General features: G+C 40.0%; 5 protein-coding genes across 8 annotated transcripts; 3 read left to right on the forward strand and 2 right to left on the reverse strand.

Annotated features, from left to right (window-relative positions):
• The first annotated feature begins 16,189 nt into the window (after window positions 1–16,189).
• Window positions 16,190–43,379, forward strand: ITM2B (integral membrane protein 2B). The gene is made up of 6 exons (XM_008929101.3): window positions 16,190–16,463; window positions 33,307–33,435; window positions 35,451–35,657; window positions 37,630–37,740; window positions 41,222–41,372; window positions 42,655–43,379. Exons 1-6 carry the CDS (start codon window positions 16,365–16,367, stop codon window positions 42,741–42,743), a joined length of 786 nt encoding a protein of 261 aa, XP_008927349.1. The 5' UTR covers window positions 16,190–16,364; the 3' UTR covers window positions 42,744–43,379.
• Window positions 43,380–50,372: 6,993 nt separating this feature from the next.
• RB1 (RB transcriptional corepressor 1) lies at window positions 50,373–120,981 on the forward strand. 2 transcript variants are annotated; one of them, XM_018071271.2, is made up of 27 exons: window positions 50,373–50,474; window positions 50,716–50,833; window positions 58,374–58,486; window positions 60,069–60,203; window positions 61,403–61,441; window positions 62,091–62,158; window positions 63,655–63,765; window positions 65,930–66,078; window positions 66,799–66,876; window positions 70,122–70,231; window positions 71,658–71,735; window positions 74,010–74,097; window positions 74,556–74,672; window positions 75,369–75,425; window positions 75,512–75,543; window positions 75,621–75,697; window positions 75,909–76,111; window positions 113,539–113,657; window positions 114,031–114,176; window positions 114,858–115,003; window positions 115,567–115,671; window positions 116,710–116,823; window positions 116,908–117,074; window positions 117,965–117,995; window positions 118,322–118,464; window positions 118,753–118,802; window positions 119,793–120,981. In XM_018071271.2, the coding sequence occupies exons 1-27, from the start codon at window positions 50,386–50,388 to the stop codon at window positions 119,864–119,866; spliced, it is 2,757 nt and encodes a 918-aa protein (XP_017926760.1). In that variant the 5' UTR covers window positions 50,373–50,385; the 3' UTR covers window positions 119,867–120,981. The 2 variants fall into 2 exon arrangements, with proteins under 2 accessions (XP_017926760.1, XP_029816741.1); XM_029960881.1 differs by lacking the exons at window positions 116,710–116,823; window positions 116,908–117,074; window positions 117,965–117,995; ... (1 more) ...; window positions 118,753–118,802; window positions 119,793–120,981 and adding an exon at window positions 116,171–116,349.
• LPAR6 (lysophosphatidic acid receptor 6) lies at window positions 92,245–93,956 on the reverse strand. The gene is given in 2 exon segments (XM_008929100.4): window positions 92,245–92,430; window positions 92,433–93,956. Coding segments are annotated over 2 exon segments (939 nt in total). The 5' UTR covers window positions 93,313–93,956; the 3' UTR covers window positions 92,245–92,371.
• A 1,481-nt stretch (window positions 120,982–122,462) lies between the features above and the next one.
• RCBTB2 (RCC1 and BTB domain containing protein 2) lies at window positions 122,463–158,933 on the reverse strand. Of its 3 annotated transcripts, XM_029960954.1 has the most exons (13): window positions 158,729–158,932; window positions 149,666–149,728; window positions 147,014–147,172; window positions 146,336–146,486; window positions 144,119–144,285; window positions 143,275–143,433; window positions 141,621–141,728; window positions 139,516–139,658; window positions 137,547–137,737; window positions 134,392–134,518; window positions 131,243–131,379; window positions 130,533–130,663; window positions 122,463–127,870 (listed from the first exon to the last, which is right to left on the reverse strand). In XM_029960954.1, the coding sequence occupies exons 2-13, from the start codon at window positions 149,702–149,704 to the stop codon at window positions 127,730–127,732; spliced, it is 1,653 nt and encodes a 550-aa protein (XP_029816814.1). In that variant the 5' UTR covers window positions 149,705–149,728; window positions 158,729–158,932; the 3' UTR covers window positions 122,463–127,729. The 3 variants fall into 3 exon arrangements, with proteins under 3 accessions (XP_029816814.1, XP_008927347.1, XP_029816815.1); XM_029960955.1 differs by lacking the exons at window positions 122,463–127,870; window positions 130,533–130,663; window positions 131,243–131,379 and adding an exon at window positions 132,544–132,650 and having other exon boundaries at window positions 158,729–158,933; XM_008929099.3 differs by lacking the exons at window positions 139,516–139,658; window positions 143,275–143,433; window positions 144,119–144,285; ... (2 more) ...; window positions 149,666–149,728; window positions 158,729–158,932 and having other exon boundaries at window positions 141,621–141,724.
• Window positions 158,934–211,199: 52,266 nt separating this feature from the next.
• CYSLTR2 (cysteinyl leukotriene receptor 2) lies at window positions 211,200–211,967 on the forward strand. Its single transcript, XM_008929097.2, is given in 1 exon segment — window positions 211,200–211,967. A coding segment is annotated over 1 exon segment (768 nt).
• The last annotated feature ends 76,391 nt before the right edge of the window (window positions 211,968–288,358 follow it).

Raw genomic sequence — 288,358 nt, forward strand, 5'->3', positions numbered from 1 at the left:
ATTTACGCTGCCAAGACCTGGAAATAGGATGCGTGCACTTTCTGACAGAATTTGGGAAGTGCAGGTATTGCAGTAACGTGGCCAGGGATTTTTGAAGAGGAGGCATCCTGAATTTCTTGGCGGGGCTGAAAGAAGCAGATCTGAATCACAGGAGGTGCAGCAGAGCTTCCATATCTTCATTTGTGATGGTGGCTGCATTTTCTTCTTTCCACACTAATGCCACAGTGTGCATGGTCTTTGCACCCCGTTTCAAGATCTAGTTGTGCAAAGGATGATTTGTTGTGGCTGCATTCAATGCCTGGTGTGGAGCCTACTTTCTGAGAACACACTTGCCTTAGGCTTGTAGCATGAGTGTTCAGATATGCTTAGCATTAAAATGTGGTTAACTCAGTTTCTAGCCCAGCTGAACTTTTACAATTAAGGAAGACATTGTGCAGCAAAATCAGACTTCTGTGTTTATTTATTTTTAGCTTCTGTGGAAATTGCAATGATGTGGTCTTGCTCTGAGCATATGTGTGCTCTTGTGTGTCTGTCTGTCCTCCACTTGCAAACAACCCCTGGCCATTCTGAGCCCAGTTTTACTCAAAGACAGCAGTTTCAAACATACTGGGTCCCTACATGTATCATGAAAACAGACAGTTGAAAATACCAGAGGGAAAGCCTACAGCCTTATACAGAAGAAAATGTATACCATCAACCCAAGCCATGTTAGGTAAGAGTAATCTACACAGGAGTGCAATATTATATGTCCCAACCTCATAAAGAGTTTTAATCAGAAGTGGCACCACTATCAGATGGTGGAAGATCCACCATCAGATGAAAATGAGTTAGAAACCAGGTTTCATTTGCTGTGTGGCATATGGAAATACTTGATTACTTAGGTGAGTAAAAAATAAATACTAATTTTGTCTCCCACTCTTTCCTGCTCTGTTGCTTTGCTTCTTTTGCTGCAGGCCTGTACTATAGAACCAGATCCTGTGTGGCAAGGAAGTGAGGGTTGATAACTATGCATAGAAGGCTTAATTTTATGAGAATGTTCATGAAACTTATCCATTGAATTTGCATAAGGAAGATTTTACTCCTCATGGTCTTGTTCATCTTACCCTTAACCCACTATTGGTTAGGTCTTAGCAGGTCACTGCATGTTTGATATGTCCTTTGCAGAAACTATAAAATATATTACGCACATATTATTCCCCTTAGGTGAATTCAAAGGCTCTATTGGAGAAAAACACAATGAAACTGTTCTAGCTTTTAAATTCTGGTAAGGCTCCAGCTACTTTCAACAATCTATACATCTCCTATCTTGTGGTGAGGGCCTTACCTCCTCCAAAAACCAAATCATTCATATTACCAATTTTCTGAATCAGGACATAGTGAAGTACTAACAGAAATATAATATAAATTGCTGTTGCCAGAAGAAATAAACTACATGTTGTAATGTGCTTCCCCAAGGGTTTTACTGTCTGTCTCGACCACAGTATGTCAAACTCTTAAGTGTGCAAGTAACTCTATGCATATAAATAGCCACCAGACCTTCTCAAGTAGTCAGAGGTCTGTGGCTTCACAGAGCAAATACATATGAGTATGCAGAGACTGATGATGTAATAATTACTAATCATATTGTAGTTTTACATAAATCGTACAATGTACTAGATCTATGCCTTCATTATTATAAGTTATTCTATTGACTTCAGCTCATTTATTCATGTTAGACAAATGCACTGTTCTCCCTACACTGGTGAAGAAAATAGTAAATGCCCCTCAGAACCAGAATTTGAGCATTCAGACTATTAAAGTGGAAGAAGGATCCCGGCAAGGGATCCTGTCAGAAGGATCTCCCGGCACTTGAGCTAGGGTGTGCAGCCCCTCCCCACACAGTCCTGAATGCTCTGTGGTAATCAGTTATGGACCATTTGCAATATGCAGTTTGGATGCAGCCATCCTCTTTGGGGAGACAAGAGAGTTTAACAAAATGGGTAGTCTCAGTGGGATCATAAGTATATTTCATTTGCTAGCACAGGCATTGCCTTAACATCTTGCAGTTGCTAACATGGATACAGCTTATGTGAATTTGTGCATATAGAAAGAATCTCCTTTAAAGCCTGATTATTTGCTACTCTTGCCTATCCATTTTGTTCTTTTAAAGATGGTTTTAATGTCAGTTCCTTCTTCACCTTTGAGGCCTGACTGTCAGCATTTCCCGTTTCTACAGCTCACCCTTAAATTAAGGTAGACTCCTCATGCTCCCCTAAGCAGCAGTGGTGCCAGCAAGTATTGCAGAAGCAATGCAGAGCCAGAAAGAAAGATCTGAACTCATCTTTGGCAGATTTAAAAGCCTGTTATCTTTCAATGCAAGAACAAGCCTGTGTAAGGGAGGATTAGCTCAGAATGCATTTTACATTAAAATTCAAACACTGTCATAGGAGAAAGACACTCTTCTACTGCTTTTTTTTCTTTTTCTCCCCCAAAGGAAAACATTCTAGTGCATATTTTGATTGCTGTTCATTCTGCATCTGATAAAAGTCTATGGAGGAAGACTCAAAATAACAAAATGCTGTTTAAACAGGGCAAAACTTGAGTAATTAAGAAGTCAATATATGTGTTTTATTAGTCATGGATGTATATGTTTTAATCATGTTAAAACCTGCTGTTTAGTCCTCAATTACTTTTCATTCCCTTTCCTTATAGCTGCTTTTTAATATTGTCAAAGGATCTAGAGGCCCAGTCCTGGCTGAGGACTAAGGTCATCATTGTGCTCACACATTGAACTTACGCTTGATGGGTTTATCTTTCTTTCAAAATGTTTGCTCATCTATGGTTATCACTCAAATGATGCAATACTATGACTATATACATAGGATTACCATAGACAGATGGTCTTGAATCAGTTCACTGTGTTTTGTTGTTTTAATAAATTTAATTTAATTAACTAAGATCTCAGCCAGGCGTTTCCCTATCAATTTTCCATAGGCTTTCTTTGCCTTTTTAATTGTAACTGCAGCCATTTCACATTCAGATATTCAGAATATATATATTAACACCGCCTTTCATGGATAATTTTGAAGCCACCTGCAAATCAAGTTCTTATAGACAAATAATTATTCTCCCAGTGCACTTGTCTGATCATGAAAAAAAAAGCTGACTTTGTCAGCATTCCTTGCTTTGCTATAAAGTATTATTCCTGTTTTACAGAGGAGGGCAGTAAGAAACACGGTTTAACCCCTAATTTCTGATATCTGATATCAGGAAATTTGAACGCTCTGGGTGCATCTAAAATTGTGGGACAAGAGACCTCAGTGCCCAAAATGTACCCTGGCCACGCTGTAACTACATGAGGATAAGGTTCTAATGTACAATTTTCCCTCCTTCCTGTATTCTGTTTTTCACTGGAAGAAGATTCAGGTGTATAGGAAAAGACGGCTCTACAGTGTGTTCCAATTGCACTCCATCTGAACAGGCACAGGATCACAACAGCAGCAATGACAGGGAAAGGGAAGGACAGAGGAGGGACAAGCACTGAAACCCATACTACCCCACACATTGCCTGTTACCAATGAGGGTAGATAGGTAGAGTGAAAAAATTCCATTAGCACTGGAGTCTAGATAAAGGAACTTGTTGATATGGAACTAGGCTACTTTTTTTTTTATTTATTCAGGGTTATGGTCTTATTCCAGGATCATTCTTTCCCTCATTTATGTTTGAATGCTGCTACAGAATCACTCTGGATATTATGATATTACATATTCATATTACAGTTGCAAAATAATACTCTGTGCAATTTAAACTCTCATTTTTAGAAAGCACTTTGTGATAGTAAATCTGAGAAACCAACAATTTTTCGTCCTATGATCAGTTCATCTATAACCTCTCTCTAAAGGCACATTTTTCCGGTTCCTGAAACTCACCTATAGATCACTTTTTTTTTCCAGGTCATATTTCATTATTACTCTTCATCTATGAGAAGTATTTCAGTTTCCCTGCAGCAGACTGGCATTTCTTCTGGGATGTTTCAAGGGGAGCTAATTTGCATCAGGAAATTGCTTCAAGGTGATCTATCTGGGACAATCAAAAAGTCTGCATACTCTGTATGTGCTATGGAGACATATTTTGTTATTTCTTTTGTACTTCAAAACATGACCTCTGGCTCACAAGGATCTCACCACCACGACCAATCTTTGCCTTTTTCACAGTAAGTGGGCAATAAATGTGTAGTTGCCAAAGAAAACTAGGAGGGAAGAATCTGTCGAAACTTAATCAACAGCTGGAGAATAAAGGGGACTTCCATGGGTCAAGGCTGGATTTCAGCCCTGAGGGAAAAAGTGCTAAGGGGCAAAACCGGGTCCCTTCTTTGCCTGGAGATATTGTGAAAGAACTGCTCAGAACATCCTTCCTTTCTGCACAAGATTATTTTTTTTCTCTAAGTAGAAAACTTGTTTACTTTCTACCATGTCCCACGTTGGAAATGCAAAATGCTTCATTTAACCACAGAGCCACTCAGCATCAAGTCAAGGGGCTCCATACAAGAACTTGAAGTGGATTGAATAAAAGCAGTTCCAGTGGGGAATTTACTGACACATCCTATTTTGTTGACTGACATTATTCAGTTCCTCAGGTTCCCTCAGGCCCATGTGTATGTGCCTGGTCACAAGACAGGCAAGACATTTCATTTCTGCAAAGGTCCATTTCTCTCTCCCCATCCAGCCTTGATCTCAACCAGAGAGGAATAAAACAGGATTGCATCTAAGTGGGGAGTAGTGTGTGCTTGCAATATGCTGCCACATTGCTACCCAGGCTATGGCATGGCTCTCATTACACAGCAGATGTGGCTTTTCTTCTTTCTCTTTCCTCTCTCTCCTCTCTATCCAATGACTTTTTTCATCATTTGAACTGATGAGGCCAACAAAAAGCCAGTTTAAGACTTCTATGCAGCCATATCAAATGTACACACTGCATCTGCTAATGCTGTGGCTCAGTTAGACAGTGATCTTCAAGCTTTCTGCCTCCCACATCTCTCTCGCAGGAGGGCTTTCTCCAGAAACATCAGTAAGCTCGTCATCTTACACTGCCCCTCAAGTATTTAATTACACTTCTCAAAACTATCCTTTATGAGAAGAGTTGGTAACAGTGCAGAAACTGCCATGCAGGTCTGTCATGATTCCTGAGTTGTCTTCCTGGTTTGTCTGTTCTGGTCTGTTGTCTTCAGTTTTAAGCTTAACTCCTTGGTCCTGAAAGGTAGAGACCTTCTGTCCTGTGTATGTACAGCACACAGCACTATGGTGTCCTGTGTCCTTTGCCTCAGGTTTCTAAAAATGGATGCACTCTGATTGATCCTAATTGCTCTTCTCCATTTCTAATGGTTAATCATATTTTGTGTAAGCCTACTCTCCCTGCCTGAGTATGAAATTATACTCAGAGAAGTAAAATCTGCAGGGACAAAGAACAAAAAACTATTTCCTTGACTTCTCATTAACTTTTGGGTGGACAGTGTGTCTCCTCAAGGGCTCCTACACAGGACTTTTGTGCCCTAGGTCAATGGAAGTGCCATAGCCACACTGTAACAGGCCACTCAAACCTACCACCCTAAAGGTTTCTACTGCTTCACCCCAAAATGAGCAGCCTCTGTCTGTAGAACACCCTGGCAGTAAAAGTTCCCAGCCAGATCTGCCTTTCCTGTATCCAGACAGCCGGCTTGGGGTGGTACTGAGAGCATAGTCTCGCTCCGGTGCTGGTGCTTCTTGAGGCAGATATGAACCTGTCAGATAAAGTCAGTGGTTATAACCACAGTGTCAAAAAAGATCCTGTGTCGCCAGGTATTGGTAGTAGCTTGTGGTGGAGAGGAAGCTGCTTGAAGCTGTGCAGTTCAGGATGCGTTTTAGTAAGAATGAAAGTATATACCCAAACTGAAAGTGTTAGATTAGAAAAATATACAAACCTTATGTGACAATAATGTAAAAGAATTTTGGAAAGATACTAATGCTTCTACATTGGCAGACAGAGAAAAATGGGGCATACTGGACTATGGGTGGACAGGCCATATGTGCAGGGTTAGAGGTTTGGTGGGGAACTGAGAAATTGCTCCCTGTAAACTGTCTCTTCATCATCTGTTCATTCTGTTGCTGCATGAAGGCACTCCCAATGTGCTGGACAGATTGAACACAATTTGCCATCACTCATTAAAAAATTGCTGTTCAGGCCATGAGGATGTGCTGCCCTAGCAGTGTGTGTCCTTGCTCACCCTTCTCCAAAGTGGCACATGGCTCCCTGGAGGAGATGGACAGCCAGGAGGCAAGTCTATGTTTGTGGTGGCTGTGGAAGTGGCTAGGATTAACTTTCCCACATGAGAGCCTGCCTGGCAACTGTTTCCACACCAGTGACTGAAGAGCCCTTTGAGGACACCAGGTTCCTATCTCCAGTCACCTTAAGGCAATGTGGGGGAACTTATGCAAAGGGACTCCAGAGGAGCTCATTCCTGGAAACACACAGCTTAACTGGAATCCTCATTCGTTTTGCCTCACTCTATGAATCTGTAGGATTTTTTCTTTTTAAATCCACCTTTCATACTGTATACAAAACAACTCCCTGTGTTACACCTCTCATTTCACACATTGACCCTGCTGGTCAATCAGTGTACCCTCTTCACCTGCTCCTGCTGAAAAAGCACTGCAATCACTCCCACCTTGAGATACACACATCAGTGTGGCCCAGTTTTTCTGCTGGGATCTCAATTCTCTTTGCATGCCAAAGAGTCTCTGTCCATATCATTTTCCCTTGCCACCAACCTCCAACCCAGTGCAAGCATTTGTCTTCCTCTCATTTTTCCTGCTCTTAGCTAAACCTGATTTCGTTATGCTAAGGACTTGATGCTCTTTTTTTTCACAATTCAGGCTCCCCCTCTTCCCTCCTTAACTCCAGAGCTGGGTTCATATCCACTTCTCCACTATTATTATGGGGTTTTATTTCTGTCTGGGAGAGGAATTATTCAGAGTGTGAATGTGTCCCAACCGTATCGACAGAACAAGCAGAGAGGATGAATGGGCCCTGCTATCTAGGATTTTTGGTTTGCTATACACTTAGAAAAGTGCCTGGGACTGTAGTTCTAAAAAACATAAGAAAAAGGCCTCCTACCCTCTTTATTTTTTGTTCCTTCTTCATTATTAAATATTTACTAAAATCAAGAGAGTTCTGCCCACTTGTGCCAAGAACACATCCTGAAACTCAAGAAATAAATGGAAACTGTGTTCAGAAGTTACTGCTTTAGAAAACTCAGAGGTACCATGAGGATGAGTGCAGGGCTCACAAACTTCGTCTGTGACTTGTACAAGACAGAGGAGAAAACACAGTCTAGCAAATATGATAATGGGGTTTATTAAAAGATGTTTTCACACTGAAAGACATCTCTTTAGGTCTCCTAAACCGAAACAAGGTGATAACCCCTGTACATACTGAGAAAAGAATGATATACCAAAACATGCCTATGCTTTTTTTATATATATAAAATATTTATCACTTTCTTCTTAATGTGGGTTTAAAACTATTACAAAAATTGTCTTAATCTCCACACTCCCAGTCTCATCAAACTGTCTACTTCTCTTGCTCTTTTTTCTCTGGATATTTATTTTTGGCTCCTCTGTCATTCCTGTGTATTTGTTTGTGTTTGTTCTTGTTTTTCAAATATAGGACCTGCTTCTATTGTCTTTACTCAGGCAATTCTTTATTGAAAGCAAATGGCAGTCTTACCGGAAAAAAGGCAGTGGAAATAACCCACGGTTTTCATATTAGGATTATTGTGGTTTCTGTGACAAGCTGCATGATGGTAGGGATATTCCCCAATATAAAAGTAGCCTCAGATTTGATCCCAGATGAACAGTTAAATAATATGTTTCAATTTACAATCTATGTAAAGAATGAATTGTTCATAAAATTCACTATTTTTAACATATTTTTAAATGCTTTCCATTCAGAAGGGGCAGTATTATTTAGGAATCTAATTCTTTTGCTATGAGTTGTTGAAGACTGAAGGAAAACTAACTGGTTTGCTGGCAAGGTACATATGTAAAACATTGACCCATGCCCTTGATTGATGATGGCTTCTTGTCAATCATTTCAGTGATGCAATATGTGCAAAAAACTCGGTATTCTTCATTGTTGCTACCAGAAATGGCCAGGTGTTTCTTGGTACTTTTGTACATTGGTACATTTCGTTAATCTTAAAGGGGGATTGTAAGCTCCTTTTTTAGCACAGTGAAGATGGCTGATTTACCTCTAAGGCAGTCAAGACTCATAATTGCACATCTTCATTCAATGGGAATATTGCTCTTGACTTCAGTAACTACAGATGAAGTCATAGGCAGGAACACAGATAGTTGACAATTTTTCTTAGATTGAGACTACAGTTTTCTCTTTGAGTCTCGATATTTCTTTACAAATTACTCTTATCTTTATCTTTCCTGCATAATTTATCTCTCTAGTACAGAGTCTGAGCCACCCTGAACAGGGAGGTAGTCACATTGCCACAGCTTGTTTTAGCCTGTGCTGGTGCGATCAATGCTGTATTACAGTGGATAGAGAAGATTATAACAACCAACCACAGGGATTTCCCGAGAAACTAAGAAATATCTCTTTCATTTCTTTCAGCTTCTTCAGTGTTTCATCCTTGTAATCATATCGCTACCCCACTAATCAGCCTCAAAAATATAAAGAAAACTCGATTTGTTTGCTCTGTAGCTTTAAATAATCCTGAAGAGAAAAATGTTGGAGAGAGACTGCATGTTATTTAATTTTTTGTCTCTATAATCAAGCAAAAGTTGAGGTTTTCTGGAGAGTAAACATATTTTCACAAATCCATTCAGGATTTGAGAAGGTGGTCCTGTAGGAAATTTTCCTGAAGGAAATTTTAAAACAGGTTTAAATTACTGACAGATATCTAACTTTCTTTGGCCCAGCAACAGTACTTAACAAGGAGTATGATGCAGCCCACTCCAAATTCTGCTGTCATTATAACCCGAGGTTTTAACTCACCTCGCCTCACCCCACCCTGCCTCGCCTCGCCTGAGCAATAGTGGAAAGTCTGGGCTGTGATGTGAACAAGTCATAGGCTGGGGATGCATGCTTATTGCTCTGCTTTACTAGAACTACAGTATCACAAAGGAAACCTCCCTTGTTTTGAGCATTCCTGGAGAAATCTTTCCTTGTTCTTATTAAGCCAAGTGACCTTATTGAACTTATAGTTGTTTTTAAAATATATATAAAATGGGGTGGGGTGTTTTACAAGTTTGTAAATTGAGTAGAAAAGTAATGTCCAAGCAGCTTAAAAACTTATCTCAAATGCAAAAGTAAGGATACCTCTGATTACTGCCATGGGACAACTGGCAGATCCCATTTTCTGATACCAGTATTCCCCTGCAGGCTCTAAGTTATGTTGCTGCTCCCTCCATCTTTCCAGAATGCCCTTCCTCTCACCAAAAAAAAAAAAAAAAAAAAAAAAGACCTGATAAACAAGAGCTCTCAGCCAGTTTTGCACACACATCCACAACCCCCAACATCTTCATTGCCAGGCTGACAATGTCAGTTTTCTGACATTAAGAATGAGGTTTCATATTACATCCAAAGCAAAGTGACTGTGGCTGCTGCCTGCCCAGAGCCCTTTAACTGCTCCTTCCCTTTCCTCCCCCACCAGCCACCTCTGGCTGCTTCCCTGGAGGCAGCTCCAGGGATGGTGCAGCTGAGCAGAGAGTGGCTCAGAGCTTATCCAGCGAGAGCTCATCCACCAAGCAAGCACAGTAATAAAAAAAGAAGCATTTTAGTCTTCGATCCAGCTGATCTCTGACCACACTAAGGCCTGACTCATAGGAAGCAACAGGGCTGTCACTGTAGCAGATACGTGCAGTTGTCCAAAATTCAGTGTAACCTGAAACTTCTCCTGAAGATACCAGGTGATGTTTTAAGCAGGCACATCTGGGTTCAGCTCCTGCTGTTGGGGAAGGTTTGTCTTAGGTGTGGCAGAACAGCTAGCAGAGAAATTAACCCTCCAACACAATACATGGTTTACTGTTCTTTGAGCAGCATTAAGAGCCAACTACATTGAAACCTGTTTAAACAGGACAGAGCCTTTCGTGCTTTGTATTGTGCAACTCATGCAGCTTTGCAGAAGTTTATCCTAAAACCCACCAGTTGCAAGGCAGAATTAATCTTACAGCATCAGGCTGGAAAGGTCAGTTCCTCCCTTCTTTGTGAAATGCTGGTAAACACAAAAGAGATTTAATATCGATAAGGCCAACAAAAGCTTTAGGAAGAAAAAAACCCCAAACACAAACAAATGAAAGACCTTGGCTAATAGAAATTCTGACAAATTTGGTAAATGAGAATTTTGTTCCAGTCACATACCACTGATATTCCACCATCCTGTTGCTTCAAATATACAGTAAAAATGCTATCGGAATGGTTTGTACCATAGGATTGCCTAGGGGCTAGTTAGATGGTGTCAAAAAGCACTGTGTGCATGGTCATACTTCTACTGCATCTATGAAAAGACAATCACAGGTCCAGAAAAGCCATGGAAACGTAGCAATATACAGCAAATGGGGGAAAGGGGTGAAAACAAGGGTGCAGAGCAATGACAGGATGATTTGTACTAGTGAGACGAGCAGTCTATCATTTCCACTCAGCAGGGCTGTCATTTTACCTGTACATCAGTGCACAGGAGGCTGTATCCTGAGTCCTGGAATTGCAGAGGACCTGTAGTAGTAGGGTCTCACAGCATGTGGGTCCATCCAACTGACTCAGTGCTTCAGGTGTGGCTTCTTTTTCTCCTCTGTAAAGACACCATTTGCCCCAAGGGAGAACAATGCTTCAAATGCATTAAATGCAAATATGTGAGATCCTGGTGGTCTGGCTGGGAAGTTTGAGATAAGGGCAACTTTACAAATCTGTGGTGTACCAGCTGCCATAGATGTGGCTCTTCTGTTGGGCTAAACACATAGTTTTAGCAGTATATGGGTTTTGATGGACAGGACAGCTCCTTCCACATATGGATGAGCCAAGGTCCAAGAAAAGAAAGTTTGCACCAGATCTGTAGGACCTGCCACAAGATCCAACGGCAAATATGGACAAGGCCATGTGCTGGCCAGGGAAGGCCTAGAAGGCCAAGTGAGAAAGTTTGCATTTGAGGTAGCAGAAAAGGAGACAAAAAGACAAGTACAAAAAACTCCTGAGGCCTAAATAGAAAATTGAGACGGTGACACTCTGTGCTAGGATATATTGTAACGGAGCAAGCCGAATTTCTCTTTAACTTCCCAAAGCAGGTGTCCTGGGGTAAATTAATCACATGCATCCAACAGTTCTGGCAGTCTTGAGTGCTAAAGGACAAAGTGAAAAGGAGTGATAGTGTCAGTTCAATAAATCCTAAAAGACAAAAGATACTTGCAACATTTAATGTATAAAAAAAGGGTAAATGGCATGTGCTGGGCTGGTAGGGAGAAGGAAGCAGCTGCTAGGATACTAGAGGACAAGGGCTTGCACACATTTTTTATTTCTGTGAACGGAAATGAAAGAAGGAAAACAGCTTAAGGGAAAAGAGAGTGAGCTTTCAAAGTTATTCTGTGTCCTTAGCTTCCCTGAGAAGTTTTTCTTTCTGTATCTGATTTAGATTATAAAGTCCCTAGGGCAGCAATAGTCTTTAATTTGAGTCTTCTTCAGTACTGGCTAAATCATGATGCTTAATGAGCAAATAAAGTGTTGATAAATTCATACAAAGGTTGCCTTCCTGGAGTCTGGCACTTAATACAAGACACCCAGTTAGGACTGAAGTAAAAACATTTGTAGTGAATCCTCATACAGGATCAGCTTTAAGGGAAAAGGATGAGAGTCCTTTCACTGCCTCCAAATGAGGGAGGTTCTGGTTCGTGTTGCAAATGATTCTTTGAAATTAAGAGCATGCAACCGGGTACTGTGCATATAGGTACATTTCTGCATATTGCATATGGTAATTTCCCACCAGACAAACTACAGACCCAGTCAGGCAATCTGCTGTGTCTTGATGGACCTCAGGGTTCCATGTAGGTGCAGAAGCCGGCCATGCAAAGCAGCTTGCTGGATTATGGCATAATTCATTGCTGTGGTACAGCTTACTCACTCTAAAGGGCTTTATATACAGCAGGGATGACTGAGGTGCCAGGAGGCACAAGCCAACTTGTCAGGCTTATTTCGTGCTTTGTTGTAGTGGCTATATTTTAGACAGATTGTGAAAATTATGTTATTCTTAAGATTTAGATTACAGTACTGCCTAGAAATGAATAAAAAATGGAGATTCTGCTGCAAAGGTTGGATCCCAAATTTTGTAAAAACACCAGTGGTCTGCAATCCCATCCATCTGCAAGCTAAAGAATGGTAAGGATTTATGCACCATTTGGTTTGCCAACTTCAGCAAGCTCTGGGATATTTAGAAGAATATGGACGCTGATAAACAGACTCAAATGGCTTTTGATATGTTTCCTTTCTTATCCTGTTCTGTTTACAATAGTAAGTGCCATCTTTTGTTTTCTGCTTTAGCTCTCTGGAATTTAGGCTACTCTTTTTGTTTTGAGTTGTTAAAGGAAAGGTAGACTTGGAGGTGATAGCAGATTTAGCTGAGGACGAAGTTAAAAAATGCTGCTATAGCCATATTCCCCCATCTAACCAAAACAATCCAGAAAAAAATTCCCAGATCAACACATTAAGCAATGGAAAAAAAATTCATTTTGCTGATAAAAATGACATTCCCAACAGAGGCTTTTGTCACTGGAATTATACAAATAAAACCACTAGTCTTACCTGTGTTCTAATGTATCTAAAGTCTACGCTTAGTAAAGTCCTTGTGAATTAATTCAGGGATTGCATAAAAGGGACGGTGTGACAGCAAGTGTTTTGTGGGCCGTTTGGCTAAGAATCTGGCAGATGAGACTTCTTTCAGGTGAAGCTGAGGGGGCCATGTGGAGAAGAAGCAGGGGGTGGAAGGCAGAATAAGGCAGAGAGGAAGAGCTAGCCATGGTGCGAAAAGCTTTGAAACAGTGTAAATGGATTTCAACTTCTAGCTAAGAAAGCAGGCTGAAAAAATGCCTGTCACAGAAACACCTTCCACTTGTCTCCTCCCTCCCCCTGCTCCAAGAAATGAGAATGATATACATAGTTAGACAGAGACAGATAAATATATAGGGAGAGACATAAAACTGGGAAGAGTGGTTGAGGGAAACCTTAAGACACACCATATCACGTTATTCAGTTAACAAGAGACAAGGAGTAGCAGGAACAATTAAAAACACCATGATGCCATATGGAATTTTCCACATTCAATTGCATTTAAAAGCTTTATAAAAGAAACTTTAAAAATAACTACATTCTCCTCATGTCAAAATAGTGTCATTTGTTAGCAGACAAAATCGATATTTAACAGCCCCCCCCAGTTTTACAACTTTGAATCCAAAGATGTCTAGCGCAGGCATTAGAATCTTATAATCCCAGTGTAAGAGATAGCACCGAGTGATTTTGAACTGTAGATGGGCAAGCAGAGGTACTGCTTGAAGCACTGTGGCATTTTAAGAGTGACATCAGAAAGAGAAAGCAGCTCCCAGTCCTATGGATGTAATAGCTATTTTCCACTCAGAGTAAACAAGGAATCAATGAGTTGCCCACTTTTTAGTGTCTGCTGAAACAATGGAAAACATCTGCCCAAGGACATAAACAGACAGATCTAAACAGCATAGGTCATCTCTTCCTAGAGGGGGTCCTGATATCCAATATATGATGTGGCAGGGAACTAAAGGAAATGAAGCCTTGTACGTGAGACAAAAAGGCAGAAACCTGAGATGGAATGAGAAAGTCATGTCGATATAAAATGAGATTCACCTACTTGCCTGAGAAAAAAATGACACTGTGGCTTTGAGAGAGGTGATGGGCTGGTTTAATACAGTTATCTATGCATAAGTGGGGAGATCTTTTTCCTCACTTCCTCCCTCCTCCCCATCTTGGCCTCACAAGCCCACTTGATACTGGTGCTGGTCCTTATATCTCTCTGAATTGACTTAACTTACCAAGCAAGTAGAAAACTAACCCAGAAAAACTTAGATATGCCTGGGTCATACATGTAGCACAGGCAATCAGTGGAATTGCTGCTGGGAGGAGGAAAGTATGAAGAGTGAGGAGGAAGATTAAGGACAAGAGGACGAAGAAGGTGAGACAAGATTTCCTTTTGGAGGAATGGAGCCATCCAATCAGCTCAGCTGCCTGTGAAACCACAGTCTGAAAGCAAGCACATAGAAGCAAAGCACAGTCTGGAAGTAAGCACAGAGATTCACCTCGTGCTTTATCCTTACTCTGGGCTCTAATAGAAATAGTCCTAATATCCTAAATTCTCACTAAGAGACAGGTCAGAAGTGGCAACACATAAGGGTGCTGCTCTAATCCAGCTTCAGTAAGCTGCCATGGTATGTAAACATGATTCAAGAAGCAGACAGAGCATATCTGATCTGGAAAGATAAGTGTATGCTGCCCGGGGAAAGAGTCAGATGTACTTTGACACAGATAATAAGATGCCATGCCTTAGCCTTGACCGTCTTTTGCATACCCCTCTCTCTGTGAAGAATATCTGAAGATGTCATTAAGGAGAACAAAGGAAAGCAAAACTCTGAACTGCAGCTTTTGCATACTAAATATTGTCCTGAATACACAGTGCGCCTGCACGGATTCCCTTTGAAATGGGAACAGAGGTGTCACCTGGTGCTTTTCTCAATCTGGGAGTGAGACAATAAAGTCCCACTTATAAAAAAAATATAAAATCCATAGTAGTAGTCTGGGAAAGCGTAGCTTATGATAGCTTTATTAAAGTACTTTATTGTTTTCATGTAGGATGCTCAAATACTTTCAGTGAAAGTTCCTATTAAAGTAAAACCTCCAAGGTCATACCAAATATGGTTGGAAAGTGCCTAGAGAAATCTCTGTGTTTTGTCTTCCTCGGCACCCATAACTTTTTACACTTCAGTGAAATATCTGCAAATGATTCAGTTAACCTCTCTTGGATTTTAAGGCAGTTAGACTGAATTTTGGAATACCTGGGGCAATTTTCAGTCTTGGGTGCAAGCCGTATGATCAGCTGTTTTATCTTGAGGTCATGTAAAATTACCATGGTTTGCTTCGTGGATTTTATATCTTTATAAGAAAAATAATTAAATGACCCATAGTTCTTTAAATACTTTAGGATGATAGCATGATGCAGGTTAAGTTTGCTTTTCTGTCAACAATTTTAAAGGACACAGATGACCAGGCACACAGCATAAGAACAATTCAGTCCTGATGCCATCTAATGCTCTAGGGAGAAAGACCAGATTTTGCCCAAGTCAGCAGCAGAGCACCCGCTGAATTCAAGGACTGCATTTTGCTTGCCAGGTATCTCACTAAGAGCGATAGAAACATTATTCTGCCAAGCTCTTGCCAGGAAATCAACTGTACCCAGGTGAGTCACCAAAATGAAATCCTTCTCAGAGCAGCCTACAATCATCCCCGCAATGTAAATTCGCATAGGTGCATCACATAATTTTACTGCAGAGCACCCTATTAGGATGGTGTGCTGGGTTCACTGGACTTCTAACACCCACTGCACCGGAGAGGAAGAGGGAAGGTCACATCTCCACTTCCCCGTTGCTCCTCGCATTCTTCCCGAGGAGTTTAACAACTGCTGGACTTCACCTCGACGCTGCCTATATAGCATTTCGGGGATTTTCTTCCCGAACACGAGACCCAAACATTTTAACAAAAATCAAATTAAAATGGCAACCAGAGAAATGCTGGCACTGCAGTAGGTGAGCCGAACTGCTTGCGCCACCCATGCCTCGGGAAGCGCAAGGCTAGCAGCGTGTCGGCCCGGGGGAGCGCGGCCGGCCCCCCGGCGCTTGCAGAGAGCCAGATGGGGGTGGGGTGGCGGCCCCCGCGGCTCCCCGCCGAGGCCAGGCGATGCCGCCGGGCCGCTGATGCACCGCTGGAGCGCCGGCCCGCTGCGCCTCGGCTGCCGTACCAGCAGCGGCAGCACAAGACCCTCCGAACGAGCGACTGCCTTCACGCGCCGGCCGGGCCGGGCCGGGGCTGAGTGGGCGGGGCGGCAAGAGGCGCGAAGGCCCCGCTGCCACACCTCCCTCTGTTCGTCCTCCCCGTCAGGCACCGCCTCCTCCTCTCCTTCTCCTGCACCTCCTCCGCCGCCTGACGAGGGGACGGGGGTGGCAGTCGCTGAGAGGCGGCAGCGGGGGGTCGGTGAGGTAGGAGACAGCCTGCGAGGCTCCGCCGGTCCGGGCTGCTTCTCGTCCTCTTTCTCCTGCGCGCAGAGCGCTGAGAACCGGCCATGGTGAAGGTGTCGTTCAACTCCGCGTTGGCGCAGAAGGAGGCTGCGAAGAAGGAGGAGGAGAACAGCCAGGTGCTGATCCTGCCGCCGGACAGCAAGGTGAGGGCGGCGGGGGGACCGAGGCGCCGGGGCCGGCCCGGCTGGTGTTGGTACCGGGCGCTCTGCTCCGCTCCGCTCCGCGGGGCCGCCCGGGGAGGGGAGCGCGGCGGAGACTGTGCTGCTCTTTGTACGCCCCTTGCCCGCGGCGGCGAACCGCGGGCGGGCCAGCGGGGAAAGCTGCGCTGCGGTGCGCCCCGCTCGGCTCACGCTTCTAAAATGGCTGACAAGGAACGAGCTTTGCAGCTCCGCTTCTCCCGACTCTGGGGATCTCTGTGGTAGTTCGGGTTAAATTTTTTTTGTTGTTGTTGTTAGCTCCGACAGCGCATGGACCGCGGCCAACTCGGGTTTTAGGGCCGGCTGCCCCAAGCCCGGCTGCCCGCCCGCAACCTCAGCCCCCTCGCGGTGCTCGGCTCGGCGATGAGGGCTGGTTTGCGTGGAGAAGGCGCATCGTGCCTGGTCTTACCACCGCGTGCGATCCCCCCCGGCCGCACGGCTCAGTCCGACGGGCTGCGAGCTTGCTCCCGGGCCCCAAGTGCTTCGGAGCGAGGGAGCGCTTGGCCAGGGTGAAGCTGGGGGTTTGGCCGTGCTTGTGCCGCAGCGTGTTCGCAGAGCCTAGTGGTTGTGCGATACCGAGAACTTCGCCTCGGAACTTGCGCTGGCTTAAATAAAGGAACAAAGAGCTGCATCCCCCCGCCCCAAAACAGCACCTAAACTCCAGGCGCTGCTTTCGCCTCCCCTCTGCAAACAGCAACAAAGCACAAAACAGCAGCAGCTTTTAAAGTTTTTGAAGTGCAAAAATGCCTAGAATATAAAGGGGTTTGGTTGCAGTTTTTATGCTCTGATAATCAAAACTACTCCTTAATTAGGAGTAGTGTACTTTGCTTTAAGCTCTTTGAAAAGTGAATGAAAACTTAAAAAATGGCCAGTTGCACATAAACAGCATGTCTTGATGTTTTCATTTGCTTTCACAATTTCTTGTGCATCAGGCCTGTAAATTACCAGATTTGCTCTGCAAAAGGAACAGTGTTTATTAATTTCCTAAATCTTCATGATGAACTTCTACCTAGGAAGACAATTTGTAGTATGAAGTTGTGCCCTCGTGCAGGTTTTTCTGTGATTTTTATGGGGCCAGGTTCTTCACCTGCAGAATCCGTTTTCATTTCAAGGCCAAGGGGAACCACCAAGGTGTTTTTAGTGACATCTTCCTGGTACAGCAAGTGGTTAAATTTCACACTTCTGCTGAACATACTGCACTTACAAATAAAACTCTGACCAAAGTATTTAAGTGAGACTTAATAAAACAGTGTGCCACAACAGATTGGACAGTATTGTTACTCAAATTGCCTGCAATTATGGGAAATCTGTTAAGTGCTCCCTGTTCATAGCAGGAGTGCCATTCTCTAGAAAGTCATGGCTTCCCTGAGCCCAGATTGAGCTGTAGAGTTCCTGACCCCAAGTTTGGTGGTCAGTTTAACACCAAGCACGTAAGGGAGAAACAAGCTACATTTTTCAGAACATGGGGTTTTCATACTATCTGGGAATCCAGACCTGCCCTGGATGATGTTTGTTTCCAGACAGCCTACCAAATTGGTCTTGTTTTTCCTACTGCTAAACAAACAAAATACATCTGGCTAATTGTACGCTAGGGAACAAATCCTGCTGACCCTGTCCAGATACTGATGGAAGCATGTCATTTGAATATGATTTCCTTAACGCAGAGCTGTAAATTTTTGCAGCTGAGGATGAGGTACAGGATCTGCCTTAACTTTGCCCAGATCTCAGTACTGCTTTCCTTGCCTAGAAATGAGACTTGTAAACATTTATTAACCAGGTCAGGAGGTGGTCTGGTCTCACGGTAGCTACTTAAAAGTTCTTGTACTGTTGTCAGGGGATGAACGTGCCTTAACAAAGCTTAAACCAGACCTAAAATAGAATGCTAGGAGTGGACGCTCAGCACAGATGAAAATTCGAAAAGCAGATGAATGCTCTAAGGGACATCGAGTCTTTGACATTCTCCTTGACACATTTCTGTCTTTTCTCTGTGGAACTGCAGACCCACACCTACCAGTTTGCAAAATTCTCTTGACTAAGGTTTTTTTTAGATTATGTGTTTTGGAGCATAAATAAAAGTATATCTGAGTACAGTAGTGTCATCTGTAGTTCAGTAAAAAAGGCTGTGCAATCCATGCAGGATTAACAATAGTGAAACAAATTATGTCATGTAGCTCTAGAGTTATACGGTTCTTCAACTCTGGTAGTTTATTCTCAGATCTTGGGGGGAAGAAAAAGGAACTGAGTGCCCTTGTAAAACTTGATACCTTTGAGGTAAGTGCAAGATACGCTCTTTGGACTTTACCTTCTCTAATATAATTGCATTAGAAACAGATCTTGCCTCTGCCGCTCCACAACTTCAGCTGCCTATGCAGTTCTTTGGAGGAAAGGGGAAAAATAAACTGCATCTGACAGATGTATTATTCATATCACTTCATTGCTGGAAAAGTAAGGTTTGAAGGCAGTGTGGAAATGTATATTGGAAGAGTGAATTCTAGTGGATTGAAAAAGTCACATCTCCAAAACAGCATATATGGGACGTTTGTTTTTTCCCTCTCCTACATTGTTTCTGTAGGAAAATAAATAGATTTGGATTGCAACTGTAAACATGAAAAATATAACAACATTTTATGAAGCTTTCCTTTATGAAGACAGTCCTGTGAGGCATTCTGGACTGGAGGAAAGGGAAAACCGTAAGAGTGGAAGAGGATCAGCAGAATTGTACATTCAGAGTTTTATTATCAAAAACTTACCAAAGATTTGAGCAAGAGATCTTAGTAAACCAGTTGATACTAGTGAAAACAGAAAAATGCTCTGAAATGTCCAGAAAATAAAAATTAATGGAACGAGCTTTTGAGCTAGTTCTTTGACTGTCTCTTTCTGCTACTTTTCCCAGCACCATGTCTTGAAGACTGCAACTCTGCCATCACAGAATTAGTCTCAAATACATTATCTTCCAAGGACTTATTAAAGAGTGCTTGCAGCCAAAATATGCTGATGAATGTAGCATAGAAATACTCTGATCTTGCCAAAATTTGCACAGTAACCTCTGATGCAGATACTAATAGGAAATAAATTAGGGAAGGTAAGAGAAGAAGATGCAAGAAGAGCAGAGGATGTGTCATGGGAAAACAGCTTAAAAAAAGCTTTTGCAGAAGGCAATGGTCTTATGCACTGGAGTATGTTACTTTAAGAGGTGTTTAAAAATCAAGAGTGCTAATCCTGTCTCTGCATAAATCATCAGTATTACATGGTGTGTTGTGAAAGCATCTCCATACTTACTGTAGGCAGCCATTAAAACTCACTCACTGACGTTGGGATGGTAGTTCTATGCCACAGTTCTTGGCCAAAATACAGAATACTCTTAGTGAAGGTTCTCAGGCCACATTTAATTTTCCACTTTGCTCATTGTCTTTACAGTAGGGTATTTTATGACCCAGTTTCCCAACAAACAAACAATATGTGGTATTTTAACATTTCTCCCTACAATAGATCTTTGGAGAGCCAAAGATGGTTCTGAGCATAGTTGAAATCATCAGACATTTTGCAGAGTCCATTCAATAGATTAAACCCTCCTTGAAGATCTTTGTGCCCTCTATAGCTCTCAGGCTGTTGCTCCCTTCTGTGTTTGGAGTAGGTGGCAACATTTTGAAACTATATTTTTTCCTTGGGGCGCTCAGTGCAGTGCATCTTTACCGCATACAGCTTTGGGCAGGGAAGCTTCGGATTCACCCGTATGTACTGGAGCTGACCTTTGGATAACTCTATCTGCAGAGAGTTCAATGTGAAAGTGTAAATATTAAGAATTTTAAAAGCAGAGCTTTTTGCATTTATTCCTTATGAGAACATTATTACTCCAACCTTTAAAATTAATCTTTTTTTTTCACTTTAGCTTAGTCTTTCCTGAAGTGTACTAAAACAGGCATTTTTAACAGAGTGAGGGGATCCACCTGGGAAATATGTTGAGCAACTGATAAGCACTATTTTGCTATGCAGAAAACTCCTTAGATTTTATGTAATTGGTATTAGATGTTTCTGAAATAAGGATGTTAACTTTACAGTTTATATATAAGTACTATATAACATATTTCTATGTTACAGATGTTAGTACACACATAAATAAATAGTCATTTCCTTATTAGTTTGCTGTCAGAAAAGCAGTGGAATGTGTCTGTAGTTAAATGGTTAAGGGTTGGGGTTTTTTTGGGTTTTGTTTCTTTTTTTCTTGGAGGAGCTTCCTTATTCCCTTTATAGGCTTCCTGTAGCCAAATTTTCTATAGACCTTTCACCAGTCACCATTGGGGAAAGAGCAGTCTTTGTATTTTCATGTATTTTCTGTGATGCAGCTAGGTCATTAAACTAACCAGCTTCTGCTATATGTCAGAACATTGTGGATTATTTAAAGGAGGACCAGAAGTAAAAAATCCTAACAAACTGAATTCTCTCCCCCTTCTCCTTCCAGACGTTGCTAAGATTTTAATGGAAACCCATCAAACCAGAGATGAAAAAACCTTCCAGTTTCAGGCACAAGGATACCCAGGGTTCTGTTCCTTCATTTGACTTTTTACATACCTGCAAACATAAATTAGGGTAAATTGAGTTTATTGAACAAAATTTGTGTTGTTAATGAGGAACTCTTCATAAGAAAAGAAGCCTTGTGGTTGATGTCATTGCCTGCATCTCCTTTTACATGGTGAATCTGTGCTACTGGTTAAGTAGTACAGCTTCCTGATAATAAAGGTAACTGTGATCTTGAGATATTTGGCTCTTAGAACTATTCCTTAGAGGTTGCCAGCCATTGAGAGATACTAAAAAACAAGATCTTTAAAGGTTTGTGGTGCTCCTCTGACAATCTCTTGCTATTTTTAAGTGAGTTTTGGAATTTAGGATTAGAAGCTAAGAAGTTCAAAAAGTGATCTGGAAGAGCTTGTGCCATCCCCCATCCCCCCAGCAATGGAAATGAACCTGTAGGACAGAGGAGTTCTGTCAGTGCTCTGTATCTCACTTCCTTTTCTGTTTCTCATAACTTCCTGACCTGAATAACAAATACAAAGCCTTGGTTGAGAAATACAACTATTTCCCAGAAGAATGATATTTAATACTAGACCTTTGTGATAACTGCTGCGTCAGTTATTTGTATCATTTGTGTTTTTGGCTGACTGAGCAGGAGCTGATGGCTGTACCTTACAGCTCCTGTGAATTCAGTGCAGGGATGGCTATAGAGACAACACAAATACTTTATGCAGTTCTAAATAGTTTCTCTTTCCAGATTAACAAAGATTGACTTGGCTGAGGCCCATTGCCCTAAAAATGCATTTGGAGAACTTTTTTTCCCCTTAACATTGTCATGTGGAAAAGTCTGTAATTAGATGAAGCTTTATATAGTGCGATATTTAGAAAAACTACCCTGCACTGTAATGTTATAGTAAATGCCATAATTAATCCTCTTATGTTCACTCCTGTCTTTCTGTATTGCAATACTCTTGTCTTTCTGATAAGCTCCAAGAAACTAGTTTGGATATTAACATTGTGTAGTAGTGTGAAGAATACCCCTTAAGTGGCTGTTGGAACCAAAGTTCTATTCAGTGGGAAAGCTCAAATTAAATTAATTAATTTCTGAAGATGTGGGTCAAAATGAAATGCTGAGCTTTTCTGTGAAAAACATTTGAAAGAAAATTTTCTTGGAATCAACAGTATTTTCAAGGGAAATAATTTAGACTTCTTCCATTATAATGAATATTTAATCCAAAATATGAACATCTATTTCAAGAAAAGTTTAATTTCAAAATATAATGTGTATATGTTGTTTTCCTGTTAAGTGTTTTAGTGAAACATTTGCAGTTGCCAGTGTAATCTAGCAGTTTTGTTTTTACATACTCAAATTATATTTTTTGTTATTTGCATGGGTTTTTTCCCTTTTTTTTCTTATCAGCATTTTAATAAATGTTGATGCTAAAGGTCTTTTGGGGACAGTATGACAATGGTAAGCATACTTACCTCCAGTAATGTTTTCAGTTAATTCTTCTGCAGTTGCAGTTTTGGAATGTTTGTTGGCATTATACATATTTTCTATCCAGTAGCCACTAGCTACAGGCACCAAATAGCTTGCATACAAAGAAAATAGTCTTCTCTATGACTCTCAGGAAATATCTTCAAAAGCAAATACTGCATTTTTAAGTCCTAGTAATTTTAAATGTTCTCTATTCTGTGCTTCCAAAAACATTATGACATATTTAAAACATAACTACAGCTGGGATAAGTAATTATGTTTTGTTAGCTGTTGCACAGATTCCTTTTTTTTCCCCTGTTTTTTCTCCCCATCCCCCCTTATGCTGACAAAGGTTAGTATTATCTGCTTTTACTCTCCTGATCTGTATGTATAATACAACATTCATTTTCTTACTATTTATGTACTGCTTTTTATCCTCAGTGGAAATTACTTTGAATCTACAGATGAAAAGCATGCTAATTTATAAAACTCGGATATCTGTCCTAATTTTACAGATGTGGTAAACCAAAGGAATGAGATAATTAATGAGATTAAGCTCTGCAGTGAAGTCAGAAATGGTTTTGTGGCAGACATGACGTGGCCTAAGTAGAGTTTGGACAACAATGGACATACAGAGAAACGTAGGTCCTTTCTGAGTGATCCAAGTGTCATCTACAAGCAAAATTCACCATCAAAAACTGGCAAAGTAATATTTGCCCAACAGTTATTTTAGAGATTGTGGAAAAAATAAATTGATATCTGGATTGTCCTTTCCGTATAATAGTGTCAGTATGTGTATACAAATATTTTTATAAGGTTTATATATTATTAAGTATGTGAGATATATATACATACACACACATAAAAATAAAACCTACAGGCATTTTAAGAGTAGAGTTCCTTGAATGCAAATCCTGGGTTAATTTGTGGTTATCTTCTTTCTGGGGTTCAGCAAACAGCTGCTTTTGATGGCAGCTTTCTGCTCCTTTGAGGGTAGAATGAAACAGTGGAATGACTATGGAAAAAGAATATGCTGGGGAGATCATAACTGAGAGGAGTCTGTGATCTCTGGGGTGGATCTCATAGTTGCTGAATCATCAAGGCCTATTTATCTATTTATTTATTTATTTATTTTAAAGTAAAGTCTACATAGAAATAGAAAACCCTTGCACTTATGCATTTGAAAATGCAGTACCCTGTGCACGGTGGGAGGCCAAACACAACCTTTTGAGATTGCTGCAGAGGGTGATGAGTTATCTTGCCTAGAGTTTGAGTTTTGTGAAGTTCCCTTGGTGAGATGTTTGAACAGTGGCCAGGATCTGTGATTCTGCAGGGTGTGATGTAGCCAGGTGCTCAGCACTGGAGTGTATGCTCCACCTCAGGCTTTGAATAGTCTAACTGCAGTGAAGCCCTTTAGTTGGTTACAACAGTTTTTCCTAGAAAGAGGGCATAATTAAATATAAGCCTTTCAAGATCAGCTCTTCTGTGCTGATACTCGTAAGTGCTACAATTGAATGCTGTTCTGTATTTGCATGTAAAATGGTTTCCACTCAGAGAACTCTGCTTGCCGTACAGGTATTAATTCACTGATATATGTATTAGCAGGGTATATTTATTTGAAGATGGGGCTCCCATTCAGAAGAACACCAACAGGCTACAGTAATGGGCTGAACAAAATCTCTGAGTTTCAGAAATAAGAAATGCAAATGCAGAGTCCTCTACCTGGAGCAGACTCGTTCTCTCCATCAGGACAGGCAGGGGACCACCTGGCTGGGAAGCTTGAGAAAGACCCAGGACTTCTGGTAGACCATCAACTGGGCACAAGTCATTGGCATCTTTGAAGGCTGAGAGCTTTCTGATGCAAAAAAGACAGTCACAAACTGGTGCGAGTCCAGAAGGGGCCACCACGATGGACAGAGGGTCGAGCGTATGCCCTGTGAGGAGTGGCCAAGGGAATGGGACTTGTTCAACCTGGAGATGAAACTGCTGCAGGGGGGATGTCACAGCAACCTCCCAACACTTGGGGAGGTGACTGAAAAAACAGTGGTCATATAATTGAAAAAGGAGAGCCTCTAACTGGTGTAAGCAAAATATTTTTCAGTCTGAGGAGAACTGAATGCTTCTGAGGAGGTTACCCATAGAAACTTTGAAGTGTCAGCCTAGGAGGTTTTCAGATCTTGGCTGGACAAGAGCTCTGAGCAACCTGCACGGGCTTCAGAGTCCACCCTCCTTTGGAGGAAGAGGCTGGACTACGAACCTCACAAGTGGTTTCTGTGATGCTGGATTCTGCTTTTAAGAGAAACTGAGACACAGCATTTGTAACTTGCTTGAGATGACATACCATCTGTGGCTGAACTGGGAATAGAGTTATTAAATTCTGAGGCTCAGTGGCGCATATGTGCATGCTAATGAGATCTCTTGGGTGAAAGAGCCAGTGCCGCTTGGGAAAATAGCCTTGAGAGAAATCTAGGTTAAATCCACATGGTGTTCTATCATACTGATGTCTGAGATTCAGGCAGTTGTAGGAAAAAGCAGAGAAATTTCAGATAAAAGAAGTGAGCAGGATAAGGAAGAGACAGGAACTGGAACAATCAAGGTCAAAGAGATAATTTAGTATTGATCCATTTTAAGTGCAGTAGGAGCCTTCTAAGTTCCTGTTTTCAAACATTGATTAATTCAGGATAAAGATGAGAGCAATACTGCATTAAAGTTATAGATTGATTTAGTGTAGTTTTTATAAGAACAGGAGAATGTAAGTCAGTTGTAAGTCAAAGAATGCAAGTGGGGAAAGGGTTGGTTTTTGCGATGTTTAAAAATGAAGTGTTTTTCAGAATTGGACAGTTTAATGAAATGCTGTGTTTGACATGCTGTAACCGTAAAGAGTGTAGTGATTTTGTTTTCTGAAAGCAAAATGTATTCTGAAAAATGTCCCATATGACCTCTTTGGTTTGAGGGTTTTTGTTTAAAATAAATAAACATCCCTCAGGCACCTCTTGCCAGATATGTGTGCAAGCTTTCACCTGCATGCTTTGGTCTATGACTTGCAAACTTGCACCAGAACTCTTTTTTTAAAATACTTGAGAAAAATAGGTATTGAATGCAGAACAAATTTCCAGCATCCTAGTTAATGAAAATGTATAGATAAATTCAGCAACATTATTATATCGTATAAATAAATGTGACTTCCACCACCTCTTCATTAGCCAAGCTTATGAAAACTCTTTATAATCAGTATGGGGCAGTGGCAATTGTGGATTTCTCTGACTGTCAGTGGCACAAGAACTTTTGTGTTCAGCATCCAGACACTTAAAGACAAGACATTTTCCAAATGTAGGTTTTGTTGAAGTTTCATATGGGGGGTGGGGAAATGGCAGAAGAATGATAAAACCCCAAAGCAAAGAAAATTAAGTATATGGGGAGCTTTATTGCTTGTCTAGCACAGACACAGCAGTCCTGAAGGGTATTTTTTCTTTAATGAAGCCAGTGGTTAAGGTTGTTTATTAATCCTTACCCTGTATGGTGTGAGTGTTACTTAAAAACTGTAGATGTGTGTCACAGAATGGTTGGCATTGGAAGTGGCCTCTGGAGGTCACCTGCCCACCCCCCCACCCCCCTCTAGCAGGGCCACTTGGAGCTGGTTGCTTGGGACCATCTTCGGTCCTATCAGCTTCTGAATATCTCCGAGGGTGAAGACTCCACAAACTCCCTGGGTGAGTGTGGTAACATTTGAGCATTTGTGTAACACTCAATGTTGTGTGTGAGCATTTGGTAACACTCACAGTAAAAAAAGTGTTTCCTCATGTTCAGAAGGAGTGTAAGGGGGTATTAAAATCCTGTTGTTCTAATCTCTGTACAGAAAAAAAAGAGGGCAGTCCTGGCCCCTGAGCATTTATAGTAAAGAGGCACAGGAATGCTGGCTGGTGCAGCAGGTCAAAGTACAGAGCACTTCTGTGGCCACAGCCCAGCTCCTCTTCACCAGAGCATAGCACACTGATGTGGTGAATGGTTTATCTTGTGGCAGTGATGAAGGGAGGAAAGGGAAACAAGGTGTGCCCAGTTACTCAGCACATGGCAGAGACTGGAGAACTCTGCTTTGGGGTTGGGAAAGATACAAGAGGCATAGACACAGGACAAGGAGGAAGTTATAGGAAGACTTGAAACCACTAGGTTTGGTGGCAAGAGAAGGAAGTTGGTGGATCTTAGAACTGGACAGAGAAGAGGAACAATCTAGGGGAACACAGTTTGAAAAAAACAGTAAAATACAGTGTGTGTGGTTGGTTGTACAGTCATTGTAGACAGCCTGGTTCAAGGATGTAGCCAAAAGTTGTGCATGTGCATGAAGAAAGTCCTTGCCTGGTCTACAGGGACAGAACTTTCAGGCCATTTAAGTGTGTCACACACACTCTGCCTTCCTTCCCCTCCCCCTACCACTTTCTAGTTTGTGTAAGACCAAAGCTAACAATGACCACTCTTAGCGCTACTCCAAAGTTTAACCAAAGCAGCAGTATAAATAGTTACAGGTTTCTTCCTTCTTTACCCATCCTCTTTAATTGTTGGCTACCATCAAGTTTTGCAGTCTCTTTTCTCAGAAATGAAGGCAGTGTTTAGGTAAATCAGGATAACTCAGTTGCACGATTACTCTTCAGGACACATTTCTTTGGTTGTCCCTCTATCACATGGCTGTGGGTGAACTGCTGATTCATGTCCTTTACATTCACTTTACAGTTGTAATTTTCCTTTACTTCCTGCAGAGAAATTGAACTCTTCATTTTCCACCATGTTTCTCTCTGGTTTTATTTCCTCCTCCCCTTCTCTTGCCTGCATTCTGATTTTTGTTCTCCCTTCACCTCTGTCTTTCCCAATACATGCAGCTGCAGCTCCGTTCCAACCCATCAGCGCTGATTCCCCTTCTAAGACGATTTTGAGCTGGCTGCTGCTTATACTAATGTTTTTATTCTGTTATGGTTATGATGTTTGAACCATGAAATGAGTCATTTGACAGACACCTCATTTTTCATAAAACTCCCCCATCATTTGATGAAAAGTAGCATTCAAGTAATATGAAAATGACCTTGGACTTTGAACTTGGTAAAGCTCTTGGAATGTACTTTCTTCTCACTTCAGGATATTCTAGTGCTATAATACAGATTTTGTATTTACAATATTATTTCAAAGACCATATACAGATACTAGAAATACAGGAAGAGGTTAATAGTATGAACTGCCTAATAGGTAATTCTAATTAATATCGTTGGTTTTCCAGGCTACGTGACTACAGCAAACAGCAATAGAACTAAGGTCTGGTTTTCATGCTATTCTTCAAACAGAGAGCCTTTGGCCAGATGGACAAGTCCCTGTCCATTGTGACAGAGGAGGAACTGGCAGTGCTGCCACAGAAGGGTTGCAGTGTTCAGATCTCAACTGCACATAAACAAGCATAGCTTGTTTGCCAGATAAGCGAGAAATCTCTGAACCATCTATTGTATATAGAGTGTTTTTTTCCAAATGGCAAATTAAAAGATCATTATACTTAAAATTTAAATTTGATTTTATTAGTAAGCATAAAATTACTGCTTGAGAGGCAGATCACTACTATGGCCTTCCAGATTTGCGTCATCTGCCAAGTGAGGAGTCTTGCAAAAGCCCGCCTTAATTTCCCATCTGCAACAAGTAATAAATAGAATACCAGGCTTAGAGCAGTCTTCAGGCAGGAATGCCATCAAAGGAATGCAGAGCTCTTCCATAATTAAGTTCATTTTAAATGGACTGTCTTTTGTACAGATGTCAGATTTACAAGTCAGGAGGCGAGCCTGACCAACAGCACTCAGTTTATACAGCCATTGGGCAATATTTTCTTTCAAGACTTTCATTAAAAAACACTTTTAGGGAGTCATCATTAACTTCCCTTTTCCTGTTCCGCTAATTAAAGCTGCAGTTGGTCAATATTTGGCTTTAGGAAGCTCAGTCCGTTCCACTGTATTCTGACAATCCATGTGAGCTAAGTGGCACACAAAGGACCTCAAAAGAAAACTGAACAGCTTCCAGGCAGTTTTACCCACATTAACTGTAAGCTTTTATATGTGTGTTTATATATATATATATATATATATATATATACATATATATATATTAAAAAAAAGATGTTATTCTCACATGCATAATTATGAACATTTTGTGTATTATGCTGTAGCCAGCATAATCACTATGTAATAGTGATACTCTGCATCTGGTTTCTCTGTGGATCAAAGACTGTGTGTTGGTTCTCAAAGACATTTCCCCCTCACAAAATTATTTTTATTGCTATCGTATCTATTTTTAAATTTGAGACATTATCTTTTGCATAGCTGTTCAGCAATCATACAGTATTCTGGACTTCCCACAGCATATTATCCATCATATCTTGTTTAGGTGGATTCTTACCTGATTCATAATTGGTTTTTTATCATATTATTGATGTGTCCTTAATTTCTGCAAAGGAACAAGGTCTGATAATCTCACTCATTTTAATATGAACTAGACATATGCCTTGTAAGTTTTTAGACTGCTTTACTTTTACAATGTTAAAACAATTATATTCCACTATGTAGAAAAAGCCACAAGGGGAAAATCTAAGTAATTACCAAGTCTAATTATATATATTTGTGGCTCAGTATTGGTGCTTCTTAGAATAAATTTGTCATACTACCCCAAACATGAATTTGGTCATTCTGAAATTCAGAATTTATTTAACAAAGAAAAAAGTAGCATTAAAATTGAACTGCAAAGAGCAAGAGCGTATATGGCCAGTAGCCATTAATAACTGCTAATGTTTGCATGTTTAAGGGGGTATTAACTTTTTTTTCTTTTAAATTACTGCAGAACACTTAATGCTAATTATCTTAAAGGTGTTCTTGCGAAGAACTCTCTATAGTTGAGTAGTTCTTTGGTAAATAGTTTATGGTATCATCTGTACATCTGCAAAGTGTTTAATGGTTTCAGCAACAAGACAGAGCAGCTTGACATTACCTACTGTGGTCATTGATGAAGGGATCTGTACTGAAAACTGCAGTAACTTCCTTGTGAGAAGACTCTAGATATGAATCTTGCTAGTCTCAAATAGTACAGAATTTAATACTTCTGATTTTCTATCTGCAGGAAAATTGTTCCTGCAGAGCTTGAAGCTACTGAGTTTGGGAAGTTCTGAACCATTTAATTTTAACACTGTAGTATTTAGTGATCAAGTGGCAGAGAGATGCTTCTGTTTCATGTCTCGTCCATGGGAAATAGGCTAATCAAATGTTTTCCAATTAGAACAATCAGCTCATCAAGGGAAACAAGCCAGTTTTGGGCTTGCATCCAGTTTCTCCTAAGGCATTTTGCATCAGAAAAGATGAGTTCTGTGGCATCATCTTAAGACTGAGGATTCAGGAGGGAGCTGAAAGTACACAGGGCAGGGATGAAGCAGAAGAGGGGAAAGAAAAGGACCATAACAGTAATGATTAATTATTGCTGCTTACGAAAGTAGTGAGGCATATTTTTAGAGGTCAGTCTTCACCTCAAGTACATGAGGCTTTCTTTTGTCAGATTCCTCTGTCAGTGGAAAGCTGGCCTAGAGAAAAATTAGCCAGTGAGGCTGCAATGTCACGTTGCGCTCTATGGCAGTTGTAACCATGTGGGGAGAAGTGCTAATTCAGCACTGTCCCTCTTACTGGGAATCTGCTTTCACTTAATGTGTTTTCTTTCAGAACATGAGTTACCTGGAAGGAGGGTGAGCATCCATTGCACTTTGTTCTCTTGCAGTGCAGAGCGTCAGATTTATGTAGCAAGGGACAGATTATTCTTTTGGGTCAATACAGCCCAAACTAAGCTATCATGGCAACAATACAAAAGCTTAGAGAGCTTAGCCATGGTGCAGCTACTAATATGAGTATAATTTAGCTTCAGTAGGTTATTTATAATATTTTAATTTAAGCTGGTCTTAAACTACTTGATAATATACTTAGTTTTCAGATTAGGAAATCAATCCTATGTTCTCTTTCAGTAGCATAAAATGTTTTCAGTGTTGTCAGTTTTAGTTTTTCTCTGTAATGAGGTGCTGTGCTCTTATGCATTCTCCTAAGCAAGAGCCTAAACTGGGCTTGAACTCTTGTTCTAAATTCCATGGACTGTTTTCAGTAGGCTGGAGACAAATCAGTGCAATAGGCAATTACAAATACAAAATAGATTGACGTGCCACCGCTAGGGATTCTTTCAGAGATAATAATGATAACATTTAGCTGCTGGTAAAGGATAAGAGAGTTGTATTAAACCTGTTGTTTACACCTGTCATCTTATATATCAAAGCAAAATTATTTACATTGGAATTCTGATAAACTTCTCCTTCAGGTTTCTTCTGGCGTGGTGAAATGTAAAAGTTACCTTGTTTTTCCGATTATTTTTGGCCTCTGTAAAATTAATCTATCATTAATCCCAATTTCCAGGTAGGTGCTCACACTGTGTATGCCTTCTGCACCATTTCCCAAATCCATGTTTGTTAGTGTTTCTGAACTTACAAAATAATGTAAAAATGGAAAAGGCAGTTATTCCGCTAGTGGATAATTCTACTTGGAGATAAAAAAGGTGTGTGGGATAAAAGCAGTACTGAGAAAGAATAAAGATAATCTTTATACTCAGTTTTAGGGAATATTTTGATGTTGTATCCCACAGTCAGTTTGCTATCCCTTTTTCTGACATTAACTTACAATGGTTTAAATGACAGCTATTTTAAAAAGTTTCAGTGGAGTGTCCTTTAAACTTTGAAGTATCTAGGGAAATAGTTACCTAATGATACAGGGCAACATAAAAATCCTTGATTTACCTGATTTAGATTTATAATTGAGATGATTTATAGAAGAATCCACAGTGACTCTCAACCTGACCTGAGAGTTAATTAGATTAGCATGGGTATTATGTCCTGTTCTCAGTCTTTGCAAACAACCAGGTTAAAAATCAGGCAGCTAGAAATCCTGTAATTTTTACACTGAATTCCTTAAATAATTAGTAATGTAAAACCTATAAAGAGTTGTTACTTGTCTTTACATTCTCCCTTTTCAGTCAACAGCAAATGTTTTCTTGCCAATCTCACTTTGTCTTGTAATGTATCCCAGAAATGTTGGTTGGAAGTGGCCTCTGGAAGTCATCTACTCCAGCCTCCCTTTAGAAACAGGATGGTTGCCAAGCAAGATTAGCCATGGCTTTCTCTGGTTGAGTCTTGAAAACCTCCAAAGATGGAGATTTCACAATCTGATTTACTGCAGTAGTTAGCAAGGTAACGTAAAACAAAATCTGTGAAATATCTTCAGTTTGACTCTAAATATTTCTTAATCAGATTTTGGCAGCCATTGCTTGGCAAAGAAGCTGCATTGCCACTTCGGTATAAAAGATAATTGCAGTGTACTGTAAAGGTGGGTTTCACATCACTTAGTTTTAGCTGCATATGAATTAGGTATCTAATTTGTTAACCAAGGAATTTCCCTCTATAATCAGTGAAAAGAAGTAAGTACCTCCCACTTCTTCCTCTCTAGGATAGCTGGGATGAGTCATTCTTAGGAAGTGCCACCTTCTCCCACCATTTACAGGAGGGGTCCTCTCTCCATTTGGTGTCCTCAGATAAGGGGAATTACTTCCTAACTGGAGCAAGACAGCATGACATGGTCATGCTACATTCACAACTTTGTTCAAGTGGGAAATCATCCAAATTAGCAAATACTGCAAAAAACCCAAAACCATGAGACAGAACGCTGACTAACAACCATAGCTAAGCCTTCTCAAGCTCATACTCTTCCTCAGTTTTCTGGTTTGATGTTTTTTATTCATTCGGTCATAATGGTTTTGCCCTGATCATCATTCTATGCTACTGTTTTTTGGTTGCAAAGATGTAATGAATTTCTTTGTATTTATTTGAATTCAGATATTTTCCCAGGATTATCATGGCTTGGAACAGGGTGAATCAAAGTTGGATTTTATTTTTTTTCTTTTTTTCTTTGGGTGTGAGTTATGCAGACACTTGGAGGAGAAAAGAGCATTGTAATGTGGCTGATAGAGGAAAGATTTTGCAAGCAGCAGTTTATTGCTTAGGATGCCTATGGGGACTGCATGGTTATGCAAACTATTGCCCCAAAGGGGAAACGTCCTGTCATTCCTTTGGTATTACACAAACAGAAGATAGAGGCATGGCAAATGCTGTCTTAGAGCAGAAAGCTTCTTTAACAACAGCTTACAAAGCATGTTTTTTTCATTCCCATTTTTACCATTCTGCCAGCCGAGCTGTGGTAAAGCCTCTTTCGACCTGACGGAACAACATAGGAAAGGATGTATTCTGCTGCTCTTATTACTTTTGATATTTTGTTGGTTCTTCAGGTTAATTTAAATTGCATATACTGAGGTAAAAAAGAATCTGACCTTTCTGAATTGACTTCCTCACTCTGCTGTTGTTGCGTGGAGGTTGCCTGAGAATGGATATTTTTCTGTCTACGGTCTGTGAAATAGCTGGCTCACTGTGTGTTATTAGGTATCTGGGGAGATTTTGTTTTATTTTTCTCTTTAGTCTGCTGATTTAGTCATAATAGCATTAAAAGTGACTGATAGTACAAGTTTTACTAAACCTCAACTCAAATAGACCTCTTTTAAACTTTGCCAAATACAATAAATTTCCAAACAATTTTGATAAAGTACATACAGCCTTTTCTGGTGGATGCAGTGTTTGTACTTGCTGGGCCTGAAGCATCTGCTCTCATACCTATCTTGGGAACAGTGTGTTGAAGGTCCCTCTCTGATACCTTGCAGGACCCTGAGGATGCTGTGCCTGTTGGGCAGAGGAGGGCCTGGTGCTGGTGCATGTGCTTTGGATTGGCCTTTATGCTGGCTGGTGTGATCCTGGGTGGTGCCTATCTGTACAAATATTTTGCATTCCAGGTAAGTCACATACTTGTAATGAGAGGGTTGTGTTTTCCTCTGTGGAAAGTAGAGTAACAGACTGTTTTTCTGCATTACATTTAGAAGAGGAGCAGCAGACTAACCAAAGGAACAAAATCTTTTTTCTCTTTCCAAAACTTCAGCTTTTCTAAAGGCCAGGGATAAGGCCTGCTCTGAAGTTACCAATCAGCAGAGGAGGGTGGAAGTGAAGCTGACAAATAAAAGGGAGCAGCTTTTTTGAAAACCTTACTTTGCAGAGAAAAGATTGTATCTAAATAGGACTTGGGTTTGTGAACCCCAGTGGTGTCCCAGATTTTCATCTGCTCTCATTCCTCTTTTGCAGTGCCAAATGTTGGAGGTGGTTTAACCCCTTGAAAGCCTTTGTTTGATCCCAGGTTTCCTAACACATGTGGTACTGCTAATGCACAGGAAAGGGACTGCTTGTCAAAGCAATACAGTGACTCTCCTCTTTCCTAGCCTCCACAGGGAAAAGAAATATGGGCCCTGCAGGGGACTTGGGAAAATCGCAGTCAGCATGGTTAAACATGCTCTGTCAAGTTGAATCTGCGCTGACAAGATTAGATCTCTAACAAAATGTATTTTCCGTCTTCTAACAAATGGCACTGCTGCAAGAGGAGCCCTGTGAAGGCAGTGGTTCCAGGGAAATGGAGCATTTACCTAAAACACAGGAGATCTGAGTTAAACATTGTCTCCCTTGCAGGCAGTTGCCAGTGGGCAGTGCTGGATGTGCTGGGCTGTTGCCCGAGTGGTGGGAGCACACCCTCCCTGCTTCAGAAACTGCTGGGATTGCAAGATCATAGAGTCAGAAAGGGAGAGTGTAAGCAAAACATGAATCCCTCTAGCCCACTGGTAGTGCACATAAGATAGAAATTCTTGTTCTTGTCCCTAATACCAGGATGGTTGTTTTTTCCCCGTTTTAGTAGCTGCTGTCTGGAAGGCAAAGTGATTAAACTTGAGAAATTCTAGCTGAATTTGCAGTTTGTAGTCTCTTTGGCTATCACATTAACCAAATTTACAGAGGAGCAGTGGTGTTGCAAATGATGCCTAAACAGCATAGTGTATCTTGGTGGATTAAGAAGCTGAGTAGCTGAAGGTGTGCTGCATTTCTAATGCACTGGGCTGCTCCACCTTTCACACGCCAGTAAGATGAAATTGAAAGTGCTGTTTAATTCAAACCTGTGGTACTTGTCTGTGAGTCAGATCTGGGTTGAAGGAAGCACTCAGGAATTGAGCTAACATTGCACTGAAGACATGTTTTTAATGCAAAACTTTTAATTGATGGCATGTGCATATGCATAAGTTGCATATTTCTAAAACTGTCTGGCCTATAATTTTGGTATATGACTTCCTCTGACTCAGGACTTTATGTTACACTTCTCTTAGACAACTTGCCATGTGTACTGTGACAGAAAGACACAAATTGGTTGTTTTAATTTCTTTTTATTACCGTTTTGTCTTTTAAAATTGTTAAAAAATTATTTTGGAAACTTTCTTCCAAAACTTTTGAAGTCTTGTAAAACTAAGCAACTTCACAGTATAATTGAGATTGGAAGAAAAGTCTTGAAGTAATCTGGTTCAACCCTCTGCTGCAAGCAGGACTAAATTTAGAGTTAGACTTGCTTTTTAAAGGTGATTTGGATGACCAGTTTTAAATTGTACAGTTAGATCATAATTTAATAATATGGATATAGATGTAGGAACTTCATTGTCTTTCTAAAAACACATGTAAGACTAGATTTTAAGAACCTGCTTATGGGATCCTGTTTTCCTTGAATTCAAGGGAAGAACTCTGTTTGGATTGAGTACAATCAAAGTTTTAGCCATGGTCCCGTTGTAGATAGCAACTGGCTCCTACTTTGGTGTACGAATCAAATTAAAAGGAAAAAATCTCATTTACTCCAACAAGTTTTTTTTCTCCTCAGTGCTTTGAATATATTAATTTTAATCTTCTAGGTTACTGATGCTTTTGTTGCTGGGTTGTTAACTATTTTTAGCAGGGTGATGTGTATTTCTGCGGAATAAAGTACATTGAAGATGGCTTAAGTTTACCTGAGGCTGGGGCAGAGGCTCAGCGTGCTCACTACCACACGATTGAGCAAAATATTCAGATCCTGGAGGAAGAAGATGTTGAGTTTATCAGTGTGCCGGTCCCTGAATTTGCTGATAGTGATCCTGCTGATATAGTCCATGACTTCCACCGGGTAAGAAGTATTTCTGAAGAAGTTTAAAGCATTTAAAACTTGAAAAATGTTGCCCCTCAGTCATCCTGATAAATGTACTCCCTAATTATTGTGGTTGGGGAAAATGAAGGGTGGAGGAGGCAGCAGAAATATTTTGATCAGCAGCAGGCTACAAGCAATTATTAACTGGGCATACAAAGTACAGCATTATTCAATCATCATGAGGTAGTATCTAAACCATCATTTGTTTTAAGAATGGGAAAAGTCCTAGACCTATTTCCTTTCTTTAGTATGAGAAAGTAAAGAGAATATACTTCTTGCTTGGTGAAGTTCACTGGGCCAGAATTTGACCAACTGCTGTGGTTCCAAGGGAAGTTTGGAAAGGGCTGTCATAGCTTTGAGGTCAGCTTGCAGGGGCTGATTGCATCTCATGTCATGAGGTGTGTTCAAGCACCCCCAGAGGTGCTCTCTTAGCATTGCTCAAAACCCCGAAGCAGCAGCAGAAAGGGAAGGAAATGACAAGTTGACCGACCGTGGAAGAGGGCTCATTTTCCAGATGCCACAGGAAGCCTAGCCAAAGTTTGATTTCTTTGTGCACCACAGGCTACTATGATTCCTAGAGGCACTGAACTAGAGTATCAAAGCACTTTTAGCTTTTCTTCCTTTTTTGAAGAAATAACTTTGATTGATAGGAATCATGGTAATAAATTTTTGTTAAGGCAGTTGACAGGCCTACAGCTCTTAGTATTAACAGCAGCTGTGAAACAATTAGAAGCCCTCCTTTTCTGTATCCACATGATTGGAGCTGATACATGGCAATGAAATATACACCTGGTTTTCAGGAAGCTAAATTTCTGTGAACATTTGAAGACTTTGCCAAACAGCTTTTTTAGCAAGGCTGAAAAAGAAGAATAGGGAAGTGTCCTATTTTTTTTCTAATGCAAACTTCCAAGTTTAAAGTTTTTCAGGCAAAACAAGCACTATCTATCAAATATTCATAACCAGATTTAGAGGAAAACATTGCTTGCTCGAGCTATGTAATTAAAAGTATTTCTGAATATATTTAGGGAGCATCTGTTAAGAGTTAGCACAAAGACTCTAAAGAGGGAAAACTGGAAAATAAAAAAAAAAAGCAGCATCCAAGAAGTGAATAAGAACAATATAATACTAGAAATTTACTTTTTGATTCCGTAAGATAAAGGCCTTGCTGTTATGGTCATTTGCCATAGGTACAACACTTGCTTCCATGTAATGAGATTAGTTGCACCTATGACTGCTGTCCTGTACTATTTTGACTGTTGGGCTCTTGGTGCTCAGTATTTTATATACATCCCCAGCCTCAGAGCTTTCAGCAGCTAGATATAATGTCTTCTTTAGCAAGAACAGGTGCAGTGAAACACAGCGCAGTGAACAGAGCTACAGGATTCATCAGGATAATTCCCTCAGCTTTTTATCAAATAATGGCAAAAATTGCTGTTCAGGTACTGTATAAAGTTAATAATTCATTAACCCATCAAGTCAGCTGTGTTTTTGAAAATAAAAGGACTGTTGATACATTATCTGTAATGGTATTTTTTTCTATCTGTGTTTTGTTCACAACGGCACCGTTAGACTATAACAAAATATAAAAGCAGGGAGATTGGAGCAAGGCTTTTGCCCTGTTGTTTCAAAATACAGGCACTAGCAATAAATAAATACTAGACTTATTTCTGTAACAGTTCAGATACACTTTTGTAGTTTCATTGCTGTAGTGCATTTGAGCTACTCGTCGCCTGCTGCCTTGCCCAAATCCCTGTTGTAGATACAAACTCTCATCGAGGCTGTCTTATAATTGTGCATTTACCTACTCTCAGATTGGAGTTGTTGGACAGACTCTATAGTGAACAAAACAATAATTTGAAGAACTGCACGCGACAATAGTATTTCAACAAGATCTGTACGTCAATATTTTGATGTTCTTGTTATTTTGATTAAAATAAATATTTCTCAACAGAGACTCACTGCCTATCTTGACCTTAGCCTGGATAAGTGCTATGTGATTCCTCTGAACACTTCAGTTGTTATGCCACCCAAAAATTTCCTGGAGCTGCTCATCAATATCAAGGTATAGTTATAAGTTAGTAATATAAGTAATTTGTTCTTAAGACAGGAAAAAAGTAGATGTTTTCCTTTTTATTTTTTCCTTCTGCAGAACTCTGACATTTGCACAAGGCTCATATGTTAAAAAGTTAACTGTTCACTAGAGATCTTTGCAAAGAGAAAAAGAGTCTATAACCTACTAGTTAATGATCTGCAATCGTGAAGGAATTATTAATTCAGAGGAAGGCAAACAAATGTGATTTTATTTTTTGATGCTGTAAATTTGGCTGACAAAATTGTGTAAATGTGGTATACCTGGATTATTTGATAGTAATATTTGTATTTTTTAATTTACAATCTATTGTGACTAAAATTTCTGCAGAGCATGTATGTGCTGGACTAAGACTGGTTAGATGAGAGGAATGAAGCAGATGACTGGGAAATCCTTTTAACATGGGCCTTGTTTAAAGAACTGGTCCCTAGGATTGGTCCCTACTTTGATCCAGTGGCTTGAGGGTGATGTACGTGAGGCATATTGGATCTCCTGTGTATGCACAGGGAAATTGGATGTGGCAAATAAGTGTGATGGAAATTCATGAGACTTCCAGCAGCCTTAAGATGCATCTTCCTGTTTGCAGGGAGGTTTTGTAGGAGTGATCAGGATGTGGGTTGTATGATTAGCAAAGCCAGTCTAAGCAAGAGGCCGTACTCCTGGTTCTGTGAGCACTAGACCTTCAGAACAAGATTTGTTGTCCTTAAAAACAAAGACCATATGAAAGGCTGGACTTACAGTGCTGCTGCTGCCTCACTTGTCACCATCAAAGGGACACACTGTTCTGATAGTCGTGGTAACAGGGTGAAACATAATGGCCTGTGAAATTAGGGAGGCCAAAGCAGATAATCTAATGGGGTTTCTTACTAACTTAATATGAATTTTTCTTTGTTTTTTTAACTTTTACGTATGTATACTTTTAATGCAAATTTAAATAGTATTTACCTTGGTTTTGAGCCTTCTGGTTTCTTCACAGAACAGCAGAGCAGTTCAGATGGGGAAGAGAGCTGATTAACTTGTGTCTTAAGATTTGGGGAGAGTGTTTTAAATTTTATTTTACTGGGCTTTTTAAATTTAGAACTGTTACATCATCTTTGGGTTTACATCTTTCAAAAAAGGCTTTGGAATTAGGACTCCAGGAACCATTTTAGCCGTTTCTGAGTAGTTTGTATAAATAAATAAATTCCATGTGAAAAATTACTTCACAAGTAAGTCCTCTGCTGCTTTTTTGCTGCCTATTTTGAGATTGGCTATTTAACCACACTTTCATTTCCTGTATGTAAGGACAATGTGGTGTCTGTAAAACTCAGTGACCCCGTATTTTTTTTTACTTTCTCTTAGTTTCCTAGTTTGTCTTTAGTACCAAATCAAATATGCTTGGTTTACCAGGCATCATGCATTTAACTGAAAATCTGTGCAAAAGCAAACTGTTTTGATCAGTGTCCCCAACAATGAGTGCCCTAATTTTATGAGACATCTGTTTAATTCTCATTGTATTAACAAAAAGCTGTGGGCATTAGATGTCGCAGAAAATCAGGCTAAGTGTTTTGTAACTGAAATTTGGGAAACTACGCTGCCGATGCGCAAAGTGAGCAAAAACTGTCCTGCAGTGACACTGGTTGCACTAGGAAAAAATGTATGAAATTGATGTGCTAGTTTCATTAAAATGAGCTGTGACTACATGCAGAGGGCATTTTATGAAAATGGAGGTTCTCTGGGCTGGTTTGTTTTTTAAGAAAAGCTGTAATTTTAGCTTTCAGAGCCACATTTCTATATATTGATACAGTTTGCTTGAATGTGCAGACATGAAAGGCCTGCTTTCTTTGGGAAACGAGGCTGAAACCCAGGTATATTTGCTCATCCACCTTGTTCCCGTTGTTGAGCCAACTGGCTAATTTTAACCGTACACGACGCACAGGATGTCTCAAAGATAACAATATTTGCGGCTGTGCTGGATCCCAGTGCTGGATAATTGCTTCTGTGGTAGCTGGGCAGAGGAGATTCCTGCACTGAGCTTCCTCTCCTCCTGGTTTGGGACATGGTTGGGGGAGTCCTTTGATTTGGAGGGCATGAGCCCAGGAGTCTCCCTCCAGGCTGTCCCCCAAGTCTTCAGCACTGCTGCACACTCTGCCAGTGCCCTGTGCTGCTGCTTTGCTCTGGAGCTCCCTTAGGGCTCTCTCCTGAAAGTCGAGAGACCAGGAGTTAAGATACAGGAATTTACAGTGATTTAATTATTAAAAAATAATGAGGGGGATAATTTGGGGGAATGACATTTTCTAAGCTCTTATTTAAAGAAAAAAAATTGCTGTTGTTTTCCTCAATGTGTGCTGAAGAAAATATTTGTAATTTAAAGTGAATTTTATGCAGTCCTTTATTTACTGAGGAGAATAGCATTTAATGATGTTCTCAACATGTCACTGGGGCTGACAAGATATTCTTGTTTTGCAGTGGAAATTTCAAATTGTTTATTGTCAATAAAACATAGAACCATCTTTTGCCACAGAAGCTGAATATGTTTTCACAATAAGCAGTCACTCTATTTTTAGAAAGCAAGGCACACCTTCTCTAGTGCTATAAATTAGAACCACTCTAACAGGATTTCTTAAATGAAATAATATTTTTAAAATTTGATGATTAGTTACCAGTGGTAGTATTAAGAAATTGGCTGGTAGCTAAGTCTGTGCATCTTCAGCTGTGTACAGTGAGCTATGCACAGAGCAGGATTCCTCCATCATTTTATCTGATGCAAAATAACACTGAAGGGATTAGGAAAGGCTTGAGAAGCCTTTGCGTGTCGTCATGGCTCTTCCCTTTTTTAGTGTATTGCCATGAAACACCTGATATATCACCATGCCTTTCTAATACCTTTCCAAATAAACAATTCTGGGAGTCACCATAATAACTTACGTGGCTAGATGGTCTCATCTAGGGTTTGGCTTGAGAATTGTGACCCATGCTATGAATAAGTTCAAGGCTTCCCAACCCCATGGACTGCAGCTGGAGTACACCATAGCTGGGCTGCTTCGTCAGCAAGTGTCTCTCTGTGTAGATCATGCTTCTGCCAGCTCCTACCTAGGAGTCATTCCCACTGAGGTCTGTTGGGCCGTTACATATTAACTGAAAACTTTGGATGATAAGTGCAGGACTGATCTGTGACAATAGGCACACCTGGAAAAAGACCTGCCCGAAGGCTGATGTCACTGTGGCAGGAGGGCGGTGGATGTATGCATCGATGGAAGTTTTGTGACTTTTTTGAATATAATCATTATGTATTTCTGTAGTGTAGTGAAGCTTGCACATTTAGAATAAAATTGCATGGGTAATAGATCTTTTGAAAGAATTCAAAGAAGATATGTCACAACCATGTTAAAGAAAAACATTACAAAGTGTTTCTTGTGTACTTAAACCATGAAGAGATGGATTTTGACAGAGCTGTTATATTTTTGTTCAACAGGCTGGAACATACTTGCCTCAGTCCTATTTGATTCATGAACAGATGATCGTTACTGATCGCATTGAAAATGTGGATCAGCTGGGATTCTTTATTTACCGCCTCTGCCGTGGCAAGGAAACCTATAAACTACAGCGCAAAGAAGCCATGAAAGGTGAGTGTTCCTCCTGCAGTCTTGTGTGTTGGCAAAATGTTCGGTGATGTTTGAGTTCAGTAAGTAGGCTTGATTTTGTTGAAAGGAGTGACTCTAATTAAAGCAAGGGTTGCTTATTGCAGTAATTGCTATGTGGGACTAAGTACAGCTGATATTTTCTTGTGTAGGTATGGAAATAAGTCACTTCATTGCACAAAAGTGCTCAAGGCTCCAGTGAGCCAGGGGTGCCAAAATGTACATGTGCGCACAGGCTTGTTTTCTGGAGTTCAGCCTTTCATTCATACTCTTCTTTAATCTTGTTTCTTGACCCACCCCCACCCAAAATCAAAGAAAGACCCTCTAGTATGTGAGAAGCTATAGCCTTGTAGTCCAAGTACAGAATTGCAGGTTTTTCCTGTCATTAAAAATTGTTCCATGGTTTCCTGTTTGCACCAGTGAAATGTGAATAAGAGTTATCTTCACAGGAAAATTGTAGTGGTTGGTACTTCTTCATGGAAAATGTTTGTAAAACATTATTTGGAAGAGTCTTAACAAGCTATTAAATATTGCCTTAAAATTTGCATTTAAATGTTACTCAGATTTACTTTTTGGTTGTTTTTTCTGCTATTTGATTGTTTGGGGTTTTTTTGGTTGCTGTTGTTGTTAGTGAGTGTGTGGTGGGCAGGTGTACACCAAAGCAGTTTGATTGCTTTAGTCATATTGTTGGACCTGACTGCTTGGGAAAACAAGGAGAAGAAATATATTTTATGAAAACAATTTAGAAAAACATTTGAAAATGAAAAGGTCTTCATAGCAAAAGCTCAGTATGTTTATTCTGTAGTAATAAATGATGAGCATAGGTTGACAGTGAGCATTGTTTTGGCTAAAATTTAGTTAAATTCTTTGTACAATTCCAAGATAATGTTTAAATACTACAAGTCCACTCTTTTTTGCCTATAGCTGTTTATTCCTTTGCTGTTCCCTCTCTCACATTCCCACAAGCATTTTTACAGATGCAGAGAGAGGGAGATTGGGAACTGATCTGAGTTTAAAACTAACCAGGGTAGGATTTGGGCAGGTTGGGTACTGCAGTTTGGTTCACCACACCTTCAGGATTGTTGCTTGCTTATTGATTGTCTACATCTGAATGTGTGCCAGTGTGTGTTTCTCTGAGGGGTGGGTTGAAAGGGGATAGTTCAGTTTCTGGTGACATCTTATCATAGCAAATGTTAAACCATTATATCTCTGATGTACCTCACGCCCTCTTCTGTTTCCCCTCTGTTGTTCTTTACTAATACAACAGGAATTCAGAAGCGTGAAGCCGCCAATTGCCGAAAGATTCGACACTTTGAGAACAGGTTTGCTATGGAAACGCTCATCTGTGAACAGTAATGAGGAATATTACTGTTACAGGAGACTTAAAAATTACAGTATGACCCCACCCTTTGTATTGTGTGCAGTGATTATTTTTTAAAATCTTCTTTTATGTAAGTAGTGGACAGAGCTTTCTTGCTGAACACCTTCCATACTTTTCATCTCATGATACATGTAAAATCAATATGTTTTAGTTTTTTCCTTATTTTCAGGTGTGGTGTTCTTATATTTGAATAGCAATTGTATAAAGACTTAGTTGCTAGTACATTTCACGTGATGAATCTTGAATACTAGGAAGAGGAGGAAGTCTTTGAAATATCCACCAGTTTTTAAATAAGTAAAATTGAAAAGAATTATTAATGTACAAATGGACTGCAAGAGCTACTTCTAACTGTAATATTACCTGCTATATAGTTTGTTACAGCATATAGACAAACCTGTATTTGACTCTCCCTAACCAAGTGCAATTTGTTTTTGTTTTAAAATATTGTCATATTTACCTTTTTAGATTGATTTCTGACTTGATGTTTTGAAATGGCAAGTGTTTGCTGTAACAATCTTTTAGAAAATTAAGAAGTAACTTATGTTACTAACTTGTATATAATCCATGTATGTGCAATGGAAAATAAACCTTATAAACCTGTTTGTCTAAAAGCCTTGTGGTTTTTTCTGCTATTATTGGGGTGTTTTTTTAGAGGAGGGGACTACAATTAAAATTAATGCTTTTTACTTGAAGTGCTGTTTGTAAAGATAGAATAGGTGATGGCTAAGAAATTAAATACGAAAAGAGAAGCATGTTTTTCTGTTCCTATTTCATTTAAAGGTAATATTGTGCTGCTTGCCTAAATTCTGGGTTGGTATTTTCACAATACATATGATCAGAATGGAGACCCAAAGCTGACTTAGCATTTTGTTCATGTCTGAAATCCCTGTCGTATTTGTCAAATGACAGGCATCATGCAGAGTGTGCCATGAGTCAGGCTGACCCGGCTGAGAGCCAGGAATGTTCACTACATGAAGGATTTTGCCATTCCCTTTGTTCACCTTCATGGCATTTCTGCCAGCCTGTGCCCCTGAGCTTTGCTGGTTAATCTGGAGCTCACTCAAATACCACTAGTGCCATTCTGCATTGTGCCATTTACACTTAAAAACTACCATTCTTAAAGCAGGACTGGTTTTGTTGTTTTTTTTTAAAATATGATTGGGATCTTTGTAACAGCAACTTTTGTAGGGAAGAGTGCAGAATAAGATATAGCATAGTACCTGCTGTTTTGAAGGTGGTTGTGAAAATACAGGACATGAAAAAAGGGAGTAACACTCAAAAACAAGGCTGGAAAATCTCCCCCAAATCCACTTATGAGCTTCCATGATATGGGAACTGATTTGTCTTCTGACCAAATTCATCAGGAAAGTAGGACTGTTGAATAGAGGATTTGCAAAAAAAAAATAGTTTAAACCTATTTTTAAATAATATGCACCATAGGTGACCAAATCATTTGTCTTAGGTTAATTCAGTTAAGAGGCTTTGTACTAATCTTATTTTTCATCTTTTAAAGGATCTTTTCTTAATATAGTGGGAGGATGCTTTACTGTTTTTGGAGCTATTATACAATTATAAACATGCTATCATCCAGCTTCCTGCTATTGTGAATGTTTGGTTTGAGATAAAATAATTTGTTTTAAAGGAAGCTTCCTAAATACACAATACTTTTTTTTTCTTCATCTGTGTGTGGCTTGATTTACACTGTAAGTGCATTATATGTAAAATGAAAAGTATAACTGCTGTTTTCCAAAAGCCAGACTTTTTTAATCCATTCTTGATGGTGTATGGAAGTCATGAGCATCAAATAAAGCCTCACATACATATAGGTTATATGTTCACGTATAAATTATATTTATATAGCTGCACTTAAGTATAGATGCAAGCAAGCTGGAAAACCTGCTGGGAAAACTTTAGGTGCAGATATTCAGGATGTTGCAGTTGTGTGCTTGCAACAGAGGTCAAGTCTATGTCAGGACAAGGTTATTGGTGCATTCTTTGGAGCCCTGTATGATGCAAGATTCACACTGAAGTACTTTTAAGGATGTTTACTACCTTTTCCTGAGTGTACTGTTCCTATTTTCCATAAGTTAAGCATGAAATTTGTTAATTTTTAAGCAAACTTCGCATTGTCTTTAGCTTGTTTTCAAAATAAAGCTCAACAGCCAAACTTGGTGATCTGTGGTGTGTCCTTTAATGGAGACACCAGCAAATGACGCTAATGAAAGGGTGGTGGAGCAGGGGGAGAAGTAGATTTGTTCTTACAGACAGGCGGTTTCTAAGATCATGCCACATGCCTGTGTCCCTTTTAGCTTTTGAGCCTGTTAGATGGTGGAAGGAAATTTACTTTGGTCAGTGGTGGGAAAATAAGCATGGGGAAGGAGGGAGCAGCTTGTGTGTACTGAGGGAAAGCTCCCAGCATGTACTAATGCCATATTAAATGCCAGGCAGTTCGTATGGGAAGACGACCTAAAACACCCAGAGTGCAGCGAAAGCTCGTGCTGGAACTTCTGCCCTCATAGACAAAGTCCATGAAGCATGGGACATGAATCCATGGAACGAACTAGGAGATGCTTGGGCTTTTTTTATTTTTAAATAAATAAATAAATATAATAAATACAAGTATAATAATAGTTAAGAGTCTAATAAACAAACATAGCTGTGCTGTTCTGAAGAAAACCATGTTTCTAGCCCAATGAATTCCAGAAAAGGGTTAGTATAAAAATTACTTCATTGGACAATTATCTTTGCAAATATTTTTAAAACTCCTTATAAGAAAGAAAATTAATCCTAATGCTGAGACACACTTTGTCACTGATGTAGCAAAATCACTAACCTATGCATCCGTGTTTATTTGTTGGAGGGGGGTGTGTTGGTCTCTCCCAGGTCCCAAACACCCTCATGAAATTCAGCTGGTCTTTGCCTGTGTAGGGCTGTTGTGACCAGTCGATGTGTATGATCTGGGCTTGCAGACCATGATAAAAGCTCTGAGTCCTCCGTCCTCTAGTTGAAGCCTTGCAGCTTTAGAAAAGATGCATGGGGCAAGTTTTTGGCATGAAAAAATACTTAAGGCCTGCAAGACAGAAAATGCAAGAATTCAGCTATGCCAGCTGACATCTGGCAAGGTGTGCACATACTTTTGTTCGTACTGGTAGGGTGGGAGGATGGAAGTCAGACATGTCAGTGTTAGCAGAAGCTTGTGGTTTAGAGAGATTGGAGCTGCATTCTCACTGGCATTGCATGTTCTAGTTGTAGGAGGATATTTTACTGCTATGGAGGAAGCAACATAGAGCCTATACTATTGTTGTCATACTATGAGTTTTTCTGGAATGCTATACACAAATGTTTTCACCTAATTAGGGTGTTTCACTGCCATGGCTTAGTAAAGAATGTTATTAGCTTGGGCACACTTAAAAAGGAAAAACCAAGATCATGGGTTGTTTTAGTTCAGAGAAATACCTATGTCTGTTCACTACAGGCTATGGTTGCTAATTTTCAGCTGGGTTTCAGGTTGTTGGTTAAGATTAATTTGATTCCTGAAACCTACTTCCAGTAGAGTGCATTCTGCTTCTTGTGGGCTTAGGAAATCTTGGAAGTGGTGGCATGGGAAACATCCTCACTGGGGAGACCACCAGCAGCAGGACAGGGTGTTCCCTTGCCAGAGCATCTTGAGAGGAAGCAGAACCTGGAACTGAGCAGGACGGGAGGGGAGGGATCATAATGGGGTCATTGTGACAGTATAATTGCAAGCAATAAGAAGGTTGTGGTTTGTTTGCTGACCTTTATTTCATTACCAGTTGGCAGTACCAACCAGAATGAACTGTCCTGCAGAGAGGACGCAGGATGCCCTGCATCCTCCAGGGGCAGAATGTGTCTGGGCTTACACCAGTAAACCATTTCCAGCTTCCAGGGCAGAGCTGATGCCACTGTAATCTCAAGGTAGCATTACCAAGAAAGGTGATGCTGGGGAGTGGAAAAAGCCTGTTCAAACCATGGCCTGAGAGTGTCCCTGAGGCACTCCTGAAGCAAGACCAGCACGTAGGTCTGTCTGTTGCACCAGGTGCTGCCTCAGGGAAGTTCTTGAGGCCTGGGGCCTATAGGGCAGCAGGTGGAGCAAAGTTGGCCTGCAGGGAGCTGGAGCACGTCTGTCGCTCCTGTTAGCACTTGTGCTGGGGCTTTGAGAGGGACAGCTGGTCTCCAGGTGACACTGATGGCAGGGGGCTAGAGGCTGCTGCTCTGAAAAGGCTGACCTGGAGAGGCTATGTCCCCTCCCTGGTTAATTCTGCCTGTTACAGACAGGGAAATGGTGTGATTCAGGCAGACATCTATAATCCATGAATTTTACAGCCTATGAGCTTTATTCAAGAAAAAATTCTGCAAATATTTAGTACTTGCACTAATATCCAGAGGCTCCCAACTTGGTGGTTTTAGTGCATACATTTTTGTCGTGCAACTCCAGAAGAACTGATTTTACTGTAATTGTAACAACTTAAGTGATGGAGGTCCGTGATAATGTAGGACTAAGCAGCTAGTCTTGGTAGACCATGAGGTGTACTTAAATCAAGTTTTCTTCTCACAAATATTTCATTTTTATGAAAACTAAAGGAGTAGCAAGCTTCTAGGCTTGGTTTCATTTGCAGTGAAATCATGGCTTCTATTCCCACCGGCAATTACCATGAAACTAATAGCAACAGTTTTAAGTGAAAAAACTAAGATAATAAAATTACCTAAGGTTTTGTAGCAGCTGGAAACAATGTGTCAGGACTGCCTGACTGGGCGATGTTTCACAGACTTCCAACTGCCTATGACCTATACTTTAAAGGCAGTTGTAGCGAGATGTTTAGAATAAACATTTAGATATTGTCAAGTCAAATGAGAAAATGATCATTAATACTTTATTTGACCTTGCAGTGTTTCCTTTGTTTTTTTCTTTTTCCCACTCAGAGCTGATTTTCTTCTTTCCTTTGTCATTTTATTGAAAAGTCTAAAGGTTCCATTTAAAAGAAGAAGTTTTGAAATACAGGATTAAAACATTCAAATCAGTGCCTCTAACAAGGCGGGGGAAAAGTGCAGAACTTTACATATGTTTTTACACAAGCACATGCCTTTCTTTGGAAGTATATACATACATTTTGTTTCTTCTTACTGCAGTTCAGATGTAGTTTCTACATCTGAGACTCCAGAATGGACAGTTTAAGGTTATTGTTGCTTGATTCATCTGCTGCCTCCCTTCTTCTCCCTCTAGTTGTAACTTTAAGTATTCTGAGATTATATTTTGGTTAGACCTACTCATGGAGGGGAGCCCTAAGAGCCTTGCTTGATGAAAAAGGTGCATAAAATTTGACTTGAGAAGATGCTTGGCATACTAACAATTTTAGAAAATTAGTATTCACACTGAGGCTGGTTTGTGAACTCCTTGAAAAGAGCAAGACACAGAGGGCCAAGAGACAGATTTTTTGCCTATCATTTGGATGATCCAGGGCCTGGCTCTAACAGCATGTTAAAGCAGCTGTGAGGGAAGTGACCCAGGAGGGTGTGTTTCCTTCTTGTTGACAGCTGGGATGGTCTCCACTGGCTATGACCAAGTTTTCTGAGATGCTTTGCTCTCCCTTAAAATTCTTTTGTCCTCTTAAAGCCAGTTGTGAGGAGAAGGCAATGGACTCACCTGTGGTTTAGCTTACTTTTCCAAGCTGGTAAATCTGTCTTAATTGTCTGTGATTCAATTGTAGATGACAGGCAGTCCTAGACTCCGAACCTTCCAAAGCATCTGATATCATCTGATTACAAGAAGTATTTAAATATGCTTAGAAGCAGGAAAAATGTATTGCCACAGTTGTACTAGGATCATAATACAGAATGTCTAAATCCCAAGGCAGTCTACAACTCAAAAATTTAGTTTGGAATTTATGTACATTGATTTGCTCCAGAAATCCCATTTTTTCTGTAATTGGTTTAATTCTAATTATATAGCAGACAACCAGTCTGTTCTCCTGTTTTAGGTTAATGAATATAAAGGAAAAACCTGAAAAAATTAACAAAAATGTATGAATCTTAAAAATTCTAGTGAATTTCAACTGTATACCATAGTAATACTCATCTTGGATTTTGTTCAGTTTTGTTTTTTTTAAATCCAGAGTTTTGACAGCAATCTCACTAAAACTAGTTGCTTTACAGGCAACAGATAAATATGTGCATGTAGTAAGAATCCCTATGTACAAATATTTTTCCTTTTTCTAAGAAGTTGTCATCATACAAATCTGAAAATAAACGTGCTTGTTTACAACAGTGATCTGCCATCTAAACATGGGTATGCAACTGCAGACAACAAAGTCGATTTTTAAGATCTGAGAATCAGGGCACTGGGGATTTGAATCTCATTGGCTTAAAATCCAGGGGATGCCCATAGACTGAATGTCTTATGTTAAGCGCAATTTTAATGCACAGTGCTATAGTAACATTTCAGTGAGGACTTGGATGAATGTTAGATTGAGAGATCAGAGAATGATTTAGGTTGGAAAAGACCTCTGAGACCACAGAGTGCAACCTCTTACTAATCACCACCTTGTCTACGAGACCATGGCACTAAGTGCCACGTCCAGTTTTTCCTTAAACGCCTCCAGGGATGGTGACTCCACTACCTCCCTGGGCAGCCCATCCCAATGTTTAACAACCCTTTCTGTGAAGAAATTCTTCCTGATGTCCAACCTGAATCTCTCCTGGCACAACTTGAGGACCTCTTGTTCTGTTGCTAGTTGCTTGGGAGAAGAGGCTGACCCACACCTGGCTACGACCTCCTTTCAGGTAGTTGTAGTGAGCAATACAGTCACCCCTGAGCCTCCTCCAGGCTAAACAATCCCAGCTCCCTTAGACACTCTTCATAGGACTTGTGCTCCAGATCCTTCACCAAATCCGTTGCTCTTCTCTGGACTTCCTTGTAGTGAGGGCCCCAGAACTGGACACAGCACTCAAAGTGTAACCCCACCAGTGCCGAGTACAGGCGGACAATCACTTCCCTGCTCCTGATGGCCACACTATTGCTGATACAGGTCAGGATGCCACTGGACTCCTCGTCCACCTGGGCACACTGCTGGCTCATATTCAGCAGCTGTCGATCAGCACCCACAGGTCCTTTTCCTGGGCAGCTCTCCAGCCACTCTGCCCCCAGCCTGTAGCGCTGCATGGGGTTGTCGTGGCCAAAGTGCAGAACAGGGCACTTGGCCTTATTGAACCAACGCTCATAATGAATCTGCGATTCCTGCCCTGCTCTGCACCTGTATAGTTAGTTATTTTTATATATAGGTCTGTGGTTCTTCCCATGTCACGGAAAAGATGTATCGACTGCCCCGTCAGCTTGTTGAGTACCTGACGTATCAGGCACAGCTGGGCTGCCGTCCCTGGGGTGACCGAGGGGCACGAACGAACCTCCAGCGCCGGCAGCCCCGGTGGTCGTTGTGTGAGGGACCGGCACCGGCGGCCCGGCCAAGCCTCCCTTATCCTCACGCATTTCCCGTGTCCGGGGGCGGGGCGGGGCGCGGCCCGGAGTGACGGCGCAGAAGTTCGGGGCGGCGGGGGCCGGGAGCGGGAGCTGCGGCTCCCTCGGTGGCGGTGCCCGGAGCCGCGATGCCGCCCAAGCCCTCGCGCAGGGCAGGCGCCGCCAGGAGCCAGCGCGCCAGCCCCGACGGCGGCTCCGCGCCGCCCGCCGCTCCCCGGTAAGCGCCGCCCGGCCGGGAGCCGCTCGCGGGACGGCTGGGGGGGGGTGGGTGGGCCGCCCCGGGGCTCTCGGCCGCCGGGGGGTCCGGGCTGTGCCCTCTCCCGGGCTGGTGCGCCGGGTGGGGCGGTGTCACCCCGGGGCGGCTCCGGCAGCGGGTGGTGTGAGTTCCCTCGTCGCTCCGGTGTGCGGCCGGTCCGCCGCACCGAGTCCCCGCTGGCGATGTCTGACGCTTTTCCTAGGCTCGAGATCGGAGAGGCTGACTTCGTCGTGCTCTGTGATGCCCTGAAAGTGTCGGAGAGCGTGAGGGAGAAAGCGTGGAAGACGTATGAGAGCCTATCCGCAGTGGATGGAGCTCTGGTAAGTACCTGCTGCTCATGGCATTGCTCTGTGAGAGTGTCTGTCCTGTGCCCCGGTTCAGATGATATCGAGCCATTACTTTGCTGCACCGGGGCCCAAGTGTCTCACAACCAAAGCTTGTGCAGTGTGACTTCAGTCTAACTTCACTTGGAAAAAAAACGAAGTTGGGTATTGCCATATTCGTGTCTATATAAACTGGCTTCCACAGATTCCCCTTTCTTGTCAATGTTTTGCAATAAAGGTATGGGCTAAAGAATTCTTTTAGATGACTAATAAATCGCAGTAGGAAAAAACACCACGTGATCAGCTAAATATTCAAAGTGTAAGTTATTTCAAATATGTCTTGGTCAGCTTTATACAGCTCATCTTGTTGTTTCTCTGTATCTTTCCTGCTGCCTCCTTTATGAGGCTGCAGAAAGGATCTGGAGAAGACTAGTGTGAAGAAAGGAATGTTAAACTCTTTTTTTTCCTACTGCATAATGATAACCTGTATGTACCTACCACTGAGGTATTTCCATTCGAAATTAGTCACTGGGCACATGTAAAGAAATTAATAAAATGTTAGGCCTTTTTGTGATTTTTGCTTTTCCTTCTCAGTATCACTGCTGTGTCAAGAAGCTGACTCAGAGAACAGCTGTAATACAATTAAATCATGTCAGAAGCTTGTTATACAAACACATCTTAGGTTTGTAATACCTAGCTGCAGTATGACTTGCTGTGTGGACTTGCATTTATATATATGTTGCACTTCTGCTTACTCTTCTGCAACTTGAGCTGACCTGCCAGGGCTACCACACTATAGTTATGGTTGGAAGGGACCTCTGGAGATCATCTAATCCAATGCTCCTGCAGGGTCACCCAGTGCAGGTTACACAGGAACACGTCCAGGTATGTTTTGAACATTGCCGGATAGGGAGACTCCACAATCTCCCTGGGCAGCCTGTTCCAGTGCTCTGCCATCCTGAATGTAAAACAGTTTGTCACTACTACTACCTGGTAGTCTGTAGCTTTTAAACTGCAGTGTGGATTTACCAACTCTTATTGCTTTTGAGTTTTGCAACCAAGTTTAGTAACAGCATGGGAGAGAGACTGTACAGCTCTTTCAGTAACAGACGCTTTTCTGGCCATAGGTGTTCACAGGAAGCATTTCCCAAAATGCATAGTCTAGCTCCTTTCATATGAATGAAAACAGGAGTAGTCAGTTCTCTTGAGGGGAAAAAAGCAAGACAGATTTCAGCATAATCCTACAAATTTCACTTACAGGCCAAGTTTTGTTTGCACCGATTTTCACTAATTTGTTTTACCTAGAGCTAGACAGATAAGATACAGGATACTCAAAACCCTTCAGCACCTGAAGATGACTTCCTTTACCTATTCATAACAGGACAAGGACCAGACCTTCATTATGATTTATAGCTAATATTTGTTGTCATAAGACCAATTGCTAAGAGCCTTTCAATGTATAGGAAAAAAAAATCTACATTATATTGTGTTTCAATCCAAGTCCTTTTCCTCAAACTTTCAGATGTATCAGCAAAGTGTTGAAATGAGTAAGCTCACAAGTGTGTGCCTCTGTGGGGACCTGGAAGGCACTGGAGCTGCTACTTCTAGCTGAGAACAGACTTCACTTGACAGTGAAGTCAAACAAAGTAACAGCCTGGCTAATTGCTGCTGCACTTTTCAGGTCAAGCTGTTATCGTGGTGAGCCTGGCTTCTCAGAGTGACACTAGTTCAAGATGCAGGGATTCGGGAGGAGGCTGTATTTAAATGCCTACTCCTTTCCCTCCTCTGGTAGAGGGGATATGTTGGAGGGGCTGTCGCAGGGCTTGTCCTGCAAGCACCAGCTGCATGTTTTAATCAGTAGGGGTCAGTACTAACCAGTTCTGCACTGGAACAGAAGCTGCTTGTGTAGCAACTTTCTGTTCTTAAGCAAAAGGGGAAATGGCAGGCCACTAGTTGAGACAAATACCTACCAGAACACTTCTGTTTAACGTTGTAGTTGGTTTTACTTGAAGAAGCTTAAATCATCAGGCCACTGATGGAAACAGAGGTAGCACCTAATGATCCCTCTCTCAAGCCATTTACAATGCACAAAGACCTGAAACATTACCTTCCCTGGCCTTATTCTTTATGGTTGATCTCAGAATCGTGCCTGCCAAGCCTCTGAGGATGTGGAGGGGACTTGCAGTGCTAACTAGGAAACAGCACAGCCCAGACCTTAGGTACTGTGGTAACTGGCAGAGATTCGGAGTGCAAACATGGGTGTGGACATAGTCTGAACATCTGCTGTATCGTTGCTCAGTGAATATTTAGTGACTTAAAGTGAAAACATCTTTTAGTGCTGTCCTTTTGGAGTCACTTAGGGTACATGTGCAGAGACTCTTCAACCAGGTACATGCATCTTAAAAGTATAAAATCATTATTTTAGCAGGTGCACAAAAGATTGCTATACTGTAGTGATGTATCAGCCTAAATGTGCCTGCACTTCGGTGAGACACTTTGCTGGCCAGGAGGCATCAGTCAGGAAGGAGAAAGTTTGGTATCTGCTGCTCCCTGGAATGAATGCAAATGCCCACTGGAGCCACTGGCACCACCAAAACTGGCTGACACACTGCTTCTTTTCCCTTCAGGATGTCACACCTTTCCACACTGATATTTTTTCTTTTGAATATTTGAGCTACTAGTGATGCTACTTCTCTCTGAAATTTCAGCTTTCTTATCTTGCACAGCTGTGCACTGTAGCTTTCCTTACACTCCTGTCAACTTATCTGTTTCCGCAGTGTGAGTCAAGGATACACAGCTGCACTCTCTTGCAACTGGGCCTTGGGTCCTTGAAACAGACTGAACTCCTGTGAGAGGTGTGAAGGAGGAGAAGGGTGATGAGAGAGATGGTAACAATCTTTCTGGAAAATGTGGCTGACTTGTAATTGTAAAAACTAGATCTGCAGAGGGGGATTGTTCAAATCACTACAGCTGCCTGTTAAATATGGTGGTGTTTTCCTTTGTAGCAGGAGAGCATTAAAGCTTTCCTCTGTGACAGCCAAAGTTTAATGACACTCCTACAATAAAATTGTAACTCAAAATCTCTTAGACAAAATCCCAAATGCTGATTCCAGAGATGTCGTACTGAATCAGCACTCTTGGTGTGTGGAGTGAAGGTATCTGACGTGTGATCAGAAAGGTGTTTTCTTTTTAAATTCTTTTTATATCTGGTGAACTCCCACACAAGTTTATTGTACACATGGAAGTGTTTATCTAAGTAAGAGCTTTTACATTAGTGTCATACAAATACTTCTGTTGTCTCTATCATTTCTCTTCTTTACCAAACCAAGCTACCTAAGTAACTTGGTTTTAAACTGCAGTGTGGATTTACCTAAGTAGCTTGATTGTAGTTTTTACTGTCTTAATTTCAAAACTCTTGCACACTGGCAGTTGTTGGCTTAACAGTTGGCTCTGATACTTGCTTCTCTTGTATTTTAATTTTTTGTAACTCTCCTGAAATTCGTATTATGAACCAATAATGCCCGTAAATTCTAGATGGAGTGGACAGATTTAGTGGAATTACTAATGTATTTTGGTGAGCAGCATGTGATTGTTGGTGTAGGAAATACTAGAAGAGGTCCAGGAAGCCAGACTAATACTGCTATGAAAAAGCTCAAGGCATTTGTTATGTTCTGATACTGTATATTTTGGTAGAGAACAATAAAATGAGAATCTAAAGTAGAATACTGGGTGATATAACCAGAAAAAAAGCCTTGAGTGAATTGTTGCTGAATATATTGCAAAGAACCAGTGTGAGGAACAGATGACATGCTGACTAAATTGGAACCAAACTTCTGCAAAGAAAATTGAAGTGGTTTAGGAAATTGGAGTCTGCCAAGGACCTTGAGACATAGGGTCTGGTGTGCTTCAACCTCATCAGCCCAGTTTGCTCTAATATATAGTGCATGGGTAGGAGCTCCATTTTTTTGTTTGCTGTTTGTAACTCTGTTTTGGAAATGTGGCTCACTGTTCTCCTGCTGCTGCTCAGCTGTTCATACTCATGAATTCCTGAGCCATTTTTATCAAGTGTTTGTCTGACCTGCTGTTAAAAAATTCTCATGGTGAAAGATCTGCGGTCTGCATAGTTAGTCCTTCCTAGTTTAACTTTCTTTGTCGATGAATTTTTTTTCCCCAAGTACTGTACTAATTTGCTTCTGTGTTATAATTCAAGCCAGTGGTCATTAATGTATTTTTGCTGCATTTTTTTTTCCCCAGAAAGTTTCTAGCATCTAAAGATGTTTCAGTCATCTTTCCTTGTTTCTAATTACTAATCTTACATTCTGAAATTCTCTCCAACTGGTGATTTACACTGGTATGCAGATATTACAGAGCACTTGATTCAACAAGAGTTGAACTGTTTTTAGTGAAGAAAACTTAAAAGGTGAACTGTAGCTTAAGCCAAGGAATGAAATAATGAATTCTTAAATATAACAAGATTGCTCTATAGACCAAAGAATTATTGATCAGCAGATCAGATGTCCCCAATTCATAAAATTTTGCATTTAAATTAAATCAGTTCCTTTTGGTTGTGGTTTCTTATTAAAAAGAGAACATTGTAATTAGCAAGCCATCTCATCCTCATGTTAAAAGATGCAGAGGCTTCTCGGTTTTGGCAAAAGCCTGAAACATGTGAGTTAATAAAGTATTTTCTGTTTAGACCTTTTGTCTCTTATTTATAGAACTGCAGCTAAACTGAACCTGAATCCACTGAAGTGTTGGATGGATGAGCAAAATTGCAGATATTTTAGGATCCTCTGTTGTTAAACAAAAAACGAAGAGCTACTGAAAGTCCCAAAGCAAACATAAATCACCATGGCCTCTTGTTGATGATATTCAGTATCTTAGCAACAGATGCATTGCTTGTATGTGCTGTGCCCTTGCACTTTAAAAGCTCAGGTGACTGGCACACTGTTTCTCTTTTTACTCATCTTCTGCCCATCCTGGGTAAAGATGGATGTTCCCTCCAGTCTTGCTACATGCAAAAGTGTAATGGGAACTTACCATATCAGATGAACTAATTTCCTCAGTTCAATACTTTCCATTGACCTCAATTACTTTTAGATAGTATTACATTTTAATTTACTCGGTTTTCAACAGTTTAGATTAATCTTACATCCCAGACAATATTCAATAAAAATTTAAAAGTAGTATGGCTGAAAAACCATCTTTACACAGAACTTCTTATCTGTAGACAATGGGTATAATATTCACTTTCAGAAATTTTTTTTCCTGGAATATTTTTCCTGCAGATTTTAATTCTGATCAGTTTTCTATTGTAAGTGCTTCTCGAGTCTTTTCCCCAGTCATCTTCCACCCATTGTAATCATAAACATACAGAATCATAAAATGGTTTGGGATTGAAGGGAACCTTTAAAGGTCATCTTGTTTCAACCCTCATGCCATGGGCAGGGGCAGGGACATGGACACCTTCCACTAGACCACATTGCTCAAAGCCCCACCCAACCTGGCCTGGAACACTTCCAGGATTGGGCATCTACAGCTTCCCTGGGCAAGCTGTGCCAGGGTCTCATCACCCTCACAGTAAAGAACTTCTTCCTAATATCTAATCTAAACCTTCCCTTTTTCAGTTTGAAGCCATTCCCCCTTGTACTATCACTACATGCCCTTGTAAAAAGGCCCTCTCCAACTCTCTTGTAGCCCCTGGAAGGCTTCTGTAAGGTCTGCCCAGAGCCTTCTCTTCTCCAGGCTGAACAGCCCCAACTCTAAGCCTGTGTTCATAGGAGAGGTGCTCCAACCCTCTGATCATCTTCGTGGCCTCCTCTGGACTCTTATCGAACAACTACCTGTGAATGTTTCTTGTACTGTCAAGCTAGGTCTCTACATTGATTGGGACGTATTAGCTGAGATTTTAGTAAGCCAAGTTCCACATCGTTCTTTTCAAAAATCAGGTGCTTGACAGGTAGACATTCTATATCCCATTTGATTCAAATACCCTTCTGTGTTTACATATTTCTTATGTACGTTTCTCTTGACCTTCTTTTACACTCAGCATCGTTTGAAGTTTCTGTTCCTGGATCACTTTTGTAGGCTATCATCAAAATTGTTACCAGTGTTGGCAGTATAGTAAAACACCTCTAACTGTGTACTAGAACTGAGACTTCCTGTGACCATCTCCTCCTTGTTACTAGTTTAACGCTGGAGAACAGAAGTTATTTCTGTTAGTGCCTTTAACATCTTGCAACTACATCTGAAAAGAAGAGAGGCAAGAATCCCATTTCACAGGAGTTCAGTTGCATGAGCATTTTAAACCTGTGACTCATCTAGTTTGTTTTCACTAGATTTAAACTAAAACAAGGTCAAATAATAGTAAGTCCAGAATGAGAAATGAATATTTTGAAAGAGTTTGTAAGAGTTGTATATTGATTCAGCTGAACTGACCTACATTTTCTGAAGTTACAGTGTTGGGTCCTTAGAGTCCTAAATAAAAGATAATAAAAGAAAAAAAAAGAAAAAATCTATGTAGACTAGTAGGTGTTAAATAAGCTTTGGGCTAGCAATTGGTAGGTAGGCTTTGCTTTGTGATGAATTGAATTAAGGTCACTGCAAGTCATCTTACTGAAACTGAATGACAGCCAAAGGCAGATGTTGAGTGGGGCCATGCCCGTTTTCTGTAGTGATGCTACAGCAAAGATCTTGAGTCAGACTGGTCAAGAAGAAAACACTCAGAAATTAATGTGGCTGTGAATTTTTCTTGAGTTCATTCCCATACATTCAAGTCCATCTGGGATGAATCATCTGGCTTTAACTGTAAACAAGCTGTGAATTTGTGTCATACGACTGGCTCCCCTGGAGTTTTGACACTGGCAAAATAGTGAGTGGCTTGTTGAACCATCAAGAGTTCTCCTCCATGTGGGTGGCACGTCTGTCATTGTGTATTGGCTTCTTTTGAGGAAAGACGGTTGGTTATAACTTGCACCTTCTAAGTAGCAGAAGACCTTAAATGTAGATGTATGGTAGGAAAATGCCTGTAACTGCTTGTTGCTATTGTGCTTTACTAAACAGAGAGGTGGATTTGCGGCTCAGCAGGAATAAGTGGTTGAGACACAGCTGTACCCAGTTATGAGTGTTTCTTGCCTGTCATTGTAAAGATTTTATTTACTATTCTATGACTTGGCTTCTGATTCCTTAACCTTCAGTGTCTTATTAAGGTCAAATATGGTAACTTTAAAAAAAGATGATCATGGCTTCTGCTTTGTGTAAATGTTCCATGGAACCAAAGCTTGTATTTTGGAGCTTTGGTGAGTTGTATGAGTTAAATTGATCTTGTGCTGTAGGAATAAACGTTGAAGTGTTTGGTCTTTCATGTATATTGTAAAACTTGTAATCATTTTCCATTATCAGATAACTGGCTATCATAGTCAAATGTTTGAGGATGTTTTGTTTAACCATTTCTGATAATGTTTGGACAAATTAATGCTTTCCATATATTACCCATTTTTATTGAATAATGAAAATGGTTTCCTCTCTTTTCTAAAAGGCTTGTAGCAAAAAGAAAAAGGAAACATGGGGAGTGTGTATCTTTATTGTAGCAATTGATCTGGATGAAGTGACATTCACTTTCACTGAGCTTCTGAAAAGTATAAGCATAAGGTAAGTGAATTTAAGTATGTAAATTTAGATTTCAAAATTAACTCATCAACATTTTTGTAAAGAAAATATTTTTAAAGCATTGTGAATCTTTGTGCATATCAGGCTAGTTGATTTTACAGTGAAGGTTATTTACAAGAATTCTGAATATTTTGGTAAACTGGAAGTCTTGCTATCATATTTTAGTTTGAGGGAGCAGTGATACTTGTTTGATTCAGCTGTGGTTAGCTTTGATTGTATGACTCATTGTATGACTAATTCTTGTTCTTGCTCAACCTAAGGTATTCAGCAGTTTTAATTGGTGTAAATTGCACTTAAGACATGTCCCTTTCTTCCCCTGTATCAAGATTTTCTATAAAACCTTTTTCCCAACATTAGGCTTAGGCTAAATCAAACAGCGGAAAAAAAGTTACTTTTCAGATGGTTTCCAAGCATGCTGCTCTTTTAAAAACATTTTAATGCCAGTCTAAGTTTTGTACACACCTTTTAAAGGGGAAGGTTACTGTTATATTTTATATTGACTAAGTTCATGAGTGAGAAACTAAAATTGTAGGACAATATCTGCTTTTAAAGTAAATTTAGGTGGTAACAGCAATAGGCATAACTTGTGTTAGATTCATCAGTCTTGTTAGCCCTGGGCTTTTTGTCAGCTATAGGGTCAACTGGCAGAGATTTCTACCAGTCATCTTATCCTTTAGAACCACACAGATATATTGAAAAGATTTTTTTATTCCATGGTAAAAGAGTTCTTAAATAAGCTTCTGTCTGGTTTTATATTGTTTCTTTAATCTGACAAAGATCAAAAAGTCTCTCAGAATACTATATTCTGATAAAGGATCAAAGTGTATTTGATACAGTTGAAATAGTTGAATATATTTGATAACTTCCTCCTCTTTGAGTTTTAGCAATCTGCTCATTTTGCTTATGAACATAGCAACAAAGTGCTCCCTTGATGGCCCATCATATTACATGGATGAGTAGGGAGAACTTTGGTCCCCTGCGTAATAGCATTTCCAAAGGGTGGGAATGTCCTTGCCCCAATACCTGTTGCAAGACTTGAAATTCCATATAATTCAATGCATTCATCTCAGTTTTCACTCCAAGATCTTTATTTAGAATGGATGGAATCAAGGTTCATGTTCTTGGAGTAGTAAGAGCATTTCTAAAGTAGAACAGAAGAGTTGAGATATGTTTGTTGGATACTTGTGGTTTTACTGGCGGAATAAGAAGAAAGATGTGTCTAGTTAGCAAATTCTGACTTCCAAAGATGGTATCTGTGCTAGCCAAGAAAATTTTCCTTCTATAGTGGTGCCCATACTGTGACATACTTCTGTTACCTGGTTGAACAGTATTCCTATATCTGGAAAATGTAAAGGTGGGGCTTGAAGTAAACAAGTAGTGTTTCCCAAGGCAAAGTTCTCTGTCACTGAGAATAAGAATAGTAGTAGTAGTAAAAGTATGCTGGAGTCTAGTGAAGTGAGGCAATGAGTTTTGGTGGGCTTATGTTTTTATTTTTTTTAAGAGCTATTTCAGGATACTCATTCTCAGAGTTGTGATAAGCTGTCATCTTTTTCCTTTTTTTCAGTGTATGCACGTTTTTTCAGTTTCTGAAAGAGGTGGATGTTAACATGGATACTGTAAGCACTAAAGTTGATAGCACTGTATCAAGGCTGAAAAAGAAATATGATGTATTAGTTGCACTATACCACAAGTTTGAAAGGTAGAGTACATTTTTTCATTTTGAAATTATGATTTCTTTATGTCTGTCAACAATTAAGTATTTGAATTTTTCAAACTGTGTATTACAGGAGTCCACTTAAACTCTGTGTGCTAATATTTACAGAACAGTGAAATGGAACTGTTAACATGCATTGAATAAACACATCTTATGTTTTACTCCATAACTATTACAATGCTTTGTTAAACAATCCACTTGTTGCAGCACAAACAGTAGTAAGAGTAGCATGACAAGTGATTGCTACTCACTTTGAGTTTCTTACAGATGTATAAGAGGATTGGTTTACTACCTAATATTTTTTTTATTTGACATTTTTCCTCCAAAATCACAAAATATCCCTTAAATGACCCTTGAAAGGGGTAGTAGGTGACCCCTTGGTAGTTTATAGAATGAAGGCATAAATGTGATATAAGCTTTATTTGTCTTTTCAAAGTCCAACCAATCACACTTACTGTTATTCTGGGCAATATGTATATGGCAATACTTCTGTACAGTTTGTAGTTGCCTTAAAACTGTGAAATTCTGTGAAAGTTGTAAATAATTTGTTTTTATTAATTGTAAGTCTTTTCTGGGTTGTGTCATTGCAGATATACACAGGCATGTTCTGGTTTTTTGTCCCTCCTCTAACTTCACTTACTTTTTTGAACCTTATATTGCAATAACAATTTTTTCAAGCAGGATTTGTCTTAATTTTTGTTTTCCTAATTTGTTTTTGAATAAACCGAATTTATTTCTTGAAATCATGTACCTAGAATAATTGGGAAGCAGCCTTATACCACAAGACTTGCAGTGACACTGCAGAAACACTAAAGATTTTTAAATGCCCTTTTATAGTGTTCTATGCAGCTGTAGCACACTTTGCTGTGTTGTATGAAACACTGAGTAACAATGTATGTACGGATCTTGTCTTTCTGGAAGAAAAGAACAGATTTTATTACAGCAAGGTAAAATTGTTCTGCTGCTTAAGCTTTGACCTAAGTATGCAAGCGACAACATAATTTCAGCTATGGCAGGCCTGTAGTTGATCTGTTGTTAATCTGTTCTCAGCCAGCATTTTTTTTTTTAAGTTAGAATAATGTTTTGTGAACTGGTGTATTTTTTCACTACATTGAAGTCAAAGATACTGCAGAGTTCACTTTCAGAAAAGTGTTCAAAAACGTGAATTTATTTTTATTTTATAGGACTTGTGGCCTTATTTATCTGGAACAACCTAGCACTGAGTAAGTTTGATTTTCCTAAATTGTGTTTGTAAAGATATAAAACATGACAGCATTTTATCTTTTAACCCTTCAAGACTGACTTAAGTTGTAGTATGTCATGTGTTTAATTTAGCCTTAGTGGGGACTTCAAATTTTAATGAGATGAGGAGAGACTCCAAAATTATATAGCTATATATATATTATATATATCCTTCATGAAGGATTGCTATCCAATGGCATATGTCTTGACATGGTGGAAATAAACATTTGGAGAGTGAGCTTCCTAATCACAGCAAGAAATGAGTGTCCTAGAAGATGTCTTAGCAACTCCAAAATGAGCTTGAGTTCATGCTGTGACTGGAGAATAAGACATTAGTCAAAGACACAAGAGAAAACAGCTTGTAACAGTTAAGTGAATTGCCTATGTTTACTGTCTTCTCCAAGGATGATACTGATATTTCGTGATTCTTGAATGGCTCTACAGACTTAATTTTTTCAGATGTGTGGTCATAATTACATAGGGAACAGAATGAGATTTTTAGTAAACTTAACTATATGGGAAATGTTGCCTGTTGTCTTAAATAATTCCATAGACTGAAGCATGTTTTCAGAAATTATAGTTTAGTTTATTACAGAGCTGTCAATGCAAAGTATTTTTGTCTCTCTACAGGATATCTGCTGAACTCAGTTCTGTATTAGTCCTAAAAAATTACTGGATTACTTTTTTGCTGGCAAAAGGTGAGTTTCAATTGAAAGACAATTATTTGGATGAATATTGTTGAAGTGAGTTTCTTTTACATGTCCATTTTGAGACTAGCATCCTTATTACAAATATACATGATACAAGCTCAGAATGTTTTGATTGTCTGGCTTTTGTAAGCACTTTTTTTTAATGCAGTTTGGTTATTGTTGTCACTGGTATTATGTTCTGTATAGAAATATATGTATTTAAGATTTCTAAGATTTTTTTACTCTATTCTGAGGTGCTTTATAAACTACCAGTATTTTAATAATGGATGATTAACTGAAAAGACTGGCAGATTTTTTATATTTTATATATATAATTATATATTAAATAAATATAAATTATAATGATATATGTTTATAACATATATATTTATATGTAATATACATAAAAATAAATTTAATAATAAGATATCATAATAAGTCCCTGAAATCACATCCTTTGAATACTATGAGTCTTTCTTGAAAACGCATAAGTTAAAGTGGAGTGATAAAAAAATTGCAGTAGTCTGTGAAGTCCTGTCTTATTGTACTACTCCTGCAAAAGGGAATGACTCATATATCTTAATTGTTGCTTACTCAAGGTGTGTGTTCCCAGCAAAGTGTACACATCTCTGATATCAAAATCGGTCTTGGATCAGCTGAGTTTCATGGAGCTTTTTCACTGGAATTCTCCAAGCATTAGCATAAAGCAAAAAAGTTTCTCTAGCCTGCCTTTTCTTGAGAACAAAGAAAACTAAAATTTATCAGCATATAGTTGCAGGAGAGCCTGGGTGATGCTTGCTAGTTCTGATAGAAAATAAATACAAAAATTGGACGTGTAAGTAGAGCACAAATAGGGATCTGTAGCTGTTTTGAGTCATTATTGGCTTTCCAAATTTTTCGTGGCAATGCGTGCTCTCTTGGAGATCTTCTCTGGCATACGGAGTAATGCAGCTGGAATAATGCAGCTTTAAAAGTGCTCTTCATGCTAATGTTTGTGTGACTTAAGTAATTTCATATGTATTTGACAGGCTGAGCATACAGTGTCTTAGCATGTTTTGAATTTCTCTGCTGTATAATAGCAGCTCCTGCTTTCTGAATATTTAGCAGCTTCCACAAAGCTTGCATAAGAGCACAAAAAAGAAAGGGAGGAGGAACTACACAGAAATATGAGGTACATGTAAGTAAAATAGCCTACGGCATTACAACACTACAATAAAATGAAAAAGAAATCAGGAGGGAGTACTGAGGGCAGGAGTTTTGTGCACAATAAGTTTGTGTATATGTATCTGTATATGTTGCTATCTCTAAAGCAACAAACCTCTCTAGAACCATGACTTTTAAAATCGATAGCCTTTAAAGAACACTGGCATCCTATGTGATGCTTTATGAATTCTAATGGTAGTGTTTTATTATATGAACTTCAAAACCTTTGTTTTTCAGAATTACCTCTAAAATTAAGTCAAACATTTCACAAAGTTTTTCTTCACCTTTTTAAATATTTGCAGGTAAAGTGTTGCAAGTGGAGGATGACCTGGTGATTTCCTTCCAGTTGTTGCTGTGTGTCTTAGATTATTTTATCAAACTGTCACCACCTGCTATGCTCAAGGAACCATACAGTAAGGAGTTTAGTTTTTTGTGCACTAAAGTAGAAATTAAATTGATTAAAGTTCTATTAGTCATGCTAACATTGCTAATTAACATAATAAAACTTTTTAAGCTTATTAAAATGGATTTTTTATGCTTTAGTTCAATTTAGATGATAGCAAACTTGAATTCAATTATCTGAATGTGGCAGTGTACTTAATTTTTTTTTCCTGCCTTCCATTTACTGTGTCCTTTGCCCGTGCAAATTGTTTAGGGACTTGTTAAAACAGCACTTTTAATTTGGTAAAAGAATTCAGGTTCTGGGTAGATTATAACTGAGAACTATTATTTAGGTTTGTTTTGAGTTACAAAAGGAAATGATGATGCTATTACTCTCTTAGTTCATTGATGTATAACAGTATGAGGACAGCAGAAATGTACAAGATACTGGACTATACAGACATTTAAAACAAATATGTGGTGGATAGAAGCTCAAAACAGTAGAGGTAACATGTAGATAGGTTTGCTTTTATTACAACCCCTTTGTTATTAGCAAGTGTCACTACTTTGACTAAAAATATAATGGGTTTTCACTATAGAAACTATAAAAACTTCAGCAGTAAGTTTTTGTACATTCAGTTTTTATACCTAAAACTTGAGAAACCTCACTAAAAAGGCAGAGAAAGTGAACATTTATGGCAACTTTCAAAAGTAGAATTATATTTCAGCTAACTATTTTCTTCAGCAAGCTAGGTAATTGATAATGAGTTAATCCTCTGCTGAGTTGGGATGTGACCCTAGTATTTTTAGCCTAATTTTTTGTTTCACAACTAAACATCTGCTTGGGTTATAATGTCATAGAATAGATGATATAGTCACTGCTATATTCTTTAAATTCCATGTTTTGGTGGGTATTTATCTGACCTAGTAATCATTTGTTGCAGATGAGAACAAATAACCTTGCTTTTATTGTAATGCCAGTGTAAAGAGTGGGAAAGAGCAGGCTTGGGACAAGCAAATCACTGCCCTCCTTCAGTACTGTTTTGAATTTAAATTTGTCCTTTCTAATAGGACAGACACGTGCTACTGCTTATTTCAGATATTATTAAGAGGAGATTTTTCAAAAAACACTGAATTGAAACTACCTGGTTTTGAGCTTTGTATTCACACTGATTTAGGAGCTCATTGTTAGAAACAGTTTGGTTCTGTGTATCATATCCTGAAAAAAAATACTGCCACTTGAGACTAAATTTCAGATATGAGTATCCCTGTCTTAAGTAAGTAGCATTAGATTTCTGATGTGAAGCTGTGTATGATATTGTAACTATCAAACAGCTCTTCATTCTTTTAGCAAATAACACAATGTATTATTCAAATCGTCGTGACCAAGAAGCTTCCTGTGCTGAATGATGTCAAGCTTTATGATCTGACTGAGGCTGAGGGGATTAAGATGCAACCACCCCAGCAGTGTAGTTTGTCAGAGTTTCTGAGAAAAGTTGTCAAATATAAATGAAGTTACAGATGAGAACAGCATGCTGATTAGTGTGCCAGGTTTAAACCAGCAATATTTAATTATAGTAATGTACATTATTAATATAATTCACGTATTTCAATGTGACAGTATTGAAGCCATCCACTTGGAGCTTAATAAAATGAAGTTTTTTTAACTCAAGGTATTATGTTTTTTTGATATCTTCTTCAAGAAGAACTTGTTTGTTTGGGGTTATTTGGGGAAAGGAGACATTTCCTGCAGGGCCATATTCCAGGTTCCCACCGGCACTTAAGTCCTGCATTGATTTATTAACCTTCAGACATGTAAAGTGAAGTTCATCTTTCAGCTTCCTGCTTTACACTTCTGTAAAAATAGAAAAAACAGTTACTCATCTGTGAAAAAATAAGGCTTTCCCAGTTTTGCAAAACAAGTGCTCATTCAAAGCTACTTACAAAAAGTGCTGTTACATTCTGTGTAGAATAGCTGTTTAAAAACAAAATGTCAAATACAGATACAGGAATTTAAAAATTAACTTTATTTTTGTATAGGTTTTCTGTAGTGAAGGTTTCTTACACAGCTGAACATATAAAAAGGAAGACATTTTTAAGAGGAAAACCTGAAAATGTAATTTTTGGTTTAATAATTTAAATATCTTTTTTCTTAAGATGACTCTAACCTTGTGATGGTTCTGAATATCTTTCCAGAGTCTGCTATGACTGCAGTGACTGTTAATGGTTCAGCTCGAACTCCAAGAAGAGGTCAGAACAGGAGTACACGTACAGCAAAGCAACTTGATACCGATACAAAGATTATTGAAATCCTTTGTAAAGAGCATGATTGTAATTTAGATGAGGTAATGCCTGCATTTTAATGTCTCATAGGTCTTGCTGCTAAACCCCACCTGAAATATGTATTTATTTAAATAGTCTTGTTTTAAATGTCAATACTCATGCCAGCTTAACTATTCTCTCTAGTTCAATATTGAAAGTATTCTACCATTCAATACTTTCTCTAGTAAGTAGCTTAAAAAACAAGCAAACAAAAAAACCCCAAAACAAGCTCTTTGGTATGGATGATAACTTTGCCAGGGAAACTGTGAAGAATGCAATATGTAGTTACAGGCTCATCATGGCATGTAACATGTAAATGAGGACTGCTCTGATGGGGTTTCAGAACTGCATCCCATGAGGAGAAAATGTATGCAAGAAGCACATTGCTTCTGTGGGGGATCTTAAAAAGACCCATTCCCTTTTTCCTTGGCTGATAAATCTGTTCCTGTCAAAGGACTGATTTTTGAATACCCAGATGGATGATGGAAGTAGAAATATGAGAGGGCTAGGAAGAGTGCAGTTCTTTCCCAGTTTAGTCACTGAAAGCTCAAGCAGTGGAGTATTTGCTACATGCTTACATATCACTGTGTTTTGGATATATAAGGAGTTTCATTCTTGCTTTATTGAAAACGAAACACAGTGCATTACAGAAATGTCTCAGTTTCTTGATTTCAAGGTGTGAAAGCAGTGTGTGCATGGCTGACTCTGTACATTGCTAATATTACATTTTTTCTTTTTATTAGGTCAAAAATGTGTATCTCACAAGCTTTGTTCCTTTCTTGAATTCTGCTGGTATTGTAGCTTCAAATGGACTACCAGAGGTAAGTGGAGGAATTTAAGACAGTGTGGTGGTTTGACCCTGGCTGGATGCTGGATGTCCACCGAAGCTCCTCTGTCATTCCCCTCCTCAACTGGACAGAGGAGAGAAAGTATAACAAAAGGTTGATGAGTTTAGAAAAGGATGAGGGAGAGATCACTCATTGAATACTATCACAAGCAAAACAGACTGAACTTGGGGATATTCATTGAATTTATTACCAACAAAATTCCTACCAGGAAACCTGCTCCAGTGTAGGCTCCTCTCTCCATGGATCTGCAGGTCTCTGCCTGCTCTAGCATGGACTGCCCATGGTTTCATAGCCCTCTTTCAGGTGTCTACCTGCTCCGGTGTGCGTCTCCACCACAGGCTGCAGGGGCACAGCTGCTTCACCATGGTGTGTACCACAGGCTGCAGGGGAAACTCTGCTCCGGTGTCTGGAGCACCTCCTCCACCTCCTTCTCCACTGACCTTGGTGTCTACAAAATTGTTCCTCTCACACATTATCACTCTTCTCTTCTCTGGCTGCAATTACATCTGCCCAATAACTTTTTTTCCTTCTTAAATATGATATCAGAGAGATGTTCTCTCCATTCCTAATTGGCTCGGTGGTGGATTCGTCCTGGAACTGTCTGGCGTTGGCTCTGCTGGACATGGGGGAAACTTCTGACAGCTTCTCACAGAAGCCATCCCTGTAGCACCCCTGCTACCAGAACCTGGCCACACAAACCCAATACCAACAACAGTTCTTTACTTATGCCAGATTGCTTAAGATTCCCTTTACACGTTGATGAAGTTCTAATAGGTTATTCTAAAATCATCTAGCAAAATGCGTTGTTTTTTAGGAATGTGGCTTAGCAGGGATTCCAGTATTCATGAAGTATGTTTAGCTGTTATATTTGAATTTAATAAATGAATCTCCTGAGGCTAAACCAGTGCTTTTGCTCAAAGCAAAACATGACATAAGCATTGTATATCCATGATCTTGGTAAGGCCGTTCATCTAAAACACAACTATTACAATATTAGGTTTCTGAAGTCACTCTGTAAATGCAAACAGTCTTAAATTATATACCTAAATTTAAATATAAATGAGACATGTTATTGTAGTGATGTTGGAAAGATATCTAAAAGGTTAGGCTCAGTGTCACAACTTGGCAGAGTTTGGCCTGCTGTGTCCATGCAGAATTATTTTCATCTTGCCGAGCTGTAACCTGGATGCAGAAGATTACCTCTATGCAATTGCATCCAAGAGTGCACCTTAGTAGGTAACTTCTTGCAATGTGTTTTCCTTTCATCGCTCTTGAAAGAGTAGGTCTAGCTGTGTGTCACCAATAGATGTGGTAACCTGAAAACAAGCAGCTCTGAAGCTTATCAGACTGATAAGTCTGCAGGGTTCAGCTAGGTGTATCTTCTGTTCAGTTTCATAGTGTGTTCAGTGGGGAACGAAGTGCAAGACCCACTGAAGATCTTAATCTCTTCCTAAATTAATTTCAGGGTATCAGTAACCTGTTTAGACTTTTTAATTTATGTGTGTATATATAGTTGGGAAACTCTGTATGAACTTCCAGGCAAAGGTCATTAAACAGCTTGTTCTCAAATCAGAGGATTTTCATCCAAGGGTGCTCAACTTAAGCATAGTGTCAAAAGTACTGAGACTCTGCTGGTGAAAATTTTATAAAACAATGCATTTGAAGGAAAATCCAGTCACATTATCCTTACTCCTGAAACTTGAGCACCTTGAGTGGCAAAGCAGAAGGTTGCAGCTATATTTCAGAGATATTTGGTTCATAGGTGTAATCTAATTAACCATCAGCCATAGTTTACATCATCAGTACAATAGCTAGTAATGTGGCACATTTAAATTCACTTGCATTTTCATAACAAAAACACTGAACTTTTGATAAATTTTAATATTACTTCTAAAGCAAGAAAAGCCTTTGAGGCTTAATGTTGGTATTTCATTTGTCTTTAGTATGTGTTTGTTGGTCGGGCTTTATGCACTGTTGAATAGATTCATGCAGAACTCTTATTTTTGACTGAAGGTTTCTTCCCAGTTATCCCAGTACAGCCATTTTGTCTAAGAGCTGCTGTTTTTTCTAGAAGTTTATGAAATACTGAAATATTTTAGATAAAAAGAATGCATAAGCCATTAGGAAAATAATAAAAATAAAGTTAACTTTTTAAATACAAAAGATAGTGATAATGAAAATTGAAATATAATCTTTTTTAGTGGTCCTCATCTCAAAGTTTTAACTGTGATATCGGTTTGGAGCAAACCCAGTTGGTGAAGGTAAAAGGAGAGGGTGAGGAGCAAAGCTATATAGGAGATACTTGCAGCTTTCTCTCTCTTGGGGCTGAGAGGGGACTAATTTGGTTCATATACACTGTTGCCTGTTTTTCTAACAGGAATTTGCCAGAGCACAGCATCATTTAATATGTTTAAGGGCTCAGGGAACAGATAATTGAGGTGACTGCCTACTTCCACAGGAGCACAGCAGCAGATTTGAAGTGGAGGCCTAGATTAAAAAAAAATGCAGACTTCAAGTTAATGCTAATCAATTAAAAAATAAAAATAATAATAATTAAAAACAAACAAACAAACCCACAAAAAAAAACCCAAAAAATCACACCATCCAAAAAATCCAACAAACTTTTCCATGCAATATGAAGTTATATCACTCTGGGATCTAATCAGCTAAGGAACTTTTAACAGTTATTTAAAGAACAAAAAAGTGGATTTGAAATGTCTGTATTTTTGCAGAAATAGGCACATCTCTTAAGAACTACACCAGTACAAATATATTAGTATGAAATGGGGAATATCTTAGAACAAGAACGTTTGAGTTTGAGCATTGACCTCCATCTCCAAACCATCAGAGATGGACCAAACTGATTGTCCGACAGCTGTTCTAAGAACAAGCGTTTTATATTTCCTGCTCCTGGAGACACCCCTCTTTTCTGGAAGGAAAGGTTTGCAGATCTGTTTCCCATTATAGCTATTTTTAGATCTTCTACCCTGTCAAGACCTACGTTTCTTCGAAAAGATCTTGAATTGTTTTCTCTTATAAACAATCATTTTCCTCTGGGTGTGTTTCAATTGTTATATAAGAACTAACTTTGTGAGCTACAAGGGCATTCTCTTAGCATTTCAGTGTTGTATTTACGAGGTAGGACTAACATATTTTTCAATAAATTGTCAAACTTGTTCCTATAAAATAAATTTGGGTTTTTTCCAATTTTTTTTGAGGTTGAAGTTATCTTGAAACAGTATGACGAGCTCTATCTCAAAAACAAAGATATAGATGCAAGATTATTTCTGAATCACGATGAAACTCTACAGCCTGATGTCGTAGCATGGTAATATTTCTTTTTACTGCTTTCACTTTATAATAGAAAATTTGAACTTGTGTTGCTTTCTGCCCCCTTGTGTTATAAACGGAGATCTCTGTATCCTGTTGACTTTCTACATTTGTCATTCAGCTAAGGTATTTCTGGCATAACCAGCCTTGCTTTACATTATCACTTAAATAATTAAAAAACGTCTGCCTGTGACTCTACCGTAAAATGATTTGGAAGCTCTGCTTTAACTCTTACTGTATGCAAGGCCCTGTCATCCAGGGAAAGCTGAGGAATTGTAAGGAGGAGGCAGAAGCCATGTCATGCTGGTTGATTAGATGTGCCGGAGGCAATGTTATGGCTCTGGAGCCAGCTGGCATGAAATGGCCTGGGACCTCACTGTCCACATTCTCCTTCCTGAAAATGGATGGTGGCATTTGGAAGCTACCTACTGGGAGTGGCCTTGAGCCCTTTCTGACTTCTGACCTGTACTCACAAATTGGGAAATGGTAGTTTGCATGGGACAGATGATTTAGCAGAATAAAGAGTGTGCGCCCAGGCACGCTCCCTGGAGCTGTTGGGGTGAGCTCAGAGGAGGACCATGAAAATGTTCAGAGGGCTGGAGCACCTCTCCTTATGGAGGATGGCTGAGAGAGTTGGGGTTTTGCAGCCTAGGGAAAAGGAGGCTCCAGGGAGACCTTAGAGCAGAATTCCAGTACCTGAAGGGGACTTAGAATAAAGGTGGGGACAGACTTCTTTTAGCAGAGCCTAATAGTTGTAATAAGACAAGAGGTGATAGTTTTAAACTGAAAGAGGGTAGGTTTAGACTAGATAGAAGGAAAAAGTGTTTTATTATGAGGGTAGTGAAACACTGGCACAGGTTGCATAGAGAGGTAGTGGATGCCCAACCCTGGAAACATTCAAGGTGAGGTTAAGTAACCTGATTTAGTTGAAGATGTCCCTGCTCATTGCAGGAGGTTGAACTAGATGACCCTTCCAACCAGAAGTATTCTATGATTCTGTTTGATTTCTTTTTTAGTTATACACCTAAATTCCAGTGATTCCTAACAATTCAACATTTCCATAATTCAATGTGAGCTCACTGTGTGAGCCTGAATATATACTAGGAAAATACACTAATTTAAAATTGAATTAAAAGGAAGTAATATCATCTCTATGTATAAATTAAGCTGTTTGTAAATAGAATTCTAGAAAAGGAAAAAGAGGAAAACTTTGGAGGTCATCTAGGCTAACATCCTGCTTAAAGCATATATACAGATATACTTGGGAATTTAAATTACATTGTTTAAGCAACTGGAGTGGTTGGACATCTAGATCTTCTAAAAATATGTTCCACACTTGCCTCTTTGGATCAATAACTTGTTATAGAAAACATTGTTTTTTGGATTACATTAGTTCTGCATAAGTTTGTTTTCCATTTCTGTAGCTCACAGTTGGAGAGGACACCACTGAAAAACAGTCCAGAGGAGGAAATTAGTCTTATACTTCCACAGACTCCTGTTCGGTATGAGTTTTTCTTTTAAGGTGTTTTACCCTAGCTCTCTATTTTCTGCTTCCTTTTGTGATACCAAACTGTTTATGCACACACATTTCTTCTGTAATCTTTGGCCTTTTAGTATTTTTTTTTTCTATATGGAAAGATTTAGCATTTCAGAGTACTTACTGTTGATATTTTTCCTGTATTGGGAAGATGAACATTTCAGAGTGCCAACATACTTCGTTCAATTAGGAAAATGGACAGATGTGTTAGAAATGTAGTATTAATTGGAGATTGTTTGATCTGTAATCAAATGCAGAAAAACTGCAAACTTGAATTCAGTTAACCAAAGGAAAGGAGATTTGCATGTACAATTTTTCCCTCGTGCCACATAATTTTTTGACAAAATCAGTGTGTTTTTGCCTGATTGTGCTTAGAAATTCCCGAACACTCAAGAACCAATCAGATGTGTGGTGGCAATGCCATGTGCTATGTAGGCAGAGAAGTGTCCTCACAGGTAGTCATTCTTAAGGTGTCAGGTTTAAGGAAATCAAACAGTGAATTTTTGTTCTGTGCTTGATGTATAAATTCCTTTCATTTTAACATGCTATAGAGAAGTTAAAATACTGTACCCTTTATTATTATTTCAGTTTTTTCAAATAAGTAAAATAATTTTTGTTTTTATTAATAATACTTCTGCAGTGGAAATTGCTTGGAAAAGAATAAATTAGGCTCAGGGCTTGTGCATCCACTATAAATCTGCTTGATGCCATTTGCAGAAACTGTTTTCTAGCCAAAAGAGCAGCAAAGTTCTGAAAAGCTCCTTCATAAAAATAATAAAAGGAGACATGAGCTGAGATAACTGTTTATCAGTATATAGAAGAACTTCTAATTGCCTCAAACTGCGAAAGGCTTTATTTGATTGCCTTGTGGTCCCTTTTAGTTTTATGCTTCAAATCTTTGACTGCCAGTGATGGTTTTTAGCCACAAAGGAATCAGTTTGCCTTTTGGTTCCCAGACCGAATGTGTGATGTCAGGAACTAGACCACCTATGACTAATAAGATGGTCATTGACAACAACAAATCCCATTTTTGACAATTATAGATAGACATTGACACTTTTCAATTACAGTAGAATTAAAGCCCTCTGATACTGTGAAAGATGCATCATTAAAGTTCTTGACATGAAAGGAAGTTCTTGACATGAAGAAAGTCCAGAGTATGAAGTTTCTGCATTGTTAAGAATTTGAAATATGCTAAACTGACTTTGATCTGAGAGAAGGACTAGTGAGATATTTAGATTCTCCCCATCCACACTTGGGCTTTGCTCCGAGTTTTCCAAAACTGTTGCCATTTAAGGCAATTCAGATGAAGGCCTATTCACCAGCTCTGATTTTGGGCTGTAGTAACTGTTTTTCATAAAGCCACAGAAGTGTCAGTAGATGGCAGCAAATATTTGATCACCAGCATAAAGTGGAAGGTGTATCATTAACTCTCCCTGAATTAAACAGAACCCCCACAGGATATCCTGAAAGCACCATACTTACTAATTTGACTCTTCTTATAGCGTCATATTTCTGAACTTAGACACTTAAGATCTGCTTTAAAGCCCCCTAAAACTGGAGAGAATCTAATAGTTTTTATCAGTGGATTTGTATCAGGTCATTTATATAGAAAGTAACATAAAAAAATCAGTGTAAGTACTAGTTCAAAGCATAATGAGAATCAGTTGTGTGTTTTTATTTTATTTTTTTCCACTGTCCTTATGTTTTTCCTTATCATTAGTAGATTTCTGACAGAAGTAATTTTACCAAAACCTTCTGAAAATAGATTAAGGAAAATTACATCTTTACACTGCTACAATAATAATGATTGAACACATTTTTCTTCCTTTTACATTTATTTGTCTGGTGATGTGAGCCAAATTGAGGTTAAATGACACAGAAATTTAAAACAGGCAAACACACAACTCCACCAAAAACCAGAATGAAAAGTTCAGAAAGTAACAATACCATAGAAGAATCAAACTGTTTCTTAGGTGTTAAGAGAGAAATGCATACACTAATTCTTTTGGTTATTAAAATTATTGCAATCCATAAGTAAACAATTAGATTATTGGATTAAAAACATTATTAGAATTCACAATAGTTAACACAGTGTAACAGTTTTCCCTAGCAGGTTGTTTGATAACTGGAGTGAGAACTAAAATAATTTATTTTTTTTGGTAGAATTGCTGTTCAGTTTCTGCAAACCGTCATGCCAACCCTAATGTTTAGTTTGCATTTTATTGTATTTTTCCAGAGCGGCAATGAATAACATTCAGCAACTGATTATGATTTTAAACTCAGCACCTGATAAACCATCAGATACTCTCATCACATATTTTAATGTAAGTTACTACAAGGAAGCTTTGTGAAAGATTCTTGGAATTACCACTCAACTAAAATATACACCTGTAGATCTTATGCACTTATTTTGGAAGCTCCTTTAATAACAACCAGTTTTTGAAGAAGTACACTTTAATTGGAATGATTTACATGTAGTTACTTGTTTTAGAAAACACTTCTAACTGATGTGTACTAGAACCTTATAAGTGCTTTTTTATTTTTGTTACTGCACTAAATATTAAAATTAATTTATGTCCCTACTGCATGGAAGAAGAAGTGGGTTTAAAAAGGAGAGAAGATGATGTACTCTTTTCTTTTAAATACTCCACTTTTATTTATGCTGGCAAGCTGATTGAGAGGTATTACAAAGTAAAGCAGGATTAAATCATTAAAATTACTTTGAAGTAAAATGTCTTTCCTTTACCTTTCCTTCCCTACTTTGCTGCATGTGCTTTATTAGAATTGCACAGTGAACCCTCACGATGGTATCCTGAAAAGAGTAGAAAGTCTTGACCACATCTTCAAAAAGAAATTTGCTGAAGCAGTTGGACAGGGATGGGCTGAAATTGGCTCACAGGTAAGTAGCATTTGCATTGAGAGTTACTCATTTGAACACTGTTAGTACTAGCTAATGTGAGACCTGAATTACTGGCTGTCCTCATTCAAAGCAGATCACTAATGATAAAAAGTAACAGTATTCTTTTCAAATTGATGAGTATTTTTTTCTGAAGCACTGTAAAGATATTTAAATTCCTCTAAATATATAAGGAGCAATATGAACCAGGTGGAAATATGTTGGAAATCCTTTACTGAAGAATGGGAAAATTGCTGGGCAAAATACATTTAGTGAAACATCTGTTGGCATTCGTTAAGGTAACTTGGCCTAAAACAGCAAAAGGTGACTCACTTCCTTATAAAATCAGTAGGGCAGCTGTGCTTTCAACAAGGATTTTGGAAAATAAATCCAACCAAGTTTGTATTTGACAGTCTCCTTCCTGTCTGTCAACCCTGCTTTTTATCCTGTTAGCAGTGAATCAACATGGACACAGTTTATGTTATTACACTTGGTTAAGTTTTCACGTGGTTGGGGTAATCACACGCCTTAGTGCTTTGAGGCATCTCCAGTCTCGTTGGCAAATGGAACTGGGGCATCACTTCTTTATAGTGGCTCTGTCAAAAACTGGACATGTTCTGCACTGTTAAAACCCAAGAATCTGCCTGTTGTAGTCCGTTAAAACTTCTTGTAATACTCTTGAATTTCTTCTTCTAACAGAGATACAAGCTTGGAGTACGTCTCTATTACAGAGTAATGGAGTCTATGCTGAAGTCGGTAAGTTTAACGCTGGTAGCTTAGTACTCAGTGCATTTAGAAATACTAAGAATATTCACCAGTTTGGTCTGGTTTATATATTTCAGGAGGAAGAGCGCCTCTCAGTGCAGAATTTCAGGTACTTGCCCCTAACTTGTTATTGAAGTGTGCTATTTTAGCCTTAGGACAAGTACTAATAACTTCCTTTCTCTTTAGCACACTTCTGAATGATAACATCTTCCACACATCTCTGCTGGCGTGTGCTGTTGAGGTTGTCATGGCTACATATGGCAGTAAGTTAAATCTAAGGTCCTAAATAGCATTGTTATTTATTGATAATTATTACCATCTGTTCTAATATATAGAGTAAATAGCAAAAAGAAACAAAAAACCAACTCACAGAAATGTCTGAACTAGCAATGATTCAATAAACACAAAAAGGAAAAAACATTAAAAGTGAAAGAATTTAATACTTGTGATAATTTTAGTCCATTTTCCCTTCAGGAAATGCTTCACAAAGTGATGGTACCAGTGCTGAAACAGACTTGTCTTTCCCATGGATTCTTAATGTATTTGATTTAAAAGCTTTTGACTTCTACAAGGTGATCGAAAGCTTTATTAGAGCAGAGCCAAGCCTAACACGGGAAATGATAAAGCATCTAGAACGCTGTGAACATCGAATTATGGAGTCTCTTGCTTGGCAATCTGTAAGTAATACTTTAAAGTAGTATTTGCCCTTGTATAATATGCATACCTTGAAAAAAGAAATCACACTCAACTCTATAAAATTAAGGTTGTGGTCTTGTTGAGATTTATTTCTAGAAAAATAAATTACAAGAGGAAAACAGGATCAGTTTTGCCATGTCTTCAGGTTTTGGGAAAAAAGGAGTATATCAGAGGAAGGAGTCAACATAACTCTGCTGATTTATGTGATTGTAAGCCAATATCATCTTACTAGTCTGACGTGAATTATAAGGCCAAATAACCTTAAACAATGTTTTTGTACCAAAGTCAAGGCAATAAATTCTATGCTTTTATTTGAAAGTTAATTTTTACCCAGTTGCTATTCCTACTTGGCAAAAGGGCCTTAGTTCTGGGCATCTGATATGTTTGTTAATAGTACTTAAAATATTGTTTTGCATTGTCCTTTGTGCTTCAGTCACTTTGGTATTTTTGGATACCGTTACAATAAAGTACTGGAAGGTTGGGTTTTTTTGGCTGGATTTCAATAAATCAAATATTGTTCTTTTTATTATTTGTTACTTATAAACCAGAAATATGCTATTTATGCCACAAAACATGAGACTACAGAGACTGGTAATTTTGATCAGAGAGACATAATGCAACCATTTAAGAGCCCATCTCATATCTTTTAGTTCTGGAAAGTTTAAAAATATGGTATGCCATAGCTAATGGAATAGTTTAATCATGAAGTGAGTTTTCAGGGTAATCTGTGTTTGGTTTGTGTATGGCTTGAGAGTGTAAAGTTAACAGTTTTCTAGTATGGGTGATACTTTACCAGGCAGTGGGGTTATACTCCCGGATTCAAGGAGTGTTGTTGGCCTGAGCAGTGAGAGCCCCATCTAGCCCAGGAGAAGCATGCTGACCTCAGGGTAGTATGGAACTAATTGACTTGATTCAGAGTGAATCTAGTGGACCACCTTTTGCCTACCAGCCCTTGCTACTCGATTTTCCTTGCTGACAAAGTCAGTGGCCACATGTGGCTCTTTGAATATGCCCTGTTGTAAAAGTGACCTTTTCACTGGGGGAGCCAAGACTTGTGTATCCAGCTCCATGCTCATCACCACAACACTGTGTGCACCCCAGGATTTCTGGTGCAGTGCTACAGCTGCTGTACCAGAGTGTAAATTTTTCCCTTTTAACATTTTTGTATGTTTGATGTCTTGGGAAATGCACATTGCCTCTGCATTGCTGTGGAAATTTCTTAGTGGTTTCGCTCTTTTTTGAATAAGATGGCCTGAAAGCCCTTGAATTCTTTTCATCAGAGCCTACAGAAATGGAGAAGGAGGCAGTATTTTAAGAGGCAAACAGTATTTTAAGAAACTTGCAGTGCTTTGCTTTAATGTATTGGATCTCTCTTCCTGAGCTTCTAGAGGCATATGTTTGATACTGTTTTGGGGTGGGGGTGGCTTATAGAGCTGATTTGAGTGTTAGTAGCATGGAATAGTTCAGTTGGAAAGGACCTATAATGATCACCTGGTGCCAGCAAAATATGTGGAGTGAAGCCTAGTGGAGGGAATAAAAAGGAATGTGCAAGACATGCATCCAAGGGCCCTGCTGCTTCACTGACCTACATGTCATGTCTCACCTGGGTCTCCCCAAGCTCAGGAAAATGTGTGCTATTGTTGGAGGCTTGGCACTAGAGGGCACAGTATGTTTTCCTCAAAAGCTGGAGCCAGCTGTGGCAGCCAGGACAGGCACCCCAAGGTTCAGTGCTGTCCTCCACTGCCTCCTTTGGCTACCTGTGAGGGAAGGGCTGTGAATTGTGAACAGCAGAGTGTTTAGTGGTGGCTCAGGAGAGGAGTAGTAGTGAAACGTTATCTGTACTAAAATGTCTTACTGAGTCTCTGGGTCCCTGCAGCAAAGGTGCTGAGGCCCCACATAGAAATGGAGAGCCATGAGTCCTCTAGGGCAGAAAATCCACCCCTTCCTCTCATCTAAATATTGGCTGGTTTTGTCTGGAAACACTTAACCTATTAGAAACAGGAGAAAATGCTGCTGCGGTTGACTTATGAGGCTGTTGAGGTGTCCTGGAAAGGCTCAGTTAGTGAAAAAAGGAATGGTTTACTGTATTCTTCTGCAGTTCTTTACCTGGATATTGTTTCCATCTAGTGGTGTACAAGGTTTACAAGTGTCTGCTTAATTAGCAATTCCCTCAAGAATGGGTAGGCAGTTAGAGAAGTGTAGTTCATACCAGTAAATACCTCTTAACCTCCAAACACTTGATAAAGGAGGAGAGAAAAGTCACATGCCTTCTTACTTATAAAGAATGTCTCACTGTAACTGGTTGCTTTGGGTTAATTTTAAACAATGATAGTCCGAGGAAGATGGAGTCGTCAAGAAGGTTCAAGTTTGCTTGTATGGTTAGAGAATGTATTTTTTTAAGTGTTAAAATGAAAAGCATGGAATGAGTAAAGCTTATGCAAAAAAAAAATCTAGCTTGGTAAATAAGAATAGAAACTATTGAAAAATATTTATTTACAAATATTTGCATAATGCAGCTCTGATAAGTAGGGTAAATAACCCTACTTATTTACCATGTGTTTTTGTTTAGTTCTTGCCTCCCCCCCCCTCCCAGGTAGTGCATCTCATTACAAGGCTTGTCTGCTTTTTGGAGAGTCAGGTCTGGTTTTATCCAGTCTTTCCTCATTCTCCTGACTGCTTTAGGAAGCAGGACTTCAATAGAGATTTAAAAGGACTGAGCATTTTAATACAGAATAGCTTGAATCTATTGTAGTTTTACTTGTCACAGAGCTTTTGTGAGGAAAAATGCCTTGCATAATTTCCCTGAAGAAAAGTCTTAAGTACATCTGACCTTTAGCTGACTTTGAAAGCTGTATCAAATGAATGTGAGATTTCTTACTGGTATCTGAAGATAATATATTACTCCTTAGCTAGTCATTATGAATATGTTTATTGCTTTTGCATAGCTAGCTGACTTGGTCGTCTGTGCTTTAGGAAGGAAATGAAACTTTTCTAGGTCATCCTTTCTTTTAACTAAAAAAAAAAAAAGAAAAAAGTGTGGCCAGACAAAATAAAGGGTGGAAAACAGCTGAAGGTTCTTCTCAATAATTCTTGATTTTAAAACGGGGCAAATACATATTGACTAAATCATGTGAAAAGTACTTCCTTTTCCTTAAATTTTTATTGAACCTTTTATTGAAAAGGAGAAGCCCCATTTACCCACTCAGATATTTACCAGTGAGTTTTTGATGCTTCCAGAGACAGATTATGTGGAGATCAGTTAAGAATATGTTGATAATGCTGCATAACTTTTAGTTGCAAAATAGAAATATACTGTACAGTATTATTTTTTTACTGTAGAACATTTGTGCTCACGGTAGGCACTATTTTGATTTCATAACTTTAAATATAGGGAACTGAAATTACTTTAGACTCAAAGATGATGATAGCCTTTGCTCATTTTTATCATATTTCTATAAATATGATTTAAACCCTACCATAATTGAAATCTGTTTCCCGTGAAAGGGATAGCTCATTACTGAAACAAGAGCCAGCCCTAAAAGAGTTAAAAGCCCCCCCCCCCAACACCTGCTCTGCCTGTGCTACTAAAGAGCCCTTCTGTTCTGTTCACTGGACCTAAACCTAGAAGAATGCTATACAATGCACCTAGGGATAATAAATTAGGATAAGGTAGACATTTGAATAGAAGCAAAAGGCTTGGAGCCAAGACTTTTCTGCAAGCTTCAGTAGTTAGGGCAAGAACAATGGAAAGGTAAGAAGGTCAGAATGGGAAAGATGAGAAAAAGACCCCCAACTTGAGGCTGAAGGCTGGATGTACCCCCGAAATTCAGTGCCAAGAGAAGCACCGCCCTAAACTCTGCCTAGACTCCGCCTATCATTAATATGTATAGCAGGTGTTGCAATCATATGAATATGCAAGTAATCATATATGTAAGACTGTATAAAAACCTTGATTTTGTGTGGTGCCTTTGAGCGAGTTTGTGCAGGATGACCTGCCTCGCTCCCAATGCTGCAAATAAATGCCTTTGCTGCTTAAAGATACAAAGTCTCTGAGCAGTTCTTCATACCAAGTTTTTTGGCATCATTACCTGCCAGCCTGGAAGTTCATGCTCAGCCTTTTCCATAATTCTGTCAAATTCTCTTTTGGCCAGCCAAAAAAGTAATTGTTTTGAATATCTCAAGATTGTGTGAACAAATTCCAGAATATCTGAATTTCCCTTAGAGAAAACCCTGTCAACTGCTGTGTCACATCTTTGACTGAAGTGTTGCTGTTTGCTGCACTGTGTTGGGAATAAACAAGGAAGAGCTGGTTTTCGGTGCAAGCAAATCAAACACAAAGTCTATAATTTTTCAGTCTATTTTGAGTGAAATGTCTGTAATATCTGAAATGCATTTGTTTCAGTGTGACTTAAGTTTGGGTTTGGGGTTTTTTTTGGTTTTTTGCTGTGTCCTTCAAGAAAGTAAACACCTGTGATCTTTGTTATCTGTATCTGCAAAGCAATCTAGTTGTATTTCCCTTCCTCTCAGCTTCCATTCTGCTCACAAGCTCTGAATGGGGAGGAACAAGCAAGGTGTTAAATTTTTCATGCTGCTGCTTAGAGAATGTTCTTCCTGCAAATGCCCTTTCACATGTTCAGTAAGTGGAGAGTGTGGAGCATACACATGTTCTAAATCATCACGCTTGGCATACTTAAAATAATTTGGGCCGTGCTACAGAATACTTTCTCTGCAAGCCAGCTTTTGGTGGGCCCAACACAAGATATGGAAAGCCCTTCTGCTCTGTCAGGGTTCAGCTGCCCAGTACTGGGGTAGTGAAAGGGTCTTGTTCTTCTGCACTGGAGTTGCAGGCAAACTGCAGCCTTGTCTAAAGATAAGGTAATTTATACCAACCCAGTAAGGGGGATTAGAGAAAGAAGCACTCCACACTTTTTTTGTTAGGCTCTACAGATGGCAGAATGTTAACTTGTTAACTCATCTACATGAGTGCTAGGAGTCAAGGGGTATTAGTCATAGGACTGCAGTTTTAAAAGATTATGTGGTAGCTTTTGCTGTTAACAGGGATGAGGTCAGCTGCACCACTTTCTGCAACCCCACAACAGCCCAGAACAGAGCACGAAGGTTCACTGAGGCAGGCAAAAGGGATTTCATTTGCAGCCTGATTTGGTCTGCTATCTTTTGGTGTTTGTTTTTGTGCGAGTAACAAACAGATGTTGAACTAAGTCAGTGCATTGCACTGCAGCTGTTCATACTGTAGACTTCTTTGGCTGTATTGGTCTTTAACACTTACTGTCCTAATTAGTGTTTGTATTTTTAAAAGGAAGAACGAACACTGGTATTGACATATGTAGCGATTTAGAGTTGTAATGTGTTTTGGAGTTTTACTGACTGATGCAAGATGAAAATGGCTCTCTGAAGTTACTTCTCTTAATGGTTAAAATATGATCAGCAGTAGACAAGTGTGCTTTGCTTTATTTATAACTTTTTCCATGTAGCATTGCCTAACCTGTGCTCCGTGATGCTTCTCCTTTATTAGCTGCTTCTTTTCTGTGATTTCTGCTGTCAGTCCAACATTTGCCATGAAATCTGCAGTACTGTTTTTTCAGGTATATTTGATTTAACATAACTCAATGTTAGCAATAAGTATTTGTCAACTAACTATGTAGTTAATGTTTATATCTCATCCCACAAGACTTCTGTTGGTTTTAAATGATGCAGCTCATTGCGGCAGAAATGCCATCCTGATGAAAACTGTGTATTCCTAAAGAATACATTATTACATTTATATGACAAACTCACTGAGCTGAAATAACAGCAGACTGACTTTGATCATGCAGTAAGGAGAAAAATATTAAATAGGTGTGTTTAAGATTTGTGTAAAAAATGTTAAGTCCAGGTCAGGTAAAGCTATGAGCAATTACAGGTCCGCAAGTACTCCTTAGTACTTTGGTATAGTACAGGCAGCTTCCTAGTCTTTGGTTGTACAAGGACACAGTTATTGTGGAGCTCGCTGTACCCGAGTGCTTAGTGCCTGTTTCTCTGGATGCAGTGTACAATTTCAAGTTAGGTTTCTGTGCTACTTGTAAGGAGGAATCGAACATCTGGGTAAGGGAGTTAGTACGTTTTCTTGTGGTGTGTATCCTTCTCAGATTTCTGTAGGGTTTGTCTGAAGTCCTACAGCTCTTCTAGAGATAGGTGTCTACATGCAGTTTGAAGACCTCTTTGATTTCAACATTTTATGTAATTCTTTTTAAAACAGGAAGAAATAGGAATGGTCATACTGTCAACATTTTATACATTAGGTTACTGAATAAGCTGTTTACTGTTGTATTAAAAGAATGAGTCTAAAATCTTGTTGATAGACAGCCAAGTAAGGTCATGTGGCAAGGACTAGGTGTTTTGGGCTGAGTCTGTGCAACCGACTTTAAAGAGACAATAGTTTGGGCTTGAATATTGCCCCACATCAGTGATTACCATGTCATCAGTGATGTTTCATTGGTATTGTGTTCCCTGGCCTGTTTTGGCATTTGTCAACTCTCCTCTGGACAATGCCTAGGCAAGATTTGGGGCATAATGCAGCTCAGGGACTATTTTCAGCTGCTGGTATGGATTAGCAATGGTGAATGTTTAGTGGTGGTGCATGTGGGTGCAAGCTGTGCTTTGCCACTTGCCCTTGAGGCCTTAGGACATGCTGTGGCTCGTGTTGCCAACCACAGATGTAGCCATGGGTTCAACCACATGAGTGACTGCAGTGCTGGCAAATGAGTCATGTGTTCTGCACTGTCTTTCCTCTAGGCTCCAGGACTCGTACGTGTTCCTGCATAGCAACTGTCTTCTCTTGGAAAAGCTAGTCTGTTCCTTTCATGCCTACTAAATTTTGCCTTTCCTCAGATATAGGAATATCCAATTTGTGAATGAGGGACAACCTTAAGCACAAAAACAGTGCTCAGCATATCCAGAATGACAACATTTGCAAACACGCTCGCTGTCAGGGTGCAAACTACTTAGGGAGCTTCACTGGTGTAAAGACAGGCACCTCAGGAATTGCAGACAACAGATTGCTCTTGCACACATGACTCAGTTCCAGTGGTCTTCTGAATTTTGGGCACCTAGTATCCTGTCTCAGCTTGGAAGTTGCAATGAATGATAATATATAATATTTTCTAGGGGTGTTTTTGCAAGAGATGAAACATGCTAAGGGCCACCAAATGATGGCTTTTCATGTGCTCACTGTGCTCCTTTCAACAAAGTTACATTAGGAGAGTGCAGCTTCAACATGCAAAAAGGAACTGAGAACATATTTGAGGTTTTCTGTCTGTACATACATACTAAATATATTTCTGCTTGCATCATGAATGTGTTTCAGAAGCACGTGGGATGAGAGGGAGGTCACTACCACCACTGCTGCTTGGCGTGATAGTGCTAAAGGATCATACTAGTTCTGCTGCATGTGCTTTTAAAAATGTTTTTAAGGTTATGACATTTCAGTTATCGCAGCTGTGGTGGAAAACCTTCTATGATTTTGCCTTCATATAGAGCACATTCTTAGAAAGTCTGTAAGATGATTGTTTTTTGGGTATTTGTGAATATACCATGTAGTGTAATATAAATATATATATATATTTATGTTTATATGCTTTTTTATTTTGAGCATATATATATATACACTTTAATAAATACTTAAAATATGTAAGAGTGTTTCTCTCATACCTTTCTAGTACTCCTGAAGAGTTTCCTTTTAGAGAAATCGTGCTGTGCTTTTGAGACTTGAAACTTTTATCTGCCTGAACAGCTGAAGGCAAATTGAAAAACCAGGAAGAACAGGGAACTTTAGATTTCACTGTCTGTACCATCACTTTGAAAATCTTCCCTGCCACTCCTGTTTATCATCAAGATGACTCAAGCTGTTATTCATGCTTGGGTGTTACCATCCAAGCAAATCCTCTAGGCTAGTGGAAGAGAAACCAGAACACTTAAAGCCGAGGTCCTGTGTTTCCTGCTTTTGTCTCTGTTGACAGTGTGTTTGCTTCTCAGTAGACACTCACTTAGTGTACACAACACTCACTAGGACTGTAAGAGATGGGTTACATTAGCATAGTGTTAGTGGGTTTATCTGTTGCAGGTATACCAAGTCAGCCCAACCCTTAAGATGCTTTTTTGACTCAAGTACAAACATGACCAAAAAGATTACCTAAGAGACAGCAACTATGTGGAGATTTCATTCTGTGAAATTTAGATGCCTTTTTTGATTAGGAACTTAAGTTTCTCTCCGCTTCATCTACTGCTTTAGAGTTTCTCTTATTAGGGGAATATGAGTCCTACTTCAGTAGCTTAGATATTTAGTCTCCCTCTATGCTTGAGATGGAGCTGCACTTCCAGAAAGCAATTCATTCTATTTATTTTAAACAGATATTTTACAATGGGACTATTCACTTTCCCTAACTGTAAAGAGCATCTGTCTCAATGGAAAACCTAAACTAGATCTATAATGTTTGTCTGTTAAGATTAGTAGAAGCGAGTCACATGCTTTATTCTAGTCATCACAACTGCATTTCCCCCTTCCTTTCAACATGAAGGGGACATAAGCAAGGCACTTGTGTAATTATGCCCAGTTTTGCTTTAGGTGGCTACTTATGCTATATATCTTGCCTATAGTCACTGTTGTGTTTTCTGTTCACACAGAGGTCATGTATAGTTACCAGTGTAAGTACAGAAGCAGAATCTGTGTTAGGTAGGATCTCTCTGGTTATAGATTTACAGCTGTAACAGGGAACTGGGGTTGATAGGCTGTACTCAGTGGAGCTGCCAGCTCTGTCGGTGCAGTATAAAGGTATCTTGCCTGTCTCTATACCAGTCCCAAGTACAGAGTTAGTCAGAGAAATAAGTCTGTGTTAATGTGATAGACTTTTTTTTCCTTAAGGTTGCCCTGATTATAAGTAACATTTTAACAGGAAATAGTCAAATAGTTTTCTTGGAATACTTGTTTTCCAAATTGGTCTTTTTTTATATTGTCCAATGTTTTGGTGGTACCACAGCTGTAGGACTTTCATTTTAGTCATACTATGTTTCTAGGTAGTTTAAACTTTAGCTTTTCATCTTGCAACATTGTAATAACTGCATTGTAAATGCTTTGTAGGAACATTTAAAGGTTGCCCATGAGGGAAGAATATGTTAGAATTCAGAGACATATATTTGCAGTCCTTTCGTTTTGTAAAATCTTGCTGAATTGTGGCAAATTTGATGTGTCTGTCTTCTTAAATACAAAAGTAAACCATGCTTGGGTTAAATTCTGAGGTCGTATCCCTACTGCTTCTTCCTTGTGTGGGATTATGCTCTCCAACTTTGTACTTTTATAAATCTCTGTAGTGAAACAAAACTGGTGAAACGAATAGAATGAAACTTTGTTTTGTTTGGGTTTTTGGTGGTTTCTTGGGTCTTGCTTGTTTTATCTGAGCCACAGCTCTGAATAACTGTCATAAGTTTTTATTGCTCTTTCTATCCTTATTGCTGTGTCATTTGGGCCATTTCCTTGCTAACCTTTCTACAGAAGATAAAGTTAGCTTCTGTTAAGAAGCAAAGTAGGTGCCAAACACACATTCTAATGCGAAGGTTTGGTTTTTTTCCCAGCTATATACTCAATTTTCAAGCTCTTAAGGGGATAACAGTATCATGTCAAATTCAAACTGTCAAATTATATGCTATTGGAAGGGAGGTTTTGTCTCTCTGCTTGCTGCACTTTCTTTAAGTTATTGCATGCATAAATGCGTGGCGTTTGTTTTGAAGTGTTTTTTTGTAGGCTGAAAAAGTTCTTTTGTACCTGCTTTTATATGATATGAATACATAGTATTTCAGTTACATATTTGTATCACTTGATTATGTGTCTTACAGTAACTTTCCTGTAATAAAAAGTCCTTGTCAGGGATTTGGATCCCCCTATTCACAGCTGTTGAGTAGGCATAGTGTTCACCATCCTCTAGAAAGGTAATCCCTCTGGGTTTTGTTGAAGCTTTTCATTTGTGTTGGAATTGCATGTCAGAATTGGTCAGACACAGGCTGATAAGTGCCTATGGTACAGCTGAGTATGGAACCACTAATCTCGGGACCTGTGTACCAGGTGTTCTCCTGAACCCCTGAGCAGAGACTCAAGGTTCACACAGTTAGACTCTGCCTAGCCTAAACTTGGCTTGGGTAAGCACTCGGCCTGTCAGCACCCTGTCCTTTCCTTTTGGGAGTTAGCCTGCCCAGACCAGAGCCTGTGCTTGGCATGCTCCATCTGTGTCTGTTGCACCCTCCAGCAGCTCAGAGGAGCTCACAGATCTTATCTGGATAGCAGAAGGTGCTGATTTTACCACCCATGGGAGCATGTGAAATACAATGTGAGCGTGCAGTATATGTGGTAAACTTTGTTTCACACGTAAGAAGTGTGAAATAATTCAAGCAAACAAGTAGACCAGCAGTTTTCAGATTCGATTTCATTAATGAAACATGTTTTTTCTTAGGGCTGAAAAGGCAGATATTTTGGTACTTGCTTCACCATCTGTATTCTCATTTTTTCCCATGCTTTGCTGTATACTTAACAAATGTCTCCATTAAGAAATATCTGCAATGTCTTGGGTACTTTTTTCATTACTTTATAAGAGCATCAAAGATTTTTTTATAGATGGTTTCAACTTTAGTCAAGTGTAATTCTTGATGCTGCTGATGAATGGTAAATTTTTTGCAATCCAGTATCACTCCTTAGTGACCAGGAATGTCTTCAGTTTTTATTACTTAAACAATTGCTTTTAGAAAGTGCTTGCCAGGACAAACTTCAAAAAATTATTAGATCTTATTATGTTGCATGATTTTACAGAAGTGAAGACTTGCAACTGATCTGTCAAACTGACTTCCTTTTATAAAGCAGCAGTATTTGCAGAATTCATCTGAAAAGCAGAGGACTTAACATAGCCACAGTTGTTTTCATTTAAAATAGACTTAATATTATTCCCAAGATAATGGTGTTAATTTTGAGTGCCTCCTGTTGCTAGCATTGTTAATTAAGAATTTTGTTCTTTATGGCAGGAACTCACTGATTAAAAAAGGTAGAGTTAGGGCAAATCTTAAAGCTGTGTATGTGGAAAAATGTTCTTTTTATCTCATCGTAAAAGGATAAGAACTTCTTGCTGAAGGCCTTCCTTTGTCATTGCTTGTGATTTGATTCTCAAGTTTAAACTGTAGAGAACTTACCTGTCTTAGTGCAGGACAGCTTTTAGTTTTGCTAGAACTAGAGTGGGAGACTGTTTCTTAAATAGAAAAAAGAGTTATTTAAAATCTAAATTCTCAGCTCTGGAATTTTTAGTTTTCTAACAAAATGGTAGGTTTTATAAAAGTCCAGAAGATGTGTGAAGGGTTCTTTTTGTTTGGTTTAATTTTGTGGTAAGTTCAGTTTTCTTACGGGAAAAACTGGGCTTACTTTATGAACAGCTGTATAACAGGAACTGGATGGAGGGGAGGCAATAAATGCAAAAGGCTTCAGTGTGAAAACAGAATTAGACAAGTAGAACAAACTTCTCCATCCAACTTCTTGCAGAAGTATTAGACTGTGCAAGCTTGGCTTTCTGAATTTGCATTCATCTTAAATGCGTTCTGTAAATGTACTAATGCAGTGGCAGTTGTGTTTATACAATGTTTTCAACATTCTGGTAATTGGATAACTGATGCAGCCCAGACATTTATATCTTCTAGATTTAGAATAATTCTGATTTACATTTTACCTTAGCTTTTGAAACATATCCTCTTTCATTTTGTCAGTGGTGCTCAAATGCCAGAAACCCAGAAGTCTAAATTATCATAGTCTGGCAAAAAAGGGAACCTGTCAGGATTTACAGGTCTGCCTAACTGCAAGAACCTTATAATATTACATTTACTGCTGGAAAAGTATGAACAAATTGCTCTTCATTGATAAAACTCCTAGAAAATAACTTGAAAGAATAAATAAGGCTAGAGGATAATGCGCTTGGGTGGGATTTTCAAATTACCAGTCTCAAAGTGAACCTCACGGGGTTCTCTGTAATTTTAGCTGAATTCTTTGTGTATTTCTAAAAGTCTCATCTTTGGTGATGATGATGCTTGAAATTACAAGTGAAAATGACTATCTCACTTGCAAGAGATGATGGAAGACCAACTAATCAAGAGTGATATGGAAAGACTGAATGACAATCTAGTACTCTCTGGCTCTTTCAAAAGAAGTGAGAGGGCAGTAATGAAACTAGTGGATTTGAAACAAAACGATGTTTGCATTTCTTAGTTTTATTCCCCCTCCACACATATGCAATGTGAACTTTTTACTGCTGTGAATGTTAAAAACTTTACACACGTTTGAAGGAACACAGGAGAAGCTCACAGAAGAGAAATTTTTAATGTTGCTGAGCACACAAATACATCCGATCCCAAAAGTCCTGAGATATGACCGGGACACACTTGAGAAAGTCTTGTGTGCCTCTCCTACTGTTATCTTATTCCCCAGGCATCCAGCCTTGGCTGCTGTTGGAGGCAAGACTGTAGATTAGCTGAATGTTTGGGATCTGACCCAGTACAGCCATTCTTATCTTCTACCTGGTCTCAAAAGGTCTTTCTCAATCTTTGCATTTCTATGTCTGAGGTTACCTCCTTAAGAAATGAAAGCTTGGAGGTTGATTCCAGTTAAGAATTCCTTATCTGTCTACAGTATCTTCCGTGGGGTTTTTTACACACTTTTGGATGAAAAGTATGAAAATGTGTTTGACTTGGTATTGGTATTTCTTTAAATATCCAAGACATGTATACTAAGGGGGGAAAAAAATTGACTTGCATTCTGTTCCTGAAAAAGCCAGAAGTTAAAATTTCAAGCTGAGTATAGAAAGTATAAAATGGGAGGACATCTTTTGATTTTCGAAGGAATGATATGTTGAGATAAATCTGAGGTGTTTATCATAGGTTTGTTTCTTTTTCCTTGTCTTTTGAAACTGCTGGTTAATTATCTAGTTATCAATGTCTGCCTGCCTTGATTTAGATCAAAAACATGCTTGAAATCAACTAAATTTCCTCTACTTTTATTTTTATAGTAAGTGTGCATTTTCTGCACTCTGTAGATGAAGAAACCAGACTGCAAAGAACAGTTTTTTTAAGTTTTGATTCTAGAACTGAACTCCTAATGCCCCCTGTGTAGGCATATGAGTAAAAATAATTCACTTTTAGGAAGTACTGGTTGCAACACATTCAGATCCTCAGGAGCTCTGACAATATAAGCCTTTTTTATTTGAGAGCTCTTGGCATGAATTAGGATCATAACTCCTCATCTAGGTTTTAAATTTAAATTTTAGCATAAGACCTTACCAGAGAGACATGAGAGTTGGTATCAAAGGCAGGAGCACAGGGAGGGAGTGCATCTGTTCAGGAATGTACCAGTGAAAACATTGCTCCATCCACAACTCTCCAGGATAATCTTGTTGCAGAACCAGAAAAGGTGGAGAAAATCTCATCCAGTCCTGAATAGCTGGTACCTTGGCTTTATATCAGCTTGTTGTGGGAGGTACAGATTCACTCCTCTTCTAAATCAGTCAGATCAGGAATTTTTCAAGTAATGGCCTGATTCTCAAAATTACAGATGATGGTTTTTTTGACTGTGTTGGTTTTTTGTTAGGGTATTTGGTTCTCCCACACACACCCCTGTGGAAGAGTGAAGTAAGTTTAATAATAAAAAATACAAAGCTTCCTCAAATAGTTTTGGGATATCAAGCTATTAACTGGTTAGAAAGCTATTGTATTGTGTGGCACTGTGCTGTTGCAAAAAGCAGAAGCTTCTGCCCTGGAGAGTAAGTGCAAAGCAGAAAGATCTCCTGCCTGTGCTTCTCCAGCCTGCTCAAGCTAATACACCAAGGAAGTCTGGTTTAAAGGGGAGTACTCATGCATGTGACTTTATCTACTTGTTCTGCTTGTAAGTCAGTGATTTTTTTTCTTTATTTCCCCCCCCTGCAGTTGTGTAATCTCAGACTGGGTAGCTTCCCTTTACCAGGGTGAGGCTCTGGGGTGCTCACTGCTGTAGTGCAGAGATGTTGCTGAACAAGTTGTCACTCAAACTGAGTAACAGCTTTGACAAGCTCCATGAGAGTAGTAGCCTAGAAACATAGCCCAGTATGTAATTTAAAGGCTTTTGTCTCACAGTCTTTAAAAGGGAGTCTAGTATTAAACAGGCTCTTTAGAGAGGGATTCACTGAGGTGTTAGAGATGCATATCTGGTTTTGAACTTTGGATTTGTCAGTGGCATATGGAAAATGTACAGAATTTCTACTCTATGCTGGGGCTTTTGTGCGTTTTTCTGAAGTCGGATATGAATCTGAGAAGAGTTTAGGATTCCCAGCAAAGATAATTGCTTATTTTCAGATATTATACAGATGTTTATATCTGTGATATGTTTGTAGCTTAAGCTCATACTATTTGACTTTTCCTTTTATAAGTTGTATGGATAAAGATTGAAAATGCTCTTAAATTTAAAATTCAATCAACATTACTTTCCGGCAGTCTTTCAGTAACTCAGTCACCCAGTCGTAGGAGGCAATGTACTGTTGAGTTGTAAGAATTAACAAAAGCTTTGCAAAGGGAAGTAAACTCAGACAGATAACATATGATATACTCTGACAGCTCAATATGCCTTTTCTCCAACATTGATTCGTGCTTCTGTACACAGCCCTGAAGTAAAAATGCCTCAGTGCTGTATCTGTGTTGCAGCTGACTGTCCTAAATCTAAAGTGCCAATTCATGTAAACTCAGTTCTTATTCTTGACTCCATTGTTTTTGAGGAGGAAAAAACAACACTTACTTTTACCTTTTAAAATTTTTTTATTTTACAGTGATGTTAAATTAATTTTGAGGAAAATGTACACAATGTTCTAGAGCTGGGAAACGTATAAAGCAGGATGTTTTAAAGCACTTTTGTCTATGTATTCTTGTTTGTAACATTAATATATGTAGATTCCTCCTTTTACATAGCGTTGACCTCTCAAAATGTCTTGGTTAATTTTGCCAGCACGTAGCCCCAAGTACTGATTTTTATTACTTTTTGAAGTTTGAAAGAAAATAACATTTGATATTTTAAATGCTTATGTTAAAATTATTTCTAGGACATGAAAATTGAGAGGAAGTTGCACTCAAAATCACAGTGTCTTGAATTTCTTTAGGGGACACTGAATAGTTTTCTGGAAGAAATATTTGAGTTGATGCACATGTTCATTTCTAGTTGGCAAAAGTCATGTTTTTCTAAGAAACTACTACTTTGGATTGAATTAACTTATTTGGAGGATGTTATTTTCCTCAAAAGTCATGTTGAGTTGGAGAACTTCTCACAAAAGACTTTAATACAGTGTTACTGTACCTGAAGCACTAACTTCAGTCATCAGAAATTACTTTGTTTTAATTACATAGGCATCTGAGACAGAGGTGAGAAGAAAAACCAGTCTGTCTAAGTAATTTCCGAATGCTCTAAACTACCAGAAGACTTAATTACTTCATGGGGGCCAGACTTGTGGAGATAGCATATATTTTAATAAGATAAACCTAGGAGAAACAAAGTTCTTATAACCCATGGATCGAAGCCTCCTATGAACGCAGTGTTCCCTAAGAAGGAAGGTGGAGGGAAAAAGAAGGAGGGGAAGGAGTAAGAGGGAGAGAGAGAGAAAAGAGGAAACCTTGGAGCAGGCACAGTAGCTTATGAAGTGATATGACAATAAGGGGCAATTTTCCTGAGTGACTGGATCCTGTAGCGTAAAGTAGGCAGCTTCACCCCCATCCTCAGTAACTTGGAAACTGGTAGCATTATTAAAAATGAGCAATTGTTTTAACTTCAGGAAAGAAAACCAACCTATTTTTTTATTTGTGTTTGCCTTGACAAACAGTCTTTGGACTTTGGTTAACCTAATCCAAACCTAAAAGTTCATTCCTAACATACAATCTGTCAGAACAGACCTTTGACGTAAATTCTTAAAATACTTTTCCCGTGTGCTATTATGCTTAACACTTTTACAGCCTTGTAATAAACTTTTCAGATGTGAAGGAAGCATAACATTTACATATCGGAACATATGTCCACAGCTGAAGAAATGTGCAGGCTTCTAATTCCAGTTTAGTCCCAGTAGTCTCTTAATATAGTTTATATTGTAGAATCACTGTCAAATATTTTCATTTTTATGGTCTGAAGGCTGTGTTGAATGAAGTTTTCTGAAACTGGCCTTTCAGAGAATCTGACGTCGCGTGTTCTTGTGGACCGGTTCTTTTTTATCGAATTTTGGATCGTATCTGATGTGAAGTAGTAGACTATAGGGTCAAAACAGCAGTTTGAAACGGCGATGCACAGAGTGATGGGGTACATAGTCCTGACTGCAGTTACCACTGAGCAATTAATCCAGGTCTGTGTTCTCATAAGGGAGTAAAGTATTAAGGTAATGTTATAAGGCACAAAGCAGAAGCAGAATATCACCAAATGGACAACAATCATTTTGAGTACCTTTTTCTTGCTTAATTTATTCCGGCTTAATGTAAGCGGCTTATTCAAAGTCCGTAGGACCATAGTGGAGCAGGTAACATTCAAGATGAGTGGAATAAAAAACCCAACTGTTTCAATGAAGATAACAATCCGAGATAGGTAGGTTTTCCACGTGTCCTCTGAAAAGTTTTCAAAGCATGTCCTTTGTGCAGTATTGTTATGGCAGTTTGTAGACTGGAAAAAGCTTGCTGGTGTGCTGCCTGCTAACACAATTATCCACACTGCGACACAGACAATTTTTGCATTCCTCTTGGTTCGAAGAGTCTTAGATCGGAAGGGGTGTACGATAGCTAAAAAGCGATCTACACTTATGCACGTCAGAAATAAAATGCTCCCATACATATTTGTATAAAAGAGGGTGACAGAAATCTTGCAAAGAATGTCTCCAAATGGCCAGTTTCTGGTTACAAAGTAATAAATCCTGAAGGGTAATGTAAACACGAAAAGCAGATCCGATATGGCTAAATTAAGCATGTAAGTTGTAGTTTCATTTCGCACTTTTAAGGTACAAGTGAAAATGTAGATAGCCACACAGTTTGCTATGAGGCCGAGAACAAACACCATGCTAAAGATACACCCATACAAAGTATATTTAAAGGAGTCCTCAGTGGAACAATTAGAGCTTACCATTATAATGGTACGTTTAAAATTCCTGTGATTTGGAGGTTTCTCTGGTATTTTTATTGCAACTTTTTTGAAATTCCAGAAGAACTCGCAGATCAGATGTATTTTGAACAGTGTGTTTTGGCAAATTTGTTGTGCTGTGAAGCTTCAGGGAAGAAAGGCGAGCTCTGTGGCAGGGGAGTACATCTCCAGCAGAAATCACCAGAAGGTCACTCTTTTCTTCCGAGTGCTATTTGTAATCACATAGCCAGTCGGCAAAAGTCGGAAAAGGCATCATCCGTGGCAGATGAGATCACCTCAAAGCTTCCTTAGTTCCATTTTCCACCTCGATTCAATGAAGCCATTGTAGGGCTTTCTGCCTTACTCCTGGCTGCAGATCGTGACGGCAAAGCCTTGTCCATCCGAATGTACTGGGAGTATGTGCCTTGCGAAACGATTTCCTGGACGCCACAATGTGGGCACTTGCATTTCTCCCTCAGCTGCCTTTCTGTACAACAAGTTTTTCAGCTTGCTGGCTGGCCCCATGGGGCAGGAAGCAGAAGCAGAAGGGAGCTGCTTGCCAGGGCAGAAACCGAATTCCAGAGCGTGTTTGTTCCTGCAGCCCACAGCCCTCGGCAGCCCTCCTGCAGCCCAGCTCCTTCTGGAGAGGAGAGCAGAGCGCTCAGGCAATTTGTAGCATGACATCACAGGAAGAAGAGGCTGGGCGCTGAAGAATGGTTTCAGTTTGGTTTGTTTGCCTTCCCCTAATCTGATAACGTCTCTGCTGTACCTTGCAGACTGTAGCTTGCAGGCGTGCAAATGGTCACCAGCAGAGTGCTCCAGCTGCCTCTTAACTCTTTCCATGCTTCCTGAAAAGTCCTTTGTCAATGTTGCCAGGGCCTGAAAAATCTTTTTCTTTAGTCATGAGAAGACTTTGCAGTGCCTGAATAACCCTCATGCCTTAAAGTTCCTGTTTTTCTTTGGAGATAATAGTAATTGTGGGATTTTATACAGGATTGAATTAACATTATGATTTTTGTTAGATATCTTTCCTTGTAATAGAGAACACATTAATCACCAGGAATCAGCTGAGCGGTTCTACCTAAATTCCCTCAATACTAAGCTCAGGAGGGACAAAGATACACTGTTAGGTAATTAAATAATTTCACCAGATAATAACTGAGAGAGAATTGCTCTTGGATATTCCCAGGACTGAGATGTGTTGCAGTGGGAGGAGAAATTTTTAACTTGTTCCATGTTAGAAAGTATACCCCAAGCTTTATTGCTAGCCAGAAAGGTGGGTCTTTAAAAAAAAAATACACTTCAGGGTTTTTTTGAAATATTGTGATGTGGAAAGCATTTTCTTCAATATGTAAGCACAGAATTAATACAGCAAAATGCATAGTGTACTGTGCAATTGTTTCTGGTGATTTAAAGGGGCCAGTTATCGCATATGCACAAAACAGTCCCATTAGTCACTGATTAATGAAACAAAAACATGTTATAACTAATTAAATTGTTAAGTAAATATAAAAAAACCCATCTCTTATTGCCTTTGGGGCAGATATGAGGTAAATCTCAGTTTAGACAGACTCATTTATTTAACAGCAGCTTGGATAGACTCACTTCTGGCATCAAAACCAGTCTATTTCTAAGTCTTAGAATAACAAATCTCTTCATATCTGGCTGGGTGGCATGGTTCTTTTGAAGTAGATTTTAATCAGTTGTACCTAAGCAAGGCTCTGGGCAGAACCTTTATAGTCTGCTGTGAAGAAGAGTAAATAATAGCACTTCACAGGATTTTGGCACGATTTCTTATGTAAGCCATGTCAGACAAAATTCAGAAACATGAAAAAGTGGTTCTTATTTTATTTCAAGTTTGCTTTATAGTTTTTTGTTAAATATTTTCACCTTGATTTTGAGTTGAAATCAAGCAGTTTAAGTTCAATAGGCTATAACCACAAGAAACCTTCTTGACTATTTTTGAAATTCATGCTTAATCATAAAGCATAGTGCATTTTGCACTTCTAAGTCAGCCAGAAATGAAAATGTGAGCTTGGCAGAGTCTCTCATGTGTCCAATTTAACTTGTACCTTAGCATAAAGTTTGTCTTACCTGACTTTACTCACAATAGCACATTAAATTTTGTTTCAGTTCCAGGCAACCTTGCATGGTGAGAGAGGGGTTTTCCTGCAAAAGTTCTGCATCAGGCTGTGGGAACTCTGATCTCAGTTTTACTTCCTTTATACAGCAAAACAAGGCAGGGCAGGCTCAGTTACTGGAATGAAAATCCATGAAGTACAGAAATTTGATGTCACATGTCAAAGCCTCAAGCAATAATTCACGTCTAGAGAGAGAAACTAGTGGAAATGAGTATGTCTCTCATCGATCAGTGCTTGATTTTGGCATTTGGGCGAAGGTGTGGGTACACAGAGGCAGGGTGGGACGTCTGATCAGAGGCACTGTCCATTTTACCATGGTAAATGTGCTTTAAAGCAGTTGTGAAGGGGCATCCTCAGCCTTTGCTTCATCCGTTGGACCCCCTGCCTTGCTATGGCCTGTGTTGTTGCTCCTGTTACATATGTGGATACTACTCATATCTCTATTTTAGAGTATTGTGTGTATACTTTTGTTGTCTTTGTGACTCTATGGCCCCTGTACCCTTTTGGTGTAGTACAGTACATGCACTTTGCATTAATTGAAGAGCTAAGTCGTATTTGTATATGTCCAGAAATACCATTCAGATGCAGGATTTCTCCACCTTTGAATGAAAATTTGAAAACCCCAAGTTGACCGGTTTTTCATTGCTTTCATGTTTCAGCAAGGAAGGGTTATGACTGAGCGTGCAGGCTGAGTTATTTTAGTGTAAAAGTGTGATTGGCAAAGGCAAATTGTGTATCCTTTTTCTTAATTTAGATGTAGCTGATTGTTACCAAGAAGTGTTTAAATTTGTGTGAGCTTCTCCAAGCTGAAAAGCCTGTACTAGTGCTCTGGGAGCTGCTGGGAGTCAGGAGTAGCCTCCCTTCTGGCCAGGCTCCAGCACGAGCAGGGGCGAAACTTCATTGCACACTCCCTGTTCGCTGGATCTTGTTCTAAGGTGTTGAGCTTTGTGCTGACAGGTTCAGAAAACAGTTTAGTAGACCCCAGTGCTTTAAAAATTTTTAAAGAAGTTTATCAGTTATTATGGAGAAAGAATTGACATGGTAATGACCTTGCTTATGCTCCTTCACCAAAAGCAATTTTCCTTTGGGATGGGGAGGGGAGGTAGGCAGGAGGAAGCAGCTGCAGGGAGGGCCCTGTACGCTGAGGGGGGTTTTTTCTCTGAAGGAAACAATGCTGTTGCTGCAGGGAAACGCATATGTAAGTCTGTCTACCTTTCTGGGTCAGGCAGGAATGAGTTAGGACCTGTCATTTGTTGCTAGTGCTAGATGAGCAAAACCTGCATTTCCATTAACAGGCTTCCTCTGGCTCTTGAAGAGGCACCAAAGGCAGAGTGAGCATGGGCTCCTTAAAGGCAAGAGCTGATGAGATTCTTGAAATCATCTCTAACTTCAGCAGCAAAAGATTTCATGCACTGCTTCAACCAGTTACCACTTAACTCTGCTTATATGAGTTTAGATATCTGAGTTGAGGTATCTAGGACTATTTACACCCTTAAGTGATCTTGGATTTGTGTGGCAAACTTATTCCAGCATTGAACAGGGGGTCGGAAGGAAAAGCACTTATAACCCTAGCAGTGCGCTAGTAGAGTGGCTGTAGGACACTGCTCCTTCCTTGTACCCCTGGATGCCACATAGTTGAATACTTGCTTTCATTTATGACATGGGGGCAGGATCCCTTAAATTCAGAAGTCTAATTTGAATGGTAAAGAAATATTTCACTGAAATAAAATATTGGAAGGCTTCCAAATATTGGAAGGCTTTCCAAGCCTTTGGAGTTGTGCTAACCAGTGTTGGGTGTTCCTCACCTTCAGTTCTGGTGGGTGCTTCTGAAACAGAAGTTGTAGTCAAAGGTGAAAGAAATTTTGAACTTGTCTTATGTACTGTATTTAGTCTGTGCTGATGCTACTACTAAAAGCTCTTTAGAGGAAAAAAACCAACCGCAACATTAATAGTGTTGTAATAAATTTCTACAGTGTTTCCAAGGCCAGAGTATGCACTGTTAAATGATGCACAAAATGCTCTATGTAACTCTGTTATTCAATAACTAATGTTACTGCTTTCAGAGACACATCTGTGTCATGGTGCAGGCATTTGTTCATACTTGCTTAAGCAAACTTATGCAGAAGAACTTGTGCTATCTGTTGCAGTGAAGGCAAACTGTGGCAGGACAGTATTTTCTTTGCTCTAAGTTGTTATTTATCCAGTCATTTTTATGGGTTTAGGCATTTCTTGTCTATTTACTGGAGTTCCTCCTTGAGCATGTGTATGTACAGAAAGGAATTTATTACGATTGAGAAGTAGAACTGGGAGCCAGGAAGTCTCTTTCTGGCTGTGCTACAAATTTTCTGTTCCAATCCTGGCAGTTTTCTGTGACTTTGTGCTCTAGCTTCCCTCCATGTAAGAGTTCATTCACTTCCACACTGGGTAATTGCTAAATATAGTTTGAAGTCCTTGGATGGAGAATCCTTTATTAAATAGGATCTTAAGGTAGTGAATGTGGTGAAAATGTAGAAAGATTAAAATTTTCTCTTTTTAGATTAGCTTCCAGCCAAGCAAAAGGATCAATTAAGAGACATTCAAATTACAAGTAAAAATTGAAAGAAAACCGTAAACATTTTTTCCACTGAAAGTTTGACCTTCTAGAACCAGTTTTCTCAATTAGTTCTTCTTTTACTAGCTGTGTTCTAATACACAGCAGCCAAAAATCTTCCAAGTATTAAAAAAAAAAAAAAGGCAAGAGAAGTGAAAGTATTTGAGCTGTAGTCTATTAGGTTGTGTAATTGCTTAAAAAGGGAAAATGAAGCTCAGAATAAAACTCTAGAGTTCTTCATTCTTGCCTGTTGGAAATGCTCTTTTTTCTCTTCAGAATTGTTTCAATTTTCTTTATAGGAGATATTACAACTGCTCCTCTCCTGCTTGTAGAAAAAGGAAACAATTTCTCTCCTTTTGTATGAGTTTTCAGTTTGCTAGAGTCCTTTCTTTTCCTCTCTACTCTTGAGTTGATGGAGGGATTTTAAAACCCAAACATACATACAGGAAAGGTATTTTGAACTTGAGAACAATAGTTTGTTTTGGTTCTTTGTTCTTAAAAATATGTGAATATGACAATCATACTCTAAGAAATGCCACTTTTAGTCAAATTCTAGTTCTGAAACACTTCTTCACAGTATTTATTGTATATTTGTGCGTACACAAGCAGTTTCTTTGAACCACTTCAGTTAGTTATATGAAGTCCCTTCCTGGCTGTTTCCTATACTGTCCATGATGTACCTAGTAGTATAAAGAGAAGTGGACTAGAGAGAACATGTTTTCACTTAAGGAATAATATGTAAAAGCTGATACAGGCAGAAAGGAAAACCAACGTGTTGATTAATAATTTTTAGGCAACTAAGAGGCGAATAAGAATACTCTGTTGCTTCTGGTGTAAAACCTTCTCCTTTGAAATACAAACCTAAAGTGTTGCTGTTGGGACTGTGTTAGTCATTGCAGTATCCCTTAACATAATAGTATCTTTCAGAATATTCACAGGTCTGCTAGAGGCTTTTTAAATACTCAAACTTATGGGGGAACAACTTAAGAGAATGAGAAAATAAGAGAACCTTTAAAAATACTATTAATTGGACATTTTTTTTTCTTGTTTTCTTTTGATTTTGTGTAAAGGTTTGTTGGAGAAGAGTTTTGGAAAAAGCTTTCCATGCACAGTGGTGGAGAAAAGTGCAGAACTGTGTGCTGGAGTTTGTCATAGAAGTTCTGAAGATATTTTTAGAGTATTTCAGAAAATATAGGTACCCTTTGCTTACATTTTAGAGCTTGCTCTTGGCATTATTTGGTTTGTTGCCCACAAGAGTTGAGACAGATTGAAAATAGGGGATTAATTTTTTAAAGTATAATACCGCAATTTTGAAAATAGTATCCATGATAGCACTAATAGAAAAATACTAGGTCTAATAGCAAAAGAAGCTTTTCTAAAAGAAGCTCAAAGGCCCAGTTAATGCTAATGAACACGTTAGGGTTACCTAGAATTATGTAAACGTTGTCATGGAATATGCAGATTGGTTGTTTGCACTGTAAATACACAGGACCAGTTACAGCAACGCTTTAGGCCACTGACACGAATGACACGAGGGACAAATTCTTGAATGAAGGTTCTGGATTTACATTTTTTGTGTAACTCATGGAAAGTCCCAGGAGCAGTTTTTGCTTACATTCTCAAATATTTTGATGTGCAAAGCAAATTTTTTTGAGAATGCAGTTATAAAGATATCCAGAGGAAACAATAATTGCGTAAGATATTGTCACCATGTCAATTTGTTATCTGATATATTGAAAAGGGTGGCCCCCACCTGCCTCTAATACGTGCAGCAAGAACATCTAAGAAATGGCACACCTGCTTACTCACCCCTGGACCTCAGCTTTAAGTTCTTCGTTTTCTGTAGCTATGAACAGTGTGTGGTGTGCATGTGTGTGTTAGGAGCTGTTGATTTAAGCCTCTGACCCTTTCTGTGGTCTCATTTTAAGGGAAAATCTGCTTTGCAGGATGAACAAAATCATCATTTCCATTGCATCTTAATAAGCCCACTTGGCAAGATAAGAAACTCTTGAGAGATGACTGGAAATGGTTCTGCTGCTGTATAGCATAGAGGTCCTACAGTATGTGTAGTAGACATTGTACAGAGATTTGTTAGGGACAGTGACCTGGAGAATTTATAACAGGTATCCAGACACATCCTGAGGTGATGTTCAGAGTTGCACTTTATAGTGCATAACTTCTTTATGTATACTGCAGTGTATTACCTGGAGAAAAGGCAACATGGCATCATGCCTTAGGAATGTATGTTAGACATCAGGTGATTGTGACATATAAATAAGTCTAGTTGATCTTACAGTAGGCTAGTAGAGGCTAGATAACAAGAAATCTTTTTGAGCTTTAATCTGTGGATGACTACAAATTTTACCTCAAAATACCTTTCAAGTATAAAACGTGACTCTTTTAAGAAAAAATAAATTTAAAAATCAGTTGCTATATTAAGCAAATACTAGGAATGATAGGAAGGAATAAGCCTCATTAATTATTTAGGAAACTGTTCCAAAAGATACAGGGTGAAATGGTCATGATAACAGATCTTGTAAGAAAGACATTTGCAATTTGTGTAATTCTAAGGCAATTACTTGTTATTTTTCAGATTTTTAACCAAAGTTTTTGCCCAACATGTATTCTCTGACCATGATTAAGGTAGTCTGATTCAATGTCAGGATTACTGGTGTTACTTCACACAGTTCTTGAGGGTATATTTTACTTTCATGACAAATTACTTGGAACCACTGCATCCAATGTGTGCAACCTCTTTCAGTTTTGGCCAAGTGGAGGCCTCTGAATTTGTACAGAGGATTTTGACCTCTACTTGCCAGAGGCAGCACAAAGCCCACAGTCACACTCCTATTCTCTTTCTTATAAAGGATAACATTATGAAGCCATTGAAAGAATTTGCCATAGTCATTCAATAAGATTTATGAGTTAATATTGTTTAAAAAACCAAAAAATCTATGGTATTAATTTGGTTTCCTTCAAAAAAACAGAATGTAAGAAGTTAAGGGGGGGGAAATTTTTCATAAGAATTGTTCAAGCTGGTAAACTAATTAGTTTAGATAAATACTGACATGAAAATGCTTGTCAGGGGAAAACTGCTGCCAAGAAGCAGAACTTAGGTTTGATTAATGTGAAGAACTATTACTTTCTAAATCTGTAAGTCAGCAAATAACCTTTTTAAATTCTACATGATAAGATCACTTAAATGATTACCTAGCATATCATTAGTACTGGTAAACAGCATTTAAAAATACTTCAGCTCACTTTCTCCTATAGCTGCTCTTTCCTTCCAGCCCATATCCTGTAATTTTATGAAACCAATTCAGGACTTTATGAACTATTTTATTACATTGTTTATCACATTTAACAGTTGCGTTTTCGGTGTGGCCATCAGCTAATACCTAGAAGGTAAGGAAGGAAATGTCAATTGACAATGGACAAAGGACTTGCTTCTCATGTGATAATTTAAAATTGTCTGCTGCAATCTTGGAGGAGTTGAGTGATGTTTTCAAATGCAAAACATTTGTCATAAATGATCCATTTTCACTTGAATCTGTGTTAATAATCTTCCTGGAAGTGGCAAGGTGTCTCTCTGGGAGACATTGGTTTGACCCTGGCAGGAGAGGGGAGGCTGGAACCCACATCCCATGCCCTGAGCAAGTGTCTTTGTTATGAGGGATTCTCATCTTTTGCTGTAAGAGAATGAATCCTCTGAAACAAGATACTCCATCTCTGAAAATGTTCAAGCCCCAGGTGGGATGGGGCTTTGAGCTACCTGGTCTAGTCAAAGGTGTCCCTGCCTCTGGTGAGGGGGTTAGAACTAGATGATCTTTAAGATCCCTTCTAACCCAAACCATTCTATGATTCTGTGATAATATATTTAGCCTCAGAAGGAGGTACTACATAAAAACCAGAAGCTTTATGCTGCAGTTCCCAGTGAGATATCCATGCAATACTATTTTACTCCTACAGGGTACTTCCAGTGATGGTGGTAGAGGAAGATCCAGGTAGTGTTGAGCAGCATACACTGTCCTGCACACTCCTTACTCAAGTCTCGGGGTTTTGTTGAACTTTCTCAGCTGTTATCTATGGTGGTTTAGTGGTTCAGTGCTATAGCTGGAAAAGGTTAATTTTTGGCTATGCAAGTCTTTAAAATCTGAGGTAGAAGCAGTAGTATTGAAAGTCATTAGCTTTAAGTTTCAGTAGTTATCACTTATGTGGTCTCTGAAAGAAAAAAAAATCTTCAATGAGGGGGCAAGGGATAAGAGTGAGTGGATCAGGTACCGACTGTTGTGGAAAGATCACAAAGGTCCTACTTCTGCTTACAAATATTACCTTAAATTTCTCTGTACTTTTGTAATTCATTGGGTTCTGATACAGTTTTTATGGTTGACTTAAGCAGTTTGAATGTGGGCTGTTACTTGAAGTAGTCCTACCGCTGTCCGTTTAAGCCTCTGTGCTTCTTCCCTTGTGCTGTGTGTATGTATGCATATACATGAATGAGAAAAACTGTTTGGTTTAAAACTAATCCTAAAAAATACATAATTTTAAGTCATAGCTGTGCTAATGGTGAAGCAAGGGATGAAGCATAAAGTGCAAATGTCTAACTTAGAGAAGCGCCAGTGCACTTTGACTGATTTAGTGCTGCAAGTGTTGTAGCAAAGTTCAACTTTGAGGCTTTAAAATCTGTATTGTTTTGACTCTTGGCCAGACATTAACTTAGTGTTTGACTGTGTGAGGTTTAAAAGGCTCATCTAAGCTCAAGAGTGAGATCTATGCTTCTGGTCTACTACCCTGTAATTTATTTTCATATAAGTAGTTTGAAATAGTGGTATTTATAATATAATAAAAGAGAGCAATATACACCTAATTGATTTTTCCACAAAGGAGGATAAAAATGAGTGGTAATACAGACACAGTATGCATAGTCATGCTTTCCTATTTAAGATTAATAGAGGTGATAAAGGATGTCAGCTTTGTAAGGCAAATATCCAATCCATAGTGAATTGAAGATGCTGTTAGTTTTCTTACTGACTTCAGGGTGCTTTGGGCCAACTGGCTTCACTGCTGGTATTGGTTTCCATTTTTCTTGTCATGCTATGGTCTAAAGACTGCCAACCAATCTAGAGAGTTAGAAAATCACACACAATATGCTACAGATACCTCATTTCACCTGCATTTAAAATAGACAAAATAGAGAGTCAGGTAGCAGGGAGATAGATTCAGGTTGAAATGGTCATTTGTGGGTCTGACCTCAGAAATGTATTAATTAGCAGCCTCTTACTTCATTGAAAGTGAATGGTAAAACCTGTTTTGTTTTTGCTGTGGCTTAGTAATTGGTTTATATGCTTTAGAGTAGCTACAGAAAATGCCTGCTGAATGATTAATGAGGAACTTGTAAGATACTTAAGTTAAAAAACAAAATAGAGAAGTCTACATAGCAGAACTACTCGATTGTTGTATCTTAGCTGAGGTGCCTTGTATGAGCTTTTTTTAAACAGCGGCATACAAACATATGTTTATATGTAAGGCTTCTGGCTGCTGTTTGGCTGTGCTTGTGGGCACACTTTGGGTTTTGTTTGGTATCAGTACATTTGTGGTGAAGTCAGTGGAGCTACCCATAACAGATCCCACACTAACTAACTAAAAGCAGAAATGTGCATTTTCTTTACAGTGAAAGTGAAGACAGCAGAGTAAAAGTGCTTCCAAATTAAAGTAACTCCTTTAAATTTGACAGCTATTTACATGTTCTTTGTCTATCTTTCTCTGAGGTATCAAAGGTACACAGAACAACTTAATATATATACCTAAGTCAGTATGAAAATGGTTTGTTTTATTACTAGAAGCAATGTGGTGAAGTTTCAAGATCAGCTTGTGTTTTCAAGTCTTCTTTTTATTCTTTATATTTTTTGAGGGAGGCAGATCTTCATTATTAAAATGCAACATAAATCTATGAGAGCTATGACTTTTTAATCTCATAGGAGTTTTGCTTCTTTTGAGATAATCATTTTGGAGCTTACCTCTATAGTAGAGATGATACAAAAAAAAAAAGTCAATTTTAAGTGAACTCTCTATTCCTGTACCCCATCCTTTCTTAAAAATTATTTTCAACTTATTGAAAATGATGGGAGGTTGACAGGTTTTGGAGAGCTGTAACTGGGATTGGAAAGTGCTTGTCCAATCCGAGGTTTTATCTTCCCTCTGGCTTTTGCCCTGGACCACCCTCAGTCACACCCCTTGGGAATTGGGGCTGGGGTCTCTGAGACCCTCTCTTCATCAGTCTTCATATTCTTCGGGGTACAGGGGTCACACAGTTACCCAGAGTTTGACTGTACTCTGCGGTTTAGGCCAAGGTACAAGTGTTCTCTAAGCAGAATGGACCTGTCTTAAAGAGAAACAAAACATTTCTACTGGAATTCAGGGGTAGATTTTATATGGGGAGTGTAGAATGGGGTAATAGGTTTGGAGAGTTTCTGTGCTAAGGGTAAAGGAATGAAATGCTGCTGCTTCTAAATCTACTTCTGCTATATAACTACTTAAAAAACTTACAAAAATTAGAAAAATCAAAAAACTTAATGGACCTTAAGGCATCACTGTGAAGTCATCCAAATGGAAACGCACTGAATTTTAAACGCCCTGCTTGAGCAGGGAGGTTGGACCAGGTGCCCCACTGTGATCCTTTCCAACCTTAGCCATTCTATTCTATAATTTCCTGCATGATTCTGCTCTAAATATCTAAGAGGGAAGTGTTACGCCTTCCAGTGTTGTTTTTCCAGAGCCTGAGCTAGCCATCACTGATCAGTCTTCAAAAAAGATTCTCATGTGTGGCCATGAGAAAAGGCACTGAATATCACGTCTTACATTATGTTCTGAAAAATAGTAATGGTCTTATTAGTGGAAACATGAGCTCAAACTTCTTGCAGATGTTACTGTCGTCCAAGTTTACCACATACACACACACAAATAAATTGTTTAGAGTTTTTTGCCCCTTATTGTTTTTACCCTTCTTTGCTAGTTCAGCTACATTTTTGGTGTTAGAAAAAAGTTAAAGCAGATATATTGCATTCTTTTAAGTTTTCTTTAGTCTATTTAAAGTATCCTAGAATAACTCTGTGGATACACCACATGTTCTGGTATAAGTATCTTCTGACTCTCATCATTTACTAAGGGATACTCTTCATGTTTGATAATATTAATTCCATTTTTTGTTCTGCTTCAGATCTATGCAAAGTTAATGCTGATTTACTAATTCTTTAATTGTTTCTCATATGGTTATACAAATTTATAGTTTGTAGTTGTGGAAGCCAACTAATGCTGTAGATTGGTGAAACTGCCCTTGAGAGGAGTGGTGGGAAGTGGAGAAGGGCACTTTTTCTTTCTTTTTTTCTTTTTTAGTGGAAAGCACTGTTAATATCTTTTTACCCTTTTTTACGAGGGCATGCAGTGAGAGGACAAGAGGGAATGGCCTTAAACAGAGGACAGGTTTAGGTTAGATATTAGGAAGAAATTCTTCACTGTGAGACTGGTAGGACACTGGCACAGGTTGTCCAGAGAAGCTGTGAGTGTCCCATACCTGGAAATGTTCAAGGCCAGGTTGGATAGGACTTTGAGCAACCTGGTCTAGTGGAAGGTATCACTGCCTCTGGCAGGGGGTCCAACTAGATGATCTTTAAGATCCCTTTCATCCTAACTCGTTCTATGATCTGCCTCAGAATTAGTTGTAACACTTTGAGAGAAAACAGTAGGGAAAATACTTTGTAATTGTTGAAATACTAGATGTATAAAATTACTAAAAAGTAAGTATGAAATAGGCATAACATCAAAAAATATAGGTGTCAGTGCTTTCCAAGTTTTTGTTTCAGGTCTATTCAGACAAGTTGTTGGAAAGTTTGGGGTGTTTTGAGTGGTTTTTTTACTATTCTGTTTCACACTGTCAGAATTCCACTGTTTCTTTTCCAATGTTTTTTTATGAACTCTGAATAATAGCCCAAGACTTTTTTTAACCTTCTCTTGTTAATTTGATTTCCAGTGCAGCTTCCTTACCTCTATTATACTGCATTTTGACTGATTGTTAAATAACTGCTTGTAAGGCAGAAATGTTTAAATGGAGGCATCTTAAATTCTGCCAACTGAGCACTCAGAAGGTCTGCATATGCTTCTGCTTTGAAAGCCAAGCGCAGCAGGATGACTGCCAGGTCTTGTCTGCCTTGAGCTAACACTAAGTATAGACTAACTGAGCTTGAGATATTCCATAATGGTAGTCATGGAAGTACTGGCTCAAATTAAGACCAAAACTCTTCTCAAAGCATGTGCCCAAAATGTTATGACTGATTTTTGTTACAACTTCAGGTTTTTCCTTCTTCTTTGTCATGTGTAATTTTCTTCACATTGTAATGTTTTCTAGAAGTGGTTGATAAATCCATCACATAAAATGGTTTTCATGCTTGTGTTGCCATGCTTTGGTATAAAACATGGCACGTTGGTTTTACAACTCAAATTTCTTTGTGCTATTTTTCTATTTTAGATTATATGAAGCATGTTGCAAGATATTTATGGTTATTTTTGCTTTTAAATAATCATAGAGTAGTCTGCTTGTAATTGTTTCAGGACATATACCTTCCCCTAGCTAATATTACTTTTTCTAGAGAATAGGTCTTTCTGTGCATGTAACTTATTCCAATCTGCTGCAGATTATCTATTATATCCTTTTCTGTTCAATTCCTAATTCGTTGACTCCTTGATTATGTTGGTAAAAGATACTGTCCTGCTCTTCCAAAAACTGCTGTCACTGAAGTTTCCTAGAACACTTACCACATTTAGGTTGTAAAAGAATTGTTTGGGGCGCTTTGTACCTAAATTTGTACAGTTAATGAGAAACTGGAAAGAACACAAGACTTGAAACTGAATTACTGGCTTTAAACAAAAGTCTCAGAGACACCTCATTGTCATGTTTCCACTTGTACTTGCAAAAATATTTCCCAGAACCTGTCTTAATTGTTCTGGGAACTGGGTCTGTGTAAGTCAGTTAGAAATGAAACTGATGTAAAACGTGATGTGGTATTGTAACAGCTTGTTTGATTGTTCCAATAGTAATTACCTAAATAAATTCTCTTTACTGAGATAGACATTTTGTGGCCCAAAAGTTGCTCTGAAGAAAATAAGTGCTTGAGTGCTGTTTTGCTCCTGAGTGTAATAATTTTTCATATATAAAAATAACTATAGAAATGATCTAATACTTTGTGATGTCAGTTAACATAATGGTCCCTTAAAGCAACTCTTTGCTATTTCCTGTGCTGAAAATATTTATACTCTGTAGTGTTTTCACAGTTTAAAGTTGTTGCTATAGTTCTCAACCTCAAGATCTTTGGCAGAATGTGTTGTTACTGACTGATATATTGTCATTTGCAACAGTCACATGGTTCAGATCAGGTCCATTTTAGTTTAGTGTACACAATTTCTATCCAGAAAGTGGGGGGAAACTGGTATCCATTCAGTTGTCTTTGAGACCTTTGGCTTTTGCCTAAAAATCTTGAAAAGTATTTGACCAAGAATGAGTCATATTGAAGCCTGGTTGCTCTGGGGGGATAGGTAATACAGTTACTAATTACTTCAGATAGAGATTGTTTCTACAGCTGCACTGCCAGTACAGACCACAGATTCATCTGGAAGATGCTCACAACAATTGCTTTGGGGAGAAAATGTGTGGTAGATAAGCCTAAAATGATATTTTCTTGGCTAATGCTCAGCAAAAAAATACATAACAAGGGTTATTGTATTCTGTTTTGATTTGTGTACCTGCATGTGCAGTTGTGTGAGTTGAGCAGAAAAACCTCTTGAAGGAAGTGGTGCAAGACCTGACTGCAGCCTGCTCAGGGTCATCCTGCATAGTTAAAAAAACCCAGGTCTATAAATTTGTAGTTCTGCTTGTGGACTGTCTTTCAAAACACCTTTCAAACCGATTTTTAAAAAGTTAACCTCACAGGCTTGGCAAACAGGAGCATTCCTGATGACCAGGGTTCATTTCTCCCTTCAACTGGTAATTGGTTGCAGAGCTATAAAGCAATAACTCTGTCAGAAATTTCCCTGTTTGCTGAGTGTTATCACTGGTCTGTGTAATAGTTTTGAACATAACCAATAGTATCAGTCACTATGTTAACAGAGAAGGTCTATCATCTTTATATTTAAAATTTAAAAACTGTTTTCACAGACTTTTTTCTCCTTTACTAGGAAGGATACTTTAATGATGTTCTTTTATCACTCTTGTGCAATGAGGTCATCCCATGGACCTTTGTTAAGAGACCCTGTAAAACATGAAGAATTGACTAATCAGTCTTCATTTGGTAAAGAGTAATTTTGGGAGTGGAGGGGTTGAAAACTATGGTATTTGTTTTCTGAAATAATGTTTTATTTCCAACAAGATTTGCCAGGTCTCTCCAGAGACTTTTGAGGAAGAGTAGGTTATCACAAAACTCTGAGGAGAGTGGATTTGCAGCATCATTTAAAGCAACAAAACTTTAAGATTCATACCCAGACTGTGGCGGCCTGGCTTTCCTTCTCTGACTGGAGAGATTTAACTTCTTTATCACTAGATAAAAGAAGATCCTCACAAGGCTTAATGACCCTATTACTTCATCTTAAATGCTGGATATGAGTAAGGACTTGTATTAAACATGCACATGCTGTAAGGAGTTAAAAGCAGATCTGTCTGTATTCTTATATGAATTAAATCATTAACACTGCAATTTTTAATGTTTTTCTTTATAAATTTTGTAAGTAGAAGCCCCAATGGGAACATAATTTATGTAACACAACTTATATGTGTGAAATTAGGACACGATCCTTAACATTACTGTTTTTTTCATGGTCAATATTGTTTCAGTTTAGACTGTGAGTTGTACTTTGCTTTGGCAGGCCTAAATTATCTCAGAATTCTGATAACTAATTATCATGTGAAACTTCTGAAAAGGCAACTTTCAAAAGTTGCAAGCAAAAGTCAACTTTCTGGGCATGCAATTCTCTCGTGAGGAAGAGGGTTGGAAATAGCTTGTGCTGATCCAGTCCTTGCACTTCCATTCCAAAGCTGTCAGTTCTAAACTGGCTTTGTTTTGCCCTGTAAATCACAGCCCTCTTTTAGTACATTATGAAAAAGAAAATTGTTTAACATTATGTATTGTATTGACTGATTCAATAATTTGAAAACCAGAATAAATCCCCCCAAAAATAAATAAAAAAACACCCTAGGGACCTTGGCATTAAGATATATGCATAGTTAAGTGCTAAACACTGCATTAAAATTTATTGTGAACAGATAACTAGAACCTGGGTATGTATTAGGAAATTATTATAAAGAATAAAAATATAAAGCTTATAGAAAACAAAGACGAAAGCAGTTTTTAAAAATCTGTGAGTGCTAATAGCACTGCTTAAATCTGCTCAGGGTCTTTCTCTATGGTCAGTGGAGTACACCCAAACCCTAGGGTAGCTCTTCCCCATATTTAAGGATGTAGGTCTTTTGTTTAATCTTTTCATGGAAACCAAAGTCTAGTTAAACATGTTGTTGAGATAGAGCCAATACAAAGATTGGGAAGCTGGGAAGCACCTGTGTGTCCTGTAGTTTCACTGTAGCCAAATAAAGATTAGCCAACAAGAAATTCTGCCTGTTTTGTCCATGAAAGGAGCTTTCAGATGGGGAAAAATCACTGCAGATGGCTGTGATGGAGGTGTTGCTGCAGGGAAGCATCCTACAAAGCTTCACTTAACAAAGCCCCACTTAATTCACAGATATAGCGTTGGGGATTTAGTTAGCCCTGGGTAGTGTGAGAGGGGAGTGAGTCAAATTTCAGTCTTATTCTTCATTCTGATGCCAGTGGCCTTTTGACCTTGAGAAATTTTAAGCCTTCATTGCTTTCTCCTTTTTTTACACTAATAAAAGGGGGTTTCTGTAGCCATCACAGGGAAGTCTCAAATGAAAAGCAGCATTTTGCTTAATTAGTGAAATTTATTCTGTGGCTGCATCTAGTAACATTAATCACTTACTGAGCATTAAATTAAAGTAAAAACTGCAAATCTGCTTTCACGTGAAAGGAACGCATTGGAAGTGACCTATTCACCTCAAGTGCTGCTTAAAAGCTATAAAAAGCAATATAAAATTTGTACAAGATAGCATGAATAACATCACTTTAGAAACAAGTTCCCAATAAACATTCCCATTCGATTAAGCTGGACCGGGGGGTTAAAGTTCTTTGTGACTATTACTTAGAGGACTGGTAATTGCCTGGTTAATGATGTTATACTTTGTTCATTTGAGCGTTGAATATCAAATAGTGGAACTAAAGCTGAAGTTTGCCCTGGTGAGCTTGAAAACTCCCTGCAAGCTGCACGACGTGCTTTGAATTCACTAAACAGAATTATTTTCCATGAGTAAATATAAAGAAAGGAGACAAGGCTGTAATTAAACCCATCAGTTTCTCAGGATGGGGGGTAGTTGCATTTGAGAAAACTTGTCTCTACATAATTCTACATTATGGCACACACTTTTTTTGTGAGGCACCAGTCTTGTCAGTGTAGCTCCTATTCATCCAACTACCTGACCATGCATTTGGAAAGGTACCATTGAGAGTGGTAGGGCTCCCTGGGGAAAGAACACAGAGGGCTGCATCTAAAGTGTGAGAGGAAGGTGGAAACAAAACAGAAATTTCACCAGGTCTGAAAACTAAATGCCCTCTTCCTGCTCATGCAGCCAAAGGGCTAACAAAGGCTGTGCAGTCAGTGTAGGTGACACAGCTGTGGTTTGCCCAAGGGCACGTGTTGAATCAGGCTGTCTCACATCCTGCCATTACTGATGCTGGCACCTCTGTGCTGCTGGGCCCGGCTGGGTTGCAACATCCTGTTTATCTTGCCTTGTTTTTAACTACAGTGTCAATTAGTATTTGTGGGAGCCAAAAAATATTGGGCTCACTGCATCTTGCTATTGGGTCTCTATAAGTAGATGTTTCTGCACAAAGAATATCCCTTTGCTGACTGTGGCTCATCTAACTGATGGAAAGCAGCAGTAGGTTTTCTATATTCCTGTCAGATAAATTTCACTTGCCGAACAGTTTATGGAACAGGTTGTTGTCAGTAAATGCAGGACATCTTGTACTTTGTTCTCTGCTCTTTTGTGCTTTGCTCCCAGTGTTGCTGCCTTGTCTGTTCTTACTGATTATTCTGGCTCTGCTTGTGATTCTCTGCGAAGTGGACCTAAATCTGGGTTTGCTTTCTCTGTTAACTTTCTGCTGTCTTAGTGCATCAGCTCCACTTACATTGAGGTCAACTGATTGTCAAGGCTGGCAGGTAGAAGAGGAGGAGTGGAAATTATGAAAAAATAAGCAGATCTCTTCCATTGGTAGCAAGCTGCTGTGCCTCCTCACTTTATCTAATGAAATCACACTTGGAATAGTGAAAATTATAGCAGGGGTGAGAGAGGACCTGGAACTGCTGGTCTCAAGTGCTAACTCAAAAATAATAATTTTTGCTTCTATTCCTAGACCTCTCATTCCCCTTTATCAACCCTTTTTCCTCCTACTGATGTTTCATTCAAAACAATACTTTCCCAGTCATAAATAGCTAAAATATGAAATGAATGAAGCAGGGTTCACTCTTAGTCAAGATATCTCATCAATAATTTAATGATTGCTCTGGGAAAGAAACTTGGATTCTTCAGAGCATAGTGAATGGTGGGAATAATAAAAAGGAAGAGACCAGAAGAATGAGAAATGGAGAAGGTAATGTGTCTGTGCTTGCAGCAAGTGCAATGCTGAGAGAAACAAGTGAGAGGAGTGTGTGTACTACTAAGTGCAGGGGAAAATTATGCAAACCAGCCCAAGAGCTGAACTGGTGGAGAAACAGTACAGAAATAACTGTGTGGTTATGAATCAGTAACTGATGTATTTTATGTTATGGATGAAACACCTCCAGTATTGCCAAAATCATAATTTAAAAATTGCACGGTGTGAAAAATTGTAAATCTCATCACTCTCATCTTGTTGCTCTAAATTTTTATTTGATGCACTTCAGAAGAAACGTGTTGTTTTTTTAGAAATAAGTCTAAATGAGAAATGTCTTAATGCTAGTTTTAATTCTCATAAATCTAGTCTCGTTTTACTAGGCCATGTCTTACTGCCTTAGCCGGGTGATGCTGCATACTTTAGATGCATGCTGTGCTCTTGTTTGTAGCTGCAGATTTATCATCTGTGCCATCACATTTTAGTATTAATAATGTGCATTTGTAGGTTCAAACAGACCATACATAGACCATCTGATGATGCATTGTGTACAAAGCAATGAGCTGACTGATTTTACTACTGTCTTTTGGGGAGATCATTTCAGGAAAATGCTGAATGTTTGTTTTTGCCCACTTTGTCCTCAGTTGGTACTATGGACACTGCTTCCCCCCCAAGAAGGCAGATATTTGCTAATCAAATGTTCCTCTGTTGCTTCAGGAGTTCTGATACTGTACTTTTGAGAGGCAACATTGTGCTCGAGGATGAGTCTTCTGTTGGAAGAAAACAAAACAATCTAGAAGCCAGCAACCCTGTGTTTTCAAAATTAATTATAAATCCGGTCCCAAAATATTTTCCCATGCAGTCTTCTTGTCTCAGCATAATTCTACTCTGTGCATGACACACAAGCAGCCTGAGATTTTGTTTCTGCAAGACTGCTGTTTATTACTAACATCAGCGGAAGTGCTGATGTTGCTTCACCCAGAACCTTTCCATTCCTCTTACATTCTCTCTGCATCACTTTCTACTTCAAACTCTTAGTTTCCAATGTATTCCAACTGCCTTGCCTAAAGTATTGATAATTAACCTCAAATCAAAATGTTTTTTGTTTTTGACCATGAAGGCACAGACTTAATGAATCCAGAATCACTTAAACTCTTGCCAGAGGTGGCTCTGCAACATGATACAGCAGAGACTAAAGTCTCCAGTGCAGTTAAATGAGTTATGACCCTGGTTTGTATATTATCATATGCAAAATATTGGGTAGATGTTGTAGCAGAAATAGATTGACAGCAGGTACAGCAGTAACTTTCAGTCACCAATGGGTTGCGATTTCCTTTGATTGTTTTTTGTTTGGTTGGTTGATTTGGGGTTTTTTGTGTTGGGGTTTTTTTTGTTATTTTTTGAAATGCGACATTTTATGTATTTTCTTGTATTGTTTGGTCTTCTTTTCAGGAATGGCTATTTAATAGGAAGTAGTAAGGGATTCTAGAATACAACTGTGTCTCAAATCTGCAGTTAGCCTATATCTAATGGATTGCTGATGAAACAAGAAAAAATGTGCTTGGTGTATTTAATAGTTAAAAGTTATCTGGCAAAATATGAGTGTTCTGAAGTACTTCAACACTTTAATCTTCTATTGAGGATCATATTTTGGTGGATTTTTTTGGAGAAGAGGGAACCAAATCCATTTAAAGTGGTTGTCTATTCTTAGTACAATGTGGTATTCCTATAATTTTTCTAGGGGTCGCCTCTGTTTGATCTTATCAAGCAGTCAAAAGAACGAGAAGGCCAAACTGATCAGCCTGAGACCACTTCGACTCCCAGTACACCTTTGCAACATAATCACACTGCTGCAGACCTGTAAGTGACATGCATGCCTGAAGTCTAGCAAAATGTGAAGTTAATATCACCCTTAAAATTCACCTCTATTCTGTTTTCCTACTTGTTAGGCTTGGTACTTAGGTTTTGTTAAACTGTCGTATTTGCAGATGTTAATTACTCGTATAAATTTAAATCAAATGCTGAAATCTGTTTTTCTAAGATCCATCAAACCTGTAACTGCAAACTGTTATCTCATTTGCCTAGGAATAAATAAGTCCCTCTATCAGGTATTGAGGATAACAGGTTGCAATAGCAATTAATTTCTTAAGGAAGAGTTCCTGCAAGTATTATTCATATAAAATTGTTCTTTTATCCTGTGATATTAACTGCTTAATATATGTTGAATCTCCAGCTACCTTTCTCCTGTGAAATCTCCTAAGAAGAAAGCATCTGGACCTCCTCCAAGTGCTAATTCCACTCCAGATGCTCAATCTGGTGCGACTCCGCAAACACAGAAACCACAAAAATCTACCTCCCTCTCTCTGTTCTATAAAAAAGGTTTGTTACTTCTGTATGTGCTGACATTTGCAGTTATCTCATGTTATTTATCTGTTTTGGTGCTCAAGATTTCTTAAAAAATTATTGTAGAATCTGTAGTGAACAGTGTGCAGACCCTCTGGAGGAAACTGTAAAATGGTGCCAGCAGGTTAATGGGTGCGCTCTGCACGCTGGAAGTTTGAACTGAAAACTTAACCTACTGACTGTTAAGAATGTCCGTATGGGCTCAGATGGAGGGTTCTTCTTTTCCCAGCAGTGACCGTAAATAGGTATCCTGGGAAGCTAAAGAACTGGGCAAGCATGGACAGTGCTTCCCCTGAATGCTTTCCCAAGCTTTGACTTTGTCCAGCTCCGGGTTTTTTCTGAACCTTTTGCACTGTGTCAGATTAGTAACTCTCAGCAGATTCATGTTCCAAATGCTTGTTCAGGCTCTTTTTGAATTGACGTAGACATGCATGTGCAGCATTGTTTGGTGTGGTCTTCCATATGTCCACTGTCTCTTGTATGAAGAATCTTTTCCATTTATTTTAAAACTGGCTTTTACTACCTTCATTTGATGTCTTGTAGTTTTTGTAGTTGGAGACAGCAAACGTTCAATTGCTGTCGATCCTCCATTGCATTCTTCTTTTGTATGCCCCTATTATTACAATTCCAGTTTATTTGTCCTCTCTGTTTCTAAAGTGTATCTTCTGGCTTATCGTCGGCTACATACGCTGTTCCTTCAGCTTCTCTCCGAACATCCTGACCTGGAACCCTTGATCTGGACCCTCTTCCAGTACACACTGCAAAATGAGTATGAGCTAATGAGAGACAGGCACTTGGACCAGGTAACATGAACAAAAAAGTTTCGAAAAGCTTAAAAAGACTCTGCTGAACAAAATGTTTCTTAGACATTCTTTAGCCATCAGAAATTGTACTCTTGAGTTTTTATTTTTCTACTGATCACTGAGAGGAGAACTTAATTTAGACTGAAGTCTCTCATCTCAGTTTTTTAAGCACTGGCAGTTACTCACTATGGCATTGTCAAATACCATTTTCATCTATTTTCAAAATAATGTAGCACACCACAATTTCTAATAATTTGCATAAGAAAATAATGATTTTCTTTGGGAAGACCACATGGGTGGCTGATAAATGTTTTGTTATTCTACTCTAAAATTGCAATGTGTGAAATGAGTTTTAGAAGATACTATCAGCTCCAGTTAGTTGATTGTCATACAGAAATAGAGGTAACAGTAGATGACTTACGTTCTGGGAGTTCTTATGAAGTTGAATTGCAGGCTAGTTTACGGAACACTAACAGTAACAGAAAGCTTATTTCTTAACTTGAAATGACGAAGGTGATTTCATTTTCTGCATGTTCAGTTGTCTTGTCTTGTTTCTTTAATAGATCATGATGTGTTCCATGTATGGCATATGCAAAGTAAAGAATATAGATCTTCGATTTAAAATAATAGTTTCTGCATACAAGGAGCTTTGCAACACAAATCAAGAGGTATGGAAGTTCTTAAAAGTTACTCCTCCATAAAAATGTTATAAACTAATTCTTTCTCTCTGAAATCAAAATAAAACAAACTACATTTGAACATACAAAGGAAACTTCTACTTCACTGCATCTCCATTTTGTGGAGGAGAAAACGGACTCTAATACTAAATATCTCTTTTAAAGATTTTTTAAAGATTTATTGCATAAATTAAACCTCATTCCATTTTTTTAAAGATACTAAATAATGGTTTATGATTTTATTTGGAGACTAGATGAAAGATTTATGTGTAGAGCTAATAGGATTTTCAAAAATAACACAAGTTCCTTTAGGAGTTATCTAACTTCCCATGGAGCATTAAGGGAAGAGAAGCAGATAACTTTCTACAGAAGCTTTCAATAGAAATACGGTTTGATATGAAATAGAGATGTATGCTTATATATCAAACAGCTGAGTATGAATTAAAGTTGCAGGCTTAATTCTAACATTAAGAAGTTTCTTTCTTCATAGGAGCTTTCATGTACTGAAATTTTTGCACAACACAATAATTAAATCAATAGAAAAATCCTCACCAGTTAAAGGAACTGTAGGCATCCTTTGAGTAGCAGAGTTTCTCATAGTGTATTTGTGGATCTTGGCTAAACTCCAGACTTTGTCTCCAAGCCTATAGAACTATTTTATCCACATCAGGTCAGTAATGAGTTTTTTTAGCCTTCCACAGCATGCACAGTAGTCTAGACGTTTTGACACATGTGTGCGTGAAAGCAAAAGGAGCTTAAATTTGGAAAATGTTAGAACTGCATTCGCACTAAGGGACTGTGCCAGCTAATGAAGTAGATGCTTCTACTGGTGTTCATACATGTTTGGAAAAAAAACCTAACAGTTTAGAGCAGTTCTGAATAGTAGGTACAATGGCTTGCACACAGTCCACATGCCATCCTAGCTATTATCTAACACAGACTTTATGAATGGTTTTATAAGTTTGTCAAATGTAAAATTTTCATTCCTTTTTTTTTTTAACTTGTGTATGATTTTCTCACCCTATGTAGACTTTTAAACGTGTTCTTATCCGGGAAGAACAATATGACTCCATTATAGTCTTTTACAACTTAGTGTTTATGCAGAAGCTGAAAACAAACATTTTGCAGTATGCTTCCAACAGGGTAAGCCATTAGCTCTGTTCATTATTCAGTGGACTAGAAATATATGGACAATAAAATCTTATGATTATTTTATTTTTCTTATAGCCTCCTACTCTGTCACCCATCCCACACATTCCTCGCAGCCCTTACCAGTTTTCCAACTCTCCTCGGCGTGTCCCTGCTGGCAATAACATCTACATCTCACCTTTGAAGAGCCCATACAAATTCTCTGATGGATTTCAGTCACCCACAAAGATGACTCCAAGGTCAAGGTAGGTTGTTGACAAGCATTTCTTTGACTAAATTAAAGGTACTCGGGGGATTTTAGTGGAAGCAAATTAGAAAACTGCAGTCTGTTTTCTCAGTAGTCTGTGGCTGTTATATCTTTTCTGGTTAAAAGTTTGTGTCCCCTATTTGAAACCTTTATTCATTTTTGAGTGCTTTTCTGTTGTGCTCAAGGAGGTTTTTGTTGATTGTTTTTTCCTGGTTTTTTTTACGCCCCCAGAGAGGAATTTCCTGACCTAGTTGCTTAAATGTTGTTGGCTTTGACTCTGGATCACACTCCTGAAAAACAGATGAGCTTTGTGAGCTTGTTCAAAGGGAAAACACTTTTTTGGAACAAAATGTTTATTTAGTTGGCTGAACAGAACATTTCAAAGTGTTGGTCAGTAGTTCTTAGTGGGTGAGGATGACAGCAAATGTGCCAGTTTTCCAGTGGCTTTTCAAACTAGGATCAAGCGAGTCCCAGTGCATCTGGCCCACTGTGTACCAAAGTTTAAATGTTACTGTGTATTTCAGGTTGAAGTCCTGCATGGTTTTGATTAGCAAACACTTAAAGGTAAAGATGAAAGGATGATTGTCTGGGTACCCAACACAGAAGGGTCTTCCTGGTGATAAGGGATAGACTGTGGGGTTCTCTGGTTTTTTTAAGCCACAGTTTCATTTCTGTCTGTGTGATACAGTTGATCTGGTGATTCAGCATTCACTGGCCCAGAGAAAAATATCTCACTGCAGTAAAGCACAGTATGAGTTTGCACTGTTAATGCAGAGAGAGAAGAAGGAACCGTGTTAATGCCTTGTGCTAAGCTCTGCAAATTAGTGGATGCTTCTGTGATTGTTAAATGTAGCTTAATCTTAAACACTTCTCTTCTTCATTTGGCAGAATTTTGGTGTCAATTGGAGAATCGTTTGGGGTGAGTTTTAACATGTTTAATGTCTGGTCTTAAATGCGTGTAACTTTTGGAGGAATGAGACAACCTGCTCACATCTCTGGAACTGGGCAGTGAGTGTGTCTAATTAAATGTAGTAATTACGGGAAAGTTCTTTTAACTCCTTCCAAGTATCCAGATGCACTTTTAAAATGTGCTGCAGTTTATTTTAAGTTGCTGTGGCAGAAGCCAGGGTTCTTAAAACTCCACAGAGCTTTAGAACTCCTAATTTTTTTAGTGGATAATCTGGAAAGTTGGAATCATTTCAGGATTCATCGACAATTATTTCTCTCATTTTCTTGTCACTTCAGACTTCTGAAAAGTTTCAAAAAATAAACCAGATGTTGTGCAACAGTGACGGCCAGCTGAAGCGCAGCGCAGAAGTAAGTGCTGCTCCGAAGCCACTGAAGAGGCTGCGCTTTGATATAGAGGGGCAAGACGAGGCGGATGGAAGGTGAGACTGTCCTTGGCCTTTCAGTAATCTTACATATATTTAGCTCTTGGGGCCTTCCATCCTAACTTCTTCCCGATATCCTGACTTGTGTTAATTTATGAACTTCAGGAACTGTATTAAATGAGATGGTAGCATCATGCTTCTCAATTGGACGCTTTGATGTCAGAAGTGAAGGATTTATTCAGCATGTGTAAGAGAAGGCTATATGAACTAACCTTAATGTAAAGTTTAGGTTACAAGGATAAAGAGGTATTTTTATTGACTTAATCATATGGTTTCTGTCTGCAGCAAACACCTACCCCAGGAGTCCAAGTTCCAACAAAAGCTTGCAGAAATGAGTAAGTATTATTTTCCTCATAAACTGCAGAGCAGTGAGTGCCTTGGATAGAACAGTTTGGGCCCACTCAGATGAAAATTTTGTTCAACACTGATGTCATTTGGGTAACTTGCTTGGGTTTTTTAAAAATGCAGATTACAAAATGGAAATTTACGTACACAGGAAAATGCTTCATGTAGTTTTGTTTGTTGCTTTGCTGTCTTTTATACTAAAATGTCTGACTGCTTTTTCTTCTACTGTGGATTAGCATTTCTTTCAGATTTTATGGGATCAGTTTTCTGTTTCTTCAAATGAAACTCAGATCTAGCTCAGGGAAAGCAAATCAACCCCATCCACACATGAGTTGTATTTTCTGCTCCCGAGAAGGAGCACACTTGGTCTGGCCAGGCATTCTCACTGTCTAGTGGAATCTGAGCTCTGTAGCTGAGCAGATTTGCCCATTAAAAACTCTTACCTTGCTCATCAAGATAGGTATGAGTGTGGATCTGGGCACCTCTCCTTTATTTTAAGGTAGGGGAAATATTTCAGTGTTTATTTGTGTCAGAGGTTAAGAAGGAGAGTTCTATCTCATGTCCAGTGGTGTTAGTGTGTGCCACTGAGGGGAAAAGGCATTTCCTGGCCAGCTGGCTTTGGGATGTGGGCACTGCTCAGCCCACAGCATCTGCCTGGCAACAAAGCAAGATTCCCTGTGTGATACAGACCATCTGCCCACCTCAAGGATGCAAATGGACACAGTGAGGGTACAGAAACAATGAGAACTTGAGTAAACAGGTGGAAGAAATTTTCTAAGATGTGTAAGATTTAGCAAGAATTGCCAAAGCAATGCAGAATTAGGTGTTTATTTTATAATGAGGGATTTGGTTTATTTAGAATTCAGATTAGTGTACTTCTATTCCATGTGTCATTACAAATTTTTACAATAATCAGTCCAAAGTAATTATGAAGAAAATGATTTCATTTCATTCTTTTTGGTTTTGGTTTTTTTTTCTAGCATCTACTCGAACAAGAATGCAAAAGCAGAAGCTGAATGATGGAAATGATACCTTAGCCAATGAAGAAAAGTGAGATTCTTCTCAGGACCAGGGGCTGCACTGCTGGCCCTCTTAGATTGTTTTTGTTTTACAGCCTTCATTAATAGAGTTGCATTTTTAGTTGCTTTTTATTCCAAACTGCTAGTTTGAAAGCATTTGTACTTCTTAAATTGTTAAATGTTTTTCATGATACCTTTACCTTATGATGTAGCATATATACAATATAAGCCACTGAATTTAATTTATATATATTTTTGAGGGTTTTAAAAACAGAGTTGCAAGGTTTCTGAATTTCCTGTTGCAGAGTTACTGATATAAGCCAATTCAGTCTCCTTGGACTGAATTCTTTCTGCCTAAAGATGAAATGTTAGCTAGTATGATATGAAGTGCACTAATTTTGTTTCTTAGATTTGATTTTTAGATTTTCATTACTTGCAAATTTTTAAAATGAGGGGCCAGATACTGCAAAGATTTCTGTCTCTACACATAACTAGCGCATCAAGTTCCCGTTAACTTAAACTGGACAGCAGTCGTAGGCCTTGTGCAGTGTGGGCCTCGCCTCAGAAGTACAGCCTGAGTTCAAAGTGAGATCATTACGCAGCCGCGCTACTGAAACCAGTACTTGGCATTTTGCAGTTTTCCAGTGTAATTTCAGAGGGCAGTTAGACTCTCCATCAGTTTGAAGTTCAAAAAAATATGATTCCCACAGAGATCCATCCCAGAATCCTACAGAGAATCTTCCCAGAAGCTGAAGCCGCTTTCCATATGCAGAGTAATTGATGTGCACTTTCTTATCTTGGAAAATCTCAAAAGAAAAAACAAACAAACAAACCAACCTAAACCTCACCTGGTACACATAAGAATTCAAAATTCTAATAATGTAGAATTTTCTTGATTTTTCTCAAATTTTTACCTAACTGTAGCCAAGCAAAACAGCTTAAGAAGCAGCTGAAGGCTGAGTGACTCCATTTGGGTTCCAGGTGAGAGTAGCCTGAACTCTAAAAGCACAGGACATCTCCTGTTGGCCTTACTGCAGCCTGCACAAAAGCTGAATGCGGTGAACCCGTGTTGGGAAAATCAATCTGCCTTATTTTACTGAAAAGGCAGTTAATTGGGCAATTTGTGAATGGTTGCAACTAGCAAAAAAAACCCCATACCTCAACTTTTTGTCATCTTTTGTATTGGTAAGTTTCTGATTCAGATACTGGAATTTTTCTTTCAATGACTAAGCTTTGTAAAATACACATAACAAAAGCACATTTTTTACTTCCAGTAGATTAAAATATAAGCAAATGTCTTGCTTTAAAATAACCGATTTTTATGGAATTTAGCTTTTGCAGCTACTTAAATTAAAAACAGTTACAGTAGAAAAGCATGGTGTTCATGACACAAACATTCTAAACCAACATCTTCTCCAAGTAGCTTATTTACAGGTTGTTTAGCTGACCTTAGAGTACTTACAGTAGGATTTTTTTAAAGATCTATTTGAACCTAATCCTAGAGCTACTAAAAATTCTACGAGCAGCACACTGATGTGTAAATGAATTTTAAAATAATATCGAGGGGTTTTTTAAACTCAGTACAGCTTCAGCGTTCTTCCTGAAAAATGTACAGAAGTTTTAAGAGTACCTTATGTTTATTTTCTCACTTTTTGCAGAGTTTTACAGAAAGAATGTATCTTAGCATTGGGGTACACTGACTTAAGCTCTGTTACAGTAGTCAGGGTTCTTCCTTTGGTGAGGGGAAGAATACAGAGTCCAGTACCTAAACAGATTCATTATTTCTTTACTGTGACAATGTATTTTTTTGTTCAAACAGACTGAAGGCTTTACATGAAAAGTATGATAATATTTTATACAACTAATCAGTTTCTCTCCTTTCAAGATAAATAAAATAGCTTTTAAAAGATTTATAGTCAGTAGTTTTCTTTTACTAGATGGGAAGGTGACTTCATATGGTGATGATGTCCTCCTGTATCACACCATGACTGCAGCTGAGACAAGCAGAGGTCACTCCATCTCCAGTGATTATGTTTGGGTGCAGAGGTCCAAAGAGTTGCATGTTTGGGCTTGTGGTTACCTTCAGAGGCTTCCATGGGATGTTCTGGAAATAGTCTCATCAGACCTTGTAGCAGGGTCACTGTTGGTAATGCTGGCAGATGCAGGCCTGTAGCATCTGGGTCATTGTCATGGCCCTTACGTGGTCCTTCAGGAGGTTGATGTCTGCATCTAGAAACGTTCCCTTCATGAGTTGAGGAGGGTTTAGGTTGGATAGGAGGAAAAGATTCTTCACCCAGAAAGCAGCTGGGCACTGGAACAGGCTCCCCAGGGAAGTGGTCATGGCACCAAGCCTGCCAGAGTTCAAGAAGCATTTGGATAACACTTTCTGGCACATGGTGTGACTCTTGGGGTGTCCTGTGCAGTTCCTGGAGTTGGACTTGATGATCATAATGGGTCCCTTCCCACTCAGCATATTCTATGACTTCACCACCCTGCTTTTCATAAGCAATTCCTTTGCTCTCAAAACTGCTGGAAATAGCCAGGGTACCAAGCTCCAGTGTCAGCCACCATGGCTTTGGTGTCTGGCTGTGGGCACATCAGCCTCGCAGGCTCCCTGTCCCTGCCTTTTTAGAGTCCAGAGGTGCTTGTGACTCACGACACTGCTGAGCCTGCAGGGCTGTTTATAGCATCAGTGTTCAGGACAATGCTTAGGGCACAAAGTGCACTGGCTAGCTTGCCAGTTCCTGCCCCCTCAAAAAAAAAGCATTTTCAGAGTCTTTTTTTAAACAGATATGTATGCAAATAAGCATATGTTGAAACTAATGGCTTTTTATCAGATATATGGAAATTTTACCATTTGACAGCACTTTTCTCAGAGCAAGACCTTGTACTAAAAATGGCTTGGAATATTGCAACTGTGTTCTAGGAAAAAAGAAAACTAGGATTCACAGCAGAAGAGTTGGACAAAAAATGTGATGGGCATTTTAGGTGCCTAACGGTAAGTGTTGCACCACTGGTTGAATGATAATCGCTGTGGAGAAACATAAATTTCTGGAGAAAATATGTCCCTGCCTAAAACTTACATGTAAGATGAGATCAGGTGAATTGAATCTTGGAAAGGCTTGTTTCTGTCCATTGATGCTTAAAGGAATTTAATCTACTGGCTTGGCTGTGTAGCCAGCTGAAGACTGATGAGCTGATTCCCAGCCTCTTCATTTGCTGTTCTATACCTTCATCTCTTCCTGTTGTCCACTGTTTCCAAATGAATGCTGTTGGTTCTTATGTGTCACAGGAACTTATTTTTTCCTCACTGCATTTGACTTGCAAGTGAAGAATTTTGTGCTTAGGCAGTGCTAGTCCAGAAGGGCTGTAGTAAAGAGCAAGTTCCTCACAGGTGCTGGAACAGCCATGGGAATGTGTGAAACTGCACATTTTCAAGTACAGGAGTGGCTGGAGAAGGTGCTGGTTGTGTGATACCAGTACAAAGTACCAGCTGAAATATTTTAAATTGTAACAAGCTGGTCATAATGTGCATTTGCTTAAGAAACAATGATTAGTGTTCTGAGGACCATTTTATTAATCATTAAGACACTAGGGCATTAATTTCTTTGGAAGGTGGAATACAATTGCATAAATTATCCAGCTTACAAATGTGTTATCTTGTGATAATGATTTCCTGAAGAACACAAATAGCCTTTAAGGTACCTCTGTGAAATATTATCTGGTTTAATTAACTACTTAGTCAACTTAGTCTACAAGCATCAAACTTTCTTCATTTCTACTGAAAAGAATAGAAAAAATCCCACTCATACTCTTTTAAATATTATGGCATTTTTATTAATGATCTATTAAACCAGGTAAGTTTATAAAGAAACAAAAATTCAAAACATATATTTAGATTCAGGCTGTAAACTTTCTACATCATTACAGAATCACAGAATATGCTGAGTTGGAAGGGACCCAAAGGATCATTGAGTCCAACTCCTGGCCCTGCACTGGACCATCTCCGAGAGTCACACCATGGGCCCAGGAGTATTGTCCAAATGCTTCTCGAACTCTGTCAGGCTTGGTGCTGTGACCACTGCCCTGGGGAGCCTGTTCCAGTGCCCAACCGCCCTCTGGGTGAGGAATGTTTTTCTAATATCCAACCTAAACCTCCCCTGACACAACTTCAGGCCATTCCCTCAGGTTCTGTCACTGGTCACCACAGAGAAGAGATCAGTGCCTGCCCCTCCTCCTCCTCTCACAAGGAAGCTGTGGACTGCAATGAGGGCTCCCCTCAGTCTCCTCCTCTCCAGGCTGAACAGACCAAGTGACCTCAGCTGCTCCTCATACAGCTTCCCCTCAAGGCCCTTCACCATCTCCATTGCTCTCCTTTGGACAATGAGTCCTGCCTCTATGGGGTAAGTAAATGCTTTGTTTTACAAGGAAAGCCCATGGAAATTGTTCAGATCATATAAAAACAGCAGTTTACATAGTTATCAGGCATTGTAACAAAACTCTACAGCTGGCTACTATATGACAATGCAGTGCTGGCTTGTAGCTTCAGTAACTTAGGAGAACCTTTAAATGACCCTCCCTCTGTAATTTCTTTTTCTTTCAAATTCCATTTGACTCCCTTTCTGCTAAGTGGAACACTGCTCTTTATTTAAATCCCAGACACAGTTTATGCTTGACCATATTTTCACTCTTTAATAAATACCTTTTGTCTGTGGCATCCTCAAACAGAACAAAACTGTATTACGTAATTTACCCAGCAAGATCCACAAACACAAGTTTGTTGCAGACTATCTCACAATGGTAAAATGCATCCTTACTTTCTTCCGAAATGTCCCATGGTTAGGTTTCAAGCACATATTTACATACATCCATCCATCCACATTTAACCACCTAAGCCAGTATATTTTCTTAAACATTGAGCTTTAAGTGCCCAAGAAAGTGCATGCAACAAAAGTTAAAAAAATTAAATAAATAACTGTCTCTAGGAATGTAACACTATCACATCCAGGTCACATGATACAGATGTTATGTATAAACGGCAACACTGACACATTGAATCTTTCACCCTCATTCAGTCCAGAGATGCTTTTTCTCAAGATTACAGGCTTTGTTAATTACTTTGAAATTGCATCTGGGCTTTAATGTGTACAGTTGTTTGGAAATTAGGAGCAGGAAGGAAATAAATTGGAAAAAATGGCACTATTGTTTATATTAAGCTAAAAATGCCTTGTTTCAAGTAGCATGTCATTTTGATTGCCGTAAGTGTTCAACTACTGTGTTATGAACTTGAGTCAATGCAGGAGGGTGGTATCCCTCTCCAGCACTATCATTCCATGGAGTAGTATCTCCAGGGAGCCAGAGAATGTTTTTTATTAGATGTTGAGTCAAAAACCACATAATTTCATATTTACAGTTTTGGTTTGTTTCTTTAAGTAAAGCAACAGAAACACCTGCAGAGACCTTTTATAGTACATGTCTTAGGAAGGCTGGAGTGACCACAGAAAGGCCATTACCAGAGGCATGGCTGCCCAGCTGGTTCCAGTTCCCAGTAGACTGGCTGTGTGCTGTCATAATGCCATCTGTATGGAACAGGGTCTGGTACAAGCTGCTGTCCAAAGTTTGGGCTGTGGTAGTACACCCTCATTCTGTGTGCTGCTACAGCTAAGGAAGTGCTGGGAGGTGAGTCTGGCAGTTCATATGCCCAGAACTGAAAAGGGGAAACTTCAGCCATCCCAGGCTTAACCAGGGATATACAGCCTTGGCTTACACAGGATCCCTTGTGTGTATGCTTTGGTATGATCAGTGCTGGGCTATAGCACACAAGGTTTGCAGTAAAGTTGTGCCCTACCATGATACTGTTTTACTGTCTGCATTAGCCTCTATTTGTGTACTGGCATCAAGTGCTTTTCAACACAAACTTAGCAAAACTGATCTCTTCCCCCAGCAAAGCTGTGGTTTTGATGAAACTGCAAAGGATGTACTGGAAAGATATTGAGTACTTCTGCTTGAATACAAAATACAGACACAACTGCTGAAGTATGGACTTACTCTGCTGGAGGGAGTTGTACTAGTCACAGAGGGGGTGGCAGAATTTGCTCGTTAGCCATAGGTGATCCAATATATTTCCAGTGAAAGTCTGAGGCAAATGTCTCAAACACAAGTAAATATTTACGACAACATTTTCAAAAATATTTGATCATCGCCCTCTTCATAAGTAAATCCTGCTGTCTGCATGCTTCACCCTTCCAACTCACACCCACAAGGTCTGATGTGAAGAGGGGCAATACTCATTACTTCTCATCTTTTCCTCTGGAGTATGTGCTGCTCCTTTTCCTACTGCTCCTCAAAGAACAGGATTGTTTGAGAAATGAGCCTCCAATACAGTAAAGAACAGTTATTTCTACTTTAGAAATGAAGATGTGATCATTTAAGGGAATTAGTTTCTTAGAAACCACATCTGAGGATTATAAAAAGTCATTGAAGGATTCAGTGGAACAGCGGTGATCTGCAGGAAGGTCACAATGACTGTATTAGTATACTGAGCCTAGTCATCCAGCTTCTTGTCTTCCCCATTTGTAAAATACTGCAAAAGGCACTTGAAGTCACTTCACTCAGTCAAAATTTTAAGAGAAATAAATGCTCAGGGTTAATTCAGAGTTACTTCTTGGAAAATTAAAGAAAATGCTCCATAAGCTTCACATCTTTTGTAATGGGGCAAACCTTCCTCTGTGCAGCACTGAGTGGGGTTTTTATCTTAACTCACTTCAGTCAGTTAGAAAATAAGCATCTGCTCTACCTTAGCCATTGCTCATCAGTGATGGGAGAGAGGCATGTCCAGAGGGCAACTCCTCTCTCCTAAACAGACCTATTAGCTAAGTGGTATGGTCACCTTGCAGTACTGACCAAAGGAGAATTTGAAACAATGTATTTGGACAAGGTGTCTTTATTGCCATGTGGAAACTACTGTGAGTTTCACTCTTAGGATTTGATTGTAAGGCCCATGTTACCACTTCGAAATCACCTTTTTCTCAGTTTTTCTGAAGAAGGTCTATCTCAGGACAGATAGCAAGACAGGCATAAATAAACCTCAAGCAGAACTCCTTTTCTTGAAATTTTGCTTGGGTTTGCAACTAAATTATTTTCTTGGTAGTAAAACTCATAGCACGAGAATTCACATCCAGACAAATACAGTGAATGCTTCCTGGCCCCTTCCTGGCCCACTAGAGTGCCAAGAACTGTGTTCAGTGTAATGGAAAGGGAGATTCTTTTCATTCTGCCTAAACAGTGGACATAAATGCTGGAAACTCAAAGCTGTAATATCCTGCTGAAGCTCCTCATAAATAAACTCCAAATAAACAGCAACTGAGATATATCCTCCTGCCAGTCAGAAAGCCTCTCATGCTAAAGAATTTATATTACTTTATCATATGTTCAGAAAATCAAGTTTGGATCTTCACTGGATGATAAACCAGACAAAAAGAAGCCCACTATGACATATTAACTTACTTTTAAAAGTACACTATGAAAGTTTTAGCAGCAAACAGGTTACTGTCCCATACAATCCAAATGCACATTGTTTAAAAAAAAAAAAAATCAAACCAGACAGAGCAGATAACGATAGATTTGTTTGCTTGATTTTGAGTGGGAAAGAGTAGTTTCTGCATTAGATTTTTGGGTTAAAATCTCATGGCTGTTGGCAATGAACAGTTACCACACATCTATGCTGTAGCCGTCTTTACAAAACCTGCATGTTAGTGGACTTTTACACATTTCTTAAGCTGATGGACACTGAGACTTTCTTTCCAAACCACTGCACATTCTGACCATGGAGAAGTTCTCCAAAGAAGTGTTTCCAGGAGGGAAGAGAACACACTCTTCAGCTTGGTGGTAGTCAGACCTCAATTTCGGAATGCTCCCACTCTGCTTGCTTTGCTAATGAAGTTTTTCAGGAGGTCGTGGTCCATTTCTGCAAAGCCTTGAGTTTGTGTAACAACAGTTAAATGGTTTATGCAAAATCTGAAGCAAAATTCTTCCAAGTCCTAGAAACAAATTGAGATAATTTGCAATATGAATGACTGATAAAAAAATATTATTATTATTATTAGTTTCAAAACCTGTCATTTAATTAGCAAAGAACATACCAGACTGTTCATACCAACCCCTTTTCTAATCTGTTTGATGAAATCACAAATGATAGGATGAAATTTGTTCACAGAAATTATTCAACAAACCCCCTTTGAGAAAACAAGAATAGCCACCTAAATAAAATCAAGAACTCCATGACATTTACTGAGGTCATTAGAAAAGTTACCAGTAAGTGAAACCATCAGTTTTTCCCACATAGAACTACTAGAGCCTCAATAACTCCTTTTTTTTCCTTCCTGCCTTGAATAGAGTAGTGGTCCTTTAAAAAATAGCAGATATTCCAGTCTTGCTGCAAATAAAAGCAAAATATGATGCAATATCTGATGATCTCACTGAACACAAACTGGATATTAGGATACACATGTCTTTTGTGGCAAACCTAGGAATTGTATCCCCCATCCACTGGGATTCCTAGATAGCAAAAAAGGTTCTGGCTTGTCCTGGTCAGGCTGAAACAGGACGCTGAGATGTTCAGCACAGGTTAGGTACAAGCCATTAAGCCATACAACCATGATTTCATGCAGCGAACTTTGCCCACTCAAACTCCTCACGACAGTGGCAATCCTTCTCTCCATGCACTGGATCAGCCTCCTTTAGTTGGTTCCTATGCAACAACTTGCTGTGAAGCAAAATGAATTACCTTCTGCAGGAAGCAGAGCTGGAGCCAGCAGCAAGGCAAATCTAAATTGGCAGTATGATCCATAAGCTATGAACTCCTCAAGGGTTACAGCAAAAAGAGGTCTTTTAACCTATGCCAATTTGATTCTATGTTAACTACACTATCATTGCAGCCTGGAGATTAATAGTACAAAGATACTCAGCAGAATACTTGTGCATTTTCCCTTTGAAACCTTTTCCTTAGATTCCATGTTTCAAGTCTATTTCCCCTGTCAAGATGTAACTAAAGCTTTAACAGAAGCACAAAATATCCTTCAAGAAATAAGGTATAACAAGTATGCACAGGAAGGCAATTGGATCTCTCATCAACAAGTACTGGAAAACTAAGAAAAGGAATGAGAATAGAAGAAGCAGCAAAAAACCACAGAGGAAACAAAAAATGTAGAAGATCAAAGACAATGACAGCAGACCTGAATGGTACTGCCAGAACCTCAGTTGCTTTACAGTCAGTGTGTGAACTAATTCATCATCTGACAATCATGTAAAATATTACATTTTGAAAGAGTAAAACACTGAACCACAGAAGGAAGAGGAGGGTAACATATATTTAGTTATCTAGCCAATCCCTTTTCTTGTGTTTCAGCTGTTATAAACTCTAGAATTCTGTCCAGGCTAGTTTTACTACTTCACAATACACCTAAATATGTCTTTAACTACTCCTTAACTACTTCAGCTGATACAGGACAACTGAAAATATTTCTGCTTCAAAGATGTTTGAAACTGTTGAAAAGCTTATAACAGGAGAAACTCCAGGGTAAAGTTTTAATGACAAGTCTGCTGTTAAGAGAACCACATCATTGGGTCATGCCTTCCTGTACAGTCTTCCCTGATATGCTGGGCTTGTACCAGCACAGTACTCTGAAAGTACAACTCTTTGCCTCAGTTGTTCATGCTCTCTGTTACTGATACCTTGGTTACAAATGCAGCTGACAATCTTATTATCTCCTAACCTGTTGTTATCCCCTCTTTCAATTTACAGAACTCACTGACTTCTGGCCTCCTCTTTGCAACTCCTACACAAATTCACCTCCTCTAGTCACCATACAGCACTGACTACTGGAACATTCTTAACTCAGTTTTTGTTTCAGTTTCTTCTTTCTATTTGTTTCCTATACCTGTAAGGTATAGGTATATTGATCCACCATGTTATGCTTCTAGCCTCTCCTCTTTTAAAACTTCATCCTACATTTCACAGCCAGGCAAAGGCAAAAACCCAAGTATTTTTTAAAATAAAAACATTGTAACCAGCTACATATTCTGACTCTTCTAATAGCCAAAAAGTGCTTGCAGTGCACTGATAACAAGTTGAGTGCTAGTGACACATTCCAGAGCCAAGGGCAGACCAGATGACAGGATATGGGGAGAGTAATAACAATAGGTAATTTGTTGTATGTCAGCACAATTCACTGTAAACAGTACTGCAAAAGCACTTTATTTAAGCACAAGTTTAAATAAGGAGGGACTTCACAGGTAAATACTCCCACTGCCTGTAAAAGCCAGTATCACAATGACTGTACCAGACACTGGCAGACAGAATGATCAGCTGTAGAACTTGAGGAGTGAAAGGCAGTGCAAAATCCAAAGGCAGTGAGACATTCGCATGCCATGCCCTGACATGCCAGGAAGCAGATTAAGAACTCTGACTCACAGGTGCAAGTCAGGAGGCCAGAAAGAAAACACTAGTACCTGGTTGGTTGGTTGTTTTTTTTGTTGCTGTTTTTTTGGGTTTTTTATAGTTTAAAAAGGAGAAAACAAACATCTGGGAAGGCAGAAAGGGAAATTACAGTAATCATGACTCATCAATGAAATGCAGCTATGTTTATATTAAGCAGCTTTATTTCTCAGAAAACAACTGCTTGCCTGAAGAGAAATTCTTACCTGAGCTTCGTATTTGACAGCAGCAGAAAGAAGAGCAATGGCATTCTCTTCACAAATGCCTTGTTTGATCGTTTGCTGGCAAAGCTTTTTCAATCTGTTTTCTCTATACAGTGTTGCCAAATCTAGTAGCCCTGTGGAAAATTCATTAAGTTAATCAATTACCATATTATTTTAGACTAAAATAATCAAAGACCAGTTATATTTTTTCCCGAGATGCATTTTTTAAGGTCCTCTATAGACATATCAAAAAAGGAACCATTTTATTACTATGCAAGTGTTATGTTTTCTTGTTTTCTTGTTCACTGTATTGCATCTCATTCTAGGCATCAATTACTGACTTACATCCTCTTAAATTCATCTGGGGAACAGCTCCCTTTTCATTCATGATCAAATCACCACAGACACTCAAACGGAAGAGTTTTAAGATGGAATTTGTGCCTTTTTAAGGGAAAAAACCAATTCTTAATAGGAGAAACAATGAGTCCTTAGTGAACATTTTGCATCTCTGATCTTACTGCATCCCCACTGCTCATTCTCCTTGGGCATGTTTTCTGCTATTGCATCCCTTCTTCCTGACACGTGCCAAAGTCAAGATTTAAGTGCTAATAAAACTAAAATTAACAAGCCCTGCTTTCCTCACCCTATTACGATACAGAGCTTGAACTTTTTAGAAACAGTAACCTGGATTTATTTCCATTTATGCCAAATACCTATTGCATCTTCGGGAGGGAGCCTAATGTTGTCTGTGTACAGGTATTCCAGGAAGGCTCGGTAAACAGGATAAGAAAATTCACTCATTTCTATAATTTCATCATCACTATTCAATGTGGAGCGAAAATGTTCACACCTACAAAACACAATCAGAGGTTGCATACTGTAAAGAGTTAAGCTGGAAAGATGTTAGTAAAGAAGTTGGTAAAGAAGTCGGCAAAAAAAAGGCAAGAAGTTGGTAAAAAAATCAGTCATAACAGACAAAATACACAAGCATAAACTCTAGCTACATGATTTCTTGGTTTGAACATGTTAATTTCTTTAAGCCTTATGAGGTTAATAAGCCTGATATACACAATTCAGATTTTTAATTCTGTTATTAATATTTCATGGTAGGCTCTATTTCTACTTATAATATCTACAAGGATGACCCATGTGTTTTTTATGCCATTTTCTTAAACACATTATACATTAACTATGAATTTTATTACCTGGCTCATAACAGATAACAGATTAATTTACACAATTCTGAGATTTGACCCCGATTTCTCCAACATGAGCTAATGAAGAGGGAAATTATTAACAATTTTAGATATCATTTATTCCAGAGTCCATACACAATTTAGCATTAAATATTATGTTCAAGGACTAAATTATTTGAAGACACTCTCACTCAGATCTTTCATCACCTTTTTCTTCTAAGTCTGAATACTTTGTGACAGATACAAACAAGGACAAAGCACTACCTTTGATAGCTGTAATCTGCAGTTTACAGTTCACAGTAATTTACAATGCACTGTAACTTACTGTTCCTTAAAAAACATCCTAATACATGCATTGTTTTCAAAATTTTTTGTTGAGGTAAATGAACATCACCACCTCTGATAACCTTTCCTATAACAACCACAATTTAATCAGACTTTTTTATAGTACACTAATTTAGAACTCTCCCACATCTGAATTTTCTCTTCTTTTACTAAAACTTTTCTATAAAAGGTAGGATGGTTTTCTTTTAGTGTCCCTGGGACAAAACTACAACAAAGACAGTATCACTTAAATACAAATGAACAATAATTATTTAACTTATCACTTAACTTCTTCACATTTGATTTTACTGGTTATTGAAAGAAATTATTTTCTTAGTATTTTGGGACTTCTAATAAAATAAAAGGAACCTGAAGTCAAAATCATAAAGAAATAAGAAGTCATTATCTAGCTTCTGGCATGTCTTTTACCACATTCTGGCATTGGGAGAGGCAGACCAAACCCCACTGTTTTGCTTCCCAGGGCCTCATGTTAAGTAGTGGTGACCATGCTATCCATCCAGCGTGGAACAGGCCTTGGGAATAGTCTGTTGCTCCAATGGCACCACATGGAAGTCAGAGAGAAGGTGGTGCACATTGCTCCCTTAAAGATTAATAAGTAAATAAATAAAAATTGGTTAGTACACATCCTCTGGTCTGCAAAGTATCTTGGAGTGACTCATCCTTTGGAGTGTCTGTCTCCCTCTCACTATCTCTCAGTGGAGACAGACCAGACACCTAATTTTGGCTGACTAAATGCAGAGCTGAGAATCCCACCCACATGCTCATAATGTATCTGTTTCTGTGGCTTGGGCTGCCTCTCACTGAGTGGGACATTCCCTGACATTTCTCTTCCACTGCAAGCCAAGAACCACCAACAGTTGGATCTAGTTCAAGAACAGGAATAGAACAAGATGGAAAAAATTCCTCTAAAGTAGTACAGAAATGACTGGATAATGAAGAGGAACTTTACCGGCACTGTATTCATGACAATGCTTTGAACAGGCCAAATGTTGCAAAATACCATTTTAAATACATTATCCTCTGATCCAGATGCATCTGAGACTTAAAGAAAATATTAATTTTACAGACTGTGCCTGATGCTTTATTATTCCTCCATATTATTTTGATAATCCCATCTATTTAAATTCATTTTAGAATTAGACACATTTCCTTCACAGAATGCCATATAGTCTGAGAGAAGTAGAGCAAGAAAAAGGAAATAAGGGAAAGTTACATATAGTCAGATTATCACAAAAAAGAACCTCAGGAACATTTCGGGGATCCATGAGATTTGCCGAGGTATCTGATGGAGGACACATGGCATTCCAAACAAAGAGGGTGGACTATAGGCACGAGTGTAATGTACAAGCAATGAATCCAGTAAAGGGAAGAAAATAGTAATACAGGTAATTGGAGTAGTAAGGGGAGAGCAGAAAAGACCAAAAAAAGGACAGGCAAGAATTGACAGGGAATTTTAATTTTACGCAGTAATATACAAGAAATCACTAACAGGACTCAGGAGCAAAAGTAGGAAGGTAAAACTGGTGATAAGCAGGATGAGATAGCCAAGCACTTTGAGAAAGAAGACAGCAAAGAGAAAAAAATATTGTAACAATGAGGAGGATGAAGCAGAAGCAGTTAGCAAGGCAGAAGAGATCTAAAGCAGTGTCTCAAGAATATCCCAGCGGAAACTGTTTCAGCAGTAGCAAACTAATCTCTGCATGTTTATAACAACATGATTACTCTGTAAATCTGTGTATGTTAAGTCTCACTGTAAAGCTGAAAAACCAAAAGAGAAGCCATTTTAAAAGTCAGACTGTTTGAAAAAAGCAGAATGAGAAATTTGATAAAAAAAGGGGGAAAAAAAAGATAATCTGAACAGCACCTACAGAAATTGTTGAAACAACTGAAGGGTCCTGTGGAAGGAAAGAAAGGCAAGAATAAACACAAAACCCTCAAGTCATTTCACTGGAGGAAGCCAAGCATATAAAGGAGGAAAAACTGATTCAAACTCCTGAGAAGACAGCAGAAGGAAGTGAGCCTTTTCCTCAGTAGAAAAAGGTTATTGGAAATCAAGGTCAAGGCTATTTAGGTAGCACAGAGGATAAATGTCAGATGGAGGGAAGTGATGAAAAAACTAGTAGTAAAGCAGCATGTCTGATAATCAAAAGGAGCGATGAAATGAGGAAAAAAGACTAACAGTGAAGGATAGCAGGTGAATCCCATGGCTCAGAGAAAAGAGAGTTTGTAAAAATAAGTCAAGAATTTTTGCAGTAATTACTCAGCACAGTGGACTATGCTACACAGTTTGGTTTATATAGTTTATACAGTTTGTGCCTTACCTAATTTTGAGAAGAACTTTATGAACATGAATGTATTTTCCATCCACTAGAAACTTCAGGTCTGCAGTTTCAGGGTTGTCAAATTCCTTTTTTAGTGACTGGGCTACTGTTAGGTGGTCATCAGGCTCTAGAATAAAAAGGGGACTTGATAGTAAGTAGTAATCACTACACGTATCTCCCATTACAACATCATGGGTATCTGTCAGCAATTAACACTTTTAATAAATATGACATCTCCTTAAGGTTAGTAAAAAACCCCAGCAGATGATGTGTTCTCTATGAGTTCCAGAAAAGCAAAGAAAGGGCAGCTTTCTTCAGTCCCTACTAGTTTCCTAATCCAAGTAAACATCTCTATTTAAAAACCTGTAAGTTCCATTCTTTTAACTCATCTATATAATGCCAGAAAAAAAAGTTAACAGTCCCAGGAGTTTACTGCTGCATTTGATAGAAAAATGTTATCAGCCATTACTGAGTAAAGTATTCCAAATTAAAATTGTTACTTATTATAAAATACCCAAAAGGTCAATAAAATAATCACAATACAATTTTCTAAAATGCTCCCACAAGGAGACATTATCTTATAGCAAAAATAAATCTATTGCATAAACAACATATGGATTGCAGTGAAACTGCCCAGTACAATATCCCTAAAAGTAAATACCAACACTAAGTTGGTATTTAGACCAACCAAATATATTCAAAAAGAGTAGTTTTCCCTAGATTTAATAGTGCTAGAAGCACTCTGTGTGAACGTCTGCATACTCCTGTGTGTCTTATGTATATTTGTATGTATATCCCACTCAGTATGTGACAGCTTTGAAAAGTCATCCACTGTCTGCATACAAACTTTTACCTCCTGAACTGATCCAGATCCCCACCATATTTGGCAGTATCAGAGAACTATCCTCTTTAATACTACTGAAGAAAAAAATCAACAACCCACCCCCCAAACCTCATTCTTAATCCTGAAAACATTTTTTGTCTTCTTACCATATAAATACATATTATGGGTTTACACAGATCTTGTGAGTCAGTAATTAGTTGTTCTCTACAGAAAATTACATAAATGCTAGGTCCTCTAACTTACCAAACTAGAAATCAAAATAGTATTCTGCTGGAAATGGAAAGACCTTCTCCACAAGCTCTAGAAAAAACTTAGCACATACACACTTTGATACTGTTACACTTTGTTTAGCACAATCATTTTTCATTTAATTTAGAGGATGTCACTTATGTTCAGCTATACCCAATTAGGGCAATATTACTGAACTGCGGCGGCTTACAGGTAAAATGATTGGAGAAGGTGGGGGAGAGAAATCCAGTGTAGTGATAAAATAAAATATCCTTCTGAAACAATGATACTGTAAAATGCTTTGTTAGTTCTTATTTTGTACAACATGTGGTTTATTTATTCAGACCTCTGCTATCCAAACAAGTAATCATTTTAAGCACTAATGCAAAGCTGAAGCTCTCCTTCAAAGTTAAGTGGCAATCCGGATGTCCACCGACACACATCTCCAGATGACTTCTACAGCCAGCAGAGGAAAACTGAGTAAGATGTTCAGCTTTGAAATTCTCAGAGGGAAAACAGATGCTTTTATTTGTTACAGCAGCTAAGGGGGAGCCAGAGGAAGGAAACGAAGAGGCCGTTCACACTGACAAGGCACAGAGCCAAGAAAACGCCTTAACAGTCAGTGCTAAGAACTGCATTAGAAATGTTAGAACTGCCACAAACAGGGAGTGGATGGGAATGTCTGGGTGTGGAAGCACCAGAATAAAACAGACACAGACGGGCTGTAAGCATGGCAGATGTCCATGGCACCTAGTTCAGCAAATTTAAGATCCTAGGATGCAGCTGCCTGAGGATTCTCACCACGCATAGATCAGATGACAAACAACAGTGAGTCAGTCCTGACAACTTGCCAAGGGGGGACTGGATGAAGAGGTTAGTCACTCTCAGCTCCCAGAGCATGCAAAAAGGCGCATCCAAAACCAGCAAAGAGTCACTAACTAAAAGGAATTCAGGAGATATGAAAAGGGCCTGATAGCCAGCATCCTTTATCCTGTGTCATCACAAGGAACCCTCAGATCACCTGAATACACATTTTAGTGCCAGGATGCTGGATAGACCATTTGGCACATATGAGAATGTGTGCCACAAATTTGAAAGTGCATCTGAAACTAGTTTTGTTTAAAAGTAAAGTAACCTTTTCCTCCTGTAAGGTTTCACCTTATGCTTTGGCAGAATGTTATTACAGTGTCTTAGTGTTATTTTCAAAGTGACCAAGACATCAAGGTCAAAAAAATCTCCCCAAAAAATGGGCAGCTGCTACAGTAAAAAATTACTGCCGCGGTGCCATACAGCAACACAAGAGCAATAATGAAGGCATTACAGAAATGGGATGAAGCATGATGGACTCAGTACAGTTCAAATTACAAATTAAAAAATTGCTGCATTCTAGCTTTTAGCTTAAGCTCCCAGATGACACCCATAGACAACCTAATCTTTGATTAGGTCAGCAAAACTTTATTAGCAACCATTACAAGATTGAACTGTAGCTGAAGAATGAGCTTTCTCTTAGACAGTGGTATATACTTAACTCTTCTAGTCAAGGCCAGCAAGACAGACCTTAATGTTAATCAAATATCTGCGATCCAGCAACTGGTCTCTTCAGAAGCCCAGGTCATGATTACTTGTGATGAGACTCTAAGTGCCTGTGGCTAATTCTGAAAATGGGAATTTGGGTCCCATTAGTAGTCCCTCTTAGTAGTCTACTTACAGGCATCAAAGAAAGCTTCAGCATTCCTCAGAGTTCTGCATGGCTTCCTCAAATCTCCAAATTCAAACTCAGCTTCTCCACCCACACCATTGGACAGTAACACATAGAGGTTATACACCCACCCCTCCTCAAACCTAAGACATTTCCCCTTAGAAATGAACCACATCAATAAAACAGACAATTATTTAGTTCTGCCATCAGGCTTAAGCAGTTTTTTACAATTCCATTTACACATATGTAATGTGTGATTATGATTATGCTTTCCAGTATAAATTTTTGCAAGAAACTAAGTTTAGGCTTCAAATTACATGCAATTGTTTTATGAACTAATGATTTTATTTAGAAGATGTCAGAACAAAAAATATTTAAGCTCACCTACTGACAGCAGACGCCACATAACAGCAGGGGTAGCAAAGCAAGCAAACACATCGTCAGTGCAGGCAAAGTGGGTGAGGTGGGGGAAGGTCACGGACTGCCCTCGGCACTGGCCCCACATGTACACCTGGCCACTCTGGGTCTTGGCAGCTGATGTGTTAGCAGAGTGGCAGGCTGCAATCTCTATAACTCTGAATTTACAAGTAAACAAAGAAATTAGAGCAAGTCACTCTCATAAGAACAAAATGCAGTAAATACACTACTTTCTCCTCTCTTTCTCTGGTGCAAAATGTATTTTTAAGCATGCATGTAAGCAAGAACATTTTCTGATCAGACACAGCAAAATTAAAAGGGCTATCAATGTTTCTTCAAATAGCAAGCACTCAGTGTCTCTGCGGAAAAGCAACTTGGGAGTGAGCAGACACTGTTGCAGCAGAGCTGTGTATCTGCTGCAGGATATGCTCTGCTGACCCCCTTGGCTCCCTCAAGCAAAGCTATGATGAGTTTCAGGTCTCTGAATGTCCTCAGTGGTGCTGGGCAGTGAGGTGAGTGCCTGCATTAAGCTGTAGAGAACAAATACTTGGAGAAGATTAAGAAGGAAATGAGGAGGCATTTAAAAAAAAAGATAAAAATTTGCATTTTGGTTTATAATTGAAAGTTAATGAAAACCTTTTTTTCTGCTTGCTTATTGGTAACAGTTATAAACTAACAATTTAAATATACTTCTTTTAATTTTTAATACTGAAGTGTCGTTACTCATATAATTATTATTACTTATGTTTAATGGTTTTTCATTTTGAAAATTAAAAATTAGAACCAAACAGCACTTACCAGCTGTTTCTAAATGTCTTTTAGCTGGGCTATCTCTCTAATCCTAAGGCTGATTTAGGACTTCAAAACTCCCACTGTGGACAACATTACACAATCCACTGTTCTGCAGTCTGAACTATTGCTTGTTTACTTGTTTTCCCAGCTGCCTGGGGAAAATGGCTGGGAAACAACTTGTTTAAAGCTGCATGCACAAATCTTGCAGGCTTTAGTGAGGCAATATTCTCACTGACACTAAGAATGCATATTCTGGCCAACAAAAGGGAAAGGCAGCATACAGCACTAAAACTTGTACTAAATTATTGTAACATTTTAATTGCTGTCAAAGTGTCTGGAAAAAAAAATCAGTTACATTTTAAGCAAAAACATAAACACACACAAAGAAATAGCAATGTTCAAGATCAGGTCATGTCTCATCACCAGAGTGGAGATGCCACTTCCTTACAATAATGTACACAGACACAATGTTAGGAGGGACATCTCACTTGTCTTATTATTCACAACAGGAGGCCAAAATCAAGACCTCAGTCTAGAACAGACTAAGATTTCTGGCCATATACATACACGGCTTTACAACAGCAATAGAAATAACTGCCCTGCTACTCGTCAAGGACTTGAAGGAAAATATTTAGCTTGCAAAAATCTAAGCTTAATTTTTAGACAACAATACCAAGAAAGAACTCCTCCCTTTCTCTCTCTCCTGGATTATGAGCCAGATATAATAGCAGTAACAACACATAACAACTGCAGATGTCCACTCTTCATTGTTTCTGCGCACTTTTCAAAGTAGCATATTAAAACACAATTTACACTCAGAGACAATAAAACTTTCATCATTGACTTCAAACCATGAAACTACACCACTGAAGGGAAACTGCAATTAGGGCCTATTAAGTACAGTGTGAGCCAGAGCAGAAAATAGCATATTCAGACTCGGAATATCCAGTTTTTCTTTCACAAGGATGGTTATGGGGCAGATTCAGGAACTTTCAGTGAAAATTCTGTTCACATTGAGCAGATGAACCATTGCAAAAAAATTACAGGTTACTTCTTCCAAAAATAGATTAAAAATACCATAATTTTCTGTAGCTCTTCTGAGAGTATGTCAATTAATGTCTGACTGCAGGACTATAAGTATTACCTGTCCTTATCCACAACAACTGTTGTAGGGTAAGACTGGTTACTTTTATTCCCAGTACCTAATTGGCCATATGAATTGGATCCCCAGGCATATATCTGACCTTCGTCTGTTAGCACTAATGTATGTGCATGGCCACAGGCAACCTACAAGGAATAATAAAGAGAAAAAAAAAAATCTCATTTTTATGTAACAGTAAGTTAATACAGATAGATATATGTTATGCTATAGGTTAATGCTATCGATACTATACCAGTGTAAAAATTACAAATAGAGATAAGTTTATTTAAAAGGAAAGGAAAGTAGATGAGGTCACTTTGAGGAAAAAATACACCAATGAGACACCCTGATAGATAATCTCAAGAGCAGAGCAAAAGAAAAAAAAAAAGCTGGAAACTGAGAAATAGGAAAGCTATGTGACAAATACAAAAAATATGCAGAAAAATAAAGACTGTCTGTCTTGCACTGACCTTGCTTTATGGGCAACTGCTCCAGTGTGAATAGCTTACCACTGTAAAAACAGCTGAGGTCTCCCTGTCTGGTCCTCTCGTCCCTGAATTCCAGCCACACGAAGCTACCCCCTCCCTGTGCCTGCTCTAATGCTCACTGGACCCTCTGCTGAGATAATACCCCAACCCTAAAAGTGTTCAAGGCCAGGTTGGATGGGGCCCTGAGCAACCTGTCCAGTGGAAGGTGTACCTGTCCATAGCAGGGGGGTTGGAACTAGATGACTTTTAAGGTCCCTTATGGCCCAAACCATTCTATGATCCTATGAACTTACATTACTGGAAAAAAACTCTCACAGTAGGGTCTGAGGACCACTGGTGCCCACACAAGGTAAGCAACCAGAGCAATCAGCCAGGAAAGAGAGGGAGGACATAAAACTCTCCATCTTGATGGCAGCACACAACTGTGTGAGCTCATAACCTCTTGTAGAAACCCACACCGTCCTGCTGAGCTGCCCTCTCAGGTACCTCACATAAGGCTGCTCAAATATCCACTTCACAATCTACATATGCAGCACATGCCCCACATACAGACAGATACACAGTGGCAACATTAGCAGCAACAGTCTTGCTCTGATTGAGTTAATGTAACTTAGTAAAGCTAGATGGCTATCAAGAACCAATTTACATTGTTCAAAACTAGCCCACGTATCTTTATATAATCTGCAAAGCATCTATACTGCAAGTACATTTAGTCCACTGACACACATGGAGCATGTGATGTGCTTTAAATGAAGTAAATCCTTGATTTATTTACTGATTGGAGGTCTTCAACATGGTACTAATCAATATCAAGCAAATGAAGTGGATGGAAATAGGATCTAAGCCAAACTTACTGGAGCACTCACTCTCTAAATAGGAGAATAAATACGGGGGAACATAATACTCACTTTATTACATTACTTGCCATCAGCAATTGTTAACAGAAAAGCTCCTGTCTACATCCTAGGCACTGAATGTAAAACTATGTAATTAAATTAGTTTCCTTTAAAAGATCTAAAAAATCCCTAATTTCCCTGAGCAAAAGCAATAAATATGATCCAAAGTTCAAAACACTTGTAAATTTTCGCTATCTTCAAAACCACTGTTTTCTAACAAACAGTATCCTCTATTTTGCTTAAATCAATTAAAAACTTTCAGTACCAATTCTGTAGATACTTTAAATATTTCTTATCAGTTAAAAGAAGTTACCAGTTTGCTAGTTACACTGATGGCAGTCCAGCTATTTGGTACAGTGTAATAACCTCCAAAGACCAAGACTAACCATGAAATCATACCAACTATTGACCAAAAGCAGTTCGAGACAATTTGTTCACTCCAAACTCCAGTTAGTCACTGTGGCTGGACTGCATTTCTAAAACTGAAATTCAGTCTGCAAGACAAACAAAATGCTAAACTGCAGCAATTTTCCAGAAATGAAGGCAGGAGTTAAAGAAGAATGGGATATCCTAGAAAGACTCTTAGGATACATGGTTTTTTATTCTGATAAATGGCACTTTAAACAGAGAGAGAGAGAGGACTATGTACTTAAAATGTAGCATATGCTTTTAGGATACTTTCAGTGGTTCATAAAGGGTTTGCCATGGAGCATCACACACGTACCCGCTGCACACGAATGCCTTGCAAAGCTGCGATTCGGCACGGTGTTGGCTGGTTGCCACTGCTGCCCAGTCCAAGCTGGCCATTCCCATTGTAACCCCAGACATAGACCTTAGAAGAGAGACAGGGATTTTTAAGTGTTTGCTACTATCTCCTTCTTTTGAAAGCAATATAACTTATTTCAGAGTCTGAATAACAATAATTTTCTTCAATATTTCTCTCCCCACATTTCAGAATCTGTACTTTACATGTAGATACACAGACACACACACATATACATACCTATATAAGCATACATATATACACATATACATGTTTTTCTGCACTGCAAATTTTGGATGCCATTTCTCTTTAAAATACCAACTCATGTAGAATTCTCAACTTCCACATTCATTTTGCTCTTTAAGAGTTAGATTACGTAAGACTACAATATTCTAATAAGAAGAACAGAAAATAAGTGATTCATATGCCTGACTGCCAGCACAGAGCAAATTCAGCATAATACTTCCCTTTTTCACAGACCTAATTTCTCATTCCAAAATCCTCTAACAGAAAAGAAAACACATGAAAACAAGTATAAACTGGAAGCTTGCACAACTGTTTGAGTAGGCAGCTTTACCCTGAACATAAAAAAAAGGGAAAATACTGAGCTCTGATAATTTCAGTGACATATGTTCCACTGCAAACAATCAATAGCTACTTAGTTTTAAACTGAAATGCTTGGAGAAGTGGAGCTAGAGAGGATGCAGACTGTCCAAAATCTTCAGCTCACATGAACTGAAAAAACAATAACTCTACAGCCTCTTTGTATCTTTGCAAGGAGAATAAAAAAGTATGACAGAGACACAAGGGGTACTGTAGTACAACAAATATACGCAATATACTTTTATTTTCTTTGTTTTCTCTTGAAATAAGGTGTGTGTATATGAGCACTGAAAAGTAAAATACCATTCACTGATTATTATCACACTCAATACTTAAGATTCTAGTATAGACAATAATTTGTCTACGAATGCTAAAGACAACAGTAGGATAATGTATTAATCAGCACCTTAATTTTTACTAGAATATAACATCAGCTCTAAAAATCAGTAAATCAGTGATATAAACTTAGTTACTTTTGCAGATAAGAAAATGCAGCTGGCATGAAATGTTAAGTATACACACACTATATATTCACACATATATATTCAATAGGATTTAATCCCAGAATGTATAAAAATCTGACCTTCACAATGCTATTTTTACTTTAGAACTGTATTTTTAATTAAACTTGAAATTTGATACTTGAACTCCTACAGCTCAAAGCCAACTTCAATAGTTGATATAAAATAACAGCTGCTAAATTTTATGAGAAATTACAGAAACTGAAAAGCCTTAAACGAAATGTTAGTGAACAATTTTACCTGTTTACCTCCTCTCTAAAGAAGAAACCACAATCAGCATGGATAGGAAGATGTGTTTAAGTATGTTGGAATGTGCAGGACAATTCATGACAAAGATTTTTAGGAGAAGTACAAGCAGGTAGACTTGAGGGAGTCTGGAAAGGTATACTTTTCTGAGAAGTAGCTCATTACTACCAAGTTCAAAATTATCTACATGCCAAATTATTACATAAAATAAAATTCAGCCCAAAAATTCACTTCAAATTTCTTACCTCTCCATTTTCCACCACAGCCATGGAACACATCTGTCCACAAGCTATATTAACAACTATTTTATTTTGTAGGCAGCTAGTAACTCTTCGAGGAATTGGTTGATTAGCTGTTGAACCAGATCCAACCTGGCCTGAGTTATTATAACCCCATGTGTATACCTGTTGCAAGACAATTGTCATAAAAGACAGCTATATAAGGTACAGTTCAAAGTACATATTCAAGAGAGATAAAAGCAATATGCATAAAAACCGATATTTTAAGGTCAAGTGGATGTGTTCTAGTACTAGGAAATTACTAGGAAGATACGTAGCTTTACAATTCAATAGTTTCTAACAAAAATACGCCAATCTAAATATTTATATATCTCATTCTTTTATGTTCCTCCACTCAAAGGGAAGAGGCAACATGACAGCTGCATTAATGCTGGAACAATCCATTTCTAGTTTTCCAGAACCCAAAGCAGAATGGCTAACTGGCACAAACAGCACCTCAGAGTACATGACAGGAAACTTTTTACTTTGGCAAGTAGAATTCCTTATATGAATGTAATTTACATTAATGTCAGCTTTAATGCCATTAAGTATTTACAGTAGAATGCAACATAGGAAGGAACTGGCTTCCTTCTACAAAGAAATCATAATTTGGTATTACAAGAAGATGTGGCACAAAAACCAGTATTCCCCGTGCACTTAAAATCAATTTTTATCAAACATTTGTGTTGCATCAGCACAGTGAAGACAGCAAAAAGCAAGCTTTAATGCTCTAGGTGCAGAATGTTTTCCTGTTTCTCACATATGTGAGTTTCATTATGAGAAAATAGGTATTTACTCCCGCTATTCTCACCTCTCCATCAGATGTTAACACCATAGAATGATGAGAGCCACAGGCAACTTCAATAACTTTCTTGTTCACCAAATTAGTAGAGACTTGACAGGGAACGAAACCGTGATTTGTTGTACCATTGCCCAGCTGACTATAAGCATTGTGACCCCATGTATACACTTCTCCTTCTACAACAAAAATGCAAAGAGCTGGTTTAAAAATCTCTATTTTTCCAGTAAGCACACAATGTAAAACTACAAACTGAAAAGTCAAAGTCAATAACAATACACATATTTAAGTGTATAAATATATATATATGGCCTTTGGGGCTCTTCAGCCCACGGACATATCAGTGCTACCTTCACACAGTGTTAAACACAAATGCAAAAGGATAGTATCACCATAATCATAGTAAAGGAAAACATTGCTACAAGAAAAGGGATGGTGCAATACAGAAAATAAAAGTTCCCATTTAAATTTCTTTGTTACTGACAATCAAAGTTTCTTGTGTATGCCCTGGCACTGTTTCCCACTTTGGAAAATTCAAATAGCAAGTTTACAATATGCATGAGGATGCTTGTAAGAAAAACCTATTACTATTTATTAATAAAAATTATATTATTTACTTATTATTTAAACATACTATTCATGTCCTGTATTTTGAAAAACACGCTAGTAAAATTAAGACTGCAAGATATGTCTGCTTGTGTTAGACCAATGGCTGACCCAGTGCAAAATTCTGTCTCCAACTGGCAATAGCAAAAAAGGCTCCTGTTTAAGGGAAACACAAGCCGGGTCACTCTTTGCAGTTCCCAAGCGTTGACAATCACTAGAGTACAGATATTACAAGGTATTTCCAATTCTCTTTAATGTACATATATTGGCCTCTTATCTATGAATTTAACACCTTTTCATATTCACTTTCCTTTATCTGTTTTAAATCAAGTGTCCTCTAGCTACAGAAGTGCAGGACTTGATGAATAGCTGTCCCACATTCATCTTGTCTATTATCATCATCATCATTTTCTAAACCCAAATTGTGCCATAATTGCAGGAGAGCTGGGTTTGATATACAACTCCATCAGATTTCTAAGGAGATCACCAAACTCCTTATCCCTAAGAAGATTTCCCTCAGAACTATAGAGGCAAAATATGCTACACTAAACCAATATTTTTCTATAATAACTGGCTAAATCTAATCACTTTATCCTGTAAAAAGTCAACAACATTTTCTTTGTTTGACCAACATATGAATACACATCTCAGTGAAACAGCCACACAGAAACATACTGGAAATGACAATAATTAACACAATAATTGTGAAACACATAATGGTTCTCTGAAAGGTAGGTTAAAAAAGGCTATGCTGAATGGAAGTGATTCATGTGAATGGAGTTATGGGTAAAAATGATCAGGGATCAGTTCTGAACCTGCTCTTTTGCAATACTTCATCATCTGGGCAAGAAGTATGAGTGTATCAGTAAGAACTGCTAGCAACAGAGCTCAGAATAATACAGACACATATATAAAAAAGGATGCAGAATGATCTGCCATGAGGACTAGAGAAAATAGTGAAACATAATTGAATATAAAGAATATATTAACAGCATCATTCCCCTCACCTACTTTTAGTCATCTAATCTAGACTACTCAAAACCACTTCTATTAATGTAGAAAGAGAGACAAATGTGAATATTATCAGGCAGGCTCTAGCAGAACCTCACTGGGAACACAATATTAATAATTTGTCTTTGACAATAATGTACTTAATTATGAACAGAGGAGCCACTACCACGATGTGGATAATAGAGTGTCAATGCAGGAAACAAAATGCTGGGAGGCAATATAACAGGTCTTAAAAGCACATCCAAAAGCAGGTACTGGAGAGAAAAGATGAATTTTAGCTAAACAACAGTGTTGGTACAAGAACATATGGGCATAACATTGCCACTAATGCATTTCAAAACAATCTGAAGTTCCAAACTTAACTGAAAAGTGAAAGAAACCCCATCCTCAAGTAGTTACAAGGTCAAAGTAGAGCTTGAAAAACTTTTGAAGATAACAAGCTACGAACAAAGCTAGCTGACATGTCATATTCACCAATGAAAATATGTTGGACTTAACAGCTCAGAATACCTTTCACAATTCTCTCTCTGTGTTACCAGTACAGACCTTTCACACCTGCTGAATGAATTAAAGTGGACTATCAGAAAAAGTAATATTCAGATAATACTTTACCTTCTGTAGCAAGAACAACATGAGGGCCACTTCCATAACTCAGACAGGCTATCTTTTTGCCACATAGGGAATCTAACCTCTTTGGTTCAATAGTACTCTGCATGTCTCCTGTTCCCAAACACCCACTGCAGTTCATGCCAAGCACAAAAACCTGTTATAAAAGAATCACAGACTTATAATTTAGGTTGGAATGGAGCCTCCTCCAAAGGTCATTTAGTCCACCCACCATGCTCAACAAAGATCTAAACAGATCAGTTGACTCAAGGTCATGTCCAGTCAATTCTTGAACATCTCCAAGGAAAAAAATTCCACAACCCCTCCAGGATTTAACCCCTCTTATGGTCATTTTTATTTTCTAGTACTGAATCAGAATTTCCCATCTGCCAGTTTATGTCTCATTCTGTCACTGTGCACTTGCAAGAAATGTCAAACTCCATCTTCTCCTTATCCTCTGATTGTGATAGGAAGCCATTAATTTAAACTCAAAATGTTTTAGTAGCAAACAAAATAATCAGACAATTATTTATTATATATATATATTATTATTATATTATTATATATATATTATTTATTATATATACCTTTCTCTAGGTATACTATCATAGTACTGGTTTGCAGAATAACTTGATACATAAGTGATTAAACATGCCATGTTCATACACACTCTTGGACAATTACCTCATCATTTTCAGTTGCATACAACACTTCATTACCAGCACTGCCAAATACACAGGCTTGACGAATTAACTTGAGCTCCTCTTGGGAACAGAGAGAAAAAATTGGCCATTTCCCAACATCCAGCATCTTCAGGGCTGACAATAATGTTGCCTCCAAGACCTGGTATTATAAAAAACGCTATCAAATACCTAGACAAAGGGAAATATATGCTTTTGCACAGCAAAAAATTAGAGAAACACCATTACCTCCTTTTTCAACCACAAATCAGTATTTTAATTCTAGAACAATATGTGAAACGAAGACACTAAAGTAAACAAAATATATCATGATGTAGAAAGAAGGGATCTATGTTCATAGAGAAAAGTACCATATAAGAAGTTAAATGGAGAGGTCATAGTTTCATTATATTCATACAACATGACTGCTAGCTTATAGAACTCAATGTAAAGTATTCTAATATAAACTATAAAGTATATATTCAGAACTTGAAATTGGTGTATTTTCCTCTGTGGCTAAAATTACTGTTAAAAGAAGAAACCAGAAAAAAAGTCTGCCCAAGAATATACTTATCTTTGAAAAATATGCACATTTGTTTTTATGCATTGAAAATGGAAACTTGAGAAAGGAAAAAGTTTCTCAAGTTTTTGCCTTTACCTCTGAAATTTCCTTCTGTGTTTCAACAAGTATTGAGTCTTTGGGAACTTCCTAAGAATATTTACATTTTAAGTAAGTAGACTTTTAATAAAATAAAAAAAGACAATTGAACATTTCCCAGCTTATCCAAGGACAGATTATAAGTCTACAGTTAAAGGAAAGGAGTAACAGATCTGTCCCAACATTAAAACTAGTCAAGCTAATGTCTGAATCTCATGCAACATTTCTTCTGTTTTGGTATAGCATAAAGCAGAAAAATGCTGCAGTATCAACATTTAATAACAAATTCTGCATGATGTGTGCATCAAATTTTCTTCACTGAAATTGAAACAGGTTCTCCATGTGAGGGAAAAAAACTTTACTTGCCAAATCAGAAGATAAGCAAGAATAGATTTTACCTACCACAGGTATGATGTATTTTACCACATAACAGTGAGGACTGCATCATTAGTTTATTTCAAGCAGACTTACAAAATGATCTATTACACTACATATTTTTTTCTACCTCTGACTGAAACAAAGATGTGAATAAATTCTAATTTGGAGTCTGAAGCACATTATATCAGTCATAACAATATCACTTACTATGAAAAAATACACAGAAATAGAGATAACATTTGAAAGTCAAAATATAAACCCTAAATTAATCCTGAATTAAAAGGAAATTTTTAATTTTAAAGAAACAAATATCACCTAATGACACATTTCTTTATTATATACTTCTGAGAAGAGGAAAGGAAGACTGGTCATCTTCACAAAAAAATGTTGTCATTTTGATCACACCAGTTCTTTCTCCATCTCCTCACAGCAAATAACTGACCAATTTCAGCCAAATTTGCAAGTGAAAGGGAAGTAAGATTCTGCTGACACAATCCATTTGGCAGCAGTCAGCTGGACAAACAGACATTATGTTATTAAATAAGTCAGTGAGCAAGTAGGTCCAAGTTAATCCGAGCAAATGCTGTCCTCCATGACGCATAGCAGGCTTATCAGAGATGAAGGACCAGAATCCATATGGAATCAGCCTTCATTCATCTGCTGTTTGCAGAATAATTTGTTTTATGTCAAGAGGTTAGCATTAATTCTACAGCCCTCTTAAAATATGATAATGGATACTGAAAGCATCACAGACTACTCTTCCAATTGCATCACCAAAGCTGCATCCCACTTTTGCTCAAGACTGATGAAGCCTGAGGTTCAAAAGGACAGTCAGGGTGTCCTTCATTTGTACAGATTCCTTTACTAGAATAATATATTGATTTCTTTACAATGTGGGCTCTAAATTCCAAATGCTCAGTGGGTCAGAACCCATTCATTTTAAATAGAAAAGTTTTTTTCTGTAACTTCCTTCTAGAAAGCACTCAAGTCCTACCCTTATAATTAGTAGGTTAAAAAAAACCCCAAACTGTAGCATTTCTTAACACTAAAATAATACACTGAAAGAAAAATCCCTAACTAATCTTATAATAAGCAGTCAAGGACATACTTATGATACCGATATTTTTTTAACAAAAGAAATAACAAAAACTTTATCAGACAAAAAAATATGCATAATCTAAATCATGTCTCTGGAATTATTAGTTACATTCAACTCAGTAAGAGTTACTCTTTCACCTTTCAATACTTTCTCCCCTTACACACTTCTCCATTATATTTTGTTTCAAGAAAATGAAAAACAGCTTGAACTATCAGCCTGCCAATATTTATATCCCATAAGTGATCAGTTCCCTCATTATATTGCATGAAGTCATGAAAGGCAGAGCTAGATCTGAATCTTAGGACACAGACTTGAATCATGTGAATATATTGTTCTTCTAATATTTCGTGGATCACTTAAGCAAGATTTCTTTTGCCAGTATCTTTTCTTCTACCTATAGCTTTTGTTTTGTGTCTATCTTGAAAGCTACTAGCATTTACTAAGCTACTGCTAAATGGAACCAAGCTTCTCCCTTTTGAGCAGAGTAGTACAGAACTCTCAATACAAATTCACACTCTGACCTTGGCACTGACTCCTTGAGGAGGAGGTTCATCCTCCATATGGATTTCTGCTTGTGTCCCCCTGCAGAGAGAGAACTGTGGTTAAAATCACCATATCATATTGCTGCAAAACTACATTATGAAACTATACACACTGGTTCAATATTGAGTCAGAGCTATTTGATTCTGTGGAATGAGAAAACAAGTAATACAAAGCTCACTCAGTTCTGCTCTTATATTCAACTGTACAATTACCAGTTAGACAGACTCTGCACTTCTGTATTCTTTCATAAAATATTAATTCTTGGACAAAACGGGTTTTCTAAAACAAGTAGTAGAACTAATCATTCTGTGATTGGAAAGAAAGATGTTTTATGAACACAATACTCCAATGTATTTTTATTGCAGTATTGAGAACCTTGCTGACATAATTCTTCAAGACATTTCTTTATGTAAAGAAAAAGCACACTGGCCAGAGTATTTAATGTCTGGCCTAAGCCTTCAAATGTTTTTATTCCAGTTATGTTCTGAAAACCAATGTTAGAAAAATATTTGGGTCTGTTCAGGTTTACTGAGAGTTCTTACCATATTCATTCTACTTCAGAAAATATTGCCAGAAAATAATGACTTAAAATTACATGTCTGTAAAATTCTGATTACAGGCAAAATAACATCCAATAAACAAGCTACCAACTTACTGAGTTACTTTTCAGAGGAATACCATGCTACAAGGAGTATCAAATGCAGCCACATAAAATGACCTTACTGCTCAACATGTTTCTTTTGTAAGACTTCATGCCATAAGACCTAAGCCAAGGGCATAAAATACATGAAATTCATATGATTTAAGTATTATAAATGTTAATGATTTAACAAATATAATTTAATTTACTGAATAAACAAAAAAAAATTATTTACTTAAAATGAATAAAACCCCAAATAATTGCTGCAACTCAACTATACTGAATATGCACACTGTTAAGCTTACTCTTTAACAAAACTCACAAATCTACATACACACAGTGTATTTCATACACTTAGTTTGGACATGAAATGATAAATTCAGCTCGTGTGAAAGTCCAGCTACTCTCTTGTCCATGTTGACTTTGAGCTTAAGGCTCAGACACGCAACCAAACTGAAATAACTTGAAGCTAAGTTATATTCCCTTTCAACTAGAGAAACTAAAGGGCTGATACAGTTGCCTAGAGGTTAGCACCTATTGCTTTTTGAGATAACCTTGGGGATCCCAGCACCAAACAGTGCTGGCAGATATGACACATGACTATAAGGTATCTGTGCCAAGCTGGAACAGCAGCTAAGAATTAAATGGCACCAGGCAGTTACACAGGTGGAACTGAGCAGAGCCCTAAATAAACACAGCCAGCCATTTACCATGCTTTGCAACTTCATGGAAACAGAGTAACCTGTTGAGCTCTTGCAGTTAAGCAATTTGTTATTTTCTTATTTTCTCCAACAACTTACTTGCACAAGAATTTGTGTACATCTTCTCTACTTAAACTAGAAACGACTCATCTAATCAAGGCCTTTGGCATGACCACAGCCTGAGCAGGACTGAACTGAACTGAAGTTCTGAAACATTTAATTTCAAGTATGTGAGTAGTCCTACTGCAAAACTGATTATCAAGGCTATCCAATATTTTGCAGTATCAATTTACAGCACTGCCTAGCAATGCTGACATGGTACCCACTTCTTGGCCATCCTTAGCCTAAGCTCAGCCCCCAAAGAAATAATTAACAATTAATTTTGTAATTTAAATAAATGTAGAATTCCACATTTTCTTCCTCAGGCCATTTGATACATAACTGATATCCGTGATTTTGCCATTTCTAATATTTCCCTTCAATTGCATCTGTTCAGACAAAAGCATGGTTTGACTTTAAAAGCAGTTTATTTGTTAGTATAAAGAAAGGTACATTAGGGTCTAATCACCTCAGTTACTTAATAAAAGGTGCTCCAGTTCACTACTTTTCAGTCCCCACAAAGATGCTGACAGTTCTGCCCTGACTTCTCAAGAATAAAGATCAATTACGTCCTCGCAACTCAAAAGTTATGTTTTATCTTCCCTATAACTAAGAGAAAATTACCCTGCAACTCCATTTTCAGTTTGCTCTGCAAACACAGACACCTTATTTCTGAGCAACACCATAGGAGTACGCGGGGTGACTCAAATTATACCAGTTTATTCTTTTATTCGAATTCATGTATTCCAATACAAGTATGTACTGATTGCCACGTGTCTGCATAAGCAAAGGCGTTCTTTCTAAAAACCTGTAATTGATTTAAGAGTACATATTCACCTTGGGATCCCCAAAATAAATACAGACAAAAAAATAATATTACACCTGTTTAAGTATTATTCTTATCTGTATACCTTTAAAATACTAGTGATGATTCATATTTGCCAACTTGTAAGAATTCTCCCTCCAGAAAAATAAACATTGTATATACAGAGTGAAGCACGGAAAAAAACAGTATTTTCATCAAAATGAAGAGAAAACCCCTGTATATTTGAGTAAATCAGGTACAGAAGAAAAACATATCCTAGCTATCTCAGACAAGTTATTGGGTTAATTCATCTACTAAGTCTTACAATATTCACAGAATTGCTAAAAAGCCTTACTTTAAAATAGCTAGCCACTACAACTAAAAAAAAAATAAAAATGCAATGCTTAGTTTAGAAAGTAAAAGGGCAAGCAAAAAATATTTCCCATGTATTAAAACTCTATATAATTTTCACTAGCTGCATTCCCGCAAAAAAAATTCTAAAGTGCAGATCTAAAGGAAAAAACATCATTATTGTAAACATCCACTTCTTGAGGAAGTGCACATCATTTTGATACAAAAATATTTATATTAAAATTTCACCATTCTCTTATCTGGAATCCAAGAACAATTAAGAATCTGTACAGCATACTCTGGCAGTCTGAGTTTAGGTCTCGGAATCTGATAGTTCTGACCCTCGTTTCAGTCCAACCATAACAGATCTTCGGGTAAATCACACATGCTTCTGCAGTCCAGATAAGACTGAGTTAAGGAACAGAAAAGTACTAATTCTAACAGCCAAGCTCTATAAGCAGTCTAAGACCATTTAACCCTAAATATTTAAACTGGTTCACTGACTCATTAGAATGTAAACATTCTTGTAGATTCTCTCTCTAGGAACTTGGCAAGCAAACAAAAATTTTCAGAACTCCACTTAGTATTTCCTCCCACTTAACTTCAGCATTTATGAGTCTCATCTGCCAAATCAAAGGTCTGTCTGCAGCTTCTTCCCCAAGAACTCTAACCACAGGCCTAGGAAAAGGAAAAAGTCACAGAAAAAAATGCAACTTGATGAGACTTTTAGGAAAGGAACCTAACTTTCTCTATTCCTGATTTCTCAGCAGTTTCCTACTGAAGTAGTCATGACATGATGCTACCTTGTCCAAGCAATTTTGCAGGAGAGATAAGACCAGAAATATTGCCAACATGTGCTCTGATTGAACGGGTGAGATTCCTTTCTAGGAAGAATATTTTCAAAATTATCTTCCTTTTTCATGTACATAATGTGAGTCTTTGGGATGGTGCTGTGCAGGGCTAAGGGTTGGACTTGATGATCCTTGTGGGTCCCTTCCAACTCAGCATATTCTGTGATTCTCTGATTCTGTGAAATGTCACTACTTCACCTAGTGCTGACAATAAATTGACAGAACTCAGCTTGTCATTCATTCCTCCACTGATGCAGCATTTTCCATAATGAAGAAATTGCAGACCTTGACAAACAGCAATGGGTTGTTTGAAAAACTGCTGACTCCAACTAAAGCATAATCTTCTCTTCTTCCCTTCTTGCTTCATGACACCAGACTGTGAATTCTTGGCTCCAGATGCAAGTTCCACTGTCTGCCTACTAATTGCACGAGAAAATCTACGTGCAGTTTAGAAGCTAGATCCAAGAAACTCTTAAAGCCAGGAATATTTAGTCTAAGAGACTGACATCCTTGACCTTGCAAGGTAGGCAACTGCTAGAGAAACATGTAATTAAAATTATTTGAGATAAAACAGCTTTATTGTCTCAATCTCCAGAGGCAAAAGTTTAGTCAGAAACATAGTGTCAGACACCACCTCTCTTTTGGCATGACATCCAGTTCCACCTGTCAGCTCCAGGGATGCACCTCCAGCATGACCCTACTGAAGTTTGCAGAGGTTCACCTACGTGCAGTATGCTGTATTGGAGCTACATGATTGAAGCCTATTTGCAAAGCCCTTCTTTCCAGTATCATCATCACCCCCAAACAAAAATTGGTTGCCATGAATACAAGCAGTGAAGGATAAGATGTAAGCAACACATAAAAGAAACATGGGCACATGAAAAGCAAGGAAGACAGTGGGAACACTGTCCTGTTACCCACACTCAGCAACATCCTTCAATAGAGGTTCAATAAGCCTGCAGCAAAGAGCAAATACATCAGCGGAAAACATTTTGAAAGAAGTGAGAAAACAGGATAGAAAACAGAGGGCATGATTTTTCAACTTTCCAATGGTTTGAAAATAAGTGTTAGGATCTGGTGTGAAATTTCTGCCCTAAGTGACAAAATGGCTTTGAAAAATCTTATATAGATTCCTGGGGACACCTTCCACTCACCTCCAAAAAATTTAACCTTGGGATTTTGGGCTAGCAAGACAATTTGTCTAATTTAATTTTTAGAAAGTCACCTAGGACTATTAAAAGTCCTATATGATGGTAAGACAAGTGCTCATATTAAGTTTCTTTATTTTTCTCATTACTATTCCAATTACTTTTTCCACTTTAGAATTGTTTATCACCATCATTGATGTAGAATGGTGGATTGTTTACCAGCCAGCAACAAAAATAGAAGCAACTGAAAAAAAATCATCATCACCCACAAGAAGGAAAATCTTTACAACAGAAGAAAAAAAAATCTTGTTAAATAATTAAACATTCTGTCAGACAGTCTCTTGACAACAGGATGTCATTCCTGTGTCTAAATCTAACCTAATGTAGTCTAATTTAACTGAAATATAACCTGAGATACTAATGAAATTTGTCCACAATTTTTATGTAGCTGATCCAAGATTTTCAGAAAACTAACTTGAAAAGTTCTTTCTCTTTGCTGAATTGTTAGCCAAACTATAAATACACTTCAGTTCCTGCAATCTATACATACACCAAACATAATAAAATACAACTGATGCAACCATTGGCTCTTGCCTATTTTAAATGCTACATAAAATGTTATTTACCATACAACTGATTTGGTAGAATTGAAAACTTATTCTTCATTTTGACTTTGCAATATGAAAGTTCAAGGAACTGGCTTTAGGGGAAAAAAATTATTTCAAAGACTTGATTTAAAAAGAACTTTATTAAAAATATTGACCATGTAACAGAACAAAACAATTCAAAATAATGCAGTAAATATGTGAAAGAAACAGCTATTATTTCTTTAACAAAGTTAAAGAATTGTAGTGCAGAAACTATTAAAGCTTTAGGAACTTAAGAAACACTAACAGGTCATGCAGTTGTTCAGGATAAACCACATATAAACTTCAGATGTCAGGTGACATTGTACCTGCATATGGAAGCCTGACTGAATATCAGTTCCATGCCATAGGAACTGCATGCCTGGAAAGATCCCTTCTGTTACCATGTAATCATAGATACTATACTGCATTAGCAGAAAAACAGCATGCAAATGCACACATTTTGTTATGCTTTCTCTAAGTAGATCTGACCTAGCCTAAATTGTTTGCAGCCTACAGTTACCTGAACCAGTCAAATGCTGAGCCATACATCAGGTCTAGCTGTCCTTTGACCTCACAGTCTGTTCTAGCTGTTAAAGAAGAAATATTGATAGTTTCTACAGTTCTAACTTTTAAGCCCCTCCTTAGATGTCCACAGAAGGTCATTCTATCCTTAGACTAAGTGCTCTGATTTATAAAATATATCTTCTTAAACATTCTAAACCTCAACAAAAAACATAAACATTACTAAACCACATCTGGCTTTCTTTCCTACATTCCTTGTTTACTTCAGTTTAGCACAATCTGCACATTGGAGCTGTGGTCCGTGACAGTCTCTTGCCTACACCTAAGAAGGCTACATATTGAGTCACCAAGATCTTTTTCAAGATGATGTCTAGCACAGCTCCAGCACAAATCTGGCTGTAGCATCTCTGTAACATTGGGCACTTGCCAGAGCACTTCCCATGAACCCAGCATGCAATGCCTGGGTGAGTGGGAGGATGGTGAAATCGTTCCCCAACACAAAGTCAGAATTTACGCAGGTATACACCTGAAACACACATATATAGAGGTATATACATCAAACACACACACACGTGCATATCTAAAAAAAATTAATCATATATATGTATACACACACAAATACACACACATCACAGGTATTACATACCCAGAGCTAAGAATTCTGGTAGTTTAAATATTTTTATAGTTATAGCTGTCTGCACACAAAGATACTGTATGTTAGAAAAGAGATACAATCTCCGTATATAAATTCTATAAATAGAATGTGTATATGAAGCCCACTTCCTCTACCAGTAAATGACTCTGTATCTGTCCATTTCTGTATTTAACAGTCTTCTGATAGTGGAACTGCTGAACTTTAAGTGGCAAGAGCATTGGATCAGATATAATACATAGGGGTTTCCCAACTCTTAAAAATAATTAAGAGACAAAATGTTATTCTTTGTGGTATAAGTGTAGGCTTCTAATATTATTTCTACCACTGGAGTAGTCTCCTCCAAACTGCAACAGATCACATGCATCATGATGCCAAGGTCATTTTATCTCAACTTTATCACTCAGTGGTCTTACTTCTATTATTGTTTTTATCTTACTTCTATCTATTTTACTTACATGATTAAAGAAGCTTTAAAAAATAATTGTCTATAACTAACTGAGAATTACTGATGTCAATTCTCACTGTAGAACTGCACTTTATCTCTTAATTTTTATTTTACTTAACTATCTTTTTTCTACTCTTTATTCCTAAGATCCTTTTTGAGATGGGCAGAAGTTGTTTTCATTAGATCTTTTCTCTTTTTTTGGATACAAATTCCAAATAGATTCTACCTTTGGCACAAGGTAGAATTTGCTTTGTACCCTCTTTACTTCTTCTAGGGCCCTCAGGATTCCTGTACTAACAACATCACTAATTAATCCTCCTGATTTTTCTAAGTTTGCCCATCTGAAATTGAGAATTTCAAACCTGTCTCTGTTTACTCACCTATTTACTTCTATTTATTTAAAAATGTCCAAGATACAAGATCACAAATTAATAAACCAGCTCTTCCTGGAATTTTCCACACTGCTTACTGAGAGCAAGTCTAAAACAATTCAGTGCTCATTTGGTAAGCTTACAGTAGTTGTATGTAAGATCAACTGGATCACTATATGCCCAAATGATGCCGTTATCTGCATCTATTGGTTGTTCAGCCTAGAAAAGATGGGGCTCCAGGGAGATCTCACTGTGCCCTCTCAGTACCTAAAGAGGCCTTATAAAAAATGAGGGAGAGCAACTTTTCACAAAGGCAGATAGTGACAGGACAAGGCAGAATGGCTTTAAACTACAAGACGACAGAATTAGATTAGATGTTAGGAAGAAATTCTTTACTCAGAGGGTGGTGAGGGCACAAGCAGATTGCCAAGAAAAGTTGTGGGTGCCCCATCCCTGGGAGTGTGCCAGGCCAGGCTTGATGTGGCCCTGGGCAACCTGGTTTAGTGAGTGGTATCCACGGCAGGGGGTTGGAACTAGACGAACTTTAAGGTCCCTTTGAACCTAAACCATTCTGTGATTCTATGATCTAAGAAAGAAATCCATCTGTGATATAATTCCTGATAGCATCTCCCAGTAAGTGATATTCTTATCCAAATCCAACTCCTGCAGTCTATGGCAGACATAATCAAAAGCTCTTATAATTTTATTTTCTCAAAGCAATGATACATACGCTTGATTCTTTTTTTATCCACACAATCTCTTCCTGCTACTTTATGGTCCATCACATCATTCACATCCCACATCATTCTGACACATTTATTTCTCATATCTGGACAGCATTACCTCTCCTACCCACATTCAGCAGGGCGATCGATTCTCCACATTTCCTTTACCCCATGCTTGCATTCATATCCTCCAACACAGAATCACAGAATCATAGAATGGTTTGGCTTGGAAGGGACCTTAAAGATCATCTAGTTCCAACCCCCCTGCCATGGGCAGGGACACCTTCCACTAGACCAGGTTGCCCCATCAGAGCCCCATCCAGCCTGGTCTTGAACACTTCCAGGGATGGGGCATCCACAACTTCTCTGGGCGACTTGTTCCAGTGCTTCGCCACCCTCACAGTAAAGAATTTCTTCCTAATATCTAATCTAAACCTACTCTCAATTTGAGCCCATTCCCCCTTGTGCTGTCACTACATTCTCTTGTTAACAGTCTCGCCCCATCTTTTGTCAGTTCCCTTCAGGCACTGAAAGGACCATCAGTTCAGCCCAAATGGTTTCTGCTGCTGCACAAGCGTGACTTCCTACAGACCTTACTCTGCTCATAACCGGGAGTAAAATCTTTTTACTAACTGTGCGCGATATTAGGAATCCACCGATATCAGAAATTTCACCTCCACAAGGAAACACGGTTCAATCCGCCCGTCTCCCACACAACTAACGGTCCCTGGTTTCCAAAGTATTCCCTCTTTTCCTTAAAACCACAAACGGTCACCAAGCTCAGCTTGTCTAAGGTGCCGCCACCATCACACTCCTGTGCACCTGCGGGCATCACGCACCCCCAACCACACAAACGTAACTCCTGTCAGCAGTGGAACACACGCATAGACACACATCCCCCCGCCGTCCCCGTTATCGGCCATTTCCAATCCCGGTGCCCGGGAGACGCAGCCCCGAGGAGCGCAGCACCACCCCGGCCAGCACAGGCAGCGCCTCCCCTGCCCGCTCCCACCGACGGCCGCACGGGGAATCGAAACACAGCGAAGGGGGGAGCCAAACCCCTTCCCTCCCTTCCCCCCGCCGTCCGCCGCAGCTTACTTCCTTCCCGCAGGCGGCGACGGCCCCTCCTCCCCACTCCAATGAGCCAAGGGAAGATGCTGCCACGCTCAGGCACCTCCTCACCACGAAGGCGGGGGGAGAAGGGGAAGAGGAAGGGAAGGGGTTTGGCACCTCCCAGGGATCCACCCACTGCAGCAGGAGCCTGGAAAGCGGCGGCTTCTGTCCTGCGAGCCCGGCGGGGGAAGGGCTTCTGTCCCCGCGGCAGACAGGCCGGCTGGCTGCTTGGGAATGCTGCAGGGGAGAGCAGAACTCCCAGGGCCTTGTCCCTTGTGATGACATGTCTGCTTTAGGAAGACATGGTCAGAGCGAGTACAGTGTCGAGGGAGACACCATTTCCCTCCTCAGAATCACAGAATCAATTAGGTTGAAAAAGACCTCTGAGATCATTGAGTCCAACCCATGACCGAACACCACCATGACAACTAGACCATGGCACATCCAGTCTTTCCTTAAACACCTCCAGGGACAGTGACTGCACCATCTCCCTGGGCAGCCCATTCCAGGCCGTTGCCTGGGCCTAAGTACATGTGGCAACAACACACGGCATGAGACCTGTGGTCAAAGGCAAATGTTAGGGAAATGTTAAATATTGCTATGCTGTTCCAATGTGCAATCATTTTTTTCACAAAGGAAGTGGGAGAATATTAAGTATTCTTCTACTTCTCCTATGGCTTATGTTTAAAATTAAGCACTCCCATAGAGGATAGACTTGATAAGCTTTCCTAAAAGCAACCACCTGCCTGTTTTGCTTGGTTGTGTCTCTTACCTGCGTGTGATAATACCCTTCCATCTTGCTGTGGGGGATATTCACACAATCACAGAATATGCTGAGTTGGAAGGGACCCACAAGGATCGTAAGGTCTGGCTCCAAGGAGAATGGCCCATATAGGGATTGAACCCACAACCTTGACATTATTAGCACCAGGCTCTAACCAACTGAGCTAGTCTTAGGGTCATTGAGTACAACTCCTAGCCCTGCACAGGACTATCCCCAAGAGTCACACCATGTGCCTGAGCTTTAAGAAGCCAAACGCTTCTTGAACTCTGTCAAGCTTGGTGCTGTGACCACTTCCCTGGGGAGCCTGTTCCAGTGCCCAACCACCCTCTGGGTGAGAAACCTTTTTCTAATCCCACTTAAACCTCCCCTGTCATAACTTCAGGCCATTCCATCAGGTCCTGTCACTGATCACCATAGAGAAGAGATCAGTGTCTGCCCCTCTTCTTCCTCTCATGAGGAAGTTGTGGACTGCAATGAGGTCTCCCCTCAGTCTTCTCCAGACTTAACAGACCAAGTGACCTCAGCCACTCCTCATATGGCTTCCTCTCAAGGCCCTTCCCCATCTTCGTTGCCTTCTTTGGACACTCTAAGAGCTTAATACCTTTATTATAATGTGGCACCCAAAACTGCACACAATATTCAAGGTGAGGCTGCACCAGTGCAGAGCAGAGCAGGACAATCCTCTCCCTCAACTAGCTGGTGATGCTGTGCCTGATGCCCCTGAAGACATGCAATTCAGAGACCTTTGCTGTAGTATTCAATGATATGGTTACACTTTTCCTGTGGAAACCTTATTCAGAAGGAGGAAGTTTGCTCTAGGACTAAAGAACTAATATCCTATCAAAAATTAAATTCCTTTAAGGAAGGAGGGTATCAGGTTTTTCTGTGGGAACGACAGCCTCATAAGAATTTCTTGACATTTTAGAGATTGATATACTTGGATGCAAACCTTTAGCTGTCCAAAAATTAGGTTTGTGTAAGTAAAAGCAAAAACATGTCCTCATAGTTACCAAAGGAGTAGAGACTCCATACTTGTATGTTCTCCCTACCTACTACGTTGTGTGAGAGTCTCAATCACTAGGCTACACATGCCTTGCATCCCATTCCTCACCTATTTAATGCATGATGTGCCTGTAGTGCTGTACACTGTAGACTACCAGTGTTTTTCCCTAATATGCTCCCCAATGCTCACATGTTTTCGGCCACTGACTGCAGTGTTTTCTGGTGCCACTATCTCCTTTTAGTTTGTCAGCTATTTTTACACTTCAGAATGCACTCAACTTCCTGTGCACGCATCCAGAATGCATTGTCATCTGCAAAGGTATATGTTTACTGTTTTGTTAGCTCAGTCACTTTGGTTCTTCCAAGATGAGAGTATTTATTGCTTGGAGTGGTTTCTGCGTTTCAAATTCATTCGTCCATAATGATGTGTGTAAAGTGTGGGATGGAAGACAATGAATTTTTGGGGACTGGGCTCATTAAGGACTATATGCCATTTCCAATAGTTTTGTTTTATCTTTGTGTAGAATAAAATGACTGCTCTGTAACACAAAGCAACTTGTCTGTTACCATGTTCCCTCCTCAGTTTTCTGTTTTCTTGTTCAGGAGGGAAATATTATCATAGACTCACAGAATGGTTTGAGTTGGAGGAACCTTAAAGATTCTCTAGTTCCAACCGCCCTGCCATGGACAGGGACACCTTCCACTAGACCAGCTGGCTCAAAGCCCCACTCAGCCTAGCTGGATCTCAGATACATGTGTAAGTATAATAATATACTTGATACTTTCAGCCAAGCAGACAGTGGTAACAACATCCAGTGGAAGCTGAAAATATTAATTTTCAGATGATTGTCTCATAAAACAAGATTTATCTTAGGCTGTGAGCTATAAATTGATTCTTCAGTGCACATTTAAAAAAAGTATTGGATATTCTTTTAAAAGTTATGCTCTATTTAATTCAAAGTGCTGTGTACTCTGTTAGGCTGAAGGTTACACTTACAAGCAGTGGAACAGATGGTGTATTTGATCCACTGAAACAAAATGCAGTTTGATACAGTGAAATCCTTAAATCTAGAAGCAATGGATGTAGACCTAGAAGCAGAGAAACTGAATTCTGCAACATTTAGCTAAAGGATTGAGTTCAGTTTCAGCTGAAAGTGTAATGCCAGAGGATGTAAAAGTGAAAAAGGCTAATTTCATTCCTGAATGTGCCAAGAGAGTAATCAGCAGTAGTTAAAAGGTAATTTGCATCCAGTGATTAGTGTTTTAAGCCAGCTAGTAAGATGCTGCATATAATGGTGTTTTACATTTTGATAAGGAAGTTGAAAATGTGATAGGCTGAATGAAATGATAGATAGTTTGAAAACAAGAGATAGCTAAAGAGATTATTTTTTTAGGTTACTGAAAATGGTTTTAAAAAAACCCATTGCAGTTTATAGCTTCCTTACAATGACAAAATATTAGGTACTGAGTGGCATTTTAATTTAATGGGAAAAAAGACATAAGAAGCAATGGAGAGAAATTAAAGCCTGAAGAATTCAAATCAGAAATGAGGCTCAAATTTCTGACAGTGAAAGTCTCAATTTTTTATACCTTCAGGTAAAACCTGGTCTCATTATTTCTGCCTTTCCTTACATGCCAGTTCTTGAACTCCAGTCTCATTTTCCTCCTTTCATTTGAACTATCTCCAGTTTGTTTTTCTTCTTTCCTAAATGTAATTCCAGATTTAGAACTCAGCAGCAATGGAAGGGAATTGGAATGGAAAGGAATGCTCATTGCAGGGTGGTTGGACCAGATGACCTTTAAAGGTCACTTCCAACACAAACTATTCTATGATTGTATGATTCTAATATGTGCCTGTCTCATCTTACAAACACTCTTATAGTTCTTCCCAGTATTTCTATTAATGACTTCGATGATGCTCATTACATTTTGGTTTGATATGAAGCTGGGAAGGACTGGCAGTGCACTGGAAGGCAGTCTAATTTTAGCTTATACAGTAGCATCACATCATTGCAAAACAGGTAAACATCATACTAAGATGTTTAAAAATAGTATCCTAAGATAGAAAAGAAACATTGCCAAGTTCTGAGAAAACTCTATTACAAAGAGCAAGGAGAATTTTTGTTCACTCAATACTCAGGAGAAAAATTGAAGTAAAGGAGATTTAGCTTTGGCAATGGGGAAAACTGCCCTCACAGTGATAATAAGGAAGCTGGGAATAGATTGCCCAGTTAGATTGTAGTTTCCATGATTTGAGATTTATATCAGAAATAAAATAACTTTCGTTGATCCTAATTCAGGTCGTGAAAGTCAACCAGATGACCCGTTGAAGTCTTTTCCACTTTTAGGATTCTATTATTAGTTCCATGAAATTAAAAAAATATTTTCAATAAAAGTGATAAAAGCTGCAGTTAAAATAGGAAAATAGCAGTTTTTAATCAAAGCAAAATATCTTTCATGTATATTGATTAATGAAAAGATTATTTCACAATAACCCAATTATTCGAAATACTCAAGCAGTTTTAGTGTCTGAATTCCCTTTAAAAATCCATTGAAGTTCACTATTCTTCTTTTAGGGGCAGAATATTTTAAGAATGGAATAACAGACTGCAATTTAGTCTTCACACAGCTGATAGAACAACAAGTCTAGAAAGAATCGTATACTTTGCTTTCAAATTCAGTAATGTCTTATAGGTTGGTCTTGACAAATCTTTCTTTATATCCAAATGTCAGCTCCTTTATGATGTTGTGATACTACCCATTACATTTGTAACAAATCAGGATTTTCCTAGTTTGAAAAGTCTAGAAGAAATATAATTTTTCATGATTTTTATTTTCAGTATACATTTCAGTAGATAATCCCTGGCTCCTCTTCTGCTTGAGTATCATTCTTTTCACATCTTCAATAGTACTGTCTAATTAACATTTTTAATCTTTTCCAGATATATTAGCAGAAATACTGTTTCACTATCAGTTTCAGTGATCAAGGCTCCACTACCTCCGTGATTACATTGCTTAGATATCCATAGAACAGATTTGCTTTAATTTTTTTTTAATCTGTGAAGCTCAAACTTTAATGAATGTTTTTGTAAATTCTGAAAACAGTTCTTTTTCGAAATTATGTCATACTATGTACAAAGGAAAAAACAGGACAGAAACTAGATCTGTGACTATTGCCATTTTCTATAAGCACTGTCATTTAATTCCTTATAAAGATGCTATTTCTGGCACCACAGACATTCTTTTTCCCACAAAAAATGTTACAGACAGGAAATGTTTTGGATAGTGTAAAAACATTTCCTGATAAACATTTTAGCACAGCTTGATAACCATTTCCTCTTGGTAGAATTTGTTTTAACTATTGTCATTATGTTTGCTTTCTTGCTATAATTAACACATGTATGTGATCTCTCTAAGTGTGCTCATCCTGTCAAACAAAGGTTTCAGCAAGTCACACATTTAATTATAACGTCACACAAGATTTTATACTGTCCATTTCCCTTCATTTAAACTTTGTCTGGAGCGGTAAATGAAAGAGCAATACACATGTAGCATTCTGGGAACTGGGAATTCCCAGAAGGGTGGAGGTTCCTCAATATTCCAAATAGAGCATTGTCTGCTGTGGTTTCAGTGATTTCAGTAAGTTTCTAAAATAGCTTTAAATAAGAAGGTGGGACTTCATGTAGGATCTTGTTGTTCAAAGTAGGCTTGAAGTTGAATTGACCTGGAAACATATCGGAAGAAATTTGTCATTTTCTAAGGAGCTTTGAAGCATTGCCATTGCAACCCATAAAGATGACACTACATTCAAGGATTTTATTATATCAGTGTATCACCTTTTCAGTCAACAGAACCAGTTTTGCCATTTTTGTAGCTATCTACTTACTTTATAAGTGGTAAGAGTATCACTTCCATACAGCTAATTCTGATTCTTATTCACACAAAGATTGGAGGCATATTTAGTCATGCCTCTACGAAATAGTAGGTGGCCAGGACACAGCCTCTGGCCTTCCTAAGGGCATAGCCTAGCTCATGTCCATATTATTTAGTGCTGTATTTCCTTTAAGAGCAGACTGGCCAATCAACGTTACATGTCTTATGGCCCTGGAGCTCCTCTCTGTTGTTTGTCATCCTGTGGCCGTCAGCCATAATACTTATTTATGCCTGCAGGGAGTCTTTTGCAGTTCATTGTGTTTGAAAGTGACTGTTTATTACCTTTTGTTTAAAAGTTTCACCTCCACAGTTTTCTTCCCCATGGTTTTTTGAGAAAAGTAAAATTAAATCACTTTACTGAAAGCACGTAGTATTTGAGGGTGCAATGCCTACTGAGACAGCACTGAGGGAGTCTGTAGGGAAAAGACTTGGAGCAGTGTTGTCTATAGAGCTGAAATAGTGTTTAGTGTGCACTGTCCTTGAACTGTGCTAGTTGGCACAGGCCAAGTCTGCCAGGAAGTCAGCTAACAAGCAGTCTGGATGTTCGTTCAGAGGTCAAGTGATTAGGTATGATGAGTTTATGGAGTCTAATTAGGCTCTGCCATAAGTTTTATTGTTATTGGCAAGGCCTGAGTAAAGACAAGTCTGGAGGTCAAGGCTTTAGGCAAAAGCCTATATGCATAGATCTGAATTTGAAAAAAAAAAAAAAAAGAAATATTGGTGTATTGTGCATAGGTCTATTTTGCATGCACATTCTCAATGTAGTCTTGGAAAAATATCCAAGGAAACAGAATCTGAAAGGTGGTCTTGTTTTGTTGGTTTGTCTTTTTTGTTTGGTATTTTTAATTGTACTGAAAGAGAGTGAATAAAGTATTCTTACAAAGAGTAACCCAGTGCTGACTGCATAAGCAATTCAGGCATCTGAAGGAAGGTGGCATTGATGTAATCACATGTCAGTCACTGAGGATGATTGTAAAAATATGAAGTGTTTGTGCAACAGGAAAATGAACTCACAACCTTGATTTATAATTCCAAAACGAAACAAAATTGGTTGCACTGGATCCAGTAAGCGTGAGGATAAAGTAGATTGCTTTTCTATTACTGGACTCTAGAAATAAATCATAAGTAAGGCAAAGTGAATGCTATTTATGGATAGTGTATCATATCAATTATCATCACCTGCTTTCTATGGAACAGACATCTCAGAGACATTTTCTTTGACCCTCATGAATAAAGCAGTTTTCTATACTAAAAATGAAAAAGTTATGGTAGCATACATTTGATGAGGTGTAAAATTTACAGTAAATTGCCCTTAATTCTGTGGCTGTTTTATTAAAAGACAAGGTAATTGCTAACTTTAAGCAGATGCTTCAGCACTGATCTTAGCTTTCTGGCAAGTAATATATACAGTAACCTTATAAGAGGTAATTACTTATATCTCAGATTCTGTGGGATTTATATTGCTTGGTGCAAATATTTCAAAAACAGTCTTCATTTTTTTCATTGGCAGTAATTTGCTAGTCAGTCTATGGGCTGTTGAAAAGCTAAATAAGATCAGGCTTTTTGTTGAAAAGAATGTTACAGATGATAGCAGCATCCCATTTTATCAGAAGCCAAGAGCAGTAATATATTTTTTATGATTGCTATCAAAATGTGAACTTGTAACGCTAATTGTCAGAAGAACATAATTTTTTTTTTTTTAAATTTACGGCATTAATCCTAAGAGTTCAAACAAAAAGCAGTTTTCCTCTTGCAATTCAACTGGCAGAACTTCCCCTTATAAGATTCTGGAAGTGCTAAAGTTTTCATGAACAAGTTGAGGGAGACTGAGATTGCTCCCAAGAGTCTCCTGCTGAGGAAGTCTCTGAGCTATGGATGTTCAAAGCCTAGGATAATATTTAAAGGAAGTTTCATATTTACTTACCCTGTTCTTTTCTAACTCTCTGCCAGGGAACTGATTTTGTTGGAAGGCCTGACCCCTTATGCCACTTTTTCCATTCTGTGTGCTTATGTAGAGGATGTTTAATTATGTGTCTAGCTTTTGAGACAACACTGATATGCTCTTTTTACTTCCTGTGAGGAAATGCTCAATGATTCCTGGGAGTATTTTTTTGTGTTTTGTTTTTAACAGAAATGTTGTTTCTGTTTGTTGATGAGAGGATTATTCTCTATTAAGGTTCAGAGGGACTGAAGACTTTGGACTAGTCTAAGAAATGTGATGCAAGGCCAACTGGACAACCACGCAGGCCCAAACCCACACTGAATCTAAAATTGAAGTGTTTAATATACTATACTAAAACATACAGAAATAAATAGCTTTTAAAAGGAAGCATACTGTATATTCTGTATAAATATATTTTACTACATGCGCATTATAGAGTACATACACCATATACAGATGTTGATACACTTAAAATGCAACACTAATCTGTGATATATCAGCTCTAAAGATGACTTACAGAGTGCCATACATAAGCGAAATAGATGTTCATGTTTATTAAACAGCAATATCAAAAAATAAAGCAAGAATTTTTTAATTAAGATGAATCAATTAAGTGACAAGACTGGGTATACTTGAGGAAGTGAACATGTTATGTTTTCCCAAAAGTGGTATGTAAATATTAGTTCTCACAATACATGGGGAAAGAAAAATAAACAAGTTGCTCAGGGGGAAAAGCTGGGGCTATAAAGTGAACATGGACAATTTGAGTTCTTGGATTCATTTGAGATATTCTTGAAACCCTCAATGTTTTCCAGTGTCAAGAGTCTCTGGATCACCACAAGGTATTCAATTTTTTGTAGCCTGGAAAATAGCTCACACTGCACTTCACAGCTTTTTCATATGTTTCTATAACTGCAAGTCATGGTGTGTGACAGTTCATCAGTCCCCCTGTCAGATTCTCTTCCACTGGAAAAATGAAGATGGCTCTAAAAAGCGTGATGGAAGCTCTGCCATTTAGGGGAGCTTTTGCTGTCAGGAGGGAAGCTGGAAGAATAAGGAAGCCTTGCCAAAATGCTCATTATGTCCTAATCCTAATGTCAAAACTCTTTAATCTAGGAAAAATTAATTTCTTGGAGTCATAGATGCAAATTGTGCTTTACAGTTTAGCAATGGAACAGAATAGCTCATCTGAAATTCTTGATTTGCACAAAAAGTAAATTAAATCTTTTTTTTTTGGTTACACTTTTAACTTATTTGTCTTTCAGGACTATGGTTTTTCTCTTTCATTACTGCTGCACATTTTATACAGCACACATTCAACAGTATTCCTTTCCTTCTCTTTCCCAAGCCCCCCACCTCTCCAGTGTTGTAGTCTTCTTGAAAATCTCACAGATGAGGTAAAATTGCTTCAATCCAGTCTTGCCCATGGTCTAGTGGTTAAATGCACAAAGAAGGGCTCTGACCACACCACTATCATAAAAGACCTACTTCTTAAAAACAATAGATACAGAAGTCCAGGAGGCACTTTAGATATGTCAATCACATTCTTCAGTAGAGTGCCTAGCCCAGACTTGTAAATAAGAATCAAGACAGATGTCACTCCTCTTTGCTACTTCTTCTGGGTCTGAGCATCATGCATAAACATTGCTATATGAAATAAATAAATGTTTGAGTCAAGTTTGGGGCACACAACTCTCCTAAGTCAATATTTAAGTAACAGAAGTAGCTTTCAAATGATGGTCTATTCCACTTCTTTCAGTACCAAATGTCACATGGTTCTGTGTTCATCACAAGTTTACTGATGGTTACTGATGTTCTCTCTTTAATGGTATTGAGATGAAAGCAGAAGTGTCCCAATTGGTCCTGACTATTTAAGAAATGAGTCTGAATTGGGAAAAAGTGTAATCACCCCAAGTAATTTATCTTCCATTAGTGGATTAGTTATATAAAACATTTAGATCCTACAATATTAGGCATCCTTGCTGTGAACTATTTCTTCTTTTCTTTTAAAAACCATTGCAGAGATTAAACTACAAAATACCTTGATCAAAATCACAAAGAGTTTCAGGTGCAGCCAGGAATGTAACAAGGCCTTGTGAGGAAGAGTTCCATGCCTTAAAAACATGCTGTTCAGTCTTTCCTTTGTTTTCTAACTTCAGGAGGGAGTTACCAACATTTGGTACACTGCTTGGTTATGTAGATGTTGGTTCTACATATTAATTTGTAGAGAAGATTAGCATTTGGGTAATGGATCCAATTAGCTTAGCACAGAAATCCTTAAGAACTCATGTGGAGATGGGTTTCAAAAGTTCACTTTGTATATATGCCATCCACTGACTTCATTTTCAAAGGGTAAACTTGGGCTCCCTGCCCAAACCTTTCTTATCTGTAAATCAGATCTACCATCACTAAAGGTATTCTGTTCATGTGAAGGAGGACTTTAATGACAGAACAACCTTTTAGCCCATAACTCAATAAATTATTTAAGGAGGGCAGATTAAAAAAAACCCAACCAAACAAAACTAAATTAAGTCAAATTAATACATGTATAAAAGCTAACATTTACAACCAGATGGTAGGACTCCAACTGCCAGGTATCTGGGTACAACATCATGGCTTTATGTTAGCCCTGAAGTTACTTAACCCTGTCAGATAGGAATGGCTCCTTCCAGGAGCATCAGGACACAGCTGGAGCATATCTTGATTTGCTCTTTCCTGATGAGTCCCATGGTCTGGGACTTATCAATTATGCGCAGATACAGGTGATCACAGAGGATTCTATGAGGCCCTGAAACCAGCATACAGGCCTACATACCAGGTCCAAAGCCCTCTACTCAGCGCAGATGGTCAAACACTTCTGACAGATAAAACCTCCATTCTGAATCGTTGGTCTGAACACTTTCACTCTTTTCAGTACCAACTGTGTAGTCCAAGACTCAGCAATTCAGTCCATCACAGAACAGCTGGTGAAGGATGAATTGGATACTGTCCCCACTTTGGGAGAAATTATTAAGGCCATACAGCAGGTGAAAATTGGCAAGGCAGCTGGGGTTGATGGAATTCCACCTGAAATCTGGAAACATGGGGGCCAAGCACTCCATGCTAAATTTCACGAGTTCATGGTGCGCTGTTGGGAACTAGGCAAACTCCCATCAGACCTTTGTGATGCAGTCATCATCACTTTGTATAAGAAGAAAAGAGTTAAATCAGACTGTTCAAACTACCATGATATTACTCTGCTCTCCATTGCTGGCAAAATCCTGGCAAGAATACTCTTGAACAGACTAATACCCGCTATAGCAGAATGAATCCTACCTGAAAGCCAATGTGGTTTCAGAGCCAACAGGAGTACCACAGACATGGTATTTGTTCTCAGACAACTGCAAGAGAAGTGTAGGGAACAGAACAAAGGACTCTATGTAACCTTTCTTGATCTCACCAAGGCTTTTGATACTGTGAGCAGAAAAGGTCTATGGCAGATTTTGGAACGTTTAGAATGTTCCCCCAAGTTCCTTAAAATGATCATCTCACTCCATGAGGATCAGCACAGCCAAGTCAGATATGGCAATGCACTTTCTGAGCCCTTTCTAATTACCAGTGGTGTGAAACAAGGCTGCGTTCTTGCACCAACCCTATTCACAATCTTTTTCAACATGATGCTCCAAAGGGCCACGGCAGACCTCAATGATCAGGATGGTATCTACATTTGATACCGTACTGATGGAAGCCTATTCAACCTAAGGCAACTGAAGGCCCACACTAAGACCTCAAACCATCTTGTCCAGGAGGTGCTTTATGCTGATGACGCCACCCTTGTTGCCCAAACAGAAGCAGCTCTGCAGCGTTTAACATCCTGCTTTGCAGAGGCTGCTGAGCTCTTTGGGCTGGAAGTCAGCTTAAAGAAGACAGAAGTTCTCTATCAACCAGCACCTCAGGAAGTCTTCCATCATCCCCATATCACCGTTGGCCAATCAGAGCTCAAATCAGTCCAGCAGTTTAATTACCTGGGTAGCCTCATCTCCTCGGATGGTAAGATTGATGGAGAGATAGACAACAGGTTAGCAAAGGCATATAGTGCTTTTGGAAAACTCTATAAAAGAGCATGGCGTAATAAACCCTTGAAGAAAAGTACAAAGATCAGTGTTTGCAGAGCCATTGTGCTGTCTACTCTCTTGTATGGATCTGAATCATGGGTCATTTACCGCCACCACCTGAGACTCTTAGAACGCTTCCATCAACGCTGTCTCCGTACAATCCTAAACATTCACTGGTCAGATTATGTGACTAATACGTCTGTTCTAGAATAAGCAGCAATCTCAAGTATTGAGGCCATGTTACTGAGAACACAGCTGCAATGGGCAGGGCACATCTCCAGGATGAAAGACCACCACCTCCCTAAGATCCTGCTTTATGGTGAACTTGCCTCTGGCTGCCGCAAGAGAGGAGCCCCAAAGAGAAGATACAAGGACTCCCTGAAACAACATCTCAGCCTTGGCCATATTGATCAACATAACTGGTCTACTCTGGCCTCCAATCGGGAGGTCTGGAGACACACTATCTTTAACGCTGCTGCTTCCTTTGAGAACACACGCAGGATCACCCTTGAGGAGAAAAGACAACGCAGAAAGAATCGTGCCTTGCAGAATATACCACCTAAGGAGTCTTTCTGCTGTGCCTTTTGCAACCAGACATGCCTGTCTTGTATTTGCCTCATTAGCCACCAACGTGCTTGTAACAAATGTGGATAGAGCCTTTCCCAAATCTTCCTTCGCGAAGCCTAGCCATGATGATGATGAGTCCCATGGTCTGGGTGGATGAGCTGCAGCAAGATCAAGTGTAAAAGAAATGTAAAATTCTTGTTTGGAGGACGGGGATAAAAAGTAGAGCTATGCCCCACTTTAGCTGCTGTGCTCTAGCCACCAGGCTCTTCTGGAAACCATCCTCGTAGCAGATGGAAAGGATGTGAGGAGAAAGGCTCACTTGGACAAAGGTCACTAGCTAGGAAATGCTGGGACTTCTTTGCACATTCAGCTAGGGAAACTCTATAGTAAGACCAGGTGCCTCCCCAAGGAGCCCGCTCTGTGCCCAGGCAAGGAGAAGAATGATTTTTGAAATTCAGTAACTTCTCAAAGTGCACAAAGGCCTAATTTCTCAAGGACTTGACTGTATTTCCCAACCTGTATCCAAATGCCATTTCCAGATCTCTCAACTGACATCTGGGCTAAAGAAGATCCCAGACCTCAGCTCTCTGCTTGCACCTGAGAGAAGGAGGTCTGTCTGGGAGCAGTGTAGGGCAGTACAGGCTGGAGGCCTCTTTGCTGATGTCAGATTTTTTTCATCTTTCATGTCCCTTGCTACTTCCCTTTTGGGATGAGATGGACCAAGCAAACCCAAAAATCCCTGAAATGACCACCTGGAATTGCGCCCAGCACACCAGTCTTTTCTTGTCCCTATCAGTGCTGGTCAGGATGGAAAAACAAAAGAGAACTCAGGCCTTTCAAGAGGACATGTATCCAACTGAGCTCACTTTCCCAGAACACTCATATCTGAGGGTGGACAGTGACTTTGTGGGAGGTTTATAACAACATGAAATCAGGAACCTACATGCCATCCAGGTTCCAGTTTCAGTACATAAGTTCTCTGAGGGTCTCAAAGTTAAGTGCTTGTTACTCTTTCCCGTGCATTATTAATGGAAGTACTACAGTTTTATGTTTCTTCTGCAGTAGTTTACCTAGCAAAGAGAATAAAATAAGATTACATCAGCATTGCGGGATTTGCTTCGTAAACAAAAAATATTAAGATGCCATCTGTTTTTTTAGACAGATTTAAGTGAGCACATCAGTAATTAGGGAATAGAGCCACCCTTAGCACTTTCCCAAAAGACTTTTTTTATGTTTTGGAAGACTGATTTGTGTACTGCTTATCCATAAAAATGAAATAATTGCCCCTCAGACACCTTTACAAAAAAAGCCCCCGCCTGAAACAGACAAAAGGAATGTGCTGTTAATGGAGAAACACAGTAACATTGAAAGCTGTGATTGGTATTGTTGTTGTAAGATAAGCTTGCACTGGAATATCACATAATAAGTATTATTACAGTCACATAAAAATGCTAAGTAAAAAAGTTATCTCTAAGTTGTGAATTAAATTTGTGAGATGCTGAGTACTATTTAACACTAAATATTACGTTCTGATCACCTCACAGTTGTGGCCCTTATGACATTTTAAGGGACATAGGTAGAATATACTTGGAGAATGTTTGGATTAAGAGGGTTAGGCACAATGTAATTAAGATACCTAATTCTCAAGGTTCAGGGGTGCACACCAAACCACAGCTTCTCAAAGCCTTAAAAATCCACCAAAGCTCTCTTAAGTTTCTGTCTAAGGGACTTAAACCTGAAGCTTAAAGCATTTCTGAAACCTCTCCCTGAACACCCACATTTCTTCCATCCCATTTTAAGGCTGCTTATGCTTCCCATCTGCCCTAGCTGAGAGAAGGGCCAGTGTTCCTCCAGGAAAGACTGTGGAGTGGTTTGTTTCTCAGCCTTGTGATCTAACTGAGATGGTTTGTAGAGGTCAGGCATAGCGGAGTTGGTTCATAGGGATGACAAACACCTTGAGAACCCCCTGATAAAGTAGGTATGGTTTTCCCTACAGTTTAGGCTGCCTCTGAAGACTTCCACAGGTTTTTTATAAGCAGGCAGTAAATCCAGCTCCAAGTTAGGTTTAGTTTACCCTTGCAGGGCAGTACTGACTAATGGGGTAGGATGCAGCTCCCCTCACTGTTTTGATGATGCTCACACTGGAATCCAGAGTGTCTTGCTACTTCTCTCTCTGCACCAATCACGTTTAGCACAGCTTTGAATCACCCCAGTGCTTATCAGGTTACAATACAAATGCAATTGCGTGAGTGCTACTGGAGTTAAGTGGAAGTACAAGCAACATAACTGAAGAATGAGGGTACTCAGGTTGAATACTGAAGATTCTTTTAATACTTTACTTTCAGACCATGAACAGGGTTGCATAACCTGATTGCCTACATTTTCACAACAATTTAATGACCAAGGAAGTCCTTTGAGACTTCCATTCTGTGGTCACAGGATCACTTCATGCATGACTGTGACATGCAAGGTGGCCATTCTGCACACTACACTGACATCAGGGAAAGGTTGCAGCCAACTCAGAAGAGGAACTGTGCTGAATGTGGCTCAATCTTATTTAACGTCTCCCTTATCATCCTAACCAGTGCTATTTCTTCGAGATGGAGCCAGTCAGGATGCTTTAGCTATGAAAAACTGCAAGGACAATCAGGAGAAACTCAAAAGCAAGAAGTTTCCATGAGCAAATTCCAGTGAATAAACAAAGAAAACTTCAGCTTTACTTAGAATGTTTAACCTGATGTCTTTGTTTCTCTTGCCTCCACCACAGCCTACTTTTCAGGTTTTCTAAGCACTTCTGCAAATGCAATTCCCAAAAAAGCCTTTAGGCCAGTGGAGCCATGTACAGTTGTCCACAAAAGCAAAAAAGAAGGAAGAATAAAGCCCAGTGGTCTCTTCTACACTATAATAACAGCAAATCAATCATAGAGGATAGTCCACATATCTCAGTCCCTGGTAATCCTTCTTGGTAACCACCACTTCGTATCTGTCTCAAAGTCCCTTGTGTCCTTTCCCCTACAGAAAATGTTCGGGTAGGGGAAGTTTGCCCTCTTGTTCAGTACCTTGGTGTTGCCAGGGTCTGTGCAAACATATTTTAAGCTCTTTAGAGCTAAGCAGTAATTATCCAGCTTTGCCAGATGACTGGTTGACTTGCTGCCAGGGGACTGAAGCAAGGCTTGCGACTTCTAAGCGTATTGCCTGACAAATGACAGGCAGCGGAGATAAGGGTACAGATTGGCACAGTTTAGTGAACAGAAAAAGAAGCAAAGTGAGGCTAAATGGGGTGTGGTCAAAATTGATATTTATTCATCTGGAAGCCATCTGGCTGCAAGCTTCATATAGTAAATGTTGGGATGGAACTATTCAAAATATCAAGTGGAGTTTCTCCCAGCTCTGGTTTGAGAAAAGTATTTCCTTTGTGGGATTTTGTCCCCTGCAGGGGCTTCATATATAGGGAATTGTTCTTGAGAATTTTTCTTTGGCTTTTATTCTCCCTTAGTGGAATTGCTTTCTGAGGAAGAGCTATGGTTGCAATCCTATTTAACCCAGTTCTCTTCCATCCTCTACTCAATGCCCTAAAAGAAAAATTTATCCCTCTGTTAGTTTTTCTGCTTGTTTCTTTGAATACAAACGGCTAACCAAACCTGAAATTTAACTGAGAAAAATCAGTTAAAATGAAGCAAAAAAACCAAACTAATATTGGATTGCCTTTGGAGATACTAAATTAGGGATGCAGCTTAACTTCAGTATCACAGTCTAAATTAAGGAAGTTTTAAATTATATTTGAAGCTTCAGTTTGCTCATTGCTCTGCTTGAGGAATGGGAACTTGGATAGGATGGAGTTCTATGAAGCAAAGTAATTAAATATTAACTTATGAACCAAAAAGTACTGTTCCAACCATGCCTTAATCTTCCCAGTACCTTTGCCACCCACTGTATGGGATATATGTTTCAGAGACAGGCAAAAAATTACATAAGCATATAAATATGGGTAGAAGTAAATTTATGTGAAGAATGCTAGACTAAAAGTGAGTCTTTTTATAATGTGGGATATCAAGAGGAACCTAGCTCAATTCTGCATAACCAAGACACCTCACAGAAGTATAGATTACTTCCCCTTTTTAATGAATCTAAAATATTCCTTCCTTCATGCTGTGAAAAGCTGTGATCTCTTAAGCAGGGACTGGAGCTCATGGAGATGTGAGCTGAGAGCAATGTCTGTGTTCCTCAGTGATGCCAGATCCAGTCTTCGCACAAGCAGGCATCATGGGTAGGGACATCTTTCCTACCTCTAGATAGCTACAGGGTAGACCTATGCAATCACCCATGAATCCTTTATAATCAGTGAAGAACTATCCTCATTTTGAGGGGTGATTTATTTTATTTTAGGTGTCTCCTGTAGGACAAGATGAATTAAATCCTGGCAATGACTCTTTCTCTCTGCTACTGTATTTGGAATTTCTGATTGTGACTAGCACAGAAATCCTTGTTTGATGGGGTAGTCCATCACTGGTTATGGGCACATGGCTGTTTACAAAACAGCAGCATGATAACTTACTGAAATGTACTGTATCAGATGATTTTTTGATAATTAGAACTTGAGGCTGCCTATTTGGCAGTGTGTGTAATACTCTAGTGAACTACATATGATATGCTTTCAGTTGATTTTCATTACAACAAATGACTTTTATTCACACTTTTTTTACTCTGATCTGAACAAAGAATTAGAAGTGTCTGTTCTCTGGCTCCATCAGGAAAAGCTGAACATAATCTTTGAACACACAGGTTTAATTTTAAATTGATAACTTTCCTAGACATTTAAATTACAATTAAGATATTAAACAAGAGAAATAAAAAAAAAATCTTGATCTCTCTTTCAAACAGTGACATCAAAAATAAAAAGTTTCAATATGTACTGGGTTACTTAAAATGCAAATTGCTTTCTGGGTCCTTAAACCTGAAGGCCTAATTATTGATATCCATTCGTGTCACTGATTAGCTCTCTCTTTTCTGGCCATGCTAATAATAATACTAGTACTATTTATCACTCTTTCTATTTTGTGGGAATTCCTCAGTGTCTACATTTTTCCTGGAGTTTTAAACCAGCTTCTCTAAAAAAAAAAAAAAAAGAGGTCTATATGATCACTTCATTTGCTGACCTCTCCCCATCCCATCTTCTCAGCAAATAACTTTTAAATTTCTTGTCCTGTTTCAACCAATATAACAGAGGCATAGAGGTTTCCAAAATAATTACACTCCCATCTGATTTGTGGAGACTGACAGCTAGGAAGAGGAGAGTGCTGAATGAAAGCCTCTGCTGATAAGTAAACAAGCAGACCTATGTCAGGACACTCCTCTGCCACCAGTGGGCACTTTTTTTGGTGGTACTTGGAGGAGCCAGAGGGGGCTTAGGAGAAATTTGGCTTACTCTAGGATGAGCACATGGGTGCAGATGAAAGGAGGGGACCCAAATCAAGAACTCTGATTTACCTATTATTTGTGTCATTCATGAAGCAATTTCTATGATTTCTTTGCCTTTCTCCCCCCTAATTTGTTTTTCTTTCCTTCACCGTCCTTGAGTGAACTGATAAGAACTCTCTAAACTTGTGCAAATAAGCAAACAGACTGAAAACAGAGTACATTTGATCTTGGTTCACTGCCTCAGAATAAGCTTTTCGGGATGTTTTTAAGAAAAACATGTAGAATTCCAGGAAAAAGTGATCTGTAATCTCAAAGTTTTAACCTGAACTCCATGAACTCAGAAGCAGGGCTGCTATTTCTGTGCCAGATAATGACACACACTGTGTATGCACCACAATTAGTGTTACATTTACTCACATGTAGAAGCCTCAAAGAGGATTGTGGCCTCTGAGTTTGATGTTTTGCAAGTGTGTATGCACAAGAGAGAGAATGAGACATAAACCAAAAGCAGAAAACATTCAATAAAGTTTTCTGTGAGGATTACAGACAGTCAAGAACCTTTCACCAAAGAAATTGCCATCACAAATTGCCAGTTATCTAAAATGAAAACTCCTTTTGCAAATGCATTAGTTTCAGCTTAATTTTTTTTATGAGATTGAAAGAAGTCCTGGACTTGATCTACCCTATGCAGAAACCTGTTTTGTCTGAAGAGGCACCTGCCAAAGGCCCACATCTGTACACAGGTTAAAAACCTCTCTGGAAATTCAAATACTGGGTGTTGAAGCTCTTATGGTCAATCCCGAAAGACTATCATGACCCCCTCTATGCCTGTGGAGGGATCCATGTGAGCCTGGTTGTGAGAGCTGCTCTTTGGAAAAGCACCCACAGCCCCTAAAATGGGCAGACCAGCACCTCGGCTCTGGGACTTTGGCTCTACCTTAAACTGGGATCTCACATTTAGAGGGATTTCCCACTTTGTAAGGGGGAGATCATGATGCATCTGACACTGTTAACACTTTGTACTAGTGACAGGGTGAAGCCTTAACCCTGTAAAATTTTTAACACTCTACTACAGAACATTCTTCATGCCATCTTGACTGTGAAAATTAGATATTTTGAAATTTTTACCTTGTTAAATCTTGAAGCAATGAAAAGAACAAAATAATATTCAAAATTGATATTTTTTAGTCCTCATCACATATAGAACCATGCAACTGATTTCTTAAAAGATCAAAATCTGGTGTTGGGGTGCACTGGGTAATTTGCTGAATAGTATAGAATCAAAGAATCATAGAAGCATTTGGGTTGGAAAAGATCTCTAAGGTCATCAAGTCCAACCATTAACCCAGCACTACAAAACCCACCATTACACTATGTCCCAGTGTGCCACACCTACCTGTCTTTTAAATACCTCCAGAGATTGTGACTAGGGGCAGTGGGATCAACACAATCTTCCAATAAAGTCATGCTGAACTTTGAAGATTAACTACCTTTTGTCCTGTTGTTCTTTCATAGGAGTACTTACAATAATTTTAAACATAAAAACTTCTTTTTTTCCATAAATGGAAATAAGATGTTTTCTTTCAGACAGTTTCATATGTTGTAATTACTTCAGCTGTCACAATCTTTCATTTTTTGAACCACAAACTGTAAGGCTGATCATTTTGTTTGGACTGATGGACACCCAGACTTGCACTGAACCAAAGGAGATAGTGTGATGAATGGGTTTCTGACCTCAAAATTTAGTTCTTCTGGATTAGAAAGGAGACCCTAAGGCAAAATTATGTGTGCAAATCATTGCAGCAGCTAATTCCCTTAGTATGGATAACTATAGGAAGAATGAAGCTGTATGCAATTCGACCCCAAACCAGTGATACTTATATAATTATACTCTATAAATAATGTTTCCATATACAACTGTGTATGTTCCAATATTCTGTGATGTGGGTTTTCCACCCAGAGCTGCAGGAAAAGGGAAAGATGAGAAGTGGTACCTCAGCAGCAGTTCCGGCCAAAGGCATTTTGTTCTGTGGTGTCGCTGCAGGTTGAACTTCTTTGTGGTTCCTGGGAAAACTCCATTTGAAGCTGCTCAACACCATTTTTAGAGATGAATTCTACATTCTCTCTGGAAACAGCTGTATTTGAATAAGGGGACTTGTTTGTAACCTCTTTTTCAGCCACACATGGGACGTATCTGGGTTGCCTTTAACACAGGTGCAGAATGGGGAGAAGAGGACTGTCAAAGCCACACCTCTTCCTCTCACACAACCTAAAGGAAAACCAGAATCCGGTCATCACTGAGATATTGTTATTTTCCCCCCAAAAAAGTATTTTTCGACGCAGATATGTTTTGATTACCTACTGTTCTTTCTAAATATACTGTGTATTGTAATATGCTTGGGTATATCTATAATGTGTGTGTGTATAAGTATACTGTGCTTAAAATAAGAGCTTGTATGATCTAAAAACCTATCTCATGCATTCATTGAGCAATTCTGGAGTTTAAAGGAATCCTGTATACAAACAAAACAGAAAACTGAAAGCCAGTAAAAAGAAGAAAGGCAAAGTACCATTACTAGTCTTTGGTTACCATTTTGGCCAAAAAGCTGAGATTGGTGTATTTAGATCTAGCAACAGAGACACCCTGAATACACAAGAGCTATCTCCACATCTTGCACACCAAGCCGTGCTAAAAGAGCATGAAGGCTTTGGATCCAAACTCTCAAAAGTTACAAAATGCCAGAAAAAAAATACACAGACAACCTTAATTTTTCCCCTTTGTACAGATATGTTATTATACAGTCTTGAGCTATTAGTTCCCTGACTATTTTTCCTCCAAAGAATTTCTGCCTTAATCTGCCCAAAGAGGAAGAGTGCTGATTGTTCAAGAGCTGCTCCTCAGCAATTTGTTTTATCCTGCTTTAGCCTTCAGCCTTTGGCCTTGTTTACTGGCACTGGAATTAGGGGACGGATGTCCAAACCTCCCTGTTGAGTCAGTGGAGAGACATTAGTGCTTCCTCAGAGTTTTTCAGTTTGGTGTACAATCTGACTTACTTTCTGGAAACATTTCTTTATCTCCCTTCTGCAGCAGGGAGCCTAAAGTGAATAAGTGCTTGTATCATACACTTTGAGTATTTATTCAGGTGAAATAAACCTGGTTTATAAGCCTTGCTTACAGAACCTTGTTCTGCTTTTTTTCTTCAGACAGTGTTTAATTTCCCCATATGATTTGCCATGATACCTGGTGCTTTCGTGTCTGAATGCTTTGAAAATTATAATTTTTTTTCAGGATCCTCTAAAATGAGAGGATAACTCCCACTTGCCTATTGACAACTGAGACCCTGAGTAACATTTAAAAAAACCAGTCAATTTTGACTTGAGTGTATTATGCATTATTATGTAGATAAGGAGAGAGTTCTCGTTTCCTTTGGCTGTAGCTCTGAGTCAATACATTATGTCCAGATCACCACATAGTATTCAAGACAAGTCCAGAAAAATGCATTTGGTGAGGTCCTGTGAGTGGCCTGGTGTAAACGATCTGCCCAGGTCTCACCTGGAAAGGGGAGTTTCCTTCTCCACAGCAGCATTCCATCAGCTGAACTGTACAGCTCTGTTCTCCTTTCCTTGTCTCATTTATCAGTTATCTTACAATTTCTGTTAGTTCAGGTTTTCCATATCGACATCTTGACCCAGGTCTGAATATTTTGCAAATTTAGAGGACAGAAAGTCTGGAGTCCACTTTTGGATTTAAATTTAATCCCAATGCTCTTGGAATCCAACACACAGAATTCCCGATTAGACTGAGTTTGGACATAGTGTCAGTAAAACACTTATTTTAGCTAGGAATGTTTTGGATCACTCTCTCTAAGAGTGTAACACTGAAGTTATAAGCTCAGTTAAACAGAAATCAGGAGGTAGAGTTAACTTATAATTCTTAAAATATATTAAAAAATCACAAAGAATAACTTTATATTAGCTTATTATGTTTTTCATGCTTAAAAACTGCTTTTTGGGCCAGAAGAAGAGAAAGGGCAAGATATAAAGGCGATAAACTTGGAGGGCATCTCCAAAACCATTCCTTAGCCATTGGTTTTTAAAGCCCAAATCATCTAATTTTCAGTACATTTTGTTGCTGTTCCTCACTGGTCAAGCACCAGTTAATTTATATCTATGTCATTATAGCATTTCTATACCAAGATCTTGAAAAGTCCCAGAGACCCCTCTACATCATGTCCAGATTATGCTCTCATCTCTAAGGATCAGTATGTAGTCTTAAAGGTGGTGTGAGAGCAGGAGCTGGGTGATTCAGCAGCTGAAGTGGCACAGTATTGTCCTACCAAATTCATTACCTTCCAAAATGGCTAGAAACAGTAGGCTTTGATTAATCAGTTTTACATGCTCTATGAAATTTGCAGGCAATGAATTTCCTATAAGCTCCGGAAGAAGGCCAGGGAATGCAGTTCTGGAGCTCTGTTGGTGTCCTAGTTAGGACAGCTGAGATCAGTTCATCATGGTGGGTGTAACCCAAAACTGTATTCTATAGCCTTCCATGTCATTTTCCAGAAACTAGACTATTGTTGTCAATAGACTATTCGCACCCTCTGCCCATAGAGCCTGACTCCTCAGGCTATAAACTAGGTGTTAAGAGGCCTGTGAGATAGGAGGATGTTTCTGTCCTCACACCCTTTGTGGAACTCCCCGCCCTGAGGGGAGCACTGAACATTCCTGCCTGAACTGGAGGATATATAATCTTGGAGTTTTGGAACATTTTTCAACCCACTCGTGGGATCCAGAGGACGGCTGCATCTCATCGCTCTCAACCAGACTTAGACCACCACTGGACTGCGATCACCAGTTCTGGCCAGACTGCAGCAGCTCTCCCACCAGCAGGGGACTTTGGACTCAAACAGGGCCCAAGGAACACCACTTTGTTCAGGCCCCAGGGTACTGGGTTATACATTTGGGTTTTTGTGGGTTGAGACCAATTGTTTGTTGGTATTATTGTACTTACTGTATTATTTTAATAAATTGTTATTCTGACTTATAATCTCTCCTTTGAGTTGAGTTCATTCCCCCTGCTGGTTAACTTTTAAACCAGCACAGTTGGTTGAGTATATTTGTATCCATATCCAAAGCAATTCTGCCAAAGACTCTGCAGTCCTCATTTTGCTGGATGTTAGAAGATTTACCATATGTGAGTCATACTGCATCAAATTAATAAAATAATTGATTTTTAGCAAACAAAAATCATAGCAATCAGACCTTTTTCCCCTCCCAGCATGAGCTACCTGTAAGTGAATATTTCAGAATATTATGATTTTTACAAGGACAACTGGGGTAGATACCTACAAATTCAAACTACACACTGTTTTTCCATGAAGCAACTGTAATGTATGTGACTCAAGTTACAGAGATAGTTGCAAGCAGATCTGCAATGGAAAACATATGCCAGACTGCACATGTGAAGGATCCCAGCAGGCAATAGTTGCTTGGCTGTAAACTGTGTGGGAGACAATTCTGTGTTGTGGCAAATTTTCCGTGGTAAACTACCGTAGTTCAATTCATTAAAAGTACTAAAGGAACAAAAAGACCTTCAATATGTCTGAGTTCAAGAAGCATTTGGACAATGCTCTCAGGCACATGGTGCGATTCTTGGGATGTCCTGTGCAGGACCAGAAGTAGGACTCAATGATCCTGATAGGTCCTTTCCAACTCAGCATATTCTGTAATTCTGTGATTCTATGATCTCTCAGCAGAGCTGATGGCGCAGCAGCCACCCCAACTCTCAAATGCCTTATCACAGCCTCTGTGTCACTCAGCATCAAACATTATGATCTCTCTCTAAATCCATTCACACTGAGAAAGCAGTATATCACAAACTCCCTCACCTTTTATTCAACAGATGTCTTCCTGTTCATACTTCCCCTACAAGAACCAAAGTAGGGTCTCAGCCACCTTGGCCTTTTGAGCTGCACTGTCTGCACTGCAGCAATGACCAGCTGACGTGGTCAGCAGCATGTGGCTCAAAACCACACCTAGTCAAGCCAGTAATTTAGCAAACACAAAGGCAAATGCATCATACTTTCATACTTTCACTCAGCCTCTCCCACACTGCTGGTAAAACTGGCCCTGTGTTTCTACTAGGTAACTCTATGAACTTATATGACCCTATCACATGACCTCGTTAAAGACTTGTGCCCTGGGTTTTGGTGAGTGAATGAATGCATGAGACACATAAATCTCACATAAGCCCTCTGTTAAACAGGCATCGAAAGCTCTCCCTGTTTACGACCATCTTGTCTAGATGTTCTGTACTGGAACCACAGATTATACAACTTTTATGTCTTAGGTTTTTCCATTTTTTTTTTAAGATAATTTTTGGATTGAACAAATACTCTCTGAGCAACATGGATGTGCAGGCAGGTTTTAAATTCAGAAATCATGGCCTATCTAGTCTCATGGAAACATACTAGAGACTTCTTACCACACTTATGAAATTTATTGACTCAAACACACAAAAGAAACAGACAGAATCAAACCAAAAGTTATTTGAACCCAAGCAGATGGAATTTAAACCTGAGAGAGGGCACCTGATGAAGCTTCATGCCTTTGAGTAGTAATTTATAGTGAAAGGACAGGATAGTTTCTTTACTAAAGGTGGAGCTAAGAAGAGCAGTCAGTTCTGTCTTTAGCACAATAACACATGAAGAAGAGACGATTGCAGAATCAGAGGTGTGTGTGTAGAAACACAGCTCAGGTAGGTGCTCTCAAGACATGGCAGTTACAGACGGAAATTTCCAGCTAGTGGGATATCCTGAATAACTGATCCCCTGTTTCCTGATGATCAGGCTGAGCAGTGCTGTGGCTCATCTGGTCTGGTCTTTCTCCTGTGTCACTCTATTAGCAGACAGCAGAAGCTGCGTATCTCCTTGTTGCACTTATGTCATGGAACATCTCCCTCCTAAGCAATGAGGAGAGGCTCTACATACCCATTATACACCTGAATGGTGACTGTTGTGTCAAAATTCAAGGTTCCATAATGTCCAAAGTACTTGTGAATAGCAGACTGTAATAAGGGTAGCATGAAGTGTTATTTCTCAACACGCCACCAAGACCAACAGTGTTTCCCACCTTTGCTCTCCCATCTGGAAATGATTCACTGTCAGACCTAAATGGTCTATTCCATGTGGCAAAGAAAGAAAACACCCATCACTCCTTCTCCTTTTTCCCCCAAGCCTACCCATCAGCAAGCCACAATCACACAGACCACTGCAATTTGCAGTACTTCTGTCAGCCATACAAGATGCCTCACTGCGGCCCCTCCAGTGACAGGAAAAGTGGGGGCAGCCACTGCCTAAGTGAGCCCTAAAAATTCCCAGCTCTTGGGGGAGACACATCCAGGGACTAAGTAATATGAAAAATATATGTAAAAACAGGATTAAAACACTTTGAAGTGTTTTTAGAATCACCGAGGGTTGGAAAAGTGGAGAACGTTCTTTATGGAAACTTGTCCTTGCAATTCATAAAAGTCCTGTGGAAGCGAAATGCCCTATTACACTCCGTAAACTAGGCTGAGCTGCATTTTATGCTCCACTTAACTTTTTTTTTTTTTGGTGGGTGTTTTATTCCTCTCCTAGATGGCGCCAGTGTCTCATTACTGAGACGGTTCCTTTCTCTTCATGGATCTTATTTTCATGATTTTATTTTAATGACTGCTTGTGTAAAAGACTGAAATAGGTATTTGTCAAGACCCAGGCTTTCATCCCGTTCTGCTTACTTTTGCCAGTGGCAATTATTTTTCACACAGTCCTGACTGTATGGTATGGAATGCTTTCTACAGATGTTCGTGTTTCTAGTGTTTCTTTTACACCTGTTTTATGCTTTATTATTGTTATATGGAATACGCCAGTTAACAAGAATTATGAAAGACGATTAATTATATTAGTCTGATTTTTCCATATTCCTTGGCCCTCAGGAGAGCAGCCCTGTAGTAACAGATATTCTCTAAGAGCAGGATGGAGCCTGTGTGTGCTGAGGCATCCCGGTTTATCTGTAAGAAAGAAATCAAGGGATTTGTGGTATCCTTTCACATGTAGCTGGTGCAGTTCAGCTTGTCTTCTGTTTGTTACTGTAGTTTTAAACACTTTGCCATGTAATGTCAATTGGTTCTTCCTGCAGGACAGATGACTCTGGTAACAAAGAAATGTGATTTTCCACATTCCAGTTGTTTCAAGAAAAGCTGATGCCTGAGGAGGGGAGGGAGAGGGGGAGGGAAAGAGGAGGGAGGGGGAAGGAAGGAGGAAATTAGGGAGGGGGTACGGGGGAGGGAGGGAGGTAATTAGCGAGGGGGAGAGGGGGAAGGGAGGGGCGAGGTGGGAGGGAGGGAAGGAGAGAGGGAATCATAAAAAAAACGAAGAAAAGGAACTGTTAGCTAAGAAGAGCTAATTTTTTAAATAATGTTTCTTGTTACAAGGATGATGTTGCTTTGTAAAGTCTGGACCAACATTTTTTTGTGTGTGTGTCTACCTCCCCTGGCTAACAGATTTTTTATCGCATCGGTCTGCTAGTCAAAATTCATACCTGTCACAAGATTTTCTACAGCATGTGTCATCCAAAACCCTAAGTGCCCTCAGTATAACTGGGATTTTCTGACTTTTCTAGTAAGAATGCTGGAAGAAGAAAGAGGATTTTGCAGCATACCTGAAGGCTAATCACAGTTTTTATAATTTTGATTTCCTTCTGGATCTCATTCCCCATTGGCAACCTTGGACTGAATACATCTGTCTGTGACTCACTGCTTTGATGTTGAGATTTGTTTCAGCAGCAAGTAGCTCCCTGGGTGGCACAGGGAAGAGGTGGCATTGTTGTAGTGAATGTTTATGTCCTGGATCTGATGCTTTTCTGCCCAGCTTCCAGGACAGATGTTGCTCTGCACCTTCAATGCCTTGATGCCACAGCCTTGGTAATGCTGAGGCTGCCTGTTTGCAGCCCTGTGGTAGCATATTTCAGAGCTTCTAAAGTGCTGCTTTTCCCCTGTCAGGCTCCTTCTCTTTTATCATTTTTCGTGGTTTTGTACCTGCAAACCCAGATATTCCTACAATAGGTTTTTACAGGAAATATCTACCATTGGTATAAGCCTGACACCTTATTTTCCCGGTTTTCCTTATCTCTCATTTTGTAGATTTTTAGTCTGAATTAGAGAAACCCAAACTCTAGTTTGTAATAAAGTAGATAGAAATAATTTAAATACTCAATGAATATTGTCCAGTAATATACATGCAGTGCTTGCACCTAACGGGCATATTCCCATCAGCACTAAGAGCCTTGTGAACGGAGACAAGTAGTAGGGTGTTCAAGTGGGTCCCAATGAAGTGTGTAGCTGTAGGGAAATAACACACTCCTCATCACTGCCACCAGCTGAACCAGGAGACACAGGGCAGGATGCTCCCCTGCATCTCCATTGCTGCTCTTCCTGGCTGGTCACTCAGACAGTTTTTACTTTCTCCCTTCTTTCTCCTGTGATGTTTTTTTGTTTCTTCCAAAAAGTAACTTTCAGCATTAGAATAGATGTAAGCCATCAGCTGCAGACTCTGCAAAGAAAACTGCATGTGCAGCTCTCCAAACATTCTTTGTGCAACATGAGCACAAAGATGGCAGTCTGCAGCCATCCTGCAGTGACACTGTGGTGTCCCTAAAAATAGCCTTGATGCTTCAGTCATATGAAAACATGAGACTCTCTGGTCTCTCTTTCAGCATATATTAAAGAGGGAGAGAATACAAGTGGATATAAAAGCAAGTTTTGAGTTCAGACTCAAAAAGGCTTCATTGAGGGATTTTAATCCTAAAACCTTTTTTTACTTCAGTGAAAAAAAGGTACTGTTTTAATCCAGATGATTGTGAAGTGTCATATGAACCACTCTACTTGTAACAACTTGCTTTCTTCCTTTAACAGGAACTGACAGGGACTTTTGCTAACTCTGTAGATATAAAAATGGAGATCAAAGAATGCTCACACCCACAGATCACACAGAATTCAGTAGATTACTGGAAAGATTAAAAAATCCTTAATCAAATAGCAAATGGCAGAATTATATGACAAATAGACATCCAAGTGACTCATTAAGAGAGTGCAAGAACCCGCACGCCTGAAATTCTTCTCTCTCTATTCACACAAGACCAATTAACTTTGCAAGCAGATTGACACATCTTTGAGAATTAATTCCAAATCAGTTTTTATGTATTTTTAACATTTTTATAACATAATTGCTCCTTTTTCCAAACACACAATAAGAAGTCTGACCTTTTCAGAGATGAACTGAAGCTTCACTATGAACAGCTAGAGGCTTTGCCATCCCATGTCTTGCATTACATGAAGTCTGTTAGGAAAAGCTACTAAAGGCAGCTACAAGAAGGGGTAGGAGGCTTGTGGCTAAAGGAATTATCCAATTTTATGTGAAGTATGTAAGCTTGTGGGCACTGTGGCTGCATCTGCTGGCATCCTGTCTGTATTTGCATTGGTACCATGCTGTCAGCAGTACCCCAGACCAAATCCTGCATCATCCCTGTCCTGGCTTGAACATGTGTCATCACTATCCCCACATCTTGACAGGGGCAACCCAGATAGACAAGGCCTTTGGGGCACAGAGCATTGCAGCACATGGCCAGATTCAGAGAACAGGTGGAGACAGAAAACCCAAACAACAGCAATCTTAACACAACACCCTGATTTTGCCTTGATGATTTCCCCTGGAGTGTGGGTTGAGTGTATGGGTATCTGACTTCTCGTACAAGTCCCAGTTGGGCACACAAGGAAGTGTGCATCTCTCTTTGAGGAGCCTCACTGTGCCAGGGGCACAGGGCAGTCTGTGGGGCCTTAGCCATCAGAGGTGCTCTTGACACCTGTCTCCTGCTGAAGTGCCCTGGGCAGGCTCCCCTTGTGCACTCAATGTACCAGACTGCAGGCAGGGTCTTGTGTGGCTTCTGCAGGGTTTTCCTAGGAGACTGCCTGTGAGAGCCCCGGCTTTGCCCGCAGTGTCTGCGAGTAAGGAAGGAGAGCAGAGGTGTTAAGCCAGGCAGCAGAAGTGGAGACAAAGTGTGTATTGCTTGACTGTGTGTGCCTTGAATCCTGACATTTCACCGAAGCTCCCAAATCCCACTCCACTCCTTAATTACACCCAAGTATAATTCCCTGAGGACAATTGTTTCCCCTTTCCCACAGCCTAAGCATGTGGTCTGTTACATCTGTGGATGTTGCCAAGTTTTGTCTGAGGCTTGTAAGCTCCTTTTGTGGAAGAAGGCATTCAGGCCTTTACTCCATGCCAGAAGAAGGGTCAGTGTGCTGGTGGTTTGTCTGCGAAGTCTATGTTATTTCACGGCCACCTGCTCTTGTTCTCTCTTCTGTGACAGGAAGAGGCCACCTTGGTGAAAACAATGTTCTCATTTGCTGAGGCACAGTATGAGCTAATAGGAATGGAGAAAAGCCTTCCCAGTGCTTGCAAAATAAGTCAGAGTTTAGGATTTTACACTATAGATATATCTCTTTTTTGTCAATGGTGTTAGTAGATGCTGGACAAGAGGCACATTTGACTTTTAGATATAGCATGGACAGCTTGGACTAAATTTACTTTCAAATTTTCATATTATAAAGTTCTTCAGAAACTGCATGATGGCAACAATCCATTCCTAAAACTGAGAAAGAAGAAACATATAGTGACAAGTGACAAGGTAAGGAATGTTTATATCCTTCAAGTCAACATCTTTCTGAGACATAAACAAAACATGTAATAGCTGCTAGGATATAACACACTTAATGACCTGGTCAGGAAAATGAGAGTTCCAAGACTACCTGAGTAATCTAAAATAATTTTAGTAGGTCTGTTCAATTTGTCAAAATTAACTGCTGGTATAAATTCTTTTCTTGTTCATTTCTGGTTCCTGTAGATGGTGTTGAAGTACTTCTTAATGCGTTCTCTGTATATGGTTTTTTTGATGGTTCATAAAACTGCAGATATACCAAAATGCATCTCCTGAAATCACAACCCTACTTGCTCACACTTGTTTTTCATATTTTTTTCCCTCTGTCTTCATGGAGATATTATTGAACTGGAGACCTGAAGTGCAAGAAGCACTGTATTAAGAAGTCCACCATCCACATTTTGGCCCTTTAAAATTCAACTACCACAGTCTAGTTTCTTTGGAGCACTCCAGCTCTGCTGGGCTATTCAGTTCAGGAACTGCAGCACTCTTGGGACCCTGTCTGACACTGCTATGAAATACTGACTGGAAGACTTTCCCTTCTGACAGTCAGTGACTTGTCACCTCTCAGATCATCCTTGACATATAATCTCTCACCTACGACAAAATCAACAAAGCCCATCACTCTTAATTATCCCCTGGCAAGGAAAGAGAGCAAACACATAATGAACCTTTGCCACATTGTGCCCAACTCTCACTGTGGTGGCTTGGGAGCTGATATGCTTGGCACAGTAAAACTTGCAATAGAGTGGTACCAGAGAGACTATTTTAGGTGCCATATAATTTATCCATAGTTAGTAACCAGGAACACATACAATTGAAATGAAAATGCTGCATTTGAGGATCAGTGTCCCCGTGCCTTAACTAACACTTCTATATTTTGCAATCTTCAAATCCCTGGATGCTTCAGGTGGGCAGTGCTGTTACCAGCATACCAGAGTGTGGGACGGAAGCACTCTGAGTGAAATCTCTTATAGGTATTGCCCTAAATAGATATATTTTAGCTGTTTCTTTTTATTTTCCAGACTTATTTTCTATACCTTTATGAAGATGGCCACTTAGTAGAAGTTCCTTCCACTGGTAGGCTGGAAAGGTAAGATCTACAAAGTGCCTCAAACATCAATTTCTTCTGGCATACAATCATAACGAGACAACAGCCCAAACTTATTCAAATTTAATAATCTTACCTTTTATTCGCTTTCATTATTTTCTCACTGGTAAAGCCGTAGTTTTCATATGTATCAGAAATGAGTGCATATTGATTCACTTCAAAGAACCTCTGTTAACTGCATAGGCAAGTAATTTTGCCTTAAAAAAAGGACCTTACCTATTAGTCCATGCATAGAATAGACATCTGTAGTTTTAGCTTGCAGATTGCTTAGATCAAAGTCTTTAAGCTATTTTCTGAAGGCTTTTTTTTTCTTTTTCTAGTAAGAACAACCAGTCTTCAAACAAAGAACAAAAAAAAATCAAGTGAATTTCTTTGAACAAGAATTTGGTTTAGCATAGGTAGCCCAGCTTCTCATAGTCAGATGCACTCTAAAATAACTCAGACTGTTCCTTCAACTTATTTTGGGAGTTCTACAATAATTTATAGAAGAAAGCCATTTGCACCTGGTAAACTTGGGTTTGCACACATGGCCAGCTTAGTGAAATATCACTGCATGACTTGACAGAGGTTCAGTCACAAAGACGAGACACCGAAGTGTCAGTTCAAGACTTGCTCTGGAGTCAAAATGAAGGTTACTCTAATAAAATACCTGGTCTTTCAGACTGAAGAGGCAAACACAGGGGAGTTGTAAGACTAGCCATCACTTCCCTTTGTGCACATTTTACTAGTACTTCTGCAATGCTTTGCTCACCCCAGCTCCATAGGTTACCTTGGCTCAGGCAGATTACTCTTTAACTAGACTTCAAGTAGCACCCTATGCCACTAGACAAGTGTTTGTGTGCCACCAGAAACAAAGTGGAAACAAGCACCCTTTGCATTAATTGGAATATTGTCTATTAGTATTCTGATATTGTTGTTTTCTCAATAAATGAAACAAATGGAATGAAACAAGTGGAATGAAACAAGTTCATAGCCCTGATGATGTTCTCTGCATGTTTGTTGCACTGAGGGAAAAGGGAATACGGACTCACTGGTTAGTTCATTCATGACCACTGATTCGAGGTACAATTTAGTAATGTATCCCAGAAAAACAACTCCTCTGGCAAAGTTTCTCTTCTCCTGGACATCTCCACATAGGTTTTCTCTCTTTAGCCTTTAATGGGAAATGTTTCAAGTCCTGTAATTGCTGAATCAGTACGTATGCCCTGCCAAAGTGGCAGTTGTTTTGTAAAATCTCTTTGTAATTTACTCCATGGGCAAGATATTTATACTAATAATAGGAATGCTCAGTTCATTACAATTAGTGTTAGTGCCTTTGCCTGAGAGGCCATTGTTAGCATATTTTTCAATATCTTTTCCCTGCTTTAGGAGCCACCCTAAATTGTTTTTGCGGCCAAGGAATTCAGGTCTGTCTGTTTTCTCATAAACTCATTTTTTATTTACTCAGAAATCTGCTGTTTATCAGCCAGATTGTGCCTCAGCTCTCGTCCTGAATCTCTGAATTACCAGAGAAGATGAGTCTACTCTAATAGGTTTTAGTCATTCCTGTTCTTCAGCTCACTTCCCAGATCTGTTGCAATTTCCAGAGTTCCGGTTATACAAAAAGTCAGTGTGCTGAATCATTCTCTCACACTGAACTGAACGACCCACATGCAGGTTTCAAAACTTTGCTTCAGTCTTTATGACCCTCTGTCTTTAAAACCTATAGTAATGACTGTAGTAACTTCCCAAATATTCATGGAATTCAGAAGACCCTAGGCTGGCACACTCAGTACCAGGTTGTTTTAACCATTATCACTGTAGACTCTCTGGGAACATTTCTGATGTCTGAAAACATCTCTGGGCACGTATTATTTCACTCTTCTAATTGTAGATTCTATGTCTTAAAATGACTGTTTCACAGACTCTTGCGCTTCCCAGGAATATCTGAGATTTCCCAATGGGGATTTTTCAAGAAATAACATCATAAGGTTAACATTTTTTTGCTACTGTAAATACTACTAGTGTTTACTGTTCATCTCAAATCTTAAATACACAGACTCGTTAGTAATTGCTGTCAGAACCTCCTTATCTCTGTTTGAGAAGATCACAAGGATAGCTTTTAGTGGGCACAGTATGCTGACAGTCTTCCCCTGTTTCAAGAACAGAGGCTATTTTTTTGCCCCCTATATTCCCATAGTGTACCCAGTTCTGTCCCGTTTCCATGCATTCCTCCCACCAGCCAGGAGTCCAGTTAATCCAATCACCAATGTCCAGCATATGATGGTGGAGTCCACATGAGGGTGTGATTTCTTTACCTCTTCAATGACTCTGTCTTTGCTTCTCTCCCCACTGGACATCCCCTTTTGTTGAGACTTCCTTTCTCCTGCTGCGCAGCTGTCCTTCCCTGCTACTCTCTGCCTAGCTGCTGTTTTCTTTCATGCAGTCTGTCTATTGAAGACTTTCTTTGATACCCTTCCCCCAACAGCATGTTAACAAAACCTTTATTTTCTTTGTTTCTTTATTTAAGAGGTCTTGTCCTCCTAGAGGACTGAATCTCACCCACACAGCAACTGGATGCTCAAACCCAAGACAACCTTCAAAGGACCTGACTCATCTTCCTAATGAAGTAATGCGGGGACCGAAGGTCTCATTCTCTCCCAGCATTATTTTGAATGATAATACCCAAGGTTTTACCAAGCCCAGCTTTACCAAACTAGTCCCTGGAAAAGAAACAAGCATTTTCAATCTCAGTATTCTTTCACAGCTGTGTTAGCAACAATCCACCTCATTCTGTTGCTGTCCACATTTTATTAATACTTTTCCAAACATAAGCAGTCATCATTGCTATGAATGAAACACAGTTCCTACAAGACAATTCCTTATCTCTGTCAGTTAAGGTCTTAGTGTTGATCTGTGTGCTTTGCTGTTCAGCCTGTCTTTATCTATTGATTAGTCATGTCATTCCAACTGGGGGCAGTAAATCAGTAGGGACTGATCGCTGCTCAGGGACTGGCTGGGCAGTGGTCAGTGGGTGGTAAGCAAATGTACTGTGAATCACTTTTTTTTCTTGGTTTTATTCCTCTCTCATTTTTTGTTATCTCCTTTTTCATTATTATTATTATTATTGTTATTTATTTTACTTGAGTTCAACTATTACACTTTTCTTATCTCAGCCAAAGATATTGCGATTAAATCACAATATCAGATTACATTATTTTCTGGTATATTATTGTTATTAAATAATATTACATAATAATATCACAGAACAGTTGCAGGCATCTCTGTATACTGTCTAGTCCAGTCCCCCTTTCCTCAGCTGGAGTAGATTGCCCAGGACTTTACGAAGGAACAATATTAGCATATAATGACTGTGACTTTGGAAGAGCCATTTGATAGTTGTGACCGTGATGTACTTGAATTTACAACATTTTCAGGATCAAAAGAAGTGAGAATGCCCTGAGAAACAACAACCTTCTTACGGCTTTTAAATTTTGCAAAGGGGAGCTATACAAAGGTGAGTATGTTTATTAGGAAGGTGTTTACAAAGGCATTGAATTTCTGCACACGACTTTATTATCAATTAATGGTACCATGGTGGAGGAACAAAGTAAATGCTTTCTGTTCATCAAAAAAGATTTGAGAAAGCACAGAAAGGAGGCAGCATACATAAACACCATTGAAAGGAATGTTATTAAATACAAGAGGAATTCCTTTGAGCATCTGAAGTCATGCCCAAATAGGGTGGATGGGAAGATCTGTATGCTGTAATTAAGTGCAAAAAGGTATCAAGTTGGCCAAAAAAACTCATTCTAAACACCCTCCCTTCCCAAATTCAAAAAATCCAGGAAATTATTTACTAAAATCAGTTAATAAATCCTAAACCCACATTAGGAGCAGAAAGTCTGTCAGGGATTTGTTTGGGTAGCTCAATGATAGGAGTGGGAAACGTGCAGAGAAGAAACCAATATTTTCATAATTTTTGGATCTGTCCACTGAAGAAGAGTGTGGATAGCGCTTCTTATAGAGGATTTGTCAGGGGACATGTCTCAATTTTAACTAAAAGTGCCTTGAAATAAGCAGATAGTATTAACATTAACAAGTCCCCATTACTTGATGGTTTTTATCCAAAGTGCACCCAAGAAGCTCTAGGCAGAAAGCACTGCATTTCTCATGTTAATGTATAAGTCTTCACTTAGAACTGTCTTAGTACCAAAGGAATGGAAGAAAGTGAATGTGAAAAATGAAGCCACCAATTTGGAAACCTGGCATGTGTATTGGGCAAATTACTACTAAAGAACCACAGAGAATTAGTGGATAGATGCATAAACCATACAACGTGAGGAAGAACTTTTTTCTAGTGAGGAAGAAATTTCACAATGGTAAATCGTGTCACACAAATATATTGAATGAAAAATTACAAGAATAAAGGAGAACTGAATTCAGCATATCTGATGATGCCCAAAGAATGCTTAAGAATCTAAATCTAAAGGGACCTTTAAAGCAATTGAGCAGCTAGTGGATAGAAGGGGAGATCCTTGTGTGAATAATCAGAAGAAAGGGTAGAAAATTATAATTTTTTAGAGCAAAAGGAGGTTGCTATTGTTGTGTTCCACAGGCATTTGCTAGGACTTTGTTGTTCTACACAGTAAAATTATCCAGAAAAGAAGTAAAAAGTGAGAGAGAAAATTTGAAGACGATAGGCAGAATACTTTGCTATTCTGAAAAATAGCAAAGTTGAGGATTGACTTTGAAGAACTGCAAAAGCACCATGTGAGTATGAATAACAGAGCAATTAAATGACACATGAAATTTAGTGGAGACAGGTGCAAAATGATGCACATCAGAAGCCTCCTTGTTCAGCAGTTTTACCTTTATCACTAAGATGGGGCTCTGAGCTTATGGCTTCCTCTCACACCTCAGAGTTCAGGAGCAGGCAAAACCCCATGCTACCACTCTGCTGGATAAATCCAGAGTTTTTAGCATTCTGTGCAGTATTGAGGTCCTTTGCTTGGTGGTTATTAACTCCAATAAGTTTCACAGTTAAGAATGACCAAGGGGAGTAATCCAGCTTCCACATACAGAATGCATGTGTAGGCTGCAACTCTTCAGCCTGCCAGACATGACATGGGGGGTGTGGCAAAGGTCTGCAAAACTACCTGGAAAGGTGAATACCAGTTGACTATACTCACATCAAGTTTGGAAATAACAGAAAATCTTTCACCTATGTTAATGCTGGAAAGATGCAAGTTTTCTTCCAAATGTACCATTATTTCCTGTACGGGCTCAAGAGGACAACAAACGAAGCCAGTGGGAGCTGTGTTCAGAATAAACAAACAGAATTGTCCATGCTAAAAATAGTTGCAAGGTGGGAGAATACTAAGGGGAAGTAGCATATAAGTTTGCCTTGTTCCTGCACTTCTCTGTCGCCTCCATTGGAGAGTGGATGCTGCTGTAGGTACATCCTCATTCTGAACCAGCCAGCTTTTTCTTTGTATGTAGGAAGGAACAATTTTTTCCTGTGCTTTTTCCATACAAGAAATAAGGAGTCTCAAAGAAAGGGGGCAGCCAGAAGGTTCATTGAAAATGAAAGAATGTGATTTTTTTGCATATAGTTTTAATGTGCATATATATATATATGTCTAATGTATGTGATCTAAATCTGCAGCACTAATTTTCCATGATACGCGCTTATTCAAAGGAATTCTGTGCAAGATGTGGTTGACAAAGGTCCACGTTCATTGAAGAAAAACCCACCAAGGGTTAGTAAATCTCCAGACTGGTCTCCTGCAGCAAATCCTTGAGCAAGAACTGTTGACAGCTGAAGGACTATTCTAGGGAAGCATCATTATGTTTTTTATTGAACTGCTCCACAGGCATCCTTGATTTGTCCCTGTAGCAAGAAGGGTGCCAGGCAAAGTGAGCAGCTTGACTGATTTTGTGTGGCCTTTCTTGGCATCTGATTTTCTCTTACAATGACATGAAGAACGTGTGTGTACATCATAGGTTTGATCTTCCAAAACCTGGTCTTCAGGATAAAGCTTTTTTTTTTTTGACAATCAACTGGCAGCAGTATATTGGATATATCAGCTCTTATATTTTCTTCTCGGACACCAGAAACAGCTTTTACCCGGGCACACTCAAATAGCAGAGATACAAGGCTAATTCTTATTGTGTAGCCTATCATTCTGCAAGTTTAAATAAGGCTACTATTGTGCACTACCAGAGACAGTCAGTGCTTTCTAGCTATAGTCTCTTGTGGTGCTGGTGAACACAAGCATGGCCAACTGGTCACCCAGCACTGTGTTAATATATATTTTCCAGCTCTTCATCACTAGTTTGATTTGTTTTTCTTTTTGAATAGTTGCAAGGGAAGCAATATATTTATGTTTCTATGGCTGTGGCCTGCAAACATGGTGTATTGTATCTCAAGAAAGAGCTAAACGTGGTGTCTTTGTGGATGTGAATCCTAGCTGTGGTTAAGATTTCTTGTGTTGAAGCCAAGGAAGCTTTCATTTTCAAATATTTATAATTGTGTTAGGTTTACTACAGTTTGCCATATCAAACACAAAAGAGCCTCTATCGCCCATTTGCAAACCCTTGACATAGTAAAATTGTGCTTTCAGCTTTTTGATGATTCTAGCACCTTAGTCTTACGAATCCAGTTCTAATTTCAGCAGTACAAGTGATGTATCTGTGCACTAGAGAGAAAAAAAAAATGAAAAATAGAAAACATCCCTAGAGTGGGAGCACACAGTTTCCTCAGCCAATTTGCTTACACTAGCAGATGTTTTCAGGATTGCCTGCCAAAGGGAAGCAGAATTTTCTGGTGTTATATCTGGTGGATATTGTACATAATGTTGCTTTGTAGAGATGCAAGCAGAGGATATTTAGACCTAGGAATTTTGTTTCACAAAAAGGAATGTTACTGATATGTAGAAACTACTCTATTACCTACAGAGGTTATAGTGACCATGCTTAATTATTAAAAAAGAAAATAAGACATGATACTGTTTTCAAACTAGAATATTTGGCTTGTTTGCAATAACTGTCTTTGATTAGTGGTTAAATGAAAGCTTTAAATTATAATGTAATGATGCTAATACAACATAAGTGCTGATACAAATTTGCCAGAAATAATTTAGCTAGCTCATAGGAATTATACTTACTATCCTACTGAATGCACTTAGGAGATGCCTAGGAAATTAAAGTGGAGAATGGAGCAAATGAAGTGCAAATGAAGTGCAAAAGACATATTAGAGGTCTTGTTCTTTGGAGCTTTCCTCATTGATGTTTTTTAGAGACAGCATCATGTAGTTCTATCAAGTCATTATAAGACACAATAGATAAATTTCTGCTGTGATTTTAAGGTATATTAACTTAACCTTGTTTCCTCTTTATCTAAGCCTGTGACTTTCTGTAATAACTTTAGTGTCACAAAATAACCTGGCAAATTTTGTGCATCTCAAGCAGATGTGATATGCCTCAGTCCCACTTCTATCCTGAGCATGGGTACTAGTGATTGTAGCAAGAAAGAAAAATTACTGAGAAATGCAAAACATCAATTTGTCAGTCAGAGACATGATCTACACTGGTAAGAGCTTTCCTTACCCACAGCACGGTGCCACACACACTGCACAAGCGAGTCAGAGGTCCCAGCAGACCTGGGAGGGGACATCTGTGGAATTACTCCCCCTTCTCCTTGGCAAGTGATATTCTGATCTTGGGGGAATCAGTTGGACACATGAGATTCCTGGCAGCAGTGCTTGTCTGATGCATATGAGGGTCTTATTGTGGGAAAGCACTAGATTTGTGTGACAAAAGCTGTGAGATTTCATCTGAATTGGAAATCTACTGACAGCCTGCTGTGTGTTTTGTCTCTTATCTCTCAGTCAGGCAAGATGTTAAAAGCAGTCTAGCATGTGGAAAGCAAGAGCTGGGAGAGATGTCCTAGGCAAACACAGACTTCACCTCGGAATCCAGGATTGACCTTGCTGCCAGCAGAGCACAGCATGATGACATGGAAAAGGGATGGTTACTGAAGATGTCACCAGTAGGGCAGACTACACAGGCTACACAGACTTCCCACAGGAACCCCTTCATCTGCCTGGGGATGTGGTGTTTAATGGTGGCACAACACAGATTCAAAATCAGAGGGAGCTATGTGGGCAGACGATTTGGCCAATGTCTCCACTCTAGAGTGGCTTCTCCTTAGCAGCCATGAAAGTGTGTTAGCTGAGATTACAAGAAACCTGGGTAGAGGGGAGGAGACTCTGTATAGACTGTACTAACACTTAGTCCCCTCATGGCCCCTCCTTGTCCTAAAATTAGCTACACCAGAGATTCATGCACCTGGTTTTGTGAAGAGCCAAGCAGAGCTAATTGTGGTACAGACAGTGAGTCCTGCTGTAGCTAACTACGGTTAGAAAAAGTATATTTTCATTGTGTTATTCTCTTCAATGAGAAGCAAAATATGACCTAATGCAGGAGATTCTGAGCAAGAGAAAGCTTTATTACATATAAAAATTTCTGTACTTTCCCCCAGTTTCTTATATGAAAAATGAGTCATATTTTTGATGGTGACTGATAAGAAAAGTTGTGGCTGAGGGACTGTGAGTACAAAGGGAGGCAGATGGACGGGTGTTGGAACATGCTGAACAAACAGCTTACTTAATTTTGTTTATTCTCTTCTAAATGCTCAGTAGCTGGGTTTTGGGAATGTTGCATAAAACTAAAACTATTGTGCTAATTTTTCTCTGGTGGCATGCTCTGGATTTCCAGAGAGTTACAGCTTTGGTCTTGTAGCAACAGCAACAAAATGGAAGAAACTTTTCTGACAAACAAAACTGAATTAAATTGTGTATTTCTCTTTAATTTCTTCCTGCAGCAAAAGACCAGTTAGCCTCTGCCCAACTTCTTCATAATGCACTGAGGACTCTGAAAGCAAAACATGAGAGAGTTTAATCAAGATGGAGTGAGCTATCTCCCTGTTTCACTATAAAACCCTATTCAAGACTGACTGACCATCACCCAGTTGTGCAGCCAGACATATCAGGCTGCTCAGACCTTCCCAGACTGGTCCCAGTCACTACTCGAGCTGGTGAAAATGAAAAAGGTCACCTGATGACAACCAACCACAAAGAGTCATGCTGAGGTGCCCCTGAGCACAGGTAGGAGGAGAGCGCACCCTGTACTTCTCCTGCCTTCTGCCAAGAAACCCAGAGTTTACAGAATCACAGAATGGGTAAGGTTGGGGAAGGGACCACCAGTAGGATCACCTGCTCAAGCAAGATTGTCCTAGAGCACATTGCACAGAATTGCATCCAGATGGTTCTTGAATATCTCCAGTGAGGGAAACTCTACAACCTCCTGGGCAATCTGTACCAGTTCACAGTCACCCGCTCAGTAAAGAAGTTCTTCCTTGTGACGGAAAATACTTACCCTCTTATTTATTATGGTTAAAGCATTTTATTTTTCTGCTGCTACCTTTAATTACTGGATGGTAAATATAAAATCCGAGACTAATAAATCGCAGAATCAAGGAATGGATGGTATTGGAAGAGACCTCTGGAGATCATGCCATCCAACCTCCCTAATAAAGCAGGCTCACCTGGGATATGTTACTCTGGATTGTGTCCAGGTGGCTTTTTATTATCTTCAATAAGGAAGACTCCACAACTCTGGGCAACCCATTGCAGTGCTCAGTCACAGCACAGTAAAGAAGTTCTTCTTCCTCTTCAGGTAGAACTTCCTGTGCATCAATTTCTGCCCATTGCCTCTTGTCCTATTGCTTGACATCACCAAGAAGAGCCTGGATCCATCCTCCTGACACCCTCCCTTCAGATACTTACAGGCATTGATAAGGTCCCCTCTCAGTCATCTCTTCTCGAGGCTGAACAGGGCAAGGTCCCTTAGCCTCTCCTCATAAGAGAGATGCTCCAGTACCCTCAACATCTTCATAGTCCTTCATTGGACCTACTTGAGGAGCTCCATGTCTTTCTGGTACTGAGGAGCCCAGAACTGGGCACAACAAGGCAGATGTGGCTTTACCAGGGCTAAGTAGAGTGACAGGATCACCTCCTGGGACCTGCTGGCAATGCCTTTTCTTATGCACCCCATTAGGATACTACTGGCCTTCTTGGCCACAAGGGCACACTGCTGGCTTATGGACAGTTTGTTGTTCACCATGAATTAAAAGTCTAAGGTAAAGGAGGGTGATTGCATTAATCAGGTCAGCATGGCAACTTCCCAATGTGCAGCAAGGTGCGATATGTGGGTGATGGATTCCCCTTAGCACTGAATGATCCCCATCCTGTAATGCTGGAGGACCCTGTCAGCTCAGAATTTCACCCTCCCTCTCCCACCCATGTCACCACCACATCCAGCTGTGCTTAGACATTCTTGTTTTCAGTATATGCCTGTCAAGAGGATTTCACGTCATGTCACAAAAGCATGTAGTCTATGACAAAGATGAACTTAGATGAATTCTCATTTCTATCTGGGATGCCACTGGTGGTAAAATAATTACAAAAGGAATATGTAATCCAAGCAATTTGCAAGGCTAGAAATTTGATTCATAAATGGATATTTTTTTGTCCACATATTTATGATCCGTCACAGACCACATTATCCTAAAATTCCAAGTAAAAAAAAGGACAAAAGGTCATGGTATGATCTCATGCAAAATCACATCTATCGATAACTTTATATGTCATTTTAAAATACAGTTTAAAAAATATCAAGCAGCACACAATAAACCACTTCCCAAAGTCAGTAAAATAGAAAATGTGGCCACTGAGATCCAATCCCACCTGACTTTTATCTGAAGAAACATCATTAAAATCCAGACTGAGGACAAAAATTTAAACGTACTTTTTATGTTGGCTGCAATCAGTGATTGGAGAAAGAACTTCCCACATATTCCAGGGAGAGGGACCTCTGCAGATGAAACCCATCAGTCTCAAATGAAAAGAGCAGGGGCCTTTTGTGCCACACTTATTCCCATGACTCACTAAATTCTGTCCAACACAATTTGCCCTTGATGCTTGACTGCAACTTTTTATAGAGCATTTGTATGTACATATGCATATATATTACAAATGCACATGCCCACAAATGGGTTGTCTCTAAGGGCTTGCATCTAAATACACTTTTAAGGGCTTACATCTAGATGCACTTCTGTGAGAGCATTCATATAAGTGCATACATGCAGCTTCACCCATACCTGTTGTACATGGACATACGCAACCCCACACCTCATACAGAGAGAGCATGAAATAGCACTGGAATTGGACTGGATAAGAAAAGATTTAAAAAAAGAGAGTTGCTTGAAGATGATGGGATTACCTAATGGAGCTGCAGAGAGGCACATTGTGGTCTCTGATAATGTTTTTGCTAACTACTAGTGATAATTACATTGATATGAAAGTGCATTAGGTAGTAGTTGGTTATGTGGAAAGACTTGCAGGTTGTATGTTACAGTGGTGTTCAACCTTTGGATATTACAAGTAGAGCACCTACATCTTGTCATTCTGATTTTGGAACGTTATGGTTGGATTTATCCAGCTGTTGGGTCAGGGATATTGTAAAAGAGTCACTAAAGAGAGAAGAAAGGAAGATTGTTTTGCTTTGAGTTTCTTTATTTGTACAAAAGGAGAGTTCAGTAGAATTCACAAGATTCGAAGAACATTTAATGTGGGGTAAACACAGACCAAAACACAGCGCTGTGTGCATGCATACGTATGCCAATACATACAAATGGCAAGTCTTTAGGAGACCAAATATTAGATAGAGATAACTAGATTAATTGCCAAATTCTTCAGTTTCTGTGCTTTATTTATCACACCAGTTTGCAATCCTGTAATGCCTAACACTCAAACCAGAAATAATAGAGTTTGCAATTGTAGAATGCAGTTATTCAAAATACATAAGGCAAACACAAAGTCACTTCGGCATCACAAAGATTGGTAGGTAGAGAAATGTCTGCAAAAATAGAGAAAGAGGATTTGAAAGGTACATTACATGAAGGAAATAAAATATACTTGACATGCTGACAAGCTTGCACGTGTTAGATCTAAAATGCTTTTAGCTAGCTGAAGAAAAAGGGAAAAAAGTTGATTTTTCTCAGTCACAGTTTTTGAGTATGTCTTATTTACGTTTTAATCCAAAAAGGCACTATTCTTTCCAGTGACTTCAATAGATTTTAGATTAAGGCCTTAGAAAGTGTTTGGTGTTTTGTCCTGCTCTGTTTCAGTCTTTTCAGAGTTAAGGGTTGGGATCGATTATTCTCTGGGAAGAGTATTAATGCTCCCAGCTGCCATCAGCTCCAGAGTTTTTGAGGACAGTCAATTTTTCCCAAGGCCCGCAGCCACCTTTGAAGGGGCTGGTAAAAACATTTCCAGTTTTAGTGCTTTTTAGTTAAAAAAGAGCAGTTTATTTTACTTCAAGACAATATTAGGTGTTTTTTCCCATTCCAGCCATATATTAACATTCCTTTGCTCTCAACAGTATTTTAATGAGGAACTGCAAACAAATAAGAAGGACCACAGGCAATTAAAAAGATGTCATTACTAATGTTGCAAAAGAAACAGCTTGAAAACCTTCTGTGCTTTTCCTTTCTGAATAATTCCATTTAAAATTGTCTCTGCTTCTTCCCCCTTCTTCATGCAGCTGTCACTTTCATCTTCCCATCCATCCAGCCTTATGGCTGACAGTAGATAAGTTACTAACATTGGATGATGGTTTTTTTCTGGATTTCACAGAAAATGAATGTAGGCTTGTAATTTTGGTCTCTGGAAACAGATATGTGTTAGTAGGCTAAGGTGCTGTGTTGAAGACATGCAGTGCTACAATTTTCAATGGAGGTAATCCCTTCTGCTTGTTTGACAGATCCATTTTTACCAAAAAACTTCTGGCGTGAAAAAAGGGAAACTCTGCCACTAGAAGTTTGTGCTGCAGACACCAAAACATTGACTGAGCGACTGGAAAAAAATTGCAGACTCCTTCATCTGAGTTGCCTGTGACACCTGATGTCTCACCCCAGCTCCCCTGGTACTGGGAATTGTCAAGTCTCCCATGAACAACCTCCGTGTCTGTGGCACAGCCAAGCTACTGGACCTGGAGGACAACTGTATTCATGCTCTACGAGCTGATGATCTTGTGCGACTCTGTTGGGCTGTGTGCATCCATTCAGACCCGAGTGGGTTTCAAGAGCTCTCAGTCCCCTCTGGTGAGGTGTGAAGCAGATGACAACCTGCCTGATTGTCTGCAGTGATGGAGGAATGCACCAGAAAAGGGTGTAGAGACAGACCATCCTCAGACAGCGTCTCACCTGACTTTGGGGTGGCACAGTACAGCTCTGGGGGGAGGCCTGGCCCTGTGGAACACATGACAGTATGATGCGTATTTGGGATGTCCAAGGTACCCTGTACAGGGAGTGTGGTAGACAGGCTCCTTTTCTGGCACTCCCACCAGGAAGTGTTCAGCCCACAAGGACACTTGAATTAACCTATAGAAAACTTTGAACTGAATCTAAATTTTTGCTTCTACTTAGCCTGGAGTGCTTATTTCAGATCCAAAATCTGTCTTCTTCACACATTTGGAGACCTCCTCTGTGGGCAGTGCCTCAGTGCAGGGTTGGAGGGGATGTGTGTTTGTGAGGAAGGGGAAGGAATAGGATGATTCACCACTCCTGCATTTCTGTCTTGAAACTGGGCTGTCATGCAGCCAGAAATGCAAAAAAGAACATAAATGGATGCAGGATGGCAACTAGCTGCAGCACAGAGTGGTGGTTTGCACTCTGCTGTGTCCTCAAATATCTGCATTTTATGGGACTCAAAATACAGAAATAATCTAGGCTCTTAACCACTGAATATACGATATGCATGTAGTATCTTGTGTTGAAAGTCTTTGATTCTTCAAGATGTTCTGAGATGTCTTCTCCAGAATTACCAAAGTTTTTATTAGTAAGAAATGTAATAAACTCCTCTCGGAAGCTGAGTCATACAGCGAATGTTTCTAAAAAATTCCAAGCAGTCAGCCCGGATCTAGCTCGTCAGGTGCAGGGTGAGTTGGCAGCCAACCTCATTTATTCAAGGCCAGGCTAAAAGCAATACAGAATTACTTTCTAAAAGGGAGGAAGCAGTACTCTCCAGAGAGCAGGGTGTTTAGGAAGGTGAATGTGGGAAATTACTCAGGCAATGAAGATATTCATATCATATGGTGAAAGAGATGTTCTCAAAACATCTCAGGAAAATAAAATGTAATCAATGTCTTAACCTTTCTGCATGTTTTATTCTCTGATTCTGTATCTGAGAACAGCCTGCCTGTCAGTCCCAGGGTGATTATCACCATATGCCATGTGATGGAGATGTCATCAGACTGCTACTGCAATGCCTAAATTAGTCTCTGCCAGTTGCAGGTAAGAGGTAGTCTGAGTTACTGAGGCACTGCCCAAGTGAACACTTAGAGCCGTAGCTCTCTTTTGGCAGTGGCCTCACTGGCTGAAGCAGTTGCACTTTCTGACGCATGTCAAGGCTCCTTCCCTTTGTCCACAAAACTCATGGTATCACTTCTAAGTTTCTTCAGTCCACAGGAGATGAGTGAGAAGATACCTTCTATTTCAGGTGTCTACAGCAGCTGCCTCAATGACTGTGTGGGATTAGGGAGAGCCCACGAGCCACGCTGCAGGCAGACCTTGGCAGACAAGTGAAAGAGCTGAGACAGTAACCAAAGTGGCCAGCACAACCACAGCTGGAAGAGGACACTTATCCACGGCTTAGGTGCCATGAGAGTCGGCAAAATCTAAGTTAGGTAATAGTGGTCTCGAGAAGGTCCTAATTCACTGTCACACTGCACCTTGAAAATTCACTTGATGTGGATCTCTACTGGGGAGCTTCTTAAACTTGCTTTGTTCTGTCAATGCAAATGCAGGCAAGTGTCCAAAATCATCACACAAGGATTTTGTGCTCACTCTGGAGACAAAAGATGTTAGACTAGTTCTTAACTAAGCTGTCTTTGTCCTTTTTCAGCCCCATGCTAAAAAAGACCACCAGCAGAGCTGCTTACAAGCTGAGTTACAATCGTTACCAAACCACTTCGGGGGTGTAGACAAATATAAATTTGGGTGGTGTTGTCCATAGACTTCTTGATGCTGCCCCTCATTTTGGTGAAAATTTTGGTTGCTTCTACTGCCAAGGCAGAATTCAGTGAATGGTCAATGATGTCAATGCCAAGTGCCCTTTCCTGAATTTAACAGCCAGTTTAAAATTCATATAATTAGGCACAATTTAGATTATTTTTCCCAGCCTGCATCATCTTACTTTAAAATTACACTAATGCTCATCTGCCACCCTTTCAGCATGGTGTCTGCCAACCTGGATAACTGTCATCTCCAGGTTATTGATAAAGACATTGAATAAATCTAGTCTGAGTACCAAACCCTAGAGGACTCAATTTCTGATTTATTATGCCCTATGCTTTTCTTCCTACACTTCAGCCAGCTTTCAGCCCACAGAAGAACATGCCTTCCAGCTCTCTGGCATCTTAGTTACTGAAGAAACCCATGGTGTAGAGCTATGTCACAGGCTTTGGCAAATGTAACTGTATAAATGCACATATATCATAGAATCATAGAATGGTTTGGGTGAGAAGGGATCTCAAAGATCATCTAGTTCCAACCCCCTTGCCATGGGCAGAGACATATTCCACTAGACTAGATTGCTCAAAGCCCCCTTCAACCTGGCCTTGAACACTTCCAGGGATTCCATTCCCCCTTGTCCTATCACTAAATACCTTGCGAAAAGTCCTTCTCAAGATTTCTTGTACGGTCCCTTTAAGTACTGGAAGGCTGCTCTAAGGTCTGCTCAGAGCCCTCTCTTCTCCAGGTTGAGCAACCCCAACTCCCTCAGCCTATCTTTATGGGAGGGGTGCTCCTGCTCCAGCCTTCTGATCATGTGAAGATTTTATAAATAAATATTTACCTAGTCTGTACTGATTTCAGCAGGTCCATGTCCTATGCTGGGGGTCTCAGAGCTGAGTGCAGTACTCAGGTGGAATTTCGCAAGAGTGGAGTAGATGGGGAAAAACACCTTCCTTGGCTATATATGTATATCCTTATATACATATAAAATGAGCACTGGGGCCCCTTCATCCATCATCACCACTGCCATTCACTGGGTGAGTAAAACAGGATCTTCCTTTTCAGAAGATATAATAACTCTCTGCAGATTGGTGCTACAATGAGCTCAGTGCCTTTGCTCTTCGTTACAGACTCCCCCAGTATGTACCAGAGGTGGAAATAGATCTCAGTGGTTTGTAGCTCCCAGCACTGAGATGACCAGCTCATGGTCCTTGAGCTGCCTTCTCAAGCCCTTCTTATAAATGAGAGCTGCACTGGTGACACATCAGTCCCCTGGAACAGCGCCTGATTGTAATGGTGGGTTATGTGCCTTGGCCAGCAGTCTCACAGTTGAAATCCTTTGAGATACTTGTATGAATGCCATCTGGTCCTGATTACTTATTGGCCTCTCTTATCTGGTTGGTTTAATATTTCCTGCACACATCTGTCAAGTGGAGCTGGCTCCTCTGACCTGTTTGCTGCATCAGGCACAGAAATACCCCAAAATCTTTGGCAAGCAAGCATATGATGGAGGAGTTTTTCTGCTATGACCTTGTTGTTCCTAAGGGATCTTTTGCCACCAAGCAGCCCTGCCAGTTCCCAAGCTGTCTTTCCTCTTTCAGAGGGTTTACAAAACTTGCTGTCAGCCAGAAAATCCTTTACCAGATGCTCTTCACATTTTTTTTCCTTTGATGCTCTTAGTTTCCTCTCCATATTTGATCTGCCATGATACAGACTTTCCTGTCATCCTCATTTGGACAAGCTTTCTGCTTTCTAAACAGAGATCTTTTCCTTATAATCGTCTTGCTAATTATTCTACTGATAGACATTGGGCTCAATATTTATTAAAATATCTCTTTCTTTTGGAATGTAGGCTTCTAACACAGATTTTGTGGAATTTTTTGTTGTTCTAAACAACCCCCAAAATTATGTGGGCTTCCTCCTTTTGGGACTGCTTCTCTGGCCCACAATGCTGCTGAACCTAGCCTTACTGTGATTGCCGGTCCAGGGCTCCGTCCACCAACACCTGCTTGAAGAAAGACCTATGCAGCAGTAAAGATAAAATGTAGAATAGCATCTTGCGTTGTGGATTTGTTTGCAGGACTAATTATTCTAGGAATCAAACAGTTGTTGCATATGGACATCATATCTCATTCCGCTGCAGCATTGCATTTTTATAAACATGCCCAGAAATTCCTGCTGTTGCTACCTGCTTTCATCTTCCTACCCTCACTCAATGTTTTCTGGTAACTGTCATAATCATGATAGGGAGTTCAGTACTGCATTCCTAGTCCTGTATTTTTATTATCGGAATATGTGATCTCTGCCTACAAGAACTCTGTAGTTCTTCTCTTTAGCCATAATATTTTTATACTGTTGCAAGTTATATAGTCCCTCATGCACAGTGCCACTCCTCCACCCATGCATCCTACACTATAATTACCATAAAGCTGGTAGCATGGCAACACAGACTCCCATTGTTTATCCTCTCTCCTGCAGGTCTTTGGGGTTCTCCTTGCATCATGGTTGTGGTCTCATGCCAAGCCTGACAGAACCCCTGTCTCTTTCTTGGCTTTGAGCATCAGTGCAGAATTACATATAAGTTTGTTTCTGATCAGACATTGAAGGTAGCATGTGGCAGTCAACCGGATTTGTGGACAGCTGGAGTTGCCTTCCCTAGTTATTGCAGTTGGGCTTTATTTCTCCCCTGGCCTTTTCAGAGGTGCACAGGTTGTGAGTTCACTGTCCTCACAGGTCTTGTCAGTCCAGCCCTTTGCCCTCCTATGCCCATCAGCTCCCCTATTGCTTTTGATTAAATACTCCTCTTCAAATCTTTCAGTCTGCAAGCACCAGCAGCCTCAGCCTACATTGCGTATAGTATCACTTGGCCTTGTTCCCTCCGTTCCTCATATACCTAAATTTCTACTCTCTACTGCCTCACCCATGCACTGAAACACTGAATCTGGCTGAGCCTCTTTCTTGCCTCATAGCTGAGCCCCCAAAGATTCCAGTTTCATTCCTGGAACCCACAATGACCACAGCCACCACCAACTTCTCTCTCACATCCCCAAGTGATACACAGAGATACCTCAGAAGGTCTGTTCCTTGGGCAGACCTGCTCCCTTCTGCTCTTGATGAGCCTCTCTGGCCTAGACACAGCCAGTCTCGTCCCTCCATGTCCCCAGCCCCTTGCTCTGCACACGCACACACAACACCTGCTCTGGGGAGGCAGACACACACATCACACCCTAGGCAGTTTATAGGGTAGCCCCTACTCTGCTGCTAGACTGCTACCTGCATCCTGAGCTTAAAATATGGTGGGTTTGGGGCATTTTTTACTAGTTTAGTATCTCCTTTAATTAAACAAGCGTCCTCTTACTTCTGCTCTCTCAGCCCCCTACGTGGCTTGCACACCTATCCATTTGTTAAGGGTGTTAGATTTACCATAGGCAAGGAACGTCTTTCTGTTATTCCCTTACCTTAAATCACACTCAAGCCAGGCTAAGATAAAAGGTAAAATATATCTTCATCATAAAAATATATAATTCATAAGATATATGTACTTTATAATGAAAGGTAAATATTTATTTATAAAATCCATACTACTCAAGCTGTGAATATTTTTAAAAGACTTCACAGAGGTGAAGAAAAGACAAAAACCCGCCCAAACTCTGCATCAAATCTACTTATGCAGCAGTTATTCCAGAAAAGGCTCCCTTTTTCTTGCTCAGCTGATGTTCTCTCTCTCCTGCCAGGGAGATTGTAAGAGCCTCAGGACATGTGTTAGCTGCTTCCATTTGATAGCTTCCATCAGGGAAGATCATATATTAAAATAAAATCTCCTATTTGAGAATTTCTATCAGAGAAGTCTTGCAGTACTACTTAAGAGAGAGTCCCATTTCAGTTCTTCCTTTTCCCTCTTTTTTTTTCTCAGAGGGCTGTTAGATCTTATTGCAAATCTTCCTTCTTTTGGGGGACCCCAAAAGGTCCCATAGGTCCAGTCTCTCATTCTGAACACACCCTATTCATTCCTGATCCAGGAGACCTTCTGGACACTCATGCTGAAAACAAAGTTTATTGCCTGTCCTTAGATATGTCATTCTGTGTATCTAGGAGCCATCTCTTAACCTTAGCTGGTTAATAAAAGTTCTTGGATTCAAGGTGGGGTAAAATTCTCCCCTTCACCTCTGTGATTGCTTGAGATAGTCCTGTGTGAAATATATCTTTCACTTCACCTTTTTCTATATTCATCTGTGTGTTTTAAGACACAGTTAATAGGAGCACCTACATAACATAATTGCATGGGTTGTTGCTGGCCCTCTACTGAGGGTAGGCACCATTGTAGTTAAGAGCTTTCCATTGACTGGTCTCCAGTCTTTTTCTCTTAGACATTCCCTGATAACCTGAAACTTGTTTGGATAACTTGGAGAGGAGTCTGAGTACTGACTTTCTTGCCAGGTTCAATGATATCAAATTTTCTCAGTTGCACATGCACATCTACTTTTAGTCTAGGTCTTTAGCTGGAAAGAGAATTGAGAAGCACTTGTTCAGTTAAAGCACAAAATAGCTTTAAGTAGTTGTTAGCTAGACACCCTCATTTGAGGAGCTTGAGCAGAGTGCCTCAGGCCCTGTGCTTGCAGTGCTCTCCAAAGGGTGCAGAGATCCAAGGACTTTTCAGCAACTAAATTTGCGTTGCCCTAATCCTATACATCATCAGATAGCATTGGGTCACAAGTCATCACTTACAGTGCTGAGCAGGACTTTGAATTTGTCCATGTTCCAAGTTCTTCAACCTCATTTGACTCCTCTACCTCACAGCTTTCACACACAATAGGAATGTTTCAACAGCTGGCAGATCCCCTCACTAATATTTTCTTGTATTTTAGGGTTTCCAAAGGCAAGGATGGTTGGACCATAGGAAAACACAGTCAGAAGGCTCTTCCCTTTGCAGTACCTCAGGCTGCAATGTTTGCCTGCAAAATGGGGAGATCAGGTTCCATTAGGAGAAAAGCTGGTCTTTGATTCCACACAGAAAACATGTATATGAGACAGTTGTTGTGTACAGAAAACCAAAAACCATTAAAAGTCCTCTGATTGCAAAAGATTTGTTCTTAGGAAGAGTGTTTTACCTCTCTCCTCTGTAAGAAAAGAGGATCTCAGATGAGGAGGAGATTTCCTTTAGGAGCACATGTTTACTCAGTCCAGGGCTTTGCTGACCCTCGATATCCATTAAGCTCTTCTCTTTGGGAGAGCAGCCCAGGGTTGTGCTTCACATGCTCCCCATCTAAGTGGGGCCAGATAAAAGATGACTGATGGAGCACATCTGGTGCACATTAAGGGATTCAGAAAGACTCTGAGACACCACCCTGAAGATACCATAGGTTGCTCTGAACGCAGCTCAGGCTCCCACACCATGGCTTGAGTTTGTAAATTAGCTCCCCTTTACAGCACATTGAGTAACTGGGAGTCCAGACCACCCAAATCTAAAGCTCATTTTTACCCCCAAGGAGACTCTACCTGTGCAAATAAATTAGTTTCAAATTGTGAAGCCATTGAGGTTCAGAATAAGAGATATAACACAGTTGTGTACCATGGACACATTATCACTCTCACTGAGGCAAGTTAAAAGTTTTTTTCATGCCTCTAGAAATGCTGTGTAGTTGTGGTTTTCAGGCTAAAATTTTCCATGCCCCATCATTAGAATAGGTTGGTAGATGCAAAGAGGGAATGGCTCCCACTGTCAAACAAGCAACAACATTGAAACCTTCCTTTGAAAATACTACTAGCTCCACAATAGCTGAGAGAAGGAATCAAGAGTTCAGCAAGGAAATAGACACTAAGGAGAAAAAAAAATATTATTTAGAGGGTTTAGTGGTGAGTGGTTTTGATTTGATTGTATTACATCCTCATAGGAGGAAAAACACCATTCTCTGTGCATACAACCCATTTTCTCTTTTTTGTTAAGGCTGCAAATGTGGGCTGCCCTGGGACCTGCAAAGTGTGTAGATGACTGTCTGGTGCCAAGCAGTTTAGCACAAAAGGGGATGAGGGCATGGTAAATGAAGCAAAGGTCTCTCAGAAAGAGACAAGGAAAGTCGTCAGAAGATAACAAGAAATAACAAATAGAGTGCAAGGAGGAGGAAGTTAAAAAAGGAACAATGCATAACTAGCACAGTATTTACACAGTGTTTAATGTCCTTAATTTATACATTTTTCAATATACCTCTGGCATTGCTCAGGAAATGCTGCCAAAAAACATACCAGAAAAATTTCACTAGTTCCAAAAGGCAGATTCAGTTCTTTTGTCTTTCTATTCTAGTTTGAAATGCAGACTTACTAGTGGACAGTGATTTCTTTTCTGATTAAGTTTTGATGTTCCCATGGTAGGTGACTGGGGACTCAAAACCTCCCTGCCACAAAGTGGCTGACAGCAAGTTGGCTTGTTTTGCACAGCAAAGATCAGAGACTTGTCATTAAAACACACACATAGCACTCACCTCTAAAAGGCAACACTTTTGTAGGCTGAGACAACAATCAGCTACTGTAAAACTGAAATTATTTAGGGCTTACTTGGGGCTTTGTGCCTTTAGATGTGTATTTACTGTGACAGCACAAGTAATTACTCATTAACCCTTACTTCCCCCGTCATCTTCATCTTGCAATTTCTGCCCTTAGTGAAATAGTCTCAAATAGCCAAACTCCCTGCCCAGTCTGTAACACGCACTCATATCAGTTCTTTTCACTTTGGCAGAAAAATGGAGAGCCTGGCTCAGACTATGAATATTTCCAAGATGGCTCTAGATGACAACTTCACTACCGGTTCCTTCAAGTGTTCGATTTACGGCTTCAAACAAGTAATTTATTCCATCATGTACCTCATTATCTTCTTCCTGGGTGCTGTTGGAAATGGCCTCTCCATATATGTTTTCTTCCAGTCTTCGCAGAGGATCTTAGTAAATAAATACATGCAGAGCTTGGCTATTTTGGACCTCATGTTTGTGAGTACTTTGCCCTTTCGGGCTACATATTTCCTATTGGGATTGCAGTGGATATTTGGTAATATCCTCTGCAGGATCATGACCTACACCTTGTAAGTGAATATGTACTGCAGCATTTATTTTCTCACCGTGCTCAGCATAGTTCATTTCATAGCCATCATCTACCCATTCAAACATGGAAAAGTAACCAACAGCAAGAATAACTTACACAGCCATGTGGATCTTCATGCTGGCAGCCCTCTGTTGAGCAAGGGAGTCGCTGGGTACAGCACCATAGTCAAATGCTTGGACCTCCACCCCTTCAACAGACACAGGCTCTTCATGATGAACAGCTTTGTCCTCAAAGTGGGCTTCATACTGCTGTTTTGTACAATTGTTGTCTGCTATGTCTTTGCAATCAGAGCCTTGCTCAAGTCCAGGACTGTACAGAGCAAGAGGGTGGTTTATCACAAGAAGGCACTGTTAACCATCATCATCACTCTCATCCTCTTCCTCCTCTGTTTCCTGCTGTATCACATACTGTAATCACATACCTCTACTGTTCACCCTCCTCAGGACATGGGATTGAAAGGAAATTGCCTTGCTACCAGAGCCCCTTTATTTTGTTTCATAATACTCAACCAGTGATTCAAAGGGAAACTGCTCACCTGACCACTTCAGTGCCTGTGCCTGAAGCTCTCTGCTCCATTTCCAGGTATGCGCAAAGGTGCAGTGTTGTGATTCCCAACAGATTCATAGGGCTCTGCCAGTTCCTCTTGCAAACACTGGCAAAGGGTTTGCACATAAAGGAATGTAAAGCATCACTGATGCTTTCTGCTGAGGCCGACTTAAAAAGAAGGCAGAGAGACAAACAGGATCCAGCACTCGCTCAGGCCTCTCAGAAGGCACTAAAATTTCTGTATTTTCCACTCTGACCCAGCCACCAAGGTATTTTGCTTAACATTTCACTGATTGTCAAGTGAAAGAATGATTTCAAAGGAATGGCATCAGCATGGAGTGTTGTAAGTAAGGTGACTGCTGGCAGCAAGGGCAGGATGCGGGTACCCATAGCACCAGGCTGCACCCTGCAGCTCTTCATGTGTGTGTTGATTCCTTCAAGGTCATTGCAACACTTGTGTTTATGCCCAGTGTTGCCAGTGCTTTTCTGAAAGCCGAGGCTCAGCAACCCAATTCCCACGCAGGGATCCGAAGGCAAACTTTTAAAATTATTTTGGTCCAAATAGGTAGTTAGGGAAGGGTTTCCTCTGCACAGGTAAACCAGCCTGACAGCAAACTGCTGCCAAAAGCATGCCTAATCCCTCACATCCTGCTTGCTCTAAGGAGGAAACTGTTCCCTTTTCTCATAAGATTAACTTCCAGCTTTTTTGAACTCCCAGACATCAAACACGAATGAATGAAACAGAGAAGAACTAAGCCAGGAACAGGAGGAAAGATGGGCAGCAGAGAAGAAGGAGGAAAGCTGTTTCAGAAAGCAACAGGAAGCTACAGCTATGTGTACTTTGCAAAATTTCATCAAATGGCCGTCCATAGTTTTAAGTCTCTGAATATTTTCTAAAATATATTTTCTAAATTTCAGGCCTAAGTGAAAACAGACTCCCAACTCAGTTTCACCATATTTAGATTTTGTTTTTAATTACCTCATCTTTTACTAAAAACAGACAAGAAGTTTAGTCATATTTTCCAGGAAAGCAGCTGGTCTCATATGAAAACTAACAAAAATGCTGAAAGCCTTCCCTCCCTGTGAAATTCACTCAAAGAAAGGCTTCTGTCAGTGAAGATACTTCTCTCAATGCTCTGAACTTTTTCTGGAGAAAGCACTCTATAAACTGAATGTTATTGTTCCCAAACAAAAATAGCCGGAGCAAGCTGTTTTCAGCTCTGTTTGAAATATGCAGAAAACAAATCATTTCTGGTCAGCTGGAAAAGTACTTGGCAAATCACTGGGAAAGGCACATTTTTCTTGACTATCTAAGGGTTATGTTCAATCCATTTCAGTTACTTGATGCTACCTTTGATGTGAACACAGAGTTTTATCATGTCTTCACTAAAGTTCATGCTCCAAATCCTAGTTTCAGTAACGCAGCAGCATAGCTGAGAGCTGACTTAATGATGTCATGTGAACTGCTGCAGTGCTTGATCCCATGCTATTCGTGAAAAAGGGAATACTAGCACTGTTTTGCAGCATGAACACAATTGAGATAGCAACCTGTGCAGATAGAGCAGACACATAACAGCAAGGAGGGGGCAAACTCTTCTTCCACAGTCTTCACCTGTCAGGATCGGACCTAAGCAGCAACAAGTGACAAGCTTGAACCCTCTCATGAGATATCACACACTTTAAATACTGCAAGGGAATGAAAAAAATTAGCCACAGTCTAATCTCACCAAGGTGGGGTTTTTTGTATCTGTCCAATGCACCTTATTATCTGATCATTTTGCATCTAGAAGATATATGTATGTCACTTATGAGGTCACTTTTTTTTTTATTGATCATGCTATGACTTTACTGGCAATTGAATTAACTGTCGGGCCTGTGTTTTAATAAACTAAATTTACTAGTGGCTGAAGATATGTTTTTTATTGATTGCACATCTGACAAAGAATCTCTTCAGTGTGCAGGGGGAGAAAGACAAAGAAACAGATAGTGAGTTTCTTATGTGGGCCATCATTTCACAAGAGAGAAATGTCTTTAGAGGTGTGAGAACATCCTGCTGCCTTATTCACATTACTAACAAAATAGTGAGCAACATCCATCAAAATCTGAGATGCAGATAAAGTAATAGATTTTTTAAAGTTATGATTTATTTACAAAAGGATTTAACACCATCCTTGTTAGGAATCTTCTCACGAACCTTTAACAACACTTGTATAACATACCATGTTCCCACTTACTGTCATTTCTTCATTTGGTATCCTTGCATGTCTCTACTCATGGAGGTAAACCCAGGGTTCTTCACTGTGAAAGTATCGTAGTAAAAATGTTGTTAAAAAAGAAAGCCACCATATTTATTCTAAAAAGTAAAGCTCATGACAGCTAAATTGCTAGCAATGTGTCTAGATCCCTCAAGGGACCATATATCCTTTAAAAGTACTTTGATATGTTACCTCAATTTTCCATGAGACAAAATCTAAAAATAGCTATGTGCATAGAAAGTTAAAGCAACAGTAAACTTTTAAGCTTGAAGGAGACATAAGAACAGGAAATGAAGCCTTTAAGTGACTGGGACCCTTCATTTGCATGTTTTCCTGTCATTCAGGGAAGTCCTGGTATTTCTAGACAAAGTTAATTTTTTAGTCCAAAGCCACACTAAAGACACAGAAAGATTTTCTAAAGTAGTCTTGCAGGCAACCTGAACCACTTCATGCTCAGCAGAAGGAAAGCCCGCTCTTCACCTTCGTTTTTTAGCCCTGGTTCAGGACCACGTGTGCCTATGATTGCCTGATGGCATGGAGTCACAGTGAGCAGGGGAGCATCCCATGATTGCGATTGTCCCCTCTGCTCTGCTCTCATGAGACCCCACCTGGAGTCCTGCACCCAGCTCTAGGGCCCCCAACATGAGAAGGACTTTGACCTTTTGGAGCAGGTCCAGCATAGGCCACAAAGATGATTCAGAGGGCTGGAGCGCCTTTCTCATGAAGATGAACTGAGAGAGTTGGGGTCGTTCAACCTGGAGAAGAGAAGGCTCTGGGGAGACCTTAGAGCAGCCTTCCAGTACCTAAAGAGGCCCTATAAAACAGCTGGAGAGGGACTTCTTAGAAGGGCATGTAGTGAAATTGAAAGAGGGAAGGTTTAGATTAGAAAGGAAGAAATTCTTTACTCTGAGGGTGGTGAGACGCTGGCACAGGCTATCCAGAGAAGGATGGATGTGGATGCCCCATTTCTGAAAGTGTTCAAGGCCAGGTTGGATGGGGCTTGGAGCAAGCTCGTCTAGCAAAATGTGTCCCTGTCCACAGCAGAAGGTTGGAACTTGATGATCTCTAAAGTCCCCTCTAACCCAAACCATTGTGTCATTCTAGGATTTTAAGATTTTTAATTTAATCAATGCATTATCCCATTCATTTTCATGATATATCCTCTGTCTTCCTCAACACACATCCTGTGACTATAGTTTTTATTTTGCTTTGGCCCCTAAGTGTGTTGGGAGAAAGGGTTGCACATTTTGCTGCTCAGCGTCTCCTTCTGAGGTGCATATTCCTCTATGCGACAACAGCATGCTGTGCTGGCAGCAGAGCAGTCACCAGACTTTTCCCACTTGTCTTAGAGCTGTTGATGCTTCTCTTGGTCCTTTGGGATGGGCAAGGTGGAAATGACCTGCTGCCTTTTCAGCTAAGAGGAGTGAAAATAAGATCTGTCCAAAACAACTAAATGCAATTGAAGCCAGGAGAAGTCAGATTCTGTTTCAATAGTGATACCATCCCTGTGCTCGGGTTTTGATTTCCTGCATCATATCTGAGACAGCTTAAATGACAAACTATTTAAAAGACAGTATAAATGAAGTGGCAGTGAAGATTTTCTGAGAGAGTCCAATATTGTTAGGGGTGCTTGAGCTTTCCAGCCAGCACTGAATGTGACTTGCCCAGCCAATACAACTGTCCCCACGTGCTGTGCAGTCCTGTACCTTTCACACAGTTGTGCTGTGTATATATAGGAATCTACCTGGACAACTGCAAAAGGCAAGTAGTATATTTAGTTGCACTCAGCTGATGTTATGTAGCTATCAGTCAACAGCTTAAGGAGGCCAAAGAAATTAAATAGGTTCCTTTGTCCCAAATTTCCTTTCTACCTTTCAGAAAACTGGTCAGATTTCCACCACTGCTTCTCCTTTTTGATTTTACGGCTGAAAGGATAAAGCTACCTAGCACAGGGGCCAAACCATGGTCACACAAGTCATATTCCTGCTCACAGTAGCAAAATTTGAGCCTTTATTGTTGAAGCTAAGAAATAAAGCTCTGGACCTTAATTTACTACTCATATTGCCTCACGCAGGGCTGGAATGATCAGAGTGGTGGTTGGTAGGTTTGCTCTTCCTGTTTGCTGTCTGCATTTCCAGATGTTGAGATGCTAAACATGTTAACTGTTGGATGATATTATGTCTTCTTCTGGGCAGCTGTGGTAAATGCAATTGTGGGTGATTCTGTCAACATGGAGCTGTGTTTCATAATATATAAAAATTTTGGGGAAGGAAATCCCTGAAGAGGGGATCTGTGTTCTCTACAGATTTTTCTTACATTATCACCAGCTTTCAGTTCTGGAGGCAAGGAGCCCGTCTCTGGTGGGTCCGCTCCAGATCCCTCTCTGAGGTCTAGCCCTCCATAACAGATAAATCTCTTCTCGTGCTTGATTTTGGCTTGTAACCAGTCTCCCACCAGAGTTTCAGGATGTTTAAGGACGCTTTGCTCATTTGTGAGATACTGCTTGCATGCTGTAAGTTAGCAATTTTTTCTTGGCAACTACAAGGACAAACAATCCAGAAGGAATGAGAAAAACAATCCATCTCAGGAGCCATCACATGTCTTCTATCTTTTTTACTGTAGCTAGGTCAGTCTCTTCTGGTGGTCCCTCCCCACTAAAAAAGAAAATACCAACCCAGATTAGGAAGGTGAGTATGCTGAAAAACCCAGTGCCCTCAGATAGGCTTTTTTTTTAATTTCATTTTCTTAATTTTGAATCTCACTGACCTGACTACTGAAGACCTTGATGCTTGTAGAATTCTCTTTATAAAGCTCTAGCAGCAGCACAGGCTCACCTGAATCCTCCAGAAGTGGAGGTGATATGTGAAGTACACAGCTCAGGGCTGTTACACCAGCCTTTCACAGACTCACAGTCACTTGGGCAGTCTGTGAACCTGGGTAGAAACATGTCCTCTCATCACAGAGGTTTGTGAACCTTCCTATTGCCTGGGAACAGTCCAGCTATACCTGAGTCCACACCCACACAAACTCAGCCTGTGCATCCCACACCTTTGTGTCCTGGTTGCCATGGAAAGGAAAACCAGATGTAGAGACCAAGTGGGAAGGATGTGCCCCAGTAGGTCACCAACATGCATGACACACCCAAGTGATGTGTCTGGCCATATCGCCTCCACTGAGTTGTAAGTACCAGGTACAATTTGAGATTGGCCTCTTCCCAGTTCCTTTCCCTTCAAATTTCTGATGGCATTTAGTTACAGCTGAGCTAGGTGGACTATGCAGGTGAAGGTTGCCCTGGGAAACATAAGAGTGGAGGGGCAGATGGCCCAGCTGGGAATGGCATAGGGAGAACACGTTGCTCCATTCTCAGAGAAATGGGAAATTCAAGCCAATGCCCAGAAACAAAGAAGCTGATGCCCACCTTCAGACTCTTCTCCAGGGTCTCTCTTTTTGACATTTACTTTCAGGGCCATCACAACTAAAATAGCAGCCCATGATCTCAGGGGGAGAATCTATCTGCATGCTTGCAAGTATCAAGATGAGCTCAAGGACTACTGACGTGGTCTGTGGTCTCTCTTCCTATTTTCTGGCCATCTGTTCTAAAGCTTGCATGCCCTGTCTTCCTGGAGGGATCCTGCAGTTATTACTCAAAATCAGCAAAACTCAGTGGCACATGAGGACATGACATGGACAGTCTGACGATGGGGAGAAAAACATGTTCTATGGGTTATGCTAAGGTAGGGGATAATTATGGAAATGCTGGACTTGCCTCAGATACCACTTCGGTGATGCACTGTTCACTAGCAAAAGTCAGAAAGTGTTATTGCTGAAAAGTGCTGTTGTTGTCTCCCTACAAATTACCTTGGGGTTATCCAAAGACATGAACTAAAATCAGGCCCTCAAAGCCACCATCCATCACAGAGATCTCCCATGTCCAGTACTGCAAATGCCCCCGGGTGGACACTAATCCTAACTCATCATCAGCGGAGCTGACATCAGGGCCACCAGCATGCTGAGGTAAAGACAGACAGCATCCAAACAAGAATTTCCAGACACCACTCCCCAAGTAAGACTCTTACCCTGAATAAGCCAGTACTAAAAACCTTTAAAAAACACAAGATCTCTTAATGAAAATCCTTAGGCAAATGTGTCCTCTTAAGACATTTTCTAAAGCAAGACTGCAGACAGAGCTACCCACTCAACCAAGCAAGTAAGATTGATTCAGGGAAACCCACCTGTAAAAGGAAGCTCCCACACCAAAATACCCCTTCTCCTATGCTGAGAGACCTTGACAAATTAGAGGGCTGGGTAGTCACTAATCCTATGAAGCTTAAAAAGACACGTGACAGATTCCGCACCTGAGATGGGGCAACCCCGCGTGTACGGACAGATTGGAGAATGAGAGGCTGGAAAGCAGCACCATGGAAAGGAACCTGGGAGATCCTAGTCCATGGCAAGTTGAATATGAGTCAGCAGTGCCCTGGCAGCCAGAACAGCCAACCTGGGGGACATCAGGCAAAGTATCACCAGCTGGTCGAGGGAGGGGATTGTCCCGCTCTGCTCTGCACTGGAGTGGCCTCACCTTGAATATTGTGTGCAGTTTTGTGTGCCACAATATAAGAAAGATATTAAGCTCTTCAAGAGTGTCCAAAGGAGAGCTACAAGGATGGTGAAGGGCCTTGAGGGGAAGCCATAGAAGGAGAGGCTGAGGTCATTTGGCTTGATCAGCCTGGAGGAGACTGAGGGGAGACCTCATCACAGTCTACAGCTTCCTCACAAGGGGAAGCGGAGGGGCAGGATGGTGTCAGGGGATGTTTAGGTTGGATATGAGAAAGAACTTCTTTACTGTGTGGGTGACTGAGCACTGGAACAGGCTGCCCAGAGAAGTTGTGGTGTCTTCATCGTTGGAGATAATAAAAAGCCATCTGGATACATTCTGAGTAACATGCTCCAGGTGAGCCTGCTTTATCAGCGAGGTTGAATGGCATGATCTCCAGAGGGCCCTTCCAACCCCACTCATTCTATGATTCTGTGACTTATTAGTCTCAGATTTTATGTTTAGCATCCAGTAATTACAGGCAGCAGCGGAAAAATAAAATTCTTTAACCATAATAAATAAGAGGGTAAGTATTTTCAGTCCTGTAGTGCATTTAAAAAAAAGCATATGTGTTTGTATGTGTATACTGTTATACAGGTGTATACACATTCATATTTATTTATTCATTTTTTGTGTTATATATTTATGTACATGACCACAGATCTTAATTTGCAAAGTCAATGAATACATATCTGGTAATCAGTGACAAACTTCTCAAAACTTACGTCTTCTGTAACCCTATTCCATTAATATCACAGCAATGGATTTTAAAAAAGAAAGTAGGACTAGCCCTACTACATCACAAAATTGCAATGTAGATGTGAAGTATAAGAAAGTGAAACTTTGGTCCCTAAGTGATGTATCAGAATTCATACCTTCTCTGATGAAACCCATTCTCCAATTGGGGAAAATACAAAAGCAAACCCAAATACTTCTTGTCTTACATCTTGCTGAATTTTGCTTGACATCCTTATTAAAAGAGAATTTCTACTTCCAGTTTCATTGTGACTCCCACTTTGGCCTGAGGTGAGAAGTGAAACTTTTGATATGTTGTCTTTTTTAAGAAGTTGATAAGCTGTCTATTTTTCACACACAGGAAAACAGTGTGGAAAAGATTTCAAAAATCTCTACTGACAGCTGTGAATTAAGAACAGGTTTTTGGTCTGATGTTGGTATTGTAAACATTGGTTTTTACCCTATGGTGTGCAGACTGGTGGGATCCGTAGATTCTTCTAAGAGATCACAGTAAGAAAAAACCTGAAATTTGTGGTCAATAAGATCAAATGTGCTATTGGAGGGTTCACGTGTTCAGAGGAAAGCAAAAAGCTGTCACAAAGCATCATTCCCAAATGCAGACAAGTTGCTTCCCAAAATGCAAATGTCTGTGTTCAGTGCAAACACTAATAACATGTGTAAGCAAGAGCAAAAGAGCATCAAGGCTGAACATTGCATTTTGAGAAATTCTGTACAAGCTTCTTGGGAGATTGCTGGACACTGGCTTGGCTCCTGAGAACTTCCATTTCTATGAGGGAAAGAAAGAGATCTGGAAAAATTCAAACTCTTCAACATCCCACTGAAGAAAATAAAGGGATTCTATTAAACTATTTGGGAATAAAACCACTCTCTCCCATCAAAGGCAATGTTCTCAATTACAACTAATTTATCATTGTGGCAGGTGTCAGGAGAATTCCAATTTTTAAAGTAGAATGAAGCGATGAAAATGTAATATCCAAAAATAAAGATAAAATAAAATTATATTGAAGACTCATGAGAAATTGAAATTGATTTGAAGGCCAATATAATCTTCCTCCAGTAAAAGACAGTATTGTATCTTCTTCTCATACACAAATGTATAAGAAGCAATCAAATTTTATTGTTTCAGAAAAGATGTGCCATAAGTGGAGGTGGTAACAGAACAGAGTCAGATTGTTCTGCTGCTCAGGGGACTTTTGCTCATGCACTGTGGGATTGACCAGCTGCCTCTGGCAAATGTGAAAAATATAAAATAGGATGCAAACTGCGCTGATGTTAGATTTTCAAAATCCAAGCAGAGCATTTAGCAAGTGCCCAAACCCAAGAAACCCAGAAAAGGATGTTAATAATTATATTAATTTCTATGTAAGGACACAGGTGAAAAAGTGAGTCTGAGTAGGAAGAGAAGTTAGTATAAAGACCACAACTATAAGAAGTCCAAATTCATTTGCATGAAGCTGTGTCTTGGTTCCTTATCCAGTTTTAATTAAAACTTAGATTAATTACAATTAGTCCGATTATTTAGACCTCAATATTTCTGTACAGCATTTCGGTGTACAAGTAACATGTATGGGATGTGTGTGGAGACAAAGTCTGAAGTCTGAACTGTGACTCTGTGGAAATCCACAAGACACTACCTTAAAGAACAAGGATTTCCATCTCATAAACTATATTAGGAGAGAAATCATAACAGTGCAAGGTTCCGAGAAAAGTAGAGAGGTCACATAGTGAGGATGTGCACTTAAAGCATCCCAGTTACATCTGACTGTGGTCAGGTATAAAAGTCCAGCACAGTAGATTCACCTTGTATAACCTTGTCTGGAGATGTGTGTCCCAAGCAAAGGGCTATGAAGGAAGTTCTAGTATGTTTTAAGAACACACTCCAGCACATTACACACAGTGTTATTTCTTAGCATAAAATACAGTGCATAATGAGGCAGATATCATTTCCCCCAGATTTGTGGTGTAAGAAACCAGCTCCAGTTCCTCCACATTTCCTCAGTGCACCCCACTGCAAGAACTGCTTCACATCGGCTCTCTCCCCCCAGGTGGATTTTGCTCTGTCCTTGCAAAGGTAGACTCCTTTTTAACTTGATCCTCACATAGCCAACTGGCTACCTGCAGCCCCATGGTGGTCGCTCCACCAGCCAAGCCCCCCTGGCTGGTGGACAGATATTGGGTCAGCGCTTAAGCCAGTCAAGACGTCTCTACCTGCTTCATGAGTCATCCTGACATGAGTTGCCCCTCTTGGCTTTAATCACAGCTCAGTGTTATTAGCTCCGTTCTTTTTCTCTATCTGATAAATATCTACACTCAGGCAAGACACATCCCATTGTATATCTTTCAGTTCTCATTCATAAATACTACAGGGACAGAGCACTAGAATAGATCTATGGGGAAATGGTGCCACTCTGTTGCTAGCAACAACATCTCCATATGTCCATCTACACAAACTGATCAAAATTGCCTGAAAAGCAGTGAGACTACTTAAGAAAAGATTTTTTTGACACTCCTTTACCAGGTGAGAGTGCTTTGATGGCAAGAAATAATTTTCCAGTTTTCACTCTTCTGTTTGACTCTCTCCTGTGCTTTGTATAGCTGTTTTTCTCCATCTGGAGGTTATCTGTCAGGTTTACTACTGAGGGGAAACATTTTTATTTTAGTTTTTGCTAGGCTAAACATGCCACATACTTCTTGGCACAGTGTCTCCAATCACCTTCATCACCTTGGTCATTCTTGTCCACACCCGCTTGAGGTACTGGACTGATAAATCTTCAAACAACACCGGATTTTCTCGTGTTTACTTAGTGCTCTTGGGGCTCATATTTGCCCTGGGGCTACCTAGTTTACTTCTTTTTTTCCCATCAGAAGTCATTCATCTGCTTTTTGTCATGAGTCTTTATGGCAATCCCTGGTTTAAGGTCCTTCTTAGAAAATTATTCCAGATAAATTATCAGTGAACAGGGACTCTATCCAGGCCTACCCTGTAAAAATGGTCCTGCGCAGGAGCAGAAAGGTGAGGTGGTGTGATATTGTCCACCAAAAACATTCAGAGCTGACCTTTGCAGTCTAGTCCAAGGCTGCCAGATGTCACGGATTTTGGACCCAAAATTGCTGGGTGAAGGTGTTATGGGGATTCTGAAATGCCCAGATTTCCCTGTTGCCTGTTTGCATTTCCAAAGAGATTAACTCCCTGAAGACTGTGAGATCAGAGACCTTGCTGGGCAAGAAACCTTACCAGTAACCACTCTCTGAGATATGGGCAAATTTTAGGTTCTAAGGAACTCTGTCTAGCTGTGTATAGCCTTAGCCTTGCCTTACATGAAAATGGAGCAAAATCAGTCCTTCAGTGGAGTGGCTACCAGAGGCGTGAATAGTGTGACCTCCTACTTACATGACAACCCCCTACCCTGATATGGCTTTTTTTAACTTCATATATATACATACATACATATATATTAATCCTTTGTGCCCTGTCCCTAGCCTTTCAGGGTTTGCATCAGAGGCAAGGTCCGCAAGACTTTGTCCACAAAGAACAGCACAAATATCCAGAGCTCCCCACTGATAGCAGAATGGGGAACCTGACTGGCAGGCTGGAGATCCCTAGCAAGCTGGGATGTGTCCATGGCTGAGCTTCCTCGGCTACCTTTTTGGGACTATTCGTTTCTACCTCAGAGCTCCTGAAACAACAGCAGCAGAACTGGACTGAATATGCAGATCAGGTTCAAAGAGAAGTGGCTGCACAGGCAAGTGAGACCCAATTTTGAGGTTTACTACTTTAAATAATAACCAATTGTAAGGATTATGGCTTTACTACCTGTGACCTCGCCTTTGGGGTAAACTGGGATTAGTTGCATCAGCCATCACTTGGTGCAGCCAACATGAGAGCTGCTGACATAATTCTGGAGGGTGAAAACATATTTTTCAGTGTATTGGTGATGGATTTTTTTAATAGGCCATTAGCTGGGAAAACGCCCAGGTGAATACAGGCTCCTGTGATCAGCGACAATTAAGTGATCAGGGACAAGAAATGCATTGTTACTGTCTCTTTTAGGGTAATTTTGTTCTGTGCTTTCAGCCATATGCAAAGAAACTCTGCAAGGAAAATATACAGCTTAAATGTATATGGCAATGAATTATTGATTATCACGGACAAATCCCATTATCCACAAACTATAGCCCTGGAGGGAGGAGGAGCAGAAGGAGTGTGTTAGGAAATGGAGTGGAAGGAAATATCCTCAACTGGTCATATGTCACTGGTGTTACCTGCTCACAGTCTAAGGATTTGAAGATACTCATGGGTGCTCCACGACTGGAACCTCTTGTAAAAGATGATTCAGTGTCTGAGCCCACTTAACGGAGGATGGAGAGGGATGAAAAAGGCATCTGAGCACCTACTGCAGCTGGTACCTACATCCCAGAAACTTCCAGAGCTGCCAAAAGCACAGGACCCAGGAGATTTATTGATGGTATTCCCCAGCAGCCCCTTTGGGGATAGGTTTTTTTCCTACCCTGACTGTACCACCATCACTATCTCTGTTTCTCCTCAGGAGCTCAGCCCAGTAAGTGCTTGCTGTCATCTGTAATTTTACCCCTCTTCATTATAAAAACAAAGTTAAATGACCATGTCATCAGCCTGTCATTTTCCTATGTGCTATCTTCTGAATGTGCAAGCCAGTTTTGATTCCATTTGATAATGGAGGGGTGAAGAGTTTAAGAAATAGGTCTTTATATTAAAGGCATGTATGTTTTATAATGGCACTGGGGAGATGAGAGACAGCCTGATTCACTCTCTCACAGAGCAAAAGGCTGCAGCAGAGGCTGAGCAATAAATTGTCCTACCAGCTAGACCATCAACATTCTGTTACAGAAAGGGACACAAAAGGGTGTAGGATTTTTGCTCTGGAAAGAGGAATATGTAGGTGCCATGGGAAAAAACCCCCAGAGGTTTAGTGTTTCTTCCTATTATAAAACATCTTGTTTTCCCACAGTACAAGAAAAAGCGATTTTCTGGTAAAGAACTGGTAGATGGAAAGTCAGGATGTTTTCCTGTTTATTTGGGTTTGCCACTGGATTTCATAGGTGGCAGAAGCCTGGAAGAGTTTCTCCATAGGGATAGTGTGATAAAGTCTCAAATCCTTCCCTTTCCCCCCAGCGTGCACACACACATTCATACATGCACATATGCACACAGAGCTAAGGTCTCTCTAGGATCTCATGAGTGACAGTTCAAAATGTTTTTCTTGCCTATGATGTCTGGTTGGAGTCAGACACATCTCCAATTTTCTCACCCATTCAGCATGTCTCTGCATGTTCCACCTTACTGACCTGCCCACCTACCAAGGACCAAAACTCAAGAACTCAAGAGAACAGTTTTTCTGTGGTCCAAACAAAGGGAGTTATCAATGAGATCTTCTTAAAAGGAGAATTCTCTGGGTCTTAGAAATGTTTGTATATGGCCTCACAGCTATTTCTCTCTTTTTCTTTCGCCACACTTGTATACACACATATACCTGCCCTGAAAGTACATCCAATGGAGAATTCCAAAGTCAATTTATAAATAGGATTAAAAAACACTGGCCTCCCAAGGAAACATCTCCGTTGTATAAAACAAACAAATCAGACATCCACACACCAAAAATGTCCAAATGAGTTCAACAAAGCCTATAGATACCTATACCCAGCTAAGTTCTCCACCTATTATGAACCAGTATCTGTTATTAATAAGCATCTGTTATTGATAAGCATGATATTGGCTGTATATTAATATCAGGTTTTATGCTCTTATAAGCCTTGGGCTTTGTGCTGAAATTTTGGTCCCAGTAGTACTTTGTGCTACTTACCTTTCTTCCACAATTCCCACCCAACAGTCACGGTTAGTTCAGTATTTCAGCATAGTCAAAACCCAGTGGGAGATCTTTATGTGCTCCTCTTTTTGGTGAAATATCTTTCCTCAGTGACTTTCTATATGGTTGAGTTATGACTGACAATCTCACACAACAAATCCATTCCTGTATCATTTGGGACCTTTATAAGGGCTTAGAAACTGCCAGAAACATACACTGTTTGTGGGACAGGCCACAGTGGCCATGCAGAGCTCTCTAGGGACGTCTTTAATATGGGATATGACAAAAATGTACATGGGAAAAAAATACGGCAGTCTGGCCTGCATAAGGACAGTCTTGTGTCTAAATGCCTTTGTGATCATGCCTAAAAGTATTTCTAGGTCAGAAAGGATAGGCCAAAGTATTTATTTAGGATTTTTAAGCAGTGGGAGGATTAAAGAAAGTGTCCTTTCCCTCAGATAATTTAAAAAATAACTAAAAATATATAAAGATGTTGAACTGTAGTTAGGGTTTAGAAAAGACAATTGGGCTAAAAACCATATACTGCCACCTGAGCGTAGATCCATGTTGCCCACTAAGAGTTGGAAGTGGGAGGTTTATAGCATCTGGATGGGCACTGTAACTGGGATGGACAAGATGACAGCTTACAGGTGGCTCTTGTTTGTCAAAGACTGAGCTACTTTAAAAAAACAAACATACAGCCCAAAGGAAACAGAAGAAGCCTTTTCTCACCTTACAGCACAAAGGATGTGGTTTTCTTTTTTCATGTGGGACTTGCCATAGTTGTCTTTTCTGCCACCTCCCATCTGGAGGATGCTGAACAGCCTTGTGTGGCTATTTGAAAGTCACATGGAAATTTTTGTTAGCACAAGATGGCTCTCCATGGCTGATTAGTAGTGTTTAGCACCTGGTGCCTCCATTATTTTCTGCCTGAAAATGGAACTAACTCTTGCTGCAGTTTGAGGTACAGTCCAACCAGGTTTTTTTAATTCTAGCCCTTTCTTGTTAATGGCCTCTATTTCTAACAACTTCCCTCCATATTTAAGAGACAAGTTAGGTGAAGATATTGCCAGATCATCTGATTGGCTAGAATAGAAAAAATACTTCTCCCCACATACTTAAAATATTTTCCTCCCTCCTAATTCTGCCTCTCATTTCTAGTTTTCTCCTCTTGTACATTCTCTAGTGGCAACTGTTACCTCTTTCAGAGTTTCAGAGACTGTTTTTCTGGCTCAGCTTCAAACCTGGCTCAATTTATCCTTTCCATGCTTGCATTTAATTCCTTCAACATTTGCTTTTGCATGTGTATCTACCGTTTCAATTTAAGTTCTTTAAGATAAACCCAGATCTCCTCTCATTGGCCTTTTCTGCACCATCTGTCATGATGGACAAATCTGTTTTCTTCTCTCTGTCTCATAATCTGGACTCTCTTCTTCAACCACACTAAACCTTGTCTCACTAAATCTTGTCATTTCTTTTTTTTAATATAATCAAGATCAGTCTTTTCATTGCTATCTTCAGTCTTAACACCTGATTCATCTTCTGTCCTTGAGATAATAAATTCTTGTAATAGATAGATAGCTGAAACACTGCTAGAATATTTCAGTAAGGGAATAAATCCTGCTCATCTACAATTTTTTTTCAATCTGAATGATTTGTTCCTCTATCATAAACTGACTTTGCTTTTTTGGACCTCAGATGCAGTCCTATTCTGTGTACTATTAATTGTGTGGTCAATACCACTTTCAAACTGAGCTATTATTGAACATAATTTCATATAGTATCTTGACTTTCCTTTACTACCCCACTGCAGGGTCATCTGATTTGTTTTCTGCTCTACAGTAATTATTTCGTGCCACTCATTATAAGTGAACAAATTAATTCAGTTTATCTCTGACTCTTCCTGTCAAAGTATTTTCTCCAGTGGGCTGCTTCCAGCTTCTCTGAACCACCGACCGAACACTGGATGTCACAGAGAGAAGGATCTTTTTTCTTTACTTGAAAAGTGATTCCATACTAGCCCTACTTGAGCGGGAAAGATGATGATTCCTCTACAATACCTCTTTATCTGAGCTCTTTTGTTTGCACAATCTGTCTCTCTTCTCCATGTATTTTGTGCATTGCCAGTTTAAACCTTTATTTAACTGAAACTGTATTGCTCAGTGCGTTTGCAATGTGTTCATTAGGACCCACCTAGAAAATGTTCTAGTCATCACAAATGTCTTTGCTTTTCAGTCACATCGGTTACAGGCCAGGCCATCCTCACCCTTCAACTCTTAGGAACAAAAAGATCCATGAATCTTGTATGTTTATATGTGTATGATGTTATATCATAGAGAAAACTGGTAGGGATTCTTCTCTTTAGGAGGTCTAAGTTTTCCTTCCCGCAAAAAGAATTTCTTTTTGCAAGTCAGGATGGATTTTACTGTTTGCACCACTTGGCCACGTGTCTGCCCCTGCAAGAGGACTCTCTACCACATCTGGGCAGCACAGGGCCCATGGCAGAAGCTGAACGTATCTGATTACTCCCAGCAGAGGTCAGTGGTATCTTAGGTTGTCGAAATTACTTCCTGGGTCCGGTCCAGCATGCACACACAACCATGAGCCAGGAAAAGGCACCCTGCAGAGGGGTGGCTCAGGCACATATTTACAACCAATACTGGGAAATTTCATATGGATTTCTCAGTTTAAGGCCATAAGCACTTCACCTATACAATACTGTCTTAGCTTTTTCCTGAGAGGTGTATTGTACTTCTTATTTTAGTAAATAATACCTCTGGCTCACACCAGCTTCCCTTTCACATTAGTTCTTTTTTCCCCTTCAGATCATGTTGTAAATATCACATTGTGATCAATTTAATGTTAACATAAGGATTCTCAGAAGGCTTTTATTTACTACTGAAAATACATAATCTATTAATAAACTATTTCATTTCGTGTTTTCTTGTCTCTTTTGCTGAAAATGAGAGCTATGTAAGATACACTCCCTCTTTCATTGTTTTCCCCCATCTTTATGCCTCACTCTTTCTCCAAGACTCTTGCTACCAATATGGGAAAGGCTAGAGACCTTGTTTAATAAACAGTATTGCAGAAGATAATTTTGTATTGTATTTTCCAGTATCTTTTTTTTCTTCTTTCTGCAAAGCATTGCAGGTTTTATTTCACATTAACTTTAAGTACAACACAACTGCCAGCTCTACAACAGAAAGCACAGGTAAATGGCAACAAACTTCTAATTAGAGCTCAGTTTGCATACACTAATGTTTCAGATTTACCAAGCCTGAACTACTTGATATATGGCAATGATACTCTTGTAATTCATAGTTACTCGTCATTTAAACAGCAATAAAAGAGATGTAGAGCATTTCATAGAGATTAATGACCCCCTAGAAACCTGTCAACCTAAGGCCAAGGCCCAATAACCTCAGTTGATCATAAATTCCCAAACAACTGCTTTGACCAGAGTTCATCATTGCTATTGGAATCTGAAAGGCAGGAAATGAAATGTAAGATGTCTGTTTCCTCCCCAGTGCCAGGTTCTGTGATGTGTATGCCCTAAACTGACCTGGAAATGCTGGGAACTGACAGGGAATTGACTTTTCTTGTGTTAGCTCACTTTTGTATCCTAACTACCCCATTTCTCTAATTTAGAGACTAAGTTGCAGTAACCTGTAAAATTATTTTGTCCACAACCTTTAACATACCTTTCTAGAGGTAACACAACATACATGGTATTGAAATGTGCTACAGTCTCAATGTTAAAACCAAAGATGGTGAAATCTGATCACCTATGGATCTTTCTGCTTTCCTTCTGACATATATTTGTCAATAGCTTCAATAGATGAGCTATTCTCTGTAAAATAATAAGGATACCCAAGCCAGAGCAACCCTGGGCAGGACACAACCCTTGCTGACCAGCAGAAGCGATGCTGACAGCTGAAGCAACCTCGAAATTATTGATGGTATCAGAGCCACAAGGGAATCTGTAGGATAGAGATATCAATAAGTCATTGGCTTTGGCCTATAAGGAATAAATAATGTAAAACCTCCTGAGCCACTGTTAGGGCAAGGGAGCAGCGCAAGCTCAGGGTTGTATTGTGGTGTGTCCTATGCTGATTTTGGTGAAGATGGTCCCTATGATGTCAGGTCTGACTAAACAAGGTGAACGATCCTTTCCATGGGGGCCTGCGCTTGCAAATGCTTCTGTGTTTGACCTGGCCAAAAAACCTTCCCAGCAGATGATTCAGTGGAGCTGATGAAGGAGGACATTCCCACCAGCAAGCTCCCTCACTTGCTGTTTATTGCAACCTTCCTGGACACAAGAGAGAAGCAGGGACTACTCAAAGGGAAAAGAGTCTTTCAACATTGCATGAAGGAGCTGGAGAGATACTGGAAGAGCGGGGAGGTGGCTAGGCAAAATCCATCCAGACCAAGTGACAAAGGCCCAGTGAGGGACAGGGAGTGTAATACCATTCGGTTTTGGTAATGTTTTAGGGGAAGGTGAGGCTAAGAAATTATGAGACATGCAGGAGGGCAAGGGAGAAGGTGAAGGATGCTGAAAAAGTAGGTGGTTTTATACCAACGTGATTTATTTGGTATTGTTTAAGTGTTCTTGGAATGTTCCATATTGTATCATAAACTTGCAACCAGTCAAGTAGGAAGAAAAGACGTATCTTTAAGGTTTTCACAATAAGATCTACTAGTCTGTGGTGAAAAACCACATAAAGGAGTAAAAGTATTTAAAAGTTTCCCCTCAGATATACTCATTTGTCAGACTTAACTTCATGTAATCTCTCCCACATCTACTTCTGGCTCCTGAAGGATGACTGAAGTTGCACCTGCTAATCAAGCAGATAATCCACCTGAGCATTACCGAAGAGCTCTTCCCTCCACCATTTGCTAGCACCACATTTATTCTACGGACAAACACAGAATCATAGAATCGTCCTTGTCCTTTTTTATATGAGGGACCTAGAACTGAACTCAGTACTGAGTGATGGTTCTTATTGTTTGGATGTTCTGTTCTCTTATGTAGCCCAAAATTTTTTTCATTGTTACGAGCTAAGGCTAGGATAAAAAATCAATATTGGTGTTTAAAAACTCAATAAATTTCAGTAATAACAGAAGACTGATGGACAGAGACATCTCCCTTCCAATGCCTGGGTTGTCCAAGACAGTTCAGTAGCACTAAAGAAGGTAATAGAAGGTAATATGGACACCAGCTGGAAAAGAGAAGAACTTTGAAAGGTAGACTTTATGTCTTCCCCACATACTGAATTAGGTTCTCAACCATACAAGTATGAAAGTGGAAGATGCTTCCTGGGGCCAGTTCAGCCCCTTTCGATTGCAGCACTGAATTGTGAGAGCGGTGAACAGATTACTCTCTTTTATTTATGATCAAAAGTTCATCTTAAAACATTTGCGTTTCTTAACTAGATGGCTTCTGTCAGAAAGCAGAACTCTTTTCCTATTACTTAATAACCCTGCTTAAAAAAAACACACCAGATGAAAAATTTCAGAAGAATTTCTCTCCAAGTTATCTTTTCTAGCTGTTTCCTAATATTTCAAAAGTTGAACTGCAGCACTAAAACTGAGTTCAAAAAACAACTCATCCAACAGCTAGTTGGGTTTTTTTCGCCTACTTTTTCCATCATAAATATACTGGTAGTGCAGCATAAATCAGAGAGGGATAAGTTGTAAAAAAAAATCCAAAAATAGGATTGTCTATTACCTACAGTTTATTACAGCTGTGCCTGTACCCCTTTTTGGTTGTTTTTCCAAAATATTTTTATGAGGTTTTCTGCTTGTGTGGATGGTTCAGTATTTGGATGGATGTGTAAACAGATGTCTGGAGACTGAATTTTATTCAAGCAAATGGAGATTCGGCATGTGAACAAGTATATTCATGGCAGAATTGCTTTCTTGCCTGTCATGGATAGAGATATGCAACTAAACATAGATATATATATATATGATTATTGGCAGAAATGTGAGGTAAAAAATGAAAGGAGTATGTTTCAGACTGATAGAATTTCTGCTTTGTCAGGTGGGAAAACAGCTATTTAAAATCTGGGACCAGCATACCAGGAAACCATAACACCCTCTGTTGGGCAAAAAAAACCCATGGTGAAAACATTGTTAAATGCTTTGATTTTTTCCTGGGCTTATATTTCAGCTCTCTATATCCAAAGTGGTGGGAAAAAACCAAGCACCAACATGGTCACTAGTTCTCCAAGGACTGTGGAGAGCAGAATGGAGTGTTACCACCTATAGTGATCCCGACGGGAAGGGTTGGTGATCTGCACATACCAGCTGGCTCCAGGGCTGTGACAAACTGCACATCTCCTTCAATACAGGACAGACTGAGTTGCACCACTGGAGTGGAGAAACCTGCAGGAAGTTCACATTCCATACCACAATTACTCCACCATGACCAAAATGGGGTAACCCTTTCCACAGGTGGAGTCTGCACATCGTGCTGTGCCTGATGGGAGGCTAGCTCGATGCTGCTCAGTCTGAGGTTCATATCCCCTAAATGAATGTTATCTATACTATTCTCTCTTTCTTCATAATATTAGGCTTAATAAATAGTGTTTTAAATGATACTCTGTAGAGTCTGGCTGCCTTTCTTGCTGGGATGATAACAAATCAGGTAACATGCCAGACAGAGAACTGTACAAAGAAGCCAATATACACACACTTTAATAAATGCACCATGTCAGGGTGAAAGGGGCAGGGGATGGGGGCAGCTGCCTTTGCTGAGAGCTGAGCTTCATTGCTCAGTCATGGCCATGGACAGAAGGGGAACCCGAGCCTGGGTTGAGAAGATTGCTTTGCTGGTGTTGGTCATGTTACATCCCGATGGCCATCTTCTCTTCACTGTCCAACGGCTGTGCTAAACAAGAATCCTCCATCCTTTTAATATGTGTAAAATACATATTGGTGTTGCCCTCTGCTGGCTAGTGCTGGTCCCATCCGGAGGCCAGCTCTGATGAACACCCATGGACCCACAAAGTGCCCTTTGCTCCCAGTCCCGGTCTCATCTGCTGCAAAGCTGGGCAGGGAAAGTGTGGGCAGCTGCCACGGCAGACACCAGGAGCTCTGTGGAGCATATTGTCCTCTGTATTTTATTCATGTATTCAATTTTTAATATATTTTCTTATTTATTCTAAGGGACATATTTTTTACTTTGTTCATGGTTAACATTTGCTTAATCTGCCTGGGATGGCTCCTCAGATTTGATGCCTGATGGAGAATATGGGCTGTGTCAGTAAGTCAGTCAAGGGTGTTGTTCCTATTCCCTGTTGTGATGAGCACAGCCCTGCTCATCAGGAAAATGGTTGGAGGATTGGCATAGGGAGAGGGATAATTGTAGGAAGAAAAAGAACAAGATGATCAGGGAGATTTAGAAAACTAAGATTTAATTTAATGAGTGTCAGTTTAAACTGCAACTTTATCCAGCCCTGTTCTCGTACAACATATGTGCAGACATATCAGAAAGATCAAACCTTGTTATTATTTATACTGTATTATTTAACATTTATATAGTTATTTATAGTTATCGTTACAATATTTCTTTATATTATTAGTATAATTTATTTATATTGATGAGATGTATATTATTATTATATTAATTTTGTACTATTTTATATTTTTTGTTATGTCTTGGAGGAAGTGTTCTGAGAGCCCTGCCTTGGCTGTACCCAAAAAGTCAGAGCTACTGTATCAGCACATCATCCTCCACTCAGCCCTTTGAAGTGCTCATGGACACAGAATAGCTAATGACGGAAAACACATTTTAAGTGAAACAAAAAGTGAAGGAGTAAACCCTGCATTATTCTGCTAGCTTCCACACACAGCATGAGCAGGGTGACAAGCACCCCAATGCACAGATTATATGAACAGAATCCCCCTGCCAATGCAGCAAAGCCAAAACCTAACTGCACCGGGCCAAACTTGTGATGCAAATGTCAGAGCTACTGTATCAGCACATCATCCTCCACTCAGCCCTTTGAAGTGCTCATGGACACAGAATAGCTAATGACGGAAAACACATTTTAAGTGAAACAAAAAGTGAAGGAGTAAACCCTGCATTATTCTGCTAGCTTCCACACACAGCATGAGCAGGGTGACAAGCACCCCAATGCACAGATTATATGAACAGAATCCCCCTGCCAATGCAGCAAAGCCAAAACCTAACTGCACCGGGCCAAACTTGTGATGCAAATGCAACAGCAGCTGTGACGTGTTTTAAGTATGTTGTACCAGCCTGTGGGATTATGTGATGCTGCAAAACTGGCAGAAGATTGTCAGCAAATAAGGAAAGTGGGGAGGAATGGAGGGGCAAGCACCTTCTGGGCTGCATTCAAGGCTTCACACCTGCACAGCTGGGCAACTCGGTGCAGGTCTCCTCTGTACTCGTGTTCTGAGAACACGTGTATTCATAGGGATGCTCTTACACTGGGGAACACATTTGTGCACCAGGATAACTGCCTACCTTGGCTTGTGCCAGTTCACCTGGATCCTAAGGGAGGGGATCCTTTGAGGCCCAAAGAGATATAGAGTTTCAATTTCCTTAACCTGACTAGATTTTCCTCTGACCCAGGCAGAGGCCATCAGGGAAGATCCTGGAAAGGTAAAAATGCATTTGCTGGTGAAAAATCTGTATGAGTTTGTGTTAGATCTGTTTGTTTTGATTGCAGGGTTTAAACACTGTAGCTACTAGGACAAGATAAGATCTGAGAAGAGCTCAAATTATTCTTTTTTTTCCCAGCATCCCATGAAGATCATCTAGGAGATGCATTCAGGTTATGGGATACTGTGAAAAGCATGCTGCAAACAAGTGTCATGATGCACTTATTGCTAAAAACACCATGGGCTTTGAAGTGGTTTCTGTCGGATTTTGGAGCTGATGTCCAACTCCACAGTCACAGGTGGTGGGGTGGCTGCAAGACTCACTCCAGGTATGCCACAGGATGCTGTTTAGTAGAAAAATTCCAATAATAGCAAAAATTAACCCTGGAACATAGTATTCTACATGCTGATCGTAAAATTGTTTCTAGAAGATAACATTTGCTCACTGATGTGCTGCATTTGCCTTGGAAGCAAATGATTTTTGCTGATTTCTGAGCTCACAGGCTCACATACTCCACTTAGTGCTACACAAAAGGTCTTAGAGTGGTTTACTGGGGAAAGTACATGGTGCAGAGGCCATGTCTTTATCTTCTGAAGTCTTTTAGTAGCTTGGTGAACAAAACCCACCCTTGTATCTGGTACGCTGGCCTTTGTCTGTTGGGATCATCATCCATCATCATGGCTAGGCTTCGCGAACGAAGATTTGGGAAGGGCTCTACCCACATTTGCTACAGGCGCATTGGTGGCTAAAAAGGCCAATGCGAGATAGACAAGTCTGGTTGCAAAAGGCACAGCAGAAAGACTCCTTGGATGGTATCGGCAAGATGCGATTCTTTCTGCATTGTCTTTTCTCCTCGAGAGTGATCCTGCGTGCGTTCTCAAAGGATCAGCAGCATTATACATGGTGTGTCTCTACCTCCCAATTGGAGGCCAGAGTAGACCAGTGATGAAGATCAATGTGGCCAAGGCTGAGATGTTGTTTCAAGGAGTCCTTGTATCTCCTCTTCAGGACTCCTCTCTTGTGGCAGCCAGTGGCAAGTTCACCATACAGCACGATTCTTAGGGAGGTGGTGATCCTTCATCCTGGAGACGTGTCCTGCCCAACACAGCTGTGTTCTCAGCAACATGGCCTCAATACTTGTAACTGCTTCCTGTTCCAGAACAGATGTATTGGTCACATAATCTGACCAGTGGATGTTTAGGATTGTATGGAGGCAGCGTTGATGGAAGCATTCTAAGAGTCGCAGGCGGTGGCGGTAGATGACCCATGATTCAGATCCATATAAAAGAGTGGACAGCACAATGGCTCTGTAAACACTGATCTTTGTACTTTTCTTCAGGTGTTTATTTCACCAAACTCTTTTAAGAAGCTTTCCGAAAGCACTATGTGCCTTTGCTAACCTGTTGTCTATCTCTCCGTCAATCTTAGCCTCAAGGAGATGAGGCTACCTAGGTAATCAAACTGCTGGACTGATTTGAATTCTGATTCACCAATGGTGATATGGGGATGATGGAAGACTTCCTGAGGTACTGGTTGATAGAAAACTTCTGTCTTCTTTAAGCTGACTTCCAGCCCAAAGAACTCAACAGCCTCTGCAAAGCAGGATGTTAAACACTGCAGAGTTGCTTCTATGTGGGCGACGAGGGCGTCGTCATCAGCGTATATAACCTTCGAGCCGGTGCAATGGATTTTTTAGGTGAGATGTAGCATGCACAGAACTGGACCCACCCTTTAATCCTAAGGTTCATCTGCCAGGGCCTAGCGAGCCTGGACGGTAGCAGTGAGGTCCTTAGGACATAGGTTTAATCAGAGTATCCTTCTCTTAGATGGATGGCCTTACAGGGTTAAGCGAGCTCCATGTGCCCGGGTTTGGAATTAGGGTTGTCCTTCTCCTAAGATGACTGCCTGTAGGCTAGTGAGCCCATCCTGCACATGGTCTGTTGGGATAGCTCCCATTTAAAGCCTTTATCCCTTTACAGGGACCTCCTGTGTAGCGGCCTGCTAAGCCTAAGGGAGCAGGTTGTCACGTTTGATATAATTTCCTTTACCACTGCTGGAAAAGCCAGAGGAAGATTCATAAAGCAAGCTAATACCCAAAGGGCTGTGGTTTGCAAGGTATTTTGGTGCTGTGGTACTGGGACATTTTGTTCCATGGTGCAGTAAGAGCAAGGAGAAGGTACTTAGCTGCAGTGGGATATACTTTGAGTCTGTGTGTTCCTCCAGTGTATCTTAGTGCTTTCCAAACATATGGATACAACACTCAGCAATTTCCCTGTCAGGAAAGGTCTTTTCATCTCGGTTTTAAAACATAGGGCTCAATAGGTAAGAGATGCCCCAACGGACTACACCAGCCCCAAGCTGCTCCCCATGACCTGTGCCACTGGTGCTATCCCAAGCAGACATCTCAGACAAGCTGGGGCATTGAAAACAGGATCAGGATGCTCAGTGCAAGTGAGCTAAGTGGGGTGTTCAGCCTGACAGCTGAGGCACCAAGCACTAGACACCTTGAGAAGCTTGCTGTTCCCAAAGCGGCCAGGGGTTATGCTGGGACACCAGCAGAGTCAACTTCTTCTCCTAGCCCAGGGCAGCCAGGGCAGAAAACTTGACTCTTCAGGCAAGCTCATTTCATCTGCCTCCTCTGGGCAGAATATTTCAGTTTTGCACAGAACACTGTGAAGCCTGGAGCCAGTTCTGAAAGACAACCCCAGATGTACCATGTGAAGGCACATGAGCTCACAGCAATCACCAGCTTTTGCATTTCATCTGCTCTAATTAAACATGTTTGTGACCAACTGGCTGTGCATTCCTCCAGGAGAATATTTTAAAAAAAGACAAAACAAACTTAAATTGAAATGAAACAAAAATTACAAGGCAAACCTGTTTGAGAAGTGGAAGTCCTAAACCATGTCTTTTTGAGAATAAAGTCCTCTTCCTTTTCAGCTTTCCCCCTCTACCTTCCATTATTTTTATACAAGGAGGAAATTACCTTGGGAATCAAAATTGTCCAGGTCCTTTTCAAATGGACACACAGTACAGTGCTATTTTAATCTTTCAAGGCATGCATTGTGGAGAAGGGAATCAGATCCTGGCTGCCACCTTGAGTGGTCCAGCAGAGCCCTGGTCCCCATCTGGCTCAGCAACCCCTCTGCCCATTAGAGCAGAGACCTCTCTGCCTCCAGTACAGCCCACCCCACCAGCACCTGGGGTACATTGTAGCCAGCATTTTAAGGAGGATGCCAGAAGGGACTATGGAGTGGGTCAGCCATCCCCTAAGCTGTCTTTCACTGCTAATGTCGGTCTTGGCAAGAGCTCAGACTTGAAGGTCTGAGTCTTAAGAGAAGGAGTGTTACACATGATAAGCCCCATGTGCCTTAGTTAAGGATGTTGTATTGGTGCTGTATATTACATATCAGGTAGGAAGTAGACACAATCCGTTATTTCTAAATCAGGCCTCCTCTGGGAATGCTGTTCACTGGTTACAATATAGGAGCTCTGATGCAGCACAGAGGTTTTCACCAGCCCCTCTCTGCCCCAGGGGCTGTTGAATGCCACCAAGATTTGTGATGAGATCCGAACCTTCCTCTACTCCTTCTGCCTCCAGTCCATCAGCCCATCCACTGGTAATTGAAAGTTGCCTGGAAATTACTGGTCAGAGTTTCTGCAGCAGAGGAGAGAGTGCTCCATGGTTTCCAGCAGCTTCTTGTTATGAATGTCAAACCCCTACATTTCCCATGAAAAGACCTAACAAAGTCTTCACGTGGGCTATTAGTTATTCCGGTACTTTTTACATCCTTTTCTCCTGCCCCTTTGAATGGGTTAAGAAACTCTCAGATAATAGTACCTGAGGGAAAACTCAGTGGCTCAGCTTATATGCAAATTCTACATGTTTATAATTCAAACTGTGTTGATTAGGTACAGTAAATAAGTATTGATTCCAACTAGATGGTTTATGTAACTAAGCAGCACAGCAGGAATGAAGCATTACAACTATTACAGCTGCATGTGCAAATTACAGAGCTCTCATTTATCAGAATAGTTGAAATGAACTGCTCCTGCTGTGCTGATTAGTTAAATAAGCCATCAAATCAGGGAACACAACCATGTGCCATAACACTACACTCAATCTGGAATCATGTATTGGACTGTAACATTTGTGATTCATACTGACTAGTCACCCATCTAACTAACTCAAGTCAGAGAGCGATTTTTCTTATCCCAAACATATAATGTGATATTTATTCTTCTCTAATATTTAAATGCAGAGTTCGCCTGTGGTGACTGGCTAGGGCTTTAGAGTGTTTTTGAGCATGAGCTGCACAGATACTAAATGTTAGCAGAGAGCAAGCAGGACAGATTTTGCGAACAGGAGCCATATCTAAATCCAGGCAGGGTCAGCCATGACTCTCATCTCTGCCAGATCCAAATGCTATCTATTAGTGCCCTGGCAAAGTGACTTGCATCTGTCAGGTGTGGTTAGTCCCCTCTCCCAGCTGGTCCTGCAGGAGAGAATTGCATTAGCAGCTCCACTGTGATTTTTGTGGAGAGTTTACTTTTAGCATTTTTATTGGGTTTTGTTGTCATGCACACACAGCAAGTTGGGAAAAACAGGCAACGATGCATCTTGGATGCAGGGGTGAGAAGATTTGTGGTTATTCCTACTTTTATGGTCTAGATGGTTATTAGCTGCAGTGGGTCCTCTCATGCTGTTTTTGCACTCTTTCCTATGTGTCAACTTCCTCCTCTATCCAGAGACCATCAGAATTCCTGCTTAGATGGATTTTGGTCTGGCCAACTAAGGCTGTCCTCATTTTCTTGCCTCTTGGACTGTCTCATCTTGTCCTATGCTTCTTGAAAAATTTCCAGATAGGATAACATGGAGAAGAGATACAGGGAACTGTAGAGCCCTGTATGGTTGGGTGACATTGGACTGAGGACTGTGCATTGCATGAAGGACCAGGAATGGATGTGAGTTAATATTTTCAGCAAAGCTGAGGCAGAGTGCAAAAAAACAACCCTATGGGCAATTTGGCAGCACTAGGGGACACTGAGAAACTCACTGACACACATACAGCCTTATACTGGGATTTCAAAATGACAAGCTCCTCCTCTGAGCATTTCCTCCCTGTTTATCCTTCACCTTGTCTGTGTATTTCTCCCAACACCAGAGGATGGAGGGGAAAGCTGGGTTACTGCCAGCCAGTGCTGGTCCTGCTACAGGCTCAGCACTACACAAAGGTACTCCAGCAAAGCTGAATAACTAATTTCATTACCTGGGTATGTGTGCTTCCCTCAGACATTCAATTGGATAGCTCACTACTCTAATCTTGGCAGCACACTTTAGTAGGGTTTTGGGGTGACACCTGATGGCCCTTGCACAGCCCAGGTGAATGAGGCGTGGTGTCTCAGAGACAGGGAGCAACACACACTAAGCCACAACAAAAAAACATGGGGCACCTGTTAACAGGCTGGATCTGATTTTGCAAAATCTGCCCAGATCTTTGGCTTAAGCCTTACAGAGATGTGATGTAAGCTGAATATCAAGTAGAGAGGAGTTATATAATGTTTTACAGTGACTAGTAAGATTGATGACCTGGAAAATAAGATTTGGCACTGCTGACGGCAATTGATGAGTGTGCTGCTGCTGCGTGCAGGTAACAGTGGGTCTCTCAGCCAAGCTGCATCTACCTCAGATCCTGGCTTGGGTTTGCTCCTTCCCTACACTGACATACCTCCTGACTTCAGACTGACCTCATGCTCAGATGTTTTCCTACTTCCTGGATTCCTAAGAATCCAGTTGAATGCCTCTCAGTGATCTGGTGAAGGGGGCAGACTGTTCATGGATGGCAAGAAACTTGGTGGGGGGGTTTGCTTCAGTGGTCCTATCCAGCCTGAGTGCTTGTCTGGCTCCATAAGTCAGTAATACTGCACTTGCTGTGCAAAATGAGAGTTCATATTTGGCAAGGCAAATCAGTCTTATCCTAATTGGAAGTCCAGATCACCAGGGAATAGGTGAAGCTTTACTTCCTAGACCCTCTGGGAAATTTTGCCTCCCAACACAAGCACATTTCTAAAACAAATCAACTTGGGCCTAGCCATGGGTCTGCAACCTAAAGTTGACAGAAAATCTTAACTCCTGATTTACATTGCCATAAGCAGGAACAGGATCACACTTTTGGTCTATCAGCCAGATTTCGTGGACTACAAGTTGACTTCCAGAAGTCCCTTCCATTCTCAACTATTCTGTGGTTCTGTAATTGAAGTTAAGAGTCTGGAGAACAAGTTTATGAGGAGCAGTGGAGGGATCTGGAGTTGTTTAGCTTTGGGAAAGGGAGACTGAGGGGAGACTTTATGGGTCTCTACAACTACTGGAAAGGATGTTATAGCAAGGTGGGGGTCAGTCTCCCAAGTAATAAGAGACAGGACAAAAGGAAATGCCTCAGGTTGTACTAAAGGAGGTTTAGATTGGATATTAGGAACACTTCCTTCAACAAAACGGTGGTCAGTCATTAGAATAGGCTTCCCAGAGAAGTGGTTGAGAAAAGGACTGAGCTGGACTGAGAAAAGGTGGAAGTACATGACATTGTTCACCATTTTGGAGACTTTATTTAAACTAGTTCTGTGCCTGGATTTTCCTGTGGTCTGTGGGTGGATGTGGTTCCCCAACCTGTGCTGGGAGCCTGTGGTTCCAGTGGTGAGGTGCTCCCTCTCCTTGACAGTGGTGCCTAAAGCACAGCTGGGGTTTGGGAGTCTCAGTGTCTGTCCCAGTTACCCATGAGGCCACCAGCAGATGTGCACATCTGGAGCACTCCAGTGAACGCCTCTCCCCACTGCTTTGACTCCCAGGAGAGCTGGGATGGGAAACATTGTGGTAAGGTCATGACCTTGCACCTCTTTGCTCTGGCATAGTGCACTCAGTAAAACAACATGGGAAACGAGTGCAGACAGCAGGCTTGTTTCAGGTAGCTAAAAGCAAACCTTGCTTTTGCCTCTAGGCCTGAGCTGCTTCCTACTTTGGGGAGCACAGAGGAAAGACATGACTCAGCTGCTCTCATCTCACATATTGCAAAATCTATATTATTCAACAAGGATGTCACCAGAGGAAAGCCATTTCAGAAGTACAGCCTGAGGAAATCCTAGGCAGGGTGTTAGAGTTGTGGAGATTTTGCGAAGTGTAGGTGTTAAGGGGATCACATCTGAATGCCTCCTATGGGAGCTCGGGGCCTGTCTGGGCTGCAACAAGCATAAGGGAGGCTGCCCATGTGGGACCACTTCCCACAGACACCCTCTTTCCTTCTTCAGCCACTTTTTCACCCTCTTTTCACTTCTCACTGACTTTTTCACTTCTCTCCATGGAGTCTTCCTGTGGTCCTTCCTGTTATATTGGATTTCAGCACCTAGGTACTGACTGGCTATGGTCAAATTTTACAATCTCTTGTAAAACTGTGCTCTCTAAGCTCTACTGTAAAATGGTGGTACAAGATACTGCATTTGCTTAAAAAAAAGAAAAAAGAAAAAGAAAAAAGAACAGAGTGTATTGCAGTCAGAAAAATAAATTCAGAAGTGTATGAATTCTTCAAGAGGAAGGTGATGATCATTTTAGTTTTACTAGCATTGCATACACTTTCTGGTTCCATTTAGAAAGTAGTAGGGGGTTGCCTCATCTCCGTTGCTATTCATATTACCTGAACATTTCCCACAGAGTAGACGGAGTTTTGCAATTTCATTTTACTTTTCATTTTTCCTCTCTGGCCTGCTGGGAAATCACTGCAGAAAGCACACAGCTGTGCACACACGCACCTGAGCACAGTGTATGACAGGCAGATGGCCGATGGCAGCCTTGATCCTGGGCTGGGATGTGGAGGGCATCCCCAAATCAGGTGCCCACTCATCATGTAAGGAGTCTGCATGCAGGGGGATTCCCACCAGAGGCTTTGCCTTCCTAGTCTAGGAAGATTCAGTGGTAAATTGAATTCTGGAGATGGTGGATTCAGCCAAATACAGGCTCCATTTCAAATGGTTGATAGAAGATCATGCAGTAGCTTTCCTCTGCTGGCATAAGCCATGGCATAGTGCCTAAGACCTTAGGCTGTATCCAGCCCTCTTGACCTCCATCCTGTGCTTTTTGGGGAGTTTTGTGGGGCACCTTCCCAATACAGAAGGAGCAGCAATGTCTTTTGGATTCTCAGGTCCACCACTGTTCCTGTGAAAAGCAGTTCATTCTGGACCATGGCGCCACTTGCAAGATTAACTTTCCTACAGAAGCAACATGCCAACTTTGTCTGGCACCCTCTCAGCACCACACCTGGAAGACAAGAGGTGACCAGGACTACGTGGTCAAGGAACAGGAGCAGAGAGAAATGTACAGAACGTTAAAGTTGACATTTGTGGAGATCAATGATGCAGTCACCACTGTAGCATCCTCTGAACTCTGGGAAGCTGCTGGGCAGCAAAGTAGCTAGCAAGTTTCGTCAGTAGGTCTTCTGCACATCTTTCAGCCTGGTCCCTCAGAAGGTATTCCACCACAGTGTTTTTGAACACTACCACCTCCAAGTGCTCTGGTAGGGCACACAATGCTCAGATTTTCTAGCCTGATTGATGCCATGCAGACATCTCAGCACTTACGTGGTGCTGTGTGATACCAGACTCACTGTGTAAGCCCTGACTCGGGTGGGCTTTTGTTTTCAAAGGTATTCAAAACAATGACTTCAAATACCACCTGTGCAGATGCAGAAGGGCAGTAACCTTGGTTAAATAGCTAATGTTGAGTCCAGGACAGCAGGTTGACATCTCCCGCTTTTTTACTTTTTGGTCCAAGGCTCCTGGTGTCTTGGACCAAAAGCAGGAGGCTTGCTTTCTCACCCATCTTTTTTTCTTTTAGCATGTACTCTCCAATGGCAGAGGGTCCCTGCCTCTGCCTGCCCCAGCAACCCTCAGGAAGCTGCAACAGCCACAGCTGGCATCTCCTAATAACACCTACCACTCCAGATCCATATCTGATTACTTTTATTGATTCTTCCAGCACCTTTTCTGCATTCAGAAAAACAACGATTGTGGCCTGTCTGTGAGGAAATGAGCAGTGTGAGAACTTACTAAGAAAAACATTGAAGATAGAGGCCAAAAAAAAAGTCCAGAATGTGTCTCCTGGCTAGATCTGTGTGGAGAAACATGGAAACTCACAGTGGGAGCTGACAGAGGCAGCCAAGTTGCATTGGTGACTGGATTGAGTGGGATCCCAGAGCCACCTGCAGACCTGACAGGACTCATCCAGGGAGGAAGGTCTACTTGAAGCATGGACAGTAGGTACCTGGACTGAAAATCCTGGAGTGTCAGGCAGTGAAGAGGCTAAATGTGCTGAGGCATGGAGGAAGAGGTAGGAGATACCACCCTCACTGGGGGCTGACTGGGTCCCCATCATCTGTGCTGGCTCCTGACCCTTCCCTCCTCAGCTCACTGCATGCTGAGGTCAAAGGCAAGGGTCTGATGCAGAGAGATCTGGTCTTTGGGCACCATTCAAGTGAAAGAACTGTTGCATGGGCCCAAGATTATGTAGAAGGATGGTAGACAGCATGTGTGAAGACGCACCACAAAGGGGGAAGGAAAATGCAGAAGAGAAGCCTGGGGTAAAGCTGCAGGAGGTCAAACAAGGGAAAGGCAGAGTCTGCAACAGCAGAACTGGTCCAGGCTCAACCACATAGCTGGATCGATGGGCTGAGGCTGATTGTATGAGGTTCAACAGCGTAAAGTGCCAGGTCCTGCACTTCGGTCACTACAACCCCGTGCATCACTACAGGATGGGAGCAGAGTGGCTGGAAAGCTGGCAGAAAAGGACCTGGGAGTGCTGGTTGACAGCAGCTGAAAATGAGCCAGCAGTGTGCCCAGGTGGACAAGAAGGCCAATGACATCCTGGCCTGCATCAGAAATAATGTGGCCAGGAGACATAGGAAAGTGACTGTCTGGGCTCAGCATTTATGAGGCCACACCTCAAATCCTGAGTTCAGTTTTGGGCCGCTCCCTGCAAGCAAGACATTGAGGTGCTGGAGTTCAATGTCATCTGTGTCCTTGCATTTAGGTGTAACATTTGGGTTCAAAGACCTGAATCTTTGCTGCTATGATTTCTTTTCTTTATAATTAAATGTAATTATAGGTGGATGTCTTGTTAATTGCTCACATCACAGGAGTGCTTTTTCCAGTGGACTGCTTGACATCTGCTGAAAGTGAGTTACTCTGATCCTGTTGGAATTGAAGCAAGGAGTAGATTTTGCCTTGATTCAAGTTACAATTAAGGTAGTCAGATTTTGCTGACTTTTGGTACTCTTGGTGTATTCTCCAGGCAAGTAATTTTTAAGGTCATGCTGCCTTTGAATGGGTAAGTATTATGTAAACTTTCAGTCCCCTTTTGGTAGGAGCTTATTGCAACACACAGCACCCTGACTTTCAAGTAACAAGGTAATTGCATCATCACCTAATCAGTTGCCTTAGTAACAGATTTCCTAAATTTTCCTGTTGCACTTGCATGTTCATAAGTATGAACATAGACGTGGAAGAAGGAAAGGAAACAAAAGAAAATCCAAGGCTTTATATGATGTGCTCTGTGATGGGAAGACACCTGTAAGGCAGTTTGCTGATAGACTGTACTTTGTTTACTCACCTTTGTGGTGCTGTGACCCCTCAGTGACGCGGTAGTAGGTGGTGTTTAGTTAAACAGTGGAGAGGGGGGACAAGTCTGGAAAATTACTGGCATCTTCCCTGAAAGGTTAGGACAAACAGAGAGAGATCATGGGCAAATCTTTGTATTTGTAACTTCCAAGAGAGAGTTAAGGCAGGGCTGGGAGCCTGGCAGATTCATAGAATTATTCAAGTTGGAAAAGACCTTTAAGATCATTGAGTCCAGTCACTAATTTACAATTTTCAGAAAGCCTGGGATAAAAGTCTTGGGTGTTAGAATGCTGCTTATTCATCTATGCTTGATTCAGTAAAGGTTACCATGGCATAGGTCATTTCCCTGGAATTTGCAGAAAGCCTTCCAGGCCTGTTCCTGCTCCACTCAGACTCAGATGGCCCCACTTGCGGGAGGAGGAGTAGGCTCTGGAGATGATGCTACTTACCATTTCTAGAGTGTTTCTCCAGGCAGATCCACTGCAGCAGATCTGCCTCCCGAATCTAACACTGAGCCTCAACAGACAGCTTCAGCCTTTCTTGAACTAGCAGACGAGGGACCATGCAGCCTGGACCCAGATAGGCTGCTCCCCTTTTCCCTTCTGGCAAGCTTCACTGTAGAAATGTGAGTTGGGACTGACCTGGAAAAAATGGTAGAGGAGAAGATGAAGGTGGCTGGGGTCAGCACTGGGTGCTCACAGAACCATCATCCAGGCCAGTTGTAATGGTCTGAGAGCAGCAATCCTTGAGTCACTATGAGAAAATGTTTCTTTTAGTACTCCTTGGAATTTCTGATGTATCAGTCTTCATGGGGGGAGCTAAGGGCACCAGTGAGATGCTCAGACTCTCCAACTTGCTTAGCATTGCCAGCACTTAACTTTGAGACCTCCCCCATCAAAATCAAGAAATTGACAGCACCCACAGAGATGTTTTTCATTGTGTAAGCACACCACAGTTGATAAGGCTGAGCTCCAGTCACACATTATAAAGTACGGCTCAAAGAAGTCATGTTGCTGCACCTATCCTGTAGCTACTCAGTACTGCTCATGTGTGGGATGGGAGAAAAGGCTACAGTGGGAGGTTGGCAAACACAGCAGATACATGGCCAGTGTGATGTGGCTGTTATGTCAGGAGTCTTGTTCTTGATTCCCATGTTTAGTCTCGAACTGAGTAATATGCATTTGAAAATTAAAGAATGACTTGCTAAAAGGTGAATGTTGAATACAATGAATTAAAAAAGGACAGTATATAGTGAGCTCTGTAATTATATCATCAGGGAATATCATGTACACTGTGCAGTGCTGTAATTCATGATGTTACAAGTAAATAATAGGAGATTAAAAATGTTCTTGGGTTCTCATCTGTAATGTAGCCCAATTTAAGGTTATACTTATCAAAATTATCAGTGGAAAAACACTGTTTCAGAGATGAGTCACAGATAGTCACACCAAGTCAGAGACGAAGGTCTTGCTGGGAGAGCTGGGCTTTGATACCACAGGCAAGGTCCTGAGGTATCCCCAGGGATTACCACATATTGAAAATACTAGGAAAAGCATTACCAGATCTTTTTGGCATGGCTATGGGAGGTGGGTTTATCCCCATTTAACAGACCAGTTACTTGAAAAGAAGTTCTTCACAGGAAAATGACAAGGTATTCCCCGAGTCAGGAGAGTAGTGGGGCATGTCCCTGCCTCTGCTCAGCCTGGCAGAGCACGCTGCCTTTGGTAAGTAGTGGCTCCCTTTACTGGAATGTGCACACACACACACCCAGTCTCTTGGCAGCTCTTCTCTTTTCACACCAAACCAGACAGGAATGAGTTTTCTTTCCGTGTTGTTAAGAAAGGCTTCAGCAAATACTCAGTGACAAGTGGCAGGAATTGTCATTCCTGGGAGTTGCTTTAGTAACTCGGGCATGTACGTGAGGAAGTCTCCTTACAGAAGGGCAGGATGTGGGAAGCAGAGTCTTGAACCTACTCATGATTTCATCTCCCAGTTGGAAATTATAAGAAATCATTTCAGTAATCCAGGCACAAACTCTCCACAGAAAAAAGACATAGTGCGAACACAAGAAACCTTGATGGTATGGGAAAGGATTCCCCTGCATATTAATCTGAACTGCAACAACTGATTTCTGAAATAAGCCCAGAAATGGATTTGAGTGTAAGCAAAGGAAATACTAGTCAGGATGTTCAAAGAACTTAATGTTCATATGAATTTTCACAGCTAATTTGAAAGGTATTAACTGAAACTGTGACCTTCCAGACAGCAGCTGAATGCAAGGTCTGGGGCCAGGCAAGCATGGAGTGAGCTGAAGTTCTTCAGTTGCTCCTAGATCTGTAGGGGGAAGCATGTCATTGCTGGTGACTTCATGAACTAATAGGATATGGTGATGCTGCCCCAGCCAGTATAACATGCTGCTGAAGGTACACAGCTGTGGCCAGCAACCTGCATGGTATGCTTCAAGGGAAACCCTCATGCCTTTGCCCTTGATCTAAAATAACCTACATATGGAATCATGCAGGTATTAGAAACTGCAGCTCAACAAGAGCCCCCAGAGATTGTCCAAGAGAAAGAGAGAGATGTCTTCCTAAAGGCAGCACCAGTATTGGAGAGCCAAGACAAGGGTGTTCAGGTACAAAAGTCTTCATAATCTTTAAACTCCATGCAAAAGCTGTGTTTGGCTCATCATGATTGAGGATAGCAAAAAGAACAAAACAGCAACAGATTTCCTCTGGGGTGAAAGCTGTAGCAGAGCTTTACTGATGGGAGTTAATGGTGCTACAGAGAGGTCAGCAGAGCTGGCTTTTATTTCACCTCCAAGTTTTTATTTCAGACACTGTTCAGTGTTGCTACAGCTCTCTCTATTGATAAGAAAAGACTCAGGGTCAGCTAGTGCTGTCAAGTGAACACTGAAGGACATTGTTATTTGGCTACTGCTGGCCCAAGGCTCTGTCCCAGCTCTGTATTATCTCACCACAACCCAGTGGTGACTCTGTGGAAAATTTTCTTGCCAAAAACCTACCAAATATTGCACTGGAAACATTAACGTGTTTTTCCTTCATGCTATTAAACAATTAGGGGAAAATCTCTTTTTGTAGACAAGGTAATTAATAGTTGTTACATTACACCATAAAATAAAACAAGAGATGGATTACTAAACTCATTTACCAGAGCTTGTTATAGTTTCATATACAATAAAGGAGATTATTGTAGAAAAAATGCCAATTTGGAAGAAAAAACAGAAAGAGATGGTTCCCCCTTGCTTGTCCTTTGAGGAATGGCCAGGGTGAATTGGCTTTTTGGAGGTGCCCTGAGCCTCCACCATCACTTAAATGTGGTTGCTTTTGGGAAGAGACACCACAAACTACACAGCTCTGAGGCAGAGCACAAACGCTACTTAGTGCTGGGACAGTGCTGGCTGTGATGCACAGAGTCTTTTGTGCAAAAAAGACAGCTCCTAGATCCTTCCCAGTCAAATAAAAATGATCCTTGGACAGGGAAGAGAGGGTTCAGTATCCCTTATGTCAGCCATAATGTCCAAAATAGTTTTTATTAACCCAAGGATTTTACATTGGACAAAAAATTCACATCCAGTATTGTTGCACTAGCACATACACTCCTTACAAGACCCCAGTAATTTGGGGTGACTTGGACCCTGCCCTGGTCCTCCTAAGCCCACTCTCAGAGCTATCAGCCCACCCAAGAGATCCTGGAGACATGGCAGCAGCTGGGGGAGCCTGGAAGCAAGGAGAAATGAAAGGCAGGAGGGGGTGCACTCAATATCTGTGAGTGAGTGGAGTCTGAGTGCAGCATCTGGAATGGAAGCAGGGTCAGATGGACGTGTGCCTGGGGTGCCACCATGGGAGAGACTGGAGCTGCAACCCTGAGGACTCACATGCCTGAGTGCCAAACACTACACAGACTGGAATGCAGAGGTGGCCACTGGGCAGGCTGAGCATCTGAGCCCAGCTGCTGCAGGGATTCACACCCTTTGTATGGGTATGCATAATTTCCACTTATGGATTGTCATCCTGCTTAGCTGAGGAGGGGAGCAGGATGAGGCTGCCAGTGCTGTTGGTGTTTCCATGAGTGCTGGCCACATCTGTATGTGTAGCTCAGAGTGTCTGGCCATGCATGTGCATGTGCTGTATATGTGTAGTTGTGTGTGCACTTGTGGGGAATACACACTCAGCCTTGTCCAGTTGGACGTAGAGGTCTTGGAGCTGTGGCATTCATCTATATCAGTCTGCTCCCTAACAACTTACATGCTTCCTGTCAGCCTTTCATGTAAAGGAGGAGACTTCTGTGACCCATGGATGCTACATGTGGTTGCTATGTGTCCTCTAGCAGTGCCAGGAAGAAGACTGCTGAAGATTTCCCCAGCAACGGGGAATCCTCAGCCGCATTGCAGGGCAGTGCCTTCCAATGCCTGCCCCCTCTTTGTTCAGGGAGCACTCAAGAGAGAGGGAGCAGCAGAGCCCCAAGCCAGCCCTCTGCCTGTCCATACCTTGGTGCAGCAGGCTGCCCAGGGCCCTCCAAACAGCTCCTTTCTGACAGCCAGCAAAGTCCACATTTGGTAATGGAGCTTTAGTGAGGTCAGACGGTGGTGAAACTGCTTTTCTACTGCTCATCACACAGATGGCAACTGACACTTGTGCTGCAAAGCATCCTTTCACTTTCCCCTGACTTTTCAGTGTTTTCTCCTCATTTTTATCACCTAAAATAAAACTTTCATGGCAGGAGGGGGAAGTATCAGTCCTATGCCTCATAAACCAGGCCTCCAATGCCATTTGGAGACATTCCGTTATATGATTAAAGCTGGGCTGGATATTTTATTCATAACAAGCACATTAGGCTTCTTCTGTGATGTTTGTGATACTCCCTCCTCTGGCCCTCCCATTCTGGGGCATTGATGTGGGTAATGATTTCCTCTCTGCAGGAACAGAGTTCATAGTATGAACTAGGAATAAACATGTATTTTAGCCAAGGGGTGAATTTATGACTGTAATTCATATTTTAAAACAGTACAAGTCTTTTGCTTATAGACAAGCAGATCATGCAGTTGAAGTTGAAATGTAGGCATCAAAACACTGAGTGACATTTGCAGAGCAGGATCCTAATGGAAGTAGCAAAAAAGGAGCAGGTCACAAGCTGTCCCCCTCTGGCAGCTTCCTGTCCAGGCTCTGCCTTTGCCATTAGTGTCCTTTGCAGGACATCACCTCGCACTGCTTTCCTTGATAAACACACAGACTTTATTTTGATAAGTTTAAAAATACACGGAAAGGAGATGCACTCCATTTGGCAGGGAAGCTGAGGATCTGCAGAGGCTGTTGAGTCACTTTGTCTGAAGAAAAAAAAGGATGAAAATGAAAAGACAGGATTTTTCATTGTCCGCCAGTCACACGGGGATCCTGGGAGTACCTGAGTGGGATTACACCCTTCATACCAGCAAAAAAGCAACACAAGACCTGAGAAGAAAGGAAATGCCCTGCAGAAAAAGAAATGTAGCTTTGAAAAAATGAAGAGTGATTGGTAAAGGAAGGACACACAAACAATCTTGAAAGCTTTCAGAGCCATGAGACTGTTGCACAGAGAAGTCTCACTCCTGCAAAGACACATCGTTAACGATAGAGGTTGAGCAGCCCCAGCAGACGAACCTAAGCACACATTTATATTCCTGCCAGACAACAACATTTTTGGGCTTAAATGTTGCCTCTGCAGTGCGAGAAGTTGGACAACAGATCAAATCAGCATTTCTGGAAATCCAGGATTGGGACTGATCACTCAGTGCTCCTGCACAAACAGCAAAGCTCCCCGAATAGATTTTGTGTTCCTCTCACCCTCGGATAGGTGTGCGGTGTAACCACAGGCATGCACAGCTTCAGGAGTCACATCAAATAGATGTCTGAAGCAGCTCACACAAAACAGCAAACAGCATGCAAACATGCAAAATCACCCACATCCTGAGAGCTGAATCCTTTACATGTAGTTACCCAGGTTACGGATGCAGGAGTTGCTCAGTAAGCTGCAGACATGGGAAAGTCTTGTTTATCCAGAGAAATGTGTCCTTCGTCCCCTTGCCTTTGCAGCTAAAGTTGCCCTTTAGCACATCAACCCACAGCAAGAGATGGTACATGTTGTTTCAGGCTTCAAGTGTCCTGTGTCCCAGTTGCCTGATAAGTAAGCACATGTCCAGCATCCACCAGATGCTATCACAGACAGGGTACCAACAACTGGATTCACCCTGCCCTTCCCTCCAGCAAGAGTTGTGTTGGTCCTTCCATGAGGAGTAGACAATTTTCATGGCACAGGTAGGATAATTCACCCTGAGACCTCCATCCCATCATCAGGCTGGACTGAAATAGGTTCACAGGGGTTTGGGGAGAATGGACAGATGGGAGCAATAGACAACCAGACAGATGGGCAGCTTCATCACATCAGCCTTGTTTCTCTAGCAAGCCAAACTAAAAATAACAGCAGGAGACATATTTGAGAAGCTGAGAATAAGACACAAATGTCATGTGAATCATAGGACCTTAAAGGATGCCTGGGCTATCTCAGGCAACTGCATTGTGTTATCCCTTTCACACACCATCCTCAAGGATGGTTTGCTCTTTCATTACACCTACTCGATGGACAGCATGAGTTACCCCTTATCTGTCTGGTCACTGAGCACATTCTCCTAACTTCCAACTGAATTTATCTTACTTTCTTGGTCAACTTCATTGAAACAAGAACTTAGACTGCACCCAATGAATTTTAAGTTAAAAGCAAAAGTATGAAGTCAGGAAAAATAAGGTCAGATATAGAAGAGTCAAGACAAACGTTTGGGAAACACAGACTGCAAAAGGCCTGTTGATCTGCATATATGTGAATGGTGTTTCTCTGTTTGTGTAACACCTCTCAGACAACATGCTCAGGACATTAAGGCTGGATTACCATCCATGTTTCTGAAGCCCAATCTCACAAATTGGTTTCAGGGTTTACACCCTTTCATTATCCCTGATACTGATGCTATTTCTGGAGTTCACAAAACCTTTGCTCTGCAGCGAGATCCCATTCTGAATGGTGCTGTGGTTAGAACAAGAAAGAGACAACATTACTCTTCAAAAATCCTTGATTGTTGCATGATGTCTTAAACAAAAAGTGAGGCTTAGGGTAAAATAGCAGTGAAAAGACAACTAGAAAAGGTTTTTATGTGCTAGGAAGTATCAACTTGTGCAATGACTTTTCTCATCAGCCTTTGTTTGATTCCTTGAGCGACAGTTTTTCATACAACAGCCACCACCTCACCTGAAATCCTCAGCAACAACAGGGCTAAAGTCTAGTATTAGTTTGTCACTTGGTCTGTTCAGCCTGGAGAAGAGGAGACTGAGGCGAGACCTCACTGCAGTCTACAACTTCCTCACGAGGGGAAGAGGAGGGACAGGCACTGATCTCTTCTGTGGTGAGCTGCCACAGGACCAAGAGAATGACCTGAAGTGTCAGGGGAGGTTTAGGTGGGATATTAGAAAAAGGTTCTTCACCCAGAGGGTGGTTGGGTGCTGGAACAGGGTCCCCACGGAAGTAGTCACAGCACCAAGCCTGACAGAGTTCAAGAAGCATTTGGACAATAATCTCAGGCACACGGTATGACTCTTGGGGATGGTCCTGTGTAGGGCCAGGAGTTGGACTCAATGATCCTTGTGGATCACTTCCAACTCAGCATATTCTGTGGTTCTGTGTAGTGGTCCCGACACTGCTGCCTGGAGGAGACAGTCCCAGGATCAGACTGCAGGCTGTCAGAAAACAGCTGTTACTGCATGTCAGATGCATGTCCTATAGTGAATGTACAAGCTGCATCCACCTGTATTTTGGTCTGGACCTGCTACAGTGGATGCAGTGGATATCTGACAGTGGACACAAACCCAGATTTGCCCAGTCTGTCATCTTCATACGAATTCTATTCTAGTTAACAAAGTGCCTAGGACTAAAGCAGCAATCCCTCCCCAAGCCACAATGACTGCTTCTGATCAGGAAGGGCACTCTGTGTGCTTCCAGGAAAACAGCAATTCCCATTAGAAATGAAAGACCCACTTCATTTCAATGCCCCAGCAGCATAAGCGTAGGGAACAGTGGCAGCGCTGGAGGCAGGCAGTGGGGTGAAGGGAGCAGTTGAGCACAGATCCCGGGGAGAAACTCGTGACCTTTCCCAGACTGACTTTTGTTTGCTTGACAGGACAGAGGAGATGGAGAGAGGCTGCAGTGACGTGTCAGTTTATTATCACTCTCTCAGAGAGGCCAACGAGGTGCTTTGCCAGCAAGGGCACATAAGTGGGTTTGCCCATGTTTTGTAGCTAGTTGGCATCATTGACGCTCACCAGCTGTAAAAGCCAGGCTGACCAGGCCATATGCAGGGAAAAGGCTGTCCAAATCAGGGCATGTTGCATCTATCTCCAGCACACAACATGTCAAACAGGCCTGAACACACTCCCTGGACTCCTTGCTTGAAGACAGGGCATGAGGTGGTCATGCTCAGCTCTTCTGCAAGTCAGGCAGTGCTTTTGAGGTGGAACAGGTCCAAATACATTTAAAGGGTTACCTTTAGAAGGGAGCTGAGGGGCAAATCCTGCTCAGGAAAGGTGCAAGGAGAGAGGTAGGTCTCCTCTCAAGCACCACCAGTGTCCCCAGCCACCATCCAGGCTTGCAGCACCATCCCCACTGATGTCCCACAGCTCAGATGCATGAGAAGATGGGCTTGCACAGAGCTGCACACCCGTCGCTGTGCCAAAGACCATTATGTCTGAGGAACCCAGAAGCCCTACACCTGGGATCTTCCTCTAACTAAGGCATAGTCTGCTTTAGGGATGAGAACGTGACTGACCTATAATGCACAGTTTAGTAAGTTAGAGGAAACAGTCTCCATATTAACTAGAATCTGTTATTCTCTGAACAAAAAAATGAAACTACCCCTGAAGGCCTTTCTTTAGTCAAAATATAGTAATTCCAAAAAATAATTAGCCACTGTGAATTCATAAGTTTCTTCTTTTTTTTTCTTAGTAAAAAATACAGTTGATTCACTTAAATGTAAATTGGATTTACAGAGGTGCAAGAGAAAACTTTTTCTTAATGATTCCTGTGTATTTTTGTGTCTTGTGAGGACGTCTTCTGCTTCAGCAGTAGCTATCAAAAGACATAAAGCAGTAGATACAGCAGCTCAGTGCTTTGTCAGTTCTATAACTCTAACCAACCTCAGATGAGGACACTATTGTTGAAATATGATAACAAGCTACTGGGCAACATGATCTCTTATTTCTCGAGTGATCAAACAAATTATTCATCTTTTTAGACTGAACCTAAACTGACAGTAACCTTTTCATTTAAAGCAAATTAAGGATCTCAGACTACCTAATATGAATGATTGTTTTTTTGTTGTTTTTTCTCCCCTTTAATTAAATGAAAGTGGGGTTTATAATTTAAACATTCCCACACACTGCTGAATGAATGCAAATTTTTTCCAACACCTGCAAGGCTGGCAATATCCAGAGTGCCCTAATGAGCCTTGACTCCCTGTGGTCCTTCCTTCGGCATGTTCCACCAGCAACAGGACTCCCCACTATGCCATGTCTTCCCCACAGTGCGGCTGCAGCCCTGGAGGGCATGGCCATGGCTCAGGTAGCCATGTGCTGTCACCCAGCCAGCAGCAGCCTCTGCTTCACTCCAGAACACCACCATGCTGCCCTGGCTTTTCCATCCAGTGCTCCCAGTGGTGCCCCAGCAGAGATACTCAGGTTTGCATTCCATTATGTCTTTGGAGCATCTGTCCAAGGTGGAAGAGCACACACTCACATGTGTATGTTATGGGTGAAAGGAGTTCATTTCTATGGACAGCAAGGATACCAAACGCTGCTCCTTTCCTGAACAGAAGGATGAGGTTCACTAAGAAAACAATCCTAGTGAGATTGTCCAGACAACATTTCCCTTTTCATGAACTCAACCAAGGTTTCATGTGACAACCTGGACCTGAGGGATATTGCACCTGTCATTTCTTTTATTTTCTATGCAAGATACTGTTCCCTGCCCAATGGACAAAGTCACACTTGTGCAGCCAGGAGGAGCTCTCTACAGCTGTCCTGTTAGTACAGAAAATCCAACAAAGAGATCAGGACGAGGAGAAATACAAGGATGTCCAGAAAAATTACATAACTGCATTCCACAAAAACAACTTCCCCATGAATGATGGTGGGAAGTGGAAAATATATATCGAGTAGCAGAAATGAAGGCTGAAATTAGACAAGTGATCTTTCTTCTTGGTTACTCCTGCTGCCAAAGCAGGGTTTGTGTGTCAAGGTTTTGGTAGTGCGGGTGGTGACCCGCAGGAGTGGCTCCAGTGAGAAGCTTCCAGAGCCTTCTTCCATGTCCAACAGAGCCAATGCCAGCCGACTCCAAGACCACTGGCCAAGGTTGAGTCCATCAGCAACTGTGGTATCTGGAATAACAGATTTAAGAAGAAGAGGGAAAAACCTTTGTCAATGCAGATGGAAAGAGGAGTGAGAATATGTGAGAGAAACATCTCAGCAGACACCCAGGTCAGTGAAGAAGAAGGAGGAGGTGCTCCAGGTGCCAAAGCAGAGATTCCCCTGAAGGCCATGGTGCAGGTCATGGTGTGCCCCTGTAGCCTATGGACATCCATGGTAGTGCAGAAAACCACCTGCAGCCCATGGAGGATTCCACACCAGAGCAGGTGGATACCCAAAGGAAGCTGTGACCCCGTGGGAAGCCTGCACTGGAGAGGCTCCTTGCAGGGACTGTGGCCCTGTGGGGGGAGGAGCCCACTCTGGAGCAGGTTTGCCAGCAGGACTTGTGACCCCATAGGGACCCACACTGGAGCAGTCTGTTCCTGAGGGACTTCACCCTGTGGAAGAGACCCATAATGGAACAGCTCATGAAGAACTTCAGCCCATGGAAAGGACTCATGTTGGAGAATTCAGGGAGGACTGTCTCCTTTGGGAGGGACTCCACGCTGGAGCAGAGGAAGTGTGAGAAGTCCTCCCCCTGAGGAGAAAGGAGTATCCGAGATGTGTGATGAACTGACCACAGCCCCCATTCCCCCTCCACCTGCAGCTCTACAGTGGAGGGGGAGGCAGTGAAGTTCAGCCTGGAAAGAAGGGAAGTGCGTGGGAAGTTTTTCCAAGATTTGGTTTTGTTTCTTATTACCCTACTCTGATTTGATTGGCAATAAATTAAACTAATTTTCCCAAGTCAAAGTGTTTTACTCATGACAGTAATTGGTGACTGATCTGTCCCTGTCCTTACCTTGAGCCATGAGCCTTCCACTTTATTTTCTCTTCCCTGCCCAGCTGAGGAGTGGAGTGACAGAGCAGTTTTGGTGGGCAGCTGTCATCCAGCTGCAAGGGATTGGGGACTTTATGAGCAGGAGATCGCATCTGCAATATCATTCTTAATAATCAGAGTCAGAGGTAATTTGTTCAGTCTGTTGTGAATATTTTTATGGTTTCCACCTTCACAATTACTACAGCAATCAGTTCCATCATTTTATAGGTACTCAGCGAAAAATTCTTCCTTTTATTTGTGTCAAACCTGCTGGTTGCTGGAGACCCTTTAGTTCTTTAAATGTGAGAAATGGTGAATGACCTTTACGTCTTTCTCCTCTGTGTCATCCCAAATTTGAGGGACCCCAATGGGATATATAGTTCTCTATAGAATCTCAGCTGTCTTTATTCTAAGGTGGAGACTCCTGGTCCACTGAGCTTCTTTTAGTCAGGAAACCACTTCATACTCACATCCTTCTCTCAACATTTTCTAGCTCCGACATGAAGGGACAAAACTGCATCCCGCATTCACAGTTACACTACTCATTACTTAGTAACATAATAACATTTCCTGACCTATTCCTGATTAATTTCATAACAATTGCCTTACAAAGTCTACAATTTTTTTTGCAGTAGCACTGTCTTACCTCTTAGCTGACAGTTTCAAAATATGTTGCCTAATTGAAGTTTTTGTACCCAAATTTCCCCTGAAGTGCAATCAGGTAAAGATACATACGTTCCGCTAGGGAATTAACCTACATATTTCTAGTGAGCAAACAACCATCTGTCTTTATCTGATATATGCACATTCCAGAACATGCCTGACTAAGCCCTCGTGGTGCCTATGTTTCCCCTGTGACAGTCCTGAACACTGGAGATCACCAAGCTAAAGGTGAAGCACTATTTAACCCCACAAATACCTGTTAGCTTCAACAAATATTACCCAGACTTTAAAAGGAGTCCAATGCATTAGAAATTATTAATCAAATTCAATAAGTCTATCTATCTATCTATCTATCTATCTATTTGGGAAATCTGACATTTAAGCACATGCATCATGAATTGGAATTAGGCTTAACTGTAGTGTTAGCCATGGTGATTGATGTCTGACTTATCCTAGTACACCACAGAGCCAGACTGATTTTTCTGTGTCCACATCCATGCCTGTATTGCCTTGTGTGCTCTGATAGGCCATCAGAAGAGATAAATCCATATTTTTCAAAGTTTCAACATCTAAACACGTCTGGTTCTTCCTCATTCAACTGCAGACAAATGCTGTTGCATGTTATTGAGTAGAGGAGGGTGTCATGAGGAGGTACTCAGAAAATGTATGCCAAGTGGAGCACGGCACTGCACCAATTTTGATCCCTCCATACATTTCTTATCTGGGCCACCCATGGTGCAGGGACCTCACCCGCTGTCCAAAGACACCATTAGGGCTAGGGTTAGGGTTTGGGTCAGAGAACCCCAAGCTCCACAGACAATGGGGCTGAAAAAGGCATACCAAGGAGAGCACATCGCTGCACCAACATGGCTCCATCCACATCTTTCTTACCCTCACTACCAATGGTACTAGGGACTTCAGCCTCAGCTCCAACCCTCCATTGGGGTTAAGGTAAGAAATCTACAAAAGCAATAGATCCAGGGACATTGGGGTTCAAAAGGGCATGCCAAGAGGAGTGCAATCCTGCACCAATATTGACCTCACTACATCTGTCTTATCTGGGACATCTGTGGTGCTGGGAACCTCAGTCTCTGTCCAAAGCTGCACTGGGGCAGGAATAGGCATGCCAAGGGGAGCAGAACACTGCACCAACATTGATTTGTCCACATGTTTCTTATCGGGGTAATCCATGGAACGTGGGACCTCAATCTCAATCACAGATGAAGGCTCTCAGTGGTCTCTGGTGAAATATGTCAGTCTCCCAGCACTGGAAATCTCAGATCTTCCCACTCTGATGTCAATGTCCTGACCCTGAGAAGGTCTATCAGGAAGAAGCACAAAATTGCATCAGACCATTGTGGAAATACTCTAACAGAAATGGCTTTTTTGATCCTGTTTATTCACAGCACAAACATGCCTTGTACTGAGGATCCCCAACCTGTCCAGAACTCACAGAGGTTTTATTTATTTTTTAATCTTTACTAATTAAATTGGGCATTCCCATTTTCCAGAAAAATATCTAGTTTTCTTTTGAGTCATACTAAACTCTTGGCCACAGTGTTATATTAAAGTCTCTAGAATAATGTGGCACAAATCTTGAAATTTACTTTGGGGTCAAATTTTGTAGCAGGAATTAACTTCATACAAACATTCACAAAAAGTCTATGCAAAATGATGTCTAGCTCTTACACAGCACTTTTCTATAGACCTCAAAACTATTTGCAAGAAGGGTCTACATAATTTCACTTTTCTTTGAAACTGAAATGACTCATTTTTATCCAATAAATCAGGGAATTGTTCATGTCAAACTTCTGGTCTTACTCTAGGGATCTATGAAATAGTCTACACAGTCTTCCACAAAGTAGATGAAATTATGGACAGTGTGACCATATGTAGATGTCCTAACATATGTACATCTTATGTATGTCATATGTACATCTCCTGGCCATCTTTGTACTGCACAGTGTTACAATGTGCCTGCACTGACCCACATCATGTGTCTGCCTGGTACTCTGGAGCAGCATAAGCGCTTATGGCAAAGACCAAGCAAACATTGAGCTGTGTTAGCAAAAGCGTAGCCCACAGGTCAAGGGAAGAGGTCATTGCCCTTTACTCAGCAGTTTTGGGACCACATTGGGACCAAAGACTCTGATTTTGTGCTCTCCCACACTGAAAGGCATGGGTATAGTGGAGCAAACGCAGCAAAGGGCCACCAAGCTGGCCGGGCAACTAGTCCACACAGTATATGAGGGGAGGCTGAGAGACCTGAGCTGGTTTAGCCTGAAAAAGACTCAAATTTTTCCTATGTTTCCATGATTTTGAGTTCTGAAGATCCTAGAAACTGTACCAGTTCAGCAGTGGGTAATAAATCCCTGGGTATGCTCTGCATACCAGTTGGCCAAATATTTGAGAAGCCTTTGGGACGAAAATCACAACATATAAATTAAGATAATTATCAAGAGCTTTTGAAGTCAGTTCTAATGTGAGTTTTACAATTTCCCCAGCTCCTCCTTATTAAAGATAAGTTCCATGTTGAACTGAGGAGCATTCAAAATACTTAATAATCTAGGCAAGGTGTCTGATGCCATATTTAGCACATCAGTTTTAAGGAAGCCTGAGCCCCATCTCTCTTTTATATAACTCATTGTACTAAATCCCAAAAGGTGGAATAAGGCTACTAGAATCAGCTGATACTAAGTGAAAATGTGAGTAATGCTTGAATGTTTCAGAAAATATATTTTTTTTTCTCCATAGTTAGCAATGTATGAGTCACTCAGCCTCCCTAGCTACTGCAGTGCATGAATGACTCAAAACTCCACTGAGAACGGAGGCACAAGCAGTTCTCTCTTTGTGCCAGATTTTCTCCTTTTAAATCACCCTTGTTGTATCTCGCCCACTTCAAAAAAAGGAGAAACTCTTTCCCTATTACTTCCTTCCGCCATCCCCAAGCAAGCCTGGATAAAACTGTGCACAAGGATGGTCAGTGCTCATTGTGATTGAAAAAGCACAGGATATGATGTGTTAAAGTGAACTCAGTTAACTTTTTTTAAGAAATGAAAATGTACATAAGCTAGTTGCTTTGCTGAGCTCCTCTGAAGTTCCTGGAAGAGCAAGGACACTGCACTTTTAATCATACCAGACCCAAATGTCCTCTATGGAATTTTCCTGTGTAGCAGAGCTCAGCCTGGGGTCTTGGAAATTTTAACCAGTCATTTGTTTGGGAGAAAGCTTTGAATTCAGTTCATTGTGGACCTTGAAACAGCTCAGTCCCTGAGGACCTGTACAGTTTTACGAACTAGTAATTCCTGTTTAGTTTAAATGGGATAAATTGCTGCTGAGAGAATCCATTTTAATTTGTACTTGGTATTTCCACCAGAACAACCCACACAACCCCATCTTTAGTGATTGCTGGCCACATGCCTGAACCCAGATTCCCTCTGCAGAGCTCTGAGAAGCTCTTCAGAGTCACAGGAAAATCTGTTTTTGGTGTCATGTTCCCACTGTCTCATCACTTGATGCATCACATGAGTCATTTTCCAGGGACTGAAAAATGGAGAGGAAAAAATCATGCTGGTCTGTATATTAGTTGTCACTTGAAAAAAAAAAATGTACTGCATAATCTGACAATTGCCTAGCCCTATTACCTCACCCCTAGGCTGATCACCAGCCTCTTATTCTCTCATCACAGCTATGTTGCAGTGACCATGGGGTATTTTGGACAGTGATCATTTCCTCTTCTCAAAATCCTTCCTCCGTAAGACCAGTCTGACCTTTTGGTCACATAATGGAAAGAAGCGTACAGAGTCATTTGTTAGAGCAAATCTCAGTAAGACAAGCCACTCGTTTCAGTTCTGCAGTCTGTTTCCTATTTATGAGAAAGTTACCAAGTTCAGAAGGAATTACTGTGAATTGTTTTCCTAAGTCATTCTTCCCATTACACATTTATAATTCAGCTTTTTCAGAAGTTACTTGACTTTAATTCTCTTTGATTCTGCAGCCTTCTGGATACAACATCTTTATACAGACAAAAGCAACAGCTGTCTGAGAGTCATGAGTGCTTAGTGCTGTTAACACAGTATCTGTTGACTAGAATTTATGTTTCAGAGTTAACCATTTCACTGGTGGCCACTTTACCATCTGAAGCCAACCAAATGATCAAAGAGTAAGGAACTCTCCTAATTAGGCAAAAGCAATCACTGCCAGACAAGCTCAGTTTGGATGAGTCCCTTCAGCTTGTCTCTTCTGTTGTCACCATGAAACACGGCATTCTTCTGAGCCAGTCATTCATTCTTTTACTCTGTGGCTTCTGAAACAGTTTTTGATCACAAGTCTTAAATTATGGTCAAAGACCTCTGACTTTGTCCTCTCTCTTGGCTGACACAGATTCATTCTGTTGGTGTTTAGACACCTAATTCAAGAGTCCAAGTTATGCTCTAGTCAACTGATGAAAGAGATATCCATAAGAAGCATGTGGATGGATATGTGAGGAACAGGAGATGGAGCTGAGCTTGTTCAACCTGAGGAAGAGAGAAGTTGGAGTATCTTGGTGTTAACCACAGCTACATTATGGTATGATGCAGAAAAAGCAGAAACAAACTCTTCTCAGAGGTGCAGAGGAATCAGACGAAAGGCAACAGACATAAACTGCAAAAACACAAATTCCAATCAGATTTTAGGAAATATCTTTTCCTTATGAGGACAGCAAAATATTCATGCAGGTATTGGTATCTCCATTTTTTGGAGATATTCAAAACTCATCCAAAGAAGGCCCTGAACAACATGCTGTAACCAGATATGCTTTGTGGGAGAGATTAGACAAGAGAACTGACAGAGGCCCTTTCCAACCCAAATTTTTCTATGGCTCAGTAGTTCTGTGGGTTTGCAGGACATCTCAAATACGGAAGAAGCATCAAAGCCATCCTGTCAAGTTGCCTTTCACTGTGTAGCCTAAGAAATTTTACACTGGTAATTTCCACACCACTATTAATGAGTTCTTCTCTCCTGTGACTAGTTCAGTGAAGTTTAATTTTGTTTCAGGTGAGGACCTATGTATTTTGTAATAAAAGTGCTTTAGCCATAATGCTACCTGAAATATTTTGGACATAGTTTAAAAACACTCATTTCTCTCTTTCTTTTTAGCTCTACTTAGTGGATCCCTTTTTTCCTTGCTCGTCATTTTACCAGCTGAATTATTCCTACACATAATCTCTTCCATTCATTAACTTCTGCTTGCCTGTTGGCTGCAAAGATATTTGCCATTGAAAATTGATAGAATATCAGTATATCTGCCTTCTAACATGATTAATTAGTGTTTGGAAAGCAGTTTGTAATCAGTCAAGGAAAAACTACAAGGCTGTGAGGGTTAACAGAGAGGTCTTTTCCCTTACTTTTTGCTTGATTTGTTTTATAAACAGTGATGCAAGCATATACATCAGGACACAAATTGGAAAACTACTTCTTACTATGTTGGATTAAAGGAATAGAAGATCAGTGCAATGATTTTCCTTGCTTTTTGAAAGATACGACAGCTCTGACTTGCTCTATACATTTTCAGGCAGCTTAGTTCTCATCTGCCTGTATTTTGTCAGTGCAATGCTTATCTGAAACCCTTGCCCAGGAATCTTACCAAATGATGCCTTTCTCACTGCTGTTGTTTTCAGAGCAAAAACTCACACAACCTTTTTTGGCATGTTATCTCCCATCAGCTCTTGTTCAATTGAGCAAAATGTCTTCAAAAACAACAGGAAACCCAAGAAGATGTGATAACAAACAACAGCATGTCAGAGTTCAGGAAAGTGTGATTACAAGCACCATGGAGACCATTGTCAGGTCAGATCTGCTTTTTTTAATTAACTGAAATAGAGAGAAAACAGCAGGTTAAAAAAATGAAATTACCAAATTGTAGGTGTTAATATTACTAAGTATCATTCCCTGTATTAATTCAGAAGACATCAACCTAGAAAATAATTTTCTTTCCATTTTTTATTATCTGTTTCTCACTTCTTTTTTTTTTTTTCTCCATCTCACAGAGATTTGAAAATGTTCTGTGAGAGCCTCCTGAGGACTGGACTGGAATTGGCCTTCTAGTATTTTAGCTCAGAGATCAAACTCTTTTAGAGGGAAGAAAAACAGTGCTTTTGGTTTTCTCTTTTTTCTAACGTACCAAATTAAAAATATCCATACTGATTTTATATAGATCCCTTGGGAAAATTCTAGGCAACAATATGAAGCTTCTCTGTTTTCTTTTGACATTTTCAGAATCAGATCCCAGAAAAATTAATTTAGGGTTAGGATTATTAAGGATGTTTTTATGCCATTTTAAAGATTCTTGGGATCTTCCCTTGGAAAGATGGAAAAGAAACATCTTGGAAAGACAGCACAGATACATGTTTCTACACAAAATAGGGGGGATTGTTGCAGAATCTTTGTCAGTGATTTGTAGGTATCTTAAGTTACTTTCAGCAAAAGTCATGACTAAGGCAATAACTGACTAACATGGAAGTAATGAGGAAGACAAGTAAGTAACGAGGAAGACAAAGCTTGCCATAGAGACCAATTTGGATTGATCAGCACATCTGTACAATAAAACATAGTTTGTAATACACTATGGCGAAATTTAAAGGTAAGTGTGTGTCATTCAGGAAGAAGACAGATAAACCTTTTTCCATATTGAGAAGTTCTGTCACTGTACATTTACTGGTAATATTCACACTTGTAATGAAAAAATAAAAGATGTCACTGCTAGCACTGTCAAAGACTGCAGTTCTGCCAATGTTTATTACAAGACAGCATGTAAACATTAAAAACTACTGAGAAGGAAAGGACTCTTGCCTCTTTGATGTCTGTGCAGCCTTGGTCACTTCCTTTAACACATGTTTTGGTGGGACTTTGTAGTCAAGAGCAATAAATCTATTTCAATTTCATCCATTTCCTATTTCTTTATCCCAGATGGAAATGACTTTGACAATGTTCATACAGATGCTAGTAACTGCTCCTTCTGCACACACAGTCCTGTTTCAAACACACTCTAGAAAAAATTGACTTTCTCAGTGTTTTTTATAGTGCACCTCACAAGGTTTACACAGAGAAAAAGTAATCAGCTGCAACTAAAAATCATACAATTCCCTTAAACCAGAATTCTTTTCTTCTAACTGGTTTCCTAAGGAAAGGTATGAAGGAGCTTGTTCTCAATATCAGAGCGCTAAATACTTTCCTCCATCATGCCACACTCGTGGTTCTCAGTATAAGAGAGACACATGACAAATACAAGTACAGCATGGAGAACATCTCATCCAAGACACTGTAGATATAAGGGGCACATAAGCCCTCAGTATTTTAATATAATTCAGAGTGCCTGTAAACACTACAGCAACAGCAATGCCAACCCAATGCCAGAAGATTACAGAAGGGTTCTCGTAACTGGAAGGTTAATAAAGTCTGCCTCCTTCAAATAGATTCAGTGGTTGGCAAACACAATACCAAGCATTTTCCAAGCACTAAACCTCAGTATAAACAATGAAAAATACATTTTCACACTGTCTTCTACTGCACAAATGGGTTTGAAGCAGACATCCCATCCTAGCAAAAAGACCTAGATACGTTCACCTGCTACCTCCCTGGGGCTCAGTTTAAGCCTTAGTCTATGAAAGTCTACGAAACTTTCCAGACTGGTACAGCCCTCAGACTATTATACCTTACTACTCTTTCATGTAGGTGGCAATGAAGCTGCAAGACATAGTCCAAGGATGATGAAAAGAGACTTCAGGGCCTCAGGAGAGTTGACAAGGGAATCAGGAACACAGGTTATTTTTTCCTCTCTCTTTTTCAGTTTGTGGGCGTCAACATGGGGACAAACAGACCAGCCAGTCTATTAATACATGGCTCTGTGGCTGATGTCCCCACCACAATTCTGTGTTGGCCTACACAGCACCAGGCCTGCAGGTATCAGATGGAATCCACCTTTCTGAAATGGGAAAAGGGGCTCATTGTCAGAGCTTTAAACCAGACTTGAAGGGAGAGGGAGGTAATATCAGACTTGCATGACAAGCTGTGGAATGTCACAGCAACTTTGTAGGAACAGGGAGCTAGTGAGGGCCCTCAGCATGTTGCTAGATGTGCCAGCTACATTGGAGCATGCTTGAAATCTTATGGAGATAAGCCAAGGCCTCCTGTCATAATAGGAGCCAACAGGGAGGAGCCAACCAGTGAAATACCTCAAAGGAATTAAGGGGTATTCCCATAAGAAAGTGACACATTCAACAGCCCAGCTGACGTGCCTCTACACCAAGGCACATAGCAAGGACAACAAGCAGCAGGAGTTGAAAGCCACTGTTCTCCTAGAAAATTAGGTCATTGCTATTACTGAAACTTGGTGGGACAAATCCCGTGACTGGAGTCTGGCTGCAGTGATCTCACATGGGCGGAGTTCACAGTTCTGAAGGATAGGGTCAGGCAAAGAGTAAAGTAAGGATCGTCCTGAACTTTAGAAAAGCAGAATTCTGGCTGTTCAAGGATGTAGTCACTAGGGCCACCTGGCAAACTGCTCTCAGGAACAAAGGAGCAGAATAGAACTGGCAGGTCTTTAAGAACTCTTTCCATAGAGCACAAGAATTACTGATCCCCAGGTGTAAGGAATCAGGAAAGGAAGGCAAGATGGTATGGCTGCATCAAGACTCACTGGTCAAACTTAAGGGCAAGAAGAAAATGCATACCTAGTGGAAGCAGGGACAGGTACCCTGGGAAGAGTGTAGGGACACTGCTTAGTCATGTAGGGATGGGATCAGTAATATAACACAAGAGATATGAGAGCAGCACATGAGTGTATGGGGACTTCAGAAGCAGCGCATACCAATCATGCCAATTAATATGATTGCAGTCACCATCACAGCAGTGACCCAGTACACCCACCTGCCCCCAGGGTGAAGGAGCAGATACAGCACACAAGGTCACAAGTCCCTTGTCCCAGGAGAGAAGCATTTTGCAGTGATCTCTCCTCCATGCTCTTCATGGGTGATCTTCTTCCTCTTCTGTGGTTGCAAGAAGCTTAGCCTGGGATTCACAGGGAAGTCAGAAGGGCAATGTGCTCAGCTCCACGCTGCAAGCCCTTGGACTGGTACACAAAGACTTGTGTAAGGGCACATGGAAGGCATTTGAATTAATCAAGCAGACACTCCCAGTACAGTTTACAACGTCAAGCTCACAACATCCCAGGGAATGACAGAGAAGGAGGACATGCCCCAGAGCTCCAGACACCCAAACAGCAAGTAGCTTTTCATAAGTAGATGATTTTAAAGACAACAAATGAAGTCTACCATTCTAGTTTTTTTCTAAGCGTGTCTTTAGTGGTATTTAATCTGTCTCCTCACAGACTCACACAGCATTTCTACTTTAACTTGATTCATTATGAGTTTGTCAGCAGGACATTTTTTCTTGATTTGAATCCATCGTCTTCATCTTCTCAGTTACTGTTACCCTGGGAGTCCGTCACTGGCTGAGCTCTCCTATAGCGATACAAAGGCACCAACTCTAGTCATGGCTCTGTGGAAAGGGAAAATGAGTGTCAGCTGCTTCCTTAGAGGCATTTTTGTTTTATACAGGGAGGGAAAAAATTCTGAGGGAAGCACTCATTTCTTTAGTAATAAAGTCAGCCAGCCAGTAACTGTCTCCTTATTTCAGAAAAGAAGATTTTTAACTTTCAGAATGAAATTCCATTAATAAAGCACTTTTTGGAAGCCTCCTCTAGACACAGTCTTCTCAAAGTAAAGCTTCTCTTTTTTTAATAAATACTACCAATTTTTTTTTTTAGTTTTGTAATTGCCAGCTGCCATTAAAATCAATTGGAATTATGCATATATATCTGGGGAAACATGTGTCTAGTAGTTCTTAGAAATGAGAGACGAATGAATTAAAAATGAATTTTGGATTTATAAATATCAGAGGGATCAGCAGACTATATGCTATAGGAAGGAAAAGAGCTGACTTAGAAAGTCTTAGGAATCTGGGTTATCACAGAATTCTGCCAAGGCATTTATCTATGATGGTAGATAGTGCTATTTTGACTTGCACATTGCTAGAGAAGTATAAACTTCTTTATTCCCTTATCCCAGATAGATTAGTCAAGCACTTAAGAACTTTATCTTTTAATTAATTGTATCAGCTAAGTGTGTTTTAGAAACTGAATTTCTGTGCAGAAATCCTCAAAATATTTATCACTTCTTGTACACCCCTCTTCTCCACAGCCTGCCAAGAACTGAGTCATAATTCCATTTTATTCTATTTTTTCCATTGCTGCACAACAATTACACAGTCTGTGAGAAAATTATATTTGTTGTTTAATCATCGGGGGTACCAGCCATTCATAAGAGAAGGAGACAGCAGCCTATGCAGAAAGAGGATGATTAAAGGGAGGGTTGCAGAACATGATCTAGTTAAAAGTCAGCAAAACTGAGTAAATGTAAGATTTGGAAGCTGTGGTGGAAGGTCGTCTCTTCTGGCAGTCTGTTTTAAAAGAAAAATTGTGAAGGAAGTATACAGCTGCTGGTCCCATGTTCATTGTGCCAGCCTGAAAACGTTTTTATTTTCCAAAACTTCACTAACCTAGAAGAAACAGAAACTGCATGCAACTGTTGTTGAGGTTTTGGATTGTAAAACAAAACCCAAAACAAGGGTTTCCTAACCATATATTTTCTTATTTGCCCATTGTGGATGGAGCAATACCAGTCTTTTAACATGGGGATGATTCCAGTCAAATAACTTCTCAACCTCATCCATGCCAGCATGAGTTTGTAGCAGCTATGCTTCCCCAGGCAGCTTCCCCAGAAACATAACCTGAACTTATCCCTAGTTAGCGCTGCAGAGCAATCCCTCCCTCCCAAGCACTCAAGCAGAAACAGGAAAAAGGACATAGGAAAGTTTGACCACACAATGCTCATTTACTACTTCAGAAGTCAGATTGCCTTGATGAAAACATAGGATTTCAGGTTGTGCTTCACAGATATAAATTCATCCTGAAACTGTTCCTGACTAGGCAAATTAAATGCTCTCAGATAATTACCCAAAGCAATATGCCCAAGTCACTCTGCAGGGTTGTGCAGGCAAGTAGCATGTCTTGAAGAGTTGTGCTCAGGGTGTAATTGCTCCATTACAAAGCACAGTGGAAGAACCGTACATGACAAACAAATAACCTCCATCTGGAAATTTCAGTGGAGTCACATCTGGGATGTGACCGCTCTCTTCAAGCCAGACCTTGCAGTTGGGACTGCCTGAATCCACTGACAGATGGTGTGGTGATCACTCCTGTCCCATGCTGAGGGTGTTTGTGCATCCAGCAGTGAGGGGCACTGGCTCACCTTCACTCCCTGCAAGCTAGCCTCGTGCTGATGGAACAATGGAGAATGGGCTGTCAGCGCATGCTGGATGGACACCCTGCCTGGGTCAAACCCCTGCTCCTGGGAAGTCTGCTGCAGATCAACAGTTCCTTCAGCCACTGAGACTGTGTAGGTTTAAGGCATTAGAGGTCACACTGCTATGGCTGGTTTCTGAAAGATTGAGTTAGGATCAAGTCAAACCAAAAAGGAGGCCTCAGGTGAGAGACTAAAGTTCTGGCAACCAGGGGTTTGCAGTTACAACTTTAAGCCAAACTACTGACTCATGCTGGATATGTGAACATGAGCAATGCAGTTGGCTTCTTGCTGCCTAAATCAGCTAAGCTGGATGACTGAGTCATGACTGGACCTCCCAGAATCCAGATACGACATCTAAAGTGACCTTTCTAGAATAAATAAGAACAAGTTTGCCTGTTACCTTCAAACTTGGCATATAAGTGGTAGTCTGTGCTAGAGAGCTACAGTGAGGAGGATGGGGGAGAGGATGACATAAGCTCCCCTTTCACCAGCACAGTGGGGAGCTGCTTGTAGAAATGAATGGGGCCTTTTCTCTTTTTACACTGTGGGAATGCTGCTTTCCAAGGCACTTGTACTCAGCTTGCCTAAATATACACTGGTCCATAATACAGCATACGTGAGTGCATCCAGGACATCAGAAAGAGCAAATCACCGTAGAATCATGCAAAAGGCTGAAGTGGCCTCTGGAAGTCACCCAGGCCGACCTTTTCTCTCCTAACCCCCTAAAGACTATCTTCAAAGTTAAATCAGCTGGCTTAGGGCCTCGTTAAGTCAAGTTTTTAATACCTCCAAAGACAAAGATTTTGTGGACTTTTTGAGAAACCTACTTTATTGCTTGACCATCCTCACTGAAGAAGTTTTCCCTATGTCTAATCAGAATTTCCTTTGCTTCAACCTGGTTTTCATCTTCCTGTGCGTATCCAGAGAGCTGTCTGATAACATCTTCTGTGTAATTCCCCTTTAGCTTAGGAAACCAGCCCTTAGCTTTGTCTTCTCCTGTCTAATCTCAGCCCTCTGGGTATCTTAGTGGCCCTCAGCTGGACTTGCTCCAGCTTTTCATTATCTTTCCTGCACTGGTGTCCCTAAACTGGACACTGTAATTGATATGCAATATCACTAGTGACAAGTAGAGGGGACTAGTCTCTTCCCTTGATCTGTTGGCTATGCTCTTCTCTTGCTATGTATTCTAGTATGCATCCGTCTCTGCAAGGGCAGACTGATGACATACTCAACTTGGGGTTCACTAGAATCCCAGGTCCTCTTCTGAAGAGCTGCTCTCTACCAAGTCAGCTCTCATCTTGAGCAGTCACATGGGTTTTTCTGTCCCAGGTGCAAAACATCAGGAGTAAATCCATGCTTATCAATATACATACTGCATTGATCAGAGCAGTTCATAGTCAGAGCAAGCTTTTGGCAGTCAAGGACAGGAGTTGTCCAGGACAGCAGACTGCAGGGAGTCATGATCCTGTTGTTACTAGAAAAATTTTGGAAATCCAGGCTTACTGCTGCTGAAGTTTGAGACGTGTATCTGTGGATGTATGACTATTGCTGGTGACTCCTATAAAGCCATCATTGCTACCTTGTCTCACATATGCCTGGTGGAAGCTGGAAGAGCAAGTCCAACTCTCCAAGACTCTGCTGTTCAGACTCCGCTGTTCAGACTCCATCCCAGCTCAACTCTTCCCCCTAAGAGGGGGAAATATTCTCCCATGAGCTTACACAAACCTGGACGAGTTCCGCCAATGTTTTTCAATTACATTACTGAGATTCTTCCCATGTATAAAAATATTCAGCAAACTATAGTGAATTGAATTATTATCATCCAACAATATGGTAACAATGTATAGATGCAGTGAGAAAATATATTCCAGATTTAAAATTTGTTATTCTAAATCTGTATTAAACAACCATCTCAGCAATGGTGAACAACAGTGTAAGCCTACCAACCTTGGAAAGTGCTACATATGCTCAGCTCTCTAGATGAGCTGTCATAGTCACTGAACTGTATGACAAAGTAAGGCATGTCATGATGAGCTGCATGTGGAGGGTTTGCTCCTCTCTATCTTTATTAGGCAGGGTGCAGGGGAACTGTAATACAAGGCTCTGCCTAGCAAGCAGGCAAAGACATATTTAAATCGTGATCATATGTCAGCTAGATCAAAGATTTCTTCTTTTACTGGTCTGGCTGGCCCCTCACTCTAGGTGGGCTCCTGAGATTGGCCCTGGCTGAATAGACCTGTGGCTGAAGCCACTTCTCAGACATGGGAGGAAAAGTCCAAGTACCACTATATATACACTCCTCTGGAAGCTGAAATCCCTGTTTTACCCATCCTCAAATGAAAAAGCAAGCATGTTAGAAGTGGGAGAAATCTCTGGTTACCTCTGTAACCTATGACAAACTTCTGTCTATGTGTCCTATAATGTTACAGCTGTAGGGGTGGCACAGAGACAGTCAGGGTTTTGACACCCAGACTGTGGGCACCCTAGGTGGATACAGATCTCAGGATAAGGCCTCTGCCAAGGGATATGCAGTGAACAAGTGGCCATTCAAAGCCAAAAGGCTAAAACTCAATTCTCAGATTTCAGCATCCTGGTGACCTTTAAGACCTTTAAGAGAGGGAACTTGTAATTGGCTCTTCTGAACCAACATGGCAATTCATTTCTGCCACAAAAGCTGGTGAGCATGTCCTGCCAGCACCTGGTCAGAGAAGACTTGAGGAGAGGACTCAGTGCTGCCCATGGAGCATGAGACAATGTGAAGACTGCCTTTCCCAGCTGGGCACTGTGAAAGTGTCTCCCTTCACCTCCTCCGCTTCTTTCCCTTGGAGTGTCTCATGTAAGCCAATGTTACACTCCTGCCACATCCTTTAAATGTCGCAATGGTGACACCCAAGTTAGATTACAAGTGCCAGAAGCAAATTCACATGAGCCCTGTTCCTAATGTGAAGTCAATTAAAATCAAGTAACAAAAGGATCACATCTGCTAGATGTTCATGCTAATAAAGAAACCCCATTATGCTACTCATACAATATAATTACTAAATAGCAATTCTTGAGATTACCATGTCAGGAAGGTATGAGCCACGAAACTACTACATTTGTTTTAAGGTGGATTTCAAGCCACCTTAGGGTCTGCAGATAAATAGACTCCATTTTCTCTTCAGATTATTAAAAAGCTAGATCTTAAACACAGCACTGAGCTGTACGGTTAGTTCTGCACTTTGAACACCTACTCCCCAGCAAGTCTACCAGGAACAATTGCAAAGAAGGCACCTGTGGTTCTGGTTCCGGGGAATGACAAAATTAGGAGTATGCGGAAGGTTTAGAGCTGGTATCCATCAATTCAGTAACACAGAAAAACGTATCAACATCTTAGTGATCTGAAGGAGCTAGCTCAGCCTGATTCTTGTGAATTTAACTTAATTTGCTCACTTTGAAATATTTTCTTTTTTATAATGTCTATGAATCATTGCTCCATTCAGAATGAATACGGACTGAATGCTTCACTGGCTCAGAGATAACACAGCCCCTTGCTTAGTCAGGAAAATGATTTAAGAAAATCAATGGCTTTGCTTTGTTATGAAATAAATTTAGAAAATAAAAAGATAAGAGCTAAATTGTTGGGATGTCATCAGAGGGATGTTTCATTCGATTGCACTTTCATATCAATAGTTTGCCTGACTGCAATTATATAAACATGTTTCTCAGAAACATCAAATCTTGGACAAAGTCCTATAGTTATTATTGGATCAGTAAAATATTATGACCAGACACATTAGGGACTTGCCATGTCTATAAGACAGCCCCATGCACCCTTGCCATAACCACCCTAATATAGCGCTGTAGCTAGGACTGTTCAGGCCAGATGATCATGACAGAGTGATACTGTTAGCTTCCAAAATGCTTGCAATCATCTACAGAATTGAATGTGAGAGTTGATAATTTTTTAGGCTGAAGCAAAATTCTGTCCTTTCATACATGTTGACCTTGAGCAGCACATGCAGTAATTCTGGGTTTTCTTGCTTAGGGACTCACATTCTTTGTTTTATGGGGTGTCACGGAGTGGTGATGGCAACAGAGCAATACTTTCTATTTTCTTCCTCCTCCTTTTGTTTGATTTCAACTGCCAATATACCACAAGAACATATCTGCAACACACTTTTCCCTCCTTTCCTCAGCAGTAGGACCCTGCTTGCATTTTTTTGTCTACACTGCTAGCAACAAAGAAGCCTGGTGGATTGTCATTGACTCCTACCCTCTTTTTGAGATTAAATGGTGTTAGGAAGTTGTTCTATTGCCTCAGTGTATATTGATTACATACATTGTTCACAAGAGCTTTTGTCCATTCTCTATGAGTTTAAACTGTGAAACACCTGAGGAAGCATCCCTAACAAAGTGAAGCAAATCAATAAAGATCTCAGCTGTCACATAGGTTAAAAACAATCACTTTTAAGTTGATTATTTAGTAAGTAATGACAGACTCCAAACTTACACAGTAAAATAAATCCTTATGTATTCCTATCCTTCTGTAATTGTTTCTGGCATGCAGTTGGTACAGAAACTGAGAAAGATCTATGTTTCGCACAGCTCCACCTCTCTGACGGAAGAGTGCAAATAGCCTTCATGAGCAGCCTCCACAAGCTTGAAAAGGGCTGAAGGAGAACACAGACTCATCCCTTGCCTTGTGCTACCCAGCATAAGCCATTGCAAAGTGTCTCTTTTTTCTCATCATTTTGCCTGGACCCAGCACACACAGCAGGCACTGGATTACCACCATCTCCTGGGCTATGCAAGTGATCTTGCTCCAGAAGATACACCCACCCCTACTGTAACTCACTTAACTGAGGCCAACTGTGGCATAACCTGTCACCATGAGGTCACTAGCACTTCAAATTAATCACCTATGCTCTTTTAACATAAGTCACTGAGCAACCGTGGCTTGGTAAAATGTTCAATCACAACAAATGTGGGCAGAGTTTGAATTAGTCATGGAGGATGAAAAGGCTTCATCAGCCACTCACCCTTAGAAATGACATTTCCATACAAAATAAATTCAATTTAAAAAGCAATTGATTTCTTATATATGAAAGATATAACTGTTAGGTATAACAGTTAGTCCTCCAAACTGAACTTTTGTTCATTGTGAGAATCAGTGAAAACCAGCCTGTTTCATGCCTGGGGCAGCAAGCACCTGTCTTTGAAAAGGTTTCTGGTACCCTCTAGTCATCATCTGCTTCCTGTGGGTCTGCACTGAAGAGACAAGGAAGAGACAAAAGTGAAAGAAATGCTTGGTTCCCTGACAGTAACCTAGAAAGAGCTGCCATCTGAGGGAAGCGACAGCTGAGTTAGTGAAAATCAGTCACAGGGAGTGGTTGTATCTCCATGACTTTACACGTATGTTCCCTCTAAAGGAAGCCCAGAAAAATCCCATAGGGTTCCCAAGGGCAGAAGACTTTTTGGAGGAATGGTAAGAATGAAGGAAAGAGAAACAATCAAGCCTGAACACGCAAACAAACACCCTTAAACCTTGATGTCCAGGTTGATGACTGAAAGTGGACATCTGCACTACTATGCTCAAAAATGGAGGAAATTGTAGGCAAAACAGCCAAGCCCCAGCTGAAATCTTGACAGAAGTATTTGCCAGCTGTCCACTCAATACTGGAATAATTGCTCCTTGCATGCCTTGGGCACAAATTCCACCCAACAAGGGCTGCAAAGCAGGGGCTGCCAGTGTGACGAGGAACTAACCTCCAGCAAGTGTGGCCACCTGACCGTGGGTCCCTGCCATTTCAACACCCCTGTTGCTCCCTGACAAACATGGAGGTCACGGCACAGGGACTGTAATTTTTATCTTCGAGCACTTCTACATTACAGTGGCTCCCATAGTGATGTGATCCCAGCTCATACCTCAGGGAAAAGCAAACTGGTGGTTTTCACACAGCCCACATTTGTAGCCCACATTGACAGGCATGGTGTGGACCACAGAGGAATTTCATCTGATCAGCAGCTTTTGCTCCAGAGTTGTCTAAAACTTAGCTTTAAGTTGAATGCAACCATCTCTCCTGCCATTAAAAAACAAAATCAAAAAGGACCACATGTACTTTCCGGGTGACCACCGCAAGCTAGGTCCTGTGAAGAATTCAATGGAGGCAGGTGGACATATGTAAAGCAAAATCATGGCTGGGATCTCACTCTTTGTGACCCAAATATTCAGCTAAAATACTTTAAATTAAAAAAGTCAGTTCAGTCATTGGTCCACTGTGGATTGAGGAGAATTTCCAGTGGGAGAAAGAAGTTTATTAAACAGATGCTACAGAATACAGCAATATGGGGCAGAAAGGAAAACAATATTATGAAATTACTTCTGTCTCAGATACCCAATACAGTTTTTATTAAAGTCAACAAGAATTGCACGCACAGCTCCAGGAGCAGGCACAGCCCTTCAACAGAGCATTAAAGCACAAGCTATGGGGAAAATGGAAAGGTTTGAACTCTATGATAAAATCATAGCAGCACTTGCTGCATTTTACAAACAATAATACTTGCAAGTCTTATGTGTGCAAAAACCCAAGTCTGACATCTCAAAAGAAGAGGAGTTTTGCACTATGTAGATAGGTGCAGGAGACACCCCACAGGCAGTGCCAGGTGAAGGAAGCAGTTTGGCACTTCATCCCATAATGGAGAAGCAGAAGCAGTTATGTAGATGCAAGCAACAATAAATAAAGCTGAGATTTTTTGTATATCAAATAGGGAAATTTATGTTTCATGTAGTGATATTAGATTGTATTATACACTCTCTTTTGTTTTTTCCCCAAGCCAGACCACGTGAAGTATTTAGGGAACTTCTGAATTTGAAGAGCCATGGACCATGCTGAGTGACTGGCCTGCATCAGGTAGCAATTAAGCATCGTGACAAACTCCATAGCACTTTACAAGATCAGCTGCCCAAAGAGATCCTTTCACTTACCACTGTCACACAGCCCTCTTGCATTGCAGCTGCTTAAGAATGCAAGCAATATTTCCACATCACACCACAACCAAGGGCAAGAAATAAAACACACTTCTGAAAATTCACCAGTAGAGCTACCAGCACCTCTGGTAGAGATACCAGCATCTCCACTAGAGATACCAGCACCTCCCCATACCACAGGGACACCAGGAGAGATGTGACACCATAGCATGCTCCTAGACCACCCACATGGCATGTATGCCATCCAGCATTAGCTATCCCTAGATCCCATCACCTGATGGCTGAAGATGACAACATTATCCATATACCCATGTATGTAGATGAATGCAGTTCAGCTGATATGTGATAACTACTAAAGTTATCAAGGGAGCTTAGATTCAGAGTCCTGGTTAGGTAACTGTTTGAAGAACCACCTTTTTGCTCTGTAGGGAAACAGTTGCCCAGTGAAAGGTGTGAGAAAGAGTCAGGGAGTTAGATGCCTGTCTCTCTCCCCTGCAACAAAAACTGCAACAGCCCTAAGCTTTCCACATTGCACAAGGCGAATTCCTGAGTCATTCCATGCCCCCTTCCAAGGACTCCCACCTATTTATGCAGTGAAAAGCTAACAGAAGCTCTCAGTATGTTTAATGGCGTCATTGCACAGCTGATTTCTTTGCTCCAAATACTTGCAGGCATGAATTTAGCCATCTGAGTTCACACCAGGTTTGTAATTCACACTGTTAAAAGGCAACATCAACTCGTACCAGTTCAGCTGAGTGTGTCCCAAATGGAGGACTCCATACACGTGATAAAGAAAAAATCCCATTAACAAAGGAATCTTCTATTGCTATGAGATTTCTTGCCTCCGGCATAAAGAGCTTCTTCCTTGGAGGGGCAGTGCAGCATTGGAACAAGGACCCAGAGACAGAGTGGCATCTCCTGCCTTGAAGGTTTCCAAGGACTTGGCTGTACAAAGCTACTTCTGATGTAACCCAGCATTGACGATAATCTTGCTCTAAGTGGGAGGTCAGACTAAAGCCCCTTGCAACCACCATTTCTATGATCCTCTGAGCTTTTCCTGAAACCTCAGTATATTTCTGATGCAAAGAATTTTCCACATTAAAAATGAAAAGGAATGCTGAATTGCATGGGATTAAAGTATACTTGATATTTAAATAATCTTTAAAAGAAAATTATGGGCATTTGAGAGGGATGTGTTAATGGACTCATGTAACTGTGCACAATAGCAAGGGCTATTTAGGGGCAGATCCCAAGAAGAACATGACTGCTCCCACATGCAGTGAGGCCAGCTCTCTTACTAAAGACAGGAATGTCAGAGAGGGACAGCTGACCTTTAAGACGCCAGCACAGTTGTGTTAAATTTCCCTTCACAGTGAGAAGCCTGTCAAATGTCACCATTCATTGTAGAACTGGTCAAAGGACAAGGCAAAGCTGCTGCATTTTTCACACTAGAGCTTTGAAACAAGTAATTTTTATTTTTCAACTCTCATTCAGGCCAGCAGTTTTAGCGTGAAGTCTTCCTCTGCAAAACATATCGAGTTATAGAGACTTTTAATAATCTTTTCCAACTTCATGTGCTTTAAGATTTCCATAGAGCAGAGAACGTCTGTATGAAGACTCTGTTCATGATGGAGGTAACTGCTAACAGCACGTCACATGTTATTTCACATGATGATGGGCACCGTCGTCTTAATTCAATTTCATATACCACAAATTGATTTCTCTACAGCAGAGGAACACTTGTTACATGTTACATACTCTTTCATGTTAGAGCTGCCTCTTTTACCTTCTCATTGAAAAGTATCCTCTGTTAATCCAGGTTATGAATCAAGCCTCATATTAATCTCACCAAACTGCTCTGCGCCAGAATGACTAATGTTTGCCCTTTAAACATCCTGTGACACTTCTAACAAACTTGTCTAGTACTGACCAAATCCATTTGAGAAAAGGCAAGACTGAATAGTCCACACATCACAAAGCTCTTGATTACTAGTTCAGTTCCCTTCTCGTTCAATTCAAGGCTTATTTAAGCCTGGCAGCTCCCAAAAACTGGCAGAGTGGGGATTCCTGCAGTTCTGTCAGCAGGGTAACAGCAGCAGGGAGCCAGAGCCAGCCTAACCTGAGGTCCTACAAGCCAGGGCACAGGAAGTAGGGCTGCTGCAGTTATGAATCTCCACAGGCTGCAACAAAACACATAGACAACTCCTACCAGGCTGAAATGTTATTTTTCTCAGTGTGGTGCATGGCTTTCAGGAAATACAACATGATCCCTGTTTCCCAAGGGAAACAGAACAGGACCTGGATGCAGATAAGTCCTACAGAGATTCTCCAGTCTCTGTCTTTTTATTTCACTGTCAAGCAAACAATATTTTTTTCAAAAAACTCTTGCATTATTTTATTTTCTAAAAAGCAAAGACTCTCTTTGTGGTGCCTTTGGAATGATCTCAAAATATGAGATGTGGATGCCTGATGCAGAAATAGATGGAGTTTGTAAAGCACCTGGAACTTAAAAACTTAAGTTTTAGTTTCAGTGGTTCCCAGTCAGATGCCTGTGATACTGATTTGTCAAGAGTTGTTAAAAATTTCACAGCTCAGAGAAGGGATAAGATACAGAACATTGAATTACCATGTCAGTTCCCAAAATGTGAGTGTGTGTGTGCGCGCGTGCATATGTACAAATATGTGAGTAGGGATCAAAAATGAGAGGAAAATTAAATAAACCATATAGGCCACCATCATACATACAGTGAGTTCAGAGGGTGATTGGTTTAATTTTCTGTAAGGAATTTTCTATAAAGAAGGGGCTCAACAATTAAGAAGCTGCCTTTTAGGCAGCTTTGCCATTCACAAAATCTAGTGTGAAGTAAAGAGTCTCATCAGAGGTTATGAATGAACAGCTTCAGAGTGGGTGGTAAAATTAGGCAAAATCAATCTTTCCGTCCCTCAGAGCAAATGCGGCAGCAGGTGTGGGTGGGGGACTAAGGGGCCCCACAAGAGAACACAAATAGACCCAAAAAAACACCTTCCAAGGAACAATGATATCATACATTGTTGCCAACGCTAACATAATATTAATGCTGTCTGTAAAATTGTTATGTTTCAAGCAACCACTCCTGAAGCCTAGAAAAGAATAACACTGAGAAAAGAGACAAACTTTTCTTCTATATTTTCTTCTATGTGGAACTGGCTCAGTTCTAAAGTAAGCACTATGGAAATAGCTAGGCCTCTTTGAAAATTTCTGTAAAGGATAAACGTCATCTCCAATTATTTTGCCATGTACTAAAAATATCTTGATCTTAAAATATCTTGAGAAAGACCCTGAGACTGAAAAAGTAATGCCTTTGCTCTCTCCATGTTTCAATGGTGTTTCTCATCTTTCACTTTGTGAACTTAAAATTCAAAGAAAAATCTGTAAAAAAAAAAAAGAATGATGACAAAGACCTCAACACCATGAAAATTGTCTCTCTGCTTCTCAAGAAATATCATTGTGAAAATGACCACACTGATGTCAGCTCAGGAGAAGGTAACAATTGTGTCCTGTATTTTGGTGCTAGTAGATACCACAGTGAAGAAATGTAAGCTCATTGATTTCTGCTACACTGATGGTGTGAGATACCATCTCATCTTTCATATGCATTAGTGAGGGTGGTTAAAAAACATTGTATCTTCACAGGATCCTTTCTGTAGGACAGGTTATTATTCAGTTCCTACAAGGCCAAGAGCAAGTCATACTAACATGACCAGATTACAAAGAGTCTTAAATCTTTCCTGTGATGTAGCAGTTCGTCCTCAGGTGTACATGCCAGCAGCACATCTACAGATCTGTCTGCAGTAAATGTGATCTTTTTTGTTGGTCAAAGATGCTCTTTCAGGTATACTAGACTATGCAAAAAACTGCATGCAACCTCGTACCTATCATACACTGTATCTTACTTGCAATATCTCTATCTTGAGCATAGTGTTCAGAAATTTATTAACTGGACCATAGGAGACATTAAAAGCGGATATTTCTATAACTTTCTGAGAGAAAGCCTGGTAAATCATAGAATCATAGAATGGTTAGGATTGGAAGATGATTAAAGATCATTTAATTCCAACACACCTTGCCATGGGCAGGGACACCATCCACTAAACCAGGTTGCTGTAAGAATGTAAGTATTAATGCATGTATGTATTTTTGTAGGGAGAAAGATCCTTTTTCTCATTGCTTGGTGGGTATGTGTGTGCCTGGTAAAGGGACATCCCCAGTCAAAGAGAGCTGTGTCTGACCTTACACAACATATCAGCCCTTTAACAGATTTTAGGTCTTCCTAAATCCTCTGGATACAGCCTCCTACCTGGGTATGCAAGATCTCCATAAGGGTTAATAGCTTTTTCTTGGCCAGCAAGAACCCTGTCTCCTATTTTATGAGTCGTGAGCTGAGGTACAGAGAAGCTTCATTAACGGTCAAAAGTCACGGGAGAAGTCATAGACCAGCGGAACCGAACATGGCTAAATGAACCCAGTTCCGGATTATGAGGCACAGTCCTAAAGAGCTTACACAGCTAGCAGCAAAACAAGCAAAGATAACAAATATTTATGTAATGGGTATTTGGAATGCAAATGGTATGCACTGGGTAACGCAGTACAAAAGTTCCCTGCGATAACAGGATGCTTAAGGGCATAGGGATACTCATACCATAAGGTAGCACCTACCACAATTCTATTTCCTATTCATTCCCCCGCACCCCAAGGTGCCCCCCCCAGGGACCTCTGTCACTGTAGAGCTAGTAGGTAAAATAAAAAGCTCAGTCTCTCACTGACACTCCATTCAAAGAAATTGTTTGGATTTGGTCGTTGCGTTTGCTTGTTTTCAAAGGGATGATGTGACTGTTATTTGAAAGATGAGTCAGTGAAATGAGTTTTGCCATTGTGGAGGCGAGGGTTATTGGCTGCCTTTTAGAAAAATGTAACCCCAAGGGGCCTCAGGGCAGCCTCTGAACAAGCTTTTGCCTCCACACTCTAACAATATCCTCGAAAAAGACAAATATTTCAAGTCATTTTGTGTCGTTTGTGTGTAATAGTCCTTTAATAGGGTTTTTTTGATCAAAAGCAGGTTCTTATATGACATTAACTGTATTATTTCATAGTAAAAGAGTAGATAAGCAGCAGCATGGTTAAGTGCAAGGTAATGCTAAATTTAGCTTGTACATTTTGCTATTTTCATTCTCCGTAATATCAGCCATGTGATACATCAAAATTTCCTTTCCCTCCAAGCTGTCTGGAATCTGAGAAAAGGAAGCAGTTAAATATCAAATGAGAGAAATTACTTCTTAAGTGGATATCATTTTCAAACTGCATGCTTTTAGACTATTAGAAGAGTGTTTTTCTTAGATCAGAGTTACAACACTGAACACAGCTATGCTAAAATGGAAATGTCTAGATTTTGAAAGTTTAATAACAGAGTATCTACCAATATTTCCCAATATTTGTGCTCTCTTGATAACCTTCAGGGGCTTTTTTTGCACCTAAGCCCCAAAGTCTTTTCCTCTTCTGCAAAGCCTCGTGTGGAATACTGTGTGTGATTTCAGGCTTCTCAGTCCAAACCAGACTCTGGTATGCTGGAGTGAGTCCTGTAGAACACCATCAAGGTGCCTGGGGTGCAGTACCAGTTGTATTTTGGAGGTGTGCAAAGGCCCTTTTCTTTTAAATTATTTTACTATTCTATTCTTTTCCCCTCCTCTTTCCTTCTCTGTGGTCAATACATACCATTCTGGTAAGCCTATTCACTTCATCCCACTTTGGCAAATAAGGATGTATAGCCCAGGTGGTATTTGATTTCACCAGGTTTCTAGGTGTGGCTTGAGACACCATTTTTGGACCTTAAAAGCTGAAACCTGACCCCTGTGTTGGCAGAAGGGGCCTGCAAAGAAATTTGCAAAGGTCAGTGAGGCTTACTTGCTGGGATTGACAATTCACAACCACCTTTTCCTCTCCCTATTACAGAGCTTCAGCCAGCAACACTATCTTCTAGGGTCAGCCAGATTGGCTTCCCCAATCCTCACAAAGTTCCCTTGGTACTGTCTGTCCAATATATTAAAGACACTTTATATCAAAATAGGTCAGAATCAACTTTCTCAAGCATAGAAATTCTCTCCCTTTGTTCTCCTTTTCTCTTTCACTCTCCTTATTAATTCTGCCTTATGCAACTTTCTTTTTGACTCTCACACTTTTCTTTCTAATATTTTACTACATTTACTTACTGCTTGATCTCCAAGAACACTTCTTTGAACCCCCCTTGTCTTACAAAATCCCTTTTCTTCTATTTCCAGTTTTAGCCTCTTTCTTCACAGCTACCATTTACACTCTTATTCTTTCTTGTCTTTTCCCTCTCTGAAAGTCAAGTGCCTTTTCCTATGTTACCCTTCCTCTCATATTTTCTCACCTGTGTCTTCTGTCTTCTTTTGTGCTGTAAATTTTTTTCTTTCACCCAGTTCTCATTACTCTATACTCTAGGGTGTTTCTCCACTATCGCTTCCCTGTTCATTTTCCCTGGCATTCACTACGTCCCTAAATAAATAGCCAAGAGTTTGAAGCTTTTTCTTCTTTCCTCATCCATGGATGCAGAGGAAAACTTATCTTCTGTTCTCACCTATTGGTATTGGTCACATGACGTTATTCTTTTGCCACCAAAATACTTTAAATTGAGAGTGAAGTTGCTAAAATACTCTAGAAGTTTTTCCCCTTCAGGGAACTCCACTGTGTCTCCACTCCAGCTTTGTTTCTCCCTTTCTACCTACACTGGTCTTATCAGGTAACCAAATGGTATGTGCATCTTTTCCCTTCATTTAGAAGCTACTGGTCATCATGTTCCAGGTGGCCACCTTTAAATAATAATTAATATTCAAAGCCTTCTCAAAGACTCCTGGGTAAACCACACAGTACCCCCCTCCCAAAAAAAAACCCAAAAAAAACCAAAACAGTAACAACATCTTGAGGAGCATTTTCTCTAGACAGAATATGCAAACACCCATCTCTCTGTTTCCCTGCAAGGCAAGCCAAACATGGCACATCGTGTTTTGAGGGAGGGACTCAAGCCATCCTCTCTGTATAAACCACATCTCAAATTTTTTTAAGCCAGTCAGCTACATATATTTCCAGAAAACCTCTTCAGAAAAAGAAAAGACACTAGAAAAATAAGAACTATGCTTTGCTTCCTATTCCAAGGTTAATTTTTTGATTTTCTGAAACCACAGATAGATGACAAGAAACACAGAATATTGAGAGAGTGCAATAATCTTTTGCAAACCTCTCACACCCACATGCTCTGCCTTTTCTGGGTCTGCCTGACTCATACAAGTCAACTTCAGGGAAGAAAATTACTTTAAAAAAGTATACCCTCCCAGCAACTCCCCTGGATATAGGGAAGGTGCTTCTCTGATCTCACCTTGCTAGGACAGCCAAAACAGCACCTGCAAGTACAAATGCAGAATTAAGGAAAGAAAGCCTTGGTCAGTAGCTGATCCCTCTTCCACAAATGTATTTGTTTTAAGATGGCAGTCAGAGTCCAGTAGTGGTAGTAGGATTAGAAGGCGACTTGAATAAAAGTTAAGGGCAGTTTCTAGACAATCTGCTGTGTATTGTTTTATGCCAGCTGTCTTATTCTTTCTGGCAATATCTGTGAGAAGTTCCCTTACGCAAGTGTGAATATTTTAGTTGCTGGATATCTCCATCAGAATTTCCTTCATTCTCTTAAGGAACAAGGCATAACTTTGAACCTGATGAGTCACTGTTAGCTCCTACCCAATGGTTTTACATAAAAATCTGGGGATAATATATCTGCACAATGGGGATATGTGCACAAAGGATCACCAAATCAACGCTGAAAATACCAGATCTGAAGCCAGGAACAAGGTATCTGCACCTGCAACATTGCTTCCAAAAGATAGACAAGACACCTTGAAGGTAGCACTGCAGGTGCTCTGCTTCTGGGACTCAAGCTAGTGCCTCCTCTTGGCATCACACTGGTCCCTGTGCACATATCCAGCTACATAGACCTAACGCAAGGGTTTTTAACACCATGCACAGCCCAGACATGTCCTCAGATGTACCCCTTGGCAATCTGTCTCCCTCTGAGTTGAAAACTCTAGTAAATCCATTTGTGTGACCCTGATCTCAAGGAAAATATGAGGATATGTGCAGTAATAGCTAATAGTAATCAGTTACTCAGACCACCATTTAATTATATGGTGAGAGATTCAGGGGAAATTCTCAGTAAAAGCAGATTTCAGTAAAGTCTCTTCAAAGACTTTTCTCTAGCAACCAAAATGAACTTTGCAGAGTACAAAAGAGAGACTTGCTTTTTCTTTTGCAGAAAAACACAGTTTTCAATTAATAAAGTACCACGGTCATACAGACTTGGACATGAAAACAACAAATTGCTTTCCATGTTCATTTCTTAGTAACATCTTCCGTTCACCTCTGTGTTTCCCTGCAATAAAGGAGATAATCAAGTTCCTTCTCTGCAAGTGGGGTAAACTGAAATTGTAGATCAGAGCATCTTTTACCTACACATTCCACAGTGCTCGCAGAGGGCACCAATCAGGACAGCTAGGACAGGAGGACTGTATCTTGCTGCATTGCATAGCAATGGGTGAATTACCAATTCCAGCGAATTCAGTATTCCAGACTTCGGTGGCATCAAGATGACTGCTCCAATTTCCTGCTCAAAACTTGATGAGTCCTCATCAACACCACTATCAGGAAGTATTTACTGGTCAGCACATCTCACAGGCAAATTCACGAGTACAAACCCATTACTATGTCACCATTCCTGTTTTACTAATTGTCAGTACCTGACTTAGGTCCCTAAATTGGAAAACCAGTCTCCCTAACTCCCTTGGCAGTCAGTGGAAAGGGGAAATCATTCCCAAGGACAACTCAGAGTAAGGCACTAATACTCAGGTGTGTTCTCATCTGCTCATTGTACAGGGAGATGAAGCTCTTGTTCAGATGTCTGCATCAGTACCTTTATTCCCTCTGCTTCTGGTTTGTTTTCTTAAGAAGCCTCTGCAACACTGATAACCTGACAACCTGTCTGCTCTAAACTACCAGAACTGAAAAATTATTTTAAAAAGGAAAGACTATTTTACAGTTCAAACCAAGACTGTTGTCTGTACTGGTGCTTCCAGTCATATCTTCAGCAGCTCTCCTGTAGACCAGTAAAGCATGAGTTCTGAAAAATCCCCAAACCTTTCCCTCCGTAGTAAGAGAATCACTCGAGAGCCTTGACCATGCCCTGTGCAATCAACGTAGTGCTACTGAGCTTAGCTTGGACTCATGCGTTCCTCATAACTTGCCTTCCATTTATACCCAAAATGAATTGCTTTAATTAAATATTCACATAGAACAAGGAAAAGATGAATTAGAAAAAACTGAGTTTATATTAAACATTTATGACTTAGCTAGTGGACAAACTATTTAATTAACCAGTTGTTAAATCTTAAGAACACCATTAGCCAGTTAATTGTTATATTTTAGGCAAATAACTCTATCAAGTAGACTTACCACTGAGAGACTCTGGACTATAAAATCAATATGGGAGACTATGAGCAGAAGCATTGCTTGAAAAAAATTTGGCAGGGTTTTTTTTCCCCTACTGGGAGATATTTTCCTTCATAAAAGCTAAAGGAGAAAAAAATATATCAATGTTCCATTTTAGAAAATCCTGGGAACCAAATCCACTATTTTACCTATGATTCTGTCGGGAAAAAGAAAAAAAAGCTCGAAAGCAACTGGAAAGTAGCTCTTTTGTCTGCAAGACAAAAGATTGTTCTCTGTTTAGGAGACAGTTTTCTACAGAGGTTAAGTACTATTTTCATGATATTTTCCTAAAAAGGCAATTGGAGAAAACAGTGATTTACATGTAAAATAGGAATGATAAAATGTTGTGAAATTCAGGTTGGGAGTGTATCAAATATTCAAGGCAAAACAAACAAACAAAAAAATCAGAATGATTTTACAAACCACATGCAACAGAAATCAAAAGAACTCAGATACTAAGTTAAAATGAGGAAACACATTAAAACACTGTGTTGGTCTTCCAGCAGACATGACGAAGGAAACAAAATTTCAGATGCAACTTAATTTGCTACAACTAACCATATCAATACATCACTGACCACGAGATAAGAGATCATTTTCCCTTTAATTATATGGTCATCACAAACAACTTTGGATTTCATTAAATCTCTAGACGAAGATGCACTTGGCAAGTTTGCATTAAATAACACTCTGCAAATCAGTATTCTTATCCTTTGTTACTTCATTACCTCTTATTCTTCATACACTGCGGCTGCTTGCAGTTTTGTAAGAATGACTAAACCCAGGGTAAGAGTTCTTATGTATGCAAATCTCCAAAGTCCAGGAGATCACACAATAGCACTGAGACAAAAAAGGAGAGGCAGGGAGGATAAAAACCACTGTACTTCCAACCAGTGTAATGCATGCAAGCATTTAAAAATGTTCTAAGTGCGGAACGGTCTCTACATTTGAGCATTCCCATGGTGCAAAGCTTGGGGTGAAGGAGGAATCCATGAACCCTGGAAATGCAGCCCCATGAAGTGAATAATACCTATTCCCACCAAGTAGGATGCCTGGGCATTGCACCTCAATCACTTCTGGAAGCTGTACCAAAGATGTAGGTAGGCACTGCAGCTATGAGAAGCTTTGAGCTATGCCTGGAACGAGGCAGAGGTCGACTTCAGGACCACGTAATGATAGAAACTCAGAGGCAGAGGACTCTGAACTTTCATTTTACAGTTAGAGAACAACCCATTCACATCTTTAACATATCTGTCTTCAGTGTGGATGAAATGCACCCAAGAAGTGCCCATTCCTCCCCACTGACCATAAGGAAACCTTGAGTGTCTGGCTGGTGCATAGAACATGCACAGCATTGCCACAGGAACCCCTATCAAATGCCCACGGAGATATGACCTTCAGAGACATTGACTGTTCCTATTCATTATTCAAAGGCACTGCCCACTGTCTGCCAGATTAAGGAGCAATGTTAGCTTTTATAGAGGCTTTTGGGCAGCGAATCTACAAGAAACAGAACTTTTTCAGGAAGAGTGGGAGGATAAGTATACATTTAAAATAGTAACAAATGAGGAAATGAGTCTCATATGTCATGCTAACTGTGAACTCAGTCATTGAAGAACTCTAAAAAAAGTAACTTCTCTTCCTAACAATGAAAACAGTCTCAAAAGCACTTTGAAATCACAAATCCAGATATAAGAAACACTAGGAAGTATGGAGTTGTCTTATACGCTCAATTGAATTGATCAGAACTTATTTAGACCTTTTGCATTATAGGAATTAATCTAAAAATGTCAGATATGGAACAGAGCTTTTACATGTCTTCTTACAGAATTCTAACACAAAATAAAATAATTATTGTATTTTATATTTTTTAAAGGAGAAAGTACAGGAAAAATAGCAAAGCATAGAAAAATATAAAAATGTTATGTACAGATGTATTACATCATCTCAGAATATTGTCTGAGGGTAACAGAATGGATTCATAAAAAATGTTTCAAAACCTTCCATGGCAAATGACTTCAGTTAGTTGGCTGCAAAGTGAAGAAAATGTTACAGCTGAAAGACGATATAGTGGAGATGGAAATTGTCACCATATAAACAGATACTAAGCTAAAAGCCAGATTAAATAATTCAGCCCACTAATTTTTTTTTTTTTTTTTTTTTTTTTTTTTTTTTTTTTTAATAAGAAAGCCTAATACATGAACCCAAAAGTTTTATTTTGGTCTCCAGCAATATTTGTGCATGCTTCCATCCTCCAAATAAGAAGAAGACCACCAAACACAGGAAGGCTTTGTGGACCCTTCACAGGGTCCAATTATGTACCCATTGTCCTCTCAATTGTAATTTGTCTTACTGCAGATCATCTGACTGCTGTTCTACAAATCAGTTAGTCGTTTGAAGTCCCCTTTAAAGTTAGTGAGAAAACTGACATTTTTGGGTTTATCTTGATATACCAACCATTGGCAAATGCTGGGATACAAGCAGGCAGCACTCCATGAAAAATTTATTACCATGTGTGTAAATTACCTAAAAATGTTTATTAATGATATCTATGCTCTTCTCAGAACTTGTTAATCTGAAGTAGTCCTAAGTAGGTATCAGAGGTAAAGGATCAAAACTCCCGCTCCAGGGGGCTGCAAATTAAAGGCGTCTCTACTTATAAGTTATGGCTGGAGCAATGAACACTCTCAGAGAGAAATAAAAATTGCTGTTACAGCTAAAAACCTGGCTCAACACTTTTTGAAGAACTGCTGCTTCACACTAAGGAGACATTGCTTCTAAATGACTGGAAACCCAGTGCATATAAACCAGGTAAGCACACTTCTCTGAGTGTGAAAGAAGGTAACTTTATTCAGCATTTCAAGTGATGAAGTAATACAAATGCACATGCACATAGCCAGACCCTGAAAAAAAAAGTCAATCAGATAGTAACACGGAGGTGAAACAATATTAAGAATATAAAGAAATTCACATGGTACTACCAGAAGAAACCAGCTGAAGTATTTAATCAAAGGGTCCATAGAGCATGGGTGGGCTCCACATGGTGCCCTCAGGAAAGAATGAGGGGAGTCTGTTTTGCCGAGGCCAGAAGACGCATGATACGCTGTGGGAGGTCTGAGCCAGGTAATGCTGTGAAAGTCTCATGCCTCACACTTGAGACCAGGACGTCTGTGCAATGTCATCTGCAACCACTATAAGGCTTCTTGGCACAGCCATGTAAACAAGAACCAGATCCTTTGATTTCAAAATTTGCGTTTTTCAAACTTAACGAAGACCCTCTGCGGGAATGACTATGTCCATGATTGCTGTGCTGTGGCAATCACAAGCTATTTTGAGTTATTGACAGCATAAACCCATAGGAATATTTCTGTATTTTGAAGGAGATGCTACTTCTCAAAGTAGCATAATGGTTCAGCAGAGTCCATTTTAGTGTTCCACATGGAAAATAAATTCACTCTTGAGAGTGAGACTTATATATGGAAAAGACTATGCAAGAGAGTGAAAAATAAGAAAGACTCCTGTGATAATTGTGGACTGATAGCTACAAGCTTGTAATTAATCTGCCTAATAAAATTTATAATCCTATAT

The sequence above is a fragment of the Manacus vitellinus genome, unplaced genomic scaffold (genome assembly GCF_001715985.3).
Source record: "Manacus vitellinus isolate BGI_N305 unplaced genomic scaffold, ASM171598v3 scaffold_2_pilon, whole genome shotgun sequence".
Lineage (NCBI taxonomy): Eukaryota > Metazoa > Chordata > Aves > Passeriformes > Pipridae > Manacus > Manacus vitellinus.

What these genes read in the sequence shown, in the direction of transcription:
- RB1 (XM_018071271.2), top strand. Translation starts at nt 50,386, where the DNA reads ATGCCGCCCAAGCCCTCGCGCAGGGCAGGCGCCGCCAGGAGCCAGCGC. An exon ending in AGTCTCTTGCTTGGCAATCT is followed by an intron (nt 76,112 to 113,538) that starts GTAAGTAATACT and finishes TAATTTTTCTAG; the next exon opens with GGGTCGCCTCTGTTTGATCT. An exon ending in TTTGCAACACAAATCAAGAG is followed by an intron (nt 115,672 to 116,709) that starts GTATGGAAGTTC and finishes CACCCTATGTAG; the next exon opens with ACTTTTAAACGTGTTCTTAT.
- ITM2B (XM_008929101.3), top strand. Translation starts at nt 16,365, where the DNA reads ATGGTGAAGGTGTCGTTCAACTCCGCGTTGGCGCAGAAGGAGGCTGCG. An exon ending in TCCTGCCGCCGGACAGCAAG is followed by an intron (nt 16,464 to 33,306) that starts GTGAGGGCGGCG and finishes GATACCTTGCAG; the next exon opens with GACCCTGAGGATGCTGTGCC. An exon ending in ACAAATATTTTGCATTCCAG is followed by an intron (nt 33,436 to 35,450) that starts GTAAGTCACATA and finishes AACTATTTTTAG; the next exon opens with CAGGGTGATGTGTATTTCTG.
- RCBTB2 (XM_029960954.1), bottom strand. Translation starts at nt 149,704, where the DNA reads ATGGAGGATGAACCTCCTCCTCAAGGAGTCAGTGCCAAG. An exon ending in TGTTAACATCTGATGGAGAG is followed by an intron (nt 143,434 to 144,118) that starts GTGAGAATAGCG and finishes GTCTTGCAACAG; the next exon opens with GTATACACATGGGGTTATAA. An exon ending in CTGTGGTGGAAAATGGAGAG is followed by an intron (nt 141,729 to 143,274) that starts GTAAGAAATTTG and finishes CTCTCTTCTAAG; the next exon opens with GTCTATGTCTGGGGTTACAA.